At 49.5% G+C, this 288,358-nt stretch overlaps 1 protein-coding gene across 20 annotated transcripts; it reads right to left on the bottom strand.

The window, feature by feature from the left end:
- Positions 1-64,319: 64,319 nt before the first annotated feature.
- DYSF (dysferlin) lies at positions 64,320-269,015 on the bottom strand. 20 transcript variants are annotated; one of them, XM_044261346.1, is made up of 59 exons: positions 268,776-269,015; positions 268,459-268,650; positions 248,919-248,974; positions 247,860-247,951; positions 227,597-227,702; positions 218,173-218,287; positions 216,887-216,979; positions 216,319-216,524; positions 214,581-214,709; positions 214,099-214,161; positions 213,342-213,392; positions 211,503-211,533; positions 210,830-210,945; positions 206,268-206,394; positions 204,669-204,772; positions 198,156-198,224; positions 197,982-198,025; positions 194,413-194,495; positions 186,995-187,036; positions 185,214-185,329; positions 184,626-184,739; positions 183,213-183,390; positions 182,537-182,661; positions 180,424-180,530; positions 175,349-175,541; positions 172,922-173,077; positions 169,443-169,574; positions 169,188-169,354; positions 168,244-168,358; positions 167,855-167,960; positions 167,435-167,577; positions 165,615-165,788; positions 151,094-151,187; positions 150,536-150,613; positions 142,760-142,941; positions 141,108-141,248; positions 140,239-140,268; positions 138,765-138,794; positions 130,182-130,283; positions 129,910-130,071; positions 128,686-128,851; positions 128,116-128,192; positions 121,941-122,003; positions 99,652-99,669; positions 98,196-98,294; positions 90,488-90,616; positions 90,025-90,180; positions 88,348-88,439; positions 85,788-85,958; positions 84,992-85,134; positions 83,107-83,246; positions 81,781-81,869; positions 81,421-81,516; positions 80,895-81,036; positions 76,682-76,781; positions 71,427-71,605; positions 69,853-69,962; positions 68,422-68,569; positions 64,320-64,583 (listed from the first exon to the last, which is right to left on the bottom strand). In XM_044261346.1, the coding sequence occupies exons 2-59, from the start codon at positions 268,544-268,546 to the stop codon at positions 64,545-64,547; spliced, it is 6,417 nt and encodes a 2,138-aa protein (XP_044117281.1). In that variant the 5' UTR covers positions 268,547-268,650; positions 268,776-269,015; the 3' UTR covers positions 64,320-64,544. The 20 variants fall into 20 exon arrangements, with proteins under 20 accessions (XP_044117281.1, XP_044117290.1, XP_044117280.1 ...); XM_044261355.1 differs by lacking the exon at positions 216,887-216,979 and having other exon boundaries at positions 268,776-269,014; XM_044261345.1 differs by lacking the exons at positions 268,459-268,650; positions 268,776-269,015 and adding an exon at positions 261,439-261,529.
- Between the last annotated feature and the right edge of the window lie 19,343 nt (positions 269,016-288,358).

Raw genomic sequence — 288,358 nt, 5'->3', positions numbered from 1 at the left:
AAATTGAACTCTTGTTACTCTCTGCACATCTGAGTCATCAAGATAAAGTTTCCTTTCTCATGTTCCACAGTTCATCTTTTTTTAATAGATCAAGTTGAGTGTTTTCCCTTTTTATTCATCTTCAAAATAAAAGAGACATATCAAGATTCCATTTAGCATCAAACAAAATGTGTAGATTTCCCTTGGTGCTCCCACTGTTTATCGGGAATCAGTTGAATCCCCTTCACAAAGCTATTACATTAGGGTTTTTGAGGTTTATATATTTTATAGAGACCTCAGCCCAACTCCCAAAGTCTGGATCCCAGGCTTTCTTTTAATATGGTACTGTCATGGTGTGGTCGAGTCTTGTCATACCCCTACTTCATGGCTTCCTAGAACTTGGAAACTAATTCCCAGCATGCTTTGTTCCAGGTCTATTAAGGCTCTGTCCTACCCATAGGTGTGGGGCTATGCATGAGGGTCCTACGCCTCCTGGAATGCAAAGCACTATCATTGAGGTCAGCCTATACTGCCCTGCAGTGTGAAACTGTGGCAGTTTCACACCCCAAATGAATGTAGAAATGTTAGCGGGAAGGCAAAATAAGCTGCACTCACACAGTACTGGGATGGTTCATAGTTTTTTCTTTTGGTATCAGAATGTCTTGGGGCAATCAGGGGAGGAGGAAAGAAATGTTCTGCTTGATGTCAAAAGGAACACAAGTGTGCCATTTGTTTCTCCTTTTGTGATACAGCTTTATCAGTATTGTCTTGAATAAGAATTCCTCTAATAATCTGATAATATCATCATCAGCCTTGGTTTTCAGTGATGTTACACATTTTCATCTCTTTCTAGGTTTTTCTCAGACTTTTCGAGGGAAAAGCATACAGGCCTCATCAGAGCCTGCAAACCCTGTCTCCATTAAAATCATCAGCAGTCAGGAACCAGTGTCCAGTAGAGTTCTGTATTACATCTGCTGGAGGAACTGCACGAGTGGAAGTAATTCTAGGAAGATATTGTGCAGAGGGAATTTTAATTCCATTTTCTCAAAAGATGCAGGTGGACTATGAAGAAAAGGATTAGAAAGGAAATGTCCTAGGTTAGGGAGAGGAGCAAGCTTGATGAAAAAGGTGTTTGAGGGAAATTGGAAGAGGAGGTGAACCATGAGAGACTATGGACTCTGAAAAACAGTCTGAGGGCTTTGAAGGGGCGGGGGGGTGGGAGGTTGGGGGAACCAGGTGGTGGGTATTAGAGAGGGCATGGATTGCATGGAGCACTGGGTGTGGTGCAAAAAAACAATGAATACTGTTACGCTGAAAATAAATAAAAAATTTAAAAAAAAATAAAGTTAGGCTTTTGATCTGGAATAAAGTAAATATGATTTACTGATGGTTTGATAATAACTCATTTTGTCAAAAAGGTTATATTGTGAGCATTTTTCATAACTTAAAGTAAGCTAATGTGACTCTAAGATTTTGATGAAAATGTAAGTTCAAAAGATATATTGTTTAGAAGTGATGCAATAATGAGTATCAGACTTACTTTTGTTTTATAAATAACTTTAAAACTGGAGCAAAGTCATAAAGCAAGTGTTTTGGGGGGTATTAGGCAACAGATAATACAAGATTGTGATCTCTGAAGAAGCAAAATACACGATAAATAAGATAAATATCTTATCTTTCTGCCTGGCAGAGAGGAAAAATGTTAAAGAGTGGAAGAAAGTGATATTGGAACTTATTGCTGCTGAAGTGGCTAGAATTTGCAGGGCAAAAATAAACAAACAAACAAATAAATAAATAAATAAAAACCTTTATAAAAAAAAGGTGGTTTAGCTAGAATCAGGATATTGGATCAAAAAGTTATAAGTCATCATAGTGCTAAATTTTAGGCTTGACCTGTATCAGAGTAGAGATCTTGAATGCTACAATTTGAATGTTGGAGCCAATACAGGTAGTTAAATTTAGGCCAATAAATGTCCAAACTATAGAAGCTCTTGAATCTAAGTGCAGAGAGAGTAGAGGTAAGGAGCCAGCTAATATAGGGCATTGAATAAAAAAATCTGCAGACTGAATCATGCAGTATAGACCTATGCTCTCTCCTCCCACTGTTCTGGTTATTTATTGCTACATAGCAACCACTTCAAAATTTAGTGGCTTAAGCCAATGAGTATCTTATTGCTTACAATTCTTTAAGTTTATCGTCCCTAGCTAGCTAGTTCTTCCACACCAGAATTAAAGATCATGGGTCTCTAGATCGAAATTCAATTTTTTTAAATCCACACTAAGACCCAATGTCATCAAACTTTAACATACCAGAGTTAAATATCTGAAAGATTGTAAAGAGAAAAGATAGCCCAAACAAAGGGCTGAGAATAAGAATGGCATGGGCTCTTCCACAGCAACACTAGAAGCTAGAAATTATGAGGGGGGATTATTTTCACCTGACAATTCTCCATCTATATTCAATCTAGTTTGTGGGTAGAATAAAGCCATTTCAGACATTCAGAATCTCCTAACATTTAATTCTGTTGTACTGTCTCATGGGAAGCTACTGGAGGTTTGGCACAACCAAAGCCAAGGGAGTAAATCAAGAAATGGGCAGACATGACATGGAGTCAAACCAACCAGGAATAAACGTAAGAGAAGAGCAAAGGCAATGCCAGGATGTTAGAGAGAGGAAGGGGCAGGATGAGGCTGTGCAACAGCCGGAGACAGAAGTGAGCCCGGATAGAGCCACAGATCTCAGTGTACAAGAAGACAGGACTCCAGGGGAGAGAAAATGAAAGTGGTAAGTTATCTGGCAGGCTTAACCAATCAGAAAATTGCAACTGAGAGGTATTTTGTAGAGCTATGAAAAAGTGTGAAATTACTTAGTAGGCCATTCAAAGAAAATAAAATAAATGAAAATCGGAGGCAGTTATTAACTCCAAGAAATGCTAAAAGTTATACAACAAATAATATGTAATTAGACTGTTGTAATTAGACACCATTTGTGTCAACAGTAAGCAAAATTTATAGCCATAATGATGAAAACTCTAAAAATGATTTTTTTTCTTTCTTTCTTTCTTTCTTTCTTTATTTATTTTCCCAATTTATTTATTTTCAGAAAAACAGTATTCATTATTTTTTCACCACACCCAGTGCTCCATGCAAGCTGTGCCCTCTATAATACCCACCACCTGGTACCCCAACCTCCCACCCCCCCGCCACTTCAAATGATTTTTACTAAGAATCTAGATATAATGACATTAGGAGAATAGGGGGTGTACGGAAGTGTGTATAACTGAGTTTATATTTTCATCTATCATGATAGAAAGTCAATACCTGAAGTTAATGGATAAAGAGAAAGCAATGCATTCATTTTAGCTAGAGATATAAATAAAAATACCAAAAGAAATACTAAAATAGTTTAAAATGCTTCTTTCTGGGGCGCCTGGGTGGCTCAGCGGGTTGAGACTCTACCTTCGACTCTGGTCATGATCTCCAGTCCTGGGATCAAGGTCCGTATCGGGCTTTCCACTCAGCAGGGAGCCTGCTTCCCCTCTCTCTCTCTCTCTGCCTGGCTCTTTGCCTATTTGTGATCTGTCTGTCAAATAAATAAAATCTTTAAATAAATAAATAAATAAATGAAATGCTTCCTTCTGGGCAGTAGGATGGGAGTGGGATACAGTCTCAAGAGGTCTCAATAGGACTTCCTGCTATAGCATCTAAATATCCTGCTATCCTGCTCCTTACCCCATGCCTTCTTCCCTTTCCCAACCAGGCATCCCTATTACAGTTCCTTGTAACTCATCTCTGCTCTGTCACAAAACCTCTTCCTTAACCCGGTCTCTCCCCCAACCCGGTCTCAGACACTGTCCAGACCACCTTCACTTGTTACTCTGTTTGCACTTAGAAATCTTTGAGACAAGCATATTTGTTGCCTACAAGTCCCAGGAGGAAACACAGGGGAGAAACCATGAGAAACTGAAGACCTGGGACCAGGATGGTCAGAGGAAAGGTTTTTCAGCTTCAGCTCAGAAAGCAAGTGGACAGTCACACTTGTGAAATTGAAGAGATTATTCTAGCATGGATAGCCACACTTACCAGTTTCCCCTCATTCCCAAATTCATCCTTCAAGTCTCACCTCCTCTATGATGAAGACTCCCTCATCTCCCAGTCTGCAAGAACATCTCCTTTTTAGGACAGTAGTACCTTCAAACTTGACCAAATCCCAGCCCATGTAATCTCTAGGTGGCTCTCCATTCAGCCTTGGAAAAGAAAGCACCATGCTACTATGGCTTCTCTACTTATTTAGATCACAGCAGCGGATAGTGAAGGCATTTATAAGCCTTCAACAGAGGCTGAGTATATTGAATCACTTGATTCAACTTAGCAAATGCCCAGTCTGCTCATATGTCTTTCTCATCCCTGCTAACTATGAGCTGGATTTTCATATCTGTGTTTTTAGTAGGTGTTAGTCAGCATTTATTGAATGAATTAATTAATGAATTCAATGACTGCTTATTTTACTGATGGTTCCTGTCCTCATTAAATGATGTTAGCACAACAAAACTGGGTTAAATTACACTAAGGTAGTGGTTCTCAAGGTGTGACCTCTGGGTTAGCAGCATCGTCAGTACTTGCTAGAAATGCCTCTCAGGACTTCCTGATTTAGAAACACTAGGGTCAGGGCCCAGAAATCAATGTTTGACAACCCTTACAGGTGATTCTTTTTTTTTTTTTTTTTTTTTTAAAGATTTTATTTATTTATTTGACAGAGAGAGATGACAAGCAGGCAGAGAGGCAGACACAGAGAGAGGAAGGGAAGCAGGCTCCCCGCCAAGCAGAGAGCCCGATGTGGGGCTCGATCCCAGGACTCTGAGATCATGACCCGAGCCGAAGGCAGTGGCCCAACCCACTGAGCCACCCAGGCGCCCCCTTACAGGTGATTCTGATGCAAGCTCAAGTTCAAGAAGCTAACTGCACTAATGGTTCCTCTCATGCTCAAGGCTATGTCTTGCCCTGCATTTTCTCACACAAAGATGATAGTGATTGAGAGAAAAGTACGGACAGACAGAAGTAAGACTCGCACAGCTTTTGTTAATGGAGAACCCCACTGCCTGATTTGTTCTAGAGAAATGTGATCTGATATTTTAAATTCCTGTTAAGAACTGCCTCAGGCAGGAACCCTGGGCTTCAGCTAGCAAAAGTTATCCAGGTTAGACAAGAGAATTACTGGACCAGCGTCACCAAGGGCAGGCATAGAGTATCACCTCTGAAATGCAAGGAAACAGACAAGATGACTGCCAAGGGTAAATACATGCCAGACCAACAAGTAGGGGTCAGATGCCCGTTCAGAACTACCCCGTACTCTGAGCACCTTGCCCCTCCTCCCCCACCCACCCCTCCGTCCTCATCTTCCAGGGCAGAGTTGGAGCCAGTTCCAGGGGCAGATTTACAGCTCTCCTCCATGAATAATGCAGCAGCCCAGCTCTCCAGGCAGAAGCTTCTGGGTAGCCCATAAATCACTGCAGACATTGTGCCAACCTGCTTAATCAGCTGTCTCCAGGGCACCTCCACAGAGGGAAGGAGGGCACCCTGGCCACACTCAGTGCTCCATTAATAAGGCCCCAGGCTATAGCAGCTAACCCCTCCATGCTGGCCTCACAGCCCCCACACTGTGGCCCCAGAGAGGAGAGACTCCCCTAGTAGGGATAGCAGAAGGACATAGAGGGGAGAGGAGACCCAGTCCTTGATCCAGGAAGCTCCAGCTCCCACACACACACACATTAGCACTTCTGTTCCTGGGCTCTGGGCCATAGCGCAAAGGTTGTTCAGGTCATGCCTTCATTGCGTAAGGGCCCAGCAGGAGGGGCACACAGAAGACTGAAATCCAGCCCAGCCATTGCCCACCAAGCCTGCACACTGGCTCAGGGCTGTGCTCTGACATCTTTTTCTGATTGTTCAAAGGTGTGATCTTGGCTCACAGCTGTAGTGCTGGGCATTTATCTGGGTCCCCTCTTCCTTCTGAGTCCCACCTCCTCTATTTCTCAGCATTGGCCCTGTCTCCTCCTAGAACCCCAGTATCCTCGGGTACACTCCCTGTTCATAGCCCGAGGCCCTGTCCCCCATGACCAACCATTTCTTGGTGCCAATTTTTCAGGGCAATCTAGCCTGTATTTCCCCTCTCTAAATGACTAAGAATGAAAATCCCAGAGCTGGCATGTGCCCATGCATTACTGTGGTCCCCAGAAACAGAGCTGTAACATGACTTTTCCTGAGACGGCCTGAGGCAAGGTCATTCCCAGTTCCCTGATGGACAGGCCAGGGCAGCCCCTTGCTGTAAGTAAACAGACAATACATGATCCCCAACCCAGAACAGAGTGCTTGAGTTTCCTCAGTGTCTTCTTATTACAAAAACTGTGCATTTCCCACCAGGACCCCTCAGGCAAGCCTTAATCATACATAGTCTAGCAGAAAGACCTTCTCAAATTAAGAGATGATTCCCAACCCACTGGAACTCTGATTCATGCATCTGCTAACGTTTCTTATTCTCCACTGGAAAGGAGGATATTGCTCATAATAAAAGGGTACGCCTGGGGATGGGTATGCACAGGGGAGTAGGCATCTGAAAATAGGGTCAGGAATTTTAGAAATGTACGAAGTTCCCGAACCATGACTCCTATCACATGACCCATTTGGTGTCTCCGGAAATCCCACATGGAAAATTGGACCAAAGCAGGGAGACACAGCTTCCCCAGGGAGGCGGGAAGGCTGGAAGTCGGCGAGTCGAGCCGCCCTGGGAATGGTGGTGCCCTTGGACTTGTGGTTTAATGAATGAGCCAGGTCACTAACTCTGGGAAGAGCCCCGGAGGCCCAGGAGGTCATAGAGGCAGCCCGCCCTGGACATAGCAGCCCACTTCCTGCCTTGGTCACCCTCCCTCCCCCAGCCGCCACTAACTCCAAGAGTTACATGACTCAGCACCCAGAGCCACCAACCACTGAGTTCCTCAGCACCCCTGGAGAGACCTAGGCAACCAGAAGTCCCCCAGTTCACCAAAACTCACAGGCTCCACGTGAAATGAACACCCTGTCCTGGTGGAGAGAAAAAATGCAGCTCCTGCCCTCAGTGGGTACCTGTCCTATAAGCCACACCACTGGCCACCACAGCCAGGGCCTCAGCAGAAATCCATTGCATAATAACAGCAGACCAGGACTGGAAGCAGGAGCCAGGTCTCTGATCCTTTCTATAGCCATGAAGCAGACGGTCACGCAGTCATCCCGGACCTGTGGCTGAGGCCTACTTCGTGTCAAGCGCTGGTAGTGCATAGTGCACCAACCGAAATGATAAGAGCTACCTTGGAGGGCACAGCTGGGCCTCAGCCTCTGCTGAGGGCTCTGGATGTGTCTCCACGTAAGCCCAGCAGCAAACTTTCACGCCATCCTTATCTTACTGGAAACTGAGGCACAGAGAGGTTAAGTGATTTGCCTCAGAGCACATGGCAAAGTGATGCCTGGCTCCTGGTGATGTCCCTCTAGAACCCAAGGCAGGTGATGCTGAGGGCTCCAGGTGGCAGCCTGCCTTACTCCTCCATGACAGCGCTCCTCTCTTAACAGCTCATGGTCTGTAAGAGAGCTGGGCCATGCACCAAATAATTAGAATACAGAGCCTCTCTGGCTAAAAATACTAACTCTAAACCCGGGCCTAAATGGAGTGTCAAAGCAGGATTCTGCCAGGGCAGCAGGGAGCAGTCTGTGAGAAATCTCAGAAGAATAAGAGCTTGGCATTTCTGGAAAATGGCAAGATGCCCTTCGAGGATCTAGTCTGTGACCAGGTAAGCCATGAGGCCGGAGAGACAGCCTGCATGAGGGTCCTTCCATGCCCCGGCTGGAATATGTAGGCTGTGTCTCGTGGGCCGTGGGGAACCACTGCAGGTTTCAGGCAGAGTGGTGACATAACCTCTGTCCAGCAAGAGGGCCTGGCACAGGGGTCAGGGGGCCATCTATGACCAGCCTGTAGCTAAGGACCCAGTGGCGGGCTCCCCCAGGGCCTGGCCTGGCCTCTGCCTGCCCTGGGCCTGGGGCGGGGCTGGGGGAGCCGGCCGGCTGTCTCCAGATGATTAAGGAGCTGGCAGCAGCTCCTTGGGCCAGGGAGGCTCCAGCCAGCAAAGCACAGTCTTCCCTCTTTCCCTTTTGGCACCGGGTGGGCCTATTGATGTTTATCAGCCCATGTTTATTATTCTTAACGCTGTTCAGGATGTTCCTCCCAGCTGGGGAGGGTGAGGCAGGCCAGCAGGGAGAGCACGGGGCCGGGACCTTGGCCTCGCTGCCACCCAGGGTGTGTGTCAGAGCTGGAAGGCTCACAGCTCAGCCAACTTAGCAGCCTCATTGACAGATGAAGAAGTTGAGACCAGACACCGGGAGAGATTTGCCCAAGATCACAAGAAAATCAGATGAAAATTATCTGCGATGAGAACCGAGCCAGAATTCAGACCTCTCTGTCCCTGCAGCCCCCCACCCTGGATTAGGGCTTGGAGTTTTGTTTAACGAAGGCTAATCATGTGCCTGGTATCTGAAGGGGCTCTGGAAGACTGACTAGGAATTCTCCAGGGCAAGAAGCCTGAGACAAGGTTAGGAAGTTGGTAGAAAGAGCCCTCTGAGCAGATAAAAGACCTTGGGCCGGAACCTAGAATATGCAGATGATTCCAGAGCTGGGGAGGTGAAGGGTGGGAGCCAAGGGTGACGGTGGGCAATAAAAGAGCCCAAGAATACTGACTTCTCTCCAAGCTGGAGAGCTCCCCAGGAAGCCTCCTGCATACGGGCAGTGTAATCAGCCACCTTCATCCTTCCAGGTAAAGCTTGAGCACACCCCTGCTGCCTCCAGGCCCTTTAGAAGCCTGTCTCTTTGTTCTCATTCCCCCACACATGAAGCAGCTTCCCACTGGGCTCAGGAGGGACTCCAGGAATTCAGCTCCCTCTGCTCACTGGGAGACTTTCTGTCTTTCCAGAGACGTGGTTTGATGGGGCAAGGGCCACCAGGTGGAAGGAGAGCTGGCTGGAAAGTGTGCAGGGAAGCCCATCGGCAGGGAGGTAATGTCCCCCGCAGAGGCTAGGGCAGGTGAGGCTGGGGGCTCCAGCCCAGGGCACCAGCCTGAATGACCCCTCTAGGTTGACTCGAACTCACCACCCTTCCTAGCCACCTGCCACAGGGCTGCAAGGCACAGGGCTACTCCTGCCCCAGCACTAACCAAGGTCCCCAGAGAAGAGGGTATCATTCTGGCCCCATCCTTCTTTTCCCACGCTATCTCTGCCCTGACACTTCCCAGAGTTTATCCCCCTCCAGAGAGCGCTCCCCAAATGTCCCACTGACTCTGGAAACGCTTGGGTGGTAAGAACTCGAGACTCAAGCCCCAGGGTTGCCGTGTGTTGCTTCACACTTGTTTCTCTCATCCCTGGCCTATGGCTGGGAGTGTTCTCCCCAGTCAGTGAGTGCCCAGTGGCCCCACTGAGGTGGATGGGCCTGTGGTAACTCCGCAGCAGGCCCTTCTCAGCCCTGGCTGAGCATGCCAGGTGCTAGGACAGGATCAGGAAGGTGCTCTGATGGCCCTCTACCTTAAATCTATCCCCAGAACTTGATTCTAAGACCTGAGACCCAAATCCATCATCTGCAAGGCTGAAGTCTTCTTGTGCTCTCCGTAGAGCCTGAGCACCAGGGGCTTGATGGGAGGCAGAACAGAAACAAGCAAACCTGGAAACCAGCACAGCAGCCAAGAAATGTGCCAAGGGCCTGGAAGCCTCTGGAGGAGTCGCTCAGCCCAGGGGTTGGTCTCAGGACCTGATGAAGAGGGCAGGAGCAAGATGAGGACTCTGAGTCAACTGCCTGGGGCAGTGAGTTCCCTGACAACCCCTGGGGTTCCAGGGCCACTCCTCCACCAACACCAAAGACTGTGGACCAAAGCCTTGTCGCTGAGGGTTTCATTTGTATGGTGAATGCACTAGTTGGTCCAAAAGGTTCCTACGAGGCTTCTCAAATTCCATTGTGTTTTAATGCTCACAGTCTGACTGTAGTGTGCACGGAAACACAGTAGGGGAATGCCTTTCCAACCACAGTAACCCAAAACCAGGGCCCTGGAAATCCACATTAAAAGAGACCCGTGGCTCTCTACGTGCTGCCCGAAATGCCCAGTGTCACTCTGAGTAGAAGAGTGCCATCTCCCTAATAGCCGAGGTAGCAAAGATCAAAGAGCTAACCCACGCATGGAGCTTCTGTTAGTCATCTGCAGTCAAGGCCAGTTATTAGTTAAGGCCCTTGGCTTTGGAGGCCAGAAGGCGGCAATGAAAATAGGGCACAGTTCAGAGCAGACTCAGCACACATTCCTGTGTGTGCCAAGGGCTGTCATAAAGACAGGGTTGATTCACCACTCCATTCATCTCTTTGGCCATTCATCGTTCACTCCTTGAGTTCTCCCTGGCTGGAGTGGAACAACAGGGGCTATGCAGACACGGAGGGTTAGGTAAGATAATCTCTGCCCAGAGGTGTGTGTGGCCAAGCTGGGGACACAGATGGGCAGCAGCAGTCATGGGCTACTGCGATTTCAGGAGGCTGGTGTGCACCTGACCAAGGTGGCTCTAAAGAATCAGCATGTGGGGCGCCTGGGTGGCTCAGTGGGTTAAGCTGCTGCCTTCGGCTCAGGTCATGATCTCAGGGTCCTGAGATCGAGTCCCACATCGGGCTCTCTGCTCAGCAGGGAGCCTGCTTCCCTCTCTCTCTCTGCCTGCCTCTCTGTCTACTTGTGATCTCTGTCTGTCAAGTGAACAAATAAAATCTTTAAAAAAAAAAAAAAAGAATCAGCATGTGGACGGAGGTGCTGGCCCTGGGTTGTGGTGAGGGAGCAGGGATCAGGCAGGTGAACAAGAACAAGGTCAAACAGCCTCAATGGTGCACTAGCACCAGGCCTCAGAATGACACTGAAGGGCATGGATTTTAGCCGTAAGTTAGAAGAAGGCCATCAGGTAAGGGTGGTGCTGCCCTTAAGCAGGTACAGGAAGGGGGAAGTTGGGTATCATCCTGGACACCCCATTTTCCGACCTGAGCAGCTCAGGAGGTGTGCTGAATACACAGGAGAGGGTTTGGGGGAAGATGACAAGTTCAGCTTTCCCGGAATCACACATGCCTGTATTTCTTTCAAGCGTTAAAGGTTTCATTGACAGGCTGCAAATGATTTATTGTTCCTCCCTGTCTGCATCCATTACCCTTTGGGTTTTTAGTCCTATATACCCACAGACAGAGAGAGACACAGAGACAGGAAGAGAGTCCCAGGGAGTACTTTCCAGAGAGAAGCGAACCTTTCCTTCTCTTTCCCTTTGCCCCTAGGCCATGCCCGTCACACGCCCGAGCCAGTCCTACACAGCTGCCTGCACAGCACCTGCATCTCCCCTCCCGCCTCACTGGGATAGCCACCTGAGAAGCCTTCCAAAATGGGAGGTCCCGGGAGGTGTGGCAGTCACCAGGACATGTGGCCCTTCCTCCCCTTGTCGCTATCAGGAGGCACCCAGCAGGGCCTGGGATGTGGTGAAGCCTTGCCTTCATCCACGGGACTGGTGTGGCCAAGGGATGCCTCTGGTGGAGGCGCCACGGGGCTCCAGCCCAGATGACAGTTTGAGATTATAGAGGGAAAAAAAAGTCAGGTCTGAATTCCTGTGGAAGTGCCTCCTGACCTTCTCTAACACGGTGTGGTTTGAGTTTTCCGGAAACCAAGCCCCCCGACTAATGTTCTACTCTCTTTTCTAATAAATACGTGGCCCTGGGCCCGGCTCCCTTCTCTGCTTTGTCATAAGGGACCCGTTATTTATGACTTAGGGATGAGTCACAAGCCTTGGCAAGGAGCTCACGGCTCTGGGCCCCGTGTATTTTTCCACTCAGTAGCAAGTGAAGGAGGACGGATGCTTGTAAATTCTCCTGTTGAAACGACTGTGTAGGTATCTTCACAGGGATGCTCTTCCTCGTTTGGCTATAAATCTGCCTGTTGGACATTTCTGGTGGTCTTTGCTGCTGCCCAGGAGTGCAGATGAGGGCTCTAAGAACTCAGGACTCAGTCCCCACCATGGCTTCTGGGGCCACACAAACAACTCTGTGCCTCACAAAAGTGCAACGTACTCTGTGGGGACTTTTCCAAGGCACCCTGGACACAGTGAGCCAATGGAAATGAAGGTGTCAGAACAGTGAGTCCCAAAGAAGATAAGGGTGGTGCCTGGGAGACACAGGCAGGGCAGTGGGATATAAGGGCTTCCAGGGCTCCCCATCACCCTCCAAACTCAGTGGGCATTCGTTCGCTGGCACTCCGATGAACTCTGTGCTGGGGCTGACCCTCACCTACACAAGGTGTGGACAGCACTGGCCTGCAGTCCCAGCCTCCCTGCTTTGCTCCAGCTCTTCTCTCTCCTTCCAAACCCCCTTCCACAAAGCCCCTACTCAAGCACTCTGTGCTATTAGTGATCAGACTATGTTACAGATTATTTTTTTACTTCCTATTCATTTGTCTTATTTGCCCGAATAGATTTTGAGCTCCTGAGCAGAAGGTCTCAAGTCTCTTTACATCATTTATATGATGACCAAGCACTTGATTTGGGGGACCAGTAGGAGAGGCGTCAAGAGCTGCAGCAGGAGCAAGATTTGTACACTTCTCGCAAGCTAGAAAGCTTGCCTGCCAGTAATTTCATGGATGCTGGCTGAGACATGAGACTCCTGGGTCAGAGACAAAGGACTCTATTACTCACAGTGAGAACAGTATCTGGAGCATCAGCATTTGCGCCAGTCCCAGGAACCCTACTTTCTACAGGGTCAGGCAAAGAGGCCAGGAGAGTGCTGCACCATGGTTTGCATTACAGAAGATCTCTGAGATTAGGGAGCCTGAATCCTTTATAATAGGCAGTAAGTTTGCCTAATTTTGACCCAGAAGTAGACTTTTTCTTTACTATTCTGGACAGCATACAAAGCTGCTCTCTGCTCCACGGGGAGACACTTCTGTCTTCCTGGACCATTAACGACACAAGCAACCTTGAAAAGGCAGTCAAGAACAAAGGAAGCCTGAGTCTGGGCTGGTAAGACGTGCAGAAAAATGAGACACATGCAGCATCTTCCAACAGGGGGATCAAGAGATTTTTTTTTTATTCATCTCATAATGACAAGCCATAGCATTGTCCAAAACTGTGTCATAGTGCACTAGCCTAGAGATCCCAGCCTAGAGATCTGATGGGAATTTCACATAAGAGTCTCAGTGAGTTTGAGGGCAAGAGTAAGAGATGTACCTCATTTGTAAAGGCATATTTCAGCACGCTCTCTTGGTTCTCTGCAATAGTCTTCAGCGTCACCTCCAGACTGAAGACTACCCACTAGGCCCTGTCTTTGCCTGTGCTCAGGACAAGCCAGAGCTGATGGAGGCTTAGTGCTCCTGGAGTCAGTCCTCAGCCAAAGATGGGGTGATGGTGCTTAGATACCTCCACTTCCTTCCCCTTGTCTGGGACAACTCAGTGAGATTATGCCCCAGTTTCCCATACCAATGGCTACTTAATCTTTATCTGCTCCTTCCATTCACTTTCTCATTTCTGCACTCTCTCGGAGCTTTCTGAGGTCACTTGCATTCGTATCCTTTTCTTAGTACTGCTTCTAGGGGATCCCAACCTCAGACAATTAACTGACTTCATAACATTCTATGAAATGTGTATTGTTCTCACAATACAAGGTAAAGAAAATAAAGTTTACCACACTATGCTTGAGTCATAGAGATACACAAAAAATAGTAACAATTCCTTCTAAGAGAGGAGCAGATCAACAGAGGACAGGGAAGGAAATACGGGATTAAAGATGTCAAGATACCCTAATTTAGACCCTGTGCTAGCTCTTGAGAACACGGCAGCTGGACTATCTCTGCCAGTACAAAGGTAGAGATGTAAGGTATGTAAGACATGTAAGATATGGACCACTGGCCAAGGGAGCACTCGCCTGCAGTCTTCCCTTCTGCGGAGCTCTCCCCTTATACACCAACTCCAAGTCTACAGCCTTCTTAGCCCAGACTCTTCCCTTACAGGAATTCCAATCACACACAGGCATGAGTATCTGAGAATAGCTATGAATGGGATCGTTGGGGCACTGGATTTAAATGAGCCTCAAAGCTTTGAGCTAAAGTGAGGAATACCCAAGAAGGGGGATGAGGTAGGAGTCAAGAACTTCAGAACCACTTGGAGGGTTTCTCCAAACCACACACCTAATGAGTTGGAGATATCCCAAGAGTGGGATGAATGTCTCCAATTCAGCCACATCCCTGCATAATTTACATTCTGCCCAGAACCACTCTGCCAGTCTTCCTCCCCAGCACATACCCTGGAAATTCTCCCCTCCAACCCTTTAGCAGGCAAAGAAAGCATATTGGGAAACTACTAGCATTAATTAGCACTTACATTATTGCTCATTATCATTATCCTCTCTTGAGTTAAAACAGTTCTTTATATTTTTCAAAGCTTTATCATATTGACTATATGTCATTTGAGCCTTTTTCTTTCTATTCCCCCCATTAAATAAATACAAAAATATCCTCATTTCGCAGAAAGTGAAACTTTGGATTAGAAAAGGAAGCTTGATGGAAATACTCTCACTTTACAGGTAAAGAACCTGAGACTCAGAAAGAGTGGCTTGCCTAATATCACACAGGACATTACTGTCCCAAAGAGTAAGAGGAGCATCTTGTTATACATTACTGTAGTGCTTATCACTAGTTGGATGTTTACGATCTACCAGGTCCTGTATGTTGATGACATTCAGCTCATCATTTTCATTAATCCTTATGAAAAGCCTTCCAGGTAGGTGTTATCATGATCCCCGTTCCACATATGAGGATAGCAAGTCTCCAAGTGGTTAGTGCTTTGCCCCAGGGGAAGGCAGATCCTGGCTGGGTGGGCATGGATGTGGGTGGAGTTAGGCCTCCTGGCCTGCCAGCTCTCTCCAGGCATGAGCTCAATCAGATCTGACAGCCAGATGTCTGGGCTGTGACGTCAGGGCTTAGGGCAAGGGGCTGGGGGGCAGCCAAGCTCTGGTTGGTAGCCCCCACCCAGACAGCTCCCCATGTGCTGGACCACATGAGAGCCAGAGTGAAAGAGTATGTCTGCTCCTCCCAGCTGAAAACACCCCGCTGATGGGCTTGGGGCTGGTCTTTGTACCAAAACCAGACCAATATTTATGGGTCCCTGGTTGGAGTGGGCTCTAGAAGAGTGCTGGACTCCATCCCTGCAGCTCCAGGTCCCCTGCAGGCAGATGCGCCAGAAGGGGCCAGTGACTGCCCATCGCAGTAGCACCCAGCTGAGGACTGTCTTCCACTCCCCCGTCACAGCCTCCTCTGTTCATCCATAACCATTTGGCCATTGCTTCTTCCACAGATCTGTTCCACGGTCTCTTCCCAGGGAGACATCTTGTTCCCCTCCAGGCATGGCCAACAGCTCAGAATGTACACCCAAGCTGACCTCACTACTTCACATCAGGAATGGTTTGGTGTGAGTGCCAGACCAAGTCTCGGGTCACTGGTGATGAAAGTCTGCTGTCATGTCCCTTTCCCCCAGCCCTGACACTGTCCTTCGGCAGCAGCCCTTGAAGCCTTCTCAGTATCCAGATGTTTGGTGTCCTACAGCCTGGCTGATGTCCAGTCATACCACAGCAGCATTAATGGGCCATGGAAGCTTCTGCTGGAGAAGATGGAGGTCAGTTTACTTAACTCAATTATAAACAAAAGCAAGAATTAGCCTGGGTGACAGAGGGAAGAGAAAAGGAATAAATTAAGCCCAGGCTGAAGAAACACCTGTGGAAAGGACTCCTCAGCCCTGGGGAAAGTGGCAGCCATAAACAAACCACGAGTGACCCTGGATCACAAACTACTAATTTGCTGATTGTTGATGGGTTTACACAGTCTAAAATGGGAAGAAAGCCACGGTCAGGCAATAACCCAGTCACCCTGTGTGGGAGAATTTAGTCACGAACTAGCAATTCATTACTCATGAATTAGCAAAGATGGACCAGCCCTCGTCTAGGGTCATACGCCTGAGAAGGGACTCTGCCATCTTGGGGGATGGAGGGCACCCAATAGGGTGGCTGCCCCCTCTACAAACACAAAGACAGACATGGGAGGGGTCACATTTGCCCTCAGATAGCTATAGAACTAAGCAAAACCAAATAGGTATATGTATCAGTCAGGAATCTTGGTTGCAACTTGAACCAGATTAAGGGAAAGATGGATATTATTTACTCAAAGAATCCAACCAAGTCATTGCAAAAGGAAGAATGCAAATGGGCTTCAGGAATCCTTCAAGGTCCTCTAGGCCTGCTTCTCTGCTTCTCTCTCCTCTCTCTCTGCCTCTCTCTCGCCATATATATCTCTATGCCTCTCTGTGTGTTAGTTTCCTTCTCTTACTGCACAGTGGTTTCCATCATACAAAGAAGACATGACCTCCAACAGCTTCTAAGTTTTACATCATACTATTTCCACCCCATCCTCTTTCTCAGTTTTTATTTTTTTAAAGATTTTATTTATTTATTTGAGAGACAGAGCAAATGAGGGCAAGCATGAGATGGGGGAGGGTCAGAAAGAGAAGTGGGAGAAGCACACTTCCCACTGAGCAGGGAGCCTGATGCCATGGCTTAATTCCTGGGATCATGACTGGAGCCAAAGGCAGATGCTTAACCAACTGAGCTACCCAGGCACCCCATCAGCACCCTATCACCCCACCTCAGTTTTTGTTTTTAAAAAACATATCAGGGAATGACTGTGAGTAGCCTGAATTGAGTGAAGTGGTTGGTCTTAGACCAATGAACTAGAACCAGAAGGGTAAGGAGCTACAGTTGATCCAGCTCAGCCAAGACCCAACAGTGACCACAAAGGTAGGGCTGCCAAACACCCAGGCAGTCCCCTCTTTTCAACCATGTGCTGATGGGAACAGCAGAGAGAGGAGGAGACTCCAGATGGAAGGAGGGGTGTGGGGTATTAACTGCACAGCCGGACACAGCACCCTATGGACAGCGGCAATACAGAACCATCACGCAGCATGCGCAGCAGGAATCTGGAGTGAGGACTGTGTGACTGAGTTGGGCAGACCAAAGAAGATACCGCAGAAGTGAGTTTTAAAGGTTGGGTAGGTGTGCAATCAGGGAAGAGAGGAGAAAATGCACTCCAGGTTGGGAGAAGCAAGGGACAAAAGATGCAGGAGTCTAAGAGTAAACAGATATGACAAGAAATGGTGTGTCTGGGTGATGGACTCGACAGTGAGCCTGAAAACCCCAACAGTCCCATCATATGAGGCCTGAATGCCTTGGAAAAGGGCTTAGACTTTATAATATAGTCTGTGAGGAGCCACTGATGTTTTGTGAGCCAGGGTGACATGATCAATTTTTCATTCAAGAAACACTTTCTGGATGCTTGTTATTTTCTAGGCCTTGTGCCTGATGCTGCGTCCAGAGAGAAGGAAAGTGCATTCCTGCCCTCGGAGGGCCCTTGGTGGAAGGGTTACAGAAATGGAGCATTACAGTTCTACTCTGACACAGAGCCTGTGCCATAGAGGCCAAGGGCTGGAGTTACATCTTACAGCTCCTGAAAGACATGGGAGTAGGTGAGAAGGGGCCTCCCAGAGGGGTCAACACTTAGGCCAAGTTCTGAGGGCTAAGCAGGTATCTGCCTTGTTGGGCAGATGGAGAGAGAGGGATGGGCGAGAAACACAGACCAAGAAACAGGATGTGCAGTTCTCAGAGCTCATGAAACCACTTGGAATGGCAAAGCAGGAACAGGAAGAAGCAGGGTGCGGGCTGGAAGAAGGAGCAGCAGCCAGATGGGGTACACTCTGTGGGCAGTGGGGAGCCATGGAAGGTGTATAAGCAGAGGGTACACATTTTACATGGTGTGGCGGCTCTGTATACCTGGGGAGGCAGATGCAAACAGGAGCCACAGGGACAGCTAGCAGGCAACTATAAGGTCAGGAGGCAAGAGAAGACACCTGGGCTGAGGCAGGGGGGAGATGAGGATGAGGCAGGGATGGCTTTGAGGGATGGATTGCATGGAACAGGTGGAGTCAACCTGGGGCCGGAAGGATGGTGTCACACACAGGAGTAACAGCCCGATAGGGAAAAGGAGATTTGGGAAGAAAATAATGAGTTGGGTTTGGAGGCCTATTAATTTTGAGGTATTAGTGGGGCCTCCAAAAGGAATTGCCCAGTTGTGTGGTAGAAGTGTGGGTGCAGGGTCAGGAGGTACTTCTGTGCAAAGACAGAGGCGGCAGAACACCTTACTTTGGCAAGGTTATTTCCCAAAGTAACACCTTACTTCGGGGTTTGAATCCACGGCTGCTTTCGGCGCCCAGCAGAGAACACACAGAGAGGGAGGAGAGCAGGCCAGACAAGAGAGCACCAACATTTCAGGGGCATATAGAGGAGAACTGCCCAGGGAAAATAGTAAGAAAGAAAGAGCCATCGTTCTCTCCTTACCTGGCAATGGAATATCTGCCTGGCTCGACAGCACAGTCCCCAGCAAGGTGTGGCTACATGTTGCCTTCTGACCAGTGGGACGTGAGCTGAGGGACACTACAGTTTCAGAGATCTGCCTCTGATCTGCATATCTTCCCCTCCTCATCGTCCCCTTCCCACAGACGACAGGATCAGGAACAGCCACCCAGGGCCAAGAAACCAAAGCGGCATACAGAAGATGGCAGAGCACAAAGGAGCCGGACCCTTAACGCCATTGAGCTGCCTCACCAGCCATGCCCCCAGGCTTCTCGAGAGAGAAATGGATTTCCATCTTGCTTCATCCACTGCATCTTGGTATCTTGGGGTCCATTGGTTCAGACGGTAGCAGAAAGGCCAGGGAGGAGGCTGGTCAATATAATGGGCTACCACAGAGGTCAAAGGAATGAGGTCAGAGAATTGACCTGGCAGTGGGGTCCCTGTTGACCATGCTGAGCATGGACTCAGTGCAGGGGAGGGCTCTGAGGGGAACAGGCTGAGCCAATGGAAGTGGAAGAGCTCCAGGAAGGCAGGCTGAGGTTGGGAGCTGAACAGATGGGCTGTGGGCTGGATCACCAACAGTGTACAGACAATGGTAAGAGGCACGCAGCGCTAGTAGACGGGGGTGGGGGGGAGAGTGAGGAAAAGGATACAGGGAAGCCCTATAGTCATGGGAATGCTTTCGAGTCCCGGGCTAGAGCATAGTGTTCTGGCATGGACACAGGCGGTATCATTCCTAGGTAGGGACACCCCAATCCACAGGTCCCACAAAATATCCCTAGATCATCAAGGAGATCAAGAGAATGGAAAGAATTGCGAAGGCAATGGTTGGGGTGGGAGAATCAGTGACTTCTAGTGACTAGTCAGGAGGCAAGTTTGGACAAGTGTTGGATGGTGTTTCATGACAGGTTTGGGAAGAAGAAACAAAGTTCCCACAAAGTGCCATCAGCAGCAGGCCTGGGTGGATCCAGGGGCCACCCACACCTACTTCCCTTAGGCAGCTTTCATGGGACCATCATTGTCCAATATTGGGGACACTGGCTCTGTCCAAGCTTATGTACACTGGGCAAGAAGAACCAAGGGCTCAGGGGCAGACTGGGGACTTGATGGGGAGAAGAGGAAGGCAGAAGGGAAAGCTAGGCTAAGGGAAAGAAGAAGGAGGGACCCATCTCTTGGTCCTGGGCTTTCCATCACTGGAACAGGAAGAGTGGGGACTGGAAAGGTCTGGGTCAGGAGGAGGTGCCAAATAGACAGATGGGGACATGCTGGGCCTGAGGTTCCCCTGGAGAGTAGCGGGGAGACAGAGGGTCGAGGTTTCTGGTTCTCACGTCGCCAGAGCTGAGGGGAGCATGGCTGGAATGCACTACAAGCCAGTGTCCATCCCCCGGGGCAGCCAGTGGGGAATCTCTAGCCCTGAAGTCATCGCCACCCGAGGAGCCTGGACCCCGCCATGGAAAAAGGGTCCCGCAGGGGCACCCGGCGCCGGCCAGTGAGGATGAGCTCATCGCTGCTTGCCGCCTCTTCCCCTCTTTTCCAGGCATCTCAGATTTCTGGATGTCAGGAGCATCTAACAGACAGGAGCAGAGGACAATAAGGGGGCTGGGACCCAAGGTAGGATGTAAGGGGCCAGCAGTATTTCCCTCCACCCCAGCACTGCTCCTGCCTCCTCTGCTTCATCCTAGGCCAGATACAGGAAAAGAACCAAAGCTACCTTCCTTCCCACCTCCATTTTAAGGGACCAGGAGGCCCTAATGATAAGGTCCCTAAAAAAAATGCATCTGTGTTACCTGGAGAGATGGCACAGCTGTCCTTTCCCATCAGTGCATGCTATTGCCATATACTTGCTATGAAAATGAGGGTCCTGAACCCAAAAGGAATAGGAAACAGAGCAGAGGAGGCAGTCAGGGTGGCAGGAGACTGGTGGGGCTGGGCACATCGGGCAGGAGGCCTGGAGCTGCCACATGATGCAGCAGTTGGAACACTGTGCTGAGAGTCAGAGCACAACACCAGGCCCAGCTCCTGCTTGACCACTGGGTAGCTGTGTGACCCTGGGGAAGCCAGTCTATCTTCCTCAGTTTCCCCTACATGAAATGGAATTGCCACCTGATCTTGGAGTGTTTTGAGGATCAAGTGAAAGCACAGATCTGGGCTTTGGAAGCTTACAACACTCTGTACTCAAGGAAAGCACATTTCTGATGCAAATAAAGTGGACTTGACTTTGTGGCTGCTATACTATACAACCACAGGTGCCACCATTCACGCTGCAGCCTGTAAGAACAGGGTGCCCCTTCATGTGAGTGATGCTCTTGGGAGTGGTACACCCCTGCACACTGTCTCTATAGCTGGGGAAAATGGCTGTCGGAAGTTTCCCTACACGGAGAATGGGGGTGCCCTAGTCATCTGACCGTTGGATGGCACTCTGGGAGCCAGATCCCTGCAGAACAGTCCGGCGTGGCAGATTCTAATCTAAACAAGATCGTGCCGCTTCCCAGGGGGAGGCAACAGGAGGAAGCCAGTCCATTGCATCTCTCGAGGTCAGGATACAATGAGACACACCGCAGTAAATGAGACCATCAATGAGAATACAGAAGAGACAGCGACACGCTGGCCAGGTCTGGCACCTGCAAGACTGGCTCGGACATCCCTGGAGGACTACCCAGAAGCCCTGTGAGGTTACCACCTACAAAGACTAGATTTCTTGTCTACACAGATGACATCTGACTTTCAGGGTTATTGCTTTTGTCAGTCACAGATGTTATAGGCCAAAAGTGACCTTGGAGGTCAAACACTCAAGTGCAATCCCTCTTTAGGTCATTGTCTCCACTGCAGGAGCCTGAGGGACACAGGGCCCTAAACTCAGGGGAAGCTGATCCCATAGCCATACAGCTCTCCCCATCTAGAACTAAAGGGCTCTTGGTGGCATCATTTCCCCTGCAGGGAGAATTTTCTAAGGGAAGGGAGGGAAGGAAATGAGCTACTAGTAACTGAGTCCTTAATCTGTGTTAGGCATTTTACCTGTGCCCAGCAGATAGTAGGTGATCAATAAATAAGGTGCTGAATGAATGGATGGAGGGATGGCTGAATAGCGGAAGAAAAGAACCTAAGTCATCTAACACCTGACTAATTGCACCGATCTTGCCTCCTATGGGAATGACATAATGTCTCTTGCAAACAGATACCTTCGTGTGAAGCAGAGTGCCTTGAAGAATCACAGGGTTTGCAAAGCTGGCCTCAGGGAAAAGAGCTGGGACACGAAGGGAACTCATTTTCTCGGCATACCAAAAACAATAATTTGACAGATTCTGGAGAGAATGCAAGGATATAGGAAATGGTGCCTGGGAATGGGGAGAGGGTTGGAACTTGGCAATATATGAGCGCCAGGCTGGGCCTGCCAGAGAAATACAGTTAATAGGATGAGCAGCAGAGGTGAGAGTGGGATTTTCAGAACACAAGGGCTAGAGGTCACTCTTTAAGCTCCTACCTGGGCTGCACTTGCACTTTAGAGATAAAACCTCTAAAACATCACCCCAGAATATAAGTAAAAGCTGTCACATCTGTGGCCCTGTACTTAGGAATATGAAGAAATCTATGGGGTGAGATCTATCAATTAAAATTAAGAGCCAGCCAGGTGTTAAGGTACGTAGGTGGGGATGGACACAAGAAATACAAATACATGCCTTTGCATTATGGCCAATACTTGTAGCCATCAGAACTCCAGAAATGAAATAGGCCACCTCATACATGGAGAGGGCTCCATCCCTAGAGGTTTCTAAACAGACTTCTTACAAGTAGGTCTCAAGCCCAGGTGGAGACTGGGCCACACCAGGTACCTCCCAATCTTGACAGTCCATGTTTATGCTAAAATGGTCAAAGAAGTCCTTCCATTCACTGAGCCAACATCTACCTCCCTATCTCTTCCTCCTCTATGAAGCAATACTCAAAAGTTTGGGCCCTCATTCACTTTCAAGTCCTTTAAGGATCTGAGGAGAGCTGTTGTGAAGAGAACATTCACTGCCCTCCAAAACTTCATCTCTCCTCTTTGAGCAAACTTCTGGACTACACTTCCCAGCCTCTCTTGCTGTTATGTGCAAACACGCGACTAAATTAAATCCAATGATACTTTAGCAGAAGCAATGTACACCATTTTCTGGCTCAGCCCATAAAATTCTCCCACGACCCTACTCCTTGTTCTTTCCCATCCTGAGGAGCAGGATGTTAACACCCAGAGTACTGGAAGCTACATGTTGAAGATGGCAGGGTTATCACCAGTGGGTTTCCCAGTTTGAAGAGAGTTAATGTACAAAAGGGTGAAGATTATCTGGCTATGTAGCATTTTATCTGCGGTTTATGTTGTAAAATATCTCAGCATGGCATTCAAAGCCCTCCATGCTATGGCTCTAGCTGACCTTTCCATCCTTGTCTTCTGCTGCTTTTTCCTACGAGTCTTGTGCTCCAAAAAAACTTTCCTAGAATCTGCTGGATTTCTGGGAAGCCAGAAATATCAGGGGAACTGAGGAGCGATGGCAAGCACATTTGTGAACTTTGCCATAATTTGTCCTGCCTCTGGCTCCTGGTGTCTCCTCCCTCTAAATTGTTTTCCCCTTTCCATAAGCCCCTCCACTTGACCAAGTCTTTCTCCTATGGCCATAGCAGCCTTCCATGATACCTACACTGTCCTACTCCCTCCTGTACCCAACAAGCAAACAGTGCCTGTCATTAAAGAGTACACAAATATTCCAGTTCCTCTCTTTTCAGGTACCTGAGAAGACTGCACTTCCTTTCTTCTTTTGAGCTTAATCTCACTTCAGCCAAGAAAACATAGGCGGAGAAAATATGTGTCATTTCTGAGCAATGCACATAGAATGTGAATGAGAAATTCTATTGTTGAAAGCTACAGAAATTTGGGGGTTTTGCATTACCTGGCCCAAGCTGACCAATACAGAAACAATGCATGACTCATCACATTCTCCTCTTATTGCCACAGTGATCCTAAAAGCCTATAGACTAGGATCCTCCATCAGCACAGCCCATAGGTGACTATGGAAACAGAACCACCTTCTAACATACAGCATGAGAATTAAACTTTGCCATATACACTCCCAAAGGAGCTTTTTGTTACTATAGCATAACCCAGACTATTCAGACTGTTGTCTTTAAATACCCTACATAAGTATCTGTTTCATGATTTTGATAAATATTCTTATATTTGTAATATTGTGTTTGTCACTGCCAAGTCCAGTATCATTGCCTCCATTGCCAATACCACCCCATCTTGGCCTTAACGACTCCAGCATCCACAACGCTATGAAATCCATCGCACCACCAACATTCCCACCACTACTACTTCTGATATCAATGTCACAATCACTCCCATCATTCCCACCTTCACCACCTCCAAGTACCACCACTATCACTTCACTTCCATTGCTATAATTATCAATGCCATCCACCTTACTATTACTTCCCCTTGTTTGCCTCCCACTACTGCCATCAACTCCACTAATACCATGTCTCTCACCATGCCACTGTCACCACCATATCACCTCCACTATCATTGCTAATATCCCCACCTCTAACATCTCATCTTCACAGCCACTATACCTCTATCATCATGAATACAATCACTTTCATCATCCCACTAGAATTATTTGCATGATAACTTCCAATACCATCATCAGGCACGGTGGGGGTATAGCTCAGTGGTAGAGCATTTGACTGCAATATCATCATCAATATCCCTTCCATATGACTAGCCCCATCTCTATATCTATCATTCTTCCAGTCACTCCCTCTATTGTGCTCATTATAAATTCCCAAAGTCATTGCCACTTCCTCACCTCTATCAGCTCCATCATCACACTATTACTTTCAGCTCCACTGCTACCATCACTATTGGATTCTAGAAGTTACCCACAGTTCTCTCCTCCCTCTTGGCTCTACCCTTAAGGAACATTGCAATAGCTACTCAGGTCTAAGAATATCTTATGGTGCACTGTGCTAGTTAGGGAGACAGAGTGCCAGACTGAACATCCAGCCCACATGGGTGCAGTATGAGGGCTAGGGCCTGCTCCCCCAGGGAGAAGGCCCAATCATCTCTCCTTATTTTTGGCTTGAACCTTTTCTTCCCATTTCTCTCTCTTTCTTCCATGTGGCAGCCACATGGTCCTGGAAAGGCTTGAGAAATGGAGCAAATGCAAGATGTTTCTGTTTCTTGCACTCCCTTTTGTGGCTTTCTGGTGAATGTGGACACATCCAAGACTTGGGTTTGGACCTAGAGGCAGTAGATGGAACAGGTCTTTCAGCTGATTTTGGTTCTGAGCCATTTGGACTGACTTATTTGGTCAAGAAGTTCCCCACATAATCTAGCATGGCTCACTAGAGTTCTCATTTTTATATTCTATTTAAATCTTTATTTTCTTAATCAAAGTAATACATGTACATATTTTTGAAAGTAAAATGTTCTACAAGGTTTCTAATGAAAACCATAAGACTTCTGCTCCAATCCTCCTCACTTTTGAGTCCTCCTTTCCTCAGGCAAGCACTTTGAATATTTTAACTCTTTCCTCTAGTATTTACTTGATTATTTCTAATTGACATGGTAATACTGATATTTTTTATACTGTTCAGTATTAGGTTTTATCTATTGACCTACTAAGGAAGATGAGGATTCAGCTGTCTTACACCATATCTTTCTCTCTCTCTCTAAAACACACACACACACACACACACACAACATTGATATTCAGTAGTTATATTAAGGATTTGCATTATTATCATTCACAATTAAACCACTTTTCTTTTACAACTGTTTGGTTTCCCTTGGAAATAATTACCTTGCTTTTCTATTTGCTTAATTTTTCCATGTATCATTTACTAATTCATCTCTGAACTTTCCGTAGGAACTAAAAATTCCCTTTGAATGTACATTACCATCAGTTTCATTTTCTTCTTGGCGACCTCCCTCTTGGAGTCCTGCATCCTCATGGCTAATGTGGACTATTTTCTACATATTTTACTTGATTGTCATCCTAACACTTTTCTTCACCATCATTCTCAAAATTCCCTTGTCTCTACCCTGATTACAGAATCCTTTGTCTCCTTCCTCTTCCTTGGTTTACTTCCTAAGTAAGGTGGATAACTCTCCCCAAGATCCTCCTGGAAAATACTGCTTAGGAGTATACTCCTTAAATTTAAGGCGTATACTGGGAGTATACTGCTTAAGTTTTTAAGTCCATTCATGTCCAAACGTATCCTTATTTTTATTACCATACTCAATTGCTAGTTTTCCTGGGTACAGAACTCTGTGAAAATCATTTTCCTCAGGATTTAGAAGCATCGTTCACTTTCTTCTACTTACATGGTAGGTGTCGAGATCTGTGATTCTAATTCACAGTAATTTGTAAATAAACTTCCTTCCCCGTGCTGGAAACTTTAAAAGTTTTCATTTCAGTGTTCTCAGATTTCACTGCAATGTGACTTAGGATGAGTTGTTTTGTTTTTAAATTCAGTTTGCCATATATTCATAGAAATATTTTGATCTGTAAATTTATTTGCAGTTCTAGGAAATTTTCCTCCTTTTTAAATTTTATTTCTCTGTAGGACTTACATTTTGATATGCTGCTCTGAGACTGACCATATAACCTTTTCTGTCAATTTCCACAAAAAAAAATTTTTTTTTGTTATACTTTTTGAGACTTTTTCCTGACTTTGCCCAACTCTTCCTTTGACTTTTAATCAGATATGAATGTTATATTTGTGTGTTCAAGAATTTTCTTTCTTCTCCTTTTAAAAAAAATCACCTCTAGTTCTCACTTAAAGAAGACATAACATTCTTTTATCATTCTAAAAATGTTAATCATAGTTTCCATGCTTTTCTTCTTCACTGTTTTTTTCTATATTCCTTTTCCCTCTTAGTTTGGATGTCTTCCTTTCATGTGAAGGCCTTCTTAAAATACCAAGTAATTCTTAGCTGTCCACTCATATTGATGCGTGAGGCACTGCAGTTCTGATTGGAAGCAGTGGAAGGAGAGAGAAACTTGTTGACATCTGGGCTTTACCAAAGGGTAATTGATTGGCACTCACAGTTTCATGAGGAGATCAAATACCAAACCTTGGAGAAAACTTGGGAAAATCAGTTTCCCCAGGAAACTTCCCTCAAATATCTTGCCTATGTGGTATTACCCTGGCTTCCAGTGTTCTGGGGATTGATGAGGAAGAGAGCTGAGAACTTAACCTTTCAGAAAACAGGCTTATCTTTAATCTCTATTTTCAGAATGACTCCTCTCCTCCCTCCCGCAGCTGTGCCTGGTCCACCTAAGTCCAGAACCTTTTACATTCAGCATCTCTGAGCATAAATCTTCTGTCTTCTGCCAGCGTGGAAGGGGATGGTTACCTGGAAGCCTAGGGTAGAATAGAAAATCTGGGATGGGGAGCTTTCTACTGCTTTCTTAAAAAACTTATAACCAATCCTCCTATTTTCCACCCGCATTCTGAACCCCTGCCTTCAGAAGTAACTGGTGCCTCCAATTCCCAGACTTTTCTTGGAACCTATGGCTAAAAATATTTTGCTACCTATTGGTTTCTGCCATCTACCCCCACAACCTCGTGGGCTTGAGTTTCAGCTTTCTGTGGTCTGCTAAGTCAGGTACCACTCATCTATATGCCTTCTAATTTCCAGATTCTCAACTTCTCTTTTCTGCTCCTGTTCCCTCTCCCATTCTCTTTTTCACTGTGGGTTTATGCTTCAAAGAAAAATCCATTACTGACATGTTAGTGGGGCTTCTGGAAGTAGCCAAGATAAACATGTGTGTTCAATCAGCAATGATTAAGAAGTCTAATGTTTTCTATTGGAGTTTAGGGCCAATGTAACACTTAATCATAAAGCATTCTTCTACCTTGCTTTGCCTGCTCCCTCTGTGCCTTTCTTCAGGAGTGGACAACTGTTGAACGTAGTCTTGATCCCCTAACTCACCATGACTCTAAATAAAGTGGAACAATCATCCCAAACAACACAGACATCATCACCTCTAACACAGCCTTTATGACCACCATCACTATCACTTAAGTCTCATTCCTGCCACTCCCCTCACCTCTTCTTCGGTGTAGCCTGTACCACCATTTCCACCACTGCCCCCAACATCACCTTCACCACCTTCTCCATCGTCCATTCCAAGGTGTTCATCACTACCATCATTTCTGACATCACCACTCCTCCTTCCGCCATCATCTCATCACCATGACTACCATCAACTCCACTGTCACCGCTTCCATAATCTTCACCAAGACTTCCACCATCTCCACCAGCACTATGACCTCTAGAATGTTTTCTTAACTATATATTGAATATATTCTCCCATATAAGTTGCACTAGTGATTTTCAGTTATGTGGGGAAGGACTGATTTCTACCTTTGAACATGTAGAATCCTTCTTTGGACAAAGAGAGGAGTAGTAGAGAAACTACTTGTTTCTCCAGCTTAAGCCACCTACACGGGAAGAGGGAGGGGGAAAGGGAACACTCACTGAGCCCTTTCTAGGTAAGAGGCATCCTACTAGGCACATTAGTTAGACTATTTCCTCTGGTAAGAATCATTGCCCCAGTTTTACAAGGAGGAAACTGAGATTCCCAGATGCTAAATAACATACTCAAGGCCACACAATTAATAAGTTGTGGAGCCAAGATTCCAACCCTGTGTGACTTCAAAGTCCATATTCTTTCCATTACACTATGCTGGCAAGAAATCTCAGGAGCTTGGTTTAAGCACAATGGGTTATGACTCTGAGCAAAGAGAGCCATAGTCATGGTCCCTGATCCCAGGGAGACCTGATCTGGCAGAAAGAAGTTCCTCTCTCAAAAAGACTATTACCTGATGAAGAAGATTCGATTCCAGGCTCACAGAGCCTATGCCCTGCCTGAAGGCTTCACTCAAGCAACTCTTCACAGTGCCCAAGCCTGCCACCTCTCCCTGACCTTGAGTTCCCAGAGGGAGAGGGAGGGAGTGTGGACATCCAGTCCTGGGAATGCCTGGGGTTGAGAGAGCTGAGTTATTTTGGGATTGTTTACATTTGGAATCTTCCTGATCTTTGGTCCCAGAAAAACACCCACATGTTGGAAACTCTTCCGAGTTATTCACTGTTGGGGTTTTTCTTCATCTCCTTCAGCTTTTTCTTCTTCTTGGATGGAAAAAAAAAATCTGCTAGTGATTAGTCACAACCTGTGAGGCTCAGCTTTTGACAGCCCCACTGAGAAGAGAGAGACAAAGAGGCTCAGAGAGGGGCCCATGGGCAGATGCTGCTGGGAAGGAAACATGGTTCACAGCATTGACCTCCCGGGATGAGGGATGGTCCATTTGCCTCTCTCTGCCAAGGGACAATCACTCCCCAGACCATGGTTGTTCCATTCCAAGCCCTCATCCCAGTTTCACTGGGGAGCACAAGCCAGAGCATGCATCAGAAGGAGGCACAGGGGGTCAGGACCCTGAGAAGAAGCTTGAAAAAAGAGGGAAGAGGAGCAGGTGCCAGGCACAAATGATGCCTGCCCCTTGGGCTCTCTGGCCACATTCTCCACTGACTACCCAGAGCACCCAATTTCAGGATGGAAGTACAAACTGACAATCCTAAACCTCTTTGGACAGCCATATGATCTCTGACAGGCTTTATTACATCTTAGGGCTCCTGGAAATCCCAGGGTGTGAGAGGGCCTCCTGCTTTTTTGCAAGAAGGCTAAGGGTCGGGTGGGGCTGAGCACTGTCCGCAGAGGCCAGGACAAAGGGAGATTGTTTGAGCTGAAGACTTAAGGCCTGGAAGTTAGATCTGGATCCAATTTTAAAATCTAAGGATTGTGAAACATGGTGAGGAGGGGGTAATAAAGGGAATTTGGGAACACTCCCTTGGTGTAGGTCTTTTTAAAGAGGTTTCAGGGCAACAAAGGGAAAATCAATTAATGAAATAAGCAATAATACGTGAATACTGTTACGCTGAAAAAAATAAAAAATGTTTTTTAAAAAAAGGAGTGCACTTGTGATAAGCACCGGGTATTGTATGGAAGTGTTGAATCACTAAACTGTATACCTGAAACTAATATTACACTGTTAACTAAATATAATTTAAATAAAAACAAAAAACAATTTTAAAAATTGAAATAAGCAATAATACAGCAGGATGGCTTAATGTCAGGGGAATGGCAGAGCCATCCCTAAGGTGTATGGGACCCCAGGAAAAATAGTTTTTGCCAGGTTCCTGTCTATGTAAACCATCTGAGTAGGTCAAAAATCAGTGTGTCAGCCCCATTCTGAAAGCCCAGTCCCATGTGATCTCGTGTTAAAAATACCTCACCATCCAGGGGAGCAACCCACTGGCCAGACTGCCTGCCTGGAATTGAGTATGTCCTTGAGGGTTCAGGAGGACTGCATAGGCATTAGTCTCATTACTTCTGGGAGCATCTGGCCAGCCCCACACGTGGGATAGAAGGTTGGAAAGAACTTGAAGGAAGATAAAGAGGAGTTGGGGACCATCTAAGGCTCCGTCCAAGCTCAGGGTGCCCCATCCAGAGGGCACTGCCAACTCCGGTCAGTTTTAACCACAGAAGGGAACCTCAAATATCTCCAGGGAAGAACTACAAGGCACAGGGCCATTTGTGCCCAAGCCTTATGATGGTACTGGGACTGTAGGTAGTAACCTGTCTGCAGGTCACCTCATACCTCTACAGTAAGGAGTCCTGAGGGGCAGGCAGCGACACCTCGTTTTTAGTCCTTTATCTGTCTTTCCTGGCTGTGTGAACTCAGGTAACCCTCTGTTCTTCTCTGGGCCTTCTGGTTCCTCATCCCTCCACCAGAATATAACGTCCACCTCAGATTGCTGTTGTGAAGAGTAATAGCCCACTGCCCTGGTCCTGCCTCTGTCTGAAAGGGGTGGACTTGCCCACAGCGATATGGTCCAGGTCTAGAATCTTGGCCCTGCCTTCCAGAGTCTTCAGGCTGCTGATGTGCTGGCCAACACCACTTCTCCTTGCCCCAGTGCTGGCCCTGGAGTTAGAGTCCTGCTTCTCTTGAGAAGAGGGGTCTCTACACCAGACCCCCTGTGGTGAGGACAGAAGCCCTATTATCCAAAACAGGCAGTTGAAGCCAGTAGGGTTCAAGATGTAAGCCTGACAGGAAGGGGAAGAAGGTCTGGGTTACTTAAGTGAGGCTCCAGAGGATGTCATACCAACAGAAACACTGCCAGCCTGGACTGAAGGAGAAAGAGAAGATAAAATGAGACAAGGGGGTATGATAATGAAAACAAAGCCCCAAGTGAGCACCACCAGCCAAGGAGCAAGGGCCACACTCACCTTGAAAGAGGGAAGGAAATGGGTTCTTTCCTGTAGGGGCTACTGGGCCAAAGGCTGAAGAAGTTGCAGAGCTGGTCATCCTCACCTTGCCATAGAAAAAGGAGGTGGCAGCTATGCCCTCAGATAAAAACATTCAAGTCTCCCTCTTGATTCAGTCCTCAGTGTGACTGGATCTTGGTGGTGGCCTAGTACAAGTCCACATTCCCACCCCCGAAACTGTCACATAAGTCAGCCGAAGAGCAGCCAGGGGTAGGGGGCCAGGTGAGGCATGGGGACCTGAATAAGCCAAGCATGCCCCTTCCCTCTGACTCCCTCTTTATCTCCTGATTACCACCCCTCAATACTGCATATGGGGGCCTCTTGGAAAATTCCTTCAGATGTCATCTACTCTTGCCTGTGAACTGGACTAAGGTCCCCTAGGATCCTCAGCATGGTCAAAAAAAGCTAGAAGAGTCCCCAGAAGTAAAGGCAAAGGAAGTCCTTGACAATAAAACATCAGGGGCTCTGTAGGAGCCTGTAGTGAAGACCCTCCATGTGCTTGCTATCCCCAGAGCTCCATCCTGGTCAGTGGCTAGCCTGGCCATTCACTCACCCTCCTCACACTGCAGAGTCTTCTGAATCAGCCAGGGATGGGGGGAAGCCCCCTGCCCAAGCTCCACCTGCATTTGGATATATCTCATTCCTCCACCCATGGCTACTTTCTTTTAAAAACCAACATGTAGCCTGCTAAAGGATTTTGTTTTCTCACTTGTGAACTTAAATGAAAAGTCTTAGCAAGGTACTAAAAAAACCCAACTCCAGTTATAGTGGACATTCCATGCACAAACAAGATCAGAAGGAAGAGACTTTTGTGTGCATCAATGACTCCAGAATGAAGGCTACAGCTGCAGGTGCCATGCCATACCTGCCAATGCAGCCCCAGCCTGCTAACAAAATATAGGGTGTTGGCCCCACCCAAAGGAGAAAGAGCTAAGTGCCTGCTGGGTCCAGAAAGCTGGAATGAGGGGAGAAGGGCTCTCCATGCCTCAGGGAGGAGAAGGGTGGGAAAGAGCACTGAGAAAGCAGGGCAGATGAAAGAACTACACACACAGGGAAGACTGAGGCCCAAAGTGTGGGCACTAGAGTCCAGGAGGCTGGCCCCTCTCAAGTCAGCCAGTACCCTTCTGCTCAGAATAACCATGACCATTTCCTGTAACAATATCCTTTTTGATCTTTCTCATAACTAATGACTACAAGGAGATAGGTTGTGCATTATTTCTGTCATTTCAGACAGAAAAGCTGAGGTAAGTGATGACATTTGTGTCCTTCCCTTGCTGACACCTTTCTTCATAGGCAGGAGCCTGATGAGGAACCCAGGGGAACAGCATGGACACACTGGCCCTAGCCCCTATTTTGGTGGAGCTGTGTCCTTTCCCCAAATCTCCCTGGGTGGGGTGAAGTGGAGCCAAATCTTCCTGGACCAGGTCATAGAGGACAGCTCTCCACAGGACAGAAGGGGCCACTGGTCACCAGGAAGTAGTCCAGCCTTCTTGACCAGGTACCCTCACACTCACCAGCCAAACTGCCTAGACCAGGGCCTCTGGCCTGGACCTGTTGTCTAAGAGAACCGGCATCTCGAGAATCACCCTTCACTCTGTCAGAGAAAGATTTAGCCTCATCTCAAGTACCTGTGCTCAACGTGCCCACTCCATTCTGTATAGGCCACTCTGTGCCAGCACTGAGAACAGGCCCAGCCTCTACCAGCAGACTGGGGGCTCCCTAACAACAACTCTGGATCTCTCTCCCTTCCACTTTTACATGTTTACTCCCAAGACTATTTCTTGCTTATTCTTTTCTTTTTAATACCCCCCATCTTCCCTGCAAAACAAAACAAAACAAAACAAAAAACTGGCTTTCCATGGTTGATACTTTGTCCTCCCAGATACCCATCTGTCTAACATGAATTTCCCTCCATAGACTGACAGAGATCCACTATGTGTTCGCCGTTTGACAAGTGCGTGTGAGTTTCCTCATTTCCCAGATGGAGAAAGTAAGTCTCAAGGCGTTGGGTGACTTGCCTGTCAGGATGCTGTCAGTCCTGGACCTCTGGCCTTCCAGCCTATGGTCCTTTCCCCAGACAACCTCGCCACAGCCTCCTGGTGTTCACCCCAAGTAAAATCCAGGAGCCAGGACAGGAACTGGGACAAAGAGAAGGAGGACACAGGGGCCCAGGCCTTGACCCCAAGTTCCTATTTATAATCCACGTTCCGGAGACGGCCACTTAAACACACATTCCTGATAACTGAATAATCTTTGGCACCAAGCAAAAAATAGCCTGTGGCCCAGACCACAATTGCACAGCTGGAGCAGGGTGAGCAGGGGCGACACAGGGCCCCGATGGTGCAGGACAGTCTTCTGAGGGGGGGAAGGGGTGGCAGGCGGGGCTTGGGGTTGGGACAAGTGAGTGGAACTGCAAATATAGCAGTTAAATATAGCCTTGCCGACCTGGACATGGTGCCAGCCTCCTCTGCAGGGAGCATTTCCCAAATTGGCTTGGATCTCCTTTTCCCAAAGGAAATGAGAGCCAGAGACTGGAAGGGAGGAGCTGGAGGGATCTTGATGGCGATGGAGCCCATGGCTCTGGCGAAGTCTGCAAACAAACTAAGGACCAAGAAAATTGGTTCTGATGGCATCTTCTGGAATCACCAATCTGATCAGGGAAGCACAGCTGTGCCCTGAGGCAGATAACAAAGGATATCTCATTCCCCAAATCAGCTCATCAAGACTCCATGCATCTTCCAGTTCCAGAAGGACTTATGCTGAGGTCTCTTCTCCAAGAAGACTCAGGCCAGGACAGAAATGGAAGTGAGAGACATGGAAAATTCTGGAGTTCAGAATCCTGAGGGATCTCTGAAGTAAGCAATAGGCGCCTGACCCAAAAAGGGGCCCAGAGAAAGAAGCCATGGGCCTTTCCTCCCTCAGGACCAGCTGGTCTCAAGATGATCCAAGGTGCTGCTTGAGCCAACACCCTTGACAAACTTTTCTGTTCTTAACCGTCTCCTCTCAGGATCCTCCAGTTGCTCCTTTGGGGCACAACCTTGGTTCTGAGTTCTAAATTTTGGAAAGTCTGTGTAGTCCCTCTTCAGGATTTATAGACAGTAATAAATAAGATGAACCACTCCAGGTCTGAGGCCCTCCTGCCTATGCAGAGACATCCCCGGCATTCCCAGGACATCCCAAGCAAGGGCTCACTCACAGTTAGGGATAAGTCTCCTCATCTGTCTGCTTACCATAAGCCATCTGAAGAAGTCTCACCCTGATGCCACTATCCCTTGGGAACCCCCTCCATGCCCAGGTGTCCCTAAGCTCTCAAAGTCAGCCAGTCTGCAGAATATCAAAGTACTGCTTTCCTTCTGATCCTCCCTGGGTGAGGGTCTGATACATCAGGTCTCATGGAGAAATGAAGAGAACATCCCCATCCCCATTACTGTGCTACAGGTTCTGAAGCATCACTGCCTTGGCCCCAAATCCCACAATGTCCAGCAGTTTCTCTCTGTCAAGAGTATGATCCACACTTAGCACACAGTGCTTGCCACCCCCGCCTTAAACAGCCTTCCAACTTGGGGAATCCCTCTTAGCTGTGGTCTTGTGAGAAGGTGAAAAAGCCCAGGCCTCCCCTCACTGTCCCTGACAGCCAGGGCCAGGTAGTCAACACAACTCGGCAAGGTGTGTGCACAGAGCCACCTGGCAGCCTCCCTAGGCTGTGGCTGTCAGGGATCTGCAACACTGTGGGGGAAGGGGCTGGGCCACATGAGTCCCAGTGTAGGGCACTGGCCCTTCACTCCACAAAGATGCCCCGAGTTACCATGCACCAGGTGGTATGCTAGTTACCAAGGGCAGCAGGGGGAAAGAGAGCCAGGAGCCCACTGGTGGCTGCTCAAACCAGGTACATGGAAAACACTGATGGAGGGCTGCTGCAAGCCCTGCCAGTGGTAGATAGGGATTGGGAAGACCTCTGAAAGCCAGGAAGGCACAGGGGCAAGGGATTCTAGAGAGCAAGCCTGAGTATAAAAGGCCTGAGTGAGAGGAAGGGAGGCCATCTAAAGATATGGAAGAAGGTCAGAAGAGCTTGTGCTTAGAAGGAGTGGGGGAGAGACAGGAGGGGCAGGACAAGATTAGAAGACGGAGTGGGGGCCAGATCGTGCCCTGGACTCTGCCTGAAGGCAACAGGGAGCCCTGAAGCGTTTTAAGCAGGGGTTGACCTGATCAATTTATATGTGAGAAGAATCCTTTGGTCACGGAGAGCAGATGGGAGGGGGCCTGGCGGGATGTGGGCAGACCAGTTAGGAGGCACTTACAGATGTCCAGCTGAGCAGCGACAGTAGCCTGAACACAGGCACTAAAAGGAGGTGGAGAGAGGTGAGCAATCCCGAGACATATTTAGGAAATGAAAACCATAAGACATGGTGAATACTTGATGTGAGAAGGAGAGACAGAGAGAAAAAAAGTAAAACATTCACTCATTCATTCACTCAAGAGTGATGCAACAAGTTTCTAACACACATGAAGTTCTTTGCTAGGCAATGGGGATGCACCAAGTTCTCTGCTCACAAAGGTTTACCTTCCAGTGGCATGAAGGCAATGTGAAATCAACATGAAAACAAACACAAGATCATTTTAGGCAGTGATAAGTGCTATGAAAACAACAGAAAAAAAAAAAATAATAAAAAGTGATTGGGCAAAAGGGCCTACCTTAGGTCAGGTCTTCTTTGAAGCCATTTCCAGAGGAGAGGATCAAACACTAAGGCTCTGAGTGGGGAAGAGCTTGAAGCCTAAGAGGAAAAAAAGGAAGACCAGTGTGACCAGGGTGTAGTGTGAGAAGCTTGGGAAAGATGAAGTCAGAGGATTAGGCATGTGCACATGCTCAACATGCACGCACATACACACACGCGCACACACACGCACGCACGCACACACACACGCACATGCCTCCCAGGATGGTGCAGAGCTGACTTGACACAGAACAGATTTGGGGAGAAAAGAAAGAAAGGAAGAAAAGAAGGAAAAGAAAGAGAAGATGAGAAAAGCCATCACTGAGAGGTCATAAAATAAACACAGCCTCCCCACTGGAACCACCAACCAAATTTGCATCACTGGGTGAGTTCAAAGCAACTCACACTGTGAAATGTTATGTAACTGGGATCATACTTTGGTCTGTTTTTTTCACTATTATACTATGTAAAAAGATAACTTTACAATACAATTAAATGTATTGGCGTTATATATATCAAAAACCTAAGATTCTCTGCCATGGAGCTCCTTACCAAAGAACAGCTAAAATAGCTGTGTAATTTCAGACAAGAGATTTTCAGGAAAAGGTATTACTAAAGATAAAGTAATTCCTTCACAATCATAACCGATTTAGTTCATCAGAAACGTGTAACTAATTTAAATTTTATGCACCTAATAACAGAGCCTCAAAAGTATAAAACATAAAAATTATCAGGACTTCAAAAAAAGGTGACAAGTCTACAATCATGGTAGGAGATTTTAAGACACATTCTGTTAGTCACTGACATAATAAAAGGAAAAAAATATATCAGTAAGGGCATAGAAATTTTGAAAAACAGGATTAACAAATTTTACCTAATGTACCTATGTAGGAAACAGGACTCAACAGATGCAGAAGATACATTTTTTGTTCAACCATACTTAGGAGATTTCTATAAACAGACCATGCACTTGGTTCCAAGACCAATCTCAAAAAATGTGAAAGAATGAACTCATTGAGCATGCTCCCTAGCCCCAGTGCAATCAAACAAGAAAAGTGTAACAAAAAGAAAAAGATAACAGAAAAATCCCCTTATGTTTAGAAATTTTAAAACACCCAGTGTTAAAAATAAATCATAGGGAAACTAGGAAATATTTTCAATTGTACAATAATGAAAATATTTTATATGGAAGTCTGTGATGTAACCAAAGCAGAAAGAGGGAAATTTATGGCCTTACGGTAGATATTTTTCAAAAGGCCGAAAAATAATGAGCTAAGCATCAATGAGCCAATGAGCTAAGTTAGAACAACACCAAAATTAACCTGAAAATAATAAAAGGAAATATTAAAAATAAAGGCAGAGAATGATGAAATAGGAAACAAATATATAATAAAGAGGTTCAACAAAGAGAAAAGAAAGTCCTTGAAAGAACTAATACAATCAATAAACCACTAATGAGTATGATCAAGAGAAAGAAAGCAAGAGAGATGAAATGAGAGAAGACAATACCAACAACAAGAGGAAAAAGTGGACATCTCTGCAGATGTAAAGATTGAAAAGGTTAAGAGAATATGATTTTTTAAAAATGTATGAGAATAAAGTTGTATGCTGCTGAGATATCAAGTAAAATAAGAACCAGGATGACCAGGTTGCTGACCTGTGGCAGCAACCATAGGGGCAGCAAGCTGCCTGTCTGCCCTCCCTACCAACTGCCCTCCCAGCTCCAGCCAGGTTGCAGGGCCTCCTGTTCCAGGAGGAAGACTTGGCCTTTCCAGTCCTCGGGGGCTGAAGAGACTCAGTGAACTCGACACAGTCTTGCATTAACTCAATTTACGCAAGCTGGAGTGTAAACCAGATGCCAATTTGTTCTTCTGCAGCAGGGACTATCCCTTTCTAGAGCCTAGAATGCACCCTCCCTCCACTCTAGGATACCCTTTCCCAAGGTCAGGGTGGGGAACAGAGTGGCGAAGTATAGTTAAGGACAAGAGGTCAGGAGCCAGGCTGCCTGAGTTCAAATCCTAGCTCTCTCTTTTCACTTAAGCTCTCTGAGCTTACACTCTCTCACTACAAATCTGAAATAGTAACAAATTATTGTGAATATTTCATGAGTTAATACATGCAAAGAGATTAAAACAGTGTCTGGCATACACTAAGCATGCAATAAATGTTAACTGTAACAACTGTTACTACGGGAGAAGGCAAAGTCTTACCCAGAAAATGCCTTGGTGAATGTGGAACTCAGAAAGAGTTATGGATTGGTTTGGAGGGAAATTTTACTTTGCTCTAGGGAAGTTCAAAAAAATAATTCAATTCTGCAAGTAGGTGTCCCCAGCCCATTTCCTGAGCCTCTCTTCCCTGACCAGGGTTGGCAAACAGCACGCAGCTCGTTTCTCTGAGCTTTTTCATTCTCATCTCACCATTTCAACCCACCTGACCTCTTGTAAAGGAGCTAAGCATCAATGAGCTAAGTTCACAGTTACTATAGCTGTGGACCCAAAGGAATTTCTTAATGCCTTATACCTTGATTTCACATAAATTTCACAAAATCATCGACACAGCTGAGTTGCTCTGGTTATCTCTGGGAGCGGGACACACCGCCTCAACCCTAATGACTTAAAACAGAGGTCAGCAAACTCTGGGCTACTCTCTGGGTTTGTACAGCCCATGGGCTAAGGACAGTTTCTTAGGTTTTTAAAAAGTTGAAAAAAATATTAAAAGAGTACTATTTCACAATATCTTTAAATCATCCAAAATTCAAACTTCAGTGTACATAAAGTTTTATTAGAACACAGCCACGCCCATTTATTCACAGGTTACCTGGGGCTGCTTTTGCAGGATGACAGAGGTGAGTCATTGCAACAGAGACCTGAGGGCCCACAGAGCCCAAACTATTTACTATCACGTCCTCGACAGAGGAAGTTTTCTAGCTCCTGGCTTAACACATCATCTGTCATTTATTTCACTCATAAATCTGCTTTGGAGCCACACGCAGTGGGGACGGGTTATCTCTGCTCCTCCAAGTGTCATGTGAGGTGGCTCAAGGCCAGGAGTGAGTCACCCAAGGGAAGAAACTGTCTGAAGCCCGGCTCACTCACCTCTCTGGTGGTGGGTGGCAGCTATCAGCCAGGACCTCCTCTGCTGGAACGGTTGGTCAGATCACCTGTGTGTGACCTCTCCATGTGGCTGTCTGGCTCCCTCACTTCAAAAGCAAATGTCCCAAAGGTTAGGAAGTGAAAGACACCAGGTTCTTAAGACCTGGCCCCAGAAACTCACCGAGGGTTACTTCTACCACTTTCTGTTGACCAAGCTGTCCCAAAGCCCGGGTGCAAGGGGAACAGAGACTCCACCTCTTATTGGAAAGGATGTCAAAGAATGTGGCAGCCATGTTTGAAACCCAGCACCGTTGTTGTGAGCATTTGGGGGCATGAGGCATGGACTCCAAGAATAGCTGTGATTATTCCTGCTCTTGCTTCCGCCGTACATCAGCATCAGATTCACCACCATTTCCAATTTTCTTTAAGGAAGCCTCTGCTCATGGGGCCTAGCAGAGACCCAGGCTGCATACAGTAAATGGATCCATTTCTCTAGCCCTTTATGTGAAGACTCAGACAAGAGAATCTAGTTCATCTCTTAATTTCCCTGCAGAGCCCAGGCCAGGGTCTGGAGCAGAGCAGGGTCTCAAGTGATGCCACTGGAGTGACCTGCATCCGAGCATCCCAGGATTGCAGCCCTCCCATCAAGCCACCCCTTTCCCTGCAAGCTTGTTCTGACACTGGGCTGACCCAGAGCAGAGGTGCCCATACTTTTCCCAGCCTTCCAAGCCCTTTCCTTTCCCTGCTTCTCCTTCTAGAATGAGCATTTTAGGGAACAACACAATGAAAGAAGCATGAGATCAGGGCAAAGGAACCATTCTCTTGGGCAGAGGAGCAGCGTCGAGCATACTGGTTATTTTAGGGGATGAAGAATGGGCCTGGATGGGATGAGAGCTGTCACCCAGCCATGCTGAAGGCCCACACACAGCCATGCACATCTGAAGAGCCCTTGCCATGGGCCACATTCCATGCCAAAGCCTGGCCTCCAGATGCCAAACTCCAGTCAGGGCCACCATCTGCCATGGTTCCCACAGGACCCCCCAGACTGCAGCCATGTGCAAGAGCCCCTTCAGTTGTGAGCTGGGGCCTTCCAGCTGTAGGGACACATGGCCTGGCAGATCCGCTGCTCCCCCAACCCCAGGCCTCACGAAGGACTTCAGAACTCAAAGCTGTAAATGTCAAGACATTGCATGTGTCTCCACTGGAGGAGGGGCTGGGCAACCTTTCATCATCCAGGGCTTTGTGATGTCGTTCTCATCCACATCAATTACACTAAAGATGAACTGCTTCCCAGTCATGCTCAGACCTAATTCTGGCCACATCAACGTGACCTCAGACTGACCACAACCATGGCCACAGACCAACCCTGACACTGACTCAGACTGATTCCAATCCTAGCCAAGACCAACCTCTGACACTGGCCACAAAACTGACCCTGTCCAAAGACTAATCCTGACCCTAGCTACAAAACTGACCCTGACCCTGACCACAGACTAACCTCTGACCTTGAAACAGGATTAGTGGAATGCACCAAATCATAGCATAGCCTCATGGGCCCAAAGGTGCACCAGTCTAGCTACACTTGAGTGACAGCCATGTGGGCTTCCTGCTCTTGAGCAGGAAGGTCTATCCTGTGCAAACACAGGGCCACCTGCAGCAAGCAGGTCCTGAGTGACTGCTCCCAGAAAGGATGACTCAGAAGCACCTTCTGGAGCATTTGAAAGGGCCAAATAGTTGTCAGACATACCAGCTTGCTTGGCCTCTGGGCATTTGCCCTGGAGTTCCCCACCAAGCAGTCCTTCATCTCTTCTGCTAACTCTAATCCTACTATATCCAGCTCCACCTGCTTGAGGAGGCTGGTCTGAATGCTCCACTGAGGTTTTCAAAGGTCTTTGACCCACATGATCCTGACGGGAAGTGTCCTCTAAAAGGATCACTGAAGAACTTTTCTCTTCAACCTTCCAACTCCCAACTAGACATAGCACCTTCCCCTTGCTTCCCCCAACACAATTCAATAGAGACCAGTTTGGAATCATTTAAATGAGATTTCACTGCCTTCTTGTGTACATCATTGCCAGGGAGAAGTCTGGTGCCAATCTGGTTTAGGTTTCTTTTTGTAAGTAATCTGTTCTCTTTCCTCCAGTCAGTCAGGAGGAGAGGGCTAAGGGGCAGAAGGGACAAAAAGTTCATCCCTTGGGACACTGAGAGTGTGGACAATGGAGTGGGAACCTGCTTGAGAGTGGCTGCCTTGGTCATGCTACCTCCCCACGCCAAAAGATCCAACAGTCACCCACTCTTTCCTGTATTCCTGAGCCCTGACTCCTTAAGAACCGGGGCAGTCTCCATTCACAGCCTCTGTTCTCAGAGCTCTGCACATCCCCTTTCTCAAGGCAGGGGACCAGTCCCCATTCCTGCACACACGTGAGTATCTTCTTTGCATATTTATCTATATCAGCTATGCATATGTATCCATATGCATGTGTGTATGAATGTGTGTGTGACTGTGTGTGTTTGTACCTGTACACATGTATGTGTATAAGCATACATAGATAAGGATGAGTGAGTATGCGTGAGATATCTAGACGTGAGTATGCCTGTGTTTGGTATGAGTCCGGGTGTGCATGGGTTATGTGGGTATTGTGAGTGTGGTCCATATGAGTTATGTCTGTGTGTGTGCATGTGTTTGAGAATATGTTGTTCTTCCATCCCTGACCAGCAGTTTGCTTCTTGGGGGAGGCACCCTGCACCACCCCCTCACCTGTGTCTCCTGCACAGTCCTTAGACTGGATATGGCAAATTCCCAGCAGAGCCTCAGGGCTTGGGTCCAGTGGGACAATGTCCCAGACCTCCTGAGTTTGTGGCCAGTACCCTTGAGAGAGCCAGAAACCTGTCAGCAGGTCAGTGCCTATGGGTGGCCCGGAAAAACAAGGCTATCAGGAGCCTTTGGGGGTGGCCTTGTGCCTCAAAGTTGTTATCCTAACACCATGTCCCAGGTTCATGGGACAGTTACTGCTAGCACACAGCACCTGTAGCTAATGTTGTCCTTCTATCCCAAAATCCTGCCCCCGGGCCCCAAGCCCCAAACCTCATGCCCTAAGCCCATCAGCATGCAAAGCATTAACTCCTGCTTTCCCACTCCACCACTAACTCCCAGAACCACCTGCCTTGCTCCATATTTCATACTCACCTTTCCAGAGAACAGGAAGAGTGAGCCTATCTTCCACTCCCAGGAAGTTCACATTTTCCACAGCCAGATTTCTGAGCAAGAGAGGGGAAAAAAACAAAAAGCACCCTGCAAAAAGATCCCATGCCCCTGAGTAAGGCTTCAACCTCCATCTCAGCCAGGCCACCCATGCACCAAAACCTGAGGCTGCAGAAACTTCTCCAGGTTCTGGTGCACCCTAGAGCTGGGAAAGATTAGAGAGGGAAGTGACTTCACCTGTCTCTCAAGGCCTGTCAGGAGTTTAGGAGACCAGCACACAGGCTACCACTCTGATATACACTACCCTTGCCCCCAGGTAGAGGGAGAACCAGAAAGTGAGGCCCTCTGAAAGGGCTGTGAGGCACTGTAGGAGGGGCATGAGGCATTCTGGGAGGGGCGTAAGGAATCGGTGGAAGGCGCACGCGGAATCATGGGAGGGGCGTGAGGCATCGTGGAAGGCGCATGCGGCATCCTGGAAGGGGTGTGAGACATCATGGAAGGCGCATGCGGCATCCTGGAAGGGGCGTGAGGCATCGTGGGTGGGTGGTGCCTGCAGCATACTGGGAGGGGCGTGAGCCATTCTGGGAGGGCTGTGAGGCATTCTGGGAGGAGATTGTGTTTTGGGTCAAGTCCTGGCTGAAGTGCTTATTAGCATTATGACCTTTGGCAAGGTTTTCTTTAGTTTAGCTTCCTTATATATAGTGACAGTTTAATTGCAACACTCTTAAGAGTGAAAGGGGACACTCTTAATGATTATACCCAGACAACAGGTATGAATCCTGGCAAACGGGAACATGTGATCACCCTATGCCATCTACAGTAGTGCTAATGAGGAGCAGGAGGGAGAAATTCCAAAGGGAAGAGCCCCGGCTACATGTTCAGGCATTCCATTTGGCCACAAGCCAGGAGCTGAAGGTGAGGGGAGGAAGAAAGGGCCGCAGGCGGTCCCTCTGCCTCGCAGTCACTCTGCTCCAGGCCGCTTGCCCTCTCCCCGCCCTGCTCACCTCCACATGCCCCAACTCTCCGACTGTAAGTCCGTGCTGATGCCTTTAGCAGCCGCCCAGGTTTATCTCCAGGGGAGTGCTAGGTTCAAAGATCAGATAAATTTTCTGGCAGACGTGGGGCTGGTGGCCGACTGCCAGAGGTAGAAATGGCCCTGCCGGCGCGGGGTCAGCCAGGTTATTTTGACTCCTCGGCATGGGGTGAGGGGCCTTGGGAAGGAGAAATCTACAGTGTAGACGCAAAGAGACTCCTGTCTCTGATGAGCTGGACTTGGCTTTGCCTTCCAGCTTGGAACAGGAGAGGGAGGAGGAGGAATGGGGGCAAGGAGCTGGAAAAGGGAGGAGGAGAAGGAGCTGAGGAAAAAGAGAACTAGAGAAGGACCTACTTTAAAAGTCACTTGTCTTGGTTCCAGCTCTCCCCCAACACACCACAAAGCCCTGGCATTGGGCCACAGGGTGTGGGTGACAAGGTGTGTGTGGTCGGTGACGGGAAACCCTTAGGCATCCAGGACAGCTGGGGAGAGGCCAGGTAGGGAGGGGTGGGCAGGGCCAGGCATAAGTCACCACAACCAGTCCCCTGTCTCATACCCTGAGTGCCCCTAGACTGATACCTTCAAACTTTTGATAGTGACATGCTTTTATGCTGCAACCGAGAACATGTAAAGATTCTCCCCAAATACTTGCCCTTATTAAATCAATACATGCTATATTTTCAATTCTACTCTTATTTTTAAAATTCTGATTGCAACCCAGAACACTGTTTCTGCAATGTACTATGGGTCATATCCTATGGTTCTGAAAACCAGTGTTCCAGACTAGTACTTCCCCAAACTTTAATGAGCCTGCCTATATACACCTGGGAGCTTGCTAAATGCAGATTGTAGTTCAATCAGACTGCAATGGAACCTGAGACCCTGCATTTCTAATAAGCTGCCAAGGAATATAATGCTGTTGGTCCTCAGACCCAGAAGGAAAAAATCCCTGGATCACAACTTCCTGGTCAGCACCAAATTTCAGCAAAGGGGCTTAGGGATCACGCATGCAAGGTGAGGGGAAGATGAAAGGTACCTCCACTGAAGGTTGTCTGTCACTGAGTCTCCAGGCAAAGCTGCAACTGAAATGTAGCAAAGACATGATGGTATAGGCTGGCAAAGAACTGCCCTCCAGGGCCCCAGGCTGAACTGCTGTGATCTAGGAGCCCAGTGAGGGCACATCTGCCAGTCAGCATTAGCTGGGCCTCACACAAAAATGGAAGGAGGGAGGGAAAAGGAGAAAAGAAAAGAAATTGTGGTTTGGGGATCTCACTCAGTACACTAGCAGGCAAGGTTGACATGTCACACTGGGATTACTCATCGGAATTCCAGCATTAATCAGCAAGAGCTGCCTTGTTACTGTTCCATCTGGAACAGTAACGCTGACTTTGCCTGTAGGCAATTGATTATGGCAGTGGGTCCCACATAGAGCTCTATAAAACACTAGCTCAAGAGGATCAACCAGAAATGAGCATGAAGTTCAAACAGGTTTGAGAAACAGCACGTTCTCTCCTCCAGCCTCACTTGGAGCATTTTTGTTCACAGTGAAAGATGGGACCCTATTTAATTTGCTTGAACTCATCCTTTTTCACACCTACACAACCATGGAACTCTTTTTCTCTTTAACCTCATGTTCTGGACTGAACTGCATCCCTTCAAAATTCATATGTTGAAGCCTCTGATATGACTGCATTTGGAGATAAGGTTATACAAGGTCCTCAGAGTGGGGCTCTAATCTGGTAGGACTGATATTTTACAAGCAGAGGAAGAGATACCAGAGCTCTCTCTCTGTGTGCTTCCACAGAGAAAAGGCCATCTGAGGTCACAGGGAGAAGGCCGCCATTTGCAAGCCAGGAAGAGAGGTCTCCCCAAAAACTAACACTAATAGCACCTTGATCTTTAACTTCTAACCTCCAGAACTGGGAGAAAAATTGTGTTGTTGTTGGTATTCTGTGTGGGAGCCCAAGGAAGCTAATATTATTCAAAAGCATGCCATGGAACTCACTTTAGGAAAGCGGGATTAGACTTGTGCTTTTCAAACCCTTGATCTTCTAGGAGACTTATAAGTTCCTATATATGGGAGAGGGACTGTGATGCCAGTTTGGAGGTTAGGAAATGAAAGTCCACAAGCGTGAAATGAGTGGTCCAAAGTCACACAGCTGGGCAGGACTGGACACATGAACTTCAGTCTCACTGTGGCTGACTCTGAAGACAGTTCCCCTATGATCCAGCAGCTGTAGTCGACTGAACATGGCATGATATTCCCACTCAAAATAAAGAGGGAGCTGTCTCCCTAAGCACAGACAGGGTGGTAAGAAAAATGGGTGTCGATTAAAGGTTTCCTAGAAAAGGTGATTCTAGAGCGGGGCACGGAGTAACCACGTTGGAAGTAACCAGGATCAAAATTGGTGAGACCCACTGATGGCAGGAATTCTAGTGAGGACCAGATATATCTTCCTGGCTGGGCAATAGGAACCAGAGTAGGTTCTTGAGCAGCAGGGCATGACATGGTCTGAGTTGGTCTAGGTGTGTGGGATGGCTGGGAAGGAACCTGAATACGGAAGGCCCAGGAGCCAGACTAGCAGCAGAGTGACCCTGCAGAGGTGGAACATGGAAGGATGGGGGTGGGTGGTAACTTTGTCATTCACCTCCCATGCTTGCCCCCATGATCTTGTTGCCTGGTGTAGGAATGTAGGACCTTGGGGGATGGCTGGATTTTTCCAGGCCTTGACATTTAGAGCTGGTCCTGGCAGTCAGCTCCTCCCAGCCTCCTGCCAGGGAAACTGACATTGAGGGGTGGAGGGTGGATGGAAAAACCATTTAAGGTACTAAACGCGCACACACACACACACACACACACAGCACAGACGGCTGTTCGGCAGAGAGGCTCTCTCTCTCTGTTCCCCTGCTCTGTTCTCCACATGTGAGTGAACCCTAGCTCATAGCTCTGATTTCCACGTATCTTTCCAGACCAACTCATTCAGTCATTCAGCCCGGCATCATCACCACATGAAGAGGGAGAGAGTTCTAAGGCAGACTCTAGAGGAACTGGCTGGGGCACAAACCAGGGCATTAACTTGGTCCCCAAAATATGGGCAACTGACCCTTCAGGACAATGACTCTGATGTCTGGGGAGATCTAGGGCTCTTCAGCATGCCTTAGAGGACAGAGGAGTGCGGGGGCCGCCATCCTCCATTTGCCCCCTCCCTGTCATTCCCATCCAAACCAGACTTGGACCAGCTCAGCTTAGCTTTCACCAACTTTCACAAATCGGGGCCCTCATACATCCATTCAGTGAACGGGATCTACATCTTTAAAAAACCATCATCCTAGGGATGGGCTGGGGTTGGGGAAGGAGAGGTACTGAGCTGTAGCTGACACTTCTGGCCACAAGGCAGGGATCACAGCGGTGACAGAGAAGCATGGGGGAAGCTCTGAAGCCCCCTACTTTATCCTCCTTAGCTCTCCTCCAAGAGCTAAGGAGGCTTCTCCCAGTTTACACTGTGGAAACTGAGTCCAGAAGACATAGACTAAATTGCCTGCCCCTGACCATACAGCCAGGATCTCCTATCTTCCCCAGGGTGGCAGGAATTCCAGCAGCTTAGGGTTACTGGGAGGACATCTGAAATAGGGCTGCCACTGCTCCAGTCCAGGAAACACCACTCATGGTACATTCTAGAGAGGCAGCAGGACATGAAGACTGAGAACAGAAGTTGGCATCAGAATCCTGTCTCCACCAGCCTCTTAGAACCTGTGCAACCTTAAGCAGGCTCTTCGATTTCTCTGGCTCTCATCTGTTAAGTGGGAACAGACAGGACCTCACCCACAGAGTTATGGTGAGATGAAGTGAGTACGTATCTGCAAAGTTCTTACAAACGTGCCCAATGCCTCACACGTGCTAGGTCAGCAAAGATTACGTGAATTCACTAGCTTGATTCTGGGTGGTTCGTGCTCCCGGAGTCCGTGCAAATAGTGGACTAGGAAGGGGGATGGCTACTAGGGCCAAGCTGAGTTCAAGCCTGGGTCCTTTCCACTCCTTGGGTCCTTTTCCACGACCTTGGATGTAACCCTCTTTCTATCATTCACTGCGTGACAATTCGGGCTGGCAAATCCTGCAGGAAGTTCTGCTGTGTTCAAAGTCCAGCTTCCCACAGTCCCCTTTCTGAGCTATCTGCCTCCTTCGCACCCTTCTTGGCCACAACACACATCCAGAAGGCAAACTGTCTGGGTCAGGAGCAGTTAGGACCTCTGCATGGTGACGCAGAAGAGGACTGGAGACCTGGTTCCCCTTGGCCGTGACAGACAAGAGGCAGCATCCCCCACTTCCTCCTCTACTTCCCTGTGTCGGGAGCTGTGACCACAACTCATTTCCCAGGCTTCCCTTCCGGAGCCCCTCCTGTGACACCCCCCCCCCCGCCACCGTCCTCCCTCAGATGAACAGGCGGCTTCTCGTCTCCTGGTCCTGGCTGTTCAAGGCCACAAGGAGGGGCTGGAGTTGGAGCCCTGGCTGGAGACCTCAATGTCTTCCAGGTGTGGGGGAGGCCCAGCTGGACGGGCAGGTGTGGGGAGGGCTTGAGCAGCTGTGGGGTGTCTGGAAAGCATTTGGGCAGCTAATGAGCTCAGGATCTAATTAAAACATTGGAGGAGGAATCTGGTCCCAAGCCATGTGGCACAGGAAGTGTAGGCCAGGGGCCTGCCTAGGCCTAGGTTAAGTGGGAGGAGTGCTGGGCTGAAGGGGGGGGGGTTGGTTCTCAACGGCAGCCCTGACCCCACCTTTCCCAGCCCCACTGGTTCCTCCAGAACCTGAGCTGCTTGGGTTCCCAAGGGACCAGGGACATTGACACCACATCACTGCTCTCTGCAAAGCAAATCGGTTGGAGGACCAGGGGAAGGGGAGGTTAGGGGGGAAGCCCAGGACTCTGCCCAGCTAAGTCCCAAGTGTTTCTGGTACTGGAGATGAGGGAGCAGGATCCAGATGAAGAGAAAGCCAAGGAAGATTCACCAACCTGAGAGCCCACTCCACCCCCAAAATGTGGGCATCCCGGTGCGGCAAAGCTGAGGCCATCAGTCCCCACCATTATTACCTCATCACCACCATCACACTGCTTATCAGCACTGTCACAACTACAGTCACCAATATCACTGTCACTATCACCATCAACACTATGAACACTATTCATCGATCCTCAATGTCCTTGAGCGCCTCCCCACCCCCATGTTCAATACCCATCACCCACAGCAGACCCCAGCTCCCTTGTACACTGTCCACACCTTGACATACGTCCCCGCCCTTCACCCCACCCCTGCTAGTGCCCTGAGGTGCTCAAGAGAAGGTCCCCAAGGTCCACATGCTGAGGCTTCTTCTGGGACACTCCCTAGGTACACATGGTTCTTGCCTCTGTTCTTCATGAAGGGGTCTGTGTACCCTAAATCTGGAATTCCCGTCAGTCTAGACCAAAGGACTTTCCACGGGGAAGACATTTCTAAAGTCTAAAGAATTGGCTCAGGACCCCAGAAGTCTGGGTGACATCTCCCAGTCCTTTTTCACGAATAATCCCACCAACCCTCACGCCTAGGCTGACCCTCTTCCTTTCACATCCCTGCCCCTCCCACCATCCCTTCGCATCTGCTCCCAATAAGTTCGGTTAACATCTCCCAGCATGCATTTCACCTCCTGGTCCCTGCGGGAGGACTGAGGAGGCACGACACCCTCCCCCATTTTGGTCCCAACTCAGGGTGTTAACAAGGAACAGGTTTTCACCCCAGCTGTGGGCTGGGCCCTCAGACAGGAGTTTCCTCCCTCCTGCCTTCTCCTTTATTCTTCAAATGGCCCAATTTCCCCAACAGATGCGGGAGGCTGAGAGGAGAGAGGCAGGTGGGGAAAGTGAAGGCTTCTTTCTGGAGTGGAGGTGACAAGGAGGGGAGGAGAAGGTGGGAGCCTGGGGAGGTAAGGGGGGATACTTCCTCTGGAGGCACCTGGGGAAACAGCCATCTAGAGGTGAGAGGGGAGGTCAAGCAGAGGCCAGGCCCCACAGTCTGGGGGGCGGTGGGGAGTCCTAGGGGAGAGCTGGACGCTGAGGTCCCCCGACCAACCCAAGTCTCTTCAGCCCTCAGCCTCAACTCCTGCCCCCCCCCATCTTCCCATCCCACAAGCCCTGGAGAGAAGTCTTTCCCCCTAAAGTCTTCCCAGAGATTCCCCACCCTCTAAGAGGCACAGGACCACAGCACGCCGGACCCCATTGGCCCAAAGCAGCCCTGTGGGGCACAGGAGCACTCACCCTCCAGATCTATCTGTTACCCTGACGGCCAAAGCAGCATCTGCCTCATTTGTCTGCCCTCCTTACGCAAGCTTCTGTGCTCGGCGCACACTGCATGAACACCTGCTGATGAGTGATGACGTGAATGCAGGGGTGGCGCTCAGACCAACGGGCACCTGCAGAGCCAGGCCCTGAAATCCTGTGTTCTCTCTCCCCCTGCTTGGTTGTGCAGGTGTGGGCCACTTCTTTGCTGCCTCAGCCTCAGAGGGTTGTGTGGAGGGCAGGCTGGCCCAGATGCACGGGGAGCAGGGGTGCTGCTGTCCCCCTTGCATGGTAGGACCTGACGGTGTGGCTAAGAAGCTCCCATACAGGGACTACTTTGCAATTCCAGGGGCTCCCACCAAGTCTTCCTCCGGGAAGGCCTCTCACAGACTTCACTGGGGCAACGGCTGGCCGGTAGACCATCGAGGGTCAGAGCAGTGCTATGGACGCAGCCCCAGATGGGATTTCATGTGCTCCTCAGAGGCCAGGCTGGGGTTTTCCAGGATCCTGCCTGGTGGGAACCTCACAAGAAACTCCTCCCAGGCCTGGCTGCCATTGCCAGGCCGAAGAAGCTGTAAGAGACAAGCCAGCACCCTCCAGCCAGGTTCTCAGTGAGGTGGGGTGGTCTCCAAGGCCAAACACTGACCTCACCTTGATGCCAGGGCTTACCCTCTCTGCCATTTGTGTCTTCCCATGAGCAGGTCAGCAGCTCAGGAGGTGAGGGGAACCGGAAAGACTTCTCCTCATGTGGGCTCCCCATGGGGGTCATGGTAAAAACCAGGAGATTGGAGGACTGGCAGAAGCATTCTTAGAGCTCCAAAAGTCAACCCCCCTGGGCCACCTCTACCAGGAAGCCTCCCCTCGTAGGGATTTCCTTCTTGTGTTCTATGATTATCCCTTGGAGTTCATGGAGCTGGGGCAGCGCTACTGCCATTAACTTGCTTTCCCTGGGACCTGGGAGGCAGGTAGGCCTGTGCCTAGTCGCTAATTATTGTTCTCCACTAATCTTAGGTCTCTTCAAGCTCAGGGGCTAGTGGCCTGAGGCTCCCTGAGAGCAAGTATTGTATCTCCCACATTGGCCTGGTCTGCCTTTTGGATGGTATATGCCTCTTCCTCCAATCTGTCAGATCCCTAAGGGAGGGGATGTGCCTCTCCCATTTGACCTGTGTCTCCCCCAACAGACTACTGAGTCTCAATGGAGCAGACCTGGCTACCTAATTCACAGGACCTAGTATAAAATAAAAATGCAGGGCCCCTTGTTCAAAAAGTATTAAGAATTTCAGGCAGTGACAGGAGAACATGAAGTCAAAGGCAAGGCCCTTCTCAGCACAGGGCCCTGTGCACAGGTCACACGTCCATAGGGCTGGACCTGTGAGGAGAAGACCATACCTCCTCTGGGAGGGCAGGGAGCTGAGAAGCTAAGGCCCGACTGGCACCAAGCCAAAGGGAATGGGAAGCAACGTGGAGGTGAGCGATGCAGGCTCCAGGCCTGGAGGAGGGAAGCACAGGGTCACCTCCAGGAACAATGGGGCATTCAGGAACAGCCAGGGATTCTCAGCAGGGCCCTGACGCCAGGCTCAGCCCTGCAAGTCATGCTCTACTCACTGAGTGAGCACTGGCAAGGGCTCAAGTAGGAGAAAGTTGAGGCTGCGGAGGTGGCCGTGGTGGAAACATCTATTTTTACCCAGGCGGGTGGGGAGGCAGGTCAGTGGTGGCTTTGAGTGAGTCCCAGAGCAGCTACCACAAGGGCCAGTGAGGGCCTGGGCTGGGACAGTCCTGAGGGAAGGGGGGAGGGCAGCCCATGGCGGCAGAGGGCCACCCAGGCAGCCCACCAGAACAGCACCAGGTCAGGGTTGTGCTGGGCCAGGGAGCAAGGTGGCCTCCCTAAGAGAGGTCCAGCAGGTCACTGCGTCTATCTGCAGTTCTGCTCTCCCAACACTCACTCAGGTCCTTGCCCTGTGACACACCGGCCTGGAACAGAGCCAGAGTCTCATGGAGCCCAGCCCCCACCTCCTACACCAACCCCCAATTCAGGACCACCACCTGCCACCCGCCCCCCACCAGGTCCCTGAGGATATTCTGGCCCATCTAACCTGGTAAGGGTAGTGGAGGAAGAGAAAGTCTTGGCTAACTTAGCCAAATGGGACACCTGCTCACTTTCCCTCAGTTGGAAGCGGAGTGTGGGTTAGCCTTTAAATAAGGAACCAAGAGGTGTAGTTGCTGAAGCCAGGGAGTGAAGCCCTGGTGGGGCATTTCAGACTGCACCAGCCTGGCACCCCGCTTGGGTGGCCCCTACCCAGCCCCAAAGGGAGGCCAGCTAGTCCCTACTGCCTGCCTCTGGCAGCCCACACGCAAAGCCCACACCTGTCCTCCCTACCAGGGAGACACTGTCCTCTGAGGTGTTTACGTTACATAAACCTAACCACGCTCGTCAAGACAATTTGGGGCTCCCCCCTGAGTAATGAAAGCTCAAAGGCCTTCTCGTGCAGGGCCAGGCTGGGCTCCCAGCCACAAACCCTGGATCCACTTCAATCCTGGATTCCTCTGGGCCCCTGCCAGCCTGGGAGAGGAGGACAGGCACCCTCCCACCCCTGCTCTGCTCACCTCCACCTCCCCAGCTGGGCTACCCCAAAGAAGGCAGGAACCAGCCCCTAGGGAAGCCTGCTGAGACAGAGCCAAAGGAGGACATGGGCCCCCTGCTGGGGGGAGAACCCCAACAGCATGCAGGAGCCCTGTGTTCCACTGTGGGCAGGCTCCCCTTTCATTTAAGGACAGTCTGTCACACACAGGCCCCCACTCCTCAGCTGCTCTTCCCGATCCATCACCTCTTTGACAGGGTAGCAAACATTTCTGTAGAGTTCCCTTCCTCCCTGTCACCCCTTCCAGGTGAGAAAGTTGGGGGCAGAGGTCCTGGGGCAGAAACTCCCCTGGAGGCTCAGGCAGGACTAGAAAGGAGAGAATCAAAAAGAAGGTCCACACACGGCCTCATTGCTTGTGTTCCATACAGCCCTGGGAGGGGGGCCGTGGGGGGCCACCTATAGTGTTGTCCTTAAGGACAGGGCCCCTGGAGGTGTGCAGTCTACAACCTCCTCAGGCAAACCCTCTAAGGAACGAGGGGGAGATCTGGGCTCCCCCAGGGGCATCGCTCAGTCTTTATAGGTCTTCTGAGCAGACCACAGTCTGTCCCCTAACAAGTCCTGCCTGTTCCAGGGGCATGGGGCCCAGCAGATTCGGATCTAGCTCATAAACCACAGAGGTCTGAGTGCAGACAGCCGATGGGAGGAAAGAAGGCGCTGGCCCCAGCCACCAGCTGGGGGTGGGGGAGGAGAGGGGGTTGTAGACAAATGGTTTTTACACTTTGAGTTAATGAGGGTCAGGCAGGGGCACCCACTGGCAGGAGAGGATAAATGAGAGGAAAAGCTGGGGGAAGGGGCAGGAGGAGGAGGGGAGAGGACTCCAAGTAAGGGAGGTGAGCAGAACACTTATGCAGTCATAAAAACCTCTTAGGGACACACACACGTGCACAAAGAACAGGTCAGCCCCACAGAAGCTTCCAGAGCCCTGCTGCGTGCCAGGCCTGGTACTGGAGGCCATGGGGTGGCTGTCTCAGGGCCCTCAGCAGCAAACACCCATCCGTGGAGAGTGTGCACCCCCAAAGCATTTCTCTCTCCATAAATTACATCTAGCGTGACGGCCATGAGCTCATTTCTCCAGGCCCACTCTGTGCTCATAACCAGGTTGGGCAGAGGTAATGGGTGTAAGCCCTGATTTCAGCATGCGCCATCACCTAGTCCTTGTGACATCTCAGTTTGGATCTCTGACTTCTTGGCGGACCTAAGTAAGTGTTTCTTTTTTTATTTGTCCGAGGAGCTCTTGCCAGGGCAGGAGATGCGTGTGTCCTCTCTGCCAGGCATTCCCGCTTTGCCTTCTTAGCTTACCCTCACCCTGCTCTCCTCCTCTGTTCATATTGTTCATTCATCTCCCATCACTGTTTCACGAAAGGAGTCTTTCCAAGCCCCGCGTCTATCTCCGTGAGGTCTGGTTTAGTGAAATCCCCGGCATGTGATTGCGAATCCTCTTAACCCGTCTCCCTCAGAAAGCTAATACACCAGATACCGATGAACAAGGTGATGTTCCCAAGCCCCTTCCCTTGGGACACCTCTTTACTTGGCGTCACCTAAGACGCCTAAGTGGAGTCCAGGATGGATCTGAACGTGACATACTGGGATAGACGAGTAGCTTTGATATTGTGAATATTCTCTCCTCCTCCACCGGTGAAGGGTTGTGCACCTCGTTGTAAGGTCTGTGGAGGCCACCACCGGGGCGGGATGGGGCTGGGGGGAGCACAAAGGTGAAGACATCGTACATCCCCTGAACGGCTTAGCTTAAGGTAGGAGAAGGAAATGTAAAATATTTAAACAAGGAGCTTCTAACATGTGCCACATTCTCTGTTCCTGTCCTCTGGACCTCAGGGTAGCCCTCCAAGAAGAGCTGTGATGATTCCACATCTGAAGGGGGGACAGAACTGCCCCAGGCTGCACAGCTGGTGGAGAGGGAAGCCAGAGGGGTGAGCGGCAAGTTCAGGCTCACCCAAATAACCACAGGGACGGTCAGCCAGGGGTGGTGAGGGCCCCGGAGGGAGACACAAGGCATGAAAGCAAGGACTCTGAGCCTGCCCCCCTGGAAAAATCAGAGGCAGCCTCATGAAGGAGACAAGGGAGATCTGTCACAGTTGGTGATGCTCAGCCGGGCTTCCTCGTCCAGACTGTACCTACACTCCCATCCCAAGAGGCAGGGTCCTCACCTGACACCCTCCCTCAACACCCCCCCCCCCCCGCACCTCACAGCATTTCTGCGGAGCTCTCTGGAGAAACAGCAGCCTACAGACTCTCAGACTTTCCCCTTAGGGCAGGTGATCCTGAGCTCCCAGTCCTGTGTATTCATTTCCTCTACCAGCCCTCCCCACCCCACCCCTACCCACCACAGGGCTTTGTGGGCAGCCTGGAAGCCCAGAAATCTCCTTCTTCCATAAGCAGCGCTGTTTGTGGACAGCTGTAGGGAAAACCTCGTTTTCCCAGTAAATCCTCTCTCTTCAGTCTTCCCAGTGATTCAGCCTTTGCAGCTGTCCTAAAGAAGGAGTCCCTGTCCTAAAGAAGGAATCAGGGACCCACCCACACAGCCCAGTCCCCTGTCCTGACCTCTGGCATCCAGAGGTATCTTACCCCACCTCATAGCTCAAGGCCTGCTTAGACACTTGGAAATATCCTCCCAGAATGGCCAGTGAAAAGGCCTGTGGACAAGATGTTTCAAAAGAAAAGAGAAAAAAAAGGAAACTACCTAAAAGTCCATCAATAGGGACCTGGCTAAGTAGGCTATGGCTTATCCAAATGACAGACTATTATGGAGCCAGAAACCATGTTATAGGGGCACACTCAGTGATGTGGATGGAGAGTCACAGCACCGTGGTTGCAAGCCACAGTGTATAGTGAGATCATATTCTTTAAAAATCCTAACATATATTTCACACTCACATGGAAAATTCTAGAAATACCTATGTGCCAACAGTGGTTCTTTCTGAGTAATGGGATTAGTGGCTGTTTTATACTCTTCCTGTTGCTGACTGTTTTCTCAAATTTCTATAATGAACATATAATACTTTTGTAATAAGACAAAAACCAATAAAAGCTATTTTTAAAAAGAAAATAAATAGTCACCCTTGCCCATCTGGAAATAGCGTGTTGCCCGAATCCCCAGCAAGGGTTAGCGTGGGCAGTGAGGAGTGTGAACACTGGAAGCATTTCCCCAAGTGGTCAAGCATGGGAAAGAAGACAGCCAAGGAGGCTCTGTGCCACACTTAGCCTAGCCTAGAGTGGGTGAGGGCACCCACTTCATTCCTAGCAAGGGCAACACAGGGAGGGATAGGAATGAACTGGATGATACTTGCTGAGACACTGCTTTCCCTGGTCCAGAAGAGCTGAAGATGAGCTATATAAGAGATGTTAGGCGACTCCCAAGCAGGGAACAGTCTGACCAGACGAGCAAGCCAAAGTCCTTCCAGCCTCAGGGCCTTTGCACTTGCTGTACACTCTGCCTGGAACGCTCTCACTCAGGTTTTGCATGGCTCACTCTCTCACTTCGACCAGGTTCTACTCTGATGTCAATATTTTCAGAGGGCTTCTCCCCAGACTCTATGGAAAAAGGCCATTCCCCATCCATTGTCACTTTTATTTCCTCCCCCTGCTTTATTTTTCCTTCTCACATTCCCTTCTTACTACTTGCAGTTGTTTATTTACTGGGAGCTTTTACCAGGGCAAGAGTTCTGAGATTAGAGAAGTGCCTGGGCAGACTTCGCAGTGCTGAAGTTACCTCCCTAAACACCAAACATGGAACATCGAACATCATCCCTCCTTGATTCCCATGGCGACCCCACTGGGGGCCAGGCTCTGGGTTGGGCTGAAAGTCACCAGCTGTGAGCTATGAGACTGGGGTTTGTCAAGGGAGGGCCTAGGCCTGCAGAGGGCAGAGGAGGGAGCACGGAAAGAGCGAGCACTCTGAGTCAACATGGCCAGACTTGCCTTTCACAGCAGCCCTGTGGCCTGAGTGAGTCTCGGTTTGCTGGTCTCTAAAATGGGGCTCAAAATAGCTACTTCTCACAGGTGAGGATCAAAGGTGACAATGTGCCTTGTGTATCAGCTGACTTGCAGCTGGCACTCAGTAGTCAACGGCTACCCCTCTGCCCAGCCTCCAGCTTCATCCTCACCCCTGAGCTGAGGCCAGGGAAAAGCTGGGGCTTCCGCACCCCACTGGGAACAGGAGAGGAGAGCTGCTATGGGGAAGAGCCCATCCTCGGTACAGCAGGCCTGAGAGCCTGGCCAGGTGGGAGGTGAGTCCCAGGCATCTGAGTCAGTCTGGCTGAATACAGAAGGTAGCCTCCCCACCCAGTGGTCCTTGTGGCAGGGACCCCGGCTCCTAAGTCTGGCACTGACTGACCGGGGGTTGACACAGTCAGCCTTCCCTCTCCCTCTGTCTCTGTCTCTGTCTCACACATACACACACACACCACATACATAAACACACACACATCCTTGGCTGCCTGGCCTCACTCCCCAGCCTTCTCCTCCTTTCTCTGTAGTGGAAGTGTTCCCTCAGGCCCATTTTTCTCATTCTTCTGGCAGCCTGATCCTGACTGTGAAAATCCAGCTCTCCCTGGCCAGGCCTGGGTTATGTAAGAGGCCCCAGAAGCCCCGGGGGAGGGGCAGACATAGCCCCCACCTCTAGTGGGGGAGGGGCGAGGGCAAAGCTCAGCTCAGGGCCATGAGACCATTCCTACCTCCCTGCTCCCTCCCAGCCTCAAATCCCCTTCCTACCCACTCGCACACAATTTATGGAAAATCCAGTCTCCCCCAGTTCGCCCATCCTCTTTCGAAACCAGCCTCACCTGACCTTCTTCAGGAATTCTCATGGAATCTAACACCCCCAATTCCTCACATCCCTGCAATCCTCGAGAGTAATTCAATTCCCCTACCGGGCCGCTTGTCTCTAGAAGAGTAAGAGGAGAAGCCCACTGTCACAGGGGATCACCCCTCAGTCTGAGAAAGGAGGCGCTTCATTCCTAGCATGGTGCAGACAAGAAGTCCCAAATGTCCCACACCCCGAAGAAAGGGTCTCCCCGAAGGAAGGGTCTCCCCAATGCTGTTCACATTTCCCCCCGCCCCAGGAGGCTTCTCGAGGGACATTCCTGGGCTCCCCTACCTCCAGCCATGCTGGCCAGCTAATCCCCCTGACGGTGTGGGTCCGAGGGAAGTGGGTCCAGCTCCAAGGAGCAGACCCCCATTAATGGAGCTCAGAAAGGAGCGTGTAAACTAAAATGCCAGTGTAGAAGTATCCCGTGGATGACTTGGGTCCCAGGGGCACCTTCTACACACAAATAGCATCAGAGGTTTGCCCGGGAAGGGAAAGGGAGAAGGATAAAGTCAATGCTTCATAGTCTTGGGGACCAGAAAGCCTGGCCATGGGGCTGCCTCACCACGTCTCTCTTCCCTAGATATAGCGAAGGCAGGTTATCTGAGACTCACACTTTTCTCCCTAGATTGGTGAACACGCGCTCCCTGAAGGCTTGCCAGGCCCTGGGACAGGTCACCTCATCGGGGAACCTTTGCCAGCCTATGCTCTGGTCCCGCATGCAGTCATTTCCTAGTTCAGCTCTGAGGGCAGCTCGATTTCCGCCGGGGCTCCATTCTTGGATGGCACCTTGCTGCTGCCCCAAGGTTCGATCCGTGTGGGGGATCCAGAAATGACGGCAACTCTTTCCTGGATCCGGGACAGCAGGGAAGGGAAATGAGGGTGTGGATCAAGAAGGGTCCCCTGCCCTGCCCCATTTTCCAGGCTCAGCCACGTACTTACTTGTCCCCTCATTTCAGTAGCTGGCAGAAAGTCATAATTGAATTTGCAGTAGGGCTGAGAATGAAAAAAGAAAACCCTTTACATGTCTGGGATTAATTTATCCCTGATGATGGCCACATTCACACGCTCCTTTCTGCTTAGGTTTCCAGAGCATTCTGGCTGACGATGTGAAACACACACACATACGGAGAGAAAGCATGTGTGCCCTGAGTGCACACTGGGAGTGTGCATGAGCCTGCGTTCGTGACTTCGTCTGAGAGCGCTGGGCTTCCTGGGTGGGTCTGAGCATCATGGATGCAGCTCTCTGCTGGAATGAGTCCATATGGAGCAGAGGGAATGCTCTAGAGTGCACGTCTGTAAGCATGCCCAGTCTGGCCATTTGTGGGCAACTCTCCGCCAGCTCACCCAAAGCCCCAGTAGAGTAACAGAGGCCATGCTGCTTGGCTATGAAAGGAAAGCCTGGACATGGTGGCCGAGACAGGATGGTGTGATGGATGCCACATGTCTTCTCCGACTCCCTGCCCTCATTCTGATAGCAGCAACCCCAACCCCCCGCTCCCCGGGCCCTGGGCAGAGAAATGGGGTCACCATCACCCCCACACTGGAGGAGCCCCCCAGAGAGGGGAGCCCTCTCTCACCTGCCATGTCTTCTTCTTGGATGTTCTCCCTCCTACCCAGCACCAGGTCACCCCAGAGCTCCTTTTCAAAATAAACGGAGCCCTCGCTCTGTGTCGGGCACGAGGCATCATCTCGGGCAGTCCCCGCCATGCCCAGGGAAGGAAAGGTTTCCATCGTTCCGTATTTCAGATGAGAAAATAGGGGCCTGGGGTAAAATGACGTGTCCAAGGTCACAGGGCTAAGTGGGGGAGAAAGGGTTTGAACGGCCTTGTGCCTGATTCTAAAAGCCCACTCTGGCGATGGGGATGAAGGAGGGCACTGGTTGTGACGAGCACCAGGGCTGTATGGAAGTGCTAAGTCATTATATTGTACACCTGAAACTAATACTACCCTGTACAGTAACTAACTGGAAATGTAAATAAAAACTTAAAAATTTTTAAAAAATAGCAAAAGCCACACTGTAGTAAAATCTCTTTTGACCAGGAATTTATCAGACTGGGAATCCTTTCACAGACAGAAGAAGCCTTTTGGTCCTCAAAGCTCTGTTCCCAGACTATGTCTTCCAGATGAGTTTGGGTCTCCTCAGTGAGAGCGCTCACAGGACAGACCTCTCTGCATTCCCATTTCCAGGGAGACCCAAAAGGGGTGCCCTCCTGGGGTTTCACACGGTATTATCCTTCTACCTTCCCTGTGCTAAAAGGTCTCTTGACAACTTCTTCCTGTTCTCTGGGTAGTGAACCTGGGTAGTAAAAGGGCTCCATTTTGGAAAAGGAGAGGAAAATGTAGATTACAAAGAAATAAACACAGCAACATTACTCATCATAAATGCGAGTGATTTCTTGGTGGATTTTGGTCTTTTATCTCACCCTTGGTTCTTGGTCAAGTTCTTTTTGAAAAGATCCCAGAACATCTCTGCTGAAGCCAGCAGTAAAGGGAAGAGTTTCCTACATAGGCCTGAGCCAGCAGAGGGATGGAGTGGACCCAGGAGGCTGGGGTAGGGGCACAGGTGAGCTCCCAAGGAGCCGCCTAGTGATCCCCAGTGTCTGCAGGAGGAAGGGGCAGCCAGGCTCCAGTCCCAGACTGATCATGGAAACATGGAGAACCAACCAGTGCCCCCAACTCCAGCACCCCCAAACACACACAAGCCAGCCCTGTAGAGTGAAAGGACATGGGCCCAGGGTTATCTATGGAATCCACAATGAACTACTGGATTATGAGAGAAATGTGACATGGGGCTTCCCCAATTTGACTGGAGAGGACCAACACAGGGGGCTTGTCTCTCTCTTCCTCCCTTTCTGTTTTCCAACAAATAAGCCTGGGATCCAGTGGTAGGGCAGAAGGAGTGGCTCTGGCCCCTGGTGGAATGACAAGCCAGCTGAGGACACGCTCTAGCAACTGGGTGAGGGGCAAGTCTCTTTCCTGTCCCCACTGCCACAGTCTTTTGGCTCGTCTGTCTCTGCCTCTGGCCTCACCATGGATCTGTCTCTCCCTACATCTGTCTCATCTGTTGTCTGTCTTTTACACACACACACACACACACACACACACACACACACACCATGGAAAACTGAGACCAAAACAAAGGCAGAGAAACGGTATGAAACTCACACCGGGCCAAGCCACAGGGAATAAGAACTGCAGCGGGTTGTCCCCGAGGAAGGGAAGGCACGGCAGGGAGCGGAAAAAGAGGGAGAGGGAAGCCCCCGCTTGTCCCCTCAGCTCAGCCGCCACGTAAGGACCCACATGTCAGGCTGAACTTGGCCCTTCCCTGGTTCTCCTCTGCAAGCAGGAAACGTTTCCTGGGCTATCCCTGTGTCCCTGTCAGGGGGTGCCCACCTGTCTCCTCTGGAAATCCCATAATCCTACATTTATGAAACACGTGGAGAGGGATTGACACACGTTTGGGTTCCCTGGAGGTGGAGGCAAATGGGGAGGGGGGGCGTGGGCCCCGGAGCAGGCCAGGACTGTGCTTACAGCTCTTTCTGTCTGTCCAACCTCCCCGTCACCCTTCCTGGGCTGTCCAGCCCGGGGAAAGGAGCAGAAAACGGTGTGTGCGTGTATGTGTGCATGAACACACACACATGTGTGCACACAGATACACAGAACACCTCTCTCCAAAACACCCTCAGAGAAAAATAAAGGCAGGAAGCCGAGCATTCTGGATACAGAGGGCTTATCAAGTTTTACTGAACCATTTTTTAACAGATGAGAGTCATTCTCCACCTTGCAACAAGAACCGTTCTCAAACGTTGAGAACTAACTGAATGTCAGAACATAAAAATCGATTTTGAAATGACTCCGAGGGCCTGGCTATTTAAAGAGAACTTTCCATAAAAAGCTCAGTAAGGTCCCTTCTGCAAAGGAAGCGGGCTTCTCATTTAGGGCTGTGAGGGGAGTTCAGCCCTGGAGGCACAGACTAAGGGTGAGGGAGGCTGAGAGAATCCAATCCCTTGCCCGGTTTTCTGCGGTGGCTGTGCCCCAGAGCCTGTCAGGGGACACATGCCAGAGGAAGGGCCGGGCAGAGACCAGAGTGAAGGGCAGAGGCCTGGTATGCACATGGCTCAGCTCTGCAGAGCAGAGGGAAAGGCGGCAAATGACACAAGACAGGCAAGCAAGGCGTGGTCTCTGGGGGAACCCTCTGCCAGGATGGTTGCCCGCCCTCCTGAGGATGGAGGACAACAGGCCGGGTTCAGTTCCACTGCTCGTGGACAGTGGGTCACGGAGCAGAGAGGAAGAGGACCCAAGGAACCATGCTTGGGTTTCTACGGTGCCAGTCCTGGTGGCCTGACCACAAGGGGAGGTGGTGGGAATGAGAAGAGAGGTCACTGAATTCAAAATTTGAGAGCCAGAATCTGGGATTTGGGGATGTCTTGGCTAAGGGGGAAGGAAGAAGTAAGATTCAGCACCAGGGATCAAGCGTGTGGAGGGAACAACGGAGCAGGAGCTGTTTTTGTGGGTTGGAGTACGGAGATGCTGAGTGGGAGGTCTCCAACTTGCGGTATCCCTGAGTTACCCTCGGGAGAGGCCGCATGGGGAAGACGGTGGATGACAGTGGCTACAGCACGGGGCAGAAAGGGGGTGGACGTAGGACCATTGAAGCCACAGGGACCCATGAGGTTGCCCAGGAGGTGTGCAGTGGGAGAAGAGCAGGTGGCCAGGGGCAAGAGCCTGGGGAGCACTGTAGACCGACAGAGGATGGCTAGAAAGAGAGGAGGAGGAGCGGACCACAGCGATGTCATGGAAGCCCATGACAAGCCCAAGACAAGCATCTCATGAAGCAGAGGAACATTCGGTGCTGCCGGCTGCACTGAGAGGCTAGAAGGCTAAGTGGTCACAGCTTCAACAACCGGGGCTCAAGGGGGCCCCAGTGTGAATGAGAAAAAGGTGCCCCTTCCCCAAGGTAGTTGACATCTATGAGAAAACTATTGTAACACACTGATTTTATTAGAACAAAACACTTTACTGCCATCTGTAGGAAAATTGTTATAATAAATAATAAATGTATGACGTCTTAGATGTGGTGCCTGCACGGGGGAGCCCTGGTTGTTGGCAGTGCAGTAAAAGAGTGTTCAGCAGAGCACGAAATTTGCCAGCGAGCACGCCACAAGCTGTGGGCAGCACACTACACAATCAAAGATGGCTTCAACAACAAGGAATTTATGATCCTGTGTAACAAGACGGCGAAGCGTTGGGGCAGTTCCAGAGTGGGTCCTTTCTCAACAGCTTCATGGAGAACCAGGTCCTTGCCATCCTCTGTGTGCTGGCTTACTTCCTCGGGCTGGTCCCCTCGTGGTTACAAGATGCCTGCCATAGTGCCGGTCATTACATTTTTCCACAAAAATGATCCAAAGGCAGAAGATGAAGATGTGCCTCTTTCCATGTCCTCTGTCATGGGGCGTAAAGTTTCCTAGAAACTTTCCCAGCTGCTTCACCCCCCAACTCCCATAACCACCACTACCACCATCACCTTCTCCTCAGGTCTCACTGGTCATAAACAAGTCACCTGCATGTCCTTAAACCAATCGCTGGCAAGGGGAATGGCGGCACTGGGATAGGTTTGATCTAAGAAGACCCCTCCCTCTAAGGCCGGGGGGCGGAGCTTCTCCCAGAGCACTGGGCCCTGGGGAAAGCAGAACGGCACCAGCATTCTTTCAGTAAGGAGGAAGGGAGAGGAGTGAGCCACAGGCATAAAGTCAGACCACAGTGGGTGGAGGAGTGAGGGTGAGTGTAGACAGGGAGACACAAACTCAGATGATGCTTTCTAGAACTTTGTGAAGGGAGGAGAGACACCATCACTGCAGGGAGACACAGAGGGCAGGAAGGGTATTGTCACTGTGCACTAAACGTGTCTGGACTTTCTTGCCCAAAGCTGACTTCATGAACGGTACCAGCAGTCAGAAAGCCAGACAACTGAGCTTTATCCCAGTTGGAAGTATCTCCTCCTGCACCCCATCCCACCCCCGGCCCCAGACAGTTGCTCCCCCAAGGCCTATCAAGTCTAATTTTCAGTATCTCTAGAATCTACTCTCTCCTTCTGGAGTTTCTCAACAGCAACAGGAACAGCAGTTTGGACTAGATAATTATTTGGAGAGGCGCGGGCTGCTACACCTTGAAGGATTTTAGCAGCTGCCAGATACCAGGAGCACCCTCAGCCCACCCCCGCCCCACTCGCCAGCCAAGACAATCAAAGACATTTCTGGGGGCTGCCAAATAGGCCTTGTGGGGTACAGCTGCCCCTGGCTGAGAACCACTGCTCGGGACCCACATGAAAATCCTTATAGATCTTTGAACTCATTTCTGGCTTCAGCGAGTCTTCACATACTCTGTTCCATTTCCTTTCCCACTCTCTGCTCTTGACCCTGTAACCCCTGCTCACTCATCAGTGCATTATAATCGCTGATCTGTCTGTCTTCCTCTCTGACTCAGTGGTGAGATGTGGGAAGGTAGGAACCATCTTTATAAACCAACATTCAACTTAATCGACACTGTATCTCTAGAGCCTAGCACTTTGCCTGGTACACACACACACACACACACACTTCTTTAATGAATGAAGGAAGGAAAAGCATGAATGAATTAATGAGTGAATGACTCCTGTCTGCCTTTCAGATCTTCCCCAGCTGGATATTGAGGGCCATTTCCAGCCTGAACCTCTCCTGAAAAGAGAATCACTCTCTGAAGCATAGTTCATCCAAAAGGGTCCAGGACAGCAGCCCTGTGCCATTTACCCCAGTCTGCCCATCTGGTGAGACAAGGCAGGTCCTCAGTCTGGGTCCCAGAGTGCAGCGAAGAGCCAAGTGCCCTGGAAGGATCACACTGGGGCCTTGGGGCCTGAGCCAGGGAAGCAGGCTCACAGCAGGAAATAGGAGAAGCCCTCCTGGGGAACAGGAGAGAAGGCGGCCAGCGCTGTGCTCCAGAGTTCCAGCCCCTCGGGCGAGAGAAGCAGAGGCCTCTATTTTGGAAACACTATGTTTTCATGCTCTTTGCTTTTCCTCTAAGTATGTTCCTGCTGCCCCCGTAGAATAAGCCTGATCTCTGCAGGAGAACACAGACCCATACTCATGCTAAATTTCAGACCATGAGAAAAAGGTGTATTTGTGCAGACCAGATCTTTAAGCAGGGTAAGGAAGCAGAACAAGAGAGTCACAAGAAATCCTAAAATTGTGGGGGATAAGGTCACAGCCAAAAGTCCAGGAGCCCTCCTTGCCTGGAGAGTTTCTGGCCCAACCCTTTCACGGTGCTCCCCTTGGATAAAGTGGACCCTCTTCCTGGGCAAGATCAAAGAAAGCAGAAGGTATAGTAACCTCCCACCTAAGCAAACACAGCCTGGGAAAGGAAGAGAAGTCTAAGAGAGGAGGGGGAGTGGGAAGGGGAATGTCCTGGAGAACTAGAACATGCTGGGTCTTTAGGCAGACCAGACACCAAGCCTCAAAGCCCACTCACCCCGACCAGGCTTGTCAAAAGATAAAGTTCCATTCGGGTTGCTGAGCTAGAGGTGGCCCCCCACTCTCTGCCCCCGCCCGCCCCGGCCAGGCAGCCAGACACAGCTGTCTTCTACACAGTCACACCTCACTCAGGTATTACAGGGACACACAGCCAACACAGCCCCATGGTTCAAACTGCTTTATACTGAAATACATATGGGCTGATCCAAAAAGGGTTGGGTTGGGGGCGAAAGAAATGATGAAAGGCAGGTGATCCCAAGACTCGACGTCACCAACTCTTGGAGCGCGTGCCCGTCTGTTTACACCCCAGCAGGCGGGTCAGGCCCGGAGGTCCGGAGGAGCTCAGCTAAGCCCAATGGAGAAGGAGGCCAGTCGTGGGCCAGAGTCCTCAGCTGAAGGGTTTCACCAGCTTCATGGCAGCGTAGTTCTGGAGGGAGGGGAGAGGCAGGGACACGTGATGACAGCTGCTGGGCAGGGGACAGCAGGCCGGGGTAGGGGGGAGGCAAGAGCTGGGAAAGGAGGCTCACCCACTCAGCCACCCACCCACACCTTACCCTCACCACCTCCCACACCTCCCTCAGCTCAACACTCCTCTTCCTGGGGCTCTCGCCAACCACACACGCCCACACCCTCCTGAAGCTCTGCTCGCACCCGCCCACCTGGAGCCGTGGCTGCCTGAATGGCTCTGACTGCTCCCCCACCAACCCAAGGCCACCTTCTATGCCCCAGCCACCTGCCAAAGGGCAGGCCTGCCCTAGCCTCCTCCATCAGACAGGTGGCCCGAAGGCATGGCTATGATTCTCCCCAGCCCCTCCCATACACCCTCACATGGGAACCCACATGGGCTCATTGGCTACCACACTCCCATCCAGCCAACAAAAGGAGACGGCTGAGGGGTGGGCTGTGTGGGGATGACCCACCGTGCAGGTCAGCCCCAGAGATGGGTCACCCCTGATTAAGTCCTGCCAGCTGCAGGACTGACAGGAATCTCCCCTCCCCACTCCTGCCCCCACAAAAACCATGAAAACACATACAACACAACACAAGGCTCCTAATTGGGACAGTATGTTCCCCAGCGCCGGCCCAGGGAAAGCCAACTCTGGAAACAAAGCTGCCGCTCCTTCCCCGCCAGATCGCCTCCTGCCTCCCCACGCTGGCCCTGCTCCCGGCTGGCTCGGGCGTGGGGGGGGCCTGGGGGGAATCAGACAGGCTGCCCTCCATGTCCCCCTCCCAGGGCACTTTCCAAGAGGGTGGGAAGTTAGGCCAGCTGGAGGGGAGCAGCCCTCACTTTGGGCCCCTCTCTGTCAGATCCTCGGCCCCCAAGGCCTAAAAGCCAGGTGAGGGTCTGGGACCCACCCAGTGATCAGGTGACTCGGCTAGAGGGGTGCAGGATTTGCCCAGGTGCTAGCAAAGACCTACACAAACAAGGTCTATAGCCTCAGGCCTCTACTGTCCCTCTCGCCCTGGACCCCTCACCTAGAATCTGGCCCTCACAGGCAGCTCCGGGAGAGGGAAGGCAGAGTTGGTAGCTTAAAGAGGACAATTTCCAGCAGGACTCAAGGATAGTGATGCCACAGTTGGAGGACAAGACAAGGGAGAGGCTCTGAGCAGGGCTGTTGGACAAAGGGCTCCTGTGGCCCTACTCACGGGGCCTGGGGCTAAGGCGGCCCCAGAGAGGGGGAAGGACCACAGGCTGGCAGGAACTGGAAATCTTCCCTCCCTCTCCTGGCCATGGAGCAAGCCCTCCTTCCCTGGGTCCCTGAAGGTCTGGCCTGCCACCCAAGCGCCTGGCAGGGCAGGGCCCCGCTGGCCACAGGCAGGAGTTAGTCACAGAATGGGCAGTGGTGACACTTGGGACCGGCCCCTGCCCTCCCCTTGGCTCTGATGGAAAGCACCCCCAGGAAAGGCAAAAGAGCTCCTCTAACCACAGTGCTAGTCACAGCAGGTCAGAGCTGTCCTAGCCCGGCTCCCTCCTCATGTGGACAGGAGAGCCGTGCCAAGGTCACAGAGGAAGTCCCTGGCAGAGCCAGAGCTGAGCCAACGTCTGACTCCAAGCCCAGAGCTCTGTCCTGCACCGACTCACAGAGCTCACCATGGCCCGAGCAGCTTCTCCTCCACAGCCCAGGAATCGGCATTCCAAACCAGCTCCCTGGTCCCACTGCTGCTGCCCTTCCGACCACCTGCCTCCTTGTGAAGCAAAGATCTGAGCCAGCTCTCCTCTCCCTAAACTCCCCTGGCCAGAGCCTCAGGATGGAGCCCCAAACGGTACCCTGTCCCTGGTTCACGTGAACCGCTTTGCTGTGCCTCCCGGGGAACCACACTCCGCAGTGACGCAGAGCTCGTCACGCTCTCCCTCATGCTCACAGCACTCCCTCACCTCCCAGACACACACTCTGGGCTTCACGAAGCCCTCATCTGAATGGAGTGGCAGCCCAATGTACCCAAAAGGAGAGGAGGAGAGCCCGAGTCCTGAGCTGAGGCTGTCACATGACTCGTGAGCTTCCATGGGCCTGTGTCAGTGATTCTGGGATTTTGTCTTCCTTTGCTTCCAGAAGCCCCCACCCCAAACCGCACATTTCTTGTATGGCCCTATAACCTGGACCCTCCCCTGGACCACAGCCAGAGTCAGCCAACTGGCCATGACTCCTTCCAGAACATGTTTCAGATGGCGCTCCAGGTGATTGCAGCTGGCAGAGAGGGCCTGGCCTGTAGCCGGACACATCAGCCATCCCGGCTCCAGACCCTCCTTTCTCATTTATGGCCCAGAGTGTAGCTGGGGCCTGGACGGCCAGGCCCGCCTGTGCACCTGCTGTTCCTCAGTCCATGATATGAAGGACTGAAGGGGAGGGCTTTGGGTTTTAACTGTCTTCCCGGTAGGAGATGTGTGCTGCCCATGTAAGGCCTCGCCAACCACAGTGGGAGAGAGTTCTCTATCTTCCTCCTCCTCCTGGAGAATTCGCAAAGCAAAGAGGACGCAGACATGGAACTGTAACTCCCAGAGTGGACTCCACTATGGGGACCATGCCCTTGGCCGCAGCCTGGTGCTGAGCTGGACTGAGGCCCACGGCGGCAGGAACCCAGGACCAGGAGCTGGGCAGGTTCCTGGGCAGCCCTGAGCCAGCCCCTTCCCTTCACTGGGTTTCCGTTTCTTTGCCATTAGAATCCGGTGACATGGGGTTGATCATGCCATTCTCTCTACCTTTACATCAATTTGAAATTCCTATATGAGAAAGGTTTTTTAAAAACTTAAAGAACATTAAAAATCAGGAGCCAGGGGTGCCTGGGTGGCTCAGTGGGTTAAAGCCTCTGCCTTCAGCTCGGGTCATGATCCCAGCGTCCTAGGATTGAGCCCCTCATCTGGCTGTCTGCTCAGCAGGGAGCCTGCTTCCCTTCCTCTCTCTCTCTGTCTGCCTCTCTGCCTACTTGTGTTTTCTGTCAAATAAATAAATAAAATCTTTAAAAAAAAAAAAAAAAAAAAAGGAAAGAAAAATCAGGAGCCAGCCTGGGAACACTTCAAGGTCTAAAGTTCCAGAGACATGGTGGGGTGGGGGGCTGGAGCCTTGTTGCTCCCTGATGAGCTGGGAGGGTGGGGAAGCACAGACAGGGAACAGGGGCCCTGCTTCTCCTCCCCAAGAGGGGCCTAGTAGAGTTGGGGGTGCAGAATCCTTTGTTAGAGTGACCCCCGTGGCTCCTTGCTGGGCATCAGCTGGCTTCCTACCAGCACCACCTACATGCCTGGTGAGAGGTTCCTGGGTCCACCTCCTACCGTCCCACACTTTCCCCCATACCCACCCCACTGCAGAAGGCGGGACACATTCCATCAAGGTCCTCAGGCAGACACTGAGACCCTCACCCAGAGCCAGGGTCCCCCCTCCTCTGGACCTCAGCAGATGCCATTCTTATAAACAAGGGGGCCTTCCTCTCTGCTCTGCCATCCCAACCTACCCTCCCCTCGCAGACCCACTTCCACACGTTCCTTCAAGAAGGTTCCCCTGGCCACCCCTGCCCAAGAGGTCTCACCTTCTGCCAACATTGATTCCAGAGTCTGGGGACTTGCTGAGGACTTGCTATGTCCCCCCGTTGAAGGCAAACTCTCAGTACGGACACCCCACACCCCACACCCGGACGAAGGGCAGGACTTCATCCATAGAGCTGGGCCTTGTCTCCACCAGACTGGGGACTCTCCAGAGCAGGGGCTCATGTCCCTCACTGGACCAGACGCTGTTCCGAGACGGTGTGTGGACCTCGCCGTCAGGCCGACTCACCGGGAAGGAATAGAGGAAGATGCCCACGAAGAGCAGCAGGACGAAGAGAAGGATGAAGAGGATGATGGCGCACCGGAACCGCCGCCACAGGATGAACTTCATGGTCTTGTACGGAGACGTGAACCAGAGGAAGGAGGTGTCGGGGCGCCTGGAAGCGAGACCCCAGGGGTCAGCAGGGAATGCCCTACCCGGGCTGCCTTCTCCAAGTCTTGCTCCCAAACTGCCCCGGCGCTCTGCGTCTGGCCCCAGGACCTGCCCCCACCCCTGCTCCACAACCCCCGGCCCTTGCCCTCTGCCAGTCAGCCGCAGCGTGAGCCTTGCCTGTGCTGCCCTCTTCCTCTTGGGGCCGCCAACCCTCGGCACCCTCCAAGACCCAGTTCTCAGCCACCAGCCTAATCACAGACTAGAGATGGGGGAGCTGGGCAGAGGCTCGAGGAGCCACCACAGGAGGTGAGCCATGGAGGGGGCCAGCTAAGCCCAACTGCCTGCCTACACGCACAGAGCTGCTCCATGGCCAGGGAAGGATGGTGGGAAGTGAAACCAGAAAGCTGACTATGTCTTACTCACAGCCAAGAACCTCAAATCCCCTAGGTCATCTGCCAACTCAAAGAGCAAGCAGGGTGACATGTCTCAGTAATGACTGTTTTAACACCAGAGTGCCCATCACTTGGTGTCCTGGGTCTCTCTGGTCTTTGCACCCGGATCCCAGCATCCTTGGACAGGGACACCTCTCCCAGGTCTGCCAGCCCTATGGCACTGGGGACCTTGCCATGATAAAGTGGTGTCTGACCCAAGCCGGGCTGTGGGGAAGGAGCCACCAAACACAGTTCTCACCGCTGCCCCCACAGCCATCCTCCTGTATCCAGTACCTACCCTCAAGGCCTCAACATCTGCTAGACTGGTCTCTATCCTTTAGGGGTCTATGAGGTAGGGAAGACAGGGATTCAGGGATGGCCCAATTAAGGCTGGAAGGCCATTTCAAAGCCACATGGATGCCACCGGTGAGCCACGGAAGGCAGCTTGGTCAAGGTAAAAACCTTGATTGGGCTCCAGGGTTAATCAGAACAGGCGTGAGAATTCCAGCTTCGCTTTCCCAGCGGAATGACCTTACTTAACTTTGCTGACACTGTTTCCTCCTCTATAACATAGGGATCATAACAACCCAGCAAGGAAGATTCCATACCTTGCGACCGCAAGCGAGGCACACAACCAACACCTACCCAACAGCTCCTGCTTCTCGAATTAGCTGAGGGGTGTTCCCCGTCATGGTGCCTGTCACCCGCTCCTAACTTACCATGTGGCTTTGGACAAATCACATCCTCTTCTGAACCCTGTAGGGCCTCGTGACCTCTGGGTGGCTGCTCAGTGGATGCCTCCTGGACCACCCCTCCCAGTCCACTGGGCAGCAGGGGCCAAGGGCTGGGCACTAACCTTGGGTCCTCAAGCTTGGGGTTCATGTTGGGTTCATCCCGGCCCTGGCCAGCAGGCCGCTCCTCATGTTCACTCTCTGCTACGATCTCCAAGGTCATTTCCAGCTTGCCCTGAGGGGACAGAGGGGACCTGGTCAGGTGCTCAAAGGCTCTGCCTTGTGTCTTGGACTGCAATCCGGCCCCAACAGACATAAGAGCTGCTTTGTTATTATTTTTTAAAGACAAAGGGTTGTTCTGATCACAAGAGCACGACTGCTCCATTTAGAAGCTATAGAAATGTCTAAAAAGAGAGCATGAGCCATACCTCCACTATGTGGAGATGAGCACTGTTCTGGTTTTATGTACTAGAGCTATTTTCCCATATGCAGTATCTCGCTTGTGTCTGTACTGTTCTAGAGCTTGCTTCTTTCACTTAGAAATATACTATGTTTCACTACACAATTACATATTCTTTAAAGTTTGCTCTGTAAGGGCTGTAAAACGTTCTATGGGATGGCTGAGCGTAATTTATTTAGTAAACCACTTATTCGGGTTCGTTTAGGTTGTTTCCAAGTCTTTGATGTTATAAATAATGCTGCAGAAAAACACCCTAGAGCCTACATTTTTAATTGTGTCTGTTTATTTGTTTAGGAGAGATTTTAACAAGTGGGATGACAGAGTCCAAGGGCGTATTGTTAAATCACTGGCTATATATTACCAAATTGCTTCCCTAAATGGTAAAACCATGAGCCCCCCCAGCAGGCGTAAACAAGGGGTCTGCCTCTGAGTCCTCCAACAATGCGCATTTAGGGTGTTGTTGTTGTTTTTTTAAAATGTCTAATTGAAAAGGCAAAAATGTCGCATTTAAAATGATTCCTTTAATTCCTAGGGGGAATGAACCCTTTTAAATGTTTAATGGCCATTTGTACTTCTTTCATGTATTATCTATGCTGTATTATCTATGTCTTCTGCTGGTGTTTCTTTTGAGGTGCTAGTATTTCTTAATAAGTGTTAAAATTCCTTCTACAACTAGCGTATTTTATATCAAGGTCCATGTTAGGGACTGGCCAGCATCCTGAGGTTTCTCAGGGAGCTGTCCGGGATTCACTTCCTCTCCAGAGGAAGGAAGGACAGTTTTCCACCGTGTCACTCTCCACCCCTGAGCAGCCCCTCTGGGTGAGGACAGCCATGCAAGGATGGTCCCTGGAAGGATCCTGCTCCAATGGGAGAGGCACTCCCCCAGACTCCCCTGGAAACCTGGCCCAGAGGGGAGCCCAGGACACAGAACGCTTGAGGCCCAGGAGCAGAGCATAAATGACACAGGGCCTGCAAAAGCTAGGGGTATTGCTTGTGTGTGTGCTCTCTTTCTTTCTCAAGTTAATAAATAAAAATCTTTAAAATAAATAAATAAATGGGCTTCCTGGGATGGAAGCCTCAAGGAGTGGAAGGCTGGGAACTGGAAGAGAACCATGACAGTGCCTCGGAAGACAGGGAGAGGTAGGGTAAGAGAGAAGGCAGGTGCCAGGTCCATGCCCAGGGACCTCTATGGAAGAAGCTAGTCAGGCACCTGCCCCAAGCTGGAGGGAGCCCACATACCGCCAGGATCTTCTTCTCGCCCTCGTCTGCCACGCAGGGCCACCAGCCCTTCACAGTTTTCTGTTCGAAAAGGGACACGAACCACTCCGGGTGAAAAGTGTCATCCAGTTGGTCCAAAGAGCACTTCTCGGCGGTCTTGGCAGGCTTGGGCATATGGTTCAGATCCAGCTGCAAGGAGCCTGCAGGAGAGAGGGGTGTTTTGGCTGCGGGTTTCTCTGTCACTGCCAGCCTGGGGCTACCCTGGTGCTGGACAGTTTCATGAAAAACTGTCACCTCCTCTGCTTAGATCTCTGGGCTTAGCCATAGGTCCAGTCCCACAGACTCTTCACGTCCCCACCCATCACCTCTCGTTCCGCACAGCTGCCCATCCAACTCTCCACAAACCCACACGCTCAGTCAATCCAATGTTCCACAAACCCACACGCTCCGTCATATACTCATACCGGTTCACCTTTCGCAGAGCTTGCCACGCACTCAACTTCAGCTTCCGTTATACCAATCCATTCGTTCACCCATCGTCTCCATCCATCCATCCATTCATCCATTTCTTACATTGGTTTTATTGTGGCAGAATATATAAAACATAAAATTTGTCACTTTAACCATTTCTTTTAAAGATTTTATTTATTTATTTGACAGAGAGAGATTACAAGTAGGCAGAGAGGCAGGCAGAGAGAGAGAGGAGGAAGCAGGCTCCCTGCTGAGCAGAGAGCCTGATGCGGGACTCGATCCCAGGACCCTGAGATCATGACCTGAGCCAAAGGCAGCGGCCTAACCCACTGAGCCACCCAGGTGCCCACTTTAACCATTTTTAAATGCATAATCAAATGGCGCTAATTACATTAACACCATGCAACCGATCACCACTGTCTATTTCCAAAACTTTTTCATCCCCCACAACAGAAACGTTGTAGTCATTAAGCAATAACTCCCCATGCCCCCACCCTCTCCTCTCAGCCCCTGAGATACTCTAATCTCCTTTCTGTCTCTATGAATCAGCCTGTTCTAGATAGCTCACTAGGTGGCATCATAAACTATTTGTCCTTTTGTGTCTGGCGTCTTTGACGTAGAGCAGGTTCCAGATTCCTCCATGTTGAAGTATGTATTGGGGCTTCATTCCTTTTTACAGCTGAACGCTGCAGCATGGAATGGGCAGACCACATTTTGTTTATCCATTCATTTGTCGATGGGACACTTGAATTGCGTCCACCATTTGACTCATGTGAACTACGCTGCTCTGAACACTGGTGTGCAAATGTCACAGGCTCAATTTTTAATTCTTTTGGGTATGGGAATAGAATTGCTAGGTCATCCGGTAATTTCTGGGTTGGGTTTTCTGAGGACCTGCCAAACTGTTTTCCATAGCAGCTGCACCATTTTGCATTCATACCAGCATGTCTGAGGCTTCCAATCTCTCCACATCCTCTCCAGCACTTGTTGTTTTCCATTTTCCACTTTTTTTTTTTTTTTAGAGCCATCCTAGTAAATGTGAAGTTGTATCTCGCTGTGGCTCATCTAGCCATTTTTTCATCTGCCCACCCATAGTTCTCCATGCAACCATCTTCCTGTACTATTTATCTACTCAGCTGTTTTATCCATCATCTCCCTGTATAGCTCCATCTACATGACTGAACCATATGACAATGGTATTCAGCTACCTCTGACCTCTAAAAACAGCATTTCATGTGGTTTCACCTAATCCAATCACAACAACACCATGAAGTCAACGGGATTGGAGCATAAATTGCTGAAGGGATTAAGTGAGAGAGATAAATCTAAAAAATGTTTTCTGAGGGCAAATTAAGGAATTTTTGAATACCATGCAAAAGAAATTGGATTTTTTTTTCCGTGTGGAATGCTCAGTTACTATAAGTCTCTACCAGTGGGATCTATTTTTCTAGTTTTCTTTCTTTCCACTCATCTACTTATTCCCTCACCTACTGTGAGGGAATAAGCTCACAGCTCATCTGCTGTGATCTCTCTCCATCCCTCCACAGCCACCATTTGTTGAGAACTACATCTGTCCACTAATCGGGCTATTATTGTATACATCCACTTGTTCAATTCTGTATGAACATTCATGGGTCTATCCACGCCCATGTGTCTCTCCATCCCTCCAATACGGATGAATGCTTATTTTCCATTTTAAATGCAGTCTAGGGGTGCCTGGGTGGCTCAGTGGGTTAAAGCCTCTGCCTTCAGCTCAGGTCATGATCTCAGGGTCCTGGGATCGAGCCCCGCCTCGGGCTCTCTGCTCAGCAGGGAGCCTGCTTCCCTTCCTCTCTCTGCCTGCCTCTCTACCTACTTGTGATCTCTCTCTATCAAATAAATAAATAAAAATCTTTATTAAAAAAATAAATAAATAAAAAATAAATGCAGTCTAATGTAACATTAAGAAAAATCAGGATACCATACGTGTGTGTGTGTGCACGCGCGCACGTGTGTGTATACAGAAAATTATCCCAGTATGATCTCATAAAAGACAATAAGGAAACATCATATAATCTTTGGATTGGCAAGTTGATAGATCTTAGCTATTACTTTTTTTTAAGTAATAAATATTTTTAAAAAGCAAAATACATAATTAGAAACACATTATGAAGGAGAAAAAAGAAAACTTCTGAAGTTAAAAGTAGTTTTAATTGCTTTATTTTAATTTTAAAAAAAAAAACAAAAGATGAGCCCATTTTTATTTTGAACCATTTTCTCATTCAGTAAATATGCAGCTTTCTTTGTTTTTCTTTTTAAAATTAATCTTCTGAAGTCTCACCTCATAAAGAAAAGGTTGACAGAATTATGCCAAAAAAAGCTGTTAAGTTTGTAAGCAAAAAAAGACTTATAAAAAAATTAAAAAGGAGTTGAAAAAAGGGGAGGAATTATTCATAATGTGTCCTTACTATGCAAAGAGCTCTGAAAATCAAAAATCAAAGATGGGGCACCTGGGTCCCTCAGGGGATTAAGCCTCTGCCTTTGGCAGGTCATGATCTCAGGGTGCTAGGATTGAGCCCCACATCATCATCAGGCTCTCTGCTCAGCAGGGAGCCTGCTTCCCGCCCCCCCCTCGCCTGCCTGTCTGCCTATTGTGATCTCTGTCAAATAAATAAATAAAATCTTTGAAAAAAAATCAAAGACGAACAAGATGAACAAGACCATGAAAATAAAATCCCACCAATAATGTGGAAATAAGTATATTTTCCAAGTTCTACCTCACAAGTAATGAAGAGATGCTAACAAAAATTAAAATGACGTGTCAGGCAATTAAAAAAAAAAAGATACACTGGTAACAAAAGTGATATGAAAAGGGCACAGGTAGGAATAAAATGTAAATGTGAAAATGTAAAACCTTTATAGAGAACAACTGAACAAAATAGTTCCAAAACCACAAAAATGTACAATGACTCTAAAGATCTACTTACAGTTCAGGAAAAAAAGATATACACAAAGTGTTTAGAGATGTGTGCCCAAGGGTATAGCTCACATCGGAAGACCCAAAGACGAGCTAAGGCCCCACCAAGAGAAGTTGAGTTAGACAGAAGAGGACCCAGCAACAGGCAGGAATTAAGTATGATGATGCAGATATAAATGTGGGCAGGTAACTAGCAACAGAAAGGATGTGCTTGAAACTAAGTTTTTCCCCAAAACCAGGATATAAAACATATGTGTGACTAAAGCTACTTTTGCTATATATATGCCATATATGCATATATGTGTTTGCATATATAGGAAATCATATAAGGGAACATAGGTGTGGAGGTCATCTCTGGCTAGTAAAATTTTAATACATAAGCAAAGTGAGGCATTGTTGATCTGTATTTTCCAATTTTCTACAGGAATTATGTGTTGCAGGAGAATCAGAAAAATAAAAGTCCAATGGGATGTCATGATTTCCGACAGCCTGAATCTTTTCCAGGGACGGCCGCTGAGTGTGGGGGAGCAGGCGGAGAGCGGCAAAGGGGAGGGAGACAGAAGAGCAGGCGGCCTTCCTCCTCACCCCTGCTGGAGCTGCTCCTCAGAGCGCCCCTTCAGGGGCCCAAGGACTCTGCAAAGACCAGCTCACCTTTCTGCAAAGCTGGCCAAGAAGGGCTCCAGTGACCCATCCAGAGCCACCCTACTCCCAAGTAGCAGAGTTGGCCAGAATCCGGACTCCTGACTCCCCACGCTGCCTTTCTCGCAAGGTCCACTTTCTTTTAATTGAATGAAAACTCCCATCCCATAAAACATACCAATTTGACCGTTTTAACGTATAAAACTGAGTGGCTTTTAATATGTTCAGGGCTGTGCCAGCACCCATTCTATCTAACTCCAGAACATCGTCATCACTCCCAAAAGAAGCCCCATGCCCATTAGCAGTCACTTTCCTTCCCCGCCTCCCAACGCCTGGCAACTGCCAGGCTACTTTCTGTCTCTGGACTGGCCTGCTGTGGACAATTCGTGTGAATGGAAGCGTACAATCTTAGTCCTTTTGCAACTGGCTTCCTTCACTTGGCACGTTTTCAAGGTGCTTCCAGGTTATAGCAAGGATCCTTCCTTCCTTTCTTTCTGTCGCTGCATAATATCCATTCGTACGCTAGACCACACTTCCAGGGAACACTTAGAGCTGTGACAAGGCTGTTACTCACAGTCCCACCTGCCTGCTCCATACAGCCATCCTCCCCACCCCCCATCTCACCCCATCTCTACCACATCCTCTACCCAGCCCTCCCTGCTCCCAGCTCGGGTTTCTGCATACTTCTCCCCCACCAGATTCCTGCCTGGGGGCCCAGAGGCTGGAGCCACAGTGGCTTGTTCACTCATCACTTGGGCACAAGTGTGAGGACTGACGAGAGCGCCTCACTTACCGGGCCCGGCTGCCCAGTCTAGAAAGGGGTGTGTAGAGCTGGGGGCACCCCGTCAAGGGTGAGACCAGAGGGTCGGTGACAGCCGGCTCATGCCTGCCCTGCCTTTGACCTGCGCTTTCCTCTCTTCTGTACCTGACTCCTACCATCCACGCAGCCTGGGTTCCATGCCACCTCTGCTGACAGGCCCTCAGGCACTCCTCTGTGTTCCAGACTGTCCTCAGCACCAGGGAGCAATGACCCTGAGCTCCCTGAGGACAGAAAGTAGGACCATTCCTCCTTCCAGCCTTCCCAAGAATGGCACATGCACGTGCGTGCGCGCACACACACACACACACACACACACACACACGGCGAGGGGGAGGGATTCTGGGTCAACTCCCAGTGTGCAGAATGGTACGGACAGGAAATGGTGCTCACCCAGAAAGTCGTCAAAGGAGAACTTGTCATTGTCCCAGATCTGAAATACCACTTGGGCTGGGATTTTGCTCTCAGTCTTGTCCAACCTCCAAAAAGCATCCTGGCCCAGAATAAGAAGCAGGAAAGCAAGATTAGAGAGAAAGAGTGGTTCCTGCCAGCTTAGACGGCTGCCCAGAAGAGGCAATGAATGGGACATCTCTTAGGGACTTGCCAGTGCCAGGTCTTGGCGGGGAGATTACTAAGATGCCAGCGGACAGTGTTCAAGGACCCAGGAAGGAACCATGCAGGCTGACTTCACATGACACAGCTCCTTGAAGCCTCCCAGTGCAGTAGGCAGAACTTTCATTCCCATTTTACAGATGATGAAGCAGAGACTTGGAAACGTTAAGAATTTGCCCAAGGTCTGACAGCTAATAATAATAATATTAATCTGCACTTCTTATGTTCTAGCCCTTTGCCACTCTGAGCTCATTTATCCTTCCAACAACCTATAATGGAGAGGTTATCCTTACAGCTGAGGAAACCAGAGCAAGGAACTTGTCTGAGTCACACTGCTGAGAAGTGGGGTTCAAACCCAGACAGGTAATCCAGAGTCCTGTTCTCACCTCCAAATCCTGCTTTGCCCCTGTGCTATTACAGGGGAATGGGTATGCCTGCTGGGAAGCTGAGGGCCTCCATGCCACCCTAGCTATCACTGGAAGGATCCCCCTGACACACTGTTTTAAGGAGCTGACACTGGGCGACAGTCACCCCAGCTCCTCCCTGACCACAGCAAGCCACCCCATCCTTCTTTCCAAGAACTTGCCCTGGGGCAAATCAAAAGCCCCCAGTGCTAGAAAGTTCTCCAGTCTTTTGTTTTCCCTACCCCACCCCCGGCCCCAAGACCACTCTGCCTGGGCCAGCATTATTGCAGGCTTTGTCCCCCAGAGGCTTATAGAGGCTGAAGGAGAAGGAAAACCATGCTGAGACCTGGGTTCCCTCCTGAATCCAGCCACACTCAACCCAAAGGACTGTCCCTGTGGCTTTCCCACTCATGCTTATTCCCTGTCCTCTTGCTGTAGGCTTTCCTGAGGGAGTGGCAAGGACAGGAACCATTGTGACGATCCTGCAGACACCGGGGGCCAAAACCCGAGTGTTACCCAGTCACTGCAGGGGCATGGACCCAGTCTCGGGGGACAGACTCTACGGGGAGTCTGGGAGAACTGCTGGTCACAGAGGGTTTGCCTCCCCCTGGGTGCCCTGTACCCACAGCCTGACTGCCCAACCGGGGCTGTGCGGGTATCCCACAGACCCACAGAGCTCCCAGACCAAAACCCCCATTCTGTGAGGAACAGGCACCTTGCAAATCACACCACTGCATCCTGGACCACTGCCTGATTTGGCGAGGGGCTTGGGCCCCCAGCTGGCCCCCGTCTGGTGCCTCCCCTCTTCCGGGCCCCAGCCCTCCTGCAGGTGCCTCCCTTCTCTGGCGAGGCTTTTATGGCCAGCTCCGCGGGCCTGCCTGCACAGGCCGCCAGCATCCTCCATTCCTCTGGCCGGCCTGGTTTATGGGCTCAGTAATGAGCCAGAGGTTCAAACGGCCCCTGGTGGGAGCAGCTGGGCCGGGGCTCCAGCCTGGGGAACGGCCCCCCAGGTCCCAGGCGCTCATTACGCTCCCGGTCTGGGCCCTTTTACTAGCTGTTTATTTGCAGGGTGGGTGCCTGACGCGCAGGCAGGCCCCAGTGGGTGTGCTGGGCTCCAGGTGGGGAGCCAGGCCAGGGCAAGCAGCGGAGGTTCAAAGCAGCCGGATGAAAGGAGACCCTTGTGCTTTATGACAGTCTCGTCTGGTTAATGGGGTCCCTGGAGGGCCTGCCTGCCAGAGGCCCCGAACCCCTCAGCAGAAGGCTGGCTCTGCGGCAGGACTGGGGAGCCCAGATGCTGTGAGGGACCCCCACACCATCCCACTCCCAGGATCGGGCCTTTGAAGCCCAGACTAGCTCATTGGTGCCCCACTGTGGGTACAGATCCACCTGCCTCCTGGGCCCCTTCTCCCACAGAGGGACACACTGGTTCTTCCCTGGTCCAGCCAGACCCTCCCTCACTCTCCTGGTGGACTTCAGAGCCTCCACCTCCTCTCTGGGCCTCCTCCACCCCTCCCTTCAGCTACTGTCTCCCCACCAAATTCCATCCCCCCCCCCCCCGCCGGGGGGACCTCTTCTGGACTCCCTGACACCTCTTCCTTCTCTCCACCTGGCAGCCTTGCTGGGCTTCTCCTTCTTCCAGGGCTAGCCCCAGCCCCATGGGCTATGCCACAGTGGGTCAGCCCGATTCTTTTCTTTCTTGCCAGTGCTTAGGACAGAGAGATGGGACTCTTGCACTGACAGAATGGAACCCCCTCAAATTCTTCCCCAGCAGATTCAGCTGGGCCCTCAGCCCTTCCAGCATCTCAGCAGACCTTAGCATCACAATTAGCTTTCTTTCCCTCTCCCTGTTCTTTTCTCTCCTGCCCTCTCCCTCTTCGCTCCCTTGCCCAGCACAGCGGCTGGTCTCAGGTCACCTGCCACAGGGCCAAGAGATACTCTTTTCCTGCTTTGTAGAAAAAACGGAGCTTCCTGGACCTCCTCGCCCACATCTCCACCTGTCACAGTGAAGGGGGTAGTCCCGCCTCCCACTTAAGCGGGCCACTCGGCATCTCTCAGCCTCAGTTTCCCCTCAGTACCTAGGCCCTAGCCCGGCAGGCCAAGTGCCGGAGACAGGATGTCTGAGCCCTTGGGGGCCCGTTCACGGCCTTCACCCCACTTCTGCCCATAGCAAAGAAAGGCAGTGTGGGTTTGATCTGGAACCCTTCCCCCAACAAATGCAACATTGGCTTTGTTATAGAAACAACTTGTGATAGACAAATACCTTGAGCAAAGGCAAACAAGATGAAACCTACAAAGAGGGTAGGCTTTCCTTGACTGCTTGGAACCCAAGGCTGTTGTTAAATTCTGCCTTCTCCAATGCATTACGCAGCAATCCCTGGGTGAAAGCATTCACATAACCTCGTTTAACCCTATTTTCTTTTGTTTGATGGTTTCAGAATGTTCACTGGAACATTCCGGTTTCTCTAACATGCAGAGGAGCCTGTGTGTTGGGCTGGGCAAGGGTCATGAGGAAAGGATGAAGGGAAGAGAGCCAAGAAGACCTCAGCAGTGCCCAGAAAGTACGTTCTATATTCCCTTCCTGAAGCCACTCAACCGTTCGGGAAGGAGGCGTCACGGAAGCTTGGTGGCTTGAAGCATTGTGCACCCTCAGGAAGGAAATCGGACCAGCAGAACTGAAATGCCAGAGAGTCATTCCCTTTGTCCAGCAGAGAGCACCTTGAGGCAGATGGGTTCTGGGTAGGATGCAGGGGATCAAAGCTCTAATGGAGGTACTCTCTGCCTCCAGCCAGCCCAGCTCTGGAGCCTCCCTGAGCTCTGCGGGCTCTCCCCAAGGGCAGGTGCGACACCACCAAGAGGGAGGCTGCCTGCCTTGGACTCTGCCTATCGCAGAAGAAAAGAATTTACCATCCAGATGAGACCTCAAGGAGGAGCTGCTAAGACACAGAGAGCTGAGGTCCCAGGACCCCACTCTGTCCTCTGGCTGATGCACCAGGTCCCCCAGGGGCCTGCACCTTGCAGTGAGGTCAGGGAGGAAGGAGGGCAATGGCTTCCAGCCTGGAAAGCCTGAGCTGCAACCAATAAGTGTCCAGCTTGGGCAGTGACCATAGGCACCAGACACAGAAATGTGGGGAGAGACATGATGGGAGGGACTTAGCTAAGCAACCCCAATCCTGTGGACAATCCATCCACAGGTGAGGCCAGCCCCCAGGGAAGCTCTCCCTCTGGGGACTGACCTCACTGCCCCTTCCATAGCCATGCTGGGTATCCCTAGGAACGTTTTCTCGTTCTGCCCCGTGACCCTTCCTGCCATTTGGTTCATCTGGGGTCAGGAGGAAGGCAGTAGTTTCAGGAGCTGGACCAGTATAGATGGTGGTGGTGGCATGAGTGTGGGGGTGACTGGGGGGGTAGCAGTGCCAATGATGGCAGCCATGGTAGAGGTGGCAGAAGTGGGGGCAGGGAGACAGGTAACGGGGCTACAGCCATGGGGATTCCAACATCCAGGGGTGCTGGTGAGGGGTGACAATGGCAGGATGGTGACACCCACAACAGAAAGCCCTGGGAGCAGGCCACTGGGGATGGCACGCACTCACCTTCTTAGAGACGGTGCAGACTTGCTCTGCAGGCAGATAGTCAAAGGGGAAAATGAACCTCCAGTTAAAGTTGCCTTCGCCGCCCAGGGACCGATAATGTACATCTGTTTTCTGCTTGTGCTCTTCAAAGCCAACCATCCAACTAGACAACAGATTAGAGAACACATCTAATTAAGGTCTCCTCCACAAGATGTATCCCCCCCACTGAGGCAGATGAGGAATTAAGAAGGTAAATGAACTCAGTAAAGGATAAAGCAAGAACAATTCGCAGAAATCTCTATGAAGTACCAAATGTGCCATTAATTTTAAAACATCTAACTTCCCTTCTTGAGGGACAACCTCAAACCTTCTAAGTTCAACCCAAAGATTATTGGGGAAGAAATCCGGTGGGAGGACTCACCAAAAGCCCTCCTTCTTTCTTGTTCCCTCCCTTCCCTACGGCTGGAGCTCCCTCTTTCCACCACCCCAGCAGGACTGGGGCAACACCATGGGGCTGCGACAGGTGAGAAGGCCAATGCCTCCCTACCCTTTCACATAAATATCACTCATCTTCTCCCCTGTGATGCTGAGGTCATCCAGGATCACGTCCTTTGTGTTCCAGATAATACACCGCAGGAAAAACCTGTGCAGAAGAAGGGCTCAAGTCCACATGAATGTCCCAGCAAAGGGTGGGCCATCCTTGGCTGAGAAGCTGAGAGGCCGGCTCCCCCAACCAGACCCTAATGCTTGCCTGCTGGGCCCTTAGCCAGGCCCACATGAGAGTGATGCCCTGTGACCTGAGTGGCCCAACACGCCACCTAAGAGTGACCTCCGGGTCCCACCCACAGCAACTGGCCACCCTCCCGCCACTCTACTCAGCTCCCAGCCTCTGGCTGGGGAAAGTCACCTTCTGGCTCTCCGTGGGGTGATGTTGAAGGGAGGTCCAGGCCGCCCCAGGGCCTTAGGAAATAGGTCGATCCACATCTGTAGCTTTCCCTGGGGAGACATAACCCTGTTCTCACTCCACCTCTTTCATTCCACCAACAGCTACTAACCCCCGGCTCTGTGCCACACAAGTGGGGCCCAGGACGAAGAACACCTAGGCCCTGCCCCAGGGAGGCTCCCCCTGCCCCCCTGCCCCAGAAAGAAGGTACCTAGAGACTACAGGCCTGACTGCAGCCATGAGCCCACGCCCCACAGGCTGATGACTCGGGCCCTGAGGTAGGGGTCAGGGCAAACCTCCCAGGGATGATGATATTTGAGCTGAGTCTCAGTGTGCCAGGCGGACAAGGGGACAAGGGCATTTCCCACTGAGGGAATGACACACTTAAGGGTTTGGGAGGGTCAGAGAACACGTTTAGTCAGAGGAGTTTCAGAGGATTTCCACACGACAGGAAAGCACTCCACCTGTCACCCCTCGGCTCCCTCCCTCTCTGCAAGCTGGCTACTCTGTCCCCATCTCCCAGAGAAAGAGCAGGGACTGAGGTAACTTCTCCAGGGCATGTAGCTGGAGACTGAAAGTTCACAACACCTGCTATGACTCTCAGGGGAGCTGGCAGCCACCCACCAAGGGCAAAAGAGCTCAGTTCCAAACAGCAGAGACCATGGACCCTGCATGTTTACAAAGGCCCCTTCATTGCCGCCTCAGCCCTTCTCTGCCTATCGCCTTTTCTTTCCTCCTCCTCTAAAACCCAGCCCTAAGCTCACCTCCTCCAGGAAGCCTCCTGGTCTCAGTCCTGGGCTAGCTGTCCCTCTGCTCACCCTCCCTCTGCCTGGAGGATGCCCTTGGCCTTCCGGGTGACCCCTCTCAGTGACAGCTCTGCCATTCTGTCACAGGGTGCCAGTTACCCTATCTGGATTCCTCACCACAGCCCAGACCCATGCCAGCCATCTGGACGTCGCTGACGGATAGAAGGAGGGCATCCTGAGGCCAGGCTGAAACGGTGAGCCTTCTGAATGACTCATGGGAAGCCAGAGGTCTATCCACGGGTATAGAGGAGGTGGCTTGGGGTCATTTCCCATGTCCTGAGGGCCGCAGGATGCCCAGGAAGGCAGGACCAAGGGGTCCTCTTGTAGACCAACACTGATCACTGCTCAGACTGTGAGAAAACATGTCAAGGAGGGACTGGCCAAATCCTGAGCTCCCCACAGGTGCCCCTGAGATATCCATGTTGTCCTTGGAGCAGGGCCAGCTGGGGGTCAGGGCTTAGGGGCGCAAGGGTCCATGTCCTACCTGCTCAATGTCTGGCTGCAGGGGGCTGTACAGGGGCCGGGATTCCACATGCTCGGGGACAAGGCCCAGCTGCCGGAGGATGTACAAGGCCAGACGCTCTTCCACTGGGCCCAGGTGTGGGTTCAGGACCCTGCCACCTTCTGCTCCAGAGAGAAGATTAAAAAGTTGCTGGGGCTGAGTGAGCAAGGGATGGTAGGGCTGCCTAGAGGCCTCAGGAAGCTCTACCTGCCCACACCCTCACCCCCAAGCAAGACACACTTCTGACCCGCAGGTCTCACTCTCTGCACTGGAAGTCTCACAATCCATTAGCTCCAGCTTTAAAGTCCAGATATGTCTTTGCCATCATTTCTACCATGCCTCTTCTACAAAGCTCTTCCTCTTTTCCACCAAATCTCACCCCTTCCAGGAAGCCCTCCCTGACTGCTCCGAATTCTGAGCCTCAGCAACCCCTACTCCCAGATGGGCATCTAAGTGCTTTTAGTACTACTGTTCTCCTGGTCACACAATCTGCTCTATTAGGAGCAACAGCTAAAATAATAACAATCACCGCAAACATTTATAAAGCAGAAAGCAGGCACTGGGCTTCATAAATCTTAACAGGTTCTATCCTCATAGTGATGCTGGAAGGTAAGTGTTATGATCATGCCCATTTCACAGATGACAGAAATGAAGCACAGAGCAGTGACACCGTTGGTCAGGAGGGCAGCTGAGATGACACCCTTATTTAGGAAAGGCTTGGGCCTGGCCATGAACACCCTTTCCTTCTGCCTTGTGCGGCCCAGGGACAGCTCCTACGTGCCCCAGAGTGGGTCAAGGACTGCTGCTGTGGATGGGATGAGGACACAGGTGTGGTTCTGACCCAGACAAGCCTGGCCAACCAGGAACCACAGGAACCTGAAGCCTCCATGACAGAAACACTGGGACAAGGAGCATCCATGTGTGTCCAAATGCACAAGGACTTACACAGGTATGTGCACTCAGGTGTGCCCAAGTTCAAGAGTACAGATTTTCGTGCCCATACACACACACATTGATCTATCAAACCTGCTCTGCCCACTCTAGCAGGTTGCACAAAGGAAGCAACATATTGTAGCAGGACCCCTGGCCAGGAGTTTGGTTCAGCCCCTAACCACCTGCATGACTTTGGGCAGGTCATTAGCTACACTTGGCCTCCATGGCCTCATCTGCAAAAACAGGCAGATGCCAGACCTCACCATCAATAGCTTCAGGCTTTCGTTTTTTATGAACATATGACCGTGAACCCTGGTCCCCATGCTACAGTGGCTCACAGACCAGCAGAAAGAGTTGGAAATGCAGAAGGACGACGAGAGGGTTGGGGGTGGGGAATCAGAGCCACCATCCCCTTGCATAACCTTGGCACCAGCTCTTACATCAAACAGCTTTGAGACCAGCCGGAAGTGAGCACCCCCTCTCAACGTCCCCTGCCTGACCTATAAGCAACTCCAACAGCTCCTGGGAGACAGTGTAGGCCCGTGGACATCTGAGACACACGGGGGCCATGCATGCTGCAGAATTCTCAGTAGGAGCACTGGGCAGTTTCAGGGGCAAGGATGGAGGCCACAGGGCTTCCTGCCTGCCCTGTGGATGCTCTGGGTACAGGACCTAGGAGTCACCAGCCGGGGAGTGGGAGGATAAGGAGAGGTGCTCAGAAGATACCTGGAAGGCCAAGCTGGAAAGCTAGTGCAATTCAAGCAGAAAACATTCTCAGAGGTCATTTGGACCCCAAATTCCAATTAAACTCTGACCCCCCAAAAAGCCAGAGGTAAGCTGATCTAACCAGGACCCTGACCTTGGCTTCATACTCACCCCTGACCCCTGAAGTCAAGGGAGAGCCCACTGGTTCTGGGGTCGCATGCCTGCTCACCTGTTTCTTCAATGGTATATTCTTTATCCTGAAAGAGCACGCGGTCCGTGAGGTACACGGGAGCCTTGAGTCTGCGCTGCTGGCAGAAGAGTTGGAGGAGCTGGGACGGGCGGAGCTGGTCCCTCCATTGGTTGGGTCCGGAGCTGAGGCCCAAACACAAGGCAAAGAAGAGACCATCTAGGCACCACCAGGGCCGAGGGGTTCGCAGGAGCCCATGTACCCATCCATGCAGCCCCCCACCCTTCACTTTTACAGTGGGTGCCCTCACTCACTGTGACTGGGGGTCACACCTGACCCACAGGGAAACTGAGGCCCAGAGATGACAGGACTTGTTTAAATAAATACTGAGTTGGAACCTGAACATTCTCAGTTTCCACATTGGGAGAATCAGACCCAGATGAGACCCAAATTGGCAAGAAGGGAGTAGGGACTGTCCACACATGAGTTCACCTGACACAGAGCCCCATAGGCTCCACTGGGGGCCATGTGACCTATTATCTTTCCCTCCTTCCTCATTCTTCCCTCTACCGGGGCTTGGTGGTGTCTTAAGGAGAACTGGGTTATAACAACATGATGAAGAGCAAGGTCCTTAGAGTCAGATGAATAGGTTCAAATCTGAATCTGAATTACAAACCATAACATCTCTGGTCCTCAGTCTCCACATCTGTACAGTGGGGACAAGAGCCTAGTTGCGTTGAAGGAGAGAACACCTATCAAGTGCTAAGCACAGGTCGGGCACACAGCAAGTGCTCAGGACTCAGGGGGACAGAAGAGCAACGAGCCCCCGTGCACCTACACACAGTAGGTCTGGGGGAGTCCACAGCGAGCCCCAAATTTGGACAGCAGCCTATTTTCCAGGTCGATGACTGTCTCCCCGATCTTTTCATCTTTGGAGAGGAGGTCATAGTCGTAGAGCGTGATCTTCAGGTCCTTCTCCAGAGGCAGAGTGCAAGTCAGCTCGAACATCCTGCAGGGGGGCCCAGGGCAGAGGTCAGGGTGCTGCAGACTCCCTGATGTTGTTGGACACGGTGAGTGCTCAAGGGAGGGACAAGAGCGGGGGGCTTGAAAGCCTTCCCTGGCTCCCTCCTCCCCTTCCAAGAGTGGCCCTGGAGCCCACCCTCCTCGGGTCCCCTGTCTGTCTTAAAGTATTAATCCCAGTGCCCTACTACTACTGGACTTTTGTGTGTCTCTGTGTGTGTACATACACTTGTGTGTTTCAGACATTCCCAGATAATCTGGGCTAAGCATATAGTATCTCCCTGCCTAACAAACCACAGAATGAACGAATGAATTGGAACAGAAAGGTAAAATCGAAGCTTCTACCAGGACACCAGGATGTAAGAGGCATGAAGGTGCTGGAGCACTGGAATTGACCAAGGGGGTGACCTGGGATGCACTTCGGGGACACTTAAGGCTTTACACCTACTTGCAGAGTGGGAAGGAGGATTTGTGGAGATTTCTTGGGAGGGAGTTCCTGCTGTGCTCTGAGACCCCCACTCCCCCTCTAAGATCAAGTGTGGAGGGATAGCCCCTCTACCCCTGAAATAGTTCCCTGCAGGTGGGAGCCTGGCCCCTGACTCCTACTCAAGTGAGAGAAAGCAGTGGGCCGTGGAGAGGAAGAGAGAGAGGTGACCCTGCTCCCGTCTTGGCTGGGCCACTGTGAGGCCACACTGGAGCCACTTGGAATCTGACCCCATGGGCCCTGGGCCTCCAGCAGTGAGACTGTGGAGAGGCCCACATGAAAGGGCCACCAGAAAAGGGTCACAGCATCCACCTCTTCCCTGGAGCTTCATGGGCAGGCTCAAAGGGGCTTTCTGGAAAGCGCTCACAAGAAAATAAATCCACTTTAAACACCTGCCACCAGAGAGAGCCCAGAAAACACAGGAGCAGGGAGCACCTGGGGCTCTCCTCTCCCAGGGGCTCCCCTAGTCCTGACCAGGCGTGATCCAGCACATCGGTGGGAGACATGAGACAGGAAAGGGAGAGAAACAAAGCCCCCTCCATTCATTCACACACACATCCACACACTGCACACAGCTACACCCAAAGTGGACCTGGCTGGGAAAGGGGGTGACTCCCCTAGATAGAGCCTGTCAGTTCATGAGTACACGTGAAGAAAGCTCTGGGTAGCGCCTTGACACTGAGCTTAGGACAAAGCTGACCGTCTATAAGGAAGCACCTGTATGCCACGCTTTGCACTTAAGAAATGAGGGAGGGAAGCCCCATGGAAGAAATGTCTACAGGACACAGGCAGACAAAAAGGAAACTGTGTTCTCCTGACATTCCCTGAGCTGGGCTTGATCAGCACATGAGTTATACAAAGAAAGAGTGTCTGCACTCACTCCCCCACCTTGCCCTGGGCCCTGACACACACCGCCACCCACCACACACACCTGGACAGGCCCAGTCTGCTGCCGGGTCACCATGAACCAGCGGAGCTCACCAAAGGGACCCCTTCCCCACCTTCCCTGCAGCCCTTCCCTCCCATCCCAGCTCGTCAGGGGCTCATCACTGGCAGGACACAGGCAATTCTCCAGGCTGACCGGCTCCTCGCCACAGGCCTCAGTGCCCACAACCAACTCTACAGACACTGGCAACTCAGGATGCCTGGGAGCTGCCCACACAGAGGGTCCTGATTCTTCCTCCCCTTATTCTTAGATGTCAAGAAGCATTGGACTCTCTTCCTTTCTGTACCCATGAGAGACTAACACGTAGCAAAGAAAGACGACAATGACTAAACACAAACAACAGTGGATCCTGGAGAGCTCCTGGAGCTAAAAAGACATCAGTTGGGGAAAGTGGTCAAATCCAAGGGATCCTGGAGAGCTCCTGGAGGTAAAAAGACATCAGTTGGGAAAAGGGGCCAAATCCTAATAATGCCTAGAGCATAGGAAATAGTAACGTGCCACTAGTGATGTTTTCATTTTGACAAAATGAACCATGGTTAGGTAAGAGGGAAATGGAGTGTGAAGGGTATATGAGAATTGTGTTTTCTTTGCAGCTGTTCTATAGATCGAAAATTATTCTAAAGTAAAAGTTAATCTAAAAAAAAAATACCAAAACAAACAAACAAAAAATGGAATAATTAACAAATACAGGCTCTGAGTTTCCATTGAGATTTCTGTTCTTTGAGGTAATTGTTTATGAGATTAAGCAGGAGCTCTGGCCAGACACCAGCCTTCCGCACCCTGTGGAAAGCTAGCCGAGCTTACAGCCGAATGGACGTGCAAGGTTAGGGACTCAGCTTTGCCTCAGGAACTGGGCACTTCCGGGTGGCTGCCACCCCTCCCCCACCAGGCTGGGGGTTACCCAGGTTGGCACCTCTACCCCCCAGACCTGAGCTGTCCCCAACTTACTTTCCAAACACAGGCTCTAGGGTACAGGGAATGTAGTTATCCTGGTCACTCACTGATTTCTTCCCTATGGAGATCTTGATGTAAGGGTCACACTGAAGGAAGACACAGGAAGACTTCAGTGAATTCACTTCCCCAACACATCTCTGAAGGCTTCTTTGGTCCTCGGCCTTTCAGTGGGGGTAGGAGGTCAGCCATCGAGAAGCTGCCATCCTGCCACGGTGCCAGGCCAATGGCCCTGTCCCACACACCACCACACCAGTTGGCCCTGACTTGGACTTCTAGCCCTGGTCCAGCAGTAGAAATGGGGTACCTGAGTTCTCTGGACTCCCGAAGCACTGCCCCACTGGGACAAGGTGGGTGAGGGCAAGGCTCATATCCTTAGACACACTACAGCCTGTATTATATATGTGACTGAGGCAGCCAGGGTCCTCTCTGGGGCCTCTGCTTCAACATATTTAAGAGAGAGAGATGGCCAGACTTCAGCATCCCAACCTGGCCCAGGCTGGCCCTCCCCAGATGCCTCCAGGAGCAACTGCGACCAGAGACTTCTCGGAGTCAGTCAAGGCATAAAGAAATCTTGAAGTGTATGAATGGACCATTGGCCATACCACATCTTGAAGGCCATCATGGTGCCTGGGCTGGGGGGTGGCTCTGTTCTGCCCTTTGACTTCTCATCAGGGCAAGGCCAGCTCTGACCTCTCACCTCAAAAAGCAGGGCTCCAGGGACAGGATAGCAGACTTCCACCCACAGACTCAAGGACACATGCTAGGCCTGCCCCCATCTCAGGGGATGAGAGAACCCAGCCCAGTCCCTCTGAAGTCCAGTCAACTCCACCTGTCCCTCTTCTTTCCTCTTTCTCTCTTTCCAATTTTTCTCTGCCCCCTCCCCCACCCCCATCTCCTCAGTGCTCCAGACTCCTGCTCTCTGGCAAGTTCCCACTTTGCCTCAGAGCCGGGAACCAGAGTGAGGTGAGGAGGTACAAAACTTGTACATGTGTGCCTCAGGCACAAAGTTTGAGGGAGTCAAACTCAGTCAATCAAGATAAAAAAATTTTAATGCAATATTTTAAAAATTGAAGTTGACACCAAACAGGCCCTGATGAACAAAATGTTTAATTTTAACCAAGGACAGGATCAGAATTACTGCTTCTCCCTTCTGCCTCAGGCTCTAGCATGGCTAGGCAACACACAGTTACTGAGCCACTTCTTTCCTGCCCGCGCCCCTACCAGCTGAAGCCCGAGGAAGTCCAACCCCAGCCCACACCTTCCATGTCACTTCCTCTCATGCCTCACCCTCGTGCCAGACAGTCTTCTCATAAACTCTTGCCAAGATTTTTGGCCCATCCTAAAAAACCATATTCTTCTCTCGCCTAGCCTACCAGAGAATTTCTTCTCCCTCCTAGCCTACCAGAACTCCATCGATCCTTAAGAATCCTATCCCTCCGCCAAGCCTTCCTCATGATTGCCAAGCTTTGCACGACCCCGCCTCCTCTGACCTCCTAGAGCACTTGGCCCCTGCCCGAACCACATCCAGTTGCCTCTTTCAGTGCTGGGTGTGTGTGGCTGGTTTCCGCGGCTTTCTGTGAACTCCCTGTGGGAGAGCTGTGTCCAGATCCCGTAGCCCATTTGGGCCCCAGCCTGCCATTCCGGAAGAGCTGAGAGCTCCGGAAATGTTACCTTCCCATTGGGATCCTTGGGCTGCAGGCCAAATGCTCGGATGATATAGATGCGGACCAGGCACTCCTGAGGCCCCTGGGCGGTCAGCTGGTGGAACTGTCTCGGGGGCATGGGGACAGCGGGGTCTTCTGGGAGGGGGTAGATTTTGAAGAGGCCCTGGAAAGAATGAGGGGCCAACTCACTCATGATCATCATCAACACAACCACCGTCATGACCCTTGCCGTCATCTCTGCCAGAGTCAGCACGCCAGAGACCACCAAATCTACCGCCATCTCTTCACCACCATCAGATTCTGCATTGATGGCGTCACCCACACAGTCACCATGTGCCAACATCAACACCATGGTCATTATCATGGTTACCACAGTAGCCCTGCTCCCAGCCCCTTCACTTATGATAGCTGCCACTTCACAGTTTCAGGTCTCCCAGGGGAGTAGGAGGGTCATGTCCTCAAGGACGTACCTTAAACTCCCCGATAACAGATGGATCCTCTGTCTCCTCCTGAGTCTTGCCCCGGTAGAGCTTGAAGGTGTTGCAAAAGTCAGACAGGCCTTCAAAGGCCTCCACATTCTCCAGTTGTGTGTCATAGACCTGCCACACATGGGGATGAGAAAAGGGGACGAAGGAAAGAGAAAGAAGAGGGCCAGCCAGGGAAGAGGAAACAGGACAGTATTCAAGTGACAATGGACAAAAAGTCCCAGAGAAGAAAAGGAAGGTAAAGACCATGTGCAAATTAAAGGAACAAAGACAGGTAGCAGAGGGGAAGAGGAGAGCAGCCAAGAACAGAAAGGACAGAGGAGGAAAGGTCACAGGCAGGGATTAAAAGGATGTAAAGTGTGAAGAGGAAAAGAAGAGGAGGGTGGGGGACAAGAGGGACAAGAGAGGAGGGAAGAGGGGAAGACGTGTGTTCAGCACCATTAGGGAATGGTTTTCTGGTAAATCCAACATTTTAGAGGTTTCTAGGAGTCATCACGTACATGGCTGGTATATTTTTTGTTTTTACGAGAATAAAATCAAACAAACAAATGAAAAGTTAACTGACATTTTACTTGAAGATCAAAGCAGAACTCTGAGAAATTTATAGGTCTGTGTTTCAAGCCACAAATGCTCCCTGTCCAGGACAGCCAGGTAGGTGACCATGGTACCAAACCCTGGGCTGTGAATGCCTTCTGAGCACCACTTTAAATTTGCAAACTCAACGTATCGATCCCCTTCCTCTCAAATAGCTGCTGACCTCTCTTTATTAGAGGCGTGCTTTGGAATTGCTTAGGCTTAACCAAAGCAGCAGTTTTCTATTATAGGTGATAAATGTGCCTAAGAGTGATATTAAAAACTTAATATACATGCTAAGTTGGTTCCACTGAAACTAACAGCCAAGGCGAACCAGGTAAGTTCCCGTCTCATACTGCTAAGTATTATTCCTCATTGAGGCCTAGCCCAGGTTCTGTCCCTTCCAAGAAACAATTAATGATGCAAGTGAGGCAGGTTCGTTATTAAAAATTAGAAAATATGAGTAAATACAAAGAAAAGATTATTATTGCCTTGCATTTGGATTCTCAAAAATAACGACTAGTTATTTGGTTACTATTTGATAGGTACCATTTTGAGTATGTTCTTGATCTGTTTATATCATTTAATCATTTTAAAGGACAGTTCCTTCATTTGTCAATTCTACCATTTCCTCTGCTCCAGTTCCTTATTTCTGCTTTTATTTTTATTATTTCATTCTTCTTTGTAACTTTTTTCATTACTCTTTGTAACTTCTCCAGTTGAAGCTTTATTTACTTTGCTCCCTCTATTCGGATAAGAAAAACTCTTATTGTTATGAAATTGTCTCCGCTTACTACTGTCTTGGCATGGACCCATCTGTTCTGATTCTGATGTTATCATATCCATTCTCTTGGCATGCCACAATTACAGTTTTATTTTTATTCTTTGATCCAAGAGCTAGATGCTTGTTTTTCATTCTTTCATTTTAATTAAGACAAGCTTTTAAGGCTATAACCTTCCTCTGAATGCTGCTTTAGCTATAACTAGCAAGTTCTAATATGTAACGTTTTATCCTTGTTTTCCGGATATTCTGCAATTTGGGGTTATGTTTTTTCTTTTGCCAAGACCTGTGAAAAGAGAGGTTTTGTTTTTTTGTTTTGTTTTTTAATTGTCTAGATAGGAGAGAACTTTTGGGGTTTTTTACCTTGTTATTAAGTTCTCATTTCATGGCATTATAATAAAAAAATATTGTCATTGGTAGGCCACTTTTTTTTTTCTTCCAATTTATTTATTTTCAGAAAAACAGTATTCATTTTTTTTTTTCACCACACCCAGTGCTCCATGCAAGCCGTGCCCTCCATAATACCCACCACCTGGTAGGCCACTTTTTGAATTGTATTAATGTTCTCTTCAGGGCCTGTTAACATGGTCCATCTCTGGAATGATGCCAAAGGCTGTAGCCTCTGTTTTCAGGCTACAGGGTTCAGTCAGGTGAATATGCTGCTTTTCTCTATCCTCTTAAGTTTGTGTTCCCTCGACCCTGACATTAAACAAGAGGAAAGAAAAAAATCTCCCCCTATCTGCTATTTCTTTCCTATATCTCCTGTAGTTTCTGTTTTGTAAATATTGATGTGGTATTATTCAGCACATAGATATTCTCATAACTGTTATCTCCCAGAATTGCACGGTTTAATGCTATGAAGTGTCATTCTTTGTCTCATTTAAATAATTTGGGGGACCTAAATCTGCTCTCATCTAACAAGAAGATGGTAACTTCTGCTTTCTTTTCATTTGTATTTGCCAGGCACACGTTTTTACAATCTTTCATTTTCAACCTTCATGAACCTATTTTGGAGTTAGATTTTGCTTTGAGATCAGATTTAAGTTTTGTAATTAATGAGTGATTGATATGACATGCATTGATATAACAAATATGTTTGATCTGGGTTTACATTTATATTGCATTTACATAGTCACAGAACATGTTTATTGTTACATTTTCCAATTTCATTGATTTTGTTTTACACCCTTGCCTGTGTGGTCTGTTTTCCCTTTGTGTGTGTATATGTGTGTGTTTCTGATGAGCTGAGTTCATATTCTAATGTTATTATAAATTTATATAAACGAGTAATTCTCTAAGTCCTGCATGTCTTTAGGGACAGTATTGAAGAGTTCTCTACTACAGCAATGATAAAATGATGAAATTTTATCTCCCTCCCACTCCCTCTCCCTCACTCAGTTTTAGACAGCATTGTCCTCCTTAATATTAACTCTGTACTATTTGTTTATAATTTGCTTATACTCCTCTTATTTGTTTTGCCAATTTTAAATACTGTCAACTCTATCTATTCCATAATATGGCAATTCATGTCCTTACTCCGTTTCCCATCATCTTTCGTCCTTCTGTGCTTAATTTTTTTAAAGATTTTATTTACTTATTTGAGAGAAACAGCACGAGAAGAGGGGGAAGGGAAGAGGGAAAGGGAGAAGCAGACCCCCTGCTAAGCAAGGAGCCTGATGCAGGACTCGATCCCAGAACCCTGGGATCATGACCTGAGCTGAAGGCTGACGCTTTACCGACTGAGCCACTCAGGCATCCCTGTGCCTAATTTTTGCCAGTATTGACACTTCCTCATTTTCACTGTGTATATTTATATTCTATCATATTACCCTAATCCTTCCATTTATTTTCATTGGAAGTCTAAGGCAAAATATGATCACAACCAGTCCCTTCGTTCTGGTTTTCCCAGTTATCTCCTTATTGACTAAGTTCATTCTCTTGGAGCTCTTCAAGATGGGGGCATGGGACCTCTATCCCCAGTTCCTGAATACTCATGCTGTGTGTCCATAGCTGTCGTGCCTGTGTGGCAGCTGGGCTGAATATAAATCCTGGGGCACCCTTTCCCTTTGATTATCTTACACATGGTGCTTTATTGTCTTTGGGTATGAAATGTCATTGTGGAGAAACTGAAGTCAACTTTTATTATTTCCTATTTTAAATGACTTAATATTTGGGGAAAGAAGAAAGTATGACTACCCCCAAAATTCTTTAAATCTCAAGTCCAATAACATACACTAGGATCAGTCTCAGAGTTGACCATTCTGGGTTGATTTTCCCTGACACCTAGCAGACCTTGTAGTATGTATATTCAGGTAGTCTTCTGAAAACGCTGGTGACTTCCATTAAACGCTTCAATGTCTATTTGTTCTATTTCACCGTTTTGGTTGCCGTCCTTAGAGACTCCAATTATGCAAGTGTTGGATCTCCTTTCCCTGATCTGTCATTTTCTCTTTATTGTTTTATACCTCTGTTTTTTAATTTCCATACCATTTTGTTGACCTTCATCATTTCTGTCCTCTGCCCCCTTCCTGTGTTTTCTAAAGTGGCCATTCTGCCTTGCACTCCTTCCAATTTCATGTGATCTCCTCCTTTCCGGAATCCTACCAGTCTCTTCTCATCTCATCATCCCTTGAGTTCTTTCATTTCTACCTGATTCTGACTGTCCCACCTTTGAAAAGTTCACAGCTAAGTATTTCATTTCATCTGCTCCTTGGCAAAATTTTTCTGGTGATATATATCCTCTTATTTTGGCCAAATTTTGATTTATATTTTCTTTTTTTTCTTCATGGCATTTTTGAATTAATGCCCTGATAGTTCTTTTATGATTACTTGTCACTAAATGTGTTGAATTCTCCTAGCCCAGTTACTTCCTTTCTTCTGGCCACAGAGGCAGACTGCTTCCTGCAAATATAGCTCATCTCTTTGATTCTTGTGTGGCTCCACCTCTTTCACTTCTCTAAACTGGACCAGGTCTGAGAAGCATTTGTTGCCAGCCAGAACCTGACTCCAAAGTTCCCACATCCATTGTCATGGACAAGGTGGATCACTTCTATCTTTCATGGGGAAACCTCGACTTCAGGAACTTTTTTAAAACTACTTATTATGAAAGTTTCCAAGCGCACACAAAAATAAAGGTGACATAATAAACGCCCATGGGCCTATAACCTGTCTTCACTAATTCTCAACATTCTTCTATTAGGAAGAATGGGGTTTTCTGGGATCTGCTACCACTATGACCTTTCATCATTTTCTCTTCATTTACTGCCGAGTGGCTTCTACCCAATCTTGGTTGCCTTTGGACAGCCCTTGCATGTATTTTGGAGTCTGCGGGTTTTATTTGTTTCCAACTTTTACTGAAAATGGAGTTTGTGGGTTTGAATGATTTCCAGGAGAAAAGGGGAAAAATGCTGACTTATGCAGCCATGTTCATACTGGAAATCTCAATAAAATACTTTTTAAATTTCCAAGTGGTAGGTCTTTTTGCTTAAACTTTTGTTATTAATTTCTCATTTTATTGCATTTTAATCTGTCTTGTATGATTTCTGCTTTTGGTAATTTATTGCTAAACTAATATGTGATCAAATTTGGTAAATATTCTCTGAGCAATAGGAAAAAATATATTCTTTTTAAAATTATTTTTATTCTCTATTTTAAAGCTACTTTTGATGTAGCTTAAAAAATATTTTACCTTGTTATTCAGACCTCTTATTTCTTTATTTATTTACTTTCTACTTCATCTGTCTAGGAGAGAGATGCATTAAAATCCCTAATGCAACTTTAATTTCTCTAATCTCTTCCTTTTATTTGTGTGAAGTATGAGTTTACATCTTCCTACCATTTTTGCTTTAAATATTTCTAAGCTTTATTGTCCTGTACAGTAATATTTGGGCATTTTCTCATTGACATTTGTATCTTTTACTTATATAAAACATCCCATTTTGTTCCCTTTGCTTTTTACTTTAAATTATATCTGTTTCTCTTTTATTGGCATTTACCTTATTTTGTCTGCCAAAATATTTATTTTTTAGACATTCTAAGTTGTACTGTTTTAGACCTACCTCTTAAGGACAGTCTAATGAATTTTTAATTTTATATAGTTTGAGAGTTCTTATCACTCAATAGAGAAGCTCAATACATTTCATTTATTAGGAAAACAAATATGTATTATTCTTTTTCTGTTGTGTTTTTCTATGGTTTCTGTTTTTTATGCTTTCTTGTTTGTATCTTTTGTTTTTCTATCCTTTGCTACTGACACTGCAAGCTGCATATTTCCCCCAGGCTAGTAATTTCCAAAATCTGGTTTTTTTCCCTCTACCCATTGTGTTCTCCATTCTCTCCATAATGCTACAGGCTATTTTTCAAAAACTCATGGTGGTGGTGGTGGTGGTTTTCTTCTATTTACTTATCCTTAAAGGACCAATGTTCCTTCCAGGTCTGGTTTTTTTTTTTTCCTCCAGAAACAGGTTGAATGCGTTTTTGTTTTGGACGGCCCATGTTCACTTGGACGCTGTCAGAGATCTCCTCAGAGAGGTCAGGCTGGAGGGCAGGATGCCAGTTCCATGTCCGGCATCTGAAGGAGCAGCAAGGGGGGGCCAGGGCCATGGGCCACACTGGCAGGAGTCCTCATTCTTGGTTTCTCTCATTTTCTGGCAAGGCCGCACTACCACATGCCAGACCTAATGTGTCGGACCTTCTTCCTGGTACACAAGTTTAGTCTCTTTGCCCAGCCTAACACACCCAACTGCAAATCAACTAAGAACTTGCTGTCTAAGGTGGCCTGTGCCTTTGGGGCCACTGCTCTCCTCATTTCTGCACATCCAGGCCTCCAGACACAACTCACCCAGAGGCCCACAGTGCATCAGAGACAACTTTTACCACCTTGTAGAATCATCCTCCAGAGTGGCCAGCCTAGGCTTTCAGCCAGCAGAACAACCTGAAAGCCCAGACCACCCACCATTCCCACTGGCCTCAAATCCCATTCCACTGGTCCCCTTTGGGGTGCTCCTCAGGCCCCTCCTCTGCATCTAACAGCCTTTGCATACCTTCTCTAAACAGGCTTGCCAGATAAAGCAAGGTAAAATACAGGACACCCACTCAAATTTGAATTTCAAATAAATAACAAATAATTTCGTTACGTAAGTATGTCCCAGGCAATATCTGAGGCCTAAGACATACTTATCTAACAATTACAGAAAATACTTATACTAAAATATTATTTCTTATTTATCTGCAATTCAAGTGTAACTGAACATCCTGAACGTATCTGGCAACCTTCTCCAGGACTCTTTACAACTCCTTTGGGGAGTAACTTTGAGTCACCTCTGGTTATCTTTTTTAAAAGCAGTCTACTTTTTAAAAAGCATAATTGTATTTGTGGAATTTCCTCAAAATACCAGAATTTGGCTGACTCATCCCTGGCTTAGTTTTTGTTTGTTTGGTTGGCTTTGCGGGGGAGGGGGGTTTCTTTTCTTTTCTTTTTTTTCATGGAAGCAAAGTTTACCATATTTTTATATCTGCTAGGCAGTTTCTGTCCCAGATGTAGGGGTAGAGGAGTCAGAGCTACATTCTCAAACTGACTTTCCTTTTTATTTTAACACAGGTTTTTTATTATAGAAAGTTCAAATAACTTTAAAAGAAAGGGAATAACCTAACAATTCCCATCTCCAGCTTTAACAAGTACCTAGCTCCAAGCTTTAACAATTTTCAGTATTTTGCAATTTTCATAATTTTTAATATTTTGAAAATCTACCAGACGGTCACTCACATCAACTATCTTCCCATTTATTTTTCTTTTCTTCCTTCCTTTCTTTTATTTTTTTTTAAGCATTTTAAAACAAATCCCAGGCCAGGCATGATTTCACCCATAAACACCACAGTATTGGGGCGCCTGGGTGGCTCAGTGGATTAAGCCGCTGCCTTCGGCTCAGGTCATGATCTCAGGGTCCTGGGATCGAGCCCCACATCGGGCTCTCTGCTCAGCGGGGAGCCTGCTTCCCCCTCTGTCTCTGCCTGCCTCTCTGCCTACTTGTGATCTCTCTCTCTGTCAAAAAAAAAAAAAAAAAAAAAAACCACAGTATTTTTCAACAATCTTCCAAAAATACTTTCTTAGTTACTGCAGCCCACACTGACTTCTTGCTCTAAATTTGTGGGTGACCCTTCTCACCTCAATTAGCTCATCAGGATTCATCAGCTCCCCAGGCACCAAATGAGAAGATTCACACATGTATTCAAAGGAGGTGACATATGTGTACACATTTTGTCTCCCTGTGGCATCCCCGATGTCCTTTGTGTGTGCCCAGGGGCTATTAGACTGAATGGCACACTGTGGAAAGGCCTCACCTTTAGAGTGTCAAAGCCCTTCTCCAAGTATGAGCCGCACTTCTCCCTCTCCCCTGTGGAGGCAAAGAATTTGCTCCACCAGTCAATGAACTCCTCCTCCTGAGTGGGTAGAAAGAAAGAGATCACTTCAGAAACAGAACTTGCCAAGCAAGGCCCTTCTGGACCAGGCACCTAGCAAAGCTGATGGGCCAGCACGGTCTTCAAAGCCCTCCTGTTGGGTGAGCTCAGGGGAGCAGACCCCTGGAACTCCCCACCCCTTCAGAGGCAGGCTGTGCAGACCTGACCAGAAGAAAGGTTTGAACATCAGCTCTACCCTGAGAGGCAGAAGTTCCGGTCCTAGCTCTGCCCCCCATTCATTGTGTGATGCTGTTAAGTTCTCGGGCCTCCCTTCTCCTTTTTGTAATGTGGACATGAGCCCTGTGGTCCCCCTGCATTCCATGGATGTACCAAGGCTGAAATCAGAAGGTACATATGGTAACTCTTTGGGGGGAAATGTCAATAATGTGTTATTTATGAATACAGTGCAGTAGACCCAGGAAAACTCAGACCCCAAAGAGCTATCCTGTCTCCCCAACCCCAGGGAGAAAAAAAAAAAATCAGAAATCAGAACTTAGCCTCCCCAGGGTCAGATCAAGGCAGAATCCCTGAAAATCAACAAATGCTTACAAAGGGCCCATTATGCAAAAGGCACCATGCTACATGGGGGACATCAGGTAAAGAGACGTTTGTGATAACATATTCTCTGCCTTGTCCTTCCTCCACTTACTCATATTTGTAGAAGACAGACAGGTCTCTTGGAGCACACACTGGTCTCCTCACCTTCACACATCCTACACATGGTGTGTCTACAGGTCTTCTTATTTCTTTTGTCTAGAATGGTCCTCCAGCTGTGTCCTGTCTAGTTGTGGGAGTCCCATCACCCAGGGAGTCAGCAAGCTTCCTGAAGGCCGGATGGTCACTCTGCCTCAGGTCTCCCTCCAAACCCTCCCTAGGGCTGGGCACTCAGTCTGTGCCTGTCAATAACCATTAAAACTCACCCAATTAGTGAGAAAGGCCAAGGACTAGCTGTCAAGAAAGCTGATCTGGAACTTGCTTTTCCTCCTCTATAGGAAAGCGTGTGTTAGGAGATCTCCCAAAAGTCTGCTCTGATACTATTAAATCAACTGAATGTCTGTCATGGAGTTTCTGGAAATTCTGGTGGCTCCCTTTAAACTAATGCTCAGTCCTTTGAATCCTGGCTTCTTAAGAGTGAGAACCAGCTGGAACCAAGCCAAGGGTACCTGAACCGACACAATGGGGAGAGGGTAGGATGAGGCTCTCAGAGTCTCCACCTATCCTGGCAGTGTGGCCCTAACACCCACATCATGGCCAGAATGTGATCCCCAGACACACAGCACAGAGCACGGGTACCAGAAGAAGGTTGAGTCTACACACACTCATTGTCAGACCAACTTACCAGGAGGTTCTTCGGCAGCTAGAGGAGAGGAAAAGCCATTCAGATGGGTTAATATATAGTGTAGCAGAGCTTTATGGCTTGCAACCCCTCTAGAAAAAGCCAGCACAGAGCAAGGCCAACGCTAGCCCTAAGCCCTAATGCTTTAAGATCAATTTAAAGAAAAAGATGCCATGGGTGAATAAACATATGCAGGCATATATATCAAATGCATAACACAGAAAAATATATTTACACAGACATGCCCAAGGGAGATGTTTGTACTGTAATGCACATACACACCACAAGAGTACACACATAACACACAGGCACATACGTACACACAGAACTGTTAGACCAGAAGCCGGTTTAGATAATCCTCCTAAGTCTTCCTTCTCTTCCCCACCCCAGATACTTAGATATTTGAGTTTATGATCAGGCTCAGAGTCAGGCACAAATAGGCACTATTTGTTATTCCAAAGAATAACAGAAGCACACTAATTGTGGGAGAGTTGTTACACTTCCCACAGTCTTGAAAAACCAAGCAAATGAAAAAGAAAAAAGGAGTATGAAGACTGAGAATCTGAATAACACCACTAACAATGTCAATTAAGAAGACAAAATGTGATCCAACGACAGAAAATATACCTTCTTTTCCACCACCATTGGAGCACTTAAAGAAAAATTAAAAGCCACAAGCAGATCTCAATTAAGTCCAAGATAAACCTGTATCAGTCACATTCTCTGACCATAATGCAGTAAAGCTAGAAACTAATGAAAAATGTAAGGATTAAAATTTTCAAACTTTTAGAAATTTAAAGGCACACTTTTAAAACCCTCCTGGGTCAAAGAGAAAACCAATCTAAAATCACAGATACTTAGCAAATACCAACAGTGACAGGGCTCTGCCCCCAAATTTGTGGGTTAGAGCAAATTTGTCCTCAAAGGAAAAAAATCAGTCTTAAGTGCTCTTGCTTTTATACAAAGGAATGAAAATAAATAATGATAGCTCAAGAAATTACAAAATGAAAAATAGAAAGACCAAAATTTGACAATGATGATTAGAAACAAATACATTAGAAAGGAGAAGAGTAATACAAATGATAATTAAATCTTAGAGCAAACCTTCAAAAGACCAATAAAATAAACATTTATCAAATCTAATATCTAGAAGCAGATACACCACTAAGAATTAGAAAGATCAAATAGAAATATATTATGGAGAGAATGAAAATATTCAGAGATTTACTACCACCTAATCAGTGACGAAATGGGAAATGCACATGAAGCGGGAAATCTTCTAGAAGAGTACAAATTTCCAAAACTGATTCAAAAGTAATAGAAAATGAAGAGATCAGTAATCCTGAAAGTGTAAGAGCTCTCAAAGAGGTACCTCCAACACAGACATCAGTCAGGATGCTTCCTTTGGAACAAAGTTCTAGCAGTCTCTCAAAGAATAAATCACTCTTTATTACACACACACACACACACACACACACACGCACACACGTTAATCCCATTCCTGAATAGAGACATTAAGATAATAATAGATTGTAGCAGATGTGCCATGGTCAAGCTGGATTTATTCCAGAATGCAGGAGTGGCTCAGCATCACTGATTAAGGAGAGAAAACCCACATGATCATCTACAACAGAAATTTACTAACTATGGCTCACTGGCCAGCCACCTGCTTGTGTAATTTAAATACAGTCTGTGGTGGCTTTTCAGCTACAACAGCAGAGTTGAGTAGTTGAGACAGAGACCTTAAGTCCTCTAAACCTAATATACTTTCTCCCTGGCCCTTTAAGAAGAAAAAATTTTTGATTGATTGATTGATTGATTGACTGAGGCTCGGGGGGACACCAGAGCTCTATCTCATGACCCTGAGATCACAACCTGAGATCAAGACTCAATGCTTAACCAACTGTCCCACACAGGCACCTCTACTCTCTGGCCCTTTAAGAAAAATTCTGCCACCCCTGATCTATAACATGCAAATAAGAAAGGGGGAGAAAGGAATGATAAAACTTTTCAGTTATTCCTAAATAAAACTCTCAGTTCATTCATTCCCATTCACTTACTCTCATTCAATTAAGAATAACAGGAAGCTTTCCTAGCATTAAAAAGCATATCTTAGAGTAATGTACAATGTTGTGCTACCAGAAATTCTCCCTTTTGGGCTTTTGCACATAGGGTTGCCTCTGCCAGTAATTTTCATGTAATGTGGATATAAAAAAGCAATAAATCAGGGTGATTTATTATTATTAGCAGAGTTCAAATCCTGCCACTCCTAGCTGTGTGACCTTAGATAACTACTTAACCTCTCTGTGCCTTAATAATCTGTAAAATGATCAAACAGTACCAATTTGATAGAGTTATGGTAAGAAATAAAGGAGTCAGTAAATATAAAGATTTTTAAATAGTACCTAGCACCTAAGTGCAATGTCAGTATTTACTGCTATCACTGATCATGGTATTATTTCTTCGGTGTGGACCAGGTTAGCTTCTTGGCCAAGGGCTGGCTCTCTCACAAAATGCCAGCGGCAGCATAGCTGGCCATAGTCTTTTCCAGAAGGCAACCTGGTTGCATGTTTCCTCAGCCTTAGAAGTGTACACGTGCTTTGAACCATCAACCTGTCCTAGAAATCTATCCAAAGAAAGTAATCATAGATATGCATAAAGATTTAACTTCATTTATTATTGTGAAAAATTGGAAACAACTTAAGTAACAATAATGAACTGTTTGGGTAAACTGAATACCCATGTGATTAAGTATTATGCAACATTTTAGAATGATGCAATTGAAATAGATTTATTGGCATGGAAAGCTATCCACAACCGATGAGATTAATAAAAGGTTAATAAATGAATAATGTGATTTCATTTTAGGAAAAGGACAAAACCCCAAATGTTCATAGCAATTACCTATGAATGACAGCATTATAAATGTTTTGTTTATTCCTTTTATTTTTGTGCATCTCTCAAAATTTTCTAAATTTTCATGATGTGCATGTATTCCTTACATAATTTTTAAAATTAAAGATTTTAAAAATAAAGAACAATAGCAGGACTTCAGGAAAAAAATGTCACCAAGAAAATGAAAAGATAATCCACAGAATAGGGAAATAATGTTTATAAATGATATATCTGAGAAGGGATTTGCAACCAGAATATATGGAGAACTCACACAACTCAATAATAAAAAGACAAATAACCCAACCAAAAAGGAGCAGTGCATTTAAATAAACATTCCTCTAAATAAGACCAGCAGACTGATAATAAGCACAGGGAAAGGTGCTCATCATTAGCCAACAGGGAAACGCAAATAGAAACCACTGTGAGAAAACACTGCATACCCACCAGGACAGCTATTATGAAAAGTCTGATAGTAACAAGTTTTGGTAAAGCCATGGAGAAACTGGAACACTAATGATGAGAACATAAAGGGGTACAGTCACTTTGGAAAACAATCTGGCAGTTCTTCAAAAGGTTCAACAGAGAGTTATCATATGACCTAGCAATTATACTCCTAGTTATATAACCAAGAGAAATGAAAAGTTCCATCTACACTGAAATTGGTGCAGGAATGTTCGGAGCAGCTTCATTCATAACTGCCAAGAGGAAGAATCCAAATGTCCACCAGCTGGTGAATGGATAAAGAAAATGTCATATATCCACACATTTGGCAATAAAAAGCAGTGAAGAATTGATGCACATTACAACACGGATGAACCTTGAAAACAGTAGCTGAATGGAAGAGTCACAAAAGACCACATATTATATGATTCCATTTATATGAAATGTCCAGAATAGGCAGATCTGAAACCAAAAGTAGACGGGTCGCCTAGGACTGGGAGTGGTTGAGAAGAACTGGCAGGTGACTGCTCTTGGGTACAGGGTCTCTTTGGAGTGGTAAAAACCTTCTAAAATTAGTGTCAGGTCAGTAAGCATCAGGCTTCAGTGCCAAATCAGACACAAATGGATTGGACTTGAGCATTTTGAGGATGGACAGCTACTTGACCTTGTACACCAAAGACCCATCTACCAGAAAGAGAAGACAACACTTTCTCAACATAGGGACTAGAAATAAAGGAAGAGTTGAAAGTGAGTCTTGTTTTTTCCTTTTGGGAGGAGGATATAAAGGGATGTATTGTTTTAGTTACTCATTTCTTTTAATTAGAATATACTCAAATAAATATAAAACATTTTAAGAGAATGTATTTACATGAAGGGGAAAATATACAAAACTACAATTTTCTGTTTCTGTGAGCTCTTTTTGAAATTTTTTCTCATCTATGGTCATTATCATAGTATATATATTATTTTCTATTCTACTTCTCCCATTTAATATTATTTTATTAAACTCTTGCAATAACTTAATATTCATTTTTCACTTAATAAATTGTATCATATATTTCATATATTTCAAAAAAAACTTCTAAAATTGATTATGGTGATGGCTGCAAAACTCTGTTAACATACTAAAAAATACTGAGTTGTACACTAAATAGGAACTTGTATTATATGGATTATCTCAATAGAGCTGTTAAAATAAAAAGAAACAAATGATCACATACAAGCTTATAACCTCTAAAACAACAACAAAAGCAGGAATCTTGAGTACGTATTCTAAGGAAATAAGAGTTAAATTCTTTTTTTTTAAGATTATTTATTTATTTATTTTGAGAGAGAGAAAGACAAAGTGAGAGAGAGCATGAGAGGGGGGATCAGAGGGTGAAGCAGACTCCCCATGGAGCTGGGAGCCCAATAGGGACTCGATCCCAGGACTCTGGGACCATGACCTGAGCCGAAGGCAGTTACTTAACCAACTGAGCCACCCGGGTGCCCCGAGTTAAATTCTTTTTTTATAAGAATAATCAAATGGTCACCGAAAAAGACCTAAATCTTAGGATACCCCGTTTTCCTCAAAAACCTCTCTCAGCTGTAATTTCCTTGTCCTTCAAAGCCAGAGGCAGGGTCCAGTGGCTGGTTCTCCCCAGCAGACACAGCTGCCGCAGACACAGGCTGTGGTTGGCCTTTCTAACTCCAGGTCACACCAGCAGGCCTGCAGCTCAGTGGCTCCTGTCCCCTCTTCTTCCTGCATCCCCCAGGCTAACGTCTTCAAATGCCACCCCCTTGGCAGACACGATACGTGCAGCAGAATCATGATTTGTATACTAATTAGTTTATCTTTTGCTTCTACAATCTTCTGCTTACCCCTTTGATCTTCCCTGTTTCTACTCCCTTGCCCTTCTCTGGAAACTGTCATACTTCCAGCCAACCCAACCTGGGTTTAACTCTATGCACATCTTCTCCACACAACCAAATGTGGCCAGAGGGGAAGAGCAAAGGCGTGGCTGCTCTCATTCCAAGTTCTTGTCACAGCCTCAAGTGGGTCCCAGTGCTGTCGGTCCATCTCCCCTCAATTTTCCAGTCCTGGAATTCTCCCATCTCCTAACACCACCTTCCTATACCTTCTGCTTTTCCCTCAGACCTTCACCTCCTTCTCCCTCTGCTCACTCTTGGCCAGTGACCCTGCTTCCTCCTTCTCTTGGAAAGCATAAGCAATCAGAAGAGAACTTCTGCAGGCCCTCGCCAGCACCTGTACCACATCCCACCTTCCCTCCTGTCACCACATGTGCTCAGCTTGCTCCCAACCCAAGGCCAACCCCTGTACTCATGCTCTAGGTCCCATACCCCTGGTCTATTCAAGACACCACTCCATGATCCTCCTCACCCTCGCCCAGGCCACCCAACACACATCTCTACTGGGTCACTCCACTAGCATTCAAACAGGTGACACTAGTTCCCTGTCACTTAAAGAAACTCTCTTTCTCCTTTGGCTCCCAACTAATTTCTTTCTCCCCTTAACAGAAAAACTTCTAGAAAGAGTTAGCTACACTTGTGTCTAATTCTTGTTTTCCTATTGTCTCTGTTCAATCAAAGCTTGTCAAGATCACCAGTAACTTCAAAGATCAATTTAATGAGGACCAGAGTGATATCCTCCCCCAATCACTGGCCAAGCCTTCTCCATCTCAGCTGATTCCTCCTGGTCACCCACCCTATGGTCATCTGAGTGCCCCAGGGCTCTGTGTTCAGACCTCTTCTCCTCTCCATCCACTCACACTCCCTGGGATTTGCCTGGAGACTTACACATTTAAATGGCATTGATGCTGATGAATCCCATGCTCAACTCTCTCCTGCCTAGATGACTCCTCTGAACCCCAACCCCCATTTCACATCTCCCAGTGGACATCTAATAAGCCTCTCAAATGTACTATGTCCAGAATCCAATTTCTGACCATCCTCTACCCACCTGCTCCTTCTAGTCTCCCTCAAGTAAGTAAATGGTAAGGCCTTTTCTTCCAGATGCCCAAGTCCAAAACACTCCAGTCCCCTTTGAGTCCTTTCCTCATGCCCCACGTTCAGCCCACCAGCATATCCTGTTAGTGCCACCTTCAGAACATATTCAGAATCAGACCACCTCTCCCAAATCTCTAACCCCCTGTTCCCCATCATCTGGAATATTTCCCCAGTCTCCCAACTGACCTCCCTGCTTTCAGCCTTGCCTCCATATATATCCTCAACACAACAGCCCCACAGAATGGAGCCCCTCAGCCCTCATGCAGTCCCTCCAGTGATTTGCCAACCCAATTCAGGATAAAGCCAAATCCTCTCATGATGTGGTCCCCTGACCTCCCTGATCTCATATCCTTTGTCTTTCCTCCTCATTCACGCTCATCTGCCACAATGGCCTGCTTGGTCCTCGAGCACTTCCAACATCCCCATACTCTTGCCGGAGCACTATTCCTCCCATAGATCCTCGGGGTCACTTCTCCACCTCCTTCTAGTCTTGACTCAAATGCAATCTGCTTCACCCCCCTTTCTTCACCAGATTTTAAGTCATGACCCCTCCCACCCCAGCAAATCCTATCCCCTCTTCCTTGCTTTTTCTCCCTAGCAATTACCACCATCTGACATGCCGTGTATTTTATTTCTGTATTTGTTTGTTGTGTCTCCTTCCCCCCATGAGGGCAGAGATCTCTATCTTTTCTAACACTCTGTCCCCAGTACTTCGAGCACTGCCTGGCATGTATTTGGAGTGCAGTAAGTATGCAATGAATATATGAATGCCTAAACAGCAGGGATGCAGGGGATATTTGCCTTTAAAATTTCTGAAGACAGATAACATAGCTATTTAAAAAATAGTTTTAAGCTAGTTTTCCCACCCTCTCCAGAGGAGATGAAAATGTAGAGGGGGAGAGGAAGAACTAACTAGAGATTTGTTATGGTTTCAATGAGGCACACCCACAACTTGGCCCCCAGGTTAGCTCCAAAGTTTATATGGGAGAGACCCTTCCATAGCTCTGGGGATCAAGTAAACAGCAGCCCAGAAGTTGCCAGAGGAATGGGGACATGAGGCACTTGTCAGAGATGGCTGCATGGGCATCATGGGAGAGAGATCCGGGGAGCCTTCTGCATTTCCTATAGGCCCCAGAGTGTCATGAAAGAGTGGCCAAATTGTACCATGTTTCCCAGAAGGGCTTGAAAATTAGTCAAGAGAGAGAGCCAGGGGACCTAAAAGGGTCATGTGGCCAAGATAACAAGCTATTGTCTATGTGGTTCATGGGCCCAGGAATCAGCAGGCCTACAGAAAAGCAGACACATACTGGTGACCAAGGGTCTCTGCCTGTGGAGGTCATGACATTCTGGAAGCCCACCCAGAATCTAATTGCCTCCCAGGGGTAAGGACAAGGAGGAAAAGCTGAAAAATGACTCAGCTTAAACCTGAACTACTGAAGGATACTATGGCTTTTCTGTCATCAGGAAAAATGTGAGCTCAAAAAGGAGATTAAGTTGAATTACAGGAAAATAAAGTTATGTTTTTAACACACTCACAGATGTGACTTGAAAATACAATTCCTGCTAGTTTACTAATTTGGCTTCTGATAGAGTTATTTCAAGCCCACTTCTTCCTTGTCTTCCTCAGAAAGTCCAAGAATAAGTTAGCACACCCAGAAAAATGAGCCCCACAGAAACAGTTCTAGTCTTAACCCTAGTGTGTCAAAGCCAGCCCCCCTCCCGGCCGATGTCAGAGGAATCCCATCATCCAAAACTCCAGTAGGGTAATGGTCATATGTTCTCAAATTCCAAGTGTGCTCTTGACCTCATTTTGCAATAGCCAAGCATCTAGTCTTGGATCATGGTAAGGAGGAGAAACAAATGTAAAAGGCTTGATTGCTAAGTGTCACCTTGGGCTTTAGCAAGAAGTCTGGCCATTAAAACTTTATATCCTCATGCCCAAAGTTCAAGGCCCCTCATGATCCAGCCAGTCAAACAAGTAAGTCTGATCAAGGCACGGACTAGTAGCCTCTCCAATTTCAACTAATAGCCAGCACTCAGTTCCTGACCAACCAGAGCCATGTAACAAAGACAGGCTTCTCTGGGCCTGATCCAGTGTAATGGGCACCCTAATCCCTCTGAAGACCCAAATCAGCATAGCATACACTGAACATTTAATCTTCCATTCTCATTCAGTGGGTCTAACACATTTCATGAATATAGACAGAAAACTGACAATAATTCTAAGCCTGACTTTCTGTTAAGTAAGCAAAGTTGAGGGTGGGCAGGAGGTCTCGCTTGTATACTCTCCCAGGATGACCACTTGAATCAAAAAGTTCCCAGTTGAATCCATTAGTCACCGAAGCTACAATGTTAAACGTTGCTTGGGTTTACTATATGGAACTATATGGAACTATATGGGTCACTATATGGAACTACTCAAACCCACCTCTACAAAAAAAGTCAATTTTTTAAAAATAATTTTAAGTAGGACTTCATTACCTACATCAGTCGAGAGGTAGATATCCTAGACTGTGTTGAAAGTGGTTTCTCTCATAGCACAAATCATTATCATCAAGAGGGTAATAATATAACCCAACACTGGGATTATGGTGAGGCTATAGGTTGATGTCTACAAAGAGACTTTAGGACCTGTAAAGTCTATCATAATCAATATCCTTGTTGATACTGTCAGCATCGTCACTTCAATCCCTGATACCACTGCCCTAGAACTCAACATCTGCATAACTAGACTAATGATATGATGCCTCTCATTCTTTTTTTTAAGATTTTATTTATTTATTTATTTCACAGACAGAGATCACAAGTAGGCAGAGAGGCAGGCAGAGAGAGAGGGGGAAGCAGGCTCCCTGCTGAGCAGAGAGCCCAACTCGGGGCTTGATACCAGGACCCTGGGATCATGACCTGAGCCGAAGGCAGAGGCTTTAACCCACTGAGCCACCCAGGCACCCCTCATTCTTTAATTAATGTCTAAGTTTTAAGCAATGGAGACTATTTGCTCATACACGCACAAATACAAACACAGACACAACATACGAGTACTTACGCCTACATGGAGACCAGATAAACCCCCAAACGTGCAAGCACCCCAATTTCCAACCTGCCCTACCCCATTCATACTAAACTTCTCATGCCCCGCAAACCCACACAAACACATGCCCATAGCCAGCCACCATGTTGATTCAGCAGAACTCTACATACTCAAAACAAAAATCACTTAATCATTTCCACAAGTGGAACACCGGGCTTTCAAGCTCTTGTTGACACTCCCTATTGTCCTGCCTCTGTGTTTGCAGTAGAGATCATTACTGTGCTCAATCTGACTTTAAGCTGGACCAGCAGAGGTGGGAGGGAAGGGAAGACCTTTAACCAAAATGCTGAATTGCTTCCAAAAGGCCCCGTGAGAAAGTGTGCCTGGAATCTAGCAAAGTCAAGCAGATGGTGAGCAAAGAAGGGTCAGGACCTGATAATCTGATGACTGGCCTGTTTCAGATGGGAGACCCAAGTCAGGTGGGGAACCTCTGGGGAAGGCCTGCTTCCTAGACCTCTCCCAGTTCTGGCGCCTAAGGTAGTTAAGACACAGGAGCTCATGACTTGGTCCTCTGAGGCTAGGGTGAGCACTTACACCCAAACAGAAAGTACAGAGGAATGGGATCTGCCCAGTAGGGCAAATGAAAGAAGACCCCATCAGGTCTTCTCACCGATGAAGACAGCAATGAAACATCACGAATTCAGAATTTGTGATGGTTCCAACAGGGCCTGGGCAAAAGCTTTCCTTACCTTCTTCATTCTGCTTATATAGACAGTTTTGCTTAGCAAGAGTTCCAACAATCTACTTAAGAGAAGAACAATTTTTGAAGGCTTTCCCGGGACTGCTGAAGCATTCATCAAACTACAGACACTAATCTTAGCTATCGTAAATTCAATTTTAAAAGTATTTTGGGGGAGCCTACTATGTGCCAAAGTCAACCTACTTTCTAGTTACTGTGTGCATTTTCATACACAAAATCACATTACTTTTCAAATATTTTCGATTTTGAATTTGGTTCTACTTCGGTCTGGCTTCCCCATCCTTCAGTTAATGTCAGAGAGGTGTTAAAGACACTGGTTTGTTTAATAAGCTTCAGTGAGCATCCTCGGGGCACTGGGGTGGAGGGGGAGAGATGTTTACTCATCCATGAGCACTGTACCAAATTTCAAGCACTGTCGTGACCCAGGCTACAGGGGGGGTGGGGGGCAGGCCAGGATGGGACAGTTAGGGATAGGAAGGCATGCAATGAGACCAATGAGACCTCAGATGAAACTTCTGGTCCTTCAGATTTCCACAGAAAGCTGAGCATTTTGTCAATGAGAAGAGATGAATCCTTTTCCTCTGGATGGGAAAACAGGTCCCTCATGGACCAGGGAAAGACCTTTCGGGAAGAGGAGAGGATATGGCGGGGTGGAGGCGGACACAAGGAGGGCTGGTTGAAGGGGGCTGGGGCCTCCTCCTGTCTGATGAGGCCCTGGAGTTTGCCAGACAAGTTTCACCCCGGGCTGTCCCCCCTGCAGTGTGCATCGAGGGAGGAGGGGTGCACCCCCGAGGAGACCACAGGAATGCCAAGCAGGGGAAAGGCGCCCGGAGCCAAGGGCTCCGGCAACGAGGATCCAATATCGGCGGGTGACTCCAGCCCCCGTAACAGGAGAGACCGTAAAGTATGTGCTCTGCTTCCCAACCAGCAAACACAGCAAATAACCAATTACTCCAAATAGCTAACAGATTTCGGCTCTGATTTCCCTCCCCTTGCCTCCCCTGTGCCTTCACTTGTCATTTGATGGGCGATTTGTATTTGCTCTGAGAAAATGAGAGAAGGAATGACTCACAAAGGAAGGTCCAGATTACACGCAGTGACAGGCATCAAACCTCCCTCATCAGAACTAATGGGAGTGGGGGGAGGCCAGGCTCCACTGGCAACACATCTGAACCAGAGATATTTTTAAAGAAGTACAGTTTTGGACTTTCAAACACATACAGTAATTCTCGCTGAACCAATATTGCCAAGTACATGTCCTTAGGAAACTGACTTCAGGGAGAAGATAGGTATCCTCCTAATTAGCACATCTGCTAGATACCAAAGTACAGGGAAAACCTTTCGTGTTATTAAAGTTAAAATACTCCCCCTCAAACACTCAAGTTCAGAGGTGCAACCGTGAAGTTCTGAGACAAACAGCCTTGGATGCCTTCTGGAAATGCTTCCTCACTTGGGAGCCACACCCTGTAATTGATTCCTTTGCTCAAAAAAAACCTTTGCTTCAAAGTCTTGGGATAAATTGTTGTCAGTATTCATGAGCTGCAATGAGGCATTCCCCCAAAACTTGGAATTAAGGGAAATAGGGCTGCCCTCGGAGAATTAGACCGTGAAATCAATGCAGAGTGGTTCAGAGCAAGGACAGGCAAAAATCACCTCAAAGCAGAAGAGTGGCTCTTACACTAAGCCTTAACCCTAAATGGGTAGGTTGTCTTAATACATCTAAAGAAAGAATATGTCAGTGAAGAAAAGGAATTGACCAGTCCCACAAATACAAGAGAAGGGAAGGCTGGCTGCTGACAGTCATGCACATCAGAGCCCTCAGGATGGTCCAGAACTTTGGAGATGGATGGATCTGTCCATCTCAGGCAGCTGCCACTAAATTTCAAGTCACAGAATGATCTCTCCTCATTCTGATTCCTTACTCATCTGCAATCGCAACTGGGCCTCCCAATTGCTGAACCTGTAAGATATCATGGGCTGGGCCACAACCCAGGGTCATGTCCCCTGGGCAGAAGTATTTCTCACTGTAAACTCATAAACTGGTAACCTCAGTTTGAGACTTGAAGAATGAATACCTAACCCTAAACTCATCAGGAATCCAAACCCACAAGAATGAGGATCTACCCACAATACTGTAGAAACTTCCCAAAGAACACTCCTGCTTGCTCTCCTCTACTTCAGAAACTCCTTACATAGAGGTCAATAGGTGAGGACCATGACCCTGACCTAGTCAGCTAACATAGAGCTGCCACAACAAACAGAAAATAAGCTCTTCGGTCCCATGAAAAAGCCTCTGATTCTGCTTTCCTTCTTAGTTCTCCTACCCTGCTGGATTCCTAACTGAGCAAGGTAAAAATATAACAATGTTAGACTGTTTTCTTCTTCCTTTCCTAAAATATTGAGATTAGAAAGGGTTCCCTGCACTAAGAGACAGAACTATCTGAGCTGTCAGTACTTGACAAGCAAGGACTTCCCTCTGTAAGGACAGAGAGAAAGAAGAGAATAAGGTTCAAAAGAAGGGGAGCGATATGAGGACTAAGACAAGTGTTAGGCTAAAGAATTGAGTAAAAGACAGAAGAAAACAAATGACTACTTTATGTTTGCAGAAAGTCTTAAGAGGATATACAAAGTTAGAGTATGAGTCCTGAAGGACATATAACCTTCAGGAAGACAAATATGACTGTCAAATGCAAAACAATAATAGAGACATCGATTTCTAGCAAAACGACAAACAAGAGGGCCAGGAAGTCTCCAAGAACACCTAAATTAACAGATAAGATGTCTTTAAATCCTTTTTAAATGCATGCCTGCACTGATGGGAATGTAAAGAAAATCCTTGGGGGCAAATGAGAAAGCAAAAATCCAGAGAAATAAGGAGCCAAAATGCAAGCTAACTGTGGGGCCAATAAAGCCCAAGCCAAACGTTTAATTTTAGTGAATCTGGGTTTGTAGCATTTCCAGGCATCTGGTCAAGTAAGCACATACCCTTTGTGAAAGAATTTAACTTTCATGCAGGCCTCAAAGAACTCTCAGGTAAAGTTCCAAGGAACATGAGTTCACAATCAGAAATACCATAAAGCATAAGGAACAAGCCACCATGAGCAAAAGTCAGCTAGAAACGCCAACTACATATCAGACCCATTAAGACAACAAGAAACAGAACTGTCAGAAATAAGACTTTTTTTAAAAAGCTGTTTAAAAATAAAAAAGCCGGGCGCCTGGGTGGCTCAGTGGGTTAAGCCGCTGCCTTCGGCTCAGGTCATGATCTCAGGGTCCTGGGATCGAGGCCCGCATCGGGCTCTCTGCTCAGCAGGGAGCCTGCTTCCTCCTCTCTCTCTGCCTGCTTGTGATCTCTCTCTGTCAAATAAATAAATAAAATCTTTAAAAAAAAATAAAGAAAAAAAATAAAAAAAATAAAAAATAAAAATAAAAATAAAAAAGCCACTAAAAATCATGACAAAGGAGCAAGAGATTTTTAAAAATAAGTAAACTGATTGCAGGGGGTGGGGACAGAAGAACTTTTCAAGCTAAAAATATAATACTTAAGACTGAAACTCAATAGGTGGGGTCAAATAGCCCTAGAAACAATGGAAGACTTAATGAACTAGAAGATCTATCTTCAGAAATTAGCCAGAGTGCAATACAAGAAACAATAATATGAAAGAAAGTTGAACTAACATGGAGAACAAAGAAGGTCCATCCTAAGTTCCAGAAGGAAATGATAGAGAGAAGGTAATGTTTAAAGAGACAGTGGTAGAGAACCACCAGAACTAATTAAAAGATGGGGAAAAAAAAAACCAGTTCTCAGATTTAGGAAGACAATAGCACAATTGAAGCCAGAAGATAGTAAATTAGTACCTTCAAAATGCTGTTAGAAAATAAGTGTCAGTAAACTAGTATTTCCAAAATAAAGGTGAAATAAGAATATTTTCAAGCAATAATTTAAAAGTGAGAAAGTTTACAATTAATTGATTCTAATTATAGGAATTTCTATAAGCTCTACTTCAGAAAGAAAGAAGATGAACCAGGAGGGAAAAGACTGACACACAAAACCAAGTAGTAAATGTGGGTATAGCTAAAAGAAAATGGGCTACTTTAAAAAATGATATTGTTTTTTAAATGACACTTATTTATGAGGTAAAACTAAAATACTGAACAGAAGTTTGAAAATTGGTATGTGATTGGAATTTAAGAAATCTAAGTTCCTTGTGACATTCTGGAAGAAGTTATAAATATTAATTAGACTTGGACTCTGCATGATAAATTTCTATACTATCATTAAAGGAATAGAACAATGTATAGCTTTGAAACTGAAAAGGGAAGAAGGAATGGAGAAGGAAAAGTAATCTTTCAAGCTGAAAAAGAAAAAATAAGGGCAAAAAGGGTAGGATGAATAAAGATAAGAAATAAGATGGAAGAAATAAATCCAAATATATCAGTAAACACAATTAATGACTAGACTCTTCAACTCTCTAGTTTAAAAAAATAACATTGCCAGAACACATAAAAGAAAAAATGGAATCCATCTATTTGCTGTTCACTAAAGAGACGCCTAAAACAAAGTTACAGAAAAGTTGAAAGTAAAATAATGGAGAAAGGTATACTAGGAAAATATTGGCCAAAAGGAAGCTGGTGTAGCTATTTTAACATCAGACAAAACAGTCTCATTAGATATTTTAAATTTAAAGTAGATATTTTAAAAGTCAAAGGGACAGAGGTTCATACACGTCATTTAAGGGTTCAATTTTCTAGGAAGATATGAAAATTCTAAAAGTGTTTATGGCTAATAACACAGCATCAAATATGTATAGAAAAAAGATCATAAGGAGAAAATGATAAATATCAAATCAAAGCAGGATGTTTTAATATACCCTTCTCAGAAATTAATGAACACCAAATACAAAAATCAGAATAAAAATAAATTTAAATAACACAATTAATAAGTCTGATCTAAAAGGACATGTTATTTGTAAAACCCATTTAGAGAATAGACTTTCTTTCCAAGAAAACAGAGGATGGTTACATAAATTTATCTTCTAATAGGTCATAAAGCAAGTGTCAAGAACCATAACATACAGATCACATTCTCTGGACCATCACACAGTTAAGCTGAAACCAATAGCAAAAAGATAACTTAAAACATAATTTAGGAACTTCCAAAGCCTATTTTTAAGCAATTCAGCCATCAAAAAGAAATACAGCAAAAATCAATATATACTTAGAACTGGAAAATAACAACAACAAATCAGTCATCAAAACCTGTGGGATACATAAAGCAGTACTTAGAGGAAAATGTATAGCCTTAAATGTTTACATGAGAAAAAGAGAGAGTCTGAAAATTGATGAACTAAGCATATCCCTTAAGAGGTTAAAAATATAATAATTCTCCCCAAAAATTGAAGGAAGGAAATTAACAAACTAGAAAACAAGGAAACAATAAAATATCAACAGAGCTAAAATTGGTTCTTAAAAAAAGACAAAAAAAATCTGACAAATTCTAGCAAAAATAATAAATTATAATCTTAGGAATTAAAAGGAACATCAATGAAAAAAGAAAAAATGAAAAAGTGAAAGGTTATTGTGAGAAGTGCTACGTCAGTATTTTTTAGGAAGAAATGGATCCTATAAAATATAAATCACCCAAAGTGACTCACATAGAAAAAGAAAACCTCAAAGGTCCTATAAACATTTTTCCAAATATATCAGCAGTTTAAAATTTCCCCAAGAAAAATACTTGGTCTAGATGGTTTTAGAAATGAATCTACCAAACATTCAGGCAAGAGATAATGTAAACCTTTTTTATTCATTCAGAGATTAGGAAAAAAGTATATATGCCCCCAAGTCATTTTATAAGATTAGTATTATCTAAATACCAAAACCTGAAAAAAAAAACACTATCAGAAAAAGAAACTTCTAGCCATTACCATTTATGGTAATTGATAAAAAAAAAATCCTAAACTAAATATTTGCAAACTGAATCTAGCAATGCAGAAAGAAAATAATAATAATAATGCATCATGACCAGGACAGAGTGTTTCAGAAATTCAAAGTTACTTTAGCATTTAAAAGAAATCTCTTAATGTAATTCACCACATTAACAGATTAAACAAATTATATGATTGCCTCAACAAATACATTAAAAACACTCAATAAAATTTCATATTATTTACACTAAAAACTCTTAGCTAACTAGTAATCATTCACCCAAGGCAATAGTGGTATAACATAAAAATATTCACTTTTAAATTAGAGCAGATAAGAATACTCTATTATCAGTTACATAGAACATTAAACTGAAGGTCCTAGGCAGTGCAATAAGATAAGAAAAGGAAATAATAAAAAAGAAATAGAAATTAGAAGTACACAGAAGAATCAATCAAAACCATGATTAATCACAAATTATATGAGACCACACGGAAAAATCCAGAAAATCATCAAATCAGTAGAATTAATATGAGAGTTTAGCAAAGTTTCTGAATATAATATCAATACATGAGGATAAATTTCATTTATATACAAGCAAAAAATCATTAGAAAATGTACCTTTAAAAATACAAGTAAAAATAACAATGAAGCACAAAAATAGCCAGAACTAAATTTAATAAAATTTGTACCTGAGTTTTTTGTAGAAAGTTATAAAACTATATTGAAAAAATTAAAGAATACCTAAATAAACGGAGAGCTTTATCATGTCCGTGTTTAGCAATATTATAAAAACTTTCTCCATAAATTGATTCAGAAATTCACTCAATCACAAATCACAACAGTTTTTCTAAAGAAATTGACAAGCTAATTCTAAAATTGAGATGGAAAAGCAAAGGACAGGGCGCCTGGGTGGCTCAGTGGGTTAAAGCCTCTGCCTTTGGCTCAGGTCATGATCCCAGGGTCCTGGGATCGAGTCCCACATCGGGCTCTCTGCTCAGCGGGGAGCCTGCTTCCTCCTCTCTCTCTCCCTGCCTTTCTGCCTACTTGGGATCTCTGTCTGTCAAATAAACAAATAAATAATCTTTAAAAAGAAAAGAAAAGGACAAAGACAGAATGACACTTCTAAAAATGAACAAGGCTAGACTATTTCCTTTACCAGATATGAAGGCTTATTATAAAGCTATAGTGAATGAAACAGTAGAGTATTAGTACAGGAAAAGACCACTGGAACAGAATAGAGAGCCACAAACCAACCCACACTTACATGGAAACCTGATATATTACACAATTGTCCTTATAGATCAAGAAAGGATAGATCATTCCACAATAATACACATTCACTGGTTATCTACATGGGAAGAAATAAAAAGAAATCTAATTTCTATCTCACACTTTGCACACAACACAAATCAATTCCAGATGGAATAAAGACTCCAGTATGAAAAGGGCAAGATTTTAGAATTTTAGAATTTTGAGGAAAAAATGTAGATTAATAGCCCCTTTTTAAAAATTGAATCTTAGAACACTGAAAAAATAAAATAAAATCTAAAAAAAAATTTTTTAAACAATGCAGAGATGGGGGGAGGGCAGAGAGAGAGAGAATGAAATGACAGCCTAAGAAATCCAAAATATATATAACAGGAATTTCAGAGGAAGAGGGCTTAAAATTGACTAGAAATTAAGGAAACTAACCTAACAGCAAGAATTTTTAAAGAGCTGATTCCTTGGATGAAAACAACCATAAAAGTAAAAAAAATTAACAACATAAATCACAAAATTAGGAATGAGGATGAAAATAGAACAGATACAGAAATGTGTTCTTCTATTGTAGTAAAATATACAATTTCATAATAACGTAACAAGCAATATCTGGGAACATCTAACCTACCAAACTGACAGAAGTAGAGAGTGATCAAAAAATCCCCTTTTTGGGATGCCCGGGTGGCTCAGTTGGTTAAGCGGCTGCCTTCGGCTCAGGTGATGATCCCGGCGTCCTGGGATCGAGTCCCATATCGGGTTCCTTGCTGGGCAGGGAGCTTGCTTCTCCCTCTGCCTCTGCCTGCCACTCTGTCTGCCTGTGTTCACTCACTCTCTCTCTCTCTCTGACAAATAAATAAATAAAATCTTTTAAAAAAACTCTTATAAAAAAATCCCCTTTTGGGCGCCTGGGTGGCTCAGTGGGTTAAGCCGCTGCCTTCGGCTCAGGTCATGATCTCAGGGTCCTGGGATCGAGTCCCGCATCGGGCTCCCTGCGGAGCGGAGAGCCTGCTTCCTCCTCTCTCTCTCTGTGCCTGCTTGTGATCTCTCTCTGTCAAGTGAATAAAATAAAATCTTTTAAAAAAAAAAAAATCCCCTTTTTCACACACACACAAAAAGCACAGGGTAGATGTATCTTATACAATTATATAAGACAGGCACTCCTGAAAAATCTAAAATTCAAAACTCATATAACATAGTACCATTTTCTGTTGTTTTTAAGATGTATTTATTTATTTGAGAGAAAGAGTGCATGGTTGGGGAGAGAGGCAGAGAGAATTTCAAGCAGACTCCATGCTGAGCTTGGAGCCTGATGAGGGACTTGATCTCATGATGGTGAGATCATGACCTGAGTCTAAATCAAGAGTGTGATGCTTAACTGACTGAATCACCCAGGTAGCCCACATAGCACCATTTTCCAAAAAAAAAAAAAAAAAAGTATCCTATTTACCAGCTAAACCATAAACACAATTCACTTGGCCACCACCTTTTAAATTACATGCTTGTTAATCATTTTTTGAATTTAGGTTGATTCATATTACTACACATTTTATACACAAAGCAAGACTACTAATTTTTTTTCTATTTACTATTTATATCATGCAATTTCCAATGTGTGTGATTCAGATTCAAAGTGTCTTCAGTGTATTTTCAAACCCCTAAGAAACAATAATTCTCATGCCATAGAGACTATTTAAGAGCACAGAAAATGAAAGAATACCTCAAAAAAATTTTGATGCAACTATTATTATTCAGAATTACCAGAAACAACTTTAAAGTGGTACTCATTAATAGAGATACAAAAATCCTAAATAAGTTAGAGCAAATGTAAGTCGTGCTATAGACTAGAAGTTCTTACAAACTTGCCCTTCACCAGGATCAACAAACACTACCCATTCTCTCTGCAGACAATCAAAGGTACAGAGCCTGCTCAATGCTGCTATACCACCAGAGCCCCCAAGAGGAACTACAAGCTTCCAAGAGTCACTGTGTTTGTTCCCAAACCCATTTATGCTAGTTGTATTAACATAGTAATTAGATCAATAAGTCAATATGACAAAAATAGATACAAATTGAACTTAAAAAGAAAGGTCATCTTATCTAGAAAATGGATTTAATGATTTTTTTAACTAATGAAAATTAAGAATGAGATTTTTAAGTTTTTATTCCAATTCCAGTTAGTGAACGTACCACATAATATTAGTTTCAGGTGAATCACAATACAATGATTCAAGAGGTGAATTCAAACAGATGATGGGGATGAAGGTGCACATGTGCTCTCATGAGAACCGAGTGTTGTATGGAAGTATTGAATCATGAGTGAGATTTTTTTAAAGGATGGGTATGGAAGGGTAAAAATGGCTAAAGGATGGGTGAAAATCATAAATTTTTAAAAGGACTCCACAGTCTGAGTTTTCTGCAGGTATCATTCAGATCTCATCAAACTTTAGTAAACCAAAAGAAAAAAAATCATAGGTTCCATTTTGGATGTGGCTTATACCAAAAGGATGACCTGACCCTCTCAGAGCAGATCCAAATTTAAAGAGGCCTTGGTAACATCAAGTGAACTGCATAGGAAGATACACAGACAGGGTTAGAAATGAAGTTTATGGTGCGTATGCATGGCTTTTAATCAGTCCCCATTTAATCATTGTTCTCAATTAGCCAACCAACTACCTGTCTTGATTGCACTTCAATTACAGTAAATTATAGTTCCATGACTGACTGACCAATTTGAGTTTACCCCAGGAATGCAAGACAATTACACATTGTATTAGCATTGTATTAACAGAACAATAAAAAACAAAATAATCATCTTCAGGAATTCCAAATGGATATGCAGTGGATAAAATTAAACTCCTAAACCTCATTTTTAAGCTATTAATAAATGAATAATAAAGGACACAATCTTGACAAGATCAAGAATATCTATCTAAAACCACCAATCATTACCACAATTAATGGAAAAATGGTAGAAGCTTTTCATTAGAATCAGTAACTAAATATGTTTGCTCACTTGCAGCTCAATTATCAAATGTTATTCTGCAAAAAGGGAATAAGATCTAATTATTAGAAAGATAGTGACATATTTATTGCTGTTTGAAGAAAACCATTTTACCTTCCTGGAAAACCCAACAAAATCAGTAAACAACCCTCAGAACTAGTAAAGGAGCTCACTAAAGAGTCTGTTTCAAAGTAAATAGACAAAATATCATTTCCCTATATTCTAACAATAAGCAATTAGGCCAAATCACTAAAAAATAAAAAAATAAAAAAAATTCCATGTAGATAGCAACAAGGGCTATAAAATGCCTAAGACTAAATATGAAATGGGGGTGCCTGGGTGGATCAGTCAGTTAAGCGTCTGCCTTTGGCTCAGGTCATGATCCCAGGGTCTGGGCTGGAGCTCCGCATTGGGATCCCTGCCCAGTGGGAAGCCTGCTTCTCCCTCTCCCTCCCCCACTCCCCCTGCTTGTGTTCCCACTCTTGCTGTCCCTCTCTCACTATCTCTCTCTCTGTGTCAAATAATTTTTTTTTAAGTCTTAAACATGAAATGGATTGGACCTATTTAAAGTAAACAAAAAGAACTCCTCTAAGAAACAAAAGACACTAGTGGAAATTAATATCATTAAATGTCCAATGATAGGGAGTAGTTAAAACTTTATGGATGTTCATATAGCGGAATGACATGCAACCACATTTTAAAGAATATAAAGATACAGAAAAACATCCACAATATACTTTTCAATAAAAGAAAATGCAGATTATAAAAAAGTACAATATGATTCCTGTTTTGATTTTGTTTTTAAACAGAAGGATGCACACATGCATAAAAGATACCTAAAAATGTCAGCTCATCCAAAATCTCAATGGTATTTATCTCCAGCTGGTAGGAATACGGGTGGTTTTCACGTTCTGCTTTACCCTGTGTTGTGCTTTCTATATCTTCTCCAATGGATAAATCAGAAAAAATTAAAAATATATATTGCCTCTTTCTAGAAATCCCTAAGACGTCAATATAGCAATGCCTCCCGCCGGCACCAGGAACAGAATTTAACTGTTACCAGGTCCTATCCCTTAAGCCTCTCCCAGCAGCTCGGGAGCAGCTCTGGCTCTCAGCATGGGACTTTATGAGGACGTGATGAAGGCTAACACCAAGATGACACCAAGCAAATCAGCCCAGTTGCAGACAGCGGGCCCCGGTAACAAGACAACCAAGGTTCCTCAGTCACCCACACTTTCCATGCCTCTGGGAGGGGCAGAGAAAATCAAGTTGCCATTGCCCACAGAACCTTCTTGTGTCCCAGGTCCCAGCAGTCCAGATCTAATCTAGAGACTTCCCTGTTCCCACTGGCCCACGCCACGCCAACCAACACCTGGTCCTCATGCCAGTAAACAGGATTAAGGTAAAACTGACAAAATACACTAAGAGATAACTCAGCGCTGTCTGTTTCTGAGAATCTTCCCCTAGCTCACTCCCCATCCCTCCTCCACGACACAGGGCAGGTCACTGTGTTTTTTGCTGGATCTCAGGAAATACAGTTGATCCCAAACAACATGGGTCTGAGCGGCATGGGTCCGCTAATACACAGATTTTTCCAATACAGGGCTGTAAATGCATTTTCTCTTCCTGATGATTTTCCTAACAGCATTTTCTTTGCTCTAGCTTACTTTATTATAAGAATACAGTACATAATACATATGATATACAAAATATGTGTTTGTTGACTATTTATGTTATCAGTTAGGCTACCTGTCAACAGTAGGCTCTTAGTAGTCAAGGTTTTGAGGAGTCAAAAGTTAATCTGTGACTTTTCTACTGTGCAGGGGCTGGCGCCCCTAACTCCATGTTCAAGGGTCAAATGTATTTCCTTTCTTCCCCTCTCACTCCCTTTCCTCCCTTCCCTTAACTCCCTGCCCCCACCCCCAGCACCCTAGGGAAATCAATGAGCCCACAAATAGGTAAACAATACATACATGAAGACTGGACGGAGAAGATGCCATGTTAGTGGGGGAAGAGCCCAACAGACCGTCTGCAAGCTACAAATTAAACACGCTGGTTAGCAACAGGATTAGAGAAACCACTTCAGGGAAGACTGGACAGCCCCAAGGAAGGAGAGCTCTCCAACCAGGGAGGATATAGAAGTTGTGGGAGGAACATGTGTTTTGGAGTTAGGTAAGCCTGAGTCTAAATTCTGTCCCCATTACTCTATCAGCTAGCTGTGTGACCTTGGTCAAGCCCCCTGACCTCTCTGAGTCAGCATCCTTATCCAGAGAATGGGTACAAAGCCCAGCCCCCAGGGCAACAGTGAGTATGGAAGAGATGAGGGTCATGCACATCTAACACAACTAAGGCACATGGAAGGGGCTCAGCCAATGCCTCCTCTTGCCCACTTTCTCACTACCCCTGGCACCACTTACTCAGTGCCATTCTCACGTGTCCTCCCTACTCAAACCTCCCCATCCCAGACATAGCCCAAGCTCCCCATCATCCCCGGTGGTTTCTTCTAACAGCTGGTCCACACCAAACTCTGCTTCAGCACGGTTCCTAAGTCTGGTTTCTGAGCCTTTTCTCTTCAAAGACAAGAGCCAGGACATCCTACAGCTTCCCCCAAGCCTGTAAAAGGGGGGACTTTGAGAGTGTTCTAGTCCAACACGCCTTTGCTATCCTAGAGAAAACTTCCTGCATCTTTTTTCTGGCATCAGATCCTTGTCTGCAGTCTTCTGGTCCCACGACTCAGTAATTTATAGGGTGAGTCCCTGGGCTGCAGGGCACAGACAGCATCAGGAGTCAGGAATGGAGACAGGTGACTTTTTCAGAGACCGCTGTAATGGTCCCAGAGAAGGTGATGGGGCTCTGCGTGGATGAGTACCAGTCTAGGCAGACAAAGCCAGGAGAGCCATTCCAGGCAGAGGATGACAAGTGCAAAGGAGCATAGAAATAAAATGTGGCACAGTCAAGAAAGCAAATGGCTCAGGAAGGGATGGCAGGCACCGGGCAGCAGGTAAATAAGGCTGGAGGGCAGAGGACACTGGCCAGGATACGGAGTCCCAGGGTCAGGCCCTCTCTGGCTTTCAACCCTGAGCAGGGGGCTCCAGAAGGCTCCACAGGAGGCCGAGCCCCAGGTGGCTATCCTCTCCTTGGCAGGAAGAACCAGGGAGACACTCTCATCTGGGGGAAGGGCAGGAGGAAGTCTGCTGGGACCCGGAGGGGAGTCTTGGAACCCACAGAGCCATCTCTCCCCTGTGAAGGGGGAATCACTGAGGGGATCCTACCTAGCCTCCCCTAAACCAGCCTTCTGGCTGCCCAGAGCCAGAAGCATCGGCAATGGCCAGTAGGCAGCAGGCCAGGCCGCTGGATGGTGCCGGGGGACGGGCCACACTTGTTGGTGGATGTGGTGTGACCCCTGGCAGAGACTGGATGAACTCCACGCAACCCCCCACCGCTGGCCACCTCTGCCCCTCCCGCTCTCGTCCTGAACCTCACAAGAGCCTTTCTTGTTATTTTTAATACAGTTTGTTTTTAGAAAGGTGAGAGGGAAACCGGCAGTTCACCAGAGCAAAAGGGAGAGAAAATAAAGCTAAACACAGTGCTCCAAAGATCTGGTCCTGCTTCCGAAATTACACGTTCCCCTTTGGGACTCGGACATAATTTGCTGCTCCAGTTCTGGGGGCACGTCGCCACCTTCACAGTGTCCCGGAGACTATAAGTGGAGCCGCAGGCTCAAAATGAGCCCCAGCTGGGGTGGGGGAGGGGGGAGACTCAGCACCCTCCCCCACAGCGTGGGGAGGAGGTCTTCATGCCTTCTGATGCCTTCACCACACCAGCCTGCACTTCCTCCAGTATCTGCCCACCTCACACACACGTACACGCACACGTACATGCACACGCACTCACGCACGCCGTCCCACCACCAAGCCCACGCTCCCACTTCTTTGCCCACAGGACAGCCCTCCTCTCCCCTCCGCTGTTCGGACCCTACCAGCCTTTGAGGCCAGCAACCGCCAGAAGCCCTCCTGGTCACTTATCCCATGCTGACCTGCAGAACCAAGAGAGTCCATGATTTTTTTTGTCCCTGGCTGATGAGGCATCTCTTGTGAGATCAGCTACACCCCTCCCTTCTCTCCCAACCGGGGAGAGAACTTCAGGGTGTTCTCCTCTTTACCCCTCTTCACCATGCGTATGGACCCCAACCCAGACCCAGGAAGTTCTCCTTCTCTGGAGACTTACAGGGAAGCCCCCACCCAGGGTGGGCTCACAGAATGACAGGCAAGAGTCACCCGTGACTCCAGGGGCATCTCAGGGGGACGGACGGGGTGGGCAGGGGTGCCACCTCTACCCCGAACTTCCAGACCCTCAGTAAGGGATAAGGGGAGTGTGCTCTGTGTGTGTCCTGCACACTCTTTCTCCCACCGCTTCATTACCAGAACACCAAGAACCAGCTCGATGAAAAAGCAGGTTAGTAAACAGAGACCCCAGTCGTGTTTTAAAGAAAGAAATGGAGCCTGATTCAGAGTCAGAGACAGAAAGAGAAGCCTGCCAGCACAGGGGCGGGGGCCGGGGAAGGAAAGGATGGAGAAGAATATGTGGGTAGCAGTTCATTCCACTTGGGCCCTTGGTTGGAGGTGATGCCTATTCGTTCATAATTATCCCACATTTTCCAAATTTTATATAATTAACATGTATTTATAGCCAGAGAAAAAAATAATATATCCTTTTTTAAAGCAGAGCGTTAAATGGAAAGAAAGAAGCTCTGTCCCCCTCTTTGAGGACATACTCAGGCTGCCCTCAGAATGTCAAAAGTCAAGGCCATGATTCCTGAACACCACCTGCCAAGTGTAGACACACCCTCGGGAGTTCACGCGCACCCCTGCCCGCACACACGCGTGTGCACACATACACACTACCTCCCCCTCAGGCAACAGGTCTAAAATCTACACAAAGGAGAGCTGCACGGACCAAAAATTAACTGTGGAGTTAATTCACAACAGCCTGTCTCCTCCAGGCCCTGATCGCCAGAGAAAAGTTCAAGAGGACAGGCCTCTTGACCCCGACGGGGTCTCCTCACTCCAACATGGCTGCCGACCGAGAAGCCTGAGGCCGAGCAGACAGATCTGCTTATACATACATTTTGGACCATCTCTAGAATCAGCTGCTCCTGAGAGAAACCAGACATTTCTAGAAACCTGAAAAACTCTCTGCTGTGTCAGGCCGATGACAACATCAGCAGGGTCTGAAGTGACATTTCTGATGTGTGGCAGACTCCCCCCAGGAGCTGAGCCCATGATTATTAGGAGGTGAAGCCAGAAGAGAGGAAGTGCCTTGAGGAAGGAGACAGGAAGGACCGAGACTGAAGCTGGATCTGGCAAGAGCGTTGTCTGAGACTGGGGAAGATTCCTCAGCTAGGTCCGCAGCCAGGACCCGGTGAGCTCCGCAGGGGGGACTGCATCGCCAAGAGCATGAAACGGGCTGCAGAGAAACATGGGGTTGGACAAACAGGAGCCAGGCAAAGTCCAGACTCTGCCAGACTTCTTGTCCCTCTAGTCCCCAGAGAGCAGGGATTTCTATTTTTGCTGGGGGAGGGGAAAAGGGATACAAACCTACCCAGAATTATCTAGTAAACCATTTGGAATGGTGCCCATTGCCTCCTGGCTCTGCCTGGACTAGCCGTATATGATCACTGGGTCTCAGAGGAAACACAATATAAAATTGGTCTCCCCCAAGTCCCCCGTCAGACACCATCAAGCCAGGGCTTCCTAGAGACCTGCACTGGTCTCCCTGTTGGCCTTGGGGTTCCCCAAGAGGAGGACACTGTCTCCTCAATCAGACAGGGAGCTCCATGAGGGCAGGGTCCAAGCCTCCTCCATCAGAGCAGGCAGATCTCTCTTCCTCCTTCTCTAGGCCCATGTCTGAGGTCCCATGAGCCCAGACCCTCCACATGTGGCCACACCTCTGGGAGACCAGATCCCAGCTCCTCACCCTTTGGCTGGCCAGCAGCTCTAGCCAGACTGGCCACATGCTCCACAAAGAGCACAGACCCTGCACTGGCTAAACCCCAGCCCCAGTTCACTCATGTCAACGCCAAGAGGATGTCCAGACCGGGCCTCCTCACCATCTGCCTCTGGCTGTGCCTGTAGCCAACAAGACTCAAAACAGCCCCCCCACTACTCACCACCCCATCTGAGTCTATAGACATTTTGAGGCAGCACACACAGAACGGAAGTCCGGCTGGACAAGCCCTGCACTTCCGTGCATAGACCCAGAGAGCCCACTGAGGGGGCAGGAAACAGGAGCCAGGACTGGACAGCCTGGAGTTTGGAGCTAAGTATCTGCCTAACCCAGCTACAAACACCCACCCAGGCCAGAAGGTACTAGTATTGAACATAGCTGAAACCTGGGTAGGACCATCCAAAATTTCCACTTGGATTTTCCCAGTCTAGAGAAGCTACTTCTCAGACCCATTCAAAGAGGAAAGAGGTCAACCATCCGTCCATCCATCCATCCATCCATCCGTCCATCCAACCGTCTGTCCACCACCCACACATCCACCCATTCAGATGGACTTCACTGAATATGTCCTTTCAACCAGCCCTGTGCTGGGCATTGAAGACACAACAGGAATGCAGTCGGTGACTGTCCTGAGCCTGTTCTGGGAAGGTGGCTGAATATTTGCAGAAACAATCAGGATGTAGAGCAAAGGCAGTGACCAAGATATAGGCAGGACTTGAAGGAGAAGGGGGGGAGCCCGCGACAAATCCTGGAAGCAGGTGACCATACCTAAATTGAGTCTTACAGAATGATCGGGACTAGACCGGAAGATGTCCCCAGCAGGAAGGATAGTAGGCAGAACCCCAGAGAGTCACAGAGGTGGGAGAGAGGAGAGTGTGGGGCTTCTGAGGACTCTTAGCATCAGAGAAACTATAGAGCAAGACCTCTTGCCTCAGCAGCACCTGGGCCCATGTCAGAGACTTTCCCTTAGAAATGGGAACAAGCAAAAAAGAAGCAGAAATCCATCCTAAATGTTAGAGGGAAGCCCTGTAAACACACCTCCAGACCAGCTTTGAGGATCCTGAGCCCAACTTAGGACCCCAGTGTGTTCTTTTGCTCCTGAGACCGATATTTGTTTGGTGGTTTAAAGAAAACAGAAACTCCTGAAGTGGTAGGCCATCCCTGGATCAATAAACAGACCAAGAGCCTGAGGACACAAACATTGTCTATACCAGCTGGAGGCTGTGCCTCTGGGCAGCTGGGAGGCTCTGGGAGTCCCAGGTGCAAGTGGTGTGACCAGTGACCAGCATCCTGCAAAGCCAGGAGGAGGGTGACAACCTGGAACAGAGAGCAGGTCAAGGCTGGTGCTCACTGTGAGGCCATCTCCACTGAGGGAAGGACTGAGTGACCTTGGTCCTACAGGAGCTAGAGCACCCCAGGGCCCAAGGCGGGGAGAGTGCTCCCTGCTCTATAAGAGACACCACAGACGTGCCGCCACGCAGTTCAGTGTTGGACTCTGGGTCAGCAGCTGGCCCTTGGTTGCCGAGTACATAGCAAAGGGATGCCTCTTACTGGACCGCAGGGCTGGATTCCCTTGGAATAAGACCCTCCCAACCCCTCACCTTCTCTTTTCCTGGAGATGGAGGGAATCGGGTAAGCAGGACATTGGCTTGGACACAGACCCTTCCTTTTCAACTGCTTCCAAGAAGCCCCCACTCCCAGCAGGGCTCTGGCTAGGGTGAGGCAACAGGGCTGGAACACCCTCATATCTGCCTGGTCACTCTCTCCCCATCTTCCTTCTCTCTCATTGGCCACTCCCACCATGTTTCCTGAGTAATTGTCAGCAAGAGCCCTCAATATAGCCCTCTAGGCAGAGGGCCCGCTTTCTTCACACACTTGGAGGAAAATGATGTGATCTTGCCCAGGAGACCCCATACAACCTTCCTCCAACCCTTCCACCCCACTCCTGATCAGACTGAAAGCTCCCATCCGGGTCCCTCCACCTATATAGTGTCCCACCCCCCAGGATATGAGGGAGATGTCCTATAGAGGCCGTGTGGTAAGGAAGGGAAGGGAGAAAGAGGAGGAGAGAGGAAGAAGGGGTAGGGGCAGCCAAGGCCTGTGGAGTTGGTGTCTCTCCCGGGGACCCAGGGCTTGTCTTACCTGAACGGGGATGAGGGGCTCCTTGTCATCAATGTCAATGAGCACGTCTTCCCCAGGACTGAGTAAACTCACATCATCTGTAGGGAAGAGCGGTATCCAGGCCCCAAAGGGGCTCCCTCAGGGGGCTTGGCCCTCTCTGGTCATAAGACTCAGAAGGCACACTGAGTCCTAGGTAAGGGGCCTCAGCCTTCCACACTTCCCAGTCTGTGTCCTTCTCTTCCCACCCAGCTCTTCCCTTTTCTGTCTCCATCTCTCCCATCTTCTTCTCACATTCCCCGTCTCTCTGGTTCTCTCTCTCCCTCCTCATCCCATGGAATCCCTGCCTTTCTCTCTCCCTCAACTCTTCCCCCGCGGCCTCCCATGGCAGCCCTAGCCTCTCAGCAGCCTTGAGCTAGGAGATGCCCTGAGGATGGCAAGATTCCCACCCTCCTGGTCTTGGTCAGTTGAAGAGAAACCACTTCTCACTCAGGTTCTAGCAAGAGGAGGGCTTCGGCACACATCTCCCCTGGGACGCCCCACCTGCCCAACCCCTTGGCCTCGGCCCTCCCCCTCAGCAGGCCCACCCCCTACCTGGGCCGCCCTGTGGGGACGGACTCTCCTCGGAGTACAGGTCACACATGAAACTCTCCAGGGAGCGGACAGTACACTGGCCCACCACGGGCCGGCGGCCAAACTGACGATTGTCAATGACCTTGATCACAATGGGGGGACAGTAGAGCTCCTCCCTGGGCAGCATCTGGGTAGAGTGGGAGGGAAGGTCTGGGTGGTGGCCTGAACCCATCTCTGGGTGGCTTCAGAGGAGGGGTGGGGCTCTCCTTCACAGGACAAGTTCAAGGAGCGGAGAATGACTAGAAACCCACACATAACCCCCCAAGAGCCATAAATCCAGAGTGGTGGTTGGCCGAACCCAGGAGCTGGCCAGGGGAAGAGAAGCTACACACCTTTTCAGTCTGCCTCTTGAATGCTGTACGCAGAGGCTGACTTTTCCTCCCACAGCCTTACCTTCCAAACACATCCAGCTCAGCCTGAAGCTAAAACAAGTCTACTTTCCCTGAACCCTCACTGGTCGGGGAAGGGAAGAAGGGAGAATTTGGCCCAGGACTCAACATTTCTTGCAGACAGTCCCCCCCAAGTGGATACTCAAGAGTTGGCTTACAGACCCAGATTCTTCTCCTCCCAACCCCAGCCCCGAAAGCACTTTGAACACAACTTGAAATAATTTATATGCTCTCCTTCGGTGGCGGCTTTGGCTCAGCCAAGAGGAGGCTCCTGTTGACAGCCACTGGGCCTGGAATTTCTATAGCGCTTTCATCTTGCAAACCATTTTCCTTTCCTCAGACTTGCCTTACTCTGGCCACTAGGCCCAGGCAGCCCGAGGAGCTGCAGAGGGCTGGGGGCCTGCAGGCTGTGGGGGTGATCCCACAGCAAGGCTGGAGGAGGACCCAGTCAGGGAAGGTTTGGAGGAACCACGGAAGGTCAGAGCCCTGGGGGGGGGTGCCTCTGAGGGGAGCTCCAGGGGGCTGAGGACAGCCCCAGTAAGGACAAGTGGGTCCTTGGGACTTCTGGGCACTCGGTGTCTGGGTAGGAAGGAGCGAGCTGACCCCATCTGGGCTGCTCACAGGCTTCAAGTCTTCCATTGAGGAGGGGGTGTCATAGACAAATGAGGTGGGAAAGATACCATGACCTGCTCAGGAGCCCACGGGGTGTCAGAGCCCACAGCTGAGCTGCCCAGAGCCCTGTAGACATTCTAGGCACGAGGACTCTGGAAGGGGACAGCAGGGAAGTCAGGCTCACCACTTCCATGAAGAGGGTGCAGACGTCAAAGTTGGGGTTCTTCCGGAGGTTCTTGATGACACAGGACTGTACTGTCTGACCCCCGCACTCCACCACAAGGCTGGGGGAGGAGACACTGGCCAGCTGATAACTTTTCATGTTCCGCAGGCCCCACGCCAGGATCTGGGGACACAGAGTGAGGCAAGCAGCTGAAAAGGCTCCAGACCCCAGGAAAAGCCGGGGCCAGGAACCGGGAGGGCCAGGCTGCCTCCCTACCCCAGAGCCAGGCTCACCTCTATGGCAGTACGCTGGAGAACTGGCTTGATGTTCTGGGGAACCATATAGATGTTGGCCTCCCTCTGAGGCGGCGGGTAGGGCAGGTCTGTGTCCTCGGACTGCAGGGGCGGGGCGGGGGGTGGGGGCAGGCGGGACAGAGACAAGGGTGGCACGAAGACCAAGGCAAAGAGATGAAAAGGGGGAAGGACAATCGGGATGGAAAGAAGGACACGTGTGGAGAGACAGAAACAGAGAGGCAAAGGCACACAAGCGTGCGAGCAGGCAGGCAAAAATGAAAAAATAGTCAGTTTCTGCCAGGCACCATGTTTTCCAGAGTCATCGTTCCAGCACCTTGGCCCTGGATTTGGGTCACCTTGTACACGTGAACCCCAGGTCATCCCCTTCCATAATAAAGGCTCTGGGGCACCAGTGAGCTGCTCAGGGTCTCCCCATTCTCCCCATCCCCCCCCACACACACACACTGCCCCCTTGCGTCCTAGCACACCCACTCCAGCCCCACTTGAGAACTATGTACCCTCCCCCTAGCCTGGTTCTTCTACCTGCAGGCTCGGACCCTCCTGACCTACCATCCACCCTGGTGTCCCGTCTCCATCCCCCACACCACACCCAAACACCTGCCAGCCCCAAACCCCGACTTCTCACATCTGTCCTCCCTGAAGACAGAACACCTGCTCTGTGAGCCAGAAAGAAAATTGACAAATAGGAGAGGAGGACATGCGGCCCCGTCATCGGCAGGCATTAAAGGGAGCCGCAGGGAGGCTCCTTCACCAACACAGACCAAGGATGACAGCAGCTTCTATCAACTCTGCCTACTGAGGGTTTGCCTGGAAGACCCAGGCAAGAATCCGCAGTAACCACAAAGATACACGCAGGGAAGCCGCTGAGGCAAGGCAGGCAGGTACCGCTGGGGGACAAGCAACTACCATGTCTCACAATGGTTAGGAACACGGGCTCCACTCCACCCGCTGCTGACTTAGGTGTTTATTACATCTTTCTTTGGCTCCTTTTTTTTCAGCGATAAAATGGTTATTAAAAGTTGCCAACCTCTCAAGATTACTGTGAGGCTTCAAGAAGTTAGTACTAACACTCAGAAGAATGCCTGGTTCACGTGAACCCTAAACAGCTCTACTAGTCCATGTGGCACCTTTGTGGCAATTCTTCCCGAAGACTCTTTACTTCCACGTCAGAAAATCGTCATTATTTTACTAGTTTATTAAAACAAGACGCTTTACTGCCACCTACTGGAAATTGTTATAATAAATGCAAATATATGACATCTGCACTGGAAATTGCCACCCCTTAGACATAGAGCCCTTGTGCAGTGCACAACCCACACGTCCATACAAGAAGGCCCTGACACTCAGGAAATGTTGACTATAAATAAAAAGGCTATGCTGGATACTTTACAGAGCTTGCCTTGTGTAATCTCATTTAATAAACAATGGAATCAGTAGACTAATTCTCTAAGTGACTTGCTTTGGGCTCCTTCTCAAAGGATGGCGGATCCATGTACAAATGCTCTGACGTAGATGGTGGGAGCAGCTGGAGCCTGACCTGCACTGGCTTCCTCTTGCCTCCATGAATCACTTCACAACCAACCCCAGGCTGTCACTCCTGCCCAGTGACACAATGATGACACTACACTTCCCTGACCTGCAGCGGTAAGAAGTTCATTTCTAGAATCAGACAGACCTCAGTTCCAGTTCCAGCCCTGCCGCTTTCTAGCTGTTTGACCTTGGGCAAATTACTCAATGTCTGTGACTCATTACCCTCACATGAAGATCCAGGGTAACAATACCCTTATGAGCCTGCTCCAGCATTTCAGCGAGAGAACAAGCAGTAAGTGGCGCCCAGGAGCGGCTTAGTAAACTGTGGCGACTGTGAGTATGACCTGCTTATTGTCAGTACCATTGTCTTTACCACTAGCGTTGCTGTTTTCTCAGGGTGACCTGAGAAGAACCGAACCACCAGAAGCATCTCTCAGAACAGCACTGGCCTTGTAGTTAACTATCCCTATGTCTTGTGGGCACACAGTGAAGGAATTCCTAAGCTACCTCCACACCTTCAATGCAAGAGACAAGGGATAGGAAGCACCTACATTTTCAGTCTGGCTTGGAGAGAGATGCTGTCAGGACGGGGGGGTGGGGGGGGAGCGATGTGCTGAGCAGCCAGAGAGCACACCTCCAGGGGGCGCTGTGCACGTCACAGTGCACGTAAGCAGCGGCCTGGAGGGTGGAGGCAGGGTTCTTTAAAACGAGGATTTTGCCTGAAGGCCTGTTGATGGTCTGTCTGTGGCCTGCTTAAGGCTGATGCCCAGCCCAGTGCAGGGGGGGCCCCCGGGGCCAAAAACTCAAGACCAAAAGGAACAAAAAGAAGGGATCAGGGAGACAGAAAGAGCAAACCTCTCTCATATGCTTATACCATTCTCCTGAATCACCAGGCAAACTCATTACTGTATTCCCCCACCCAGAACATTTCTCTCCAGGCCCCCAAACTCTGGGCACTGTCCCTTAGATTCTTGTTTCTCCCTCATTTCCATGTTCTGTCTTTCCTCCTGGCTCTGTTGAGCTCCATGGTGATGACGTTCCTCTCTACAGGCTGAGGACCAGGCTCCCCACTTTCAGGAACCTGTTTATGAGGAGGACAGGGAACAAGAACCTCGAGAAGGCTAGGCTCCAGTACCGTTTGGAGGAGGCCCTGGAGGAAGAAGGCAGGTGCACACAGCTGTAGAACGCCAGCCCAGCGGACGCAGGAGGAAGAAACAAGCAGAGACAGTGGTTAGAGGTGTGTTCACAGGCAGCTTCCTTGGCAAGGCATGAGGCCACCATTCTCATCCCAAAGCCATCTGTGTCCTCCTCATTGTTCCCAGGGGTCCAGGCACATCTATGCTCCCTGTGTTTGTCACCAGCCCCATCCCCCACCTAGCCTGCAAGCTACCATGGCAGTCCTCTGTCCGCCCCCCACGCCCCCAATGTGCACACTACACTGCTCATCCATCCCATGGAGTTATCATGGTACATCCACAGCTAAAGCCTCTCTTGTTCCCCAGCCCTGTCCCATCCATCCTCCCCAATTCCTCACACTATCTGCTGGATCATTTCCTTCCCTATTTAAAGTTGGTCTCTCCAATCCATCCCTGCCCTGCTCTCCATGTCTTCCAGTAGCCTCCCTACCTCTCCCCTCTCTCCCTGAAAAGGTCTGCCTCTCCACTGCCTCTCCTTCGCTTCCACGAGGCCCTCTGCCCAATGCACTCATCTCTGCCCCCTGTCTGGGAAACTTCTCTGTCCAAAGTCAACAACAACCTGCTTGTAGCTCAGCCCAAAGACCACTGGTAGGCTTGCATCTCTCCTGCTCCCTCAGTAGCCTCCTGCCAACTGACCTCAGCCTCCTTCCTAAAACCATCTCTCTGGTTCGTCTCCGCTGCCCCTTCCCCTCTCCACCCTCTGCTGGTTGGTTTCCTCCTCTGCCTAGCTGTCTCCTGGGCTTTCTGCCTCCAGGCGCCTCCCCATATTCCCAACCTCTTATTGCTCAGTTCACCCATGTGCCCTACTGGTCTCTGACACTGACCTGGTCCCAAATTGGATTCTCTGACTTTCCCCTCAAAACCTGCTCTCTCCCAACGTCATCTCAGAAACACCACCATCCACACTGATGATCAAGCCAAAAAGCCCCAAGCCACCATGGCTCTCCTCCCCCTAATCACCATGTCCAATAAACTACCTGGTCTTCATGACTATCTCCTAAACTTCTCACAAATCCACCTACCTATCTCCTTCCCTCGGTTTGTACCCTCACCCTCTCTCACCTGGATTCACCAGCATCCCCCTAAGTGGTCTCCTTGCATCTGGTTTTGCAAATCCCTTCCCAAGAGCCAGTGCGTGCTGCATTCTGTAGCCAGGGGGAACTTTCTAGAATGTCATTCTGTTTAAAACCCATCAAACATTCCCCAGCCACTCGGAATGAAGTCCAGACTCCTTAACATGGCCTCCAAGACACCTCACATTCTAGTTCCTTCTGACCTTGCTGGTCTTACCTCTCACTTGATAACCCCCCCTTCTGGGGTCCCAGATAAGTGATGGAGCCACCTCCCGGAACATGCAACATGGGCCCTTCTGAATTTCTAGCAGGTGGCAGGAGGCAGCCCACTCTCTTCACCTTTGAGGCTCAGAGTGGCCGGTCCCTGTGTGTGAAATGCTCTCTGCCCACTTCGTCTAGCTACCTCCTACTCAGACGTCAGATCTCCATTTAAATCTTCCTGGTGTCCTGAGCCGAAGCTAAGCACCCCCAAGGCTTCCACAGCAAGTGGACTCACTCCCACTGAAAGACACACCACTGCGTGTGTTCAACCACCAACTCCACACCCTGGGACCATGATTGAAATCCCTGCCCAGTAACTGAAGGCTGATGAAGGGTAACTGAGGGGAGGGAGGGATGATGAAGGAATGAACGGGTAGGCGGATGGTGGAATAACCTACTCTAGCGTCTCCTCCCCTCCTTCCCAGCACTTCTGTCAGTGCTCCGTGGGTCCTCACCAACCCCTCCCCCTCTCCTGTGCCTGCTCATCGCTCCCTCAGTCTGAATGGGTTTCCCCTGTGCCTCCGGGAATCTAACACATCCCTCAGGGATGTTTAAGCTCTCCATCTTCCAGAAAATCTCCCAACCACCCCAAAACTTCTTATTGCCCTATTCTCTGGCTTCTTTGACCTCTAAGTGACCCGTGGCCCCCTTTCCCAGGTCCTGACTGGTCTCTGACACCTCACTGGGAGAGTCTTACGGCCCCGGCGAGAGGGCCAGCTTCTAAGCCTGAGCTGCTCGACTTCTGGTCCAGCCAACCCGAGGGGCTCATCACCTCCTTCCCAGCCAGTGACTCTTGGTGGGGGTGGGCTGCAGTGCTCCTCTTCACCCCCGGGGAAGGCTTTCAGCATCACCAGGCAGGGCGGAGGTATAGACTTGAACCGGGACATCCTAATTCACTATCCTACATGAGATGGGGACTCTGAGGACCACAGACCTCGAGGGCAGCCATACAATATAAGTCTAATTAGATGAAGCCACGTTTGACCGATGCCTCTCTTGCTCACCCTCCCCACCCCACGATGTGCAGGGCAGACACAGGGCTGCTCCACTGACGGGTCCTACAGGTGGTCAAGGCTTTTGCCAAACTGCTTCCCATCAGGAGGACAGGGACCCAAGGACAGATGAGGCTCTCTCCCCTAGCAGAGAGAAATCTACCCTTGAGCCCCCTTCGGTCTATCTGTCCAGTAGGCCAGCTTGGTACAGAGAGCCAAGGACAAGCCATGAGGGGGACTTCCTCCTCTAGGTCCCAGGGCCACCACACCAGACAGATGTTCATTCCCATAGCAGGGCTAGGGGAAGGGGTGAACTCCCCCAGCCACCTAAGTAGTCCTGTTACCAGTAGCCCCACAGACCCCCACATCCCCCAGCAGGGTACAGTCAGAGGACCCTCTGGACCTTCAGATCCTGGCTCCTGGAGGAGCTGCTGGGCAGGGGCAGCCAGGCGTGCTGGGAGGGCTCCATTGTCTGCCTGCCCCACCCAGCTCGTTAGGAACAACATGTTGCTCTAATTACACTTCCCAGGAAAAACAGTGTTTTAAATTAAGGCCTTGGGGGAGGGAAAGGGGGAAGGGGGGACCACTGGGTTTATTTTCCTGATTGCAAAACACCAGAATTTTCCTTCTAGTGGATTTGGGGGTGCAGGAGAGTACCTCGTGTACATCTCAGACTGAAAGCCATACCCTGGCGTTGGAAGGGGATAGAATGACGTCTGGTTGGCCCTCTGAGCCCTCAGTGAAAACAGTCATGGAGCCTGCAATCCCTTCCACCAGGGAAACCCCTGCCTGCCGTGGAGCAAGACAGAAGCGGCAGAACCAAGGATAATGCCCCGAACCACGCCCCCTTCCATGGTCAGGTCTGCAAGCCCCAGCTCCTGCCTATGGCACCTCCAGGTCCCCAGGTGGGGTCTCCCTCTGCACATGCTCCACATCCCGGGGTTGGGGGGGGGTGCTGGTTGTTAAGAAAATCGCCATCACCTCTTCTGCTGCCTCTGTGTGTGTACTTGCGCGTGTACATGCTCGTACACGCTCACACGTGCATGTGCACGCTCTCCAGTTCTCAGGAAATCTAAAATTGCAGTTTCTTTGAACTCATTCCCCTTGGCAGCATGGACTGCCTTTGTTCTCCAGACAAAAAGGAAAAGAAACGAGACAGAGGGCTCAGAAGAGGCGGGGAAGAGGGAGAGAAGGAGCCGAAGGCCAAGGAGCAAACGGAGGAAGAGGGAAACAGGAAGGGAGAGTAGAAGAGAAGGCGAACAAGGCTCAGGAAGGGGGGATTTCTTACTCTACCCTGACAGAAAGACAGACTGGGGAGCTAGGGAAGGAAGTCCTCCCTTCATCCATGCTCTCTGCAAGGACCCAGGTCTCCCAGACATCACCAAATCCTCAAAGACCAAGGCAAGGGTCCCGACGCCCCCCACCAGAGCTCCCAGAGGGGCATAAAGCCTGGGGGAGGGGAAATCATGTCACCCAACCAACTGGCCCCAGCCCAAGGCACTGCCACCTAGTCCCCCCTCCCCAGCCCCTTCTGCCAGCCCTGGCTTGAGATGCTAGCTCCGTGTCACCTCTCTCAGAAAGCCGTCCCCACGGTCCTCCACCTGCTCTGGGAGCTATCAGCACACCATGGACAGATGTCATTCCTGGACTCTGTCTCCCACACAGGCATGGGATTCACTGGCCTGAGGCACTCCCCACCAGAAAGGCTGTTCTTAAACCATCCTTTGGAGTCACAGAAGCCTCTTACCTGGTTCTGCCCTTGGCTCCCCAACCCATGGCCCCTGGCGGCCACACAGTTTCCTAACAAACCCATCTGTCCTGTCTGCTCCCAGACTTTCGAGGGCTCTGGTGGCCAGTGTCCCAGAATGGAAGCTGCCAGCACGCCCTCGGGGAAAGTTGGCATAGTCTTCACAGAGATCATGCTGGGAGCCCCAAGGGGGCTAAATGTGGTAGTGGGGCGGGGGAAGGGGGCACATAAAGAAAACTCCTGCTAAGGCCTCGGGCTTCCCGCAGGCCCCATAGCTGCAGCTGAACTGCCCTGTCACTGGGGATTCTAGAAACTACATAGGATCCAGGACCTTGGTATGAGACTTAGCCTTCAAGCGCATGGAAAATGGCCGAGCCATGGAGCCCCAGGTCTGGGGCTGAGGTCCCTGAGAATGAGGGGGTCCACAAGATCATCTCCTGGGGTCGTCCCCTGGACCAGCTGATACTCTATTCATCTCCATTCGTCCCGCAGGGCCTCGGACCCTTTGACCTACAGACTCAGCCTTGCCCTATGCCCAGCAGACCCCACGATGTGCTCTCCTCTGGCCCTGTTGACCCACACCCCTCCTCAGTCTGTGGCTTGGCCTACTCTGCAGCAGGCCACTTGGCCCTCCTCGCGGGGTCTGGCCCCAAAGCGGCAAATTTTGATTTGCTTCCTGACAACGAGACCACAGCCAGACCCCTGCTCTCGGAATCTGAGCCTTCACTGCTACATATTACAAATCCACTTATTAAGGACTTTAACTTTTTTTTAATAACTCATCCCTGGGCTGGGTCTTCTTCAGAGCAGGCTGTGGGTTTTGGCCACAAAGCGCTCTCAATCAAGAGAAAGGGCTCCGTGCTGCTTCCCTGGACAGGACTCGGCTCCCCTTTCCAAATCGGCAGTCTTTCGCAACCGTGGCCAGAAGCAGGAGGCTGCCTGTCAGGCGCAATTACGGCCAGCTCACTTGGCGGACCCCACCTCGGTCTGGGAGCGAAAGGAAGTGAGGTAAGGGGCGCGGGGCCGGTGGAGCCCACATCCTGACCCTGCATTTCAAGTCCAAATTGCACTGAAAATGTCAAATGGTGTCCGCTCCCAGCCTGGGGATTCCCTGATGGCAGGAAGTGGCTGCCCTTTTCCCAACCCATCTGACCAGGGTCCTCCTTCCTGTCTCCCTGCCCAGGCCTCTGCCCCTGCTCCCTCCTGAGGACCCACTCACAGATGTGCAGGAGGCCACAGGGGAATGTGCTGTTCATCCCTTGTGGCAAAGGATGGAGCTTTACTTCCTCTGGAAGCAAACCCCAATCTTCTTCCAGAACCTAGGAATCCCCAACCTCACCGGCCCCTAAAGCCACCAGGCCCTAACCTGGTGCTTGGCCCCCTCAGCCAAAGGCACGTTTCCCGTCCTCCTGCAACAATGTCTGGCTGATGCCACCTTCACCAGAAAGGCTTCCTTGACTACTCTGGCCCCTTGTGAACTTTTTATTCTTGAAAACATGCCACCTGGTAATCAGCCAGATGAGACACTATTTCTGCCAGGAGGTCCGGGTGAGTCCAGCCTCCAACAGGACAGCAAGGCTAAAATCATGCCAGGATATACCCCAGGCAGCCCCAGGTCTGCACAGAGTGTGGGGAATGAAATCCAGGCAGGTCCCTGAGTGGCCACTGCCCACTGGGGCACCAGCAGCTCAGATGGCTCTGGGACACTTGTCCAGAGAAGAGCCTCCTTCTTCCCTCTGTCCCCGCATGTCCCTTCAGCTCACCTCATCCAGGATTCCTGACGTATCGTGCACCTAGGCCACACCATGGGATGTTCCGTGTCCAGGGGATCGGTGGAGGGAAGAGAGGAGGGAGGAGGGAGGGTAAAAGTTTAGCATTAGTGATAAGGAGCACTAGATTGGGGCAGTGAACAACACACCAGATGTCACCCTAAGTGAAGCCAACAGAAATGTCCTCCCATCGAGGGCCATGGTGATGCACTTCTGGCCATGACTTCCACATGGTTCCTGAGAAGGAAGGTATGATGGGGTGTCGATGCGGATACTGGTGGGAGAGGCCAGGGCATGAACCTAGAGCCCGGGCATCTCCAGAGGTGATGGGAGAAAGGAAAGTGACAGGTGGTAGGAAGGGTCCCAGACCGGGTGCAGCAGCCTCAGGAAGCAGCCAGGTCTGACCCCTCAGAGCTGCTGTTTCTGCTGGAGCACGTGGACCTGGGTGAGGCAAGGAGAAACAACTTGGGTCCCTAGGGGCTGGCCGGCCCGAGAACCGGCGCTTGGACTGAACAGGAGAGAGAGACGGAGAGAAGCCAGAGCCGGGAGAGGTGGGGGAGAAGCTGAGGGTGGAGTGGGGGGCTGATGGCAAAGGAGGGCCTGCAGGGTCCAAACGGTCGGCAAATTGTGCCGGCTGCCTCGAAAGGGAGGAGGCATCCAAACACAGCCGGAATGACCACTTCTCCAAGCGGCTGCTAAGCCCGGTGAGAAGAACACTCCCCAAATCAAATTAGCAGGGGTGCCAGGAGAGGGTTTGCATTTTCTACCAAAACTCCCACAAGAAGAAGGGGAGTGGAAGCAGGGTGGACATCCCCACCACTAGCAGAGTGAGGAGACTGGGTCACAGTGGAACCGTGGTCTAAATCACAACTTGGGGACCGAACATGTGTCGGAGCCCCAGGAGGGTTCAAGAGTACATGGTGGGGGGTGGGCTGCCCAGTGCTCTCAGGGAACACTTCAGTCAGTTTGAAGTGGGGCCCAAGACTCGGCCTTTCTTACCACACCTGGATGGTTTTCAGCCCCTGGCCACACTTTTAAACCCACCCCCCCCGCAGCCCACCGGGGCAGCACCGAAGGCCACCAAGGCCTGGGCCACCCCACCAAGAGGTGGTGTTTTGTTCAGTCTGGGGTGCAGCCTGAGTGCTGGTGATTTCATATTGCCTAAGGGATTCTAAGAGGCTGCCCAGCTAAGGGCAACTGGTCTGGGTGGCCAGGAGGTCATTTCATTCTGAGAGTCTGTGATTCCCGGAATTCTCTGGGAAGAAGGACAGGAAAGGCCAGAGCTGCACAGGGACCCCAGCCCCTGCCCACCCTGCCCCGTGGTCCCACCGGACTCTTCCTTTGCTTGAAGGCAGGATGGTGGTGGTATTTGGCTGATCACCCTTCCTAGCCCCGGGGTGGGGTGGGGGTGCGGGAGGCCAGGAGGACGGCCCTCCATTAAAGGAGGAAAGGTGAGGGCAAGACCTACCTCGAAACCAGGAATATGGTGAATGGCCGGCTAGGATGCAAAAAACAAGAGAGCTCTGGTCAGGGGCCTGTCACCCAAGGCCCCAGCACCCTGCTTTCTGCCTTGGCCAGGCAAAGGCGTTTCCCACCGCAAAATGACACCCATGGACTCTATCAGTGATCAGACAGTGCTGAGGTTTGTACTCTGTCCCCTGGAGGCCTAGGGACTCTCAGAGGAAGCTCAAGGTGGCAGGAGACGGCAAAGGGAAGCCTGGTGGGTAGCTAGTGGTCCAGACACCTCACTGGAATATCCCTATTTCTATCCGGCCTACCTATGGAGGTTCACCCCACAGAAAGAGCAACTTTGGAGAAATGGTTGTAAACCAAATGCCCCCTGTCAGAGCAGGGAAGTGGCTGACCCTGGGTCATGAGGCCAGGCCATGGCAGAGGAGGACTAGAACAGAGGTCCTGCCCTTACCCGTCTGCAGAGATGCACCCATCACACTTACGACCCACCCCCCAAACGAGATCACAGAGGTCCGGCTCCCAGAAACGACTTCAAGTTATGATGCAGGGGGAAATATAGCAAACGGCCAAAAGATCAGGCGTTCTATCACAACCCAGATTCCCAACGCTCTCCCTAACAGTGAGAGCATGTTGTGTTTTGGGGTTCCGAAAAGATGGGCAGAGCCAACCCTCAGCAGAAGGCCTGACAGCACATGGCTGTTCAGTGTTCCCCACTGACCGTAGGCCCCCAGTCAGGGAAGAAGGATATATGAGAGTCCCCTCTCCTCCACAGGGGCCATCCCCTCCCTGTGCCCTCTTGTTCTCCCCCACTATGGATGTAGTCCCTGCCTGGGCTTCCTGGATGTGGATATGAGCCAGCCTCACCTTCTCTCTCTGGATGAGCTCAAAAGAGGCCAGGAGCTCACCCGCCGGCTGGCCTCCCCTTATCAGGGGGAACCAGGCCAGCCGGGGCATCCGTTCCAGACTGGGCTGACACATGCAGCGGCCCATAAACTCATCTGCACCCTAGAACATGGAGAAAGAAGAGTCAGCATCTCCCAGTCCAGGCTTGCAGGTGGCGTCAGAGCAATCCCCAGATCCATACCCAGCCTCCTGCACTTGCAAGAGACTCAGCAGTCAGGGCACTCCCCTGGAGTAGAATGGTGCACTCTAACCCCCTCAGAAGAACGTGAGGACAACATACAAGGGAACGCTGACCATCGTTGCTAGATTTGCAATCCCATGATGGTCAAAAACCCCTCTGTAGATCTAACTAGCCTTCACACTGATTTAATTTAATCAAGTTCTGAGCTCCTTAGAGACCACAGTGACAGCCTCCTGGCATTTCCTTAACGCCCTCATCACAGGAGGTATCTGACATTTCCATGGGCTGCTTCATCTCCTTTCAATCTACCTGGGAAAACTGTGCTCGCTCATCAAATTCAGTGAGTCCTGTTAAAATGATATTTTGATCTTATCATTCCCCAGCTCAGGCACCTTCCGTGGCCCCCACCCCCACTCCCTGGCCCACATCGCCTCCAGCATGGGAGGCCCCTCACTGGAGCCTGCTCGCCTCTCCTGCCCTGCCTCATTCCCTCTGCACCGGACTCCAGCGTGCTGGCCTCAGCTGCCCTTTCAGCCCCTGGCTGTCATATGGGCCATCTCCCCGAGCCTCCGCTGCCCCCACCCCTGTACTAGAACTTGCACCTGCTCCCCCGCCTCCCCCTGGCCCAGCCCATCCCGGTCCTCCTGCCTCCCTCTCCTTCCTGCTGTGCTGGAACGCCCCACCACCTGGCCCGAACACCCCAATCACATTTCCTTCAGAGCCTAGGTCTTCCCCACAGGCTTTCCCCAAGTGCCAGCCCTGGGAGATGGGCTATCTCTCCTTCCTGGGAATCTTCTAGAGCTGTGCTCTCCAGTACCTGCATCGATTCAAATATAAAGCTTAACTGATTAAAGCTGAAAATGAAAATGGGGTTTCTCAGGTGCACTAGCCACTTTTCAACTGCTTAAGGCCACATGTGCTGAGCCGCTCCCGTTCTGAACAGCACGGCCACTGAGTTTGGCCAGCATCCCAGGAGGGTCAGCTGGCCAGCTCTGGAGAAGGGCCCTGCCTGTGCCCCTGCAGGGGGTCTCTCTACTCCGTGGGGGAGTCTCAGCTCCCACCTACGCTGGGAATGCCACGTGCCGACCACTTCGCCCACACACAAGCACTCCATGACCATTTGTGGAGTCGATGTAGCTCTCAGATGGGGAGAGAGGACTCCTGGGCTGGGGTCTCAAAAGCAAGTCAGAGGCAGAGAACCCTGACCCAGAGCCAAATACCCCTCCGGCTCCATCCGCTCTCCCTGCCGCAGACCCAGCTCACCTATGAGCAAGCCATTTTTAATTACTCTAGAATGTTTTAACGGCTCTGTAGCCTGTGGGGTCAGGGGAGAGGCCCTCTGGCTTGGTACCCCTTTGGAGAGTGTCTCCCACCCCTGCTCCTGGAGGCTGTGGGTGGTGAGAGGAAGAGGGAGGAAGGCAGGCAGACTCACGTAAGTGTCGTGGTCATACAGCTCCACCACAATGCTGGGTGGTTGCTCGGCGATGCTGGCTGGCTCACCAAAGATCTCAATCTCATAGAAGATGAGTGTCTGGTCCCAAGTGGGGTTCAGAGTGTTCTTTGCCACCACTGTCTTCTGGCTCTGGTGCAGGAAAGAGACGATGGCGTAGGGATCTGGGTGGGTCAAACACAGGGTGGGGCCGGGTGGGGAGGGGCAGGAACAGCAGAGACCGTGAGAGTTGTCTGCTCAGGGGTCGTGTGGGCCACAGAGCTGGAGCAGAGCCATGGCTCTTGCTCTGGCTGGGGCAACCTACAGGTGGGAGCCTGTTTCCCCAGCGCAACCCCCTCGCCCCACCCCAGCCCTCTCTAAGGCCCTCTGGTGGGTCACAGTGCAGAGACAGAGCTGAGTTCCAGGAGAGCAGGCCTAGAAATCCAAAGAAGCCCCCTTCCAGGCTCCTTCCTGGGCTGGCCACCAGGTCTTGCTAGAGGAAGTGCATCCTGGACAGTACATGCATTCATGCATTCATTCATCCAGCAAGCCTTTATAAAAAGCCTTCTGCAGGCCAGGTCAAGAGCTCGGTGCTAGGGGCTGAGAATACAGTTAGAGCAGAACCATAATCCATACAAGCAACCCTAAAACTACAATCCTGATCAATGCCTTGAAGAGTGGCTCTAAGACACCGTGGTGTCTGGGAGAGAGGGCTCTATCTTCCTTGAGGAAGAGAGAGTACAGCAGAGATGCTGTTACCCTCAGAATGGGGTGCCTAGACCTGCCCTCCAGCAAGCCCACACAGGCTGCCACAAGGAGAACAGCCTGGAGGGAGCAGGGACACCAGTTCCGAGGCCCCTGCAAGGGTTCAGGTGAAGACAGCGGTGCTTGGATGGGTGAGAGCCCCAGAGGGAAGCCTGTGGACTGAAGAGCTCTTTGGCAGTGGGTGATGTGACAGGAACCCTGAGACCCCTCCAGCTCCCTGCTGCCCCAAACCATTGTGCATCCTGCCTGCCCACTAGTCATTCCCCCCCCCCACCTATTCCCAAAGGGATGTTGGTTTCACTAGAGAATATTCTAGGGCCATGGCTCTCAAATGTGACCATGCAGCAGAATCACCTGGAAGGCTTACACAGACTGCTGGGCCCCACACCCAGAGATGTGCTCATCAGATCTGGGGAGGGGCCTGAGAATTTGCATTTCTAACAAGTTCCCAGATGGTTGGGATGCTGTCCTCCGGGCCATACTTGGAGAACCAGGGCAGGAGAAGGCCTACGGAACTGAGTGCGGGCAATCTGGGACAGGGGCAAAGGGCCTGGAGGAGGGGCTCCTCCAGCTTTTCCCATGAGGATGTCAGATAGGGGGCAGGGTCCAGTTTGCTGCCATTTTCTAAGACTCAACGTGCCAGATGCTGAAGGACAAGTCCAGAGATGCAGGAAGCTGGCAGCTGGATGCTAGGTGTCTGGGAGGGCTGAGCCCAATTTGCCCTCACCCATGCCCTCCACCTTTGGCCCCCACTTCAGCCTGCACCACCCTGCCTCCTCTGAGCATCCCCATTTAACCCCAGCTGCGCCCTAACCCCCATGTGACCCTAGACCCTAAGTTCTAGAGGTCCCGTGCTAGGATGTCCAGCTGTACTCCCGGGACGCGGGTGGGGAGACAGCCCTTCCTCACCAAGGAAGGGGAGAGAACAGGTATCTCGGCCCTAAGGAGACCGAATGCCACACTACCTCCATCATACAGGAGGTGACAGAGAGTGACCCTAAAAGAGGCAGGAAGGTCAGAGAGGACTCCCATCAAGAGATGGGGGGAGTAGGGTCCAAGATTCTGATTCTTGGCCCATGGCATGGCTAATTTTAAGGGTGGAGAAAATCTAAGCTAGGAGGCAGATGCTATGGGCACTCAGTGGCTGAATAAGGCTGGGTTTGGCTCACAGGAGTTAGCCACCAGCATGGAACCAGGCTTCAGGCACAAAAGCCACAGTATAGTCAATCCTAGAGGGCTTCCTGAAGGAAACAGTTTGAACCTGATTCTGGGGGTAGAAGACTGCAAGGCCCTTGAAGGGAAATGGGCAGAGGAGACATGCCACCCCCACCTGGTGGAAACCTCCCTGGCACGGGGCTCCCCCTTCCATGCACCGGCCCGGGTAGGGTTGGCCCCAAACACTTCCCCTCCTGCCCCTGGCAGGGCCCAGCGGCGTCTGTGCATTTAATGAAACCGTCTGGCTGTGATACCATCAGCTCCAAGCTCGGCGGAGAACCTCTCCCTGGTTCCAGTAAGGGAAAGAGGGCGCGTTCCGATAAATAAAACCATATTAGAGAGCCGGCGAAAAAGCCCCTTTTGTTCCCACCCCCCGTGCTTCCCAACGCTTTATTTTTATAAGTACGAGGGCCCCAGACCGGCCGCGTTTACACAAAGATCACAATTGCACATTGTAGCGGCTACGCACCCTGTATTGGTGTTGGCAGCACCCCCCACGCGCACCCCCCGCCCCCAGCGGCCCAACTCCTTCCAGCGGCCCCAGCAGCCCAAGCAATGAGCTCAGCGCTGGGGGAACGGGGAGGGGGTGGCTTTCAAACAAGAATCACCCAGACCCACACACACACACCCCGCCCGCCCAGGGGAGGAAAAAACACACAACAAAGGCATTGTAAAGAGCAGGCCTGGAGGCCTGGGGCCTGAGACACTGGGCTACTGTGTGCTGGGGCCCGGCTTCTCCCCGCCACAGGGCCCAGCCCCTCCAAAAAAAAAAAAGAAAGAAGGGGGGCAGGGGTATTGCTGAAGTAAGGTGGTCAGATGAAGGGAAGCCAGACAAACGCACAGACTCATCGCTCTTCCAGGAAGGCCAAGGGGAGGGAGAAGCAAATCCTGAGGAGAGGTGGAGGGGAAGGTGAGAGGCTGGTTCTTCTCTGTCACTCCAGTCTAGCACTCCTCTCGGGGACACTCCCATAGAAGAGGGGCAGCGTTGGCCCTCACGCTTCACCCACCAAGCCACATGGAGCTGAAGTGGAAAGCGGCCGGACTGGGGCTCTCTGAGGACCCTGAGCGACCCTAGACGGCTCCAGCTGTGAACACACGTGGTTCTACCATCCTTGCTAGAGGCCCCAGGCAGGTGGTTTTTTGGCTGGACCTAGAGCCCTACACCCAACTCTGCTGCTCAGACCTTTCTAGAGCCTTCCTAGACCTTAACCATACACTGAGCCTTCCTCCCAGGCCCTCCTAACTTCCCAGCTCAGACCCCTGGGATGGGAGACGGGGCAGACAGCACCATCCCACCTGTCAGGTAAGAGAGCTTTGCCCCATGAAGACGAAGCTACTAGCCCATGCTCACCTGTGACCAGGGCTAGACCCCCCTGACTCCCAGCTAGCCCTCCTTCCACCACTCCATGCCCGTTGGGAAAGAACCCTTCAGAAAGAGGGGAGCAGTGCAAAAGAAAACTGTAATATAGCAATATTTCTTCCTATTAAATTAAGAAAAATTGTTTGGAATTATAAAACCCAGTGTTGGCAAAGATTTGATGAAATGGGTACTCTCCTTTACTGCTGGAAGCAATTCAGGAAGGCAACTGGGCAGTATGCCCTAAACAACATAAAACTGTTTATGCCTTGCTTCCTCTATTCCTGGGAATCACCCAAATTAACCAAAAAGCTATATGCACAGAGATGTTCACTCCAGCATTACGTGTAACCCGTCATTCATTCGCTCTGTCACTACTGACTGACCAGCGTGTGGTAGGTAAGCAGAGCACTAGGGATAGGAAAATGAAGGAGACGAAATCTAGGCTCTTAAGATCATGACTACTGGTTGGAAATGGTCACTACAGGGCAGTTAGATTCCAAGGTGATGTGCAGCTTACTCAGGGAATGAATAAGGCGCTGGGCGTCGGGGATACCCCCATGGAGCCTGGTGGCATCATGTCAATCATCCCAAAGGAGGTCTCCTACCCTAAGTCTCCAGAATGAGGAGGGACCAAGGCACACCAAGGGAAAGGGGGCATTCTAGACATCAGCACAGCACTCACGATGACACCAAAGAGCCTGGGCATTTGAGAAACAGCCACTAGTTGTTCTGGCTGAGGGGAGGAAGGGAACGCCCAGGGCAGTGGGGATGAGAGAGGGAGGAGGAGTGCACAAAGATCCCAGATCTGAGCGGAGCAATCTGGACCGAATCCTACAGATCAGTGTTCCCCAAAATGTGAGCTTCATAAACGCGAGTTCTCTGGGGATCTCGTGAGCACTTAAACAAGTCAAACAGGCTCCTTTCCTGAAGCCATTCCAAAGCCTCTCAATGCCACTGTGCATTGTAAATCTGGAAGCGTGCACTCTTCTCCAGTCTCCCTTGCTCAGGAACCCTGCTTAAGTGGAGCATTTCACAAGCCTCCGACGCACTTTGGAAAACAGCTCCATGAGCTCAACGGGAGAATTCCCCCTGCCAGAGCCAACCTTAACCAAAAGTCTGCTTTAAGGGGGAGCAGGCAGCGACTGGAGTCCAGACGCCATAAGCCCCGAAGCAAGGGCTCCCCAGTCCCACCCAAGACAGAGTCTGGATTGGGACATAAAACTAAAACACTGGTCCCCACCGAGGTGACCTCCGCTGTGAGACCCCACTGAGGCCTGCCCTTGAGTAATAGCTCTCGGGATCACCCGCCTGGCACACACCTTTGATCTCCCAGGAACCATGAGGCCAACAAAGAGGGCACAGGACCTTCTGTTGTCTTAACAGATTCTGCACTCTGGTAAATTAATAACTTAGCTTTTGGTCTACTCACCATCTCTCATTTGCTTGGCAAACCACGGCAGGCAGGCCTCCTGAGCCCCCTGGCCTGTGAGGCCCTCCAAGGGGAATTCCTGATTCCCCCAGCCTAAGGGCCATCTTCTGATACGTCATGACCTCACAACAGAGCGTCTCACGGGTTGTCCGTCTTAATGGGACCTCTGCTCACCAGGCAGGGGCAGCCCCAACCCAATGTCAAAGAGAAGTCATTGGAATTAAGCATCATTTTATGATTCTAAATGCCTAGCTGCTACACAGACCACGCATCCTCATAGCCACGAACCACAAATGTCCTTCCAAAGTCTGGAGAATTGAGGCTGACTGTATATTGAAACCCCATCGGAGGCAGAACCCTCAGGTGGCCCAGACAGAACATCTCCACAAGCCTCCCTTTCCTGCCTGAGTTTAATATTATTCAACAAGTGTTTCCCAGGCAGTTCCTGTGTCCCCACCCCACCACCCACCCACCCAAACCCACGGCCAGAGAGAAAGAAGCAGACACAGACACAGCCCCAGCACAGCTTGGGGCCCCGGGAGCCCACCACTGCAGGAAAGACCCAGGGCATCACAGGTCAGAGTCAAAGGAGCACCTTCTGGAAGAGAGCCGTCTCTGCCTCAGACACTCAGCAGACAGGCTGGAGGATGATACCAGCAACAGACGCCACGCTAGACCCTTCCCTGGCCCCAGACAGTCCGGATTCACACATGAGTTTCCTCCAAGAAGTGCCAGCCGGTGGCCACGCACAGCCTTCGGCCGCCAGCCACCCCAGGGTCAGTGCCAGGGGAGAAATTGCTTTGGTTTAGGGTTTGGGAGTGAAAATAAACACTCTGGGTTTTATAGGTTCACCCATGTTGGCTGCTGTTTTCCTTTCCAGCAGCTGGTCAATCAGGCCTTTCATTCAGAAGCCAGCAGCCTCTGAGGAAGCCCTGGGCAGTGCCCTCAAAGCTCAAGGGATGTTTATTTGGGGGAGGGGGTGGGGCTGGGATGGAAAGTGTGACATCTCCCACAAGCCAGCGCCTGGCTGACCCTGCCTGTGGTCCCCCGGGGTGCGTGCCACCTCCCAGCATGGGTTTCTTGGGAGGGCCTCCATCCCTGCAGTGTCCTAGGCCAGCCTGGCCCAAGGACAACAACAGGAGGACAAAGGCCCCCCGCAGTCCTCGCCCCACCCCCACACATGCCTGCTGCCTGCACCCCTGTCTCTCATGCCCTGCTAAGGAGGAAGAAAGGCTGTGGCTGAGTTCATCTCTCTTCTCTCAGCGTACATTCCAATGGGCAGCGAGTATTCTGGCAGGTGCCCAGCAAGGTCCAGGTGCACACGTCTGCCCCTCCCCCACCAACTGCAGCATGTGGGTTTTGCATATGCTTTTCAGAAGGTGCTGTCGGGACCTGGGGACCCAAAGCCCAGAGGAGAAATTGCTCCATCTACCATGTACCTGGCTGCCCAGGGCTGGAAAAAAGGTCACTGGGAAGAGAGAATGTGGGGAACCCCAGCTGCTAGGGTGAGGCATGAGGGTGGTCCCCCTTCTGGGGGAGGAGCAGGGCCCAGCCGAAGAGAAGCAAGTGACTGTGAGCTATAGGGCCATCCTATAGTGAACAGAAGGTCACTGTCACAGAAGAATTCACTTCTACTCAAGGAAGTAGCAAGCACTTGGAGGATGGTAGGTCATTTGTCAGCTATTTGATCTCAAGCAATTTAGTTAAGCTACCTGCGTCTCTGTCTCCTCACCTGTAAAATGGGAACATGAAGCCCCTAGCTCACAGGAGAGACATAAGGGTCACGTGCACTGAGACCAGTAAAATGCCAGGGCTCACAGTGAGCGCTCAGTCAATGTCCGTTCTTCAGGTACCAAGTGCAGGTTCAAGGATAATACAAAGAGCCTTCCTGGAGGAGTTCACAGTCATAGTGGGAAAGAGAGACAGCAAATGATCTAGGTGGCAGTCAGGGCTGTGAGAGGCATTAGTGGGGCGCCGGCCTCGTGTCAAGGAAGGAGCAACCATTTGGGCTTGGGACAGCGTCAGAGGACCTGAGCTAGGTCTTGAGGAATGAGTAAGAGTTTGCTGGGTTAAAAATTGGGAGGGAATGGATTCTAGGCAGAGAGAGCATGGAGTAGAAAGGCCAGGAAGAGCTCCACAAAGGTTGACAAAAGTTGGTGAGACCAGAGCTAGTCTTAGAGGCCAACTAGGGAACAATGCAACTGCACGCTCCACAGGAGTCCGATCCACAAAAATCCCCAGCTGTCTCCCAGTGTCTACACTGGAAATCAGAGGAGTGACATGACCAGATCTGTCTGAGGCAGGGTGGAAGGTGAGGGAGGTCAGGAGATGAGAAGGGGTGAGGCCAGTTCCTGGGAACATCTCCAAGAGAGATTCAGAAGCCAGAATCCACGAGACTGGAGGACGGATGGTTTCCAAACTGACAGGCAACAGACATGTGCTAGTGCAACACCAGAACCAAGGTCGGCAAAGAGGGGAGGCCTGGATCAGGGAAGGAGGCCACAAGGAGTTCAGTTTGGATAGGATGAACTGAGGAGCCAGTGATGGAGGCATCCTGGGGGAGACACCTAAAACATGGCTAGACACGTGGAGCTCCTATGAACTGAAGGCCTGGAAGCTTCTCCAACATGGGTGGTCCATGGAGCCAGGGAAGGTGAGGGCACCCCAGTGCCCAGAGAAGAGGACACACAGACAGACTGTCAAGACCATCAGACTTAGAGGCCTGGGAAGCCCCTCAAGTAGGAGCAGGAAGAGTAGAAAGAGGCTGCAGGAGACCCTGGAGACAGAAGTAGCCTAGGGTCAGAGCCAGAGGGGCTCTCAGAAGGAAGTGATGGTCAACAAACCCAGCAGAAGGGTCAAGCAGGCCACCAGACAACCAACCCAGTGACCCCAGCAAAATGAGCCACCTCCACAAATCCCACAAACAGCCCCAGCTCCCCCACACTGGAGAAGCCCTGTTGGCTCAGCTCCCGGCTCTCAGCCCCTGGTCTCTGATTCCCTTCCCACCTACCAGAAAAGGAGTCCTTGTCCATCGAGGGCAGGTCCCGGGCCTGGTACATATAGCAGCGTAGGTGGTAGCGGTTCCCATCTGTACCAAGGAGGAAACAGAGATGCCAAGTGAGCAGCTAGGAGCGGCTGAGAGCAGCGGCTGGGGTGAGGGGAGTCTCCCGCAGGAAGGGCCACAGATGAAGGGTGTGAGCCATGGAAATGACACATGTCACATGTCACGCTCTGTGGGAGTGAGCCGCTCACAGGATCAGAGCAGACCGTGGCTCCTGAGTGTCGTGTCCTGGGGCCTGGTGAGAGCTGGGGAGAAGGGGATGGAGGAGAAGCCAAATAAATGATAGGGGCAGCCAGAATGCACAGGGCCTTGAACGCCCGAACTCAGGCACGCCACACGCAGCAGGACATGCACGTGTGTGAATGTGCATGCACCTACACACCCCCACCAAAGACACACACCCACCACAAAGCACCTAGACTCGATTCTCCTAGCCCCCATACAAAAATGCATGAGGCTACACACCTGTCGACCTCACCCTGCTAGACACCACCAAGTATCACTTACAATCAAAGATGCAGGAAATCGTGGGTCTGTTCACGCCGAAGCTCAGGGTGGACACGGACATGGAATCGTCACTCCTGTCATCTACCACGCCGCCCTGGAGACACAGAGCTGGTCGTGACCAATCCTGACCTCAGAGCTAGGGGGAGTCATTTGCCCAAATCAGGAGACCTCTAGACAACACTCCTCAGCTGCTGAGAGCTGGGCCATTGGCCTCTGATTTTACTCTAGGGTACCACATCCTCCTACAGCCTCCCAGACTCCACTGTCAAGTCCACAGGGAAACTGTTCTCCCTCTCTGGTGGAGACCGGACATGCCAGAATGGGATATGGAGTGATTCTGGCCCAAGAGGTTAGGGTCTGATAGAAGGAAGGATTCTAGGGCAGAGAATCCAATGGGGATTTTCCCACTGGGACGAGTTAAGAGAAGCCAAATTGGGGGACCTCTGTTCACTCCCTGCACATCTGGACACTGGGTCCTAGCTCTGGGGGAGGCTGTGCTATGTCATCACCACCTCTCACCCGCTCGCACTAAGCTGAGGGCAAAAGAGGACACAGGCTGTGGCCAGGACAGGGACATGAGCAAGAGGCAGGGCCCGTAAGCACTCAGGCTCAGAGGCCAGTCTACCAGTGTATGGCTCACAAGACTAGCCAGTCAGTCCTCTCGCTTTGTCCTCATTCGCACTGCTGAGCCGTACACCAGCCTCCTTGGACCACGTGCCTACCGCCCAGGTGTATCCAGACCCAGCTCGGGCACAGTGTGGCCCCTCTCTGGCATCTTGCATGATTTGGGGGACTTCAGGGACCCAGCATGGATCAAGGCCCCCACAAGAACAGGAAATGTACTGGTTACTCCATAGCCCAGCCTCCAGATTTGGCTTTCTTGGCAAGCCCACCAGCATCCTATGGCCCAGAGCCCAGCAGAGGGATGGGGAAAGCTGGACAGTGTTCCCATGCTGTCCACTCTCTCTGCAGCCTCTCCAAGAGATTTCTCCAGGTCCCTCGCCTCTCTCTTCCCAACCATCACCTGCCCCACTCTCTTGCCCTATTCCTGTTCCCAACACACAAGCACACACACCCTTGTGTGTGAACAGAAACTCTGGGCTCACCACCAATGGCCTGTTAATCTGGCCCAGGCCCACACAGGGTGGCCGTTTGCCAGGAATTTCCACCCTGCCACCTGGCCACAGCCATCTCCCAGGAACCCTCTCTCCAAAGAGAAGACACATGGCCACTTCCACATGGTCCTCTCCAAGTCACACCCACTCTCAGGGCCCAGTCCTAGACCCCTCATTGGAGAAGTCCCCCTTAAAGCCTGCCTTCCCACTTCTGATCTGCCCACACCCAGAGCCAGAACCAGCACTGTTATCCAGAGCCCAAAACCTTCATGGGTCCTCAGTATTGAAGGATCCTGATCAGACCTCAGGTGACCTACGCCGTTTTCCCATTCAACACCAGGGCTTCCCTCCCCCAAACCCAGCGCTAAGCATTAGGCAGGCCATGCCCCTTGAAGCTGGCCAAGACTCACACCTGCTCCATCACAAGCTCTTTCTCTTCCCTAGCCGGAATTGCCTTTGACTATCCCAAACCCCTCCATCTTCAGGGCATCTTAGGACACCAAGGGAAAGCCTGCCCTGGTCACTCTAGGTCAACATAAAAATGCATCCTAACATATGCCAGGTCTTCCTCTGCTCCCTTCCTGCAAAAGGGACCCTAAGACACACATGCAGGAAAGACGGGTCCATCTACTCTTCCAGAGGTCTCAGCGAGGTCCAGCTTCAACCAGGAAGTCTATGGCACCCACCACAGGACACCCCCCCTCAAAGACCCCCTTGTTTTGATCATAACTTCAACACAAGCTCTAGAACCAGATTCCAGGGGCTCCAATTCCGGTCCTGCTATGTATTGGCTGTGTGACTTTGGGCAGCTTGCTTAACCTCTCTGAATCATGTCCGTAAATTTGGAATAATTCTACAGTATCTATCTCAGAAAGTTGCTGTGATTATTAAGGAGATACACTGTGTGTTCTTAGCACAACTCCTGGCACATAATAAATGCTCAATAAGTGTTTGTTAGTAATGATCTTATGAAACAAATAAGGCACAGTGGGTTAGAGGCTGGGTAGGGCATAAACTGTAAATCTCGCAACTATTCTCAGGGGTGGTATTCATATACCTCATATTTGTTCAAAATTATTCCAGAAGCTGGAAAAGTGGACATTTCAGGAGCCACAGCCCTGGGCAGAAATCAAAAGCAATCAATCAAGCAATCAGTCTCTCAACACACACATACACACACATGCACACACGATAAAGCAGGATAACAGGGAGGGTGTCATACTACAGACAAGGAAAGACCCTGAAGAGGATCCTCTCTCCTGAGCAGGTGCGGACCCCAGGCATCCTGGGTTCCCCCCAGAAAAAGCATTTGGCCCCACAATGCTGCACTGGCATCCCGCCAGAGCCCACACCACATCCAGCAGCTAACGGCTCCCAGTTTCAGGATCTACAAGGCCGCACATAGGGCTGGACCTGGGGGGCCCTGCAGGCCACCCCAGGCGAGAGGCACAGGACGCCAAGGAAAGCAGATCAGAACACTGGAAACGGGGCTTGGCCAACCCCCCCCCCCATATAACCACCCGTAGCACATGCAGCCCAATGCACCTTGGTGGGAGGGCAGGGGTTCCGGCTAAAGGCAGGGTGGAAGGCCTGGGACCCGGTGGCCCTGCCATCTCAGCCTGCCAACATGCTCGTGCCCCCCACGAGTTGGGTGCTAAGGTGAGTGAAGGGAAGAGATTGCCTCTGCCTCCCACGGCCCCCATAATGCCTTCGCCCCCTCCTAGCACCTGTGGAGACCTCCGTGGTTGCTGAAGGCTGCCAGCGCACTTCCCGAACACTCACCTCACATCTCCTCCAGATGGCCCCCACCCCAGCTGCCTCCCAGAAGCGCCACTCCCACTAGAACTCCTCGGTCTGGGACTTTGGCAGCAATTTCTGGGTCTCTGTCCAAGGGCAGTCTGCCCTCCTGTGATCAGAAAAGGTGTCCCCCCTCCCTGGGATCTCCACAAAGGCAGGCACCATGTGTCTCAGACCTAGCTCAGTGTTTGGCCCACGGCGGGCCCTGGCCCTCAGAAACAATGTCCTTCAGAGGGAGGAACCAGTATCCCCTTGGGGAAGGCCCCTCACACTGCCTGGGCTTTTCCACCTGTCCTGCCCCCAGAATGGGGGGTCCACAGGACCCTCCACACTGCCCCCAGTCCCCAACCTGCACCCTCAAGTATGGACTTGCCTCCTCCTTCCCTTCTCCCCCAGCTCAAAATGACAGATGGTGATCGCTGAGAAGAAGCTGGGAGAACCAGGAACCAGGCTGAGGGACACCCACTAAGTTCAGTCCCTCCCAGCAGAGCCCCAGCCCCGCAGTCACTCTGGTTCCCAGCCTGGGCAGAATTCTACCCACACCTCTGGCTGATGTCTCTCCATCCTCCGACCCACTGGCCTTCACAGGGGAGGCTGGGCTCTGCACACACCCTCTTCAGACCCTGTGAGCAGACAGGGAGGCCAGCTCTCCCTCCCAGCCCAGCCGCGGCCTCTGAATTGAGTCTCCAGCAGTCTGGACCACCCCCAAACACCCCCATCCCTGATGACTTTCATGCTCAAACCAGCTGAAATCTTCTAGGGACCCTTTCTTGCCCCCAGGGCTTTCTTGCCCCCACATTGGTCTCTCTACCCTCTTCTTTTCCTTCTTTTTCCTAGGTGTCTAGACTCATCCTCGAGGTCCCCAGGGGCTTCTGCAGTGCCCTGAACCCCCTCTTACCACATCTAGCACCCCTCTCACTGTTGACTTATCTGTGCCCTCCCACTGAGGGCTCTGGGAGATTTCTGTCATAGGCCCAGCTCCCCTCACCCACAGCAGGTGCTCAGTACACATCTGGAGAGCAGATAAATGAAAGAAGGAGGTCACCTCAGGAGACAGCAACAGCGTGAGCTATGGCTACAGCTCATGAAGGAGGCCAGCCTGTCACCCAGGTCAGGGGATCAGTCTGTCTGATAACAGGAAACCCCATGTCACACTTCCTTTATCCTGAGGTACATTTCGGTTTTCAAGTGTAGACATGCAAGGCTCACACACCAGAATTTCTTTCTAGGCAAACAATGAAGCCATATGAAAACTTGATTTGGGAGCCTCTGGGAGGCACCTCCTTCCTGTCTTGTGCTTTGCTGGATGTTTAGCAGCATTCCTGGTCTCGACCCATTAGATCCCCAGGAGTTCCTGCCCCTTCAGTTGTGACCACCAAAAATATCTTCAGACATCATCAAATGTCACTTGAGGGACAGAGTGGGGGGTATAGGAACTGCCCCCTGTGGAGACCCCCTGGTGAAAATCTAACACAATTGGGCACCCCCCTCCCACCCTTGGCAGGTTCCTAGCATTTAAGCAACACTCAGTAAATGGTGCTAGTGGTGTCCTTTTCAATCTTACAACTCTCCAGTCTCATGCTAAAATAATACTTTCCTCCCTTTAATCTCTTGTTTCTTTAAATCTGGAATCCGTCACCATCTCTCTGCCTCAGGGCCTTTGCACAAGCTGTTCTTGCCCCCTAGAATGCCCTTCCAGGTGAGCTAAGTTGAGCTCTTGTCTCAGCTCAGTCACCACTGAGGCCTGGATACTGCTGTGGCTGCCATCCCTTCAACAGCAGCCCCCACTTAGCCTCTCCTAGCTCTCTCCTGCATCCATCCTTCCACGTGTACAGGCAAGGCACATACGCTCCCCTATCCTCTGCACCCAGCCCAGCATCAGGCACTTAGCAGTTATCCAGTGAAGATTTGTCACAGAAAATGAATCACCAGCATTCCTGCCCTGAGCCATGTGGGCAGCGATCAGACCTCAGGTCTCAGGGGAAAGGTTAGGAAAATGCACATCAGACCGCACCCTCTTTCAGTAAGCTGTTACTACAGAAAGAACAAGGGATAGGGGTTCACACACACACACACACACACACACACACACACACACACTGCGGGGACATGTCTGGGGTGGAACAGAATGGGCTGTACCCTCAGAAGGTCCCACTCAGGAAAGCTTCCTAGAGGAGGGAAAGAGAAGAATGTTGGCATAAGGGGAGCAGCAGAGTGCTGGGCGCCTGAGCCCCCAGAGCTCAGGGGAAGACTCAGCAAAAGGGGCAAATTTGGGGCACAGCAAACTAGGAGAGGAAGGCCAGCTTGCTTCTGCTCTTGCTCGGAGTCCTGGGCAGAGAGAGCCAGGCCGCAGTGGCAGCTGAAGCCTCGCTTTCTGTCCACCCACTCTCTCCCCACCCCACTCCATACACTCGCTCTTCCCCAGCCCCAGCAGGCCCCGGGCATTGGGTTTCCCACAGCCACATTCCTGCCTCGATAGCTCATGCCTATGCGACTCCCAGACTGTGGTCTGTGGCCACACACTCCATCCTGGGGCTAGCTATGTAAGGGATCCTGCTGCTCGCCCAGGGGACTGGGCAGCATCCAACCCACCATGGCCCGGCTGGCGGCCGCGGCTCCCGAGAAGAACCTGAGCTGAGGAGTGCAAGGAACCCTCTCCCTCCCAGAGAGTGCAGGGCTGCGCCTGGGGTCCCCAGAACCAGGGGCCAAACCCACCTTGTCTGCTAAGGACTCCTGCCCCAGGACCTTGGTGTGGCCCCCACACCAGGAGGAGGTGGGCAGTTTCCGGGAAAACACGCTGCTTAAGAAGGGGACCCCACGGCCACCTAAATTGGATCCAAGACCAAGCACTAGACCGCTAGCATGTCTGAAATTCCTCCTGTCCGGCTGTTTGTCGGTCACACACACACACCTCCTCCCTCTGGCAGGGGTGTGACGCCTCATCCGTACAGGCCTGGAGGCAGGACGGAGAACAAAGGGGCAAGACCAGTGGTGGATGAAGCAAAAAGACAGGTTGAGCAGAGGGTCCCCCGGGCTGAGAAGGCAGAGGACAAAGCCCCCATCAGCCACGCCGTGATGGTCAGGAAGGAAGCAACAGAGTTCTGGGGATAGCTCAGGGGGCTACCGGGATGCCCTCTGTCCCATCAGAATCAAGCAGGTGGGTTTTGGGGACCAGCCACCCTCCTGGCTTCCGAGGAGAGCTCAGTGCCAGTACCTGATGGACCAAGAGAGCACAGGTGACAGAGCTGTTGGGAAGAATGTTACTACGGGACCCTTATCTCTTATGTAAACAGGACCAGAGGACCACCCCCCCAACCCAGAGCAGTAAGTACTGGAGCTGACCTGCCAGGCTCCGAAGAGCAAATTCGTAAGTTTTCAGGTGTATTGCAAGGCAGCTGTTAAACATAGCCATCTGCAATAATTAAGTCCTATAAACTTATAACCACAGAAATTTAAAACAGAGGTGATGAGGCGCCTGGGTGGCTCAATCTGTTATGCGTCTGACTCACGATTTCGACTCCAGTCATGATGCTGGGGTCCTGGGATCAAGCCCCGCATTGGGCTCTGTGCTGGGTGCAGCACCTGCTTGGGATTCTGTCTCTTTCTCCCTCACCCTCTGCCCTTCCCCCACCCTCTAAAATAAATAAATAAATCTTTTTTCGAAAAGGTAATAAATCCTCGAGCTCATCACTTCCTAATTATTTTACGACTTTTGACTATTGTTCCGCTCCTGAGGTTACGTACAGCTCACGGATCCGTGGGCTGGAAATGCTACAGAACCAGCCGCCCCCTGCTCCCTGGTCGACTCCTCCCATCTCCACTCTCGGGGATGTCACGCTGCTAGCTTGCAACCGGCCACGGCGGGGACATTTACACCACGGAAACCAGCAAATACGACAAACCCACACTGGGTTTGGTTTCTTTTTTTCTTTCTGGAGAGCCAGTTATTGAACGCTGACCAGCACGCCCTAGGCTGAGCTGCCAGGACCTCTTCTCACTGCTGGCTTTGCTGCGACAACCAGGTAACAGCCACCTCAGGTAATATGCTATCGACCCCGAACAACCCCACCACTATCCGTAGCCGTTTTCTCAGTGCTCATGGGAGGAAACACTACCAGAATCCTTATGGCTTGCCTTCTCTGTACCTCCATTTGCTAATCTGTAAAACAGGAGTAGTAATAAACCCCATCTCCTAGGACTGCTGGGGCATTAAAGAAGATAATACACAAATGGGGCAGAGGTAATGCCTTGCACCACAAGCACATGCTCGAGGATGACTGGTAGATGCGGCTCAGAGTGAGCCTGAGAGTGAATCTGTTCACCTTTGCAGGGTCTGTGGTCTCTTCTGCAACTCCTCAGCTGCCCCCAGAAAGGGACAGCAGCCACAGAATGCAAACACAAATGAGCCTGGTCACGCACCACCAAAGCCCCATCTACACAAAACGGCTAAGGACAGACGAGGCTCGTACGCTGTGGCTTGCCGACCCCTGCTCTGGAAGGGGGTGTTATTGTTTTTGCTCTGTTATCAGCTCCATCATGAAAGTGAAGAAACAGGGGCCTGGAGAGGTCAATGCCTTCCCTAGGGTCACATAACAAAATTAACTGGCAGAGCCAGGGGCAGGGGAAGGGGTGTCCCCCAGCAACCCCTCCGGGCTCTTCCCGGCTTCAGCTTCCACAACAGGACTCAGCACCTGAGTGGGACTCCGGGGCGGGACAGGGCTGAGCGCCAAGTTGTAGCCTTGGGGAGCCCAGGACCCACGTCACTGCCCTGGCCGCCCAGCCTCAGCTTCCAGGGAAACCCCACACAGGCTAGAGGGCCAGGACGAAGGAGGAGAACACTTTAAAAGATGGAATTTGGGAACACAGACCTCCCTTCCTAATCAGGGCTGATTGCAGCCTTAAGTAGAATAGCAGGCAAGGGTGCAACCCCGTTTAATTTACAGCTGGAGCCGAGGCTTGGAAGCAGCTGCAAAAATCCTTGCACAACTACGGGCCAGCCCCCCAGGAGCTCGGGGATGGAATCAGGAAACCTAGAGAATCCACAGTGCCACGTGTGGGCTGGTGCAGGCGTCTGTGTGTACATGAGTGTGTGTGCGCACACGTGTCCCTCTAGACTTCCATGTACCCAAATGAGGGGTTGCAGAGAATGTTCAAGCAGGTTCTGCCCCACGCCAAAATGCCTCAGTAATTAAGATGACTGTGCATCCCCCTTTGTCTGGGACAGCCCCAGCTTACGCCCGTTTCCCACCATGAATAGGACAATAAGTTGTCACCCTAACCATTGGGGATGCAGATCCCAGTGCATGTACAGTGACACACACGGGGGCCCCACTGCATCTGCCCGTCTGTGACATGCCTTCCTCTGCACCCATGTCCACCGGGGGGCTGGCACTTTGTCTCAGGTACATAGACATACCGTTGGCCCCTCCAGACTTCAGTGTCCAAATCCGGAGTCAGAAAGATCCTGGGGTCCACCAATTTAAAGGAATTACCCAAATGGTCTTCCCATGGGGGGCAGCAAGAGGGCCAGGGAGACCCCTGCTTGAGAGGCCAGCCCGTCTTCAGTTATCTCCCGCTTGCACAAAACCAGGTCTAGAACAGGTGCTCAATTAGCATGTTCAAGAAACAGAATCAATGGAGACATGGAATCACTTCCCCAGTCTATGCAGACCAAGTGGGGATTTGGGTTACTTAATGAGGCCAAACCCTCTCACTTCCCAGATGCTGCCCTTGGTCCAAGTGCCCACTCTGGGACCTAGGCCCGGGTACCCTGCCTAGAGCAGGGCTTCATCCAGGTGCAGAAACGGGCCCTCCCCTCCTCCCCCATATCTCACTGCCTTTTCTGGCAGCTCAGATCCCAAATTACTCCTCTCTAGCACCAGCTTCTCCCTGCCTGAAGCCCCTTTCTGCACTTCCAACTCCCAGCTGCCCATGTCTGCCCATCCTCAGGCCTGTCCCCGTAGAGCCTCTCCACTTCAGGTCAGGACTCAGACATCAGACAACCAACAGGAGGCCTCTTGGGGTGGGAATCACAATGTCAGCCCCTCTCTACCTGCCCCACTGCTCCAAGGAAGCCAAGCCACATGGCTACACAGGAAAAGTGGTGCCAACAGCCGAGGAGTCCAGCCAGCTGCCCGGGACCCTCTCTAGGACCCTCACTTGAGGACCTGATGGGAATGCCCTGATGGGAATATGAACTTGGGAACAGAGGACAGAGGAGCCCATTGTAAGGCCTTCATTCTAGAACTGACTCACATTATGTGTCTGGGCAAACCCCTTCTCAGGGCTCAGTTTCTTCTGGAGTAATACTAGGGGCTCAGAGTTGTTCCAGAACAGCACTGCCCGACAGAACTTTCTGCAATGGTGAAAGCATTCTATAGCTTCACGGTCCAATATGGTAACCATGAGCATGGTGTGGCTACTGAGTGCTTGGAATGTGGTTGGTGGGACTGAGGAACAAAATGGTTTATTTTAATTACTTTAAATGTAAATTGAAATAGTCTCAAGCAGCTAGTAGTTACCATGTTAGACAATGCAGTTCTGGAAACTCAGTCTCTCCAACTGTAAAATGGGTATAATAATAGAACCCAGTCTTCTGGGGTCACGGTGAGGATAAAATGAGACCACGTACAGAGAGCTTTCAGCCCAATCTCCGGCCATGGTAAGATGGGTTTCAGTAATTCTTATTCTCTTTGGGATCCCAAATTCCCTTGAGAACTGAAGAAAACCACAGACTTTAGGCCAGAATTTACACATCACAAACACACATGCCCACGGGCACATACACACATATCCCACATGTGCACACCTCGTACTCCTTCATACACACGTGCACATACAAATCACACACACGGGCCTGTGGCACACATACTGTGTGTGTGCACACATCAGACATACTTGCGTACACGGATCACACCCGCACACCCACAGCTACACCTCCAGTTTCAAGGGGATCCAAAGCCAGGTGGGGAGTGCCTTTCAAACATGAAAGTTCCTTCCAGCTCTAAAAATCTCCAAGGCTCCAAGCACACGCTGCCGAGTCTCCGTCTCCTTCTCTCCTGCCCAGGCTCAAGCATCTCAGAAAAAAAACCCTTCCTAACACTCAGGGCCAAGCACAGAGGCAGGGCTCTGGAAAAAAATCCTTGTGCGTGGAGGGCAGGCCCAGGGCAAGGGCGACAGGATGGATTCTGTGAGCTCATCCCAGCAGCCGTCACCAGAGTTCCCAGAGAGGCTGGTGGCGTCGGAAAGGGGTGCCTGGGTGGGAGCCGGCGGCGGCGGCAGCAAGGGGTGTGGGGCGAGGAGAGGGAGGCTGGAAGGAACGCGCTATAATAGCAGCTTTGTGCTCTGCTTCCCGGCTCCCTGGGAACGCCAGGAAGATTATGAAACCGGTGTCTTTGGGAATGCCAGGATATTAGCTGGAAAAAGAATAATACGAAAATAAAATAATGCTCGGGATGGAGACAGCAGACGATTAGCAGACGGAGCCAGGGCCTCCCGCTCCACGGAGGGAGCCAGGCTTGGCCCCAGCAGAAGGTTTCAGGGAAAGACTGCCCGTGCTAATGAGCAGACGGGGCCTGCCTTCCAGCAAGATGTCTTCAGGAGGGAAACTGGCAGGCAGGGCGCAGCCTGCCGGTGGACCTGTGGGCCGGGAGAGGGATGGGAGGAGGCAAGGGGGCACCAGGGGCCTGGTCCTCAAGCCCAGACATCCCGAAATGTCAGGTTACCAGAAAGACCACCTGGCCACCTTCCACGGTGCTTCCCTGGACTCCTTCAATGTCTGCCTCCCAGAGTCCTCCCCCAGGACGTCTCCCTCATCAGACACCATCATTCTGGAATGACTCCGATTCTACCCTCCAGGACCTCAAAGATGCAGATCTTGTTGAGTTCATTTGTGTTCACATGGGATTACCTCTTGTCCTAATCAGACAACAGTTCCCTGTACGCCAGGCCTCCACCATCAGATCAGGGGATCGTTAGAAGTAAAGATCACTGTTGTCTCACCAGGGAGCAAGGAGAACACGTCATCCTTTCCTGCTCCCCTCTTGGGGACCCTGACCACACCTTCCCCTGGTCATGGGTATGCCCTGCCTCTCTGAGAAAGGCATCCAAGTGGGGGAGCAGGTCGATGTGACCAACTCCCCCTCATCTTTGTGATGTCCGACATGCTTCACATCCTCACCCTTCAAAGATGGTCCTTGGACTGGCAGAATTAGCGTCACCTGAGTCCTCTTAGAAATGCAGACTCCCAGATTCACCCAGACACAGAACCCTGAGTAGGCATTTTAACAAGACCCCCTCCCCCGACACCACATCACTCCTATGTTCACTCAGCCTGAGAAGCACTTCCTTACGTGCTTCCCTCACAATGTCACAGCTCCCCTCACAATGACTCTAGGACGCAGATGGGTTAACAGAGTTGCAGAAGGGGTAAGCGACCTGTCCACAGCTATGAAGCACAGCCAGCAGAATTCAGACCAGACCTTCTCCACTCAGAAACCTTGCCTATCCCACCATCCTCCAGCCAAGACAATCAGCAGACATCAGTGACCAATGGGCAAGGCCAGCCCCCGAGACAGCAGCAAGGTCCAGGCACCCAGAGAACCCTACCATCTGTTCCCAAGATGCAGACATTAGTCCCAGTGCCTTTCTGGGCCATCAGTACCTCCTAGGACAAAGGACAGCAGATGTGGGGACAGGAGCACATCTAGGTGACTGTGAAGGAGAGGGTGTGCACATGTGTGTGTGTTTTTAATGTGTGTGCATGTGTGCGTGCGCATGTGTTGGTGCTGATGGAGGTTGGATTCACTGGAGCAGACTGGTCCAGATAGTTACTGTCCAACAGGACCATGGCCCTGTCCAAATGCTGGCCACACCTAAAGGCTTTCCCAAACTATGTCCTCCTGATGCAGATCTGTGGGATGAAGTCTCTCCAACCACTGTCTGCCTCTGGTTCTCTGTGTCAGCCAAGCTCCCCCAGGACTCCTAGGGCTTCACTATGTTGGTTTCTACTATCACAGGCGAGGCCCATCTGCTTCTCCATCAACCACCTCCCCACGTCTGTGGACTTGACATTGGATTTCAGTGCTCCCTCACAACACTTTCTCCCACATAAAGAATAAACGGATTGGTTTCTCTGTTTCTGGGAAGTGCCCCCCTTCATTCTCCAAGTCACCGAGCCATGAAAGCTTGGCAGTGGGTCCCCAGCCTTGCTCATCTTCTTCCCCCAGATCCTGGCCAGCCCCAGAACCCATCCGCACTGCCGTCCATGTGTCTCTGGCTTCCTCCGGCCTCGCATCCTCTCTCCCACGGCCCTGGCCTCCCTGCCCTGGGCGGCCTGGCAAGCAGCGACCAGATCCGCCTTCTTCACACAGCACTCAACCATGTGTCAGACTTGCCAGGGCCAACCATGAACTCATTGCGGCCCCAGGCCCACCCCGCCCGCCCTGCGGCCCAGGGATGGGAGAAGCCCTACCACGCACCCAGCAGAGCCTGTGAGCCCATCTGACGCTCCCCAAACTCTGCCACTGTACTCCCCTCTACCCTGGCCCCCAGCTCCCACCCCAGATGGTTACCTCATCCCAGACCACTAACCAAGACTCCAGGGAGTTTCCCAATGGTCTCCACTCTTCCACCCAACCAGCTTCCACAGCTACTTGACTAAAGGCCCTGAACCCTGGCTCTGACCAGAGCACTCCTCTGCTCAACAATCCACACCAGCTCCCAATATATTGCCCAATGAACAGAGTCCTGAGCCACCATCAGTAGCTCTTTGCCCAGCACTGTTTGTGGGTTTTTTGGTTTTTGTTTTTTTGTTTTTTTTCCTTTCCGGATATTCTCCTCCCCATTCTGATGGTGCTGTCAACTACCAAAAAGGGGCATGACCTGGAGTGACCAATCAGAACATTCCACTCCTCACGCTCGGGCTGGCATGGGCACATGACCATGAGAGCCAGTCAGTCACACCCAAGGCTGTCACAGCATTATGGAGAAAACAGCGCTCTCCTCTCTGTGGTCTCCAGCTGTGAGGGAAGCAGAAGATGCCAAGTGGGCTGTGCTGTTTTACCCAGAAGGCTTTGCTGACTGTAAAGTTGATGTCAGTGCCATCTTTGTTACCACCCAGAGAGAGCCAGTGTGAGAACGAGGCCAAGACAGTTCCCAGCTCCAGCTCTCCTGTCCGTCTGAGGCCTTAAACTCCTTTTCTCTCTGGAGCCCATTTCACTGAGTTTCTGCTCCTTAGGGTTTCTACTCAGGCTTCTCAGACCTTGACTCTGAACTCTGCCAAGGCCTTTATTCCCCCATCCCTCAGCTGGAGCCGCAAGACCACCCCTAGGCCCTGCCCTGTGCCCAAGCCAGGCCCTTTCTGACAGGACAAAGGGAGTCAATGCATGCCACCTCTGCCCCACAAGACCTTAGCTGAGGCTGCTGCAGCGGGGGCAGCAGTTTCCTCCCACCCAGACTGAGCACAAGCTCAGCAACCCGGAGCTCTGCTCTCTCCTTCCAGCCCCCTCACAACTTGGCCCCAAGACATCTTCAGACATCTGAGATTATCCGGTCCCCGGAGGGCTTCCTCTCCAACACTGCCACCCCAGAGCTGGCCCACTATCAAGGCCTAAGGGATGGAACCCCCTCACCTCGGGCCACCACCAATCTCAACTACCTTCCCCGTATCCATCCTGTTGGCTCCTAGGCCTGCCTTCTGTGTTCCCTGGCTCAGGGCAAAGCCCCACCACTTCTCTCTCCGACCAAGTCCTCATGTACATTCACACACAGAAACACACACACAACTGGTGCGTATAGACATACTCAGGTCCCATCAGCTATTGAAGCTTGTGGGACTTGCTCTCTGAGTCACAGCCCAAAGCCCCAGAGCCTGGGCAGTCCTCCCTGGATTTCAGAGGAAGGACCTCATGCTGGGCATCTCCTCCCACCTTCAGGAATCTCCAGACCAAAACAGGCTGGAGAATGGCCCTACTCAGACTGTCCAGGATGGGCCTGCTCATCTTCGGGGGTAACACATCAGCCAGACCGTGGTACCCTGGAGATGACCCCAATTTTACTGGCCCCTGAAAGTGTACTCTAGCAGTACACTGGTAGGACCACCAGCCTGAGGTTTAGTTTCTGAGGTACATCTCTCTCCCAGAATCTCAGGGATGCCATGAGACGGCTTCTGTCCAACCAAGGAGGACTCCCATCCAACCAAGAACATTCAGGAGTCATTAGACCTCTCTGGCTGCTTCTGGGGGCTAGGTCAAAGCCTCTCAGACCCACCCCATTGGCAGCCAGCTTCTTTGAGAAGAACCAGGTCCCTTGGCTCCAGTCAGAGGGCAGACCTGTGACATCGGTCTGACCAAGACTCTCTCTGTCTGCTCCCATCTTGACTACACAAAGCAGCAGCACATCTCCTGGTGCCAGGAGTGGGGCTGTTTTACGATAGGAGGACACCCAGATGGTCAGCCACTTTCCCCATGGGCAACCGCAAAGGAACTGAAGCCAGGGTGACCAGCCAGTGTTCCATCCCAAGTCCCATCTTGGGGGCTCCCGCTCCAGAGTGAACAGCCCCGGGGAAGCAAGCTGCACCTCACTGACCCACCACAGGCCCAGGGACATACCAGAGCCCCCTCAAGGGCAAACACAGCCGCAGGGCCCGTCTTCTCCAGCGGTTCCATGCGGCGGCGCCAGCGGCGGCGGCGGAACGCATCTGTCTTGCGGTACTCCAGGTGAAATTTCCAGCCGAAGAGTGAGGCATACTCCCAGCCCTCACCCTCCGCTTCCGCCTGCCTGTGCTGCGTGGGGAGAACAGGATAGACTCAGGCACTGCTTGGCGGCCCCATGGGGAGACCTTGAGCTGGGCTCCTGCAGCGCCTCTCCCCTCTCCAGCCTGCCCTCCAGGATTCCCCACCCACTCCACACCAGCACCCTCCAGATGGGAACAGCTGGGAAGGCCACCTGGAGGAGGGGGCCTCCGAAGAGCTTCTGCAAAGACAAGAGTCCGAGTCAGAAAATCAGGAGGGAAAAGGTTCCCTGGGCTGCGGGAATCCGAGGAGCCAGAGAGGGCAGGTAGACTAAAGCAGCAAGGAAAACCCTCGGCTTTGGGTTTGTTTGTTTACTTGGATTACGGGTGGATTTCATGAATCCAAGGTTTTCTTGTCATTTCCTTTTTCTTCTTCACATCCCAGCTTATAAAAATAGAAGTGGGTCAATGAAGATTTCTGTTTCCCGACTCCAGCTGTTTCTCCCTGAGGCTAGGCCTAGGTCAGCTGTGGAGGGTCCCCTCCCCACTGCCGCATTTCCTCTAGGAGACCCTTTCCTAGGCGTAGAGGGAGGCCTGGAATCCCCTTTCTATCCAGCTGATGACCTGACACTGTCCTCAGGTGCCCCTAGCACTCCAGCCATGAACTAAGCAACAGGAGCCAGTTCTGGAGGGCAGCTGCCTCCCTCTCCAGGAAGGATGTTGGGGGTGATGGAGCGGATGAGGCCCCCTGCCTGACAAGGCTGGCCTCCATCCCCTGGGTTCCCCTACAGGGAGAGTGGAGTCTGTCCGGTTAATGTTGCCCTAAAACCTTGCTTCTGTCTGGACCCAGTGACATCTCTCTCTAGATTCTCTGTGCCCAGAAAGAAAGGAAGAAATCTAGTCATGCCAAAGGCTATTCCTGGATTGAGGGAGGCCTGGTTCTTGGGCCACAACTCAAATGTATGCTTAAGAAAGAAGAGGAGGACACAAGAGGGACCAGGAAGGCAGGCACCGAGACTGTGCAGGACATGGGTCTCTGGGGGTCTTCAAGAGTGGGTGCATCATTGTGTTCACTCCTACGTGCCCACTCCACGCCTCTGTCCTGGGGGTATCTGGGCGCACCCGTGAACATGTGGGCTCGCACCAACGTACACCGTGGCAACCATAGCCAATGACACAACTGAGGGCATACAGACCCCAGCCCCTCGCCTCCAGGTGAGGACAAGTCTCTGGTGCCCCAGGGTGCACCCCTCTCCACACCACAGCTCACGCCAGAACCAACTTGGCCTGAGCCTGCATCCTGGCTCCAAGCCCCCCGAGTGCCAGCTTCAGGAAGCTCCATGCAGCCAAACCCCTGTCTCAGACTCCAGGCCACAGACCCCATCTCTGCAGGTCTTGGTGCCTTCCGGGTCTGATGTGTGATCCCAAGTACTATCTCCTTGCACAGTCATGGACGCCCGGGGCTTTTCTGTACGTGAGCACCTGGCATGGACTGGTATGACCTGCACTGGTGCTGTGACCTGTGAGCAGCTGGCATGGCCTGGGCGTCATCCATGAGCATCTCGAGGGAACCCATGTGCCTTATACGTGTCCTGAGCACCCACCCATGTGTCTGCGCACACAGGCATGCACATGTGCCCAGCAGGTCTCCCCCAGCCAGGGCCTCCCCCACACCCCCACACCATCTGCTGGACTCACCCGCTTCAGGGCCTCCATCTGGCTGAGGTCCCTCCTGCGCAGGCGGACCCAGCGTCGCCGCCGGTGTGTGTAGTACATCTTCTCGGCAGGAACCCAATGCTTCGGCTTCCGATCAGGGGGGATGGTGATACTGTACTCCCAGCCTGGAGGAAGGGCTCCTGTCGGTCACTGCCTGGCCACCCCCCGCATCCTTGAAGAAGCTATCTCTCCCTCCGAGACACGGTCACAGCTCATAAGGGACCACTGACTTAATCTGACTTATTCTGCAGTCATAGGTGAAGGCTAATCCAGGAAGTCCCCCAGAGGAAGAAGCCCAGTGAAGGCAAGTGCCCCACGGCATGAGGCCTTGCACTCAGGTGTCCCCAGCATGCCTCTTGAGCTTCCTGGGGTGGGTCTCACCAGGCCCCATGTGCTGCCCACCTTGCTCATCAACGGCCCGATTGAGGTCTGTGGACCACTCTTCATCTTCCCACTTCCAGCCCAGTGGGCACTCAATGTCATCCTTGGGAAGCACCTTCTCCCCATTCTAGAGTGACACAGGCAAGCGTCAGCAGAGACAGACGTCATCAGGGCAGCAAAAGAGATGCAATTTGATAACACACATCCTTGAAGCCCCAGGTGGGACCCCAGATCAGCGTCCTTCCCTCCCTGGACCTCATACCATCTCTCTGGAAACCAGAGCGTGAAGATGGGGACATGGGAGCAGGAGAGAAAACATCCTACCTCCTCCGAGCCAATGGGTCCCTCCTGAGCCCAGGTCCAGGACCCCAGGAAATCAAAGTCCACCTATCACTGGGGCAACCACTCACCACATCTGTGTAGTTGTCGCTCATATAGATCCACTGGCCTCCAGGGAGCCGGGTCTGGTTCTCAAACACCTCCTCCACGAAACTCAGGTGGCCCGCATCGGTGTCATGGAGCAGCCTGGGGGGAGGGTCAGAAGCTCTGCTGAAGAGATCCCTCTACCCACTCCAGCAGAGCAGTCCTGGGGCCTCGGCCAAGCCTCCTGCCTCAGCCTTATCCCACCAACAACAAAAGGGTAGAAAGGAGAGGGAAAAGGGGCAGAGAGTCAAGGCAGATAAAGCAAAAGGACACCCAGGGGGTCCTAAACATACTCCCAGACAGAAAAACATGCCGGCACCCAAGATACAGAAGAGAAAGACACCAAAAAGAGAAAGGGAACCAAAGAAACCAAAAGCCTGATGGGTCGTTGATGCTCAACAGGTAGACAGTTGTTGAAAGGTAAAGTGTGATCAAGCTGTACACTTAAGATTTGTGGACTTAGTATAATATATGCTATGCTTCAATTTAAATGAAGAAAAGCAAAGAACCCCAGGTATTGAACATCAACCAAACAGGAAAGAAAGGAGAGGAGAAAGGGGTGGGGACAGTTTTAGGGCAGGATGGCCTTGTTCTGAGAAGCATAGAGAGAGCGGAGGCTCCTCGGGCATGGGAAGGGTTAACACAGGGAGGAGGAACCAGGCTGTGGCCTCTGGGAGAAGAAGGTTGCAAAGAAGGGATGCAAAGTCAAACAGAGGCCAACTAGTTCAATAGTAAAGGACTTTCCCATTGTTGGAGCCTTTCCAGAAACAATGGCGCCTAGCAAGCCCCCAGCCCTGGAAGAGTTCAGGTGGGAGCCCCTGTGTCCAGCTTACAGGCAAGAGGAGCAAGCAGAAACGTTAAAAGGACTGTGGCCTTTCAGAGAAGGGACCGGGGCAGAAGGGGACCCCCATCCTCCCTGTCCCTGACTCACGTCTTCTCTGGACACACGAACCAGTCTCCAGCCCAGGTCCAGCCAGCTGAGGGGCGGAAGCTATCCTTGGGGAGCTTGATCTTGCCCGTGACATCAGAAAACTTGGGGTAGGTGAGGCCTGTCGTGCCCCAGTTCCCAACGAGGGCCAGTTTGGTCTGGTTCTCATACTGGGGAGCAAATGATAAAGAGAAGTAAGTGGGGCCCAGAGCAGCTTGGGGGCAGCAGGCAGGCAAGTGCAGGCTGGCAGGCACTCACGGTTTCAGCAAAGACAGACAGCTTCCCCTCAGCAAACTGGTTGAACTCCTTCTCATCCACAGAAAGCCCAAACCAGAGCTTCACCCGTATCTGCACCGGCATCCGGGCTCCGGGCACCCCCTCCATGGGGTACTGAGTACCAGAGAAAGACAGAAAGCCAGGATCACCTTTAAGATCAGGATGTCTCCACCATGGCAGGGACTGGGCATAGCAGCCTGATGCCTAGATATGTGTCGTTTTGGAGGACTTTCCAGAATTCACAGAAAGGGAGTGTATAATTAAAAAGGCTTCTCCACACTTGCCAAGATTCCAATTCTCTCCAAAGAAGACTGCTTCATCCCCATCTTGATGGTCTCTGCAAAGCCTAGCCAGAATCCCCCGTTCTCCCCTCTCCCACCATGTATGTCCCCATTTCTGTTCTCTTCTAGAATGACCCTGCCCAATGGAACTTCCTGCTACAAAACAATTTATATCACGGTCCAATCTTGTAGCACTAGCCCCATGCGGTGATCGAGCCCTCGAAATGCAGCAGGGTGACTGGGGAACTAAATTCTTAGTTTTATGTCATTCTAATTATTTGAAATGCAAATGGCCTCTTACGGTGGCCATACTGGGCAGTGCAGTTCTAGAACGTGAATCTCTGAACGTGAATCTAGAACGTGTATCTCTGAAAGAGATACAATGATCCAGGACTGGAAGAGGAAGAGGTTAAGACCTCCTCCTTAATTTGCAGTTTGGTTTTTTTTTTTTCCCACCCCCCCCTCGGGTTTGGGGGGGAGGGAGGAGGGGTATTTTTGTTATTTTTGTTTTGGCTTGATGTGAGCCTACCATCTGATATCACTACCCTTTCAAGCGCTTATCAGCATGTTAGCCACTCGTCACTGGTCCTCAATCGCTTATTACCTTGAAACGTTCAGAAGCTCTGCCAAAATGGAATAACCACGACAGCACAACATGAAACACTTATTCCCCACAACTACTTCACCGTTTGACTGAAATCAACAGTCAGCTGCGGCCTGACGAGCCGGAGCGCCTCCCTCTCCCGACCACACATTGTCCCTTCCAGGAAGGAGACAATTAAGCCCGCAGGTCTCATGAGCATGAGCCTGGAGGGGTAGGTTACTCCTCTGTAACACGGGCTGAGGGAGAGGAAAAAGGAGCTTTGGTGGGTTCAGAAGAGGGAAGCGGGGGTGACTAAGTAAGAGGTTGGCAGCAGGTTCGGGAGGCCCGGATCCCCAGAGGGAGAGTCCACGCCAGGTAAGGGGAAAAGGAAGGGGTGCGGGACATGCCAAGGCAATGACCGTCTCCCCCTTCACCCAGCCTCTCTGCTTTTGGTTCATCCTCGGTGAAGCCTGGAGGAAGGCCTGACCCCGCATGTCACCCCCTGGCGACCTCCCATGACCGTTCACTTCAGCGGTCTCCTCCCTGGGGTGGTGAGTGGCCTTTTTCCCTCCAAACCACCAGCCCCAGGGAGATGGCAGGAATGCCTGACCCCCCCCTTCCCCCTCCACCCCTAGTCTCTCCCCTGCCCTCCCCCAGACGGGGCCAGCCTGCCGGACCCAAAATAGCAACAGCAAATAAAGAAATGTCTAGTTTAGGGCTCCTCTCCCTCTCTACTGGTGCTCATTTTTTCCAACTTTGGTTTAAGTTAAGAAACACCAATGTTTTCTTGGTCTCTGCTTGCTGCCAACATTTTTGTACAACTTGCTCAGGAGCTACTGGCGGGGCTCATAAACTCAGTGGGGAAGACTTCGAGAAACAATTCTATATCTCTCTCTTTTTTTTTTTTTTGCTTGGAATCAGGGAAAATTTTTCAGTTTGTGTTTCCCCAAGGATGCAGGGCCGAGAGGTCAGAGCTTAAAGCTCATCCTACTCAAGTGAGCTCTAGCCAGACAGCCTTCCCTGGTGAGCCCCACTGCGAAGTGTCAGCTCTTCAACCTCCTTGCCCTTCTGCCCGGCTTGGCAAGGAGCTGGCTTAGGAAACAGAAAGACGGGAGGCTAGGAGGTGAGGAAAGCACAGGGGACCTGCCCCAGGTAGCATGGAGGCAGGCAAGGGGGGGCTGGTCTCTCCAGTGACCTGGGGTCCAGGTTATCACCTCACCTCTAGTCTGCTGGTGGAAAGATACCTGTCCCCAGGAAGCAAGGAAGCACTCCAGAAGAAAAAGGGGACAAGAAGGGAGAGAAACTGATACTCATTGATCACCTCATTTAAGCAAGACCCATGACCTGTGTCACCTAGTTCCAACCTTCAACACCTGTGAAGTGGGCAGCCTGATGCTCGAGTTATAGGTGAGAAGTCAACTAGCCGTTCAGAGAGGTCAGGCAACCTACCCAATGCCACACAGGCTTCCCAGCCAACCCTGCCACCTGTCTACACACGCTGTACTGTTGAAACCTACCCTCTCTCTCCAGCCCAGGGCAGGACAAAAAAGACCGGCCGGTATATGAATGGGTTGACCGACAGGCACTCAGAGGTTTGAGGCTAAGGCTAGCCAACAACGACTTCCTGGAAGAGGAGAGGCAGGCGCTGGTCCCTGGTGTGGATGGAAGGAGGGGCCGGGAAGGGAAGGCTGAGAGCAAGGGGCTGGGGGAAATGGGCCAGCCGGGCTGAAGGCCAGGCAGCTTATAATGCCAAGAGAGCCTTCTGGAGTGAGCGCTACTCCTCCTGCAGGACAGCCTCAGTGACAGCCCTCCAAACAGGGACCCTCCCCTGGGGCCTGGGCAGTCACAGCACAGGAGGGATTTCCCTGAATTGTGTCCTGGACACCAGGCCACAGTACCCCCACCACAAAACCTTGGCTCCATGTCCCCACGTGAACCCAGAGAGGAGGAGAGGGCATGCTCAGGCACCTGCTCACATCCCTGTCACCCAGCCCAAGGCTGGCCAGTACCCTGAAAGAAGACAGATGGGGAACAAGGGTCAGGGTTGAAGGAGGAGAAAGGGGAGGCGAGATGCAGGCAGGACAACATGAGGGGTCCTGGATTCCTCACCTCCAGCTCTCAGATGGTCCAGAGCCACAGGCGCCCTCAGTGCCCTGACACCAGCCTTCCCACAGGGAAGAACTTGAACATGAGCATGACTCCAGCTGGAGTCAAAGCTCTCGGGCAGGGCAAGGAGGTCTATACCAGGGCTCTCAGAGGCTGGGGTGGAGGCTGAGGGCTAAACCCCCACCAGAGACCTGGCTATGGGATTGAGAACAGCCTCAGAAGTCAGCCCCCGCCCCCAGACAGCCTAGGGGTGGGGAGCAGGGGGCAAGACCCTGCCTCATTCATTTCCAGCACCCCGGGATCCCAGCTCTCACCTGCCAGCTTCCTAGCCCAGGTGTGCAGGGTGCAAGGACCTGAAGGGAAATGATTTTACACCAAGCCCTCTGAGAGCCTACAGACTCTCAACTGGATGGAGACCGGAAGGAGACGCAAAAGGGGAAGGGCACTTCCTGGAAGAAGATATGATCATGACTTAAGGAAAAGGAACCCACTTTGAGAAATAGCGTCTGCAGCTTCCCACAGTTCTTGCCGCAGTACGTGGCGCCCCGCCGGGAGAAGAGGATGTCACGCGCAGGCACCCGCTGGTACGCCACCCGCTTGTCTCCCTGCAGCATCCAGATGATGATGTCGGGCAGGCTGTTCTGGGGCTGGAGAGAGGGCAGCATTCAGAGCTGGGGAGGCCCATGCCCCACGGCCCACCAGCAGCCACCTTCCCTCCAAGCTTCCAGCTCCCCCACGGCCCACCCCCAAGAGCCTCCTTGACCCCCACGGCTGGCTGGGCCCCTCTGTCTTCCACGGCTAGCCGCCCCCAAGCACAGGGCATGAGGCTGCCTCCGCTCACATGAGGAGCCTGCCAAAAATTCACGGAGCTGGGTTCACGTTTTCTGGGAAGAGACACTCCTGCCTGGAGCCCAGAGCTGATCTCCTCAGATCCCCTCCACTGGGCAGAGAGGTGCTCCCGGGGGGTGCCGGGACTAAAGGATTTGATTTGACCGGAGAGACGACATCACACTTTAAAAGCTTCTTCACCCCTGAGAGTAGCCGTGAATCCCCAGGTGTGTCCCTTCCCAAAGGACACTCTCCCAACTCTCATAGCAGGGACTTGTGGGGTCTGGTCTGCTACCGGGCCTCATGATCTTGGGCTCTGGAAATGGTGACTAGCCCAGAAGAGAACTGCAAGGCCTGAGCTCCTCAGAGCCAGTGACTCTGAGTGAAAACTGCTGGGTGCAGCCCACCTGCTTCCAAGGTTAGTGAGCAAAGCGTGCTCAGTGAGGTGGCTGTGTGTCTCTAACAAGGGCCACGGCCCTGGCGGAGAGCTCATGCCCCTGGAGGCTCAATAGGGCATTTCATGGTTTCACTTACTCCCTGCAGCAAGGACAGGCAGCCCCATTTGCCAGGTGAGAAAATTAAAGCTCAAAGAGAGTAGGAGCCAACCAGGTTTTTCTGCCTCCAAATAGTGGTTCCCAACCGCAATACCAGCGGGGTCCCTAGAGCAACAGCAGTTCCTGGTAACGTGCTAGAAATGCAAATCCTCAGGCTCTAGCTGCTCTGACACGCAGGGTCAGACACGGCATGTAACCTGTTTTAATAAACCTCTCAGGGGAGGGGCACCTGGGTTGCTCAGTGGGTTAAGCCTCTGCCTTTGGCTCAGGTCATGATCCCAGGGTCCTGGGATCGAGTCCTGCATCAGGCTCTCTGCTCCGCAGGGAAGCCTGCTTCCCCCTCTCTCTCTGCCTGCTTCTCTGCCTACTTGTGATCTCTGTCTGTCAAATAAATAAATAAAATCTTTAAAAAAAAATAAACAAACCTTTCAGGGGATTCTGATGCACGTTCAAATTTGAGAAAGACGCTCTCTGGGGTCCCTTGCGGTCAGGAGCACCCATTGGACCTTAACCCTTCCCAGTCTGTGCTCAGAGTCCTGGGACCATCTGGGCCAAGATGATGGAAGGCAGCCTTTGACCAGCCCAAGAGGATGGTCTGTAGCCACTGCACGGGGTCAGCCTGTGGCTGAGCAACAGTGTTCTCCCCAGGTAGCTGGTCACATGCTCAAAGGCCTGATCAGGGACAAGTCCAAGGCTGACTCTCAGAGATAACTTCTTGGGCTGTCTTCCACTTCTGAGCAGCATTCCACCTCCTGCACCCCTCTCTCCTCTTCAAAACTCGCTCCTCCAAAAGACCCTCTTGGGCCCTGCCCTGCCCTGACACTCCTTCTGGAGAGATCCTTCCTTACCACCCCACTGCCTCCGTAGGGGGCCACACACCTCTGGTTGGAGTGGGCAGCAGCTGGTCTGCCCATGACACATGAGCAGAACCTTGTCCTTGTTCTGGACAAACCTGTGGAAGACTTGCTTGCCTTGGGAACTGGGGCAGGGTGTACATCTGACCTGGGGCAAGGAGGAGGGTGGTCTACAGGTGGGAACAAAAGGCTGCCACTTCTCTCTGATTAGGTACGACACAGTTCCTGCAAATACAGCCTCCTGAGGCCTGGGGCTGGGAGGCATCCAGGACAGCAGGAAGTAGAGTGGCCCCAGAGAGGCAGGTTTGAGGCCAGGGGCAGACAGATCCTGGTTGGCAGGGAGGAGTTGGGTCACTGGGGAAGCAGGCCAAGAGCTCCAAGGTTCTGGTATCAGCTCCGTCTCTGATGTACTTTAGTGACACTGATTAAACACATGTACTGAGCCCGTGAGAGGGGCACTGACAGAACACCGGCTGCACACCAGGCTCTCAGCGAGGCCCCGTAACACCCAGTGTCCGGTTGCATCCTCTCTCCCCCTGATGCAAATAGGGGACACTGAGTCACCTGTCCAAGCTCACCCAGTGACAGAGTCGGAATCGGATCAGGGTCCAGACCGTCCCCATGCCCCTTCCAGTTCTGATGTCTGCAAGCAGGAAGGAGGACACCTTCCAGGGCTTCCTACCTCCTCAGCCAGGGCGCGCAGACGCCGCAGCCAGTCTTCAGCCTGCTCCAGGGCAGCCGGGAGCCCACCATGCCCGAGCTTCAGGGCCAGCGCTGCCTCAGTCATCTGGTTCAGGTGTCGGCTGCGCAGCCTATACAGGTACTGGTCTAGGTGGGTGGCAGATGGTATCTCGTGGACATCACCTAGGGGCTGGCTGTGAGGACAGACAGACGGGATGAGCCCAGCACACACACCTGTGCACAGACAGCCCTCACCCCACCCAAAACAAACCCCACACCCCTCAGCCTGCCTGCAGGGGGCTCCATGGGCCCTAGGTGCTTTCTCCAGCCTGACCCATCTCTCTATGGGACCTGCTCCCTCCTCACCTCCAGGAAGCCTTCCCTAACTACACAGGCCCTCAGGCCTCCTGCTCGGAAGTCCCTCAACCCTCTCTTCAAGAGGCTCCTGTTTGGGACTTAGGAGTTCTTTGGCCCGGGTGTCCCCTCTGTCCAAATGACCGCAAGCCCTCAGAGGGCCCAACAGGTCCCTCTATGACCCCAGCATCCTCCTAAAGCAGAGGCCAGAGTGCTAAGTTGCCCTGGGCTGAAATGAACCCGTTCTGTTGCACTCACACGTTCTTCAGGAAGGAAATTTATGGACCCCTGACAAGCCACTGCAGACGCTGTGGGGAGGCCGGCAGCCAGCAGTACAGCTGTGCCGACCTGGGGCAGCCCCAGGACACCCCTCCCAGAACCCTCCATTCGGGAAGCCTATGGAGGAGGAGGTAGGGGGTACATGTAGCCCCAGAAACCCCACCATAGACACCACGTGGGGGTAGAGTTTAAACTCCATCCTGTTGGGAGACACGGAACTCTGACCCACCCTGCCCCCCAGGGGCTCCCCAGAAGTCCTCCTTCACAGGCTCTTCCTCCAGGGGTCAGTCAAGACACACACAGGGTCACGTGGAAGGGGAGAGGGGCGTCTGCGCTCTCCCTCACCCTGCAGGAGCCCTCTAAATGATCCCTGCTGGGGGTGGGGGGCTGCTCCACCCCCCAGCCCCACCCCCACGGAGCCCTTGACTCCCAAACAGGACATCAGTCAAACCCGCTCCACCAGCTCTGCCCCCACCACTTGCAGCCCCCCCCCCCAAGCTCACACTCCCCTCCCCGCAGCGTCTCGACTCCGGCTCCCGGCTGATTTATTTTTCTGCCAATTTCCCCGAGCTATGCAGAACCAATTACCGCCGGAGCGCAGCGGCACCGCCGCCGCCAGATACACCGCTCTGGCAGGCCCTCGGCGCACTCCATTTTTCCTGTTATTTTTTTTAATTGAATTTTTAGGGTGGGGGGAGCAGTACGCAAACTCCATCTCGGGAAACTTAAGCCCCGGGGCCTGTCTCAGGTCACGTACTGCACACCCTGTAGTAATATAATATTTACTGCCCCGAGGGTGCCGCGGATGGGGCTGCCCCAGGCCAGGAGAGGGGCGGCCTCCATCCCCAGCCCACTTGATTCGTGGTGGAGGGGCATGCCGCCTGGGTGGAGGGGGGCCTGGGCCCGAGTCCTGGGCTGGGGCCTGCCTGGGAAGGAGGCCTGAGTAGGCCTGAGGGCGGGGGCAGGCAGATCAGGAGTCGGATCTGGAGAGCTGAGCCAACCGGGGTGATTTATGCTCCCAGGCTGAGTCGGGAGCTGGGAGGGACTGCCCTACAGACCACCAAAGGGAGATTTTCACGGAGGCCACCAGCCCAGCCAAGACTCCCCCCGAAACAGCCAGGACCCGTGACCGCCACCAACAAGATGTCTTGGCCCTTTCCCGCCCCGGGAAAGCCCAGTGTAGCGGGGATGGAACAAAAGGGAAACTGGAAAGAGGAGGTGGGATGGCATCACGTCCCCATCCCAAACAGGGACGGTCGCCCTGCCAACCCTGGTTGACTTGGAAATGATGGGCAGGCCCAGGATGGCTCAGCGCAGGCCGAGAGCAGAGCTGGAAGGCTTGGAAAGTCGCTGCCAGCCTCCGCAGTGACACGGTATCTTTGTCAGGAACAGCCGCCCAGAAGGCACAGTGTCCGGCCTGAAAGGGGAACTGGTCTAGGGGTCATTCCTTTCTTCCTCATGAAGGACAGCTCTGCGGGTCCTGACGGGGCTGGGTCCGGAGCATCCAGAACAGAGAGGCAGACAGGCTAGATCCCCGTCCCCCTGGGCAGCCTCAGAGTCAGAAGTACTTCCTGGAGGAAGCGAGTTGGGCCAAGAAAAGCCAGGTGGTGTTCCGGCCAAAGGAACACTATGTGCTCAGGAAAAAGGCTTAGAGGCAGGAGGAAGCACACATGGGGTGGCGAGACCTGGACAAGCCAGCCCAGCGGCTCCAAAGGGCTGGAAGGTAGGATGGCTGGGGTCCCTGAGGGAGAGAGGGAGTGCGGACACAGAGGCCTGTCTATCAGGATGAGACCTGGGACCACTCCTTAAAGGCGGGGGGTGGAGCGCTGAGGGCTGAAGCCGAGGCCCCAGTTTGGGGAAGACCCCCAAGAAGGAGCTGGAAGCACTGGCTGACAAGCAGTAGAGAGGTGTGGCAGGCAGATGAGTCCAGGGGTCCAAGGGTGAGAGAAGGTTGGGCTGGAGGAACAGATGGGGCACCCCGGCAGGGGGATGGGGGCTAAGAGGGAGAAAAGCCAGGAAAAGGGAGGCGTGGAAGGAAGGACACTGACTTGGGAGGTGGGACAAGGTCTGGCTGAAGGAATGGAGTGCAGCCAGTGGTTGGCTGTGACCCACTGGCTTGGGGTCCCCAGGCCTGGCCGCCCTGCTCCGCAGCCCAAAGCAGAGGTGAAGGCAGCCCTCTTGCTGCTGTCCCAGAGCTATCAGTGGCCTCAAGCGGTGCCTGAAGGCAGGTCTCCTGATGTCTAGTATTCCTTCCTGGAGACCCCACTATGCTTCCAAGAAGATGGGAAGCTTTCCTCCCCCACCCTCCTGACCTGCAGAGTGACTCAAAAGGGACCAGGCTTTAGCAGAAGTGTGTTTAGCTGAATCCTCTGAGAACAGAGCCCTGGGTCTGGACTTGGGTCCCACCTGTCTCTGATGCTTCAGGCACCTGACACCTGCCAAGGTCCACATACCATATGAGTCACAAGCAGTGCCATGGGTAGAACCCACCCTGCATACCCGGGCTGCCAAGCTGGGCCCATGGTCCACCACGAGTCACTCGGAGCCCCTCCCCACGCTGACCGCACCCCACTGTGCCCCTCCAGCCTCACTCTGTTCTCCAACCTCCAGACCACAGATGCTCTCAGGTTCTTCCCACCAACACGGCCAGTCCTAAGTGCCTCGTCTTCCCCAAAAGCTCCTCTTTCCACCACTGATCCCCCAGAGAATAGCCCTGCTGTCCACTCAGCTGCTCTGGCCAGAGCTGGGGGATCACTCTGCACCTTCCTTGGGCCCCCACATCCAACGCACCAGCAGGTCCTGTTCCTCAGAGAGCGATCCAGCCAGCGGTCTCAGCCACTTACAGGGGAGTGAATCTGAGCAAGTTAATCTCCCCGCACCTCGGTTTTCTCGTCTATAAAACATGGATCTCCCCACTTCCTACCTCATGAGGTGCTTGTGATTAGTCCATACGTGTCACGTGCTCGCAAACAGCACCTCCCACAGGAAGTGTTCGTGTGAGGCTGTGGTCGTCACGATGCCAGTTAAAGAGTCCACACTGCCTTCTGCCTCCCTTGGCCCCCACCCTTCCCCATGTCCCTGGCCTCGGTGACACCTTTGTCCAGAGTCTCCTTACCACCACCACCAACCCCTCCCTCGCTCTGCAGCCAGGACGAGCACCAGAACCACGGGAATCCCGTGCCCTCCACCAAGTCTCCCAGTGCTGAGCTCACCTGAGCGGACCCCCTCAGGCCTATCGATCCCATTTGGGCGTCCTCTTCCCCCGCCAACCCACAGAGGTGGCAGGCATTTCAGGCTTTGCACCTGGGCAGTCCCTTCTGCAAAGGCTAGCTCCTCCCGCTCCTCCTTCAGAGTTCCCCTAGGGAGAGCGACCCCTCTAGGAAGCTCCCCTGAGTTGAATCTGAGTGGAATGCACCTGCTCTGAGCTCCTGCAGCACATGCCTCTAAACTCCCCAACACATCCAGCTTCCTGGGCTCACTTTTCCATCTGTCACCCCTGGAGGGGCTGAAGCTGCAGGCTTGTTGTCAACAGGCTTTGGGCTCCAGAAAGGTCTGTGGAATGCCTAATGACCTGCCTGGAATTCCACCCCTGAGGGGCGGTAGGATGATAAGCAGAAGGTGGGATAGTAAGATAGAGGGGAGCCTAGAATACACTTTTCCTACATTAACCCGTAACCCCAAAGAGAGTAGAAAAGCAACTATGTGTCATGAAGTCCATTTCACAGCTGAGAAAACTGAGGTCCAGAGAAGTGAAGCTGCCGGAAGCCGCAATGCTGGTTAAAGGGACAAGACCTAAGTCTCCTGATGCTTCTAATAGTAATTATAGCCAGCATCTATTACATACTTTCTAAAGTGCCAAGCATTTTGCTTCTGTGCTATTAGAAGCAGTTATTCTTAACGCGGGGTTGAAGAGGAGGAAAGCAAGGCTCAGAGCAGGTGGGTAGCCAGCCCCAAATCTCCCAGCTTTGGGGGAGATGCTGAGATGGCCTCCCCTTCTGCTGGGCCTCTGAGCATCCCCACTCCCCATCACCCCCAGAGCCCTCTTTTCCTGAAGTCGACAGAAGGCTAACTGGAAGCCGTGGTCCCCAATGTGGCCTTGGGAAGGAGGGGCGCCGTCAGCCCCACCAGCCAGCTCCTCCTGGAGATTCCATCAGGGAACTAAGAGGTCGGGGATCAGAGACACAATGCTCCCCATTCAGGTGAGCTGGTCCGCCCCAGGCCCACAGCTGCCGCTGCTGCAGGGAGATTTACGACCTGCTCTAAATGTCACCTTTTCAACTCCCCGCACTGGCTGCACCACCTTTGGACTGAGCGCAGGGTGGACGGCTGGCCAAGCGTGGCTGGGGAGACGTGCCGCCGCTCACCGCCACACACGAGCACTCCCAGGGAAAGGGCCTCGCTGAGCCAGGAGGGAAGGGTGCGTGGGTGCCAGGCACCCCCTACCTGCAGTCTGAGATGAGCTCATCCAACAACTGAGCCAACAGGGAGTCTACGTCCTCGGTGTTGCCCTGCGCCTTCACGGCCAAGTGGACTTGCTCCAGGCCAGCTTCCTGTGGAACAGGCAGGCAAGGGTTGGGACCACAGTGGTGGGGTGGAGGGTGTACAACAGCCTCCCAGCCCCTAGGCCCTGTCGCCGAAATCTGAACCTGACGCCCTAACCAAGGGAGAGAACAGTGAGAACAGAGAACGCCGAGCCCAGATGCGACAAACCAGGAGCTGTCTCACCTTGAGAACCTTCCAGGGCTCCCCACACCAAACGGATAGGAATTCCCAAGCCTGGGACTCCACCCACAGGCCTGGTCACAAGGACTTGAGCACTGTGTGCAGACTCCCACATGAGACCGTTGCCTTCCGCTCCTTCCGGGGCCCCTCTAGCCAGCCAGTCTGCCGTCTCACAGGTGAAGGACCCTCTGAGCCCACACCGGTCCCCACCTGGAACATTCTATCCCTCCCCGGTTCTCCAGCGCTAGCACCCCTGATCCTCTCCTGCCTTCAGGAACACTGAGACCCCCTCCAATAACAGAGAGTTCCCTCTCCAAACTCGTGGCCCAGTCCCTCCCAGGTCACATGTGTCTCCTGCAGGAGAGGGGCAGTCTCCACGGGCCTCAGCCCAGAGCTTGGAGAGCTCTCACAGAACACCTGTCAGGTCAAGGGCTTCTTCCTCAGACCCCTCGGGTCCCCTCTGCACCCATGGGCCTCCCTAAGCATGTGCCTTTCTGAGGGCAGGACTTGGGAAGAACACACAGTCCCAGCCCTCAGGGAGCATCCTGTGAGAGAATGGCCACCCCAAAAGACAGAGTCTGGACTTGCAGAGAAAGAACTCCAAGACCTCCTGGACCTGGGTGCTGGCTGGTCCCCTCCCTATGCAAAAGATGCCAGTCTCAGGAAGGCTGGCCACCATGCCTTCACAAAGGCCGGCATCCCCCCCTGCTCCTCCGAGACCACAGTCCTTCCTTTCTCCACCCCCCATCGTCCTCGCTGTACTCACCTCCGCAGCCACAGACAAGCCCGAGCTTCTGTAACCCCTTCCCTCCACCCCACTGCTCCTGACTAGCTCCCAAAAGCGAGGCCACACCGGCCTCCCCCAGGTTCCCGTGGGCTATACTACATGTGAAGCACATACAGAAACAACCTAGCCACCCCACCCCTCCAGGATTAGCAGCTCCCCACCCTTAGTTTCTCTGCCTCTGTCCACTTAGTTCTCCTCCATTCTCTGGCCGAGCTCCTAGGTCCTCAGCTCTCAGCATCCACAGGGACGCCCCAGGAAAACCCCTGGTCACCTCCAAAACACAACTCCCTGCTTGACCTCGTACACTCTACTTCTCCCTGCCTTCCCAACTCCCCAACCACCAAGTCCTTCTAACCCAAGTCCTGCAGCTTTTTCCCCAAGGTCCCCTCCTGCCCCATGCCCTGCTCCCGGACCACTGCCATGGCACCCTAACCATGGGTTAGGAGGGCTCCTGCCTCCCATCTCCTCGCTGCCTCCACAACGCCCTCCTGCCGCTTCTTGGCCGTCTCCCTCCTCTGAGTGCCCACCCTTCCTCACAGTGTCCTGCAGTGTCACCTGCACTTGGGCTTGGAACCTCTGCATGAGAGGTGTGGGTGAACCTGTGCTTGCCTTTCCTAAACTGACTCCTGAAGGCAGGGCAGCTCCCCGTCCAAGTCTCCCTTGTGGGGAGGGAGTCTCCCTTGTGCTGCAGGCCTCCAGCACAAACCCTGGCATGTGGCAGGAGGCAAATGGACGCATGCAAGCATGAATGGGTACAAGGCTCTGCCCCACTGCTCCAGCTTGCTTCCTCTCAGCTCCTTCCCTGCACTGTCTCCTACCTCCCTGGGCCCCCTGATCATTCACACTCCCTCTCCTCCCTTCCCGCTAGCAGGACAACATCTCCAAACTGGCAGGCCGTGGTCAGGACACAAGGGACCCCAGGCACCCTAAGAGTTTGTGGGCATAGCTTTGTGTAAGTGCGTGACCCCTGTGGGCCTGGTCTATGGACACCCATGGGGGCAGGGTGCGGCACAAGGCAGGTGCAGGGGTGAGGCAGCTTCGACTCACCAGCCGGTCCGCAATCCTGAGCAGCTGGTTCTGAGTCTCGACTCTGTGGCTGATGTCCTCCCAGTAGGATGACAGCACCACCACGGGCTTCACGTTGCCCCATGGCAAGTAGTAGTAGTGGCACCCTGGAAGGACACGATGGGCCTGCTCCTGAGCCAGGAGTGCAGGGGTGGGTGGGAAGGGGACCAAGGCCAGGACTGATTCAGACCCCTGCTCCCTCCCACTAAGAGCTCCCAGGACATCCACGAGTGACCCGCATTCCCTAGTGGCCAAACAGGGCACCTGAGCTCCCTTCATCTGTTGAACAAACAGCTGCCGCTCTGAGAGGGGCTCCTGAGCACACCCAGAGGGATTGCTAGAAGGACATGGGAAACCCCGCTCTCCAAAATCTCTACGTGACTCGGAAAAGCCACTGTGAAAATCAGCTACAGCCGACCACAGCCTGTTTCGGGAGCCCCAGCATGGTCCTGACAGCAGACAGCCACCTAGAGGAGAGCGGGGAGTGCGGAATGGCACGGAGGGGGACAGAGCAGGGAGTCACCCCAAACAGGTTTGCCTGGGCCAGGGCCTGTGGGGGGACCTCCGGCAGCTAGCTCTGCAGGAGAAGCAGGATGTCGGGCTGGGCCCCCTGCTCTGTGGCCCGGGTCCCAGCCAGGCACACAGCCCCCAGCCTCACCGTCAAAGACCGCCCGGCTGTACTGAGTGGTGGAGGCCAGCGGCAGGCAGGTCGTGTCAAACTTGTTGCCGTAGTTCCCAATGCTGACCTCAAACTGGATGGCATCATCCACGTCCTGGAGCATGGAGGCCGAGTAGAAGGCGGCAAAGAGGGAGTACTTGCGCCTCCGGAGATACTTCTGGGGGCAGAAAGGACAGCTGACGGGTCATGGAGGAGGAAGGAGGACACTGGGGTGGGGAGGGGGTCACATGTCTGGCAGACCCTGGCCATGACTGGCGCCCAGTAAACCCTGGCTGGACGGATGGGTGGTGGATGGTCCAGCTAAGCAGCAGTGCCCAGATTTGGTTACTAACTGAGCAAACTCATTCCAGGCCTGTGTGTTTGGCCATGTTCCTCTAATAAGGTCTGCTCCTCCAAGGTCATGCTGCTCCTTAATCCAAACCAGCAGCCATGGCACCCCCCCCCCCCGGGCGAAGCCTGGTCTCCTGCATCTGCCATTCAAAAGGGGCCGCTGTCCAGAGCTCCCACCCCGTGCCCCTTGGGGTCCCCAGCACGCCCCCCAGCTCTGTGGTAGACACAAGCTGCCCTGCGCTGGGGAGGAATGTCCCCTCTGGGCATCGGGCTCACGGCTGAGGACATGGCAGGCTCTCGATCGTACAGCCTGGTCTGAACCAAGAGGACTCTGCCATCCCCTCCACGGAAGGCAGAGAGAAGAGGGTTACATGACCAGGTTGTGGAATGTTGTAAACGGTAGTAACCGCTAACGTTTACTGACCGCTCATCACGTAGGGCTTTGTGTCAATATAATTCTCCCAACGGTCTTAGGAGGTAAGTATACTTATGACCCCTGCTTTGTTGACAAGGAAAGTGCTAGAGCTGGTAAGTGGTCAAGCCAGGATTCAGACCCGCGCTTTCTGGCTGGAGTCTGAAAGCTTTACCATCACACAGACCCCATCCAGCTGCCTCCTGGGCACAAGGCTCAGCTCTCCTGCTTTGCTGCTCTGGTACATTTGAGCCTCAGTGTCCTCATCTGTGAAACGGAGATACTGAACGCAGCTACCTCACAGCTGCTCGGGGGACGCCATGACATCGAGTGTCATAGCATAGCCTCTGACACACGGTGAGGGATGAATAAGTGTTAGGTGGTCCTACACCATTGTTATAAAACGGACCTCTCACTCTGTATCAAGCTCTAGGCTTGTAAAACAGTCTCCTTTATCTTCGAGCCTCTGAACCTTCCTCAGGGAGACGGAGTAGCCGTGGTCTCCCTGTGCATCACAGCTGAGGCATGGAGGCCCAGAGGGGTGAAGGCCCAGACCATGGGTGGAGCTGAGCCCTCCCCCACCATGACAGGAGGAGCCAGCCGGGTTTGGCTGCCACTACCTTCACCCCTTCCCGAGCCACGCCCCTCACCTCCACCCGGAGGATGTCGTCAGCAGGGAGGTCCTCCACCTTTTGCTCGCTGTGCTCCACCAGCTTGGTCTCCAAGGAGAGCAGAAGCCGCCCTCGGTAGGCCACGCCTTCTCCCTAAGAGGGGTTGGGTCCCCAGGAGCAGGGGGGTTAGAGAGGAGGAGAGGAAGGAAAGGAAAGAAAGGAAAATATGAAGTTGCTCCTCTCCCAGGCAACCAGGAGGGCCCTGGGCTACCCCCATCACTCTGCAGATAAGGAAACGGTGGCCCAGAGAGTTCAGGGCCCATGACAAGCCATCCAGAGATCAGTACCAGACTCCAGCCCAACCAGGGGAGAGATGAATGGATGAGCCCTGGCTCCCTCGGGGGCCAGGAAAATGAGGGGACAAGGGGGTCAGGCTGGCCCTGAAGGAAAAGCAAAGGGGAGAGAGGGAGAAGGAAGAAGCGGCCAGAAGGGGGCCAGGCAGAAGGAGGGCTCTCTGAGGTGGGGGCTGTCTGGCCCCAGGCCCACTCAAGCCCTTGTAGTCTGGACCGGACCCTCCCTGCACACAGACATGGGGATCTGGGTGTGCGGGGGTGCCGGCACGCTCACCTTGCCCGTGTTGAGTTCTGCGTAGGGGTCCGGGAAGCCGGTGAACTCCCTGGGGCTGCCGTAGAGGTTGACATAGCAGGGCCCGAAGGTGGGAAGGAAGCCCAGATGGTCGTCCACTGGATGACACAAGTGGGGGTCAGAGGGGCCAGCTCCGTGGAGCCATCTAGGGCTCAACCCAGCCAGCTTCAGGCCTGAGCCCATCCCTGGCCCTCAGTTCCCTGAACACACATGGATGCAGCACCCACAAGGGCGTAAAGAATCCTTTGTCTCCCGTAGGTCCCCAAATCCTCACCACTCTGCCGCAACGTAGAGATGTTTATTACTTTTATTAACTCATTTTACAAATGAGAAAACTGAGGCTCAGGGATGCAAAGGAACACCTCACTACAGAGTGGCATCACCCACAATGCTCTGAGCTCGAAGCCCATGCACTTACTTGGCCAGCATGCAAAGCTGGGCCTCGGGGCCCCCCACTGCCCTGCTCCTCTCAGGCTGCACCCTGTCCTGTGTCCCCACTCCCTCCTGCCCAGGGGTGTGGGGAGGCACAAAAGAGGTCCCAGAGTGACCAGAGAAGCCACCCCCCGGGGAGGGAGGGCAAGGACCTGGTCAGATGTCCCAACCCACAAGGCAGTCCCCTGCCCCACCCCTGGGGCACATGTCCTCCTCACCCCCCTTGTCATTATGAAGTCGAGACAGATTACCTAACAGTCCAACTCATGCTAGCATTCTGTCTCCCTCCCCACATTGTGCAAAGAACCACCTTTCAGGGGAACAGGTTGGAGGGAGAGTAAAAAGGCAAATCCCACCAATGATGAGGGAAATCTTTTCTCCACGTCACTTCCCTCCTTTTCAGAGGCCCTCTGTTGTTAATGTCATGATTTTCCAGCTGAAGACCAAGTTTTCCAGGACAGGACTTTACTGAACAGACTCTGAGAACCCCGCAAAGCCAGGGTGTCTCTTCCAGAGGAAGTGGGGGAGAGGCTGTTCCCAGAATGCCACAAGTGGGAAGTGGACCCACAAGCAGGAATCATCTGGGATGATCCAATTCATAGGAGCAAGGATGCGGCAAGGCAGGCACAGAATAAATGGCCTCACCAAAGAAATGCTTGAGAACCAGACCTAAGGACAGGAGCTGTGAACCAAGTCCCCCTACATATGCCAAGGCCCTGGGGTGATGCGGGGCGGGCAAAGACAGGGCTGGAGAGATAGATCCTGTCGACCAGAGCTCAGGAGCGTGCCTCCCCACAGAGCTGGCCCCCCAGCCACCGTCATGGCTCTCCCCCAGGTCCCCAGCACACACAGGGCTCTGCCATTTGGGACTGAGGTGGGAGGCCCAGGCTGAGACAACTAACACGGGCTTTATAATTATGTGTACTAATCATCTCCATTATGATTTACCTTGTGAACTTCAAGAGTTTCCCACTCACCCTGACCTCCTCCTGGTCCCCAAGATGTCTTACCCAGGCCCCTGCCCCATCGCTCCCTACCTAAGAGAGTGGACCCATCTGAGCCTGAGCTGGAGTCCAGCAGGTTCAGGAAAGGGCTGGGAAAAGGCTGGGAGTGAGGACAGGGAGGGGAATTGTCTTTAAAGCATTCCAAGCAATTTTCATATTCAACCTCCTTTGAGAGGTAAAAGCCAAAGGTAAGCTCACAGACCAGTGGTGGTAAATCTCAGCCCCACCTCAGGCAAATCAGAAACTTCCCAGCAACCAGCACCCTCTCCCCTCCAGCTAAAACCCCAAAGCCCAACCCCTTGCCATCCCCAAGGGGGAAGCACATACGGTCCATGGTTGGAGAAGGCTTGACCACACCTGCAGGCTCCTCTGAAGCGTAAAGAAATGGAAAAGGGGTTAGGATGGACATAACTGAGAGGAGGACTGGTTACGTGAACAGGTGGGTGGATGGAGAGTTGGCAGACAGACAGATGGAAAGACAGACAGCTCCCGTGTGGGAAACAAATGTGGCCCGAGGCCCCAGGTTTGAATTTATCACAAAGTCATCACAATGTCACCTCCCACAACCCCTCCATCCCCCCCACCCCACCCCCAGCCAGACACAGCCCTTAACACCAGGGTGAGCCCTGAGGTCCCACCGTCTGCCTCTGTATGTCCCTGCTCTGCTTGCCAATTGAAAATGGGACCTGAAACTTGACTCACTACATTCAAGTAATAACACTAAAAACAAACTGCATTTTTTCTATACTATAGCCAATAAGTGAGGGAAACAAAGTACAGACACAAAGAAAGGGTGGGGGAAACATGAACAGTCCCCCAGGCACACCCAGCACTCCACCCAACAAGCAGGTTGACGCTAGCGACCAAGGTCGCGGTGCAATGGCATTTCAAGGTACAACATCTCCATCTAGTGGCCACTTTCAGGATTGCCACTGAGGGCACCATGTTGCATTTTCACAACAGCAGGCACTGGAATCAGGCTTCAGGCACCTGCCACTCCATTAGCTGAAGGTTCTACACACTTGGATGTGGCCCTGAATGCTGGTAAGGGGTGTGTAGAAATGATGAAGCAAGGAAGGAGAAGCAAGAAATGAGAGAAGTAAGGAAGGAGATGCTCTAGCAAACTTCTAGGCTCTGGGAATCCGTCTCTCACTTCTAAGCAGATCTAAGACACCCCACGGGGGTGGGCACCCTTCAGTCTCCTGATTTCAGTGGTCTGCTCTGATTTCAGCCTCTTCCTGCATTCTGACCCTCCCTGTTTCTTCCTCCAACTAGCTGAGTGTAACCATTTCTGGGGCCATGACCCAGCCTGTGGATACAGCTGGCAAAATCTTTGATTATTTTCATTCACTGGTCATCATTACCTATTTGTCTCCTCCCCAAAAATTCACCTATGACTATTTTCCCATAGCCCCACAACTATAGTTAAGAGTCAAGAGTTTAGCAAAATGCTGTGAAGGAAGACTGAGTGGAGACACAGAGAAAAAGAGCAGAGGCAGGAGAGAAGGGGAACATGGAAGTCCAGATACAAGGTCATGGCTGACCCACTGTTGCAGAAGACATTAGAAGGGCAAGGCCTGGCTACAGGGGTCCCAGGCCCTGCGACCCAGCCACACATCTCTTTGCAGCCAGGCCTCCGAAAAGAATGCCGGCTAGCAGAAATCAGACTTGAAGAAGCCATAATTCATGGTCATTTTCATATCCACAGGAATAGGTTTTCATCAGTGAGGGAGCCCCTGGTCATAGAGGAGCTTTTTCCCATAGGGAGAGGACTAGCACGGGCACAGCTGCAACGCTGAGGAGAGCAGCAGCCAGGGCCCACCGGAAGGAAACAGATTCCATTTTAAGCTCCTTCCCAATGATTACAAACAGACCTGGCCAGTTATCTCAGGCTAATGAGGCCAAGGTCACAGCTCTGACCGCCACGTGCTTCTTGCAAAGGAAAACTCGGCTTCACATCCACATACTAACTCTAAATTCTTGCGGTTAACTGGTGGGCCAGCCTAGACACATGTCCCCCTAACCCTGCCAGCCATCTGACCAAAACATACCTTTGGGGTCCAGGACAACAAAGAGGTGGCTGCCAATGGGCCTATTTCCCAGGGGCGCCTTTCATGAGTTCCTTCATTCCTTCATTCACTCATTCAACAAACCTAATCAGGCCCAGTGTTGGGCATGAAGTAGGACATGCCTCTGCTGACAACTTTGACCAACGATTCCTAATTTGGGGGCAGGGCCACAGGTCTCCAGGGTCCTGAGGATCATCCCAGGCTCTCTCCTCTTGTCTGCAGACAGCTCATAAAGTCAAGGGCAAAGTGGCTGATGAAGCAACCTCACACAAAGCCACCATTCAGTCCTCATCACCCTCCGCCAAAACCCAAGTGTCCTGCTGGGTTTTCTCCAAGCCCAGAGAACCAGGGCTGTTGAAGTCCCAGAACACGGAAGACTAGTCTCGGTTTTGTGGCCTGAGCCGTCAAGCCCAATTGTCTCACCCAGGGGGAGCCAGAGAAGACCAGGAGCAGGCCGCCTGGCCTTGTGGGCCGCATGTCACAGCCCTGCAGCGTCCATGGACACCCACGTCTCCTCCTGGAGAAGCTCACGCCACTTCCTGCTGCCAGCCCTGCCAGCTCCCTCTCCCAGCACATCTCTTAGGCCCACAGCTTGGCGGCCTGACACCAGTGGCAGCCAGACTGGAGGGGAGGCCGAGAACAGCTGGGAAATCATCATCTGGGCTCCAAAGACCAAAACAAAAAAACAAAAACACCTAAAACAAAAAAAAACTTTAGTTTTCTTAGAAAAAACTGTAGGCTACATACAAGTACCATCTTTGCAGTCTGATTTCCATATGCATAAAGTTCAAATCTGTGTCGTTTCATGGGTCTCATGTGCCTGTTACATTTTGAAAGAACCGCAGCCTCTAAGGAAATCACTCCTTTTTTGAAAACAAAATTTACTAACTGCTTGGGAGCACAGGGTCCAAGGAATACTTAAGTGTGCCCAGGCAAACTTGTGGGCAGACATGCTTAAGAGGCTACTGTTCGGTCTTGTCCTCACTGGAAAGAAAAACAAAACATGAAAACAAAAACTCCTGGTTGGGCCAAATATTCTGGTGAACCAGGAGGTGGAGGGATAAAGAGAAACAACTGGTTTTTACAGTTTGGTTGAGCTGGGGCTTTGGGGGTGTGAGAAAACAGAGCTGTGCATTGACCAGGTGGGCTGGATCCCTCTGGTGTGAAGAAAAAAGACGAAAGGTTGAAAGGAAAGTCGTGGTGACACGTCCTGAGGTGCCCTCGGGACACATGGGAGAAACTAGGCAAGGAGCAAGGCGAACGCTAACCTGTGTCTCAGAAAGAGACGCACCTCTGAAGGAAGGGACGCCAGAAGCATCCCTTTACATCGTGAAACACGGCTCCACTTTGAGCAGTAAATTACACTCTTGTATTGTTTCAGAGATCAAGCTATTTAATAACACACTTAACCCTGATTTGCCGTAGTTGCAGGAAGAGTCTCCTTTATTCTGAAAACAATCTATGGGAGAGGAGGAACCCACCTTCGAAGGCCTCCCTCGTTGCCCATGACCTGAGCGCCATCTAGTGGCCAAATAAACATCTTCCTCACATTTCCATTAAAACCTTCACAGTGACCCTGAAAAAGATCCAGGCCAACACCACCAACAGAAATGAAGACTGATGGGGAGACAGGGATCTAAATTCTTCCTCCAGCAGCTGGTGGCAGGCACAGCCGTAGCCTCTTGAAACAGTAGCCATCGGAGAACAGTCAGAAGGTCATTTTGTGCTTCTACCAGAGCAGTCTGGCCCTGGATTCTAATGGTGGGGGACAGCATCAATGGGAAAACTGGAGAAGATTCCTTCCATACCAGGAGTTTTGATCTGCAAGGGGTCCAGAATGCCCTTTCTCCCATCCCATCCTCATGACGCACTGCCCTCCACGTCAAATTTTCCTATCTGTCCATCCAAAATAGCCATTCTCACAAATGATCTGAACAGCGCTAGAGACAGGAAACTGCATCCTTCCTGGGATGATTGTTCCCATTTGGGAGGGGGAGGGGCAGGGGCAGGGGCAGGAGGGGCCTTCCCAGCAGGGCCCTGTGAAAGGCAATTTTTGTGTATTTTGCCAATTAAAAGTATCAACAATGAAGTTAGAATGGCAGAGAGCAGCTAGATATTAAAGTTGTATAAGGACACCTGGAATTCCACTGCCCGATTCTGTATTTTCAGGTGTGTTTGAATTTTCTATAATTAAAAGGTGGGGGTGGGTAATATTTCAGAGAACCTAGAAGAAGGGATTGCTCAACTTCAGGAGCACTAGGTGGAATCTTCCAGAAACTGGGCACATTCACCTATGCTCCAGATATAGATTTGTCAAGATGGATGGACAGAGAACAATGCACCCATCTGTAGAAAGACACCAACACTGACCAAGGCTTGCTAGAGAGTGAATAAAGGAGAAAGGAAGATTCACAGAGTACCTGTCCAGATGGGGAAACAGCATCTGTAAGTTCCCAGAGAACATTTACCCAAAAGCCTCAGGAAATGATGTGAAATTCTCAACAGAGTGCAAGAAGAAGTCGCTTTTATGGAACAAAGCAAAACTTCTGGGAGAGAACAGACCAAAAAGAAAATGGAAATATCAAAGGAATGACAGAGGGAAAAGAAGGCGGGACAAGAAACTAAAAATGTAATGGCCAATTTTAAACCACATGGAAAGCAGTCAGGAGAACTGGTACAGGGGGGAAAAAAATCAGATTAGTGATGCAGAAAGCCAATAATAATGATACTACACAGCAAACATTACTTTACTTTAGGGTTTCATGTATACCAGACACTCTAAGAATGTTACATTTATAATCTCACTGGATCTTTACAACAACCTTATGAGACTAGGACTAGTGAAAGAGGAGTGACTCACTCAGCTACAAAGAAACAGAATTGGGACCCAAGCTGCCTGCTTCCAGAGCTCCTGCTCTGATCCCTACCCCGCCCTGCCTTCAGCTGTTCATGTTCTCATGTTAGAATAAATTATTCTAACTCGACTCAAAGAATTCAGCATGTCTCAGACAAGATTCAATGAAAAGAGTCCTGCCCCTGGATACATCAAAGTAATTTAACCATAAGAAAAAAGATGCATTTCTACAAGCAGCATCTAGTTAGATAAAAGTAGACCACCAACAAAAAAAAATAAAATCTGCTCTTCGAAAGTACATTTACATAAATTCAAAAGAATAAATATTTAAATGTAAAAATAAATAAATAAAAAGAGAGTTCAATATAACCTTGGGGTTTGCTGAAGGCCAAAAGCGTGATGTATGAGGCAGAAACCAAATAAACACAAGATGTTAATTAGGGGGAGCCTGGGTGGCTCAGTGGGTTAAAGCCTCTGCCTTCGGCTCAGGTCATGATCCCAGGGTCCTGGGATCAAGCCCCACATCGGGCTCTCTGCTCCTCGGGAAGCCTTCTTCCTCCTCTCTCTCTCTCTGCCTGCCTCTCTGCCTACTTGAGATCTCTGTCTGTCAAATAAATAAATAAAATCTTTTTTAAAAAAGATGTTAATTAGAAAATCTTAAAAAGAAACAACAAAATAAGTTGAAGAGTTAAAGATGAGAGTAAAAAGATAAGAAAATATAAAATTAGAAAAGAAAAAATCAAAAACTGTAGAAAAAATATTAGAACTGATAAATCCAAATTCTTTGGAAAGTCCAACAAAGAGTGTGTGTGTGTGTGTGTGTGTACATGTGCATGCGCATGCACACACACGCATGTGATGGGGCTGGGAGGGGGGAGGCTTGTAACAAGGCTAATCAAGAAAAAAAGAAAACTCAAACACATATCATTAAAAATAAGAAAGGGGACAATACCACAGGTAGAAAGAACTGTTTAAATTATAAAAGAGGGCTCTCTACAAAAACTATGCAAATAAATTAGAGGACGTCAGCATAGTGAATACACTTCTAGGAAGACATAAATTATCAAAATTGACTATCATAAAAGTAACAAACTAAAAATAACAGTGATCACAGGAGAAATTGAAAAGTTTTTAAAGAGCTAGTGCTATACCAACTCAAAAAGGGCACCCAGCCCATCTGGTTTTATGGGTGAATTCTTTCAAACCCTCAAAAGACTATATTTTTATGTTATATAAACTGCTCCAGATGTTAGAAAAGACTTTAAGTCTTTCCAATTAATTTCACAGAGCCAGCATTACCCAGATACCAAAACCTAAGAAATGGCAAGCAGACATACCAATTAAAGGTAACAGAAAATCAAGAAACAGGCCCAAGAACACATTTAGGAATTTAGCAGGGGATAAAGGTGGCATTTCAAAATATAGGCAAAAGATTATTCAATATACACTGTTGGTATTACCAAAGAACAATTGTGGAAAAAAATAATGTTAGATCCTTGCCTTATTGGCTAAGGAAAAGGTTAATAGATTTGGCTACATAAAAATTGTAAATTTCCATGCATCTAATCCTACTAAATGGTAAAATAAAACAGACAAGAATTATTTACTACTTATATGACAGGCAGATAGTTAATACCCATACATATACAGAACACTTACAAAATAATGAGAAAAAGACAAACATACCATCAGAAATATGGACAAGACAATGAACAGGCAATTTATAATAGAATAAAGTATATAAATATATATAATATGTAAATATAAATTAATTATTAAATTGTGTTTAAATTTTTTTTATCAACTTTATTGGCTACTGATGAAATGAAAATTAAGGCAACAATGAAATTCACCCACCAAATTTACAAAGTTCTTTTTTAATATTATTTTACCCTGTGTTGGTGAAGATACAGCAAAAGAAGCTCATGTGAGTGACCAAAGTGGACATTAGTCCAGTCTTTTCGAAGGGCAATTTTGATATTTACAAATCACTTTAAAATGTACAAATCCTTTCATACAGCAATTCCACTTCTAGGTATTCATTCAAAAAAATCACAACTTGCATAAAGATTCAGCTACAAAAATATTCAATAAAATTTAGTTCTTTTTAATGTAGAAAAATTAGAAAGCACCTGAGTATTCATCATTAACTAGTGAATGTGGACTATGGTATACCCACACAACAGAACATGTGTATTCATTTAAAATGATATTGTAAAATAATATTTAATAACATGAGTAAAACATCTCTGTTGTATTGCCAAGTGACAATAAGCAATTTTCAAAACAATTGTTTCAAAATACGCTTTATTGCACACACGTGTATGTGTGTGCATACACATACACATGAAAAACCTCCAGAATATTAATAATTAGCTCTTGTCTGGGGGGTAAGCAAATGAATTCTATGGGTAAGTTTCATACTCTTCTTCATTATCTTCAAAATTTTACTAAATGATCATGGCCTACTTTTTAACTGGCCAATAAAAGCTATTTCAATATAGAAGCTGCTGGAGCACAATTAGCCATCCTAGAACCTGGCACAGGGCCCGGCTCCAGTCACCGAAGTTATCTTCGGGACTGAATGATCCTCTCTGCACCAGTTAGCAGGGTATCCCACCAGCCAAGTGTAGAGAATCCCAGATAGCTGTAAGCCCATTCAAACTGGCCACAGCCCTTCTTCATGGAAAATGGGCTGTGAAGGCCTTATAATTAATATTCCCTTTTCTGCACTCTCAAAACTAGAGCTACTAGACAGGTAAGGGTGAGTCAGGGGAGAGCGTAGGGGACCAGAGGACAGAACAAAGGAGGGGGGCACTTACCTTCTATTTCTCCTCCAGGGGCAGAGATTTTCGACATACTCAGGTAGGTGGTAGCCACAATGTCATTGTGGGTGAGGCGGTCCCTAGAATAAGGGGGCAGAAGGGACCTGAACACAGTGGGGCGACTGCAGGCCACAGCCCACTCTGGGAGTAGAGGGCCCTGGTTATCCGTCTTTAGGGGTGCCTGTCTTCACACTGGGTATGCTACTGAGGCCTAGTAATCCTAGGGAAGAAGAGACTGGAAAGAAAGCACTGCCCAAGACTCCTCTGGAGGGAACTAGTCCATCTGGCCAACCACAGCATCTCAGCAGCCAACCAACACTGGGCTGCCAGCCTGAATGTCTGGGGAGACATCTGCAGGTTGAAAGGAAAGAGGCCAGAGGCAGGAGCCAGGGCGAGGGAGCAGGAGGCTGCTCAGAGAGCCAGACCCCCAGACCCACGGAGAGCCAAGTTCCAGAACCTCAAGAAATACCCAGACCAGGAGAAAACCAGGCGACAGGGAAGAAACTATCTCCAAGGCCACGGTCTTAAATGAGCTTACATTAGCTACTCCACAATTACACCTTATATCTGACTTTGTGTGGACGAAACAATTTTAACCTCTTTTATCTCAAAGGACTCTCTCAGGAGCCTAGAGGAATGGCTATTTTTATTCCCCTTTCCATTCCACAGATGAGCACATTGAGGCTCAGAAATGGAAGGTCCTAGCCCACAGTCAGCCTGGAGGAGGGGCAGAGCCAGAACTGAAACCCTGAAGTCCTGACTCCTGGTCCAGTTCTCCTGCTATGGCCCATGCTGCTCCAGTCTACAGCAGGGGCGCCTGTCCGTATCCGGCTTCCCAGGAGGAAGACTTCTCCCCTCCCCAACCAGCATAGCAGACTGTGCGTAGGAGTTTGAGCAGACTGGCTATCATTGATAAGCCCATTAGCCAACAATATCCATGCAGCCTCTTCCTCCATGTTCCACACCTGCCCCCTTTACAATAATATATAGAATAGCTGGCATTTATTGAGCGCCTACGGAAAGCCCAGTGGTGTGTTAACATCGTCACATGAATTAGCTCCAACCCTCCCTTGGCCTATGAGGCAGGCACTACCATTAGCCCCAATTTCGAATGATGAGACAGAGGTTGCCAAGATGGCAAAACCAGGGTTTGAGCCAGATATGCCTGACACGGGAACCAGAGCTTCGATTGCAGCCGCCCGTTGCTTCCTGTTGGGCTAGAGCAAGAGTTCTCAATCCAGTGATTTCAACCCCGAGGGACGTCTGGCAATGTCTGGAGACGGTTTTAGAGCTGGGCGTTGGGGGGAGGGCAGTAGAGAGAAGCCACCATTGCTACTAAACATCCTACAATGCATAGGACAGTCTCCCCCAGCAAAGAATTTTCTGGCCCAAAATGTCATAGTGCTAAGTTGATAAACACCAAACTGGGCCAGACCCATCTCCTTCCTTGAAATTTCCCTGGGTCCGTCTTCCTCCTGTGAGTACCTTGGTCACAGGCCTGCTTCCGGCGACAACACACCCAAGCCCTGTTGTGAAAGACACACTTGGGCAAGATGTCTTTATTTTCCTCTTAAATCTGATACCCATTAGATGCCTGATCTCTGCCGCTCCCTCCCTTCCTCTCTGAACTTCCCAGGGCGGTGATTAAGCCAATTTTAAAGTGTTGCATCCGGGCAGGGACCAACGAGAAGAGTGCATGCATTGTCATCAGAGATCTTCAACCATTTTCCCGATGAATGATGTTAATAAGCTCTGAAAAGTAAAAATTTCCTTAAACACTCACAGTGAGCTCATCAACACCCGCTAAGTGGCAGCTGATGGCATCGGGAAACTGCCTTCACAACCCACCCCTGGGAAAGAGCGGCAGGAAGAGGAATCTCACCTCTCCTCTTACCTGAACCTGGTGAGAAAGGCAAGAAAATGGGAGGAGAGAGATTCTGTTTTCATGGGGGGTGGGAGTAGCTTTTTGAGTTTCTGTTCTTTAACCAAAAAAGCAAATATTAAAGAACTGAAGGGAAGATTAAGTTACAGGGGGGAAAAGGCCATGTGGACCACATCGTTATTTCCAGGATTCAGGTAATAACAAAAGTTTATCTGCGTTTTCTGGGGGCGGGGGGAGAGAGGAGCACTTTTCTGGGAAGGAACTTGCAGCAGCAGAACACTTTTTTGGCCAAGAGTTGGGCTTTGGGGTTTGGGGGTTGCTTTTGGAAAATACAGCAAGTCTGAAAATAGACTCACAATAAAAATGCCACTTCAACCCAAACCAGAGATGCAACCACCAGATTCCGTCATGTGTTTGGATCGTACAGTGCGCGGATGCCTCTGACACAGCTCACACGGTCCCCGGGCAAGGCCCGGCCGCCGCACACACGATACCGCACCCACATGCACGAGCGCATGCGCACCCAGGAGTCCACGCGCGCAGACCCACAGACACGCCGACAGCCAATCAGCCCCCATCACGCGGCGCACTCAGGGGCGCGCATGCGCCGTGAGCAGAGAGGCCGAGGTGGGTCCGGGGATGGCGAGCTCAGCTCTCCGCCCAACCTCCACCCCCGACCGCTGGCCGGTGGAACATACCTGCGGTCAGGGCCCTAGAGGCCTCTCTCCCTCCCGGCCCTCCTGGCTGCTGCTTTCCTCTCTAATTCCCACAAGCTGTTTTCTCTCGGCCTGGGGAACTGGCGCACACTTTAATGGCTCTGTGGCCTGGGGGTTTTCCCTGGTCTCTCATTACCCTCCTGGCTGGGGGTGCTATGGCCGGAGACCAAAGGAGAACACGCTGGGAACCGCACGGCTAAGACTTTTTGGGGGCAGAGAAAGGACAACTCTCTTTTTGGAAAGCCTGATGTATGGAAAGCCCTAGAGCTCATGCGTGGGAGCCCTAACAGCCCTCCAGGTGTGAGAGAGATCACACACCTTAACGCAGCACGGGCTTCGGGAGCAGAAGGCTTGGGTTCGATCCGGCCTCAGCTGCTTCCCAGTTGTCCCCTCACATAGATCACTCACTTATATATAAAGTAGCCAGGAGTCAAGCTGTCATGCATGTGAAACACTTGCGGGGCTCGGGGCCTGGCACACAGTAGTTGCTCAGCAAGTGTTACAGCACTTTTCTAAGATGTCCATGTGGCTGTTGTCCTCACCTGTCCAGAGGCCCCAAACCATTTCATGCTAGCAACCCATGCGAGGTGGGGTGGGGGTCACAGCCCATCCTCCCCAAAGCTCTGTTCTTTCCAGCTTCCTTGCCTTTGCTTATGATCCTCTCCTCACTGGAGTGCCCTCACCCTGGACTTATCAAAACCCCACCTTCTCCAGGAAGCCTTCCTGGCACCCCCTGCCCTAAGGTATCTCAGGTACTAGCTGGCTGCCCTGCTGTGCCTTGGAGCCTAGCTGTTGAGTAAGCTTCCCAAGAACAGCCTACACTGTCTCCTTCTCTGGCCTCCCAGAAGAGGAAACTCCCTCACCTGAAACAGATTCTCCCACTACATGCTCTGAACTGAGGGGGAACTGATGGACCCAGTGACCCCTGAAGATAACCGACTCCAAAGACTCCAAGACTCAGCACTCACCAGTCCATGACGCGAATCCTCATTTTTTCACACATGGAGGGAAACTGAAGAGAGAAGAGAGAGGTTTTGGGGTGGAGTCCTTTAAAAGGAGGGGAAGTCCAGGATAAGGGCAGGATACTGGGGAGGCCAGGAGCCCAGGGGATCCCAGAATGGCCCCGAGGGGGCAAGGCTCACCATGGCAGGCAGCGTGATGCTCTGGTTCCACTGAGGGTTAGCTGTCTTCTCCAGGATCTTGCTGCACAGCTGGAAGACACAGAGGACAGGTGGATGAAGCTCTGCGGGGCCTATGGACTCCCTCGGGGACCACCTCATCAGCCAGGGGCTGTTCTCTGCCATGTTGACCACCCTCCAAGCTGGGCAGAAGAGCCTGGGGGCCTTGAAGGCTCAGACACAGGGGATTGCAGAGAAAAAGTTCAATGGTAAATCAGATCCAGAGCTAGAGGGCATGGGATGTGGTAGCAAGGGAGTGTGGGGGGCATGGAGAGGGATTGCCTGAATTCCACAGCACTTCTACCCTTAACTCCTACCTCTGGCTGGAGGTACCAGCCAGAGGTAGGAGGTGGAGGTACCTCCACTCCCCCACCTTCCATAAGGCCATGACACTATTGTGTGGGCCCTGAATCCAGACTGGCTTTCCCAGGGGTCCTACAGCCTGAGGCACTAACCTCTACCAGTCAGCTCAGACCATCTTTGGAAGAATGTGAGCCCTAGAAGATTAAAGATGGGGAGGAGAAGGGGAGAGAGTAGCCGGAGGGCCAAGGTTTGGGGGCCAGCCACCAGCATCTGAGAATAAGAGAATTCAGCAAACATACAAATCCCATCAGCCACAGTCTGCCTTAGATTAGCCCTGCTCTTAAGACTGGACTTTCCACAATCAAGAAACCCAGCAGAGGTGGAAACTAGATCCAAACCAGTGGCTTCTGTCCTCACCTGTGCTTGGAATCCCCGGGGGGCGGGGGGGGGGAGTGCAGCAGGGAGGGGCATACCCCTTAGCCAGCTCCAGGGCATCCCGCACCCCCCACAGGGACAGCAGGTAAAGACTCTATTTCAGATACATAGATGATGGGTTCGCTGTCCTACAGCCTTTTTCAGAGCATTTACTGTGGGCCCTGCACTGTGCTCAGCGGTTCTGTGCATTATCTCATTTAATGAGCATCGGATCAGGGGCTCCAGTTCCTCCATGAAAGGAGGGTACAGCCTCCATGGGAGGCCAGGACTTTGTCTCCATTCAGTCCACCCAATGCCAGCCCCTGTCCCCATCCTCCCCACCTCCCTGCGAAAAGAGCCCAGGCAAAGCCTGGGAGCAAGGGTGCATGCCAAAATTTGCTCCTCATGCCAGCAAAGAAAGGAGTAAGGACAGAAGAGAGGGACAATGGGAAGAAAGTGAATGAAAATTCAAAGGCTTGAAGGCACATAAAAAGACGCTCAACCTCCCTCATAAGAAAAGAAACACAAATAAAACCAAAAAAACATTTCTCACCCATCACATTTATAAAATTCTCTAAAATCTGACAGCCCTCTACTGGTAAGGCTAGGGGGAAAGTGCACACTCATATTTTGCTGGTGGGAGAAAAAAAAAGCTCGACGCTCCAGACAGCAACTGACCACTATCTCTCCAAACTGCAAAGGCAAAAACCCATTGACTTACCAGGTCCACCTCTAGAAATTTATCCTGCAGTACCACTTGCCTCTGTGCAGAATGACCTGTGACGAGGCTATTCACAGCCGTGTGGCTTGAACTATCAACTTGAAACGAATGGTGGTCCCTCCCCACAACGCAGATCTAATCATCACAAGGGAAAACACATTTTTTTTCTTCCCTTTTTTTGTATCTACAGGAGATGATGAATGTTAACTAAACTTAAAATCACTTTTCAATCTGTAAGTCAAGTCATCATACTGTATTTTGAAATTTATTTCAAAGGCTGTTCAATAACCTGAGAAAATACGGGCTTCTAAAACCGGTTTACCAAACTGAGGAGTTAATTCCTGTTACTGACTGTAGTTACACATTCTATAAATCACCAAAAACACTGAATTCGTGAATATTTAACCATTGCTCCGGGGGAATTTCAGGGTTAGGTTCCTACCAACTTCTGTCACATTTTTGTTAACTAATCAATATGTAACCTTGTGTCACGTGCGTTACCATTCAAAGATACCTTATTTAATATATACTGTGATTTGTTAACACTAAACACACGGTCAGCCTGTAATTCATGCTTGAAGGAAGCTTATCTAACGTATTTTCTTCTGAGGCACGTCCCAGCCTTTTTGCCCATGAGAACCCCAGACAGCCCTTTGGCACACACAAGGGAGCACATTTTAAGCAGCAAAATCACCTAAAAAGCACCAGCATGTGAACAACATGATGCCAGGGAGACCAAGAAAAGGGCACTTCTTTACAGGATGACAACTGAAACGAAAAGGCAGACTCACGTTGTTCGTGAGTCTCGGTGACAACACACATCAGCCATTCCACACCAGGCGCAAATGATCACAAAGCACCAGCATCTGATGCTTGATTAATTCATGTTAATTTCAGGATTACAAATAAATTTTAGTGAGTAGGTAAATTTGCAAATATGGAATCCACACATAATGACAACCAATTTATTCTGAATCTAACTTTTTTTCCACCAGGGGAGAGGAGAGGGCTGGGAGTGAAAGCAGTAGAGAGAAAAACATACTAAAAGAAATACACACAAATGTTAACAGTGGTTATCTCCACAGTAATGTGGGGTACAGAAATGTGGTTAGTTTTTTTTTTTCTCACCCATCACATTTTCCTTTATTTTCTATAATTATTTACAATTTTTTTTAATAATCGATTGGTTTTCTTCTTGCATTCAGAAAAAAAGTTGTTTCAAAGTCTCCCATCCTATCCCCAAGTACCTCTCCTTTCCTTCTCACCAAGAAGTGTGTGTGTGTGTGTGTGTGTGTGTGTGTAAAATCTGGTATGGTTCACATCTTGGATAATAGTGCCACCAAGTGTCCATGGGAGTAAGTGCAATGAGGGTCACGCTGGGGTGGGTAGGCACACAGAAGACAAAACCCCAGGACAACAGATTAGGTTGTAATGAGAAAAAGTGACACAAGGGCTGGCTGAGGGAGAGGGACACGCAGAAGGAGACACGCTGGAGGAGACAGAGGCTGACACAAATATCTGGGGACCACCAGGGAAGTCCAACAGGCTAAAGCTTTCAGAAGGGAGGGGCTCAGCTTCCTCTGTCACAATAAACCCCTTCCTTCCTTCTATGGGCAAAATAAGGGTGGGTAGCTTCTTGCAGAAGCCCAGTCACCAGCTTTTTATAGTCCCTTGCCTTGCTCAGGTTCTCCTAGCTCATCACCTCCCACAGACATTTGCATCTACCTAGAGAAGCCCCCAGGGCCAGCCAAGGACATCTCAGAACAAAGAGACCTTGAGAGATCAAGGTGCCTTCGAAGACCCAGGAGCAGCCAGGTGCCCTGGAGCTCTGAGACTTGGCCCCCAGAAAGCCATTAAATTTGAAGGCAGGTCCGGTTTGGTTCTCCCCACCATCAAAGCACCCTACCATTTTGGGGAATATGAAATAAAAAATAAAAACAATCTTGAGACATGACTTTTCCTACCTGTCAAATTGGGAAATTAATCCCAGTCTTTAGAGGAAGTGTCCCACAAGCCTGTCCAGCCACATCTTCTCACTTCCTTCTCGCCTTCCTTCCTTGTGTTGCAATCCCTCCTGAGGCTTGATACAGGGCATCAGACCCTGATCCCAGGTCCAAACTAACACTGCACTTAGGTGAAGACCTGCGCTTGGGCGAGGACCCACAGTGAGCATTTACACCTCAGTGTGAGAGAGTTTAAGATCTGAGTTACCTCTCCCACATACATTTTCACTGAGACCCTGAGTTAGGCTCAGGAGAGGGGAACCAGCTCAGAGGGACCCCCAATGGCCAATCCAACACAGGAATGATTGATTTTAACCCACTGAATTAATAAAAAGTATTGAGTTCCATAATAATACTCAAAGACACTAAGGGGGAGGAAAGCTCTTATTTCCAGAAAAACACCAACTTATAAAGAGGAATGATAATGAGAAAATCACCACTTTGCAGCCCCAAGTAAATGACTTATTCGGGCAAGGAGGTCAATGGCTGCATAGACCATTAGGTAAGACCTTGCTGAGAAAAGGATATAAACCCGGTGCCAAGACATCGCCCACAGATGACTTGCAAAGTACAAAAGGGAGCGTGTATTTTGACAAGAGAGAGATCCGGAATCACCGTCTTAAGCAAATGATCAGATAGTCATCACCAGTGATGGGACAACCTCATACTGCTTCTTGTCATGATGCAACACGGTGCACCCAACGTCGTTACGACACATTCTTGCTGAAATACTGAATCTGAAACAAATCTAGTCCTGAGAACTGATTTCCAGTTTATAGGAAATGCAGGGGCCAGAGAAAGCACCGGAAACAACACCGGAGGGAAACAATCTGACAAATCCAGAACATGGACAAGTGGCCTGGGCTCTTCAAAAAGTCAAGGGGTGAGAACAATGGTTGGGGTAGGTGGGGAAGGTCAGGAGGGGTAGTTACAGAAGAGACTGTAGAGGCCTAAGGACCAAATGCAGAGCATGAATTCTAGCTGGGTCTTAGATCAGCACAAAATGAAGCCAGCTCCAAAGGACATTTTTGGGTTAATCAAAGAAAATTTATATGAGCCAGAATCTGCTAATATTAGGGAATGACTGTTCCATCTCGTAGGTGTGATCATGTTACTGTAGTTACAAAGAATTTTCTTCTTCTCAGGATCCCTGCTGAAGCCTTTAGGAATAAAGTCTGCAACTAGGTTTCAAATGATTCAGCCAGGAAAAAAAAAAAAGTATCTATATATAGAAAGCAAATGCAACAAAATGTTAGCAGTTGCTTCATCTAAGTGTAGGTCATACAGAGCACAGGGTGTTCATCCAAAAACTCTTCTAACTTTTCTTGATGTTTTAAAATATTCAAAATGAAGATTCAGGAGCAAAATGCCTATCACCTATATACAGGAGAAAAACTGGAAAGACAGGAACCAAAAATGAACATTATATGGTGAATTATGGGTCATTTTATTTACTTTTTTCTGTAATTTTCAAAGTGGCTTAGTAAATAGGTACGTCAGTAATAAAAGAAGAAAAGAAACAACAGGTGGGGAGTGAGTCTGGGCATCAGAGAGGACACCCCCCCTCCCCCCCCCATCTCAGGGGCCCGCCTTTGTTGGTGGGATGGGCTGGCAGATGCCCGCTCCTTTTCAAAATGAATCTAAGAAAAAGATTAAGTGAAAGGAAAATTGCAAAGTGCTCTACGAATAGGGACCCACACCGCCTCCATCACTACATCACTACATCACTCCATCACTACCGTCAGCTTTTAGAGTTTAACGCAAATTTTAAAACTTCTCTCCAGTTGTCCTATAACACCTGCGGGCTGTCTTCCCCCGCCCCACTTCTGCCTGGGGAGCAAAGGGGGAACCGGCCTGGGACGCCCATCCTCGGCCACCCAGCTCAGATTCTCAGCCCACCCAGCTCTCCAAGCCCAGGCTGCAGAGCTGCGCGTTCCCGGCAGGGGGCGCCATTTTCTCACTCGCACAAACACAGTTAAGAACGGACTTAGGCCAGGGAGATGTGGTCAGAAAGTTCAGCTGGGCAGGACCTGATCAGCCGGATTATACGGCTTGAACGTCATTGTACAGAGTCGTTTTAAGATAACTATTCTGGAGCCTTTTATGGGGAGAACTCAGAGAAGAGAATGAACCCAAGGCTGCTGTATGGTCTTGGGAACAGAGGACAGTGGACAGAGGGGAGGGAACAGCCTTGGACATGTTTGAAATCCAAAAGGGTGGGGGAGGGGGATGTTTGTTGGAAGGATGTCAAAAAAGAGAGAAGAATCAAGGCAGGCCCACGTTCTCTGCCTTTGGTACCTGGGTAGGATGGAGGCTCCTGGGAGTGGGGCAGGTGGGGCAGATGAGTCTTCCACAGGGCCTAAGGGGCACCAGGGATGCACAAAGACCTGGGGAAGTCTGGGGCTAAAGAGGGTGTCAGAGTGAAACAGAGCTGTGGGAGTCCTCCGCAGAGGGGCAAGGCTGAAGCCTGAAGCCTGGGAATGCCTGTGGGACAGGCAGGGGAGGCTGGGGAGGGCCTGCCTGCCTGGGGTAGGCTGGGAGGGGGCCCACAGGAGCCAGCAGCAGCCCTGCCTCTGGGCACAAAGGCCAGCTGCAAGGAAGAGAGGTGTGAGTCATCCCCAGGTCCCCCACGGAGTGGACTTTCTCTGCTCAACTCCTGCCACAGCTTTTTAAAAATAATCATTATGTTTCTACCACTTTTTTTAAGCTCCCCCATCTTTACACCTTCTCTGGTTTCCATGCCAGTGCTTAATTTTCCCCCAAACACTCTTCTATCTATCCGCTGCATATCTGTCCTCCCCCTGTCCCTCACCCATGTGTCCATCCCAGATACTGAAGCAGACCAGAGAGCCAGGCCTGGATGAGTGTCTCCCCGTGTGCCCCCCAGTGAGCCCCCTGCCCAGGTGCACCTTCTGATAGGGCCACACCAAGGGCTGCCTGTGTGCACCTCATGTCCTTTACTCTGCTCAGCACCATCCAGGGGGGACCCCCAGCGGTCCCCTCCAGAGAGAATCCTCCTGCTTCCTCACTCCTTACCATTTTCCCCGCAAAGCTGACTTCCATGAAGGGATCCACCAAGTTCTTCTTGTTACTGTCAAAGCCGAAGATCTGCTTCACGTTGTCCATCACGGCGTCATCCACTGGGGAGAACACGCTGGTCAATGCCTGCCGGCTATCCAACCTCCAAAACCTCACTTTCCAGCTACCTGTCTCCCAACAGTCTTGGGACTCTGAGAGAGAGACGCTGTGGCATCTGTGACAGCCTGGGGACTCCCAGAACAGCAGCCTCTGACCCTGCCCAAACAGCTTTGTTCACCAGCCCCTGCTCTCAAGGACTTTCTGAACAGATCCACCAGATGAAGGATCTGCCTTCACCTCTGGTCATGATCCTGGGGTCCTGGAATCAAGCCCCGAATTGGGCTCCCTGTTCAGCAGGGAGCCTGCTTCCAGCCTCTCACTCTTCCTGCTTGTGCTCCCTCCTTCTCTCTCTGTCAAATGAATAAATGCAATCATTTTTCAAAGAATTTTAATCTATGGTGCTCCAAACCAATATTTTACTGAATTAGTCATATTATGTATAAATGTATATACAGACAGACGGATAAGTGCCTATGTGTATTAATGGTTGGTATAGATATCTACGTGCAGATGAAAGAGAGGAGGGACAGTTAGAGATTATACACCAGCTGCTGTCTACATGAATACAAAAGATAACAACAATTAGCAAATATTTATGTCTTATTTACCCACCTAGTTCATATTATTTATATTTAAACAAGCTTGCAGAGAATTAAATATAAAGCACATTTACCTTGAAAAAAAGCAAACATTTCTATTTCCCCAGTCCCCCGTGGGAGCTCACCAGTCTCCCTTCTGCATAGTTTCAACCAACAAATGAAGAAGGTTATTAAGCATGTATCTTAATGCCCATTTACTTTCTTAAGGGTTTTCCCCATGATCTGGGTATCATTAAGCTTGTACAGAAGGAATGCATTTCTTTTATTGAGTCATTATTCAAAGGATTGAGCAAACCCTCAAATAATTAGCTTTATGCAAGATTTATAAACAAGGACCTAAGTTGCAAACACTCTCACTGACTCTGCTATGGACAGAAACATTTGATTAGGCTAATAGATGCCTCAAAACAGGGGCTCACCCTTTAAAAATGACCCGTGTGTGAGCCTGACTCCAAACCCAGTCAGTGTGGAACACCGGAGGAGAGGTCCCGGCATCTTTAAAGGCCCCTTTAAAGGTCCCCTGGCAGTTCTAGCATGCAGTCTCCATCAACACCCAAGACTAAGAATATTCAGCGTGATTCCCCCAGAATTTACTGGGCCCACAGGATGGGGCCAGTGCAGGGCTAGTCACTGGGAGAAACCAGGCATGGGCCACCCTGTCTCTCTTGGGAATGTGGCCACAGGGAGTGTGACCCACTGTCCCAGGATGGAGGGCCTGCAGTGCTGAAACTGGGACCATCCCAGGCAAACTGGAGTGATGGCTCACCAAGAGGACAGATGTTTTTCATTTGTGGAGACACAGAGGACTTCTACGATCTAGTGACTTTTTCCCCAGCCCAGGGGCTCTGCTCTCAATCTCAGTCTTGGGCCTCCAACCCAGGGAAGACGTCAGACTCACTCTGCGGTAAGTCCTCAGCTCTGAAGACCTTCAGGCAGAAGTGGGCTCCTCGAAGGGCCACGCCAGTTGGCCTGAGCAGATTGTTTTCGATGTCCTCCTTGTCTTCAGAGGGGTCCTTTCTCTCCAGCTACAATGCAACCAAATGTGATGCCTTAAAGAGTTTGTGAGCACAATATCTCCCCTTCTTCACCCAACACCCCCTAAATGGTGCATCCTGAAGAAAGGTAGCTTTTGCCCTGCTATTAACGTGTGATCTCAGGCAGGATCCTTCCCCCTGAGACTCAACTCCCTGACCTGGACAGTGGACAGAGTAATACTGACCTTGCAGACTGCTGGACAGATCAACTTCAATAATGTTGTAAACACACATGACGGGCATTCAAGAATCTTGGTTTCCTGCCTGCTCCACCCATTCATAAGAGTGCAGAAGTGATGGGTCTAAGCTGGCCTGTCTGTCTTCAGTAACATGTGTTCATTCACTCAACAAGTGTTAGTGTCAGTGAGTGATGACTGGGTTGTGCTGAAGGGGGAGGGATGCAGCAGTGAACAAGGTAGACAGAGGTCCTGTCCCCACAGAGCTCACCATCTCACAGTGAAAGCCCACCTTTAAGCAAGCTCCTGTCCTGCATTCCACTGGATGGAATACAGACCCGATGGTGGGAACTGCAGCAACCATATTGGACCATGAGATGGAAGCTGCATGATGAAGACAGCAGGGAGAAGACCAGGAGCCTGCATCTCTGGTCATTGCGGGAGCACCGTGCCAGCTCTAGACTGCCTCCCCAGGCACTTATGAAGGACAGAAACACACTTCAATCTTCCTTAATGCCTATTATTTAGGGTATCTTTGTTACAGCAGCTGAACCTGTATCCTAATTCATGCAAGGGCCCAGGGGAGATGTGAGGGGACCATGACCTCAGACTCTGGTCTTGGAATGGGAGAGAGAAGTATGCTCGGAGGTGATCCTGCCAACAAGACTGACCAACCACGTGCATGTGGACTGACAGATGTGGGACTGAGGGTTGAGGAATGAAAAGCCTCTAACTTGGGAGACTGAGTGGATGATGGTGCCATTTCCTAAGATATCACCTAACACAAGATGGGAGTGGTCGTGGGAAGTGAGCAGCAGATGAACATGAGTTTTCCTATGTTAAGTTAGAGGGGCCTAAGGGACATGTTTCTGTGGCTTTATTACTCGGCAACTGAAACTGAGTGTCTAGAGCTCCAAAGATCCAAGCTGGGTCAATATAGGAGCCTCATGTGGACAGAGATGGGCTCCATGAAAGTGAGGGTCAAGGACACAGCAAAGTGGCAAGCAAGGGAACTTTAATGAGCCACTGAATTTGAAGGATCCATTAAAAAAAAAAAAAAAAACAGCAAGAATCAGGAAAAATCACCCATGCTAAGGGAGAAAAGAATTTGAATTAAGTCACGGGCTCTAGAATCAAAGGCTGTGGAGGAACAGAGAGGATTAATAGCAGAGAAGAGCCCCTGGAGGTTGGCAATGGGGACCTTCCAGGCTTCAGGGAAGGAAGACAGCAGGAATCCTCATGAAGAGGAGGAGGAATGAGCAGCTCGGAGAGGAGGAGAGAAGAGGTACCCCGCGTGCCCCCTGATGAAGTTGGTCATGCCTGGAAGCAAACTGCAAGCAACCTGGAGAAGAGCGGTAGGGAGAAATGAGAGAAGTGGGCGAGGGTGTTTGAAGGTAGGGAAATCCTGAGCCCGGCACAAGTCTAATAGCAGAAGAGAAGACACCAGGAAGAGCAGGGAGAACAAGATGGCGGAGGACTGGAGCACAGGGCAAAGGAGGCAGGAAGCTGGGGAAGTAAGAAAAGACAAATGAAGTCAGGAATGAGGACAGAAGGAGCTGCAGGCATTTCTATTGTTCACCACTGTGCAGCTCTGCCTCTCTCCGGAGGCTTAGGAAAGAGAGCAAAGTCTGGAAATAGCACTGTGGCGAATGGGACAAGGAGTAAACCACACTCAAGTAAGAGAAGAGGTTGATAGCACCCATGTTCACCTAGCCAGCACCTCCAGGTGACTTCTGCCACTGAAACTCACCAAGGAGTGTTATAAACAGTGAGGGATGGTGGGGTCCCGAGGTGTGGCAGGAGACCCCTACTATGGGGCCAGGAAGCACGTGGTGAGAGCTGTGGTGGAGGATGGCATCCAGGCTGGGGGAGGGGAGAGCATGGCAGGAGGGCACTAATGGATTGCGAAAACCAGCAGAGGCTGAGGTGAGGAGGGGGTTCTGTAACGCCAGGGTGGAAGGACTGTCTTTCAGCAGGGGTGACAGAGTGGTGGAGAGAGGGAGTTCTGAACTCAGGGTCTTAAAGGAAATAAAATCAGATGTCGGTGGCTCATCAGTGAGGATATGTCACACCTCAGGACAATGGTGAAGGTGAGAATCGGGAAGCAGGGACACCCCTGAACCAGCTCTGCCTAGGGGGGCGTGGGGGGAGTAGGTGACAGCCTAGAGAGGGAGAAACAACCAGCAAAGCAGCCTGTAATTAAAGGAGGAGGCCGTGCTGAGGTTGGGAAGAGCCGCCGGCCGGAAGGCTGCAGTGGGAACACCGAAGCTGGCTGCTCCTCCCGTTCCAGAACCCACAGAGAGTCGGAGCAGAAAGTAGGGGCTTCTGTCTGAGTTGATTTCAAAAGAAGTAGCTTCATCAGGAAAAAGCAAGGTTCCAATTCATAGGAAGAAGAGGAAGAAATGCTTTAGAGACGGGCAATAGACTCAGATGCCATGAGAAGGAACAAGACGGCATGATGTTTGGAAAGACATGCCACAGAAGGACAGGACGGGACTGCATGGGACAAAAGAGAGGGACAGGTCTCTTTAGGTGGGGCTTGCCCACTGGAGCTCCATCAGCCTCCTGCACAGCACAGAACACTGAGCTCCCCATCCCCTAACCCCCTCCACTGTGACTTTCTGAGCCCTTGTCATCAGCCAACTCCTATTCCTGACTCTCACAGAACTTGCCCTCTGCCTCCTACCACTCTTCTGCCCTGGAGATCTGATTTCCCCACTCTTGTCTCTCCCTCTCCTCTTGGCCATCCCAGGCTGGGAAGAGAAGGCCACACCTTGCATTGGCACCCCCCCATCACTCCACCATGTCTTTTATCTGAAGACCCCATCACCCCATGTGCCACTCGCTGCCCTGGTTCTCACTGACACTATCCACCAAGCTGAGGACAGGTGCTCACCTTTCCTTCCTGACTTCAGCACCTGCCTCACCACTTGCCTATTTGATTTCCAATTCTCCCATAAGATAATCCACATCAACGTGGTCAAGTCATTTGCCAACACGGTTCCCTTCCTCCACCAGCAGCTCCTTAGTCTCCCCTTCCCTTCCGCTGCTAGAGGCATGGTCACATCTGGAACCTCCAGCCACTCAGGGCCACTCCTCTAGCAAAACCTTGACCACTGAAACCCTTCTCTGAAGACAGCTTGCAACCTATCTGCCTCCTCCAACCTCCCACTCCTCCTGCTCCCACTCAGAGCAGAGCTCCCACACAGCTTGGCACACAGCAGGTGCTCAATAAATGTGCGTACCCTACCCCTTCCCCTATTCTCCGTCCCCCTCATCAGCTCTAAGCCTTGCACTCCTGCACCCTCCCTACCCAGCACCACCAGCCATGTCCCAATCTCCAAGCTACCTTGGCCCTGCGCTTCCCCTAGTCCTGCCATCCCCACACCAAACACCTCAGGCTGTCCGCCCACCTACTTCCAGGTCTCTGAGTATAATGACATTCTACAGAGCTAGGCGCCCTTGTGTCCTTCCATTTACCTGGAATTAACCCTTCCTCCCTCTCCCACGGCTATTCCCAACCTTCTTTCTTGCCAAACATAAAAAGATGCTGATACCTCTCCAGGTCTGCACACCTATCTCATCCTTCCCATCTCTAACTTGAACTTGACTTACTGGTGTGTAAAGATGATAATGGTATATTCTCAGGCGATAAAATTCAACTTGGAGTAGAGTATAGAGAATGATCTCACTTTTGCAAAAAAGAAAAATATACAACAATTTGGTGGTTGTCGGGGGGTGGGGGAAAGGGGACTGGAGGAAGAGGGACAATGTGTACAAACTTCCAGTTATCAGGTAAGTAAAAGTCATGAGGATATAATGCATAGCATGGAGACTCTAGTTAATAATTCTCTGTTGCACATTTGAAAGTTACTGAGAGAATAGATCCTAAAAGTTTGAAACTTCATAAGGCAATGGATGGTAACTAGACTTACCGTGATGATCATTTCACAATGTATACAAATAATGAATCGTTTATTCATTATATGACTGAAACTAATATAATGTTGTATGTCAATTACATCTCAATTGTAAAAAGTAATAAAAAAAAAATAGATGGGGCACCTGGGTGGCTCAGGTGATTAAACGTCTGACTCTTGGTTTTGGCTCAGGTTGTGATCTCAGGGTTTTAAGATCAGCCCTGCATTGGGTTCCGTGCTCACGCCGAGTATGCTGGGACTCTCTCTCCCTCTCCCTCTATCTCCTGATAGATGGAGGAGCTGTGAGGAGGACCCCCGCAATGTACTCACAGGCGCTTCATCTCCAGGCCCCAGAACACAGAGGCTTGCTTTCAGGTAACCTCTGGCTCCAGCAGAGAAATCGTCAGGGTCCGAGAGAAGCAGCCACTTCCTCAGATAGGCATGTCCTAAGAGAGACAACATCCATTGGTGAGGGCAGAGTTGGAAGGACCCATGTCTGCCACCACGTCCAGAGCCCGGGGCCAACTACATTTGGGTGATGAGGGATTTATTCACAGGGACATGGGGGCCAGACTTTGAGTGTTCATGTAGGCCAAGAAGAGTCTGCCAAAGCTAGACCCCAGGCCATTTACCTCCCTTTCAGGAAGTGACTGGACCAAAAGCCAGGGTGTGAAGAAATCTAGACTTGTTATCAAAATGGCCCACCTCTGTCAGAGGGGACTTCATCTCCAACAACATTTGATTGGGGCCTTCCAAATTTAGCATCCCTGGCTGGGCCAGCCAAGACCCATGAGAAGGTTTGATCTCCCTGAGGGCCTAGCTGACTTGGAAGATGGAAGCCTGCCTTCTCTTCTTTCCTGCAGCTCTCATCTCCAGGATCAGACTCTACCTCTAAAATCTAAAACCCCCAAGGGAAAAAGGCGATTGTCCCAAATGGCTGTTCCCAACAGCCTCCAGAACCAAAATGCAAGGATATGGCCAAAGGGATGAGGACGTGACTCACGGGGCTCTCTGTAGATGGTACCCACGTCCATCTGAAATTGAACCGAGAAACACAAGTCAAACTCTTGCCCTTGGAGCGTTCAGTGAAAGATGGAACGTTATGCTATTCCATTAAAAACCATGCTTTGAAGATCATTTGGAGACATGGAGAAATGTTCATCAGCTGATGTTACATGGAAAAAGTGCAGAATATATGTTCAAAGTTTGGTAAGGTTCATCAGCGCATAGGAAAGAACCGGCAAAAGAAACACAACAGAAGGGTGATTGTGCGCTCTCTGGCCGATAGACTTAGGTGTTAGCTTTATTTTATTTTTTTATTTTTTCCTTTCCTATATTTTATAATTTTCTATAAAAAATTTTTCTATAAAAGTCTATAAATTTTCTATAAAAATTCATAGATCAATGGAACATGGATGGTCGGGGAGCTTGTGCATGGGGATAGCCGGAGATATGTGAGAACTCTGTACTTTCCACTCTAGTTTGCTATGAACCTAAAATCGCTCTAAAAAATTTGATGATGGATTACTTTCATGATTAGAAAAAAAGAAAACAATTTTTTACCTTAACCTCTGGGTTCTCAGACTACAGATATGCTTCAAAGATTAGAGACGCAAGACATGGAACCCCATTCATTACAGAATGACCCAAGTCCAATCCCATTCTTTTTTAATAACTGCTTTTCCAGAATAATTGCCTTCGTTTTTTATCTTGTGACTACTTCCCAGAGAAGGGGCCATATTTTATTTTGATAGCAAGAGGAGGGTAAAATAAGCCTGTACTCCTTCTTCCCATTTGATAAATGCCTGAAGATTCAAAAATGAGAAAATCAGTGAGGTTTGCATTAAAACACCATTCGTGAAGGTCTCCATTGCTAGCTACCTGCCTTTACTTCTGAGATTTGTTGATGCCTCCCTGAGAGCTGAGTCCTAGTCAGCCCTTGGTTCTCTAAAGTGCACTCTTCGCTTCTGTACTGTATGGGACAAATGGGGATGGGGAGGGCAGGCTCCCCCGTCTCCCCTGTGTCTCAACCTGATCCCCCTGGACTCTACATCTGGACTCCACTTGCAAGCCAGAGCACCGATGTCACCCTGGCCTGAGTCAGTATTAGGGGGAAGGCCACCTAACCACCAATGTCACTGTCTGCCCAGATATAAGGACAGATATGAATCAGAATAAGAAGCCGAACTCCCCCTGTTGGACATAAGGGAAAAGATTTCCCTCTCCACTCTTTCTGTCAAATAATTTACCTTGGAAACCTTATAAATATAAGTATTTTCTCTGCTTTTTCTGTGGGAAGGGAGGGGCAGGCCTTCAGCACAGGCCTGGGTCCAAGTTGTGGGGAAAAAAAAAAACCCTCATCACAAAAATGCAAGCTTTTCTGTTTTTCCCTCTGGAGAAAGTCAGTTAGCTATCACCGATGGTCAACCCATCACCAGGTGGTGAGGATGAACTGTGCTTGGAGAGGGCGCTGTCTGTCGTCTGCAGTGAGGACTACTTACCTACGAACAGCTAAGGGGTGGGTTGTAAAGGATTTCTCAGTGGTGCAAAGGATTTCCTGCTGCCTGTACAATCTCCTAGTGGATAGCCTGTCATGTGCATCACCTTCTGGATTGATACGTATCCAATAATAAAATTCTGTTCTTTCTCTATGACCTCTGTGGAGAGGATTTTTAAGTTTGGAGATTTTGTTTTGCCCTTTTTCTTTTTTTTTACTGTATTTCCCAACACTGACCAAGAGAAACAGGACCCCCAAAGTACCAGCCTCTGCACATTACTTACAGAATCATCAGTAACATGAATTAGCAACAACTAACTGCTTTCAAAAAATATATATAATTACCCGGAATTCCCCAATGAGAGCATCTGTCCGGAGAGAACGGGAGTCTACCACCTGGGAGAGGGAGATAAATTAAAACTCTCATTTACAAGTAAATGTTGGCCCAGACAGGACCCAATACAACAGCTCTTCCCTCCCAAACAGTAACAGCCAACACTTAGAGCACGCACTCTGTTCCAAGACTGCTCTGAGCAAAGTTTAAACTCACATGAACCCCCTGAGTAGGTACTATTATTATGCCCACTTTACAGATGAAGGAACAGAGGCCCAGAGAGGCTACAGGACTTGTAGAGCATCAACAACCCCTAAAGGACAGAAGCAGGTGCAGAACCCACACCTTCAAAAAATAAACCATACTGCCTTTCAGAAGAAAGACCAAAAAAGGGGGGGGGAGAGCTGAGGCCCAAAGAAAGAAGCTCTTGGCCAGAAGCAGGCACATGGGCAAACAAAATAAAATAAAAATCTGGGTCTGCAGCGAGAATGACTTCAGAACCCTGACCTTTGGCCCCGTGGGTTGTGCTCGGCAGTGGGGGTACCCCACTCTGCTGTTGCCTCCATCTGAGCTGCCAAAGGCATTTCTGTGACCAGCAGAGCTTGGCGGTGAGCCGCACCCGTCACCCGTGCCCTGGGCTGCACGGCTTCTTCCTCACACTCGCTCACACTCACACTGACAGGTGCACACACACATGCACGCTGATACATGTGGCATGCAAGGGAGTGTACACGTAACCCACAGAGGAGACTGATTGCTGAGACATACCGTGATAAAGATGGGCTCCTCGAACAGCTCCAAGGGAGAGTCAAACACGTTGAAGAAGAGAGTCTGTGATTCAGGGCAAAAGGGAAATGAATGAGTGCCTGCCGACGCCAGGGGTCAAGGAGAGGGTCAGCCACTGCCCACAGCCTTCAGGTCTGGCCCACCCAGAAGTGTGGACTGAGCTCAGCCCAACAGAAGGCTCTGGGGATTCCACAAGTTCTGGGGTATCCCACCTTTGACCTCACAGAGGTTGTCATCTCGGTGGGGTGGAGGCTGGCCCTATGGTATGTCAGAGACATTGAGCCCTGGGAGCCCAAGGCAGGAAGAAGAGCTAGAACCACCTCCACCCCAGTTCCTCAGACGACCTACTAGGGACCCAGCATATCTCTCGATTCAAAAACCAAATGGACTGTCCTGTGTCTGCTATGCATTCCCAGTTTGGAAGGGCCAGCGTGGTCCTCGTCCTTATACCCAGCATCTCCCACCTCATTGAAGAGCGGGCTGTTTCCCTTGTGGATCCGTGTCCTCTTGGTCTGCCCAGCAGCTGTGACCTTGACCACAGGCTTGATATTCACCCCTGGAAGCTGGCGCCCCTCGATCACTTGCACCCTGATCTGAAAGCCAAGAAAAGCCATAAGCAGGAGGAGGGGGGATGTCCTCAGGCCCCAAGGGAGTCGGAAATCTCAGGGACCATTCTCACTGCTGGCTTCTGGGGAAGGGTATTAAAAAGGTATTAGGAAGAGCATTATAAGAACAGTCATATTTTTCTACCAAGGTCCCTTGCACCTCTAAAAACCCATAGTTCCGCACAAGAGCTGTCAAGCTGCCCTAAGGAAGCTCCCAGCTCTAAATTCGAGGGCTGCGCTGAGGACCCAGAGCCCAGCTCATTCCACGCAGCCATTGGGACAAGCCTTCCCTCAGACCCCTTGACGCCCGCACATCTAAATGGCCTGAACGTTCCTCACTGACAGCTCCCTCAGGGGCTGAACTGACAGAGTGAATTGATCCCACTTTTTATTCTTTATAAGATACAACGTTTTCTCACATTTTGAGAAATAAATTAAGAGTTTTCTCTATTGAACTTGAAGTAGAGAAAGGTTTCAGGAAGATCTGTGCTTCCAAATTGAGGCAAAATATTTTAAAACATGAAATTTTAAATACAAGAACAATTTTCATGGAAAAATACGATGTTTACTGGTTTTAAGTTTCAGTCGACATTTATTTATCAATGGACTGAACAATGTTTTTCTTTAAGCCGTACTACAGAAGAATATATTACTAATAATATCGGGAAGGTAAATCCATAATTTTTTATTCTCTTCATTTTCCTGTATTTTCTGTTTTCAACAAGAAACATACATTAATTTTCAAAGGAGAAAAAAAGCAGTAAGTACATGACTTGGGAATAAAAATAATAACAATGTCAGAATTTTGTCTCTCAGGCAAATACACAGCGGTTACAGCTAGTACTTTCACTTAAATTACCAAGATTTAGAAGTAAATACATTTTTACAATTTGTGGCACTTGGTAAAGAGCTAAGTTTCCTGTCTTTAACTTTAAAAGTAGTTCTGAAGAGCTCAGTATCACTAAATGCAACTATGTCAACATAAGAAATTTCATAGAAAAGAAAAAGAATAAGCAAAGGACCAAAATTAAAATTCAAATAAACCAGGATAGGTTTTTGGATTAAAATATGCCCGAGGGTTCATAGTAACGGTTTATTCTGTGAAGAGCTAGAACATGCTCAAATTCTACACGGCCTTTGGAAGAATCCATGGGTATAAGGAAGGACATGGATCAAGAGAGAAAACAAAGAGCCAGACAGAGCTTCCTTGTCTGGGGATCTTGTTAAAATGCAGATTCTGATTCAGCAGGGCTGGCGGTCTGCGTTTCCATCCAGCTTCCGGGTGCTGCTCCTGCTGCTGGCCCAAGGACCACACTATGAGAAGCCAACAGCTAGCTAGTCAGATAAAGCCTTGTTGGAATGCAAGTAACAAATGTAAAGATGGGCTGAATCTCTCCAGCGCTCCCCGCAACCTTTTTTGTAAAGCACAAAACCAGGGGCCGGTGTTCTGAGGCCACAACGTGTGACCTGCTCATTCTGCATCTGCTGGGGACCAGGGGAACCACAGACTCCTAACTAGAAGAGCCCTTAGGACCTGCTCCAGGCTGGACAGACAGTACTTAAAGAGGAGACTGCGGTCAGAGAGTCAGCCCATTACCTGGAAGTCCTGCGGTTTGTCCGACAGTAGCTTTCTGGGAGTGGGAGCACTTCTTTTCCTCTTGCTCCCGGGGTGGTAGGGAGGCAGATGAGAAGGTGGCTTCCTTGGGGTGGTGGGTGCCCCGGGGCCTGGGGCACCGCTCTGATCCAGTGATGGCTCTGCCTCATCTCCCGTGAGCCCCTGGTCTTCGGTGTCCTCTCCTGTGTCTGGGCGGAGAGGCTACTAATAAGGGCTGGTCCCTCTGGCCTGGTGCTTGGGACCCTACCCAGCCAATGGAGGAGCCAAAGGGCTTGGGCACGAAGACCCACCAACCACTTCCCCTCCTGTCAGTGAGCCAGGATGGATGAGGGAGAAAGAGGAGCTTCCAACAGCTGAGATGTGAAGATGGTCAGTCCAGTTAGTCAACAGGAAGGAAAGAAATGGCCCTAGCCCTCCCCACCATATCCTACAGGATCAGTGCCTCTGACCACCTTGTCCCAGGTCCCACTCTGGTGAGCTGACAGATGGCAGCAGTGAGCTGGTTACAGGTGGGAGGATCAGGATCAGGAGAGCCTGACCCGGGTCTCACCGGTGGGGGCCAGCCACTTCTTTCCAGAGTTTCTCGTGTCCACGGTGCTGTCACTGAGCAGGGACCAAGTCTCAGCCCGGCTCTGTCCCCCACCTGGCATAGGGGCAGGGCACAGCCCCAGGAGGCGAGGAAGGAGCTGGGTGAGGGGAGCCAACCTAGGGCACCCCCACCCCCTGGCTACCCAAGCCTGGCACAAAATTCAGAAATCGTTCCCATGTCTGCTGAAGACTGTTCCTTCTCACCACCTTCCTGGCAAGACTGGGGATTTGTGACCTTTGGGAGCTTTTCCTGCGAAACCCTAACTCAGTCGGACCCACCTCCAAGGTGGCTCCAGAGCACTCGGGCCCTTCACCCCCCATTCTGTCACCAGGAGCACCCCTTCTCTCTGCCCACCACCCACCCTCCCCAGGAACCTATGCCCCAGTCCAGATTGCTCTCCTCATCTCCAAGCTCAGACGGCGGGTGTGGAGCTCCAACAACGTGGCTGGGCAGGGCAGGCTCCGGGCACAGCCCGAGCAGAGGCTGAGGCTGCTGGGGTTGAAGGCGGTGTTTGCCTCTGGCTCCCTTCACCCAGAGAGAAACTACAGTCTCTTTCTCACGGCCAAGTCCCCACCTGGCGCATCTGTGCAGCTTTCTGCACATTCCAGCAGGCCAGACCACGTGGAGGCCTCACCAGCCTCACAGCGGCAAGCCCAGCACCCTGGCGGGATCCTTCTGTGACAAGGCCAGCAGAGGCAAGTGAAGAGAACTGAGACAACCCTGGAACTTGCTAACTCCATCTGCTCATTTCACAAATGATAAACCACAGGCCCAGAGAGGGAGCGTGGCCGGCCCAAAGCCACACAGCTACTTGGTGCCAAAGTCAAGAAAGGAAGCCATGTCCCCTGGCAGCGGCCCAGGGCTCTTTCGAGGCACACCCAGTTGTGTTGTTACGACACCATAGCCAAAGGCCTAGGAAGTCCCAGAGCAGGGAAGCATTCACCTCTGGGGTATCTCCTGGGGCAGATCCCATCCCAGCAAAGGCGTGCCCTCCCACCCAGCTCCCAGCTGCCCCATGCGGAGCAGCAGCCCAGGCACAGGCCCTCCCCAGGAGGGTTTCCTCACACCAGTCCTAGTAGCACTTTCTCTGTGTGGCAGAAGGCCGCTCTCAGGACCTCCTACCCACTGGTGTCCTCTCTTCTATGGACCTGGGCAGCCCCCGAAGCCTCACGCTGGCCTCCTGCCCCCAGGCTCCCACACTGCTGCCGGGCTTCTTCCCAGGGGCCCTGCCAGGGTGGGCTCCTCACCAGCCATCATATCCATGTTGGGCAGAGTGGGCGAGGGTTCCAGAGATGCAGAGGGCGGGAACAGGGGCACAGCTCCAGGGAGTGGTGTGTAGGACACCTGTAGGACCAGCGAGGCCTGGAAGGGATGAGGGTGGGAGGGCAGCAGGTTAGCACACTGGCCGCGGACCACCACCGGCCAGCATCCTTTCTGTTCCTCTTACTGCTTCGCCAAGGAAGATGGCACGGATGGGGGTCAGGTTTGCAGGAGGCTGGGGCAAAGCCACCCCAGGGGCCCATCAGGACAGGCAAGTGGCCTAAAGCACAGAATCCAGAGTCAGCTTCTGCCACCTAGAAGCTGTGCGATCTTGGTCAAATTCCAGAACCTCACTGTGCTTCGCTTCCCTCATCTGTAAAATGAGCGTACTAACAGCGATGACACCTTCCTCATAGGGCCAAATGGCAGTGAAAACAGCAAACAGCAGACAAAGCACATCATAAGCTTCTATAAATGAATCAGCCGTTCAACCTCCCCTGCAGGATTTTTCAATCCTCAGCCTAGGCCCATCTTCAGGACAAAGGCCGCTTGACCACTCCTGCTTAGCTGAGGGCCCTCCCCTGTTTCCCCACAGGCAGCTCAGCCTCACTCCGCTGAGGCCCCAGCTAGCTCTGGGAGTCTCAGGGTGCTGCTTACCTTTCTGAACCCTCTTCCCTCCCAGCAACACCCCTGCCCCCCACCCATCTCAACTTCAGCTGCTCCAGCTTTGACCGGCTGAGGGGAGAGTGACTGGAGAGCCACCCCACTCTCACAGGCCAGGAAAGCCTGCCCTGTGTTTTCATCCCACTGACACACTTCCCTCCCTACCCGAACAAGACCTGCACTGCTCAAAGGGCCCCAGAACCTGAGAAATCAGCCTCAGCAGGCTCTCCAGGCTTACAGCTCCTAGGCCAGTGGGGGGCTGGCCCCAGGCTTCCCTGGGACTGTAGGTCCAGCAGGCCTCCTGGGGCAGTCTTTTTATGGATCAAAATAATAAGTGCTCTATTTAAGGAAATTTAGAGAGTACAGAAATCTTAAAGAAAAATAATGATGTGGGTGGATCAGTGGGTTAAGCATCCGACTCCTGATTTCTGCTCTGGTCATAATCTCATGGGTCAGGATCTCATGGGTCTTGAGATAAGCCCTGCATGGGGGGCTGGGGGAGGAGGGAAGGTTGATGCTCAGTGGGGAGTCTGCTTGAGATTTTCTCCCTCTTCCCCTCCTCCCACTCGTGCTCCCTCCCTCTCTCTCTCAAATAAATACATCTTTTAAAAAAAAAGAAAGAAAGAAAGAAAAAAGGAAAGAAAATACAAGAGAAAACAAATTTCCATAATTCCACCGTTATTTACATTTTGATCTAATTCTCCCCAATCTTTTTAAACAAGCACTGTACAGCCCTGCTGTATAGAAAATGCTTTTCTATTTTACTTGCATTAGACAGTAAGCATTTCCCAGGCTTTGACAAATCCTTTACAAACATAATTGTTAATAATGCATAATAGCCTCTGAGCAGCTCATCATAATTCACTAGACATCTCTATTGGGTAATATTAGGGATTCTGGAAACTCCTGGGGCAAATCCTGGTCCTCAGACAGAAAAGGGCCACAGGTACTGGATGGCCCCAGTCTGAGGCTTGAACCCCCAGACTGGGGCATGGGCAGGGGCAGCCAGGCTAAGGCAGGGCAGGACCTGCAGAAGGGTGGGGCTCACAATGCCAAGGAAGGAAGCCAGCGCCAGCTCAGCAACCCAGGAGACCCAGGGAGAGGCCAGGAAGGCAATGAGACCCTTTCTGTCCAGGAACCAAGGTTCTGCCTTCATGCCTGCCATGCAGGTTTGAGAACCACCAGCAGGTGTCGCTACTTGAGCGGGCAGCTGTCTGTGCACCCTAAGCTCCTGCAGCCCAAAGAGGAAAGAACAGCTTCTGGGGCCCCTCCCGGGTGCCCAGACCTGCTCATCACCATCCCTGAAATCCTGGAGATTCCAGTCAGCAGGTCTGGGGTAGACCTGGGCATTTGTATTTTCAACAACCGTCCTGGGGTTTCCCCCCACTTCAACAAACGGCAAGTTGGGCTCTTTGGAAAAATAACTAAGTCTAGGGTTTGGCCAAGGAAGACAGATGACCCTGGACCACTTCTGTGCCAGAAAGCAAGGAAATACCCAAAGAATGATAGAAACATGTCCAAAGGACACAGAAACCTATTTTCACAGACTCCCACTGGCCAAATCTGGGAGAATTTAAATATGAAAATAAATACAGAGGCAGACTAAAACATTGAATAAAATTTCTGAACACAGAAATAAATGGGACAGAAGAAAGCTTTTCTGTTCAGTGAAATACCAATGAACGAACGCAGAAAAAAATAATTGGCTTAGGACATCACCATCTGACAACCATCAAAACAAGAATTAATTCAACCAAGGAAACAAGAATGGCTGTGAAAACGGCCAGGTAAAAGTTGGATGAGGAACAGAGTATTTAGAGTCACAAAGTACCTCCCCCCACAATTCCTACCTATTAGAAAAGAGAAGGAACTGGTGATCAGTGGAGAACGCCAGCAAAGGCAACATTAATCAAATGCTCAAGGTTAAGAGCACAGTCATCCAGATACAATAAGAGCAACATATGTTCACTGTGTTCTCCTCCTGCCAAAGACGCCCAGGCTAAATCGAATTGCAAAGAAACCTCAGACCCAAACCAGGAGACATTCTACAGGAGAACCGGCCTATATTCCCAAAGCATCAAGGTCCCAAGGTTGTAAAAGTCAAAGAAAGACTGAGGAATTCTCCCAGATGGAAGGGGGCTGAAGGCAAACAACTAACACAACACATAATCCTGAATTGGATCTTCTTGCTACAAAGGACCCTGCTGGAAAAAGCTGTTGAACTCAAATGGCAGTCTGTGGTTTGGATGGCAGTGCGGGACCAAGACTCATTCCTTCAGTCTCTGAAGGCTGTAGGTTCCCTAGGAAAAAGTCCTTAATCAGAGAAAACACACACTAAATTCAGGGTGATGGGCCAGGAAGTTGGCAACTTAGTCTCAGAGGGTTTAGAACAAAATCCTCCTTGTATTATTCTCGCAACTTCCAAAACTTAAATTATTTTCAAATAAAAAGTTAAAAACTGAGAAAGCTGCTTCTGCTGTAATCATAGAAATCTCACTCAAATGAAACGCCAGCCCGTTCATGATGATTCCCACTCTCCAGAAGTAGTGTGAGGCCAAGTGCCAAATGAAAATAGGGTCCCTTGTCAAAACTGTATTAAGAATGTCAAGATGGCAGAGAATTAAACCAAGTGAGGAACCAACTGCCCATGAGGTCGGCCCTCTGTGGGCAGATTGCTTGGCTCAGCCTGAGCTGGGCGGGTACCTGGAAAGTTGGACCGCGCCTGGCATACCCGGCCTGACCCATTCATTCATTCACTTGCTTCTTCATTCCCTGCACATAAATTGAGCACCTGCTCCGGGCAGAGGCTTGACGATACTGGGATACTTCCATGAACAAAGTGAAAGCTCCCGCCCCCAGGGAGCTCACATCTTGGCAGAGGAGACAGACCATAAATAATAAATGAAACAGATAACGTAACTTACGAAGTATGTTGGAAAGAAAAGTTAACCAGAGCAAGTGGGAGCAGGGGAGCAGGAGGTGCTGCGGTATTAAATCGAGTGTTCTGAATGGACCCCACCAAGGTGAGGAGAGAGGACCCAAACTGTGAAGGGTCACAGCTGGGCTGCCTTTCGGCCCCACCCACCCCATTCTTCTAAACTTTGGTGCCTGAGGACCAGATCCCCTTAGAGAACACACCTTCTTATCCAGCCCCTCCTCACCCTCGCGAACTGTGCCCACCATCTCTGTGCTCAGTGCAGAGGTGGACCTGCAGGAGAATGACTGCTGCCCTCCACACTCTGGGGGCCAGCGCCTTAGCCTGGGGGCTCAGGAGCAGCCCTGCCACTGGAGAAGCAGGAAGGAGCAACAGCCCTGGATCTGAAGACCACCCAGGCTGTCCTTCCCAGGGTTTCCTGAGTATCAGCTACCCCCACACTGAGAGCCCCACACCAAACTCCCAAGGAAATGGCAACATCCTGGCGGGTCCAGGCCCTTGGATGAGACTTCCGGCCTGGAGACAGCTCCATCTCTTACTTCTCCCGTCGGACAGCCACGGGGACGTCCCTGGCAGCTTCACGCTCTGGGGACCACTGCTTCAGGACCACATCTTTGGGACCACAGGTGATTAATACTAGAGGCCTTTAGCTCTACAGGGAATCTCTAGGGGGGGCCTGTCTATGCAACCTACCCAGGGTCAGGACCTGCCATCTTCACCATGATGTCAGACCAGGGCCCGTCCCCTTCTCCAGACACAACCAGAGCTGAGATGTTCTTGCCATGTGATGTCTGTGAGCTCCATGCTCTCCCAAACCACATGACCATGGCCTAGGGTCCCTCTGAGGTGGTCCACGTCAAGGTCCCCCACCTGATAACTCTGCTCCTCAAGTCCCCAGCCCTGGCCCCACCGTGCAGTCATCCTGTCCCAAGACCATTATCTGTCAGTCGTGTGTCCACCAGGACACGGCGCCCTGGAGCAGGGAACCTGTCACCCATGCCTGCCATCCTGGGGTCCACAGTCAACAACAACACAGAACTCCGGAGGGGCCAGTCTGGCCACCGGGCTAGGAGGGCCTAGGAAACCAAAGACAAAGACAGGGGACAACCTCATCAGTTCCTCCTAACACGTTTTGCAGCCAAGCTCTGGGGTCGTTCGCCCACCATGCTCTGCCCCATTGTTTACTGTCTGTGTCCTCAGCTCCAGCTCTCTGACACTGAGCCTAGCATGACCAAACCCCAGACCGGCCCCTTTCCCCCTCCCTCGACAGACACCAAGTGAGTGGACAGGACAGCCTCATATGCATCTGATTCTATTTTATTGACTGGCCCCAGACAACACCAAGAAGCTGGAGGAAGGTGAGATGCGGCCCTGAGCTGAGGGAGGGGTGGTTGTCAGCACCTGACAACCCCCTGAGAGAAACTCAGGGACTCACCAGAGTTCTGGGTCTGCCCTCCTCCAGTCCCTGCTCCCAACACACAGGGCCCTGCTGGCTCCCCACCCCACACCACTGGGGTTCCTGTTTTCTTGTGACCCAGTAGGTCTCACTTCTTCTGATCTGCCTCTGGCTGTTAGGACTGAGGTCATACTGACAGTCTGCATGGTGTCCACACCCTCACGAGCAAGTTCCTCTTCAAATACCTTGGAAGTATGTGGCTTCTCTCCTCCATGGGTGTCCAGCACCCCCACAGGCCTGGAGCCTCCCCCAGGACAGGGACAGTGTTGTCCCCTTCAGTCTAGAATCTGTCTGAGGATAGATTTGGCATCTTCTCATGGCACACAGCTCTGAAGGGACATGGGGGAGAATGCTGAGTGCCAGGCCCATGACGTCCACAGGCCAGCCTACAACAGGACTCCCACAGCATGGCCGCCTCTGGCCATCTTCCTCCTCTCAGTCCTTTCAGAGTTTTCCAAGGATCCCACAGGCCCTGTCCTCAGTCCCATCACTCCTTCAGCAGGTTGCTTTGATGGTCTGAGCTAAACTCAGCTGGGTACTCCTGGCATACTCTGCCCATGGGGTCCAGCCCAGAAGTCGGCCTCAGTGAACAGCCAATGAGAATCCTGGGCTTCGGACAGAGCTCTCTGACCCTTCTGAGCATGACCTCATTCTCTGTGCTTCTCACACAGGGCAGCCGGCCCCAGGTCGCAGGTGGGAAGCCCCAGCTCAGGGGATCTTGGGAGCGGGCACTGCTCTGTGACTCAGTGTTATCACAGGCACTAGAAGATGGAGCCAGATACTCTCCAGAGGCCGGAGCTGTATCCTGGCCTCACCTCCCCCAGGCTCTGTGCAGCCAGGGGCTCAGCCAAGCAGGGTTTAGCCCTCCTCTCCCATCCCTTCTTTCTGGCTTTTATACCCCCTCCTGGGAGACACGGACTGTGAAGGACTGGCAATCTCTGCACATAGGCAAGCATCCCAGCCAAGAAAGAAGAAAGCAGCAGGTTCCCAGCTGGTGAGCACGAAGCACAAACAGAGTGTGGAAACAGAGGAAGAAGAAGAAGGGTGAGTTATTCAGGGAGAGTCACCAACCTGGCTCGGACCCCTGCCGCCTGCCAGGCTAGACCAGGTATGAAAAGCTGTGGACAGGCGTCTGATCTTGGAGGGGAGCCCAAGCGCAGGAGAACTTATAAGCAACACCAGGCATGGATGCCCAGAGGGCAAGAGTGGAGGGATGTTTGAGCATCTCAGCCCGGAGCTAGAAACCCTGACTGGGGCATTGGGGGCTGTGATTTAATGATTTCTAAGAAACACATATTGGGTCATTCAGGTGACCAAACTCTCAGAAATACTGGGTCTTCAGAGCCATAAAGGTAAAATGGGTGTCTTGTTATTAATGAAGGTGACTTTTGGACCCCATGCAAGTGTAGGAGCTGGTTGGCAAGAGGATCAACCCTATGCTTAGAGGGTTGGAACTTTCAGTCCTATCGCCCCAGCCTCTGGGGAAGAAAGTGGGGCTGGAGATTGCATCAGCCAATGGCCAGTGACTTAGTCAATCATGACTATAATGAAGCCTCCCTTAAAAACTACAATTTTTTGGTCTCTTTTTTTCAGAGAGTTTCCATGCTGAGGGAACTAGAATGTTTCCATGTGCCACCAAACAGGGCCCCAAACTCCACAAGGACAGAAGTTCCTTTGTTCAGGACCTTGCCCTATGGATCTCTTCATCTGGCTGTTGATGCACATGCTTTGTGATGCCTTTTAACAAGCTGGTAAATGTTAGTGTTTCTCAGATCCCTGACTCAAAGTATCTCCTTCACCAGCTACCTACAGTTCCTCCATGGGTGTTCTACACCTTTATGGAAAGCTGAGGTCTTCTTCAGGATCCAGAAGTACCTGGAGTCCTTCTTGACTCTAGGGATGCAGTACTATGATTTATCATTACAGATGTGTGTGTCTATATGTATATTTAGTCATTGTCCCTGTTTCAGGCACAGAGCTCCTTTTAGGAAATCCTTGGACTTTCCTAAATGATAACAGCCATCAGGGTGTCTTTTGTTGTGCTAATGAATTGACTTGGGCAATCCCCTAAGGATGGCATCTGGTTGCTAGTGGAGCCAACCCTGTGGTTAGAAAGCTGGAGAACTTTCAGCGCCCACCACCTACAGGGAGGGGGATCCATTGTCAATGAAGCCTCCATAAAACCCCAAAGGACAGGAATTGGAGAGCTTCCAGGTTGGATCTTAACTGGCGATCTGGTAACTACAATGTTTTTCTGAGTTCTGCAAGCCGCTCTAGCAAGTTAATCAAACCCAAGGAGGGGGTCATAGGAACGACCTATCTAGAGCTGGTTGGTCAGGAAAGCTCAGAGTGGCGGAGGACTTGGGACTGGCAAAGGATTGGGAAGGGGAGGCCTTGTAGGACGGAGCCCTTAACCCAGAGCTGTCCCTGGACAGAGAGTGTCAGAATTGACTTGAATTATTGGACACCCAGCTGGAGTCAGAGAATTGCCTGGTGGGGTGGGGGGACTGGAAATTGGCTCTAGAACCCTTACACTGCATGAGTAGACTGGAGAGCTCAGAAGGAGGGCAGGGAGAGGACAAGGAGGATGCAGAAGGTGGAGACACTGAGTATCCTCAGTGATACTGGAGGAGGTCACTGAGAGGACACGCCCACCAGCAGACCTGCGGTAAACCCAGGTTCCTCACCCCCTCCACTCTCCACACAATGTAAGTTCTGCTTGCCCTCCTTGCTCTCAGATGCCTCTCCAGGCAGAGTCTTGAGCTAGTGACGTAGTGTTGAGACTATCCAGATGGTATACAGGACTGAACCCAGTTAAGACCTCTATAGAAACTTCTAAGATTTGGTAGATGGGTGCAGAGATCCACTCCTCTCGCTGCCACCCCAGACACGCCTCACAGATAAGTCCCCGGGCTTACTAACCCTGCCGCCTGCCAGACTAGAGCGGCATGCCTCCTTCTTGGGTCTCTCCCTGCCTTCCATGTAAGGGGACTGGTTCCCGATTTCACCTGGGAAGCCCCTGAAGAGGTTACAGACCCATAAGTGATCACCGCACTAAACCAGAATGTTCTGCCAGCCATCACTGGCCTAAGAAGTGTCAAGAGGAGGGGCACCTGGGTGGCTCAGTGGGTTAAGCCTCTGCCTTCGACTCAGGTCATGATCTCAGGGTCCTGGGATGGAGGCCCGCATCGGGCTCTCTGCTCAGCGGGGAGCCTGCTTCCCTCTCTGTCTCTCTCTGCCTGCCTTGCCTCTCTGCCTACTTGTGATCTCTCTCTGTCGAATAAATAAATAAAATCTTTAAAAAAAAAAAAAAAAAAGAAGAAGTGTCAAGAGGAAGTTCCAGCATCAGAAAGGCAGTGGAGCAGGAGTCCATTCAAGTCACTCCCACCCCTGAGAGTTTAAGACATGTGCCACCCTCCTACTTGTCCCCCTCTGGACATGGAGTCACTGTGTGACTTCAGTCAATCACTCTCTTTCTCTAGCTCTCAGTGCCCAGTAGTGGTTCCTTTTAGAGTTCTGCCAGATTTGCCACTTCCTGACTCACCAAGCCAGCCAGTGTTCCCTACACACACACACACACACACACACACACACACACACACAAAGAGAACTAGCCCAGAATCCCCAGGACCCCACCAGGAGGAAGTATTTCCAAATGGATAGTCCCCCAGGGCCTCCTGGGGGTGGAGCTGACCCAGAGAGAAGGTCAGGAATTCTACTGACCAGGAAGAAAGAACCCTGCAGGGTATATTTAGCTCCCTAAAAATAACGGGAAGCCAGAGACGTGGGCTGGGAATTGTCTGTGAGGACTGGAAGAGCACTGGAAAGGCTGGGGGAGGGGCAGGAAGGACGATGGCAGAAAGGAAGAGGGTCTGACAGGTTCTGGTGGGCAGGGAAGGGGGATGTCTGCCTCCCTTCCCTTATGATCTGAGACCCAGATGACTCAGATATTCCAGATCTGGAGATGGGGGCTGGGAGGTGAGGGAGGGCTACCAAGGAGATTGGGGGAGCCATCACCAAAGCTGCCCAGGAAGTTTGGGAAGTCATCAGTTTTCAAGTAAAGAACCAATCCCAGGAGGTGACGGTTCCTCCCTTCAGGGCAGGAGGGGATCCAGGGGCAGGCCAAGCTGGTATGAGGCAAGGCTGACTTGAGCCCCACAGAAGGGGCCAGGGCTCCTTCCTGTCCCCTTCCTGTCCCTTCCATGCCGCTTCCCCTTCCCGGCACCCTGAGCTCTGGCCGGGGAGGTGTGGGGGCAGGCCTGGTTGCTGGCACCTGGACTCTGGCATACCATAGCGTCAGAGAGGCAAGACCTCAGACCAGACACGGGCCTGAGCCAAAGGCCCAGTGGGCACTTACCCCCGTGGGCTGCTTCTTGGTGTCCAGCAGGGGGGCATTGAAGCTGGCAGACAGGCTGGGTGTGGCGAGGACCTCCCGGAGTGGGACTTGGGCCTCCCCCAAGAACCTAAGCAGAGAGGAGAAAAGTAGAATGTTGAGAACTAGCCTAACGTGCCCGGCTCTTCCTCCAACATACCACCCCTCACCACCATCTCACCACATAAACAAACACCCTGCAGACAAAGCTGATCCGCCTCAAACACCATGGTCCCCTAGGACCCACAGCTCCCTAGCACCCTGCCCCTGGGCATCCCGCCTGTCATCCCTGGAGGGCCAGGCCCCCCTCCCTGCACAAGGATGAGAGACACCTTCCCTTCGCCCAAGGCCAGCTTTCTGCCTCTCCCCAGAGGCCCAGCCCCTGTCCGCCTGGATACTCCCACAGAAGGGCTGCCTTGCCCATCAGGCCTCAGCCATCCACAGGTCAGTGTCTCCTGGAAGCAGGGGGACCCCACCACCACACCTGCTCACACATCACCACCCACACTTGCAGCTGGAAGCTGCAGTGACTCTGACCCACATCCACACAGGCCATCTGTCCTGGCTTTCCAGGGCTCCGCCAGCAATGGTCGTCAATGAAAAACAGTCTTTCCTGTCTTCAGGGACAGGGAGAAAAGCAAATTGGGGCTGAGCAGCCATGCCCACTCCCCAGTGAGGCCGGGACTGTCACAGCATACACACATAAGGCAGCATCTCCGACCGAGGGGTGGGAAACCCCAGAAACACATGGGCTCCTAGGGAAGAGTAGGTCCCCGAGGGACAAGCAGCTAAGGGGCGCTCCAAAGGGTGCCAAGGAAAAAGTCTGTGCCCCCTCTGCTAAGAAACGGGCAAACTGCATTCAGCAGCTTTGCAGCGGGTGGGGGGAAATCATGGGCAGGCAGTGGCCCGTGTCAATCAGAGCTGTCGCCTGATGTCTGCATCACACTTCTGCATGCTTCCTGCATACAACTGTCAGAGTGTGAACGATCGACAGCCAGAAGAGCCATCCTCTTCTGCTTCTTGATTTTTTTTTCCCTGACAAATAAATAGCATGCCTGCTATTTATTTATATCCTTTTTCTAGTGTTTATAATGACTGCTTTGAACATAGGTTTTATGAAGTTTTATTGAAATATAAATTCAGTCTTGACCTAAAGAGCTGATTTTTCAAAAAAAGATTTATTTATTTGAAAGAGAGAGAGAGAGAGTTGTGAGGGTTAAGGGACAGAGGGAAAGGGAGAGGTCGTCTTAAGCAGGTTCCACATCGAGCATGGAGCCCAATGTAGAGCATGATCTCATGACCCCAAGGTCATGAGATCTGAACCATGAGCAGAAACCATGAGTCAAAGCCACACATGTTCCCCTAAACAGCTGATTTTTCACCCTGGCTGCTCACAATGAGATGTCACCTCACCTTCATTAGGATGGCTGCTATCCAAAAAAATAGAAAACAACAAAAGTTAGTGAGGATGTGGAGAAATAGGCACCCTTGAGCTCGGTTGACGGGCACAGGAAAAAAAGTATGCAAAAATGGATCAAACCATATAATCTAGCAATTTCACTTCTAGGTATATACTCGAAAGAACTGAACCCAGGGACTCAAAGAGATATTTGTACACCCACGTTCATACAGCATTATTCAAATCACCAAAAAATGAAAGTAACCCAAGAATCTACCAACAGATGAATGGATAAATAAAGGAATGGATAAATGAAAAGCAATAAAATATTAAAATAAAATTAATCAATTAAAATAAATTAAATATAAACATGCATACCATGAAATATCACTTAGCCTTTAAAAAGAAAGAAGTTCTGACACCTGCCACCACACGGATGAACCTTGGAGCCATGATGTTGAGTGAAATCAGACAGACTCAAAAAGACGAATACTGGGGGCGCCTGGGTGGCTCAGTGGGTTAAAGCCTCTGTCTTCAGCTCAGGCCATGATCCCAGAGTCCTGGGATCGAGTCCCACATTGGGCTCTCTGCTTGGCAGGGAGCCAACTTCCTCCTCTCTCTCTCTGCCTGCCTCTCTGCCTACTTGTGATCTCTGTCTGTCAAATAAATAAAATCTTTGGGGGAAAAAAAAAAGACAAATACCATATGATCGCTCGTAAATGAAGTTCCTAGAATAAGTCAACCCATGAAGAAAGAAAGTAAAACAGAGGTTACTGGGGGTTGGGGATAGGGGAAAAGGGGAGTTCTTATTTAGTGGGTACAGAGCTTCAGTTTGGAAAGATGAAAAAGTTCTGGGGATGGACGGTGGTGATGGTTGGCCAACAGTGTGAATGTGCTTGATGCCACCGAGCTGTGCACTCAGAATACTTAAAATTGTAAGTTCTGTTATCTATATTTTACCACAATAAAATAATTAATGAATAGCTTCCTGTTACTTATTAATTATTTATTAATAACCACTCACTAATGGAGTTGAGCTCCATTCTTCTTGGAACCAGTGGACTCTTGGTCACCCGAGAGGATTCCTTGCTAGCAAGGCAGTAACCTGGTTTGTTCTGAATTTTGTAACATTCCTCTAATATTTCTTCCAAGAAAGGGCTAACGCGAGAGACATTCACTCACATTCATTCGTCGTGATGCTAGAAAATTCCACGTTTTCTAGAATTCAGACAGGTGTGTGCTATACTCCTTTGCAGCATGGAGCAGGCTCGTAGCACAGCTTACAAAAGCAGGGGCTCCCAGAGGGTCTCCGTCCCAGGGCCACGTGGGGGAAGGCACCTGCCACCAGTGTGTTGACTGAAGTGTCCTCAGGGAGCTCCCAAGACCTGACCTTTATTGCTCACTTGTTTGTACCCACCGACTTCTGTCCCATATTTTTCTACTAGCTCTTCTTTCCAGCTTGTCTCTTAACTCAGGAAAAAAGACCCCCCTTGGCATAGCATCCCGCGATGGCTTCGAAACCGAAACTTCCCTTCAAACCCTAATGACTACCCATGTGAAGCGCTCTGGCGGCCCAGACCACGTAGACCAGTTCAAGCTTCACTCTGCATCAATACCTACACAGTCGGACCCTGGAGGGACCTATGGAGTGACTCATGGTTATCTTTACCTCATGATAACACTAAAATCTCTGCCCAAGTTGGAGCGCAAGCCTCATTTACATAATATACAATGTGGGATAGCCATGTTTCCCCCAGGCACGTGATCAACCTCATGTCCGTCTCCACGTAGATGACAACCCTCCCCTACCTAAATGTTTTAAATAAAAGGAACCCATTCACCCCTTGCTAGGGGAGTCATGGCTTTGGAAGTTATTCCCAGGGATCTTACTTGCTGCAAATAAAAAAGTTTCCTTTGTGCAATGACTCCAGCTGGGGTAGTTTCTATCTGTGGCTCAGGGAGGGGCAAACTCATGTTAGTTAGTTGGGGTTACATCAAGACCCAGGCAAGGTCAAAATGACAGGGCCATGGATATAAAAGACTCATGAATCCATGCGACATTCGCAATCGGAGTCCCCCAATCCTTCACAGTACAGCCGGGGTGGCAGAGTGGAGGGACTGGCTCCAGCAGGTGATTGACAGAGCCTGCCCTAGAACTTGAGGCCCTGATTCCTTGCTGGATCAGCTTGGAGACAGGAAGGCAGAGTGGGCTGTGTGTGCTGAAAGGAGGGCAGGCCCAGCAGTGTAGACTTGCTGCTGGGGCTCCAGCTCCGGAGCCCTGGAGGCTGCGGCCAGAGCAGACCTGCCCTGGGCTGCCTCCCCTTCTGGCCTCTGCCCGCCAGCCCTCCAGGCCTGGAGAATTCCCGGAAGTGGGGCAGGAACAATGGGAGGAAATGCAGTGGGAGGGCCAGACCCACCCCTGTCAGCCCAGGCACCTCCGGAGGCAGGGAGACCTGGGCCAGGAGGGACCGCTTGTTATTTCCTCCCTCAATGTCTTGCTGGACCTTGAAATGACCCCACCTCCCACAGTCCTCCCCTGCCCACAGGCCTTGGGACCAGTCCTCTGGAGGAGCTGGGTGGCCTTTATAAGCCCCCACTCCCCTATGAGGAGAGGCCAGAGACACCCGAGTAGACTGGCTGTCCCCAAGCCTACGGAGCAGGCAGCCCCAGAGTGAGCCCACAGGATGCTCTGGGAGGCCCAACTAGTTGGCCAGACTCCCTGGGGAGGATGAATGGGTCTGAGGCTTGATCACAAGAAACCCTATGGCCACTCTTCATTCATTCTTTCACTGGTGGATGGAGGAGAGGAGGCTTTATGCAGGCAGCCTCAGGGGAGGAGGAGGGTCCACACCCTCAGGGAAACCCACCACATCCAGAGATCAAGATCAAGGCACAGACCCTGGGGCGATGCCCCGTGCTCGGGCAGTGGCAGTGGCACCAACCAGTGGCGGCTTGGCAGACAGGATTCAGGACGGTTCAAAGGGGGGGCCTGGGGGTCCTGCATGGGCTGCATCAGCGCCAGCCCTGAGTGTGTGCAGAGCCTCCTCTGAGTGTGTGCAGAGCCTGGCAGGCAGGAAGGAAACTCCGTGGGCCTTGGCCGCACACCCTGCAACCTGCCATAAGAAAATGTCACCGCTTTTCCAGCCTCCCCAGACCCACCATCCCTCTCAGTAGTGCTGTGTTCTGGAGCCGCAGGAGGAATGTGAAGGCTGAAGTCCCAGCTGCCATCCCACAGACTGAGAAAGAGGTCAGGGATCGGCGTCGGGGAGGGAGGAGGGGTCCAGGCAGTTCACACATTGACAAGGCACACATTTTTCCTCCGTAGTTAAAGATCTGGCTCCCAGACTCGTCACCCAGTAGGGCGACTGTCTGAGATGGGAGGAAACTCTCGGGGAGCAACTGGGGTTATGGCCTCCGATTCTGAGCCGTAAGTGGGAGGTTATAAATTAAAGTGGCCAAGTAAGTTTATTTTAATGAACCACAAAGATATCGAAACAATTTTATCTCAAAACACTGGGCCTTCTTACAATATCGTTTATAAGAACAAAACACAGGGGCGCCTGGGTGGCTCAGTGGGTTAACCGCTGCCTTCGGCTCAGGTCATGATCTCAGGGTCCTGGGATCGAGTCCCACATCGGGCTCTCTGCTCAGCAGGGAGCCTGCTTCCTCCTCTCTCTCTCTCTGCTTGCCTCTCTGCCTACTTGTATCTCTCTCTCTGTCAAATCAATAAATAAAATCTTTAAAAAAAAAAAAAAAGAACAAAACACAGGAAGCAGTCCAGATGTCCATCTCAGAAGGGGAGTAAATAAAGTAGAGTACAGCCTAGTGACTGATTTACTGCACAACTGTACAATCATGGCAAATACACCACAGACTTATATACGGAAGATCTTCAAGGTACATTGTGAAATGAGAAAACAGAGTACAAAAGAGCACGTATAGGGGCGCCTGGGAGGCTCAGTCGGTTAAGCCTCTGCCTTTGGCTCAGATCATGATCCCAGAGTCCTAGGATCGAACCCTGTGTCCAGCTCTGTCCTCAGTGGGGAGCCTGCTTCTCCCTCTGCCCCTCCCCACCCTATTAGGTGCTCTCTCCCTTTCTAATAAATAAATAGAATCTTCAGGGGGAAAAAAGAGTGTATAATATGTTACCGATTACTTAGACTAGTGGAAATATAGACAAATGAATGGTGGGGACCAGAGGCCAGGGGGAGGGAAGAGTGGGGAGTTATTGTTTAATAGGTACAGACTTTCAGCTTTACAAAATGAGCAGAGTTCTGGGAATAGGGATGTGATGGCTGCAGAACAGTGTGAAAGCATTTAGTACCACTGAACCACACACTTAAAAATGGTTAAGATGGTAATTGTCACGTTATATGTAATTTACCACAATAAAACCTCTATTTAACTAAATAAATAAGCTATCAATTGTGTAAAAAATCTATAAGAATCTATAGAATCTAAATCTATACAAATCTATAATGCTAGTTAAGCAATAACATGAAAACTCTGGAATGACACATAAGAAACTAAGGACAGGGGCACCTGAGTGGCTCAGTCGGTTAAGCATCTGCCTTCAGCTCAGGGCATGATCCCGGGATCCTGGAATCAAGCCCCGCATTGGGCTCCTTGCTCAGCGGGGAGTCTGCTTCTCCCTCTGCCTGCCACTCTCCCTGCTCGTGCTCTCTCCCTCCCCTCTCTCTCTCTGAAAAATATATAAAATCTTAAAATAAAAGAAAGCAAGAAAGAAACGAAGGACCATGGCTATCTATGGGGAATGGGTAAGAAGAAGTAGGCAGACGGAGGACAGAGGCAACAGGGAGAATTTTCACTGCATTTTCTCTCAACAGTTTGTTTTTATAACCTCTTGTGTTTTTTTACCAACTCAAAATTTAAATTTAAAAATGGAACATAAAATCCTAAAAATATTATCATTCATTCATGCTGCAAATACATATTCAACACGTCCAACAAAACCCGGTCTCCGCCCCCATGAAACTTACTTCTAACAATAGCTCCCCTCCTATCCAGTGCACGGGAGCTAAGTGCCAAGCACTCTCCCTACACTCCCCTCATTCAAAAAAACAATAGGCCTGTGAAGTAGGCCTTAAAAATGTTCCTTAAAAATGTCCATCTTACAGACAAGGAACTTGGGTCTCAGAAAGGCATTCGACTTGATTTTGCAGAAAGAACAAGGCACACAGAAGCAGATCCCAAAGGCTTTCCTTCGCTGGACCTGCTGGTGCACCTCAGAGCCCCATAAATGTGAACTGGAACACACCATCATGTAAGAAACCAAAACGTCCTCGGTTTACTCCAGCCTTACAAAAGAGAGCCCAGCTACCAATTTCATCGGATTCAACTTAAAAAAAAAAAAAAAAAAACAACTAATTCCAGGGGTGCCTGGGCAGCTCAGTCAGTTAAGCCTCAGACCCTGCTCAGGTCCTGATCTCATGGGGTTGTGATCCCAGTCCCGCTGTCAGGTCCCACACTCAGCAGGGAGTCGGCTTGCTGCCCCTCCCCCAGCTTATGCAGGCACACGCTCTCTGTCTCTCCAGAAATAAATCTTTAGGGGTGCCTGGGTGGCTCAGTGGGTTAAAGCCTCTGCCTTTGCCTCGGGTCATGATCCCAGGGTCCTGGGATCGAGGCCCACATCGGGCTCTCTGCTCAGCAGGGAGCCTGCTTCCTCCTCTCTCTCTGCCTCCTTGTGATCTCTGTCTGTCAAATAAATAAATAAAAATCTTTTTTTTAAAAAAAAAAAAGAAAGAAATCTTTAAAAAAATGTATAATTCCAAGCTGTATTAATTATGCTTTTTTATTTTCTGTATTTTTTAATAGGCTCCCTCTTTTTTTTTAAGATTTTATCTGTTTGAGAGAGAGAGACCCTGATGGCAGGGAAGTAATCTCCCAGCCACAGAGGGAGCCACAGACCTCCCAGACACCATAGCACTGTGAGCTGTAGAAGGACGGGGTGCAGCAGCCCAGGGCAGACAAGAGCCCCAGGCACTAGGAGCCACACAGGAAGCAGGAAGATGAAAGAAGTGAGTGTAGCTCACACTGGCACTGATGAAGACTTGGATGTAAGATGAGGCCCCTCCCCCAAAGGCCCCCAAAAGAAAAGTGGCCCAGGAAGGCTGGCAGAACACATAGCTCCTTCTCTATTTGGTTCAGGGGATGCCTCAGGTGGCGGGCTCTAGGGTGTCACCCAAACCATCATTTGCATGTGTCGGGTCACTCCTAACATTTCCAGGTGGCATCTTTCAACCTCTAACAATGGTCTGGAAACATCCTTCCTCTCCTCTTCCAAAAATACATATTTATCGTTGCATGATTAAGAATAAGAGCTCTCAAGTCATCTTACCAGGGCTGGAAGCCCAGCTCTGCCATGTGACCACTGTATGGCTGGGCACAAGATACCTCACTTCTCTGAGCCTCATCTGTCAGTCATTCATTCATTTGATAAATACGCAGTGAGCGCCCACTCACTGCATGGTGGTATTACCCCAGTGTGGTAAATACTGGGGACACTGGTTGAACAAAGTGGACAACCACCTCTTCACCAAGGAAGCTTCTGGGGAAAGTGCACACTTCCAAGGGTTCTTGTAAAATGTGTGTTCACGCACTGTTACATGTGCCTGGAGTATGGATGGGGGCTTGGGAAATAGCAGCTGCCTTCCTCCCCACCCCATTCACCGCCACCCTGTCTTTCTGGGCACGTACCTGTTGTACCGAATCACTGTGAGGACAACATTAGATCATGGCTTGAAGCCATGAAGTTGTTTGGAAGAAGTTAGATCTATGTTTGTTCTTTCCTGATGGTGGAGTAGAAGGGAGACACTCAAAATCTTGGGGAGAAAAAAGGGCTGAATAGAAGGAAGGACTTTCTGACAGAGTAATCCAGGCCGGAGATGGGCTTCTTCCTGACCCCAGCACTGTCCTTCGAGGATGGAAGGAACAAGACTCCTAGCCTGGGGACTCACAGGTCTTTCCACTCTGGCTGACCTCTCTGCCCAGGGGGAAGGCTCCTGTGAAAGCTTGTGTGGCTGGTGCACCAGGCCCAGCACAGAGGAGGATCAATACATGAGGGTAGTGGGGTTAGACATTTGTCCCCATGACCACTGGAATCTTCCACAGCCAGTCAATGTGGAGGAAGTGCTGGGAAGGGAAAGCCAGTTCACAATCATCATGGTAAAGACTCAATCAGGAAGAGTCATCTGTGGATACTAAATCTAGGGATACATTTTGATGACAAACAGGATATTTGCAGGGTCTTAATATGTCTGTTAGAAGACTCAGATGTGGGTGGGAAAGAACAGTAAATATACAATGGAAAAATCAGATACCACCTTGACAGGTGATCAAAATGAACATCACCAATGAGGGACATCTTGTCCCTCCAGGGCCTGAGACAGACACAACACACCTGCAAAATAGTCTGGCCACAAATTAGTTACTGAATCTAATCATGAGGAAAACATGAAACAAATCTATTAAAAACTGCTGTATTATATTACCCAAAAATGTACGTTGTTGTAAAAGACAAAGGCTGTGGGAACATTCCAGATTAAAGGAGGCTATGGAGATGTAATGACTAACTTGAATATGGGAGTCTAGATTGGATCCCATACTGAGAAAGGGAGGGGGACATGCTATAAAACACATTATTTGGGGGCACCTGGGTTGCTCAGTGAGTCAAGCATCCAACTCTTGATTTTAGCTCAGGTCATGATTTCAGGGTTGGGCGATGGAGCCCTGCATCAGGCTCCACACTCAGCAGCAGGGGGGTCTACTTGAGAATCTCTATCTCCCTCTGCCCTTCCCCCACCCCCCACCTCCCCTCATTTGCTCTATAAATAAATAAATAATTAATTAAAATCTTTTTTAAAAAGATATTATTTGGTCAACTGATGGGACAAAATACAAGTTGTGAATTAGGAGGAAGTGTGGCAACCATGTTAAGTTCACTGAAGTTGGTAACGACACTGTGATGCTGTAAAGGAATGTCCCTATTCTTAGGAAATATACCCTGGAGTACTCAGGGATAAAGGGCCATGATGACTATCACTTACCCTCATGTAGGAGAGAGGGGGAAAGGAAGGAAGAAAATGGGAAGGAGGGAGAGGAGAGAGACTAATGTAAAGCAAATGGGGTAGAGTGTTAAGCAGTGATTCTGAGTAAAGAGTGTAAGGAATGTTCGCTGTTCTCTTTTTACAACTCTTCTGTAAGTTCGAAATTCTTAAAAATGCTCCAGAAGCATTTCCATGTGTCAGTTTCTCATTCTTTGTCTTCTAAACTAAGACAAGGACATGTCAACTAAAAATACCTGTATTACAGTGCAAACCCACTCATCACTGACTCAGCGGCACCTTCCCCTCACTGGAGTCAACAAATCAGGCATGACGGGAAATTCATGGAGCCCCTGGCTGACAGGACACACACACACGCATGCATGCCCGCACGCACGCACACATAAGCACACTCGGAAGATTTAACATCCCTGGCGGGAAGGCCGTGAGCTGTGGCTCCCCCAGCCCTCAGCTGTGTGTGCCTGGCAGTGAGGGGCAGGAAACGAGGGACAGCCGGACATTCCCACCCCCTGAGCCCGCCTGGCCTCTGCAACCTTCCCGCCAGTATCTAATTCCCCAGGGGCTGCCCAAGGGTAACTAAATAGTTTTCCATTTCAATCCAGAGAAAGACAAAGGAAAAACTATTCTGAAACCCAGGGGTGTCCTGGAGAGAATTCAGGACAAAATATAAAAATCCTTGGAAAAATCACAGTATGGTCAACACTTCCGAGCAAGCTAAGAACAATGACAGGGTGAACTGTAAATATTTCTGCCTTCCAAATATTCCAGAAAGGGGGGCCTGAAAGCTGGCCTACTGAAACCCAGAGGCTGAACTTGGGCCTAATTTCCTCAACTTTAGCAACAGCAAACCACCGCTCTTTCTTTTTAAATGTCTAAGTGCGCACACACACACACACACACACACAGCTGGGTGTCTAGTCCTGTGTGGGAATAACATTTGTCAGCAGGGAGAAATTATCCTCCACACAGAAAACAGACTAGGATCCCAAACATACAAACTGCCATGAATTAGTAAGAAAAAAACAAGCAACTCAAAATAAAGGATAGGCAATTGACAAAAGAAGAAATACAAATGGCCAATAAAACACATTAAAAAAAAGATGCCCAACTTCACCAGCAGTCAGGAAAACACACGTTAAGGGCCTCCTGGCTTGCCCAGTCAGTAGAGCACACACTCTTGATCTCTGGGTTGAAAGTGTGAGTCCTATGCTGGGTGTAGAGATTATTTAAAAATAAAACCTTTAAGGGGCGCCTGGGTGACTCAGTCAGTTAAGCATCTGCTTTCGGCTCAGGTTATGATCTCTAGGTCCTGGAATCAAGTCCCACATCAGGGTCTCTGCTCAGTGGGGAGTCTGTTTCTCCCTCTCCCTCTGTGATCTCCCTCCTCTCTTGCACTGTCTCTCAAATAAATAAAATCTTTAAAAATTAAAAAAAAAAATAGGGGCGCTTGGATGGCTCAGTCAGTTAAGCCTCTGCCTTTGGCTCATGTCATGACCCTAGGGTCCTGGGATCAAGTCCTGCATGGGGCTCCCTGCTCAGCAGAGAGCCTGCTTCTCCCTCTGCCCCTCCCTCCACTCATGCTCTGTCGCTCACTCTCTTTCTCAAGTAAATAAAACTAAAATCTTTAAAAAAAAATAAAATCTTTAAGGGTCACCTGGGTGGCTCAGTGGGTTAAGCCTCTGCCTTCAGCTCAGGTCATGATCCCAGGGTCCTGGGATCGAGCCCCGTATCAGGCTCTCTGCTCAGCGGGGAGCCTGCTTCCTCCTCTCTCTCTGCCTGCCTCTCTGCCTACCTGTAATCTGTCTGTCAGATAAATAAATAAAATCTTTAAAAAAAATAAAATAAATAAAATCTTTAAAAAAAAAAAAGAAAGAAAGAAAGAAAACATGGTTTATAAGATACTCTTCTCACCCCACGGCGGAATTAAGCAAAAATAAAAAGTAGACAGGCACCTTTTTATACTGTGAGCGGACATAAATTAGGACACATTTCTGAAAAGTAATTTGGTGGAATCTATGAAAATGTTATATGCTCATATCCTTTGATTTAATAATCACACTTCCAGGGACCTATTTTAAAGAAAAAAAAAATAGTATACAGACATGAAAACATTTGGATAAAGATATTCACTGAAGGAGCAGAAAAGAAATTGGAAAGAAACCAAATCCCAGTCAGTAAGGGCAAGTTGGGATAAATTATGGGACACCCACCGTGTGCAATACCACACAACCATTTAAAATGGGGTTGATCCAGACCGAGTGGCTCAGTCAGTTAAGTGTCTGCTCGGGTCATGATCCCGGGGTCCTGGGATGGAGCCGCTTGTCAGTAAGGAACTCTGCTTCTCCTGCAGCCTCTCCCCCTGCTCGTGTTCTCTCTCTCTCAGATAAAGAAATTAAACCTTTAATTAATTTAAGGGCCTGATCAATCCACACTAACCTCGGAAAGGGTCCCTAATAGTATAGTACAGACCAATATGTACAGCATGATTCCGTTTTTGTTTAAGGACACGCGTACACATTTTGTAAGCAGATGCTTGCACAGGCTGAGGAAAAGCTGACAGAGAGATGCGCCAAATTGTCAACAACTGGGATCAAACTGTCCCACACTGGAGGGAAGGGAAGCAGCAGAGGGGGAAAGGGTGGGAAAACTTGCACTTCCTCCTTGACAAACTTTTTAAGAAAGGAGGTTACTTTTGCTTATTAAAAAACACTTATGGGGGGGCGCCTGGGTGGCTCAGTGGGTTAAGCCGCTGCCTTCGGCTCAGGTCATGATCTCAGGGTCCTGGGATCGAGTCCCGCATCGGGCTCTCTGCTCAGCGGGGAGCCTGCTTCCTCCTCTCTCTCTGCCTGCCTCTCTGCCTACTTGTGATCTCTCTCTGTCAAATAAATAAATAAAATCTTTAAAATAAATGTGTGCGGCCCGTTGGTGCACACGACGGTATGGTCCTGTGTCCACAGGGGCATGTGGTGTTACGCTCACCATTGGTATGGTTTGTGTACGTGTGGCTCTATGGATCCAACAGTCGCTAACTCAACACCTTCAGTGTGCCAAGCACCGAGTAGGCGTCTGACACCCACACATTATCTCACGCAAGCATCGTGACTGCGCAGTAGAGGAACTGTCATGGCCGTTATCCTGATGGGGAAACAGGTTCAGAGAAATCCAGGTCACCGTGTCAGGATGAGGCTCAATACTGAGAGCGGGGTCCCTGAGAGCAACCTTTGACCCTCATTCCCGTGCCACCACGGCTGCCCTGCTTGGCTCTGTGGACAGCTGGGGAACTGAGGCCACCTGCTCCTGCCGGGTTGGAATCCCTGGACTACACCAACACAGCCCCTGTGCAGCCCAGGGACACCATGCAGCCAGGCTGCTCCCCCAAACCCCTCAGCCCGGGGCCTGTGCCCTCTTGCTCTGGGCTCCCCTTGTTAAGGACGAAGACTCTGGCTCAGCTCGTGAAAAACCCCCACATTCCCCAATACGCTAAGCCTGTTGTCCCAGGAGGCACCAGGACACCCCCACCCCTACCCTGAGGGCACCAAGGTCTACTCCTGGCTCAGAGGCAGGCCTACAAGGGACCATCACAGAAGTCAGGAAGACCACCATTCCCCAAATATGTCCTCAAAGTCTGTCAGGTGTCTGCCTGTTACCACTCACATTCCCCTGTTGGTCTAAACAGAGTCTGGCATCAACAGCATGGTCCCCCAGACTCCTATGAAGGGCAAAACATTAAGCCATAAGCTGCCACCAGCACTTCAGGATGAATTAGTCCCTTTTCAAACCATCACTGGCTGAGAGTGGGCTTTGCTGGGAAAAGGCTGAGTCAGTGGGAGCAGAAGCAGGTAGGAGAGCAGCACAGAAAGATCTGGAAAGAGGATGTGCCCAAAGGAACTGCCCTTTACGGAGCAGCCTTTCCACAGCAGCTCCCTGAGAGGTGCCTGTGCAACTGATGGGATGCCCCCCAAGGAGGAATAAACAAAGGTTCAGGGAGCTTCGCTGAGACCAGGTCCCGGCGCACCCCCCCCCCAAAGTCCACACTCATTCCACCAGGCTAGGGTGTCAAGCCCTGTGTGAGGAAGGAGGAGGAGGCACCTGGTGGATCAGTGGGATGGGCGTTCAGCTCAGGTCATGATCTTGGGGCAGTGGGATCGAGCCCCCCAACTGTCTGCTTAAGAGTCCCTCTCTCCCTCCCCCTCTGCCGCTCCCCTACTGGCATGAGCGCTCTCTCGCTCTCTCTCTCTCTGATATAAATAAGGAAATAAAACTTTAAAAAAAGAAAAAAGAGGAAGAAGGAGAAGGAGAGGCCTTCAGAGAGGTTCCCAAACTGCTTCCTGGGGCCCCCATCAGCTGTAGGCACCATGACAGATGACCCACATCACGGGAAAGCGAGGGCAGATGAGGCTATGTGGGGGAGTAAGAGACCCCTTCATGCGGCACCTCACAGAGTCACCAGGCCACCAAGAGGTTCCAACTATTCCAAAGAAATCGCTATTACGAACATGAGCTTCTGTGAACAGGCTTTTTTAAGGCAATATGACTCCTGACCAACCCCTAAAGTTTGGGGTCCTTCCATCCTGCTTCTTTAAAGGGAGATGGGGGAACACCTAGTTGGCTCAGTCAATCAAGCATCTGCCTTCAACCCAGGTCATGATCCCAGGTCCCGGGATTAAGTCCCACATCGGACTCCTTGTTCAGCGGGGAGCCTCCTTCTCCCTCTGTCTGCCGTTCCCCCTGCTTATGCACACTCTCTCCCTCTCTCCTTCTGTCTCTGACAAATAAAATCCTTAAAAAATAAATAAATAATAAAATAAAGGGAGACAGGGTGCACAGTCACCCTGAGAAAGATCAAATACAGAATCCACTATTAGGTTTACATATCAGATAAAAAAGGAATAATTTTTTTATTATATGTATGTCCCATGCAATATTTGAGATAAACTTGACTGGGTGTTCTAGATGTTTCTTTCTTGAATCTGGCCACCCTACCCCAAACCCAGTTAGGTCTGGAGCCAGTGATGAACATTTTGACCCTGGCGTTTTTTGGACAGGCAGATGTTTTGACCCGATGGAGACTTTTGCTTACATGAGTATGTTTATCAAATATTTAAATAAAAAATACACCTACTTTAATTGGTTCTCATGCAAAAACCATTCTCCAGAGCAAATTAAATTAACCACACTTAATTTGTTGACATATTTTCTATACAGTGCAATTAACTCTTTCTTTTTTCTTCAGTCTTCATTTCACTGAAATTAGTGTCACTGGTACCAACTATTCTCTGTTTAAATTTTCCAACCAGATTTGGCTCAAAGATTTTTTTCTTCATGTTTTTGGTTCCTATCAACTCTAGCAAATATAGGTTCTTTCTATTTTGACTTTTCTTTTATGGAATTATTTCTATTAAGTCCAATTCTCCCCAGGTCAGTGATTACAGTTACCAACAGGACTCCTCCTTCCCTTCTTCATTCCCCTCACAATTCTACCATGTGAGATTTTAGCCACAATTATTTCATGCTGGACATTTCCACCAGGAATCACACATGGGCACTATCACAAGAGTGACAGTTTATAGTTATTTCCTAGCTAATCCATGAAAACATTGAGAGCACACCTTTACAGAAGTGTCAGCATTTCCCCAAAACATGGCCAGCTCTTCGTTTCAGCTCAGGTCATGACCTCAGGATCCTGCAAGGGAGCCCTTCATCAGGGTCTCCCCTTCCTTCTGCCCCTCCCTTCACTCATGCTCATTCTCTCTCTTTAACATTAATAAATAAATAAAATCTTAAGGGGGGGGAGGTGGAATAGCTCCCACGTCATTCTAATATGGAGCCAGGATTAGAACACTGTTGTAAAATCTAGAGCTATGCTGTTCAACACAGAAGCCACCAGGCACCTTAGCTATTTAAATTTAAATTGATTAAAATTAAATAAAATTTAAGATTCAGTTCCTCAGTTGTACCAGCCAGCACAGAACATTGCCATCCTCTCAGGTGGCACAGGTCTGGACCGAGATGAGTGGCTTTCACCCTGGGCTGCCCAGTAGAAATCCCTCATAACCGGGAGCTTGTCACAACACCCACCAGCCACTGGGGTAAGTAAAAGCTGTAGGTGTTGCTATCGTGTGAGCTGGATGATGAACATCTCGGTGGAATGTCCCAGGGTTCGGAACAGCTGGTAAGGGATCAGCACCAGCACCCGGGCATCGCCCCTCTGAGAAGCCCACAGTGAACAGGAAGTTGTTCAGTGCGGCCTGAGACAGGAGTCCAGGACCTCTAGCAGGGATTTCAAGAGTGTCTCCTATCCATAGGCCTAGAGTTTCCTTTTTGTGCATTTCAATTTATTAGACAGAAATCACAAGCAGATGGAGAGGCAGGCAGAGAGAGAGAGAGGGAAGCAGGCTCCCCGCCGAGCAGAGAGCCCGATGCGGGACTCGATCCCAGGATCCCGAGATCATGACCTGAGCCAAAGGCAGCGGCCTAACCCACTGAGCCACCCAGGCGCCCCCCTTTTTGTGCATTTCAAACCTGGTTTTATTAACACAGAGTTGGTCTGGCCCTGCCATGGGCTCTGGGGGTCCCTTGGGCTCAGGGTGGGTGGGTGCTGAGCAGCCAGGGGGCATTTCCCAGCCCCTGTTCCCCTCCTCTGGCATGGAGACTCCCCAGGATCCCCCTCCGGGCCAGCAGACCTGTCTGGTATAATGAGGCCACCCCAAACTGCCAACAGTCAACAGGGAAAACACAGCAGTGTCAAATGTCACAGAGGCCTTGGGGACAGAGACGAGAGTGGGGATGGAGAAGGAGAGAAAGAAAGGAGAGAGGAGGAAGGAGAAGCAAAGTTCCAGACTTGTGAGACAGGGGTGCTAAGGCAGGGGCTGTGAAGAAAGAGGGCACTCTGCAGGACCTCCAAAAACAGATGGAGGCGGAGTGAGGAGGCTAGGCAGAGGGAGGAGAGGCAAGACAAAGGGAAACCAAGAATTAAAGGCAGTGGAGACTCTGGTCCACCTCATTTAGAAGAAGTCCAAGGAGGACCCTTTGTGAGCTCACAGCACACAGGCTCAGGACACCCAGAAATGTCAGAGGGCTGCCTGATGACCCGGTAGGTCCTGACTGAAATCCCGAGATCAGACGACAAGAGTCACTCTCATGCCTATCATTTCCTTCTTGGCTTCCTGACTGGACAGTGACAATGTGAAAGCAGAGAGTAGGTGTTCTCTCTCTCTCTCTCTCTTTTTTATTTTAAGATTTATTTATTTATTGGGGTTGGGGGGAGGCAGAGGGAGAGGGAGAGAGTCTTACGCAGATGCCATGCTGAGCGTGGGGCTTGATCTCACAACCCTGAGCTCATGACCTGAGCAGAAACCAAGAGTCGGACGCTCAACCGACTGAGCCATCCAGGTGCCCCCAGAGAGCAAGTGTCTTATTTAAATTTCTCATTAAACCGAAACCACTGGGTGCCTGGGTGGCTCAGTGGGTTAGGCCGCTGCCTTCGGCTCAGGTCATGATCTCAGGGTCCTGGGATCGAGTCCCGCATCGGGCTCTCTGCTCAGCAGGGAGCCTGCTTCCTCCTCTCTCTCTCTGCCTATTTGTTCTCTCTCTCTGTCAAATAAATAAATAAATAATATTTAAAAAAAAAAAAAAAAAAACCGAAACCACTGAAGTTTTTCCCCTTTCTCTTTCAAAAGGTAAAATGTTGCATGGTTTCTCTCATCACTTCCTGGTATATTACTTAATCTCGAATTCTTTTCTCACCATCATGTGTAGGATGAAAGTTCCATGAAGTCTGAATGCAGGGGCCCACAGCCCAGCCTTGCATACCCTGCCTCCCTGACCCCTGCTCCAGCAGCTTCCCCCTCCCGCCCCTACAGCCAAGCAAAGTGCTCTGGAGACTGCAAACCCTGTGGGCAGCCAGAATGAAGCCACAACTCCATTATTTCCACACAGGCCAGTGCGGTTTGGGCAACCTTGGAAATTCTTTAGCTATTTATGAATATAAGTTTAAATTTAAATTTAGTTTAATTCAAATTTGATTTTTAATTGCTAGAAATGCAAAAAAAAAATCAAAGATTTTATTTAGTCATCTGACAGAGAGAGAGAGAGAGAGAGCACAAGCAGGGGGAGCACCAGGCAGAGGGAGAGGGAGAAGCAGGCCCCCAACAGAGCAGGGAGCCCAACGCAGGGACTCAATCCCAGGACCCTGGGATCACGACCTGAGCTGAAGGCAGACACTTAACTGACTGGGCCACCCAGGCGCCCCATTAGAAATGCAAAATAAAGAAATGTTTGGAAAACTCAGAACCTACATGCAAGTAGTTATAAGAAAGAAGTTTCTAGTAAATTGGAAGTTTCGAGAATTAGCAACTCCGTACATTGAAGTTTGAGGAACTGATTCCCAGCGCCGACCCTGCAGTGAACTGGTGTTCGGGGACCTGGCTTTCCCCACAGGAGCTAGAGGTCACCCACAGGGGCCAACGAGAAGGCCCCAAGGTGCAGTGCATCCTGGCCCCCATGTGTGGCTCTGGCCTAGTGTCACCCCGAGGACCGGCCTGGCTCTTGAACTGATCAAAAATATCTTTATAGCCCCTGCTCTCAGGTCCCCTTCATAATTTTGGAAATCTCTGCACAGGGCCTGCAAAACGCTGAATAGCATCATGAAAATGAAATCCACATGCCTTGCAGCAACCGGACTGTCCCACTTTTGCCTCATTAAGCCCTCTCAAGTCCAGCATCATAAGCAGATGGAACTCTCTAGAAGGGTCCTGCACCCCCTGCCCACCAGCCTTCCAGGAGCCTCTGAGAAGCACAGGGGCTCAGTGATTTTGAGCACACTTCAGACCTGCCTTCAAGAATAGCCCTGCCAGGGCACCTGGGTGGCTCAGTGGGTTAAAGCCTCTGCCTTCAGCTCAGGTCATGATCTCAGGGTCCTGGGATCGAGTCCCGCATCGGGCTCTCTGCTCGGCAGAGAGCTTCCCTTCCTCTCTCTCTGCCTGCCTCTCTGCCTACTTGTGATCTCGCTCTGTCAAATAAATAAATAAAATCTTTAAAAAAAAAAAAAAAAGAATAGCCCTGCCATCACCAGCCTCTGAGAAAAGCCCCCCAACTCTCAGAGCCACAGTGTCCCCCATAATGATGACAACCACAACAGCAGTAGCAGCTGATTAAAAAGATCTTGTATTATAAAGACCCAGCACAGGGTCAGACACTTGGCTAAGCTCTTGCCAAACATCAGCTTCTATGGTTTTGCTATTATTATCCTCGGCCCAGAGAACCCCTCCCAATCTGGCCTCATGGGTCCCTCCTCACTGGGCTGCCTGTGTGAGTCCCACCTGTAAGGCCTTAGCCTGGCTGCCCACCACACCCAAATGCTGGAATGCCCTCCTGTCCTCACCCTCCAAAGCCTTAGAGTCAGTCTGTGTGCCCCTCCTCCAGGAAGCCTCCGGGACTGTCCAGTGCCCATCGTCCCTCCCTCCCTCACCCGCAGCTCCACCATTCATGCTTATTAGAAGCTGCCTTTTTCCCACAAAATGTCTGTGTGGGATAGATTAGTGTGAAGGGATTCCAGCCCCTGCCCCCTGTGCAGGTGGGATGGAGGTCCCAATGAATATGCCCCCACCCTCCCCGCATGTACCCTGCCCTGCACCCATGACCAGCATAGTCACAGAGAGACCAAGGCAGCTGGATTTTTCTTCCAAGCTTTCTAAGCTTTCAAACTTCCCAGGTGTTTTGCTGCCTGAGACCCTCACTGGCCTTTCCTAGGCCCCTGACTCCTCCCTTTTCCCCTCTCTCCTCTCCCACCCCAGTGTAACACAGCCAGGCCTTCCAGGCCTCAGACACTGGCTGACCCAGTTCCCAGACAAAGGCACCCTGTGAGCAGATCACGAAACTGCAAGCCCGTGCCTCAGGAAAGGGCACCAAGAGCAGAGACCCACCCCCGGTAGCACCTAACACAGCCCTATCCTGCCATGCCCAGCGGGAAGGCTGAACTCTGCCCTCACATTCAAGGCCACGGGGCCTCACAGGCTGTTCTCCCAGACCACCGGACCCCACAACAAGCAGCGCCAGCGATCTGCAAGCCTGATTGTTCCTGCCCACCCCCAACCCCCCAACTACCACCAGCACATACAAGGCCCTCAGCTCAAAGACAGGAGAAAGGACCCATCGCCTGCCTGTAAAAAGCCCACTTTTGCCCCCCACAGCTTTGCTCCTCTACCGCACATGCCTAGAAACTCTCCGCACGACATACATGAAACAAGGGAAAGGCCTGCCCCAGGGACGTGCGGAGTCACTGCAACCCTTTATCACCATCCCACTTCTAAACCACAATCTCACCTCAAGTCCCTCCTCTTCCATGAAGCCTTCCTCAAGAGCTCCCTGCTAGCCGCAGCTTCATTTTATCAGCCCGCTGCTGGAGTGCGCCCTTGCCCACACCAACCTGGGCGGGGCAGAGAGAGGGAGCCGCAGCCAGGCTCCCCTGGGCTGGAGCAGGACACAGGGAGCCTTTTCTTCCCTCCTCCCTGGGGCACAGGCTGTCCGTGCGATTCAAGCCCATCTTCCTCCCCTGCAGCCTCAAATTTACCCGTAGCTGAGTTCCTGCCTCCAGGCAGGCCCCTCCCCAACATCTCCCTCAAGGCCAGGCCTACAGGAGGCACATCTTCAATAAACGCCCAGTTGAAACACCAGCTCTCCAGGGCCAGACTCCAGATTCTGGAGACTATGTCCACACGAACCTCCCTGTACCTTCAGGCCACAGAGTCCCCCTTGTCCACCTCACCTGTTCCTCCCCATTGTCTCATGGTCTTTGACCACCACATGAAGCTCGGAACTCTGGTCCAAGGGAATGCCCTTGAGGTCCCACTCAAAGCCCTGGAATGAAAAGAGAAAACACCTCTTAACTGGTGGCCCCTTAGGAGAAGAAACTGTGTCTGGTCCACCTTGGTCTCCCCAGGGCCCTGAAGAGCCATCCACAAACAGTGCTGGTGGGTGGATGGATGAATGAGTGAATGAATGAATGAGTGAATGAGCAAATGAGTGAATGAATGAATACATGAATACATGAATAGCAGGGTTCCAGAGCCTCAGAAGAGACAGTGAAATCCAAAGGCAGCAGAAGAGAAAAGGAGGTCAGCATCCCACGGCCCTCTTCCCCCAGCTCAATTCCACCAATCATCGGGAAGCCAGGCCAGGAGCACAGTTGGGGGAAATACGTAGTGATCCCACAGGGTCGTCAGGGACCGAAATTGATGTGCTCATGCGGAAGCCAGGTCTATGGTGGGCAGCACAAATTAGTGTCACACTAGGGATGCCTATCCTGAGGCCCTGGCACTCTCCTCAGAGCAAATGTACCCCAGTACATCCCAACCCTATCCACACAAGGCACTCAGTTCCCACAGGACCCCCAGGGGGTCATATGCAGGGCACCGGCTGAGGACCTGGTTAATCAGGGAGGACTTACAGGAGGATGTGGGCTTTGGGCAGGAAGAACAGCCTGTGTAAGGGAGTCAGGTCAGGACACAGAGCCCCCAAAACGACCTGGCTGTAGTTCTACCTGGCTGATGAAGAGCAGAGAGGAAGAGGAACAGAAGACCTCTCTCTTCTCCCCATGCCACACCCACAACCAAAGAGAGGCTTCTACTCACCGGGCAGGCCAAGCCACAAACCCTCCTCCCCGGTTCCTAGCACCAGGCGGACTCAGTTGACATACTAGACCACCAGCCCGTCCCTTCCTTGACAATGCCCCTGAAGAAGCCACCTCCGGCCCTAACCCCCAACGTGTCACTGCAGAGACAGTGGCAGCAGAGAAGAAAGGAGGGAGAATGGAAACCTTGCCTACCTCATTCCACACAGGGTTCACGCTGTTCTTGATGACTTTGGTTCTCTTCTTCACTCCTGCAAGAGACACAAAGGGAGAGTGGAGAGATATTGGTCATCCCCACCCCTGCCCCCCGACCCGGAGTTAGGGTCAGCTTCTGAGAGCCCCGCTGCCTGCCACTTGCAGCCAAAGGAGACCTCGCCAAAGCAAGGGATTCTTGAGAATCCCACTGGGCAACAAGGAGGGGCTGATGCCAGCTGCGTGACTTCTGTCTCTCAGCTCTGGGACTGAGAAACAGCAGCCCCACCACAAGAATGTTTTTAAAGGAAAATACCCAGTCTGTCTTTTCTTAATGACTTTGTTACCGTTAAGATAATATGTTATTATGCAACGTAACAATAACACATTCTATTGTTAGGAAGTTAGGACTTTCTAAATAAAGTTGTTTATCTAAATTTTTGTTTAACCTGTAAAGGTTGAAGGATCTTCATGGAAAATGTTTTTCTTTTTAAAAACATCTAGCTGTACCTATCGTATAATTCCACTTCTATGAAACTGCCAGAAGAGGCAAATCCAGAGACAGGAAACAGATTGGTAGTTTCCAGCAGCTGGGGGGAGATAGGAATGGGGAGCGAACACTTCATGGAGATTTCTTTTTGGGGTGATGAAACATTCTGGAGTTAGAATTATGATGTCGCACATCCCGGTGAATATACTAAAAACCATCAAAATTGCACACTTTTAAATGGTCAAAATAAGGAATTTTAGGGGATGGGATTTTACACCAATTAAAAAGAGTCCCCCCGACTTTTGCCTTGAAGGGGTCTGTCTAAAGAACACTGCCCCAAGGCTCGCAGTGGCTGGGCCAATGGAAGGCAGAATGGTTTGCGGTAGACAAGAAGGACTGACACAGTCATAGCTGAGAGGCGACCCACCGTGCCCCAGACTGCAGCCAGCCAGAGCGACTCCTCTGGAACCCTGGGCATGGAGGAGTGGATGGAAGGCACAGAAAAGCCTAACTATGTCCAATCCTTCTTCTAAGCATCAGAACAGAAATGACTCAGTGGTCAAAGGATTGTTAAAAGTGGTGAGTCAGACACAGAACTTACATTTGGCTTGGAGCATAAAGACCCCCTGATTCCACCTCACCTGTCCAAGAGTCTCCAGTAAGAAGCCTCTGGTCTCACGTAGGACCACTCAACTTTTATAGGGTCTGGACCTTGAGAGTCCCGCAAGGCCTTGGAAAAGTGGGGCAGGGTGAACTCCCAACCCCCTCTCATGGCTGGCTGCAGATCACTGATGTAGCAGAAGAGTGTGGGCTTTAGAATGACACAGACCATCACAGAACACTTACTTCCCATGAAGCCTCGGGGTGGAGGTTCTCAAAATTTGTGATCACAGGACATAACTCTTAAAATTTACAAAGGACCCCGAAGAGCTTTTATTTAGATGGCTTGTATCTAATGACCTTTACTGTATTAGAAATAACAACTGAGGCATTTAAAAATATTTATGTAGGGGCGCCGGACTGACTCAGTGGGTAGAGCCTGGGACTCTTGATCTCAGGGTCATGAGTTCAAGCCTCACATTGGGTGTGGAGCCTACTTAAAATAAATAAATGCTTCTTAAAGTTAAAAATATTTGTTTAAAATTAATCTGAAATTAACAGTGATGAGCCCCATCCATGTTAAGAGAAGTAACATATTTTTCTGAAAAGTAACTATAATTTTAAAAGTGAAGGAAAAAGAAAAGTGCCACTGTTTATATTTTGCAAATCTCTTTCATGCCTGGCTGGATTGTCATAACTACTTCTACATTCCATCTGTCGAGCTGTCTCGTTCCAGGTGACATCCAGGAAGAAAAACCCGAAGAGATACATAGCTGGAGAAGGAGGCACATTTTAGTAAATTTGCAGGCAACTGTGGATATCCTTCTTTAATACTACACCAAAAACTCCATAAGTAGTATTTCCTGAAAGCAGGTGGAGGGACATTTTGTACTCTGATACATTAAAGTCCATAGTTCTGTCTTGTACTTTGAATGAATATCTTACCCATGTACAATTCTGTAATATCTTGCCTTTGTTACTAGAAAAGTTTCTGCAAATTGAGTTGTGCAGAGCTTCCAAAGGTTGACACATTTGATTGCATAATATGAAAAAATCACATTCATTAGTACTACCTTCACTCTCATCAGCAAAGTCATTAAATATGGAGATGCTGAAAGAGACAATTTTCTGCAATTCTAATTCTGGTTTGAAAGCTCAAATTTTATGCTTGACAACAAATAATAAATGGCTGCTTGATGTGGCACACTCACTCTTCCTTTTCCAAGAAAATGTCAGTCAAATGCCCAAGTCTGAATAGGTGCTGTTTGTCAGTCATTCTTGCAAGTAAAAACAATATTCCGTGAAAAAAAAAAAAAAAAAAACCCACCCTGGCTGGTTCAGCTTGCAACTCAAGCAACCATACATGTGCTTCTTCCTGCAATCATCTTCATTTTTCAGTGTGAAGCAGACGTGCTCTATGTAAGCTTCTGTCTCAACATTCAAACTGTCACAAACACATGTACTTGAGGATCAAGGTTAATAAAATAAATCATTGTGCTGCTGTATCAAGAACATTCCTCAACTAAACTGGCTTAAAAAAAAAAAAGACTGCAAATACATGAGGATTAAGAATACAATGTCAAGTATAACTTGGCACCAAGTCCATCACTAGATTAAGATACCAGCAGTTTCATCTTCCCTCACTGCTGTACCATCAGTATAAATGTTGACACAATAAAAAAGGCACATAACACCTTCAGGTTATTCTGAAAATAGTTGTAACTTTGCAGACCTGCTCAGAGAGTCTTGGGGTTCCCCCAGGGGTCTCTCTAACACACTTGAAAGAACTCTTGGGAAATTCATTGCATATCTCAGCCTGTGGTTCCTCATCTAAAAGGTCCTCATGATACCTCTCCTTGGGATTTTGTGAAAATTAAACAAGACAGTCAGACTCATTTGATGTGAGTTCATTTCACTTCCCCTCCCCCGCACCATGTGGATGAATCTAGTGAACTCCTACTGATTCTTCAATACCCCTTTCAGTTGTCTACATTCTGATAAGCCTCCCCTCACTCTCCCAGACAGAGATTGTTGACCACATATTGGAATATAGGGAAATTATATGCTTCTGTGTCTTTCTCCCCAACTGGACTATGATCTTCAGAAGGCAGACACCATGCCTTACTCATGTCAGTAATCCTAGGATATAGCAAGGTGCCCTGTAATGGAATGCCCAGTGAATGGGCCTTTTCTTTCCCAAGTTGGCTACAAGTTCACATCATCACCAGGGGATAGAACCACTCTTCTCAAGGAATGCCATCACATGACAATAATAGTAAGGGAACGTATAAGTGGACAGAAGGGATGAGAGAAGTCATAACAAGAAGGAGGTGTTCTGGGAGTGGCAAGAGTCATCTTCTCAGAGTTGGACCAGGCCTGCCCTGGCTGAATCATTCTTGTGGGCCATGTTGGTGAGTCTCCAGCAGTAGGGACAGACACAGTGTTGGAGTTGTTCAAATAAAAACCCCTGCTGTGTGACCTTAGGTAGGGCTTATTACCTCTCTGGGCTTTAGCTCCCTTAATGGTAAATGGATAATAAGAAAAATGTTTACTTCATAGGGTTTTGAGGAGATACAAGATTCAGTCTCAGTGTCTACTTCCCCTTTCCTGTCAACTTCCCATGACCTAGAAGAGTAACATGGAAAATGCCATCTGCAGCTGCTCTTGGGGTGACCACTGGGAGGCATTCCTGGTGTCCTGGACAGTATGAAGTGGACAGAGTATGCCAAGCCCTGTGCAAAGTGTCTTTCAAGCATTTTCCATTTCCTGCCTTTCCCAAAGTTGAGGTGAACAAAGGCCTTCAGTGAGATTTCACTAAGTCTGGTTAGAAGGATCTGAGACCCTCTGAGTGACATTAAGGGAGAGGTCACTGAGGAGCATTATAACCACAAAGAGGGGCAGGAAAGAAGTAAAACATGAACCTGGCACATCATGTGACCCACAGCTGCCAAGGAAGAGGAAGGCATGCTGCTAATTAGGGAAGATTTCATCAAAGAGCTCCTTCCTTGTCATGGGTTTAGACCTGTCCTGTCCTGGATCATTAATTTTGGCCTTGAGAGATGTGGCTTTATGTGTATAATTTAATAGACTCAGTAGTTAAAGAGCCCACAGTTCATGCTGGGTTTGGGGACAGAGGACCATGTCCTCTCCACGGATGGTTCTGAAGAACTGGGGGCCAGCCAGCCTCCATGAGAATCATGCTGTAGCCCTCAGGGTGTTCGTCCAGACTGAGTGACTCAGGGAGGGAGAATGAACCTATCATGCAAGGACTCCTCAGTCCCCCATGGAAATTCTTTCACTTGTTTCCACAGGCCAACCTACCCTGACTCTACCCCAGACCAGGGTCTCTCATTGCTTGGTAGTGGTGTTTTTCAAACCGCTCATGGGGACCCATCAGTAAGCCATGACATCAACTGAGTGAGATGACCAATATGTCTTTTTAATGACAGAATAAAGAAGAAAAGTATCAGAGTATATCTCTCACTGCAACATTACCATTAGTTGAAACTTTGGGTTATATTATCATATAGACATTCATATGTGCACTATGTCTTGATATAAAATATGCTTCTTGTTGTGGATAACAACCCAAAAAGTCTGACAATCATGCCTTAAACGAAGGTCATCAGAGAAGAACCGAAGAACAAAGAAATCTCCATCTTGGCCCTTGTGCACTGAGAGTTAAGGGGTGTAACAAGAATGATGGAGCACACCATCCTGGTCCTGGTCCCCCACCTGGGCCAACTCTGATAAAGACTACAGCTGTGGGAAGGAGGCTGGCGGGGGGAGGAGGGTGGCTCAGAGACAGGGAAGAGCAAAGGTAAGACAATAGCCCATCCAGCACCTGGGGTGCCCTTTCTAAGAAGTCCGCCCACATCTCCTGACACCCCGGCATCAGACATAGTCATAGCCTCACGTGAGGAGCCATGTCCCTCCCCTTCTGCTCATCACCTGGTGAGGCTCACCTGTCAGAGGCCAGGGTGCTGTCTCTCTAGCAGTCTGGGCTCTAGGCTTCACACGTACCTTCAGGCCCACCTTTCAGGGACAGGCTCCTTTCAGTGGTCCCAGCTGCTAGTTAGCCCCAGGGTGGTGGACACCCACAGCACTTATGGTGTGGAAGGGAGCACCCCTAGCTCTGGCAGAGCCAACTGGCAATCCCCTAGTAGCCCCACATCCCCACAACACAATAAGGTTACAGGAAGCAGAGAGAATGCTTGTTTTCATGACCCTGATGACAATGGAATCTTTGCGGCTGGTGGGATCATAGAGAAGACAAACCGTAAAGAAGGGGTTTTCAGGGAAGGGTGCACTCAGTCTGTAAAGTCAGTGGGATTTATCCCTGTCCAAGGAAGTTTCAAAGAAAAGCTGAGGGGCGCTGATTCATTTCCCAACACACCACAAAGACCCCCAAGGCCCACATGTCCATCAACAGATGAATGGACAAACAAAACGTGGGATATACAAACAATGAGCCATGACTCAGCCTGAAAAAGGAAGGAAATTCTGACATGTGCTACAACATAAAAGAACCTTGAAAATATTATGCTAGACGAAGTAAGGCAGACACAAAAGGGCAGAATTATATGACACCCCTTACGTGAGGTACCTAGAATAGTCAGTCAAATTCATAGACACAGAAAGTAGAATCGAGGTTTCCAGGTGCTGAGGGAGGAGGAATGAGCGGGTTCTGTGTAAGAGGCATGGATTTTCAGTTGGGATGATGCAAAAGTTCTGGAAATGAATAGTGGCGATGCTTACACAACAATGTGGCTGTGTTAATGCCACTGAACTGTACATCTGAAAATGGTTTAAATGGTAAATGTTATATATATTTATCAGAGCAAAAAAACTTTTAAGCACGAAAAAGTGAAGCATCGCAACACTAAGACTCCGTTGCTCTCCCTAATACACGGGGACATTGAAACCCATGTAGGGGAGTGGCGGAAATGAGGGTGTATAGATATTTACTGATACCTGTCATATGCCTGCACTGTGTTGGGAACAGCACTAATTAAAGTGGTTGCAGTAAACCAGAGCCATACTGTTGTCATGGCCAAATGAAGAAAGTTGTCCCTGCTTCCTGGAGCTGAAAATGTAGGGAAGATGGCCTCCAAAGATGATGACCTCCATGAGCCAGTGTCCCAGCATTCACATCCTCATATGGTACCCCTCCACTGATCTGAGCTGGCACCACGGTTCAGAGTGGGCCCCACAGTTTTTGCTCTCACGCCTTTGGGAGCCCTGAGTGGCCGTGTAAGAAGGCTAGCTACTCTACGGGAGGGATCACGCTGGAGGCCTTGTGGAGAGGGAAGGTCTGAGGCGACATGGAGAGAAAGAGAAGTCCAGGAGTCCCAGCACCCCAGCTGGAGGGTGGTGGGCGTAAAGACAGTGACAAGTCACAAGCTCTCATAAAAGTTCAGGAGGGTCTCAGAGAGATACTGGTACACCCATGCACACAACAGTACGACTCCTAGTAGTTAAAATGTGTAAGCAAACCAAATGTCCACTGATAGACAAATGGACCAGCAAAATGTGGGATATATATACAATAGAATATGACTCAGCCTTAAAAGGGAAGGGAATTCTGACCAGGCCATATCATGGATGAACCTCAAGGACATTATACTAAGTGAAAGCAGCTAGTTACCAGTGACATGGGGAGTTACTATTTAACAGGTAGAGTTTTCAGTTGGGGACAATGAAAGAGTTAAGGGGATGGATGGTGGTGATGGTTATATGATACTATGAATGAACTTAATACCAGTGAAATGTATACTTAAAGATGAATAAGGTGGCAAATTTTGTGTTATGTGTATTTTACCACATTTTTGTTAAAAGTCCAGGTGTGAGATGGTGAGGACACAGGTTACAGGTCTGGGGCCCGCTGACCAGCGCCTGGGTGGGAAAGAGGAAAAGGAGAAGAGAGCAGAAGATATCTCAGGTTCTGACATGGATGCAAGTGTGGCTGGTGGGGCCATTCATTTGGAGACAGACCAGAAAGAAGGATAGGAGATGGGGTGTCCCAGACTCCCAGAGAGAGAGAAACACGCTGTTTCTGCCCATGAGTCAGGAGACAAGATCTACTGAAAGAAGCTTCTCGGCACCTGAAGATCCTGCAGGCTGCCTTGATTACTCCACAGACACAAATGAGGACTTGCTCTGTTTGGGGCATTCTGTTGTGACTTCATTAGAATATCCATGGGACAAAAAACAGGATAAAAGTTCAAAGCATAAACACAAAACCAAAAGGCAATGGCAAGTGAAAGGAGAAAAGTGTCTTGCTCTTCTCACCCTCAATTTCTCACCCAAATATCCATCTTTCTAAATCCTAACTGAAACTACCCTTTCCAGGAAACAGCTTGCCAGGAAGAGGTGGTGGTGGTTGGATAAAGCAGATGTGATGGAATACGCTCTGAGAGGGGTATATTCCACCCCTTTTGAACTCAAAAGGCCAATTAGAAGTGCAGAAGAAATCTGAAATACCTACAATAAAATATTAACATCCTTAATATATAAAGAGCACTTTGCAACTAACTAAGAAAAAAACAAACTCTCCTCCTACAAAAAACTGGGTGAATTAAAAAGCAATTCAGTAAGAAATAAATGCAAGTAGGTAATGACATTGAAATATCACAAATACTACTTGAACCTAAGATATAGTTAAAGAAGACTAGGAAAGCATGATAATGTTTTGTGTTAGTAAGATTATAGGAAAATACACCTTCATACTCAGCTAATGAGAAGGTAAAGTTGGTACAGGTACTCAGGAAAACAATTCGGGAAATGCAGCAAATCCTTACACACACCTTTAATCTGTGACATGTCAATGTCACTTCCAGTATTTACTCAAAGAAAATTATTAAATATGCAGACAAAGATTTCATCACCATGGTATTTCTTACAGTGATAGTATCACTTGAGCACTGGCTATAAATATAAAAAATTTGATATAACCGAAGTACACATCCATAGGGGATTCATTCACTGAATTAGGGTGCAGCCCTATAATAAAATACTATTCAGACATTTTAAAAGGTGTGTCAAAGAATATTTACTGACATAGAGAGATACCCCTGGTTTATTATTGTTGAGTGAAAATATAAATATTTGAACAATGAATCTTGGAACACTGAAAAATTAAATTAAATTTTAAAAAAAGAAAATGTAAATATTCAAACATTTGAAAAAAGAAATATGGGATGGGATTACCTCTACAGAGGAAGGCAAGGAGTCTGGGTCTTCTGGGGGTGGTGGTGGCTGGCCAGGTTATATTCCTTGTCCTGGGTAATATACATGGTTACCCCCTCTTCATTTACTCATTACAGCTGGGTGTCTCAACCTTGCCACTATGAACATTTGAGGCTGGATAATTCTTTGTTGTGGGTGTTGTGGGGCAGCCCTATATGCTATGGGATGTTTAGCAGCCTCTCTGGCTCCTACCAGCTAGATTCCATTAGCAGACCTCCACCCCCACCTCACCCAGTGGCAACACCCCAAAATGTCTGAGAGTCAGTGCAGTAAAGCACACATTTATATCGTGTGTACTTTACTTGGATGTTAAATTTCACAACTAAAATTGCTTTTTTGAAAAAGAGGAAAGAAGAATCTTGGGGGAAATACATCAAACTGCTAAGTTAATTCGAAGTACCAGGATTTGGGGCCATTCTTTACTATTTGTGTCACACCTTTCCGTCATTGGTCCTTTTTCATATTGAGTCGATACTGTATTCACAAAAAGAAAGTAGAATGCTATTTTCAATGCTTTAAAGTCACTTTCAATGTTTAAAAAGCCAGATTCGGTGAGTCCGGAGCCCTGCAGCCCACCTTCCCTCTACAGGGGAGTCACATATGTCCTTCAGGAGTGTTTCCATTTTCAGAGGTTTCTAGAAGATCCCCCAGGCTCCTGCCTGGAGCCCAGAGACCTCTCCAGGAGTCAGAAGGGAGGGGAGGATGGAGAGATAAAAGAGACCCCAACAGGTTGAGGGAAGAGAAGGAGCAGTAATGAGTCCCGTTTCTTGCTGGTGAGCCTGGGTGAAGCAGGGTAGAAATTCACCAAGCCAGCTCACAGGAGATCACACCCTTAAGGAAATAAGATGTCTGAGCGCCTGCGGAAAGAGGATCTGATTTTGCTCTTGGATGTATCCCCAGCACCTTGACTGGCATCTGGCACATAGTAGGTGCTCAATAAATATTTGTTCAGTGAAATAAATGCATAAATGGAGGGATATAAATATTCACATTAGCTGGTGGAAAGTGGGCGGGGCAGAAGAGAGGTACAGATGGTTAAATGCTATAGGAAATGAAGCTGCTCATTCACGTAGATAATCAGGCAAAACTATCTGCCACAGCCCAGGTACTCATGGGAGTTCTAGTTCACTAATTATTTAATTAATACAAGAACAAAGGAATGACAAGTATTCATTAATAGCCTCCAGCCCGAACACTTGAGAGAGAGAAACCAGAAAGTGCCCTCAGAGTCCAGCCTACCAGAGATCATAGTCTATTTTGGGAGATGGGTCCTGAAATTACATCTCTGCCTGGAATGCCCTGGGAACAACTGCAGGGAAAGTGAGGCCGGCCGAGCCCATGCATCTCGGGCTTCAAGTGGAAGCCAAGCACACAGCCCAGGCTGGTTCTCTGCAAGCAGGACACAGCCCCCTCCATGCCAGGAGGGGATCAGGCTCAAGCCTTCAAACCCCTGACTGCACATCTGAAATGTTGGAGAATTCTTAGAAACCCCTCCAGCAACTCAAGATAGGAGGGAATAGAGGTTAGCCATGGTCTTTTTTAAAGCCCTCCCCATGATTCTGATGTGCAGCTGGATGGAGCACCCCAGAAGGAATGATCTGTCAATTCTGGGTTTGATTCTAATGACCTCTCTCCCCAAGCATCAGCATGAACAGCCTCTGGGGTGGGAGGGGGGAAAGAATGGTGTTAATTTCACGTTTCACCAACTCCCGCATCAGTTTCTCTCAAGGTGTGGTTCCCAAATATTCTGCATCAAGTAGATGTTAAGTGTTGAGCCTCAGGTCACTTAGACCTCCTGGGTCAGAGGCCAGGAATCTCTCTTGCAACCATACTCCCCAGAGGATTCTCAGGCACGGGAAAGTTTGAGGACCATCGCCCCAGACTGCATGAGGGTCTGAGGCACCTCTGAGGGATGGCAGAGCCTGGGCCAGAAAGAATGCAAACATTCCAGACCACCCACGTGTCTCTGGTACCCAGCATCCTGACGAAAAGAGGACAGGTTGCCATCCCAAGGAGTCACGGCATCCTAAGTGTGAGCACAGACTGGCCACGGTGAGTGCTCTAGTAGACGGAGCAAGTTGTTGTCTACACAGAGAGAGAAGAGACTAAGGAATGCCAGGGGAATCCTGGGGACCTTCTTGGAGACGGTGGTATTGCACCACGGCCTTAAAAAGCAATAGACTTTGAATAGTTGGGTGATGTTACAGTCTATTATGTTTCAGTTTTGCTATGAGCTTATCAATAAAATAAATAACAAAGGGTGGGGAATGCAGACACTAGGTGGACAGCAGCTGCATGGGGTACCCAGGCCAGGGCAACAGCCGAGAGGGGCCTCAACAGAGTTGGTCACCTTCCTGACTCAAGGGCACTGCCCCCTCCAAGCACTCCCTGTCGTGACCACTGACCTGGACACATATACTTGCCTAGGTTTCCATTTCCTTATCTGCAGAATGGAGAGATTGGGAGTTACCACAAGACTGTTCCAGAATCAGGGAAAGAGAGCTGTGAATCCCAAAGCATCCAAGAAACCTAGGCTGCTGTAGGCCCCTGGTCTCAAGATCCTTAGAGAACTTCTTTCCCCCCCCCCAAGGGTAGACCCACAATTTCTATAAGGGAATGGCTTAGGCACACAAGCTAGCAACCTTGTCATGAAGTTGCATTTCATAGTAGGCTCCCAGGAATATCACTAGTTAATGAAAATAGCAACATTCTCTAAAATGTCTTCACTCACCTTTTCAAAAAAGGGATAAAATGCAAATTGTCTCAGGGCACCTGGGTGGCTCAGTGGGTTAAAGCCTCTGCCTTCGGCTCAGGTCATGATCCCAGGGTCCTGGGATCGAGCCCCACATCGAGCCCTGCATCGGGCTCTCTGCTCAGTGGGGAGCCTGCTTCCTCCTCTCTCTCTCTGCCTGCCTCTCTGCCTAACTTGTGATCTGTCTGTCAAATAAATAAATAAAAATCTTTTAAAAAATGTAAATTGTCTCATTAGAAAGAAGAAAAAGCAAAGAGTTCTCACTTTGCCAAATTGTGTCTACCATCTATGATCATTATTATTCTGAGGGACTTGGGGACCAGATGGAGGTCATGGGTCAGAGCTAAAGAGCCCCCTGGTGCCCTCACAGTTTTCAAATCACATGAAAACACCAGCCACTCTTCCCTCTACTTTTGACCATATTTTGTGAGGCACGTATATTTTAATTCCACAAAACCACAGGATACGCTTCCTGGTAAGAGAGAAACCCCTTATCCTCTCTTTATGTACCTGTCTTTGCAGAACTGGGGTCCTGACTCACAGCCATTGCTCCTTCTCTTAATTTTTTTTTTTAAGATTTTATTTATTTATTTATTTATTTGACACAGAGAGATCATAAGTAGGCAGAGAAGAAGGTGGCGGGGGGGGGGGGGGGGGGGAGAAGCAGGCTCCCTGCTGAACAGAGAGCCCAATGCAGCGCTGGATCCTAGGACCCTGAGATCATGACCTGAGCCCAAGGCAGAGGCTTAACCTACCGAGGCACCCAGGTGCCCCCCTTTTCTTAACTTTAACATATCCTTCCTCTTTCCTTTGCCCCTCCTGAGACACCTCCTCCCATGGGAATGTCTGCCTCAAAGAGGATGGGTTAAAGGTGCACAGTGAGAATAGGAGTTTCAAGTCCTCCGTTGCTACAGAGAGAGACACCCTCTCTTGTCCAAGCACCCCTTGTAGGGGCATAGGCTCTTTGAGACATGGTGATTCAATACGGACAGGGTTCAGTAAAAATGGGTGAACAAATAAGTGAATGAATGAATGAATGAAATCAAGACAGTTTCAAAAACACACCATCTACCCGCCCAGTTTCTAAGTGATCCTGATTCCTCTCTCTATTCTGCACCCATCTTTCTTCTACCATCCCTATCCCCACTGCCTTGTCGGTAAGGGCTCGAACTTTATTACCTCTCCATATAGGTCTTAGGAAAGTAAGAACTGTTGACTTACTACGGCCCTTCCAGTGTTTCAGTGTTTCAGAATTTCAGAGCACTATGGTGTTTACTATGCTCGGTTTCATCCTCCCGGTCCTCCCTGCAGAGCTGAGATTGCTGTCCCTGTGCGGTCGGCTAGGGTTACTGCGGGAGCGGTGGCCGCAGACCCAGCCGGGCGCGCCCAGAGTCGGGTGGCGCGGGGCCGAACGAAGGCCACGGGGCTCTCACCTCGGAAAGTCAGGCTGGCGACCGGGTCACTGCGCCGGTCCTTCTTCACACTGGGGAGGTTGCTGGCCCTCACCAGCAGGCAGCACAGCATGGTTCAGCCGCCCGGGGCGCGCAGGGGCGCGCGGGCAGGACGCGAGCGGGAGCGGGAGCGGGAGCAGAGGGTCGGGGCACCAGCGAGCGAGCGCCCGGCTCCGCGGCACCCGTGCCAGAAGGGAGCTGTCGCCTTCGCTGCGCTTCCGCGGAACAGTCCCCGCGCCTGGCCGCGGCCGCGGGGAGGACACCGGACACTCGCTGGGCGGACCCTCTCCCACCCCACCCCGGCCCCCGCCCCGACCCGTCCTGCAGCTGGTGGGCAGGGCGGGGCCGGGGTCAGAAGCGCGCGGGTGGGGGCGCCGGTCCCCCTCGGCGGCTCGTCGCCGCGGGCCAGAGACTGAAGATCCGCTGACGCGGGGGCACAGCTGCGCCAGGCCGTGGCGACTCGGAGCCCGCCGCCCCGCTCGTCCGAGCCCCGAGCGCACCCGTGCGGACCTCGCGGGCGGCCGCGGCTCTGCAGCCGGCTGCGCCCAGCCCGGGCCCGCACTCCCCAGGCGCAGCTAAACCGGGGCGAAGGAGGAATGAGCGAAAGCGGGAGGAAGGGACATCCGGCCGCAGGAACGCGAGTGTCTGCGCCAAACAACTAGTTGGAGCGAGCGCTGGACGAGCGTGCGAAGCGACGCAGCGACACGCGGCACCCTGAGCCCGGGCCTTGCGCCGCTCCCCATTACCACCCTCCTCGGGGCCTAGGCTGCCGTTCTCTTGGGTCCCGAGCCCTCGCGAACCCGCCTCTCAACTTCCCCCAAGCAGTCTGGGGTCGTTCGTCTCCGCTGGCGGGGGTGTCTGTCCAAGGGACACTGTTCCATGGAGCACAGAGATCCTCCGGCTGCCCCCTCGGTCCCCTGCCGCAGCCCGGACAGCAACCTTCAGGCCCAGCGCCGGTACAAAACCCGCCTTGTCTCCGGATCAGGTCTCTGGATCAAGCCGGGGCCTAGTACACAATGGGAGTTCCTTCCAAGGGGCAAGTATTGGGAGTGAAGATCACTTTAAGGTTGTTTATTATTAAAGTCTACTTGAGGCAAGATTTCACTTACTAGAAGCCTGAGTCTTCCCTGCTGACACCCCTCACTTGAGCAGCATCGGTGCACCGACAACATCCAAACGCCTCCCCAGAGCCATTTCCTCTACTACCCTCTCCTGCCTGGGACCTCCAGTCCATTACCGATCCTAAAACAAATACCATGAGGACTCAAAGGCCTCCCTCGTTCTTGAAATAGAGCCCAGACCCCTTACCTCTACCCGCTGGGAAAGGCCACTCCACCCCTCACTCTGAGTCCCAGCTTCAGTTCTTTCTCAATTTGGGGAACACACAGAGCTTTCTTCCAACTTGGAGCTCTGCTGTCCCCTCTGCACACAAATGCCTTCCCCTCTCTCTTTCCAGGACCACCCCCATTCATCCTTAGGCCTCAGCTAAGGATGACAGATCGCTAAGCGACAGATGGCTTCCCTGGGGAAGCCATCTCTGACATCAAGGTCCAGATTGGGTCCCTCTGGCGAACAATGGGACAGCCACACTTTTCCTTCTTGGCACTCCCTGTAATTGTAGGGAATCACTAAGTGTAATCACCTGTGTGAGGTCTAGCTGGATGGTGGAGTCAGGTGAGGGGAGAGACCAAGGCCGTTTCAGTCGGTTGGGTATTCCCTGTGCACAATAGGAGCCGGCCTGGGGTCACCACAGTGGACTGTGGACTTGGCTCCCCAGTGGCCCTTCAAGTCCCATGATGAGGTTAAGTCAATGGTTCTCCAGGAGGTCAGTACTGCCCCCTGGAGGAATTTTGGATGCGATGATTTAGGATTTTTTTTTTTTTTTTTTTTTTTAATCATTGTCACAGTGATTCCAGGCCATGCTACTTCCCTGTCACCTCCTCCGGCCCTAATCTGTCAGAGACAGCACAGGAAATCTGTAGGGAGCCTATCTAATATTTCCAGAGGAATATTCCAAGGGACTTGTACAAACATTTGGCTTGTGTCCAAGGAACAGAAGCTCCACACGTCTGTTCTGTAAACCAGAAAATCAGCAGCTGGTGGCCTGAGCCCAGGACACTTCCTGAGGCTTCTTTCCCATCCCTAACCTCCAGCTGCCCAGCCTGGTGGCCATTCACTTCTCTCTGATGAGACGGCTGACATTCTAGTGCAGCTGAGGCCTAAAGGGGGCTTCCTCCCAAGGAGACTTGTATCAGGAACGCAGTTCTCATAAGAGGGTCTTGGGACCTCAACTCGTCTCCCTCCTATGTTCTTCCCTTCTTTCACAGAAATTTTGCGTTGTCTTACCTGGACCCATAGCCAGCCAAACAGAAAGACTGCATTTCCCAGCCTCCCTCCCAGCTAGATACGGCCATGATGAGACCAAGAGATGAGCAGGAGGGAACTGTCTGGGAAGGGGCACGCCTGTGCATGCAGCAGGATAGGTTGTCACGGTGAGCCGTCACCAACCATGTTGTCAAGGGGATCCCTGGAGATAGCAGAGCAACAAAACAGAAGGACCCAGGGTCCCGGAAGCCTTGTGGGTCAGAACCATACCGTCCAGGACTCCCCACACATCAACCGTTAGGTGAGTGAGAGAGACTCTCGTGTTCATGGCCCCAGTTAGTGGGAGCTCACCTGCAGCCAGGTCTGGTCCCACCTGACGCTGCAGGTAAGGACAGCGCCTCCGCACCCCAGGCCACTCCGGGACCTCTGTGATGGCACCAGCTTAGGAGCCACGGTGAGGTTATCAGGGGGCGGGGGGACCTGTTTGGAAGCTGAGTTTGCATAGCTGTGTGCCCTGAAGCATATGACTTGACCTTTCAGAGACTGTTTCCACTACCGTGAAATCAAGAAAATGATACTTCACAGAGCTGCTGGGAGGATTAAACTGAACAGTGGCCCTTCCGGCACATTGGCCGGCACACAGTAGGTCTGCAAGAGGTGCTCGCGCTCTCCTGGTTCCCATTTCATTCTAATGAACCAGTTTCAGAAAGAGACCAGCGTACGGGAAGCAGAGACGGAGACTGAGTTTGGCCTGGGGAGAGGGACTGAGGTTTGTGGGCTTGAGGAGTCACCGGAGGGATACCTATCTGTTCCCAGAAAGACCTAGACTATGGTGAATGTCACGGCCAGACATCAGGCAGCGGGACCAATGCCTCAGTTCAGAAGGGGCTGCTCCAGGAGGGGCAGCCAGAGGAGACAAGACCAGGGTCCCTTGAGGCAGAGGGGATAGCCGCTCACCACTGACTCCACCGTGCCCAGTCTGGAAGGACCGCAGCTGGACAGACAGCTGACGACTGGAATGACCAGGTAAAAATGGTAGTGAGAGTCTCCTTGGGTGTGTGAGGTGATTTCTTAGTACCTGTACAATACATATCAGCTGTCATAATAATTATAATAATGTATATATAAAATCCTATATAACAGTAATACTTAATATGTATTGAGTGCCAAGCAGTATGGTGTGAGCAGACAAATCCTGATCCTCCACCTCTTCCCGCTTGTCTCCTGAAAATCAAAGCTAAGACCCAAAGGAGATGGTGGAGTAGTTAAAGATGGGGCTCTGGAGCCAGAGCGCATAGCCTTGATTCCCAACTCCACGACTCACCAGTGTATAACTTAACCTCTTTGTGCCAGTTTTCTTGTCTGTAAAGTGAGAGCATACTAGTTGCTATTATATATGTTTGGGAGGAGGGTCAAAGGTCTACATAAAGTGCGTGGTACAAAATATAGCTGGAACGTGATCTAGCTCATGAGTTCTATGTAGAACATTGCCTAGCCCCTAGTAAGCTGGATATCAGTTAAATATGTCTCTTTCAGAGGGTTGTTGTGGGGTTTTAAAGAAACAGCTTCTGAAAATGGTACATTGTTCGTGCTTAATGAATGCCCATTCTCTCTCCTTGGGATGAATACACATTTTTAGACTCAGAATCCTCCATGTTTTGGTCCTTTGTCTTATAGGCACTCCCTGCAGCCTATAAGACACTCCCTATATGCCCCCCACTTTGACTTAGCCCCATGCTGGGTACCCCAAGCTCTTCCACCCCTCCCCCATCGCCCCACCCCCCCACTCCCCCACCCCCCCCCACCCCTACCCCCCCACTCCCCCCACCTCCCCACCCCCCCCACCCCCCGCTGGCTCAGGCCCAGGCTGCCCTGGCCGTGGGCAGCCCATGGTATGCTTTCCAAAGCACTTTCTTATTCATGAGCCATGGGTGCTGAGAACAACAGAGGGCGGTGAAGAGGGAGGGTGGGGTGAGGATGGGAGGTAGTTTGACCCCTGTGTGATTTTGGCCAGGCTCCTGTACTGCTCTGGGCCTATTTGCTCATCTCTAAAGGGAAATAATATCCCTGCCCTTTGGCCTCACAAAGCTGCAGTGGGCATGAAATGAAGTTATGCGGGCACAGAGTGGGTGTCGTTCTGGGATATTATAATCAGGTAGCCAAAGGAGAGGCTCTGTGGGCCCCAAGCCTAAAGGGCCTGGGAAGGCCAGATCCAGGCTCACTGGTGAGGGAATACTTCCCAGAAGGCTGTTTCGCTCTGAGAGACCAGAACCTTCTGTGTAATCATTCACTAACCAGGCCCTGGCTGAGAGAAGGAGAGTGAGCAGGCCTGAATGCTGTGGGGAGGCCAAATTTGGACATGGGTTAAGAGCTTGGCCAGTGCAGGAGGTGGAATGTGTCCAGGGCTAGGGAAGGGAGGCACTGCATTCCCCCATGACTGCCTGGCAGTGACGTCCATGACTGGCAGTGCGGGGCTCCAGCCAGCCTCCTCTGGGGGCACTCGCTGTCAACAAGAGACAACGTACTTCCCTTCTCCTCAGGGAAGGGGGGAGCCCACCCAGAGGAGCCAGGCAGCAGGCAAAGGGCAAGAATGCGGACTGACATCAGGCAGATGTGGGGAGGGGCTCGGTCACAGACAGGGATGGAGGATGAAGGATGGGGGATGGGGAAGACTGCCCACGGACAGCCACATCCCTGTGGGCAAAGCGCTTCAGGGGTTAGAAAGTGCTTTCCCATACATTATTCATTCTTTCCCTTCTCCTGCTAGGGTTCAGAGCCTGGCCTGTGTGGGGGTACTTCACAGCATGAGGCAAGTATGTGTGTGCTAGGGTAGGGGTCGGGGGGTGGGGAGATGGGGGTTGCCATCAGGGAAGGAAAATGTGGTTGACTGAATGGGCATCAGAGGAGGCAAGACCCCTGAGGACACAGGCAGGGCGAGGCGGCGGCCCCCCCTAGAGGTTCTTTGAAGCCTGGACAGGTCTAGAGGATGCCATCACGAAGCCTGCTCAGCCCTTGGGCTAGGTCTCTTCTCCCACCAAGGGATGCTGGAGAAAGAGGCAGCCATTCAATATACAGGGTTTTCCCCCCTCCCTCCACGGTGACACTACCCTCCTTCCCTTCAGTCAGGGGGACATTCACAGTGGGAATGGTGCTCCCTGGAGTTGAGCACCGAGGAGCCCAGGCCTTCCGTGAGGCCGCTGGCCTGGCCTGCCTAGTGCTGAGGATGCAGCGGAAGTGAGGAGGCCCCCCATTCATGCCTTTGTCTTCCCCCTGGAAACACCTGGATAAAGTTCATGTCCGGAGGCCACTGTGGGAAACCGGTCGAAAACAGGTCAAAGCTGAATGTCAGCAAAGAAGTACAGCTGGAGTGTCACCTCCCACTCCCCCTCTGTCCTTATCCTCTTGGCGCAGGCTGCTTCCCAGGCTACAGGCCCCTTCAGGGACTCCTCCCTGAGAAACCCCAGATTTCATATCTGGGACTATGTGGGCGTATGTGCCTGTTAGGACACATCGGTGTGTGCTGCTGTGGACACATGCCTTGGTTCTCTAACCCTGTACCCCTTGGAACCCTGGAGATGTCACAGGCACTCCTGGGTGGACATGTGTCTGGGAATACGTGTGCATATGGGCGTCTGGGAACACGAAGATCCAGGAGCTCGAAAAGAGAGCTCTGCTGAAAGGCCAGGGACCAGTTGTTGCCAGGATTTCGGGGGGCCTGGGATGAAGCCAGGTCTTTGAAGAGAAGGAAAATGACAAGTCATGGAGACAAAGAGCAAACCCATCCAGTTAGTGGGGGTTGGACTCTCACACCCTGATCCTTCTCCCCCAGGCTGGCTCCAAACCCAAAGACTCAGCTGCGTAGCCCACAGCTCTGACTTAGCCTTGAGGGGTTTCCAGGTAAACAGATGGGGCCTGGCCCTCACCTCCTGGAGGAGAAGTCCACTCATGACCATAGGAAGGCTTTACTCTGGGAGGTCCCAACCGGATAGGGGAGCAGGCTCCTTTGTTCAAGGACGATGAAGATAGCATTCCCCAGATACCACTCCCCAGCAAGTTCCAGTCTGGTGGGAGGGGAGTGCAGAGGGGAGAAAGTTCCTAGAGGTTGGTGCTGGTGTTAGCTGGACCAGCTGCTTAACTTCTCCCACCCTGTGCACAAAGCAAGAGTAGGATCCTTGGAGAGGTAGGCGGTGCCTCTGCCCCCAGGGGCCAGGCCAGCCAACCCAGCCTGTGATAGAGAGCTGGGGCCTAGGACAGCTGCCAGGCCCAGGCTGGGAAGACAGCTGGGCTATAAATAGGCCTGAGACCCAGCCCTCCACGCACAGAGGAGGGGATCCCTGCAGTAGAGAGCTTCTCTGCCCACAGAAAGGAAAGACCTCTTTTAAGAGATCCAGAAGAGTGAGAGGAGAAATGTGCCCCCTCCTCCAAGCCCAATGTAGCTCCAACCTGGCCTCGGTTTCCAGGTCCCAGAGAAGTGCAGTTCAACGACTTCTCTCCTTGCCTCGGTTTCCCTCTGGGTCGCCCCTTCCCCAGGATGTCGGTCTCTGAGACACCCAAAGTCAGTCTGGCCCGGCTCATGGAGTCTCTTCTCTCCCATCCCGGAGCTCCCTGGGTGGAGGTCCAGGAGGCCCCTCACAGACCCCCACCCTCCCTGCCTGAGGGGATGCCGGACCCTCCTACCTGCAAACACCGCAGAGCAGTAGGCATCGCTGATGTCGGTGTCCGGGGTGTGGACGTTCTCAGCATAGAGGATGAAGACCCTCAGCATGACTGGCACGAGTTAGGGCCCCGTGTGCCCAAGGGCGCAGAGAAGGCTGGGGAAGGTCGGGGACGATCGAGGCGCAGCTGGTGGGTCTCCCTAACTGGAGAAAGCTGAAGGAGGGAGGCCGGTTGTGATCGCTGGCCCCTGGCTCAGATCTTCTGCTTTTAAAGAGAACCAGGCCAGCCCCGCGCTGCTCCAGGGGGCTACACCCGGTCGCCGCCCCAACCGCGCTTACCCCGCTAGTCGGTGGGCGCTCGGAGAACAGGGGCTTCTGCTCATCTTCCAGCCCCGCCGCCCTACCCGGGCTCGGCTGAGCTGTAATTCAATGCTCCGACCGCAGACTCTCCCAATGACAAGGCGTTTTGCACCTGGCCGGGTAACAGCGGACAGGGCGGCGGCCGCGATGGCCGGGGGCTGGCCCAGGGCTCCGGACGCCCAGCGCAGTCCAGATCTCGCTCGCGACAGGAGAAAAGGCTGAGTCCCTCCCCCGACCTTCCACCCACCCCTGGCCGCGCGCCTCGCCAAGCCCGTCGCCTCCTCCCGCGGCCGCGAGCGTTCGAGCACTCTCTGTCCGACTCAGCCCGCAGCTCTGAGAACCAGGTGGAGGGCGGGCGCACGGACAGCGCTTTCCGGAGAAGCCCAGAGCTAAGGAATCTCATTGACCGGCCTATTCTGGCTGCCTTAAAAACTCTGCTCCCTCCACGCCTCCCCCTCGCCTTTTTTTTTTTTTTTTTTTGGCTGTGAAACAACACCTGTTACTTTTAATACAAAACCATAAAGGAAAGAAATCTCAGTCTGAAAAAAATAGTATTAACATTTGGATGTTTACCAATTCAGGCTTTTCCTCTGAAGATGTGTGTGTAAATTATTTATTATATTTCTGAGATCAATGTATACGCAGTTCTGTGTCCTGTTTCCATGTAATATTTTCTTGCATCATTATAAATTTTTCATAGACAGTTTTATCAATAGCTACATCATTTTGTATAGCTTTTTCCCATTGTTATACATCACTATTATAATGGCAGGACATACTTTTTTATATTAAAAACTGGAATATAGGGGCGCCTGGGTGGCTCAGTGGGTTAAGCCGCTGCCTTCGGCTCAGGTCATGATCTCAGGGTCCTGGGATCGAGTCCCGCATCGGGCTCTCTGCTCAGCGGGGAGCCTGTTTCCCTCTCTCTCTCTCTGCCTGCCTCTCCATCTACTTGTGGTTTCTCTCTGTCAAATAAATAAATAAAATATTAAAAAAAAAAACTGGAATATAAGCCCATTTGGGGCTCCTTCTCCTAGTTCCTTAGGTTGGATTCTCAGCCTTGGAATGATAAAGTTTGCAGGACTTGCCTTTTTTTAGGTCCTAGTCCCTATGGCTAAACCGCTTTCTGGGAGCTGTGTAGATCCGCACTCCCAGAAGTTGGGTGACTCACCTTCTAAAGAGGGCAACTTGGATGGGTGTGCAGCTGTCAGCAAAACTTCTCCCTACCCACGGAGGTAGGACACACCCACCCAGGGCAGGAACAGAAAGCTGTTTTGTCCCATAGCCTGTGGGGCCGGGGCGGGGGGGGGGGTGCGGAGAGAAGACTTTCTGAAAGGTCTATAATGTCCCGTGGTCACCTATGGTCCTCCTGCGGCAACTTGTGCCTCCTCTTTTCTTTGCCTCTAGCACACTATGTAGTGGGGGAAGAGAGGATATGGGGGGTGGGGGGGTTGAAATGCTGTCGTCCATTGAACAGGCATGTATCCAGTCCTACAACATGCCAAGTACTGTCCTGAGTGTGGGGACACAATGATGAACAGAAGTGGCTTGGTTCCTGTTAGGGGCTGAATTGTGTCCCACCCCCTGCCCCAATTCCACATGTTGAGAATCCATATATTAATTCCTATGCCCCAAACCCGAGTTAGGAATATGACTGTATTTGGAGTTGGGGCCTTTACAGAGGTGATGAAGTTAAAACAAGAGTGGGGGCTAATCCGATATGACAAGAGGAAGTCTGAACACAGAGACACGCGGGAGGTCTGCACACAGAAGAAAGACCACATGAGCATCCAGTGAGAAGGCAGCCCTCTGAAAGCCAACAAAAAAAGGCCTCAGAAGAAACTGAATTTGCCAATCAATAACCTGATCCTGTATTTCTAGCCTCCAGAACCGTGAGAAAAATTTCTATTAAGACACCCAGTCTGGGGGCGCCTGGGTGGCTCAGTGGGTTAAAGCCTCTGCCTTCAGCTCAGGTCATGATTCCAGGGTCCTGGGATCGAGCCCCACATCGGGCTCTCTGCTCAGCGGGGAGCCTGCTTCCTCCTCTCTCTCTGCCTGCCTCTCTGCCTACTTGTGACCTCTGTCTGTCGAATAAATTTAAAAAAAAAAATTAAAAAAAAAAAAAAGACACCCAGTCTGGGACATCTGGGTGGCTCAGTCGGTTAAGCGTCTGCCTTCAATTCAGGTCATGATCTCAGGGTCCTGGGATCAAGCCCTGTATCAGGTTCCTTGCTCAGCGGGGAGCCTGCTTCCCCCTCTCCCTCTGCTGCTCCCCCTGCTTGTGCTCTCTCTTCTTTCTCTTCCTCTGTACCTGATAAATAAATAAAACCTTTAAAAAAAAAATAGAGAGACACCCAGTCTGTGGTATATGGCTATGGCAGTTTAAGAAAACTAGTACAGTCCCTGATCTCAAGGAGTTTCTTTCCATGGTCCTGGAGGAAAGAGGCAACTGACACTTAAGAAATAATCAAGCCAATCATATACCGTTACAAATCTGTCAGTGCGGAAAAGGACAGAGGATGGGGCCCTCCTGTAATCTAAGGGACCATGAGAGCTATCTGGGATGAGATCTGAAGGATGATTAGGAGTTCGCTGGGCAAGACTGAGGTCGGGGCAGGGGAAAGGGGTGTTCTAGAGACGGGAAAGGAAATGCTCTGGGTCAAGGCCCTGGGGAGGCCGGGAGAAAGACCACTGTGGAAAGCAGGCTGGGGGTGGGGGGATGGGGAGGGATGGAGGAGGTGACGCTGAGAGAACCACACAGGGCCTGTGTCCCCCAGAGGGACAGCAGGATGGGGTTCACTCTTCAGTAGCTCTCTCTGAGTGGTTTTTTTGTTTTTGAGAATGAAGTGCAAGGGGTCAGACTGAAGCCAAAAAGATCAGTTTGAAGCTCCAGCAGAGGGTCAAGGTGGGAGAGGATGGGGACTCTGCCCAAGGTGGTGAGGGTGGGGTTGGGAAGAATTGAAGCCAAGCTGGTAGGAAGTAGGAAGAAGCAAAACAAGTGGAATAGATCAGGTTTCTTGCTGCTAACCTTGGCCATTATAGGTGGCTGGAGAAGAGAAACCTTTGGCTTGGATGAAGTAATTGACTCGTTTTTCATTCCTTTAACCAACATTTATTCATAGGGTGCCTTGCATGTGTCAGGAGTTTGCCAGATTCAGATTTTAGAGAAGGGTACCAAGAAGGAAATAAAATTTAATTTCATTGGGAAGAAGGGCAAGAAGCCCGGTTGATACAGGGAAAGCCCAAATTGGCATCTATTTTTAAAGAAGTACAGTTTGGCTCTATTCAGATGTATAACGTAACATGAAGCCGTTCTAAGACAGAGCTAAAATTGGATCTCAGAAGCACCTAGCTGCTTGCAAATATGGTGTGACTAAAGTGATTGGACAAGAACCAGTTTTCTTTATAGGTTAAACATTCCCCTTGTAACTTCTCTACATGATTTATTCATGCAGCAGGTTCTGTTCAAACTTTTTAAGTAAACTCTACTCCCAACGTGGGGCTCAAACTCGTGACCCTCAACTCAAGACTTGCATGTTCTACTGACTAAGCCAGCCAGGCACCCCTCTCTTCAAACTTGTTATGCACAGGTCAATCTGTACAGAAATCAATTTTTTTAAAGATTTTATTTATTTATTTGACAGAGAAAGAGATCACAAGTAGGCAGCGAGGCGGGATGGGGAGGGAAGCAGGCTCCCCGCTGAGCAGAAGGTCCAATGCGGGGCTCCATCCCAGGACCCTGAGATCATGACCTGAGCCGAAGGCAGAGGCTTAACCCACTGAGCCACCCAGGCACCCCCAGAAATTAATTCTTATTAAGTATGCACCTCAACTTTATTCTTCAATGGGTAGGACATTTTTGGGGGTATCTTCTGTACTTCAAAGAACCACGTTCTCTGAGACAATCCCTGGCAAAGGGAAAGACCCCTGATTCAACATTGAACCAATCAGATGATCTCTTCCCAAGAATTTGTAATTGAGACTGAGGGATGCTAGCCTCTATGTGTGGCTGGAACGGAGCTGAATGAAACTAGAGGCTCAGAAGAAGCCACATGCATGGACAAGTGGAGAAAATTCTGCATTCTGGAAAAAAAGACACACCTTGACCTTGGACTTCCGGCCCCTAGAACTACAAAAGAATAAATTTGCTGTTGTAACCACTACAGTTGGGACAATTGGTAAGAACAGCCACAGGAAACGAATACTGAGCCTCCACTAAGGCAATCGGATCATTGTTGAGAAGGACAGGCATTTGGAGCCCTCCGACTGCTTACTGTCATGGAGCACATAAAGGAAGGTCAACTCCCCACCCTCCTTGAGAAACCAAGGACCAAGTTTGATTTTATTTCCCAGTAGAAAATGGAACGAAAAAAAAAAGAGCAGATTTTTGACAAAAGAGGTAATTTGGAAAATGTACATGATTTCTCTGTTCTCTGCCACTCAGATCTTTGCGGAGCTCCCTGAGAACCAGAGACCCTGATCACACTCTGGTCATTTAATCTGAGAAAAAAAAACTCATGGTAGTTTCAGAGCGTTTCAGTCTCTCATGAAAGGGACCTTCCTGAGAAGCTCCCATAATAAACACTTAGTAAACAGTTGATAAGTAGAAACTCTTATTATCCATTCAGGCGTGGGTGCTAGTCTGGCCTGAAAGGAGGGTATTCAGAATGGAGGATAGGTTCCCTCTGGTGTGAAATTCCCCCTGAAATGTCTCCCCTAGGGACAGGGGGTGGAAAACAGCTTGTCTGCTGAAGGGCACAGAGCACAGTTCTGGGACTGTGCGAGTAGGTCCATCTGTGTGCACAACTCTCCTTTTGAATTTATTTCAGAGGGTGAGGCGTCTCTAGACTGGAAGAAAGGAAGCCCCCACACACACACACACACACTGGGAGAGAAGGAGGAAGCGAAGGAGTGAGGAAAGAGAGAGACAGAGAGAGCTTCTGAGGAAACAGATGGAGTGTGGAATGGAATAGGATTTCAACTTCTCCTCGAGGGACGTTATCTCATCTTGTGGAAGAGGCCACAACACCCCCGGGATGCACCAGTCCTAGCCAATGTGAAGAAACTTGCTGCAGGCCCCAGCAGGGGGAAGGGTCCGGTGCTGGTTGTTCCTGGTTCCCTACTAAGGTACAGAACGAGAGCGGAGGCAGAGCTGAGGCCGATAGATGGGAAGCAAGTGTGAGAGGTTCGTGCTCTCTCGGCGCAGAGATGAGGCAGGGAGCTTTCTGAAGCTCCACACCAAAGAATTCCTCTTCATTCATGGAGAGATAACACCACAAAGCCTACAGAACATTTCCAGGAATTAAGAGGGCAACAAACTGGTGTTCAGTGTTTCTTCCTTGGCTAAAGGTTGGGACTTTGGGGAAAGAAAGGACATCAAGAGAAGTGAAGATTTGACTTGTCACTGTTTCCAGTGTGGTCAATCCGGAGGTCTCCTGTATCAGAATCTTCTTATAAAAAACGGAGACACCTGGGTCCCTCTGTACTCCTCGATCTATTGAGTTAAAATCTCTGCAAACTGCCAAGGATTCTGGCTTTTAGAAGTTCTCCACTTACTCTTTTGCAGACCAAAGACCGGGAACCACTGACTGAGAAAGGATCGAAGAAAAGGCTTTGGCTCTTTGAATCATAACCTAAAATGCCAGATGAGTGCCCTCTCGAATCCAGATGAAGTATGTTTCACAAGCACTGAGAAGACTATGTTTGGTGATTGGCTTTAACTGGAAAAAAGAGCACTGGGAAGAGGAGGGAGGTGAATGAGACAATATTCAGCTAAGAACTGCAAAGAGAACAATGGCAGCATGTGTCAAGGGATGACACCGGAGTCAGACTGCCTGGGTTCAAGTATGAGCTCTCCTCACTCGCTGATGGTCTTAGGGGCAAGTACCTAACTTGCCTGAGCCTTGGTTTCCTTATCTAGAACATGGGAACTCTAAGACTGTCCTGCCTCATAGTATAAGTGCTTGTGATGGTTAATTTTATGTCAGCTTGACTGGGCTGAGGGATGCCTGGAGAGTTGGCAAAACATTATTTTGGTGTCTGTTGAGGCTGTTTCCATAAGAGATTAGCATTTGAATCAGTAGATTGAGAAATGATCATCCCCACCAATGTGGGGGGACAAAAATCATCCAATCTATTGAGGGCCTGAATAGACTGAAGAGAAGAAAGGCAAAGGAAGGACAAATTTGTTCTCTACTTGAGCTGGGACATCCATCTTGTCCTGTCCTTGGACATCAGCCCTCCTGGTTCTCCCACCTTTGACTTAGTTGGCTCCCCTAGTTCTCAGGCCTTTGGGTTGGTACTCATACAACACCACTGGCTTTTCTGGGCTTCCAGCTTATAGACATCAGATTATGGGACTTCTCAGCCACCATAATCACAGGAGCCAATCTCTCATAATAAATCTATTTATATGTTAATATATAAAATCTCTTTATATAAATATTTATATATATATATTTATATAATTGGTTCTGTTTCTCTGGAGAAATCTAACACAGTGTTTTGCATATAATATATATGCCTGGTGCATAGTGAACATTCAATAAGTGTTAGCTCTATTTATTATTGGAATGTGTAACTAGTATTTCATAGGATTAAAACTTGAGAAAAGTGGAGCACCTGGCTGGCTCACTTGATGGAGCACTTGACTCTTTTTTTTTTTTTTTTTAAAGATTTTATTTATTTATTTGACAGAGAGAGATCACAAGCAGGCAGAGAGGCAGGCAGAGAGAGAGAGAGGAAGGGAAGCAGGCTCCCTGCTGAGCAGAGAGCCCGATGTGGGACTCGATCCCAGGACCCTGAGATCATGACCTGAGCTGAAGGCAGCGGCTTAACCCACTGAGCCACCCAGGCGCCCTGAGCACTTGACTCTTGATATCAGGGTTGTAAGTTTGAGTCCCACATTAGGTGTAGAGATTACTTAAAAACTAAATTTAAAACAAAAAAAAAACTTTAGAAATGAAGCCACAATATTTACGGCCTCTGACATCTATAAAAATGCATGTTCTCTTTGTCCATTTGGGCTGCTGTAATGAAATACCATAGACTGGGTGGCTTATAAACAACAGAAATGTATTTCTCACAACCCTGGAGGCTGGAAGCAGAGATCAGGGTGCCAGCATGGTCAGGGGAGGACGCTCTTCCAGGTTGCAGACTTCTCATTGGATCTTCACATGGAGGCAGAGGGCTGGCCATCTCCCTGGGGCCTCTTTTTAGGCACTAATCCCATTCATGAGGGTTTCACATTCATGACTTCAGTACTTCCCAAAGGCCCCTCCTACTACTCCCTAAACTTCAGGGGTTAGGATTTCAACATATGAATTTTGGGGGACACAAACATTCAGACCATAGCAGAAGCATTTGGGGTTTTAACAGTAGAGGTACTTATACAAACCCAACAAAGGCGTGTGTTAAGGTACCCTTAGTTCAAAGAAGCATAAATACCAGAAGGCGAGAGAGAGTCCTGTAGATCAAGAAGATGTGTCCCTGCATGGAAATCCTCACCAAAATTCATGCAAGAAAGGCTCTAGGTGAGGATTCAAGGAGACGGGGAGAATATGGTTAATGGAGATGAGGATTCTAGTGCAAGGACAAGCTGAGGTGGTAAGGAGAGACTTCCACTCTCTGAACATATGGGGAAGTCACACTAACTCCCAGATATGCATCTGGTAATGTCTTGACTTATCTTAGGGACAATTCCATCTCTCAGAAGATGAGCTGAGAAAGAAGGGACCTGCTACGTGGAACCCTAACCTGACCAGCAAGAAAGAACTGGTTGGAGAAGCAGGTGTAGAAGGTATGCTTGGGGATGGAGGCTGGCCGGGGTGATGACCTGTTTTCAAGGCCCAAACCCTGTTGTTTCTACAGGGCTCGGCCTTTCTACAACAGGCTCTCCCAAAGCCAGAGCACCCACTTAATTCCTTGACCCTGTCAAATCCTCACCCTTATCAAGAGTTTCCTTTTTATGGAGTCAGCTGAGGAAGGTCTCTTGAGGTTCTTCAAATATTTGGCTTGAGAAAAATAGGACTGAGCCAAAGGTCCTGCTGAGAACGACAGAACAAAGCATACTATGGCGTTTTCTACCCAGTCACAGTACTACGTAGCTGCTTTTCTCTTGCCCAATCTGGTCCGGAAATCAGATCCTATTGACACCCCTAACACTTGAGAACACTTTTCCCTCCAAGGTCGTCCCGATCATGCATAGGCTCTGAGGTTGGTCCTCACTCATACTCAAGCCTCTTGGTGGTTTTAGAATTGGATGCTTGTCAGAGCATTCTTAGTTTGTTACACCTAATATATATAATGATGGGGGAAAGACTTGGAAAAAAAGAATGATATAACATGGTTGCTAGTCTCTTTGTATCTGGTAACAAGGCCTATGTTGATAATCACAGTTGAATGTTTCCACTACTCATTCCATTTTCCTCTTAACCTCTGCCAGCACGAAGCATGGCCAGATTTGAGACCTTTCTGGTCTTGTCATTATCAGATTGGCACAGCTATCCTTTGACTGGAACTATTGGGCCAAAGAGTCAGAAGGAGCACTCCCATGAATCTTCTAGTTTCCAAACATAGTCATTCTTGCTCCTACGGTGTAGCAGCAACTGAATTTCCTCCTGGTAAACAAGATCAATCATCCTATTGGGTACAACAAACCTTTTCCCTTCCTGTGGTTCAGTGGCATGAGTAACCCCAAAAGGTGAAAGGGCAGTCTCAGCTTCCAGTTCATTAGAGTCATGCCCTTATGTCTGGTATATGCATTCTTCTCTTGGATACTTGCACTTCCAAAAAGATTGAGGCCAAGGTCACAAAGAACTAACAATCCTGGATTTTATTGGGAGGTAGAACTCTTTCAAGTGGGGTAGTAGGTGTAATAGTGAGGGGGAGCGCTCTGACCTCTACTCCTTGGTTCCCAAACCCATACATTCCAACCATGGGTGAGATGGGTCCACATATTGGCCTCTAAGGTATACAAACCATCTATGGGAGAACTCACATTTCCCAAGATCTGGTCTCCAATTTGTGCCATAACTAGTCTTCAAGTCATTCTAACTATCAAGCCAACTGCTTCTGGGTGATGGAGCACATGGGAAAATTTGTGAAGTCTATGGGCATGAACACATGGCCCACAAGTCTGTTTACCAAAAAGTGTGTCTCCTTGTTAAAGTGATGTTGGGTGTTCTTCCATGATAAGGTCCATCGCTAAGTCCACAAATGGTGGTACTATTAGAAGCCCCAAGTTTAAGGAAGGCAAACCCATACCTGAAATGGGTACATTCCTAATGAGGACAAAACACTATACCCTCCATGATGGGAGGGGTTGAATATAGTCAATCACCTACTAAGTGGTTAGTGGCTTCCCAAGAGAAATGTGTCCTGTCAGGGGCTCCTTACCTACATGTGCCCTGTAACACCAGATGGGGAATTCCTTCATAGTTGTCTTAGAGGTTTTCTGGTTCTCTGAGCCAGTTTTAATTATCTGTTTATAACTTTGTCTTTTCCCCTAAATTTCCTTATTGGGCCATAAGAACCAAATGGCTCTAGAGTCTTTATAAATCACTACAGTTGTCACTTCATTGCCACATACTTGGTTATCCAATGCCTGCCCTCCACCTGCACTTTGCTCCTTGGTATCACTGGTAATACTTGAATAACTAGGATGACACTGCACACCATAGACCCCTGTGTCCTATTCACCTCTGGCAGAAAGCTTACCCATATACTCCTTGAATATATGATCAATGCAACCCCGGAGTCTAATTTTTAATACTGATTTTGAAATAGTTCTAGGTCCACTGGACCTAGTTGCAAAGAAATTGTACTGGAAAGTCCTGTGCATCCCTCCCTTAATTCCCCCGTGTTATCATTTTAAATAACTATAGAACTACACTCAAATGAACAAATGGCATTGGTATACCCCATAAAACTTTTAAAGTTTCACCAGCTATACGTGCCTTCATTTATGTGTGTATGCACACTATGCAGTCTTGTTGTGTAGCCTGGCATAACCACCACGATGATCAAGCTACTCAACCATACTATTGCAAGACTCCTTCCTGCTAACCTCTTTATACCTACACCATGCTCTCTCTCATTCTCAATCCCTGTCCTAATCCACCCTCCCTGTTATTTCATGAATGTTACACAAATGGAATCATGTGGCATGCATATCTTATTTTTTTAAGATTTTATATATTTATTTGATAGAGAGAGAGAGAGAGAGCAGGCAGAGAAGGCGGCAGAGAGAGGGGGAAGCAGGCTCTGTGCTGAGCAGAGAGCCCGATGCAGGGCTCAATCCCAGGACCCTGGGATCATGACCTGAGCTGAAGGCAGAAGCTTAACCTACTGAGCCACCCAGGCGCCCCGGCTTGCATATCTTTTTATAGGCTTTTTTCACCTAGTGTAATTTCTTCAAGGTTAGTAGTTGTTTTTTTATTGCTGAATAGTATTTTGTAGTATGTATGTACCACCGTTTTTTTTAATCATTCACCCATTGAAGGATATTTGGGTAGTTCCCAGTTTGGGACTATTGTAAACAAAGCTGCTATGAATATTCATGTACAATTCTTGTGTAAAAAAGTCAGTCTTCATTTCTCTGGGATATATGCCTGAGTGCAAATGTCGGGTCATATGGTAAACCCATTTTTACTTTTGAAAGAATCTGTCAACTGGATCCCCAAAATGGTCATGCCATTTTACAGTCCCATCAGCAAATATGAGTAACTCGGTTTCTCTGAACACTTGCCAGCATTTGGAATTATCCCTATTTTTCATTTTAGCCATTCTGATAGTTGTAGAATGATGTCTCATTTTGACTTTAATTTGCATTTATCCAACAGCTAATGATGTTAAACATCTTTTTACGTGTTTGTGATCTGTATATTCTCTTAGGTGAAATGTCTTATGTTTTCTGCTGACTTTCTAACTGGATTTTTTAAAAAGTTTTTGAGACTTCTTTATACATTCTAGGTATAAAGTCCTTTTTGGGTAGATTTGTAAATATTTTCCGCTAGTCTATAACTTGTCCTTCCATCCTTTTAACTAGGTCTTCTATAGAACAAGTTTTCACTTTGATGAAATGCAATTTACCCATTTTTTTCCTCTTATGGATTGTGCTTTGGGTATCAAGTCCAAGAACCTTCGCCAAGTGCTAGATTTTTAAGATTGTCCCTTATGCTCTTTTCTAAAAGTTTTATAATTTTATGTTTTAGGTAAGTTTTACATTTAAATCCATGATCCCTTTTGAGTTTTTAATATGTGTGAAGTTTAGCTTGAGGTTAATTTTTTCTGATGAATGTCCTGCTGAGGGTACTCTCCAGCACCATTTACTGAAAAGGTTACTCCTCTTCTATTGAATTGCCTTTGCTACTTTGTAAATAATTAATTGGGTATATGTACATATATATGTATATACATATATGTACACACATATATATACATTTATATATACATATTTTATATGTATATATATTTTAAATATATATATATTTTTTTAAGATTTATTTATTTGTCAGAGAGACACAGTGAGAGAGGGAACACAAGCAAGGGGAGTGAGAGAGGGAGAAGCAGGCTTCCTGCTGAGCAAGGAGCCTGATGCAGGGCTCAATCACAGGACCCCAGGATCAGGACCTGAGCCAAAGGCAGATGCCCAACAACTGAGCCACTCAGGCACCCCTAATTGTGTATATTTGCATGGACCTATTTCCAGGTTTGTTCCATTCATCTATGTGTTTTTCCTTCTGCTAATATCACATTTTCTTGATTACTATACCTATATAGTAAGCCCTAACATTGGAAACTGACTCCTCTGACTTTATTCTTCTTTTTCAAGGTTGTTTTGGCTATTCTAGGGCTTTTCCTTTCCCACATAAACTTTAGAATAAATTTGTCTATGTCTACAAAAATACTGCTGAAATTTTGATAGGATTGCATAAAACCTATAGAACAATCCTATAGATTGCATAAAACCTATAGAACATCTTTAAAATGTTGAATTTTTGGGGGCGCCTGGGTGGCTCAGTGGGTTAAGCCGCTGCCTTCGGCTCAGGTCATGGTCTCGGGGTCCTGGGATCGAGTCCCGCATCGGGCTCTCTGCTCAGCAGGGAGCCTGCTTCCCTCTCTCTCTCTCTGCCTGCCTCTCTGCCTACTTGTGATTTCTCTCTGTCAAATAAATAAATAAAATCTTTAAAAAATATATTTTATAATTTTCATTACCTAAATCCCATCCATGTATTGGTACATTTATACCTGATATTCTTTGGAGCAACTGTAAATGGTATAGAATTTTTAAAATTTTGGGGTTTTGCTTGTTTGTTGTCAGTATATAGAAAGTACAATCAACTTTTGTGTTGCTCTTGTATCTTACTGAACTCAATTTGTTAGTTCTAGAAGTTTTGTTATAGATTCCTTGGAATTTTCTATGTAGACAATCATGTCATGTCTAAGTAAGTTTTATTTCTACTTTCCAATCTGTATGCTTCTTTTCCTCTTGGGTGCTTGAACACGTAGTAAGTACTATGCTGAATAGCAGCTGTGAGAATGGACATTCTTTCATTGTTCCCAATCTCAGAGGGAAAGCATTTGGTCTTTCAACATTAAGTATGATGCCATATCTATATCTATATATATCTTTTTTTGATAAATCCTCTTATGAGATTGATGAAGTTCCTTCTATTTTTAGTGTACTGAAAGTTTTTACCATTAGGTGTTGAATCAATTGATTTATCAGTTTTTTCCTTCTTTAGCCTGATGATATGGTGGATTACACTGATTACATTTCCAGTATTGACTCATCCTTGAATATCTGGAATAAATCATTCATAAAATGAGTTGGGAAGTATTCTTTTATTTTCTGGAAGAGACTGTGTTTTGTTACAAATTCCATTTTAGGATTATTCAGGTTCTTTACTTCATCTTGGCTTAATTTTAATGGTTTGTGATTTTCAAGAAATTTGTCCATTTTTTTAAGTTGTCAAATTTGACTATAGTTGTTCATGGTATTCTTTTAATATTCTTTTGATAGCAGCAGGATCTGTGGTGGTATTGTTTCATTCCTGGTATTAGTAATTTGTGTCTTCTTTTTGTTAATCTTGCTAGAGGTTTATCAATGTTTTGTTTTTGAGGGACTCGTTATGTGTAATTTCCCCCTCTTCTTCCTCTTTTCAATTTCATTGGTTTCTGCTCTCTAACATTACCTTCTGATTGCTTTGGGCTTATTTTGTTCTTTCTTGTTTCTTGAGCTATGAACTTATTTCGATATTTCTTTATAATGTAAGTACCCAGTGCTATAAATTTTCCTCAGTACTTTATTAGCTGTATCTCAAAGATTTTAATGTTTCCATTTTCATTCATTTCTATATATATTTTGAGACTTCTTTTTACTCATGGATTATTTGTTAAGTGTGCTGTTTACTTTCCAAATGTTTGGTGATTTTCCTATTGTCACTGTTGATTTCCAGCTTGATTTCATTATGGTCAGAAAATATGTTCTGTATGACTGCAATTCTTCTTTTTTAAGATGTATTTATTTACTTATCTGACAGAGATCACAAGTAGGCAGAGAGAGAAGGGGGGAAGCAGGCTCCCCATCAAGCAGAGAGCCCGATGCAGGGCTTGATCCCAGGACACTGAGATCATGACCTGAACTGAAGGCAGACGCTTAACCCACTGAGCCACCCAGGCACCCCGTGTCTGACTGCAATTCTTTTAAATGTGTCAATATTTGTTTATAGCCCAGATTATGGTCTATATTTATGTATATTCCATGTGTACTTGAAAAGAATGTATATTCTATTGTTTGATGTTCTATAAATATCAGTCTGATCCCAGACTTCATCATGTTGTTCAGTTCTTCTGCATCCTTGCTGATTTTCTCTAGCAGCTCTATCGATCAGTTGGTGAGTGTGGGGAGTTGAAATCCTCAACTCTAACTGGATTTGTCTATTTCTCCTTTTAGCTCTATCAGTTTTTGCTTCATGTATTTTGAATCTTTGTGGTTTGATCCATACACCTTTAAGATTGCTTTATCTTCTTGGTGGACTGATCCTTTTATCATCATGTATTGTCCCTTACTGTCTCTAGTAATACACTTTGCTTTGAAGTCTAATTTATCAGATATTAATATAGCCAGCCCCTCCTTTTTTTGTAATCAGTGTTAGCCCAGTTCCAAAGGTCAATTTCCTAAAGACATTAGGAAATCACAGTACCCATTATTTTAACAGTCTAAGCCCCAATAAGAAATACATGGCACACTGATAGGTAAATTGAGGAACACTTAATTTTAATAAAGGACTATTTAAAAAGGAAAAAAGGGGGATACTATTTATAAAGGTGTGGGCAGGCTACAGGAGAGTCACAACCAGCAGTTTCAGCACACAAGAACAAGAAAGAGTAGTTATTAGTTACTGGAAGCCAGAAGGGAGAGTCCTCTAAAGAATGCAACCTTGACAGAAACACTGATCTTTGGTTGAGGATCAAAGCCAGAATGAGGGCGATTCTGTAGGGAACCAGGAGAAACATCTTGACCTCACTTCCTCTGTTATATCTCCTGCACTGGCTCATTTGTTCAAATCTGGTGAGAAGTGAGGAGGATGGGGTCCAGATGGGTTAGCCTCCTGGGGCAGAAAGCAGGATGGCAAAGGGTGGAGAATGAATCTGGTGGGGCAAACAAAATATCTGACAGTTTGTAACCGGAAGGACCCTAACTGCTAACTTTTTTCTTGGATTACCTCTAAGTTTTTAAGATCTGAAGTTTAGGGATAGAACTATAACTAAAATTATCTAAAAATGGAACTGGCCACAGAAGAAACCCCCAAGACCTGGAACTACTCCTTCAGTGGACAGCCAGTGGTGAGAAGTCCTGGAGAATCTTCAAGCATTTAAGGACTGGCGTTGGTAACCTCTGAAGTTCCCCCCAGCACCAAGATTCTACTGCTGCGAAAGCTGCAACAAAATAGACTACAAATTTGGAAACCCTAGTCAGCGTGGAGGTCCTGAGGAATCAGATGGGAGTGCAGAGGAAGCAGATTAGTGCTGTCCCTGGGGCACAACAGAGGCATTCTCTGTGACGATATTTGGAGCATGGCTGGGAAGATTAGCAAGGGCAGACTACTGGACATTGACCACAAATGAGTAAGAAAAGCAGCAGTTACTGCATTATACAAAAACTGTAAATTAAACTGTTCTATTCCATCAGCACTGAAGTGGATGGCAACATGTGGAACAGTGACTTTACTAAACAGGGGATTTCATCTCAAAAAACTTTTGCAAATTTTCTGACAATGGAATACAGTTCAAACTCCCGAAGTCAACATCCAGAGCTGTATGAACTCAAGAAAAACTATGGTGAAACCGACTTAAAAACACTGAGGTGGGGCACCTAGGTGGCTCAATTAGTTAAGTATCTGCCTTTGGCTCATCTGTACCCCAATGTTCATAGCAGCAATGGCCACAGTCGCCAAATTATTCCCCCCAGCACCAAGATGCCCTTCAACAGATGAATGGATAAAGAAGATGTGGTCCATATACACAATGGAATATTACGCAGCCATCAGAGAGAATGAATACCCAACTTTTGTATGAACATGGACGAGACTGGAGGAGATTATGCTGAGTGAAATAAGTCATTAGGAGAAGGAAAGGAAAAGTGAACTGGAGTAAATCGGTGGGGGAGACAAACCATGAAAGACTATGGACTCTGAGAAACAAACTGAGGGTTGTTTTTTTTTTTTATTTTTTATTTTTTTAAATATTTTATTTATTTATTTGACAGACAGAGTTCATAAGTGGGCAGAGAAGCAGGCAGAGAGAGAGGAGGAAGCAGGCTCCCTGCTGAGCAGACAGCCTGATGTGGGGCTTTATCCCAGGACCCTGGGATCATGACCTGAGCCGAAGGCAGAGGCTTTAATCCACTGAGCCACCCAGGCGCCCCCAAACTGAGGGTTTTAGAGGGGAGGGGGTTGGGGGAATGGGTGAGCCTGGTGGTGGGTATTGAGGGCACATACTACATGGAGTACTGGGTGTGGTGCATGAACAGTGAAATTTGGAACACTACAAAAATAAAATTTAAAAAGAAGTATCCAACATGAAAATTTAATTAGAATGTACAGTCTATTGACATTTAACAAAATTCTGATATGGTTGGGCACAAGTCTACCATCTTTCTCTAAGTTTTCTATTCTCTTCAATCCTTTATTCTCCCATTCCTGTCTTTTTTTGGGTTAGACTAATTCTTAGTAATCCATTGCATTTTTCAAGTGGTAGAGATCCTTACTAATTACAGTCTATCTTGAGTTAGTATCACACCACTTTAGAAATAATGTAAAAACTTACAACAGTGTAATCCCATTTTAGCCTTTAATCCCCCTCCTTTTTCATTTTACTTCTTCATATGTTAACTCTTGATACCTGCATCATTCAGTAATCACTTAGCATAGGCAAAATTGTCAAGTAACTTTTTATGCTCATGTTCTCATGTAAGTCCTTGGAGAGGACAGGAACATGGTTTATATACATATATACACATTCATACACACTTTTTCAAGTTCAGCACCTATCTCATAAGCCTGTAATGTTTTGCTGATGAAGGTTTATAGATGTCAAAGTAGAATAAAGCATATTGTCAGTGGTTCTCCTTATAGATTAACAATCATTATAAAGACATAGGTATTAAAAACTGATTATTCCAGATATGAATCTGCTTACATATATAAAAACGTATTACAAAACAAACAAGGAACAGCTACTTACCTTAGGGAGGGAAGTGATAGGATGGAGTAAGAAAGGAGCTACACTTCTTTGAATATACCATGTTTTTACTAGTGTGACTTTAGAACCATGTGAAATGCTTTTTGTAACATCAATTTTAAAATGTAACCCCTAAAAATCAAAGATAAAATTAAACAAATGAACCTCAAAGGTAATCTACAAGGTAGCAGAACTACTAAAGAACTATTTCAAGTGACTTAAAAGTTTAAATATATAACCTCACTAGGATATATAACCTCACTAGGATATATATCCTTACTAGGATATACCCTAAGGACAAAAACAAAAGCAAAGCTGGAAAAGTATTTTAAACTGTTTTTACTGATCACATGGTTGGCTGTGGTCTCAGGATTGTTTTTTTGATACAGGTAAAGTGAGATACAGATAAGCAATTTTGATAGTTGAATTCCATCAATCTGATGTCCTTGAGAATTATAATACATGACATAAGACAAATAAAATCCAGATTTAAGAAAGAAGAGATAAAAACCTGAAAGTCCCAAATTTGAACCAGAAGTGTCAGTATGACAATGATGCACTTTATCATAAAAACAAAACATACATTTCTAAGTTCTGTCCACTGAAAGGCAACAACCAAAACAGAAGCAATGACCATCCTAAGGAGCCACTTTTCCTGAAAGAGATGGCTGACTTCAGGTCTAAGGCAGAAAGTGTACAAGACGAGCCTGCAAAACCTCTATATATGGAGAGCAAGGAACCCAGGAAAATTAGTCGTGTCATGTCAAACAGAATGAGGAGTCATATGAAAAAGGCCCAAAGTATGACAACTTGAGCATGAATAAGGCTACTGCTGTAAAGGTTTGCAACATCCAATATTAAAATTCATGAGTTCAAGTTAATACCTACATAAAAAGAGTTTACCATATTCGGTGGGTGCCAACAAAACAATTCATTTTGAGAAAATGTTAAGTAAAGGAAAAGCATCAAATACTTAAGCCGTTCTTAAACAAAAAATAACACTGAGTAACCAAAGAGCAGATGAGAGAAGTTTCTCTTTTCAGGGAGTATTCTAGCTTACACAAGGAGAAATATACAAATTAAATTATCACCATTTTGTAATCCCCAGTGAATAAATATACATCTAGGCTTTAAGCATCAACTTCTATGAAAATCCCAAAGAAAACAATCAGATACTTTGTGCCTGCTGATCAGGAAGACCACGTCACTGTCTGAAGCAGTCTTGACAAAAAGAAAAAGAAACCAAATTCCAATCACATTTCCATATTCAACTACAAATTCAAAAGATATCAGACAACAGAGGAAATATACTAAAACTATACTATGGGGTTGCGATCAGCAAAATCCAAACTGTGAGGAATGCTTTCAGCAGTGTTTCTCAAATTATGTAATCAATCAGCTTATTTTTCTTTTCCTTTTTTCCCCTATTTCCAATCCATCAGAGATCATTTGTAAAATACAAATAAATAAGTACAGAAGCCTAAAACCCCATTTTTAAATTAGCATATCCAACAAATAGATATAAAGTCACCGTCAAACTGCAACAAGGTTTCTAGACACTCAATTTCTGTACGTAAGTCAACATGAAGTCGCATACTTCGTGGACCAACATTAGATTCCAAGACATTTTGAGCAGAACAGATTTGTAGAACCAAGTATCTCATTTATATTAATTCCAAGAAGAGAAGTATATCCTATTTTTTCTTTTTTAAGATTTTGTTTATTGAGAGAGCGAGCGAGCGCAGGGCAGAGGGAGAGTGAGCAGCAGAATCCCTACTGAGCAGGGAGCATGATGCAGGGAGCTGAAGGCAGACACTTTACTGAGCTACCCAGGCACCCTGAGAAGAACACCCCTACATTAAAAATAATTAAAAAGACTTATCCAGCTATCACAGGGTATGACTTTATTCAGATCTCTTCACTAAAACAAAAAATCACTTGTGAAATATTAGAAAATTTGAACTGGATTTAAATAAGGAGCATTTTTAGTGATATTATTACTTAAAAAGAATCCTTATCTTTTAGAAACATAATGAAATGTGTATGGGTAAAATGACATGCTGAGATTTCCTTTAAAATATAAGAGAAGTTAAGAGTGGACATATATGTATTTGGTTTTGAGTTGATAACTGTTGAAACTACATAATTAGTATATATGGGTAGATTATACTATTCTCTTCAATATGCTTTTTTTTTCTACATCTGAATATTAAAATAAAAATTTAAAGTTTTAAAATCTGGCTTTCTTTTTTTTAAGAAGTCAGAAGAGTTTTGGAGAGGCAGCCAATTCTCATAGCATTCTGTGCCAGAAATGGTAAAACTAAAAACTTTTATTAGAGACGGTGCTGAATGCAATCTTTTATTGCTTTGGTGTCTAGATGATGACATGATAGAAGCTTTTTTTTTTTTTTTTTTTTAAATTTTATTTATTTATTTGAGAGAGAGAGACAGTGAGAGAGAGCATGAGCGAGGAGAAGGTCAGAGAGCGAAGCAGACTCCCCATGGAGCTGGGAGCCCGATGTGGGACTCGATCCCGGGACTCCAGGATCACGCCCTGAGCCGAAGGCAGTCGTCCAACCAACTGAGCCACCCAGGCGTCCCGACATGATAGAAGCTTTAAAAACTATTACTCCGGGACGCCTGGGTGGCTCAGTTGGTTAAGCGGCTGCCTTCGGCTCAGGTCCTGATCCTGGCGTCCTGGGATCGAGTCCCACATCGGGCTCCTTGCTTGGCAGGGAGCCTGCTTCTCCCTCTGCCTGCCATTCTGTCTACCTGTGCTCCCTCTCTCTCTCTGAAAAATAAATAAAATCTTAAAA

The sequence above is a fragment of the Neovison vison genome, chromosome 8 (assembly GCF_020171115.1).
Source record: "Neovison vison isolate M4711 chromosome 8, ASM_NN_V1, whole genome shotgun sequence".
Classification (NCBI taxonomy): domain Eukaryota; kingdom Metazoa; phylum Chordata; class Mammalia; order Carnivora; family Mustelidae; genus Neogale; species Neogale vison.
This window is presented reverse-complemented; position numbering and strand designations above follow the sequence as displayed.

Bases quoted from the DNA above. Each gene is read 5' to 3' on its own strand.
- DYSF (XM_044261345.1), bottom strand. From the start codon at position 261,529: ATGCTGTGCTGCCTGCTGGTGAGGGCCAGCAACCTCCCCAGTGTGAAG. The intron at 198,225-204,668 runs GTAAGGAGTGAG...TGTGTCTTCCAG, and splicing joins TCAGCTTTGCGGGGAAAATG to CTGTGCAGCAAGATCCTGGA. The intron at 150,614-151,093 runs GTAAGTGATACT...TCCTTGGTACAG, and splicing joins GATTTCCTGCATCTTTGATT to ATGGGAACCGCTACCACCTA.